Below are 275,121 nucleotides of genomic sequence, written 5' to 3'. Positions count from 1 at the left end.
ACTATTGTCTTATGTGTTATATGTTACGTGTGCACACTTCTGTTTTGTGTTGTATGTCTGTATGTGCGTATGTCCATATATCACATATGAGGAGCGCTCATGCACATGGATCCAAAAAATTTTTTTTTATTATTCACGGGATTTTAATAGTTTAATTTAATTTGGGTAAACAGCTGTTGAGGATTGTTTTAATATATGAACAAATAAAAGGTTAACAGATCTGTTTGTTTACTTTCACCTTTCCTTTTCATTATATTTAATAATTCTGTTCAGGATAATGTAAATTGTTCTAAATATTGTTTTCTTAGTACCTGTTGAAATGTTACATATTTTTTTTAGCATCATTGTCAAAATTCCTATTTTCATCCCAGTGCCGGTGAAGACAAAGATAAAACCAAACTACAACTTCTTCGAGAGTTATCACAACAAACCGTGTAAACTGATACATCAATGATTTATAACTCAACAAGTAATGCTCAATCAATGAGTCGATTTATTTTGAAAGGATATGGACATATTGATAGATTCCTCTGCTTTGAACTGCTTACAAAACTTGCCTGGACTATGTATCACTTGTATGCTTTATTTTGGGAGGATATGGACATATTGATAGATTCCTCTGCTTTGAACTGCTTACAAAACTTGCCTGGACTATGTATCACTTGTATGCTTTGTGATCTATTTGTTGATGCAGCGAATTATGGTAGTGCTAGCGTATCTTTGCTGATGTGTCACCAGTGATGCAATTTTTCCTAGGAGCCGTTAATTGACTTGGTGTCATGACATTTCTGTATCCTCCTCCCTTCTACTAGTGATGGTCTAATTTTGGGGGCCAACAGAGGTGAGGTAAAGAACCTCACCCCCCCACTGGCACCAAGGCCAAATTTGGGGGCCAACAAAGGTGAGGCAAAGAACCTCATCCCCCCACTGGTACATAGGCCTATCCACAAGTATGGCTATATGCTGGACCGGTAGTCAGTGACGGGTATGATCCAATTGCAGTGGTATCAACCTAAGACAGGAGGCTGACGCCTAAAAGTCAGTTTTCCGATGACGGGTAAGAACCATATGTTGAATTGGACAAACCTAACAGGCACGGTCCCTAGCCAGATTGCTTGTTACTTAAACAGAAGGGGGGAGATGCTAAGAGCCAAGTATATGATGCATGGCATTTTTGGTCGAAAGGTGACGCCAGCTAGCCATTGAGATGATATGATTATGTTAAGATTTGCATTCATATGGATATTGGACTCCTGCTGTTCACCTAGGCCGGCTACGGGACTCCTGGAGAGTTCCCATTGGTTGGGGAAGTACAGTAGGAGGGAGTTCCGGGGGAGGAGCTCTCTCTGCGGTCTGGGAGGAGGCCGCGTGGGTGAAAAAAATCTGCCCCGGGCGGTACCGGACATTGGCGGCAGTTTCAAAAAATAAACTTTGTTCCTGCTTGAGTGGCTCGTGATTTTGTGCCCAGCTAGACTGCGGCAGGAACCCAAACCTGCCTGTGCCCCGCCTCAGCCACACTCCTCAGCCACTTGGTGCTCTCCATCTTCGCTGAATCTCACAGAGAAGGACAGCCCTCCTAGCCCGCTCCCTGCTCACTGCCAGCCTTGGGTGCTCATCACGGGGTCTGCAGGGGTCACCTGTGCTCAAGTCGGTCACATATGGGACCAGGCAGACAGGAAAAGCATCCCACATGCCTTTGACTCTCAGAAGGGAAAATAAAGAGAAAACTACTCTGTCCAAAAGTCAGAAGGCAAGGGCGTCCCAGGGATTCCTAACAGTGCACCATCTTGGTCATGATCTTCAAGAGACACCACCTTTGAAACCTTGAGACAGATGGACCCTCCTGAGGCTGCCCATCCCCAGGTGCAAAGTTCTCCCCACTCTGAGCAGGAGTCCTCAGGACAGCTCCTCTCCTCTCCCTGACTCACTATGCACTGGTGTCAGGCACCCTGGGGACCCGCACTGAACAGGACCCACCCTGCAGCCTGTAGGTCAGAGCCACCTGTGCCCAGGGTCAGGGCCAGCTCTCACCATTGGGACCCTGGGCAGCATCCCTGCTACAGTCCCTGACACTGGCCACAGGTCTCCTCATGACCTCCAGGGGGCGACATGGGATTCACAGCCAACACTCAGAGTGGTGATTCTTGTGACAAGAGCATGGCTTTGGCTGGAGGTGGAGGTGGAGATGCCGCCTGATTGCCACCTGGGCACCAATGGCCCCATGGGCTCCCTCCCACAAGCTTCTGTTCCCACCGCTCCTTCCTGATCCTGGGAGAACCCTGCTAGGCCACGCGTCCCTGTGCAGTCTCCTCCTTCCTGGCATCACCCATGGGGAAAGGCAGGTGACCACATGAGAACAATGCAGGCAGAGGACAGAGGGCCCCACAGGGACATGGGAAGGCCTGAGCTGGGGCTCCAACAAATGGAGAGAAGAGCTCCCCTCAGATCTTTCCCCAGGAACAGAGAGCCCACGGTCACTGGCCTCCCCCTGCCACATCCTCCCTTCCCAGGAAATAGGTCACATGCCCCTACACCACAGGCCCTGGAGCTCTCCCTGAGACACTAGGGTCTGGGTCTCTGAGGCTTGGGTGGTGACACCAGAGATAGAGGGTAGGTCCCTGTACCTGTCATACTTCAGTGGGACCCATTCCATTTCCAGAGTCACGCTGTCACCGTCCTGCTGGGAGGAAATCTACCTCCCAGAGCACTTGAGAACATGGGGAAGATTCGGCACCAAACTGGGCTCTGGATCACAAAAGGAAATCATCTCACAGGTATGGGGACCCCAAGGGTTGCCTGTGGGGTGCTGAAAGCCCTAATCTAGGACACAGCTGAGGCACATGCTGGGCTGAGCCAGTTCTCTCAGGGGACAGGGTCCCCATCAGCCTGGCTCTCCAGGTGGGGCGTGGGGCACTGAAAGGGAACTGGGAGGGGCTGAGCTGGGAGAGGAGCTGGGCAGCAGCACTGACTGGCCTGGCCCCGCTGCTTCCCAGCAGGTCTGAAGCTGAAGCCCCTTCCACAGAGGAGGACAGAGCAGAGCCCAGGGAGCCCTCCAGCCAAGCCACCACCACAACACCACTCTCTGTGATCAGGACCTGCCTCTCAGATGACGCTGGAATGTCCATCAGGTGGATCTTAAATAGCCAGACTCTGCAGTTCACAGAGATTGCAGCTGTCCCAGGACCACAGCACCCTCAGCATAGACCCAGCAGACAGGAGGATGGCGGGGAGTAAAATAGGAGATCCCCAACATGGTCAGTTCTAGCTAGAGTGACACCTTCAGTTGGCAGTGAATTATAACCCACTTTGGCCTCACCTATTAATTATTCATCTCTGTTGAATATTTTTTTGCTGTAATGAGGCAGTTATCAGACATTTATGTTTATACAGTTATTGAAGGTGGAATTTCCTGAGAACTTGAACTGAGTCAGTAAATGCTCAGAACCGTGATCTGACATGCTCTTATTCTTGACCTAAGGTCCTGTGCAACCCCAGGTCCCCCCTTTGCAGGTCTCACTTGCGCCATCTCCACGGTGGAATGAGATGGCATTCTGCAGGGACAGGGGCACCTGGGCTGAGACCCAGTGAGAGACAGTGCTAAAAGGAGAAGGTCTCTCCCTCCCTGTGGTTTCACCATCCCCCTGGAAGATGCTCCCAGGCACACCTGCCACAGGGGACCCAAGCCCAGGCTGAGTCCTGCTAAGGATGCACCCCAAAGCCCCAAGCACCCACCACCAGGCCTGCACCAGCCCCTGCAAGCCTCATCCTCCTGGACCAGCAAACACCAGCCCTTACCCAGGGAGTGGCCTTCATCCACCATGGCCTTCATGCACCCAGCTACAATCTCTATGTGAACTGCAGAGTCTGGCTATTTAAGATCCACCTGATGGAGATTCCAGCATCATCTGAGAGGCAGGTCCTGATCACAGACAGTGGCTTTGTGTTGGATTCCTGGATACACATAATGCTGGCCTCCCCAAGGCCCAGGCCTCTCTTCTTCTTGGTTCTCCCGAAGGGCCCTGAGAACTGTGTACCTTTAAGCCCCAGTTTGAAGGAAGCTGCTTTAATGTGCCAGTGACCCTGTGAGGGACAGCTGGGCACAGGTGGGCACCATCATGGACTCCAGAGGTCCCCCATGCCCTGGAGCTATAGAGGGTCCCTGGTGGAGCTGCTGGTGGGTGACCCCCTCCACACTCTAGGCTTCAGATCCTCAACCACAGAGCTGATGTACTGATGCCCACCCACACCTGTTCCCAGGAGCAAAAGTCCCCTCAGGTCCCTTCCCTGAGCATAGTGGTGGGTCCTGCCCCGTAGTCCCTTCTCAGAAGGAGTTTTTCCAGAGAAGTCACAGGACAGGAGTTGGGGATTTAGCTCAGTGGACAAGCACTTACCTACCATGTGCAGTGCCCTTGGTTCAGTGCTCAGCCCTGAAAAAAAAGAAAAAGTGAAAAGCAAGAAGTGACAGAACAAGGGACACTCAGGACAGAGCATCCCAGTGTTCCCACCAGGTGGGTGACTAGTGAATGAGCAGGCAGCCTCTCCAGCTGAGTGCTCACTATGTCCCTCAGTTTCCCCCTCCCCCAGCACCCAGGACTGACCACATCACCAGAGAAGGCCCTGAGACAGAGAGCTTGGAGAGAAGTGGACACACAGAAGCCCTGGGCCCTGCTGCTCGCCTTCCAAGGGCATGTCCTGAAGGCACTGTCCAAGAGCAGGTGCCTCTGCCCAGCCTGGCTCTGTGGATAGTGTCTGTGCCCTCCTGCCCTGCCCAGCCCACTCCCTAGGTCCTTCTCCAGGTGCCTCTAGACAAACCTGTTATGGCTGTGCCCTTGTGAGGTGTGTGGAGAGGCTGAGTCTCTGGGGCATGTGTCTCAGAGCCACGTCACAAACATCTCTGGTGTCCAGGACTGGAGAGGAGGGAAGGGGCTCCAGCTCCTCCATGTGTGACAGGAAGTGCCTATCCTGGGTTCCCTAAGTGCTACATGGGTCCTTCTGCAGAGAGTCAGGCCTGGTCACCTGGAGCAAGACCTGGGCCAGGCCCTCCTGTGTCAGCACATCCTGGAGTCTGTGTCTGGGGAGGCCGATGCTCAGTTCCTGGGACACCAGGCCCCGATGGGACACTTCCTGCCTGACCTTCAAGATGCAGGCCACTCAGGCCTAGGGTTCTACATGCACAGAAAGGGTCTTTCTGCCCATAAATAAAGTGTGTCTTCACCCTGCTCAGACCCCTCCTCCTCCTCCTCCTCCTAGTCTCAATCACTGGATGGATGTCACAAACCACAGTCATCCCAGAGGAAAGGAGGCCCCATCTCCCCCTCCTGTCTCACAGAGCCCTTCCAGAGCCTTCTCTGACAGACTCACAAGGTACTTTGGGGAGCTCTGGACTGGGTGCTCTTCTGTAATCCCAGTGGCTCATGAGGCTGAGGCAGTAGGATCAAGTTCAAGGCCAGCCTCAGCAACTTAGCAAGACTGTAAGCAATCTGGTGAGACCCTGTCAAAATAAAAAGAGCTGGAGATGTTGCTCAGTGGTTAAGCACCCATGGATTCAACACCTGGTACCAAAAACAAAACAAAACAAACAAACCTCTTAAATAAAACCTTGAGGAAGCCATAATGAGCCCAAAAGAACAAACACAGATGGAGTCATTTGTACTCACTGAAACTGATCAACAGAGATGTCTACTCATGTAACAACGGCTGAGTGACTGTTGGTTACAGCCACGGAGCTTCAGTGGGTCACAGTGTCAATCAGTCTGTCCTGGGCAGCCACCTGATTCAAACACAGCAAACCAGTCAGGCTCTGAACCTCACTGCGGTCTCCACACCTCACTTCCTTTTCCCACCATGAACCATGCTGGGCCTCGTGGCAGCCCTGGGGTTCTTTGAAGCTGCTGGTTCTGAGCACTGCCTGATTCCAGAAACAGGTACAGAAGCCAGTTACTTTCTCTAACCAAATTTGTTGTAATTGTGTCTTTGGACAAACCTTACAGCAAGCACCAGACTCACTGATCACCATTAAGACTGGGCCTCAGTGCAGAGGTCAAGGACAGGGGCAGAGCCACCAGACATGACAGCACTGCAGAGGACAAGGCAGAGTCACAGGAGGGCTGGTGAGGGGCACCATGGTGGGGGGGCAGAGCTTCCTGAGGAGACCTGGGCCTCGGAGAGGGCAGCTCCAGTGACCCGGAGAGCCAGGCTCACATCCCTGACCACAGCCCACACATGGGAAGCCAGTGCCCAGGCCTTTTCTGGGGGTGACTCTGAGGTGACCTCAGGAATGTGGCATTCAGCAGGTTCCCTGCATACACTGTAGACAGAGGGGCCTCCAGAGGACACTCTTCTTGTGGCAGATCTGGACACAGTAGAACAACATGTGAGCCCTCTCTGGTGAGGCAGAGCTGACTCGGGTCACTCCCCTGCAGTCCACCCCCTGCTCCTATCTGGTGGGTGGAAATCCAAGGTCCGTGGCCAAGAGTGTGGATGTGCCATCTAACATGGACAGTGTTCCCAACAGGAAATGAACATGAACAAGAGTGGCCTAACCCACAACAGGAAACACCATTTATTACAAATCCTGCTCTTTTTATTCTTGCTTTAAATAGACATCTATTTAATGATGTTTAATCACAGCATTGAGGTTGACAGGGACATTCAAGGGGAACCTGTAGCTCCAAACCCCAAAATCTCAAAATCCCTATTAGCCTGAGGCTGCACATGTATGTAGGTGTGCTCTCTCTCTCTCTCTCCCTCCCTCCCCCCCCCCTCTGTCTCTCTCTCTCCCCCCTCAGGATACCTGCAGGATCTTAGACAGCACCAGGCAGACATCAGGAGCACACACAGCCAATGACAGGCACGATGCCCCTGGGCAGTCAGCTCACCAAATTCTGTGAGGACTGAGATGGGGGATGAGTGTTGGATCTGCCTGGAGGCTGGGGCATCAGGTAGCTGGGATCAGGAGGCCCAGGGAGGAAGGAGCACTATTCCTAGCAGAGAGCACAGCTGTCTGCAGCAGCTGCACATGCAGAGAGTCAGGGCCAGGCTGATGGTGCTCCCAGTACCAACCTGCATCAGAGTGTGGAAACTGAAGTCTGTGCCATGCATGCATAGCACTGAGGTTGACAGTGACATTCAGGGGAACCTGCAGCTCCAAACCCCAAAATCTAAAAATAAGAAAAACCTCACATTTCCCATTAAATTCCCTGTTCCCACAGCACAAGCCACCTGCCATCTACACTAGCAAGTGCAGTCATTCCTGGGTCCCACCCACCCAGTCTCTCTCTCCAGCTCTGCTCAGCTGCTGCCACCTCCTGGGAACTCCTGATAATCAGGACTCAGGGGCCCCCGTTGCTGATCCCTCAGCCCACCAGGAAGGACTCTGCCTTCAGGCTGACCATTTACCCTTATGGGGACAGTGGTGTAATGCAGCCACTCAGAAACCTGGGGGGTAGGAGAGAGGTGGGCAGCCACACAGAGCTGCACAGTGAGATGGGGACAAAGTGCTGGTGTAGGACCCAGGGCCTCAGTTGTGAGGGTGGCTGTGCTAGGAGCTCAGGAAGGGAACTGAGGAGCACAGAGGTGGGAAGTTCATGAACATTTGCAGGGACAAGGCTGGATTCCCAGAGGACCACTCTGACCACTGTCAGCTGCAGCACTCAGAGCCTGGGTACCTCCTGGCTGCCCATCAACCAAGAGCTCCCACCTCCATCTCCTAACTCACCTGCTTCCTCCACTGTCTGACTCTAGGGGAAGGTTCCCTGCAAGGGGGTGGTGGGAAGCCCAGTTCCCTACAGACAACCAGCAATGGCTCCTGCTGAGGTGAGTGGGCAGGACCACACACCCTCAACTTCCTGGGCCCCACTCAGGGGTGACAATGAGGCCCAGATACCTCCTGCTCCCTCAGGCCCTGATAGGCATCTGTGCCTGATGACTGTCACATCCCTCCTGATTCTTCCAAGTGAGCATACCTGGGAGGACCCGTATCCCACTGTAGAAGGTCCACTCTGGAATGTTCCACAGCAGCCCTGCTGACACCTATTTACAAAAAGCCCAGGTGACACAGCCTTTAGGGACACATGCTTGCAGACATTTCCCCCAGTGGTCACATGGGCAGAGGCATCAGGGTCCTGAGTGTCCAGCCACTGAGTCTAGGACATTCCCCCTCCAAATGACCTAGGCTCTGGCGTTGGTTCTGGGTCACCAGTCCAGGTGCACAAACCTCCTACGTGAGGTTCTTCCCTGGGTCCCAGGAGCCTGTCCCAGGAGCTCCCTAGAGCAAATCTGCAGCTCAACCCAGGACTGGGGCTGGGACAGCAAGGCTCACCTAGGCTCAGGGAAGAGCGTGCGCGCCCTCTAGTTGACATTTCCTGCCAGGTGCAAACAGAGGCCCCCATAAAGGGCAGGTGAGGGCTGACCTTAGGCAAAGGGCACCTTCAAAGGATGAAACTGAAGATGCAATGGGAGGGAGCCTTGGTGGGGGAGGGGTGGTGAGGGATGGGAAGAAGCAGGGGGAGGGGAGGCTCTGGGAAGGTCGGGGAAGGGCGCAGAGCAGGGCTCCCCTCTCACCTCCACTGACACTGGGGCTGGTCATCCTGTGGGGCTGTGTGCTGTGGGGTGTTGAGCACCATCTGGGATTCTTTTACTAAGTCCAGTGGGACCCCCTCCCCCAGCTGACAATCAGCAGTGTCTACACCAACCTCCAGTAACAACTCTGCATTTGAAATCCTCCCCTTCTTGGCAGAAGAACTGAGTGTAAGAGGGCAGAGACTGATGTTTGTCACTACCAATCACTTGAAGTCCCTGGAGAAGACATGTGTCAAGGTATGGCCACACGGCTGCCTGAACCTCCACAGCACTGAGGGCTTCCTGGGTCTGTAGCCACACATCAGTGACACCTGCTGGGTCCATGACATCATGGACATGGGGAGCTCTGTGCACACTGGGAAGAGGAAGCCTGTGATCTGATCCTCAGCAGTACTTCCTACAAGCAGGATGCAGGAAAATGAATCCTTCCTTGTAAAGACGTTCAAATGTGAAAATGAATTTATTCATTTATTTTTTAAAAACTTAAAAGAATTTACCATAAAAGACTGAACTTGTTTTTCTAAATGAGTATGGACCCATATGTTTTTATCAAAATTACTTATAAGCAAATAAGTGGCATGAGTTTAAGAGCAAGTGAAATGCCAGAAGAAAATATTTGCAAATATACTTGTGATATGGATTTCATGTCTAGATTATATAACAAATGGGTATAAACCTGCACCCAAAGAAAAACCTAAATTTAGAATAGGTCAAGGACCCTGGCACAGTCCTGGGCATCTATAATCACAGGAGTCAGATGCAAGATTCACAAGTTTGATGCCAGCCTGGGCACCTGTCCCAAAACAAAAATAAATAAATACATGTAAAGGCTGGGGGTGTAGCTCAGAGGTACAGCGCCCTTCAGATCAATCCCCAGCAGTGAAAGAGAAGAGGGAGGGCAAAGGGCTTGCAAGGCCTGTCTCCAGAGATGTTCCAGTGGCCAATAAGCACATGACAAGATGCTCAGTGTCATTAGTCACTAAGGAACCAAATCAAAATCACAATGACACCTCACCCCACACCTTCCTACATTCCCCAGGGACTCTGAAGAGCTGCAGTCACAGTGGAGAGCACTTGGGCACTTCCTGCCAGAGCCAGGCACAAGCTCATCTACCCAGCACTCCCACGACTGGGCACGTGCCCACGGGATGGGAAACAGGGACTCCAATAGCTCCCCCAGGCTAAGGCTCACCACACCATTCTTCACAACAGGCAGGTGTGGAAACAACCCCGTGTCCATCAACAGAGGAATACATAAAAAACATGGCTTAAAAATATGTTGGATTATTGATTGGCCATAAAAAATAAAGTTCTGATGCACATTACAACCTGAAGAAACCTGAAAACCTGATTCAACAAGAAGCAAATGGTATGTGGTTGTATAATTTCATTTATATGAAATATCTAGAATAGGCAAATTCAAAGAGACAGAAAATAGATTCAAGGTTATCCAAGGCTAGAGAGTCCTGAGATGTGATAGCTTAATGGTTAGAGTTTTAGTGGTGATGAAATAATCCTGGAAATAGTAGTGGTCATTTTATATTTGAATGGAATCCTGGCAGGTATTTGCACATTTGCAAGGGTTAATATAGCACATTTTTGTTATAAGTATTGCACAATTAAAAGTTTTTAAGAAAGATGTATAAAATACACCCACTCTGCTTAGATAGTGTGTGTGTGTGTGTGTGTGTGTATGTGTGTGTGTGTGAGAGAGAGAGAGAGAGAGAGAGAGAGAGGTGAGGGACTAGGGATTGGCCCCAGGGGCACTCTATCACCAATATACATTTCATTTTTTATTTTGAGACAAGGTCTCACTAAGTTGCATGGGCTGGCCTCAAACTAGCAATCCTCCTGTCTCAGCCTCCTGAACAGCTGGGATGAGAGGCTGTGTCATGTGTCTGGTCAGATAATCTTTATAATATTCACACGATGCTCCAATAGGCCCTTTGAGACGAAGATCCAAGGATTTAAAGACAAGAAACAAGCAGCCAACTGCAGACCCAGCTCACAAAGCTAGTGCTTCCACCATAAAGCCTCAAGAGACACTTCCTGAGGTCCTTCCTTTGAACCCTCAGGCACAGACGGCCCCTCCTGAGGCTGCCCATCCCCTGGGTGCACAGTTCTCCTACTCTGGAGCAGGAGACCCCAGGACAGCTCCCGTTCTCTCACTAGACTCACTGGACAGAATCAGGAGGCCTGGGGACCCTTAGTAAGCAGGACCCATTCTGCAGCCTGTAAGTCAGGGCCACCTGTGCCCAGGGTCAGGGCCAGCCTTCATCATTTGGACGCTGGGCCACATCCCTGCTACAGACCCTGACACTGGCCACAGTTCTCCTCTTGAACACCAGGGGGCGACATTAGATGCTCAGTCAACACTTGGCAAATTGATTCTGAGGCTTGGACTAGGCTTTGTCTCAGGAGGTGGAATTGTGGCCTGATTTCCATCCCCAATAGACTGCAGGGTGTCTCCCACCCCCACTCCTTACTGGTTCTGTGAGGTCCCTGCACAGCCAGGGGGCTCTGAGCAGGCCCAGCCTCCTGGCATCACCCATGAAAAAAAGTCAGGGTGACCACAGGAGAATCACTAGGTAGAGGACAAGGCCACCCAAGGAAGGCATGGGCAGGCCTGAGCCACAGCTGCACCAAAAAATGAAGAGTGGGGGTCTCCCTAAAATCTCTCCCTGAGGACCAAGGAGCCCATGGTCACCTACCTCCACTACCACAGTCCTCCCCTCCCAGGACACAAAAGGTCTGAAGTCCTGAGATAGCCACTCAGAGGCCAAGCTGGGGACACCAGGTACAGAGAGCAGGTCCCCTCACCAGCCATCACTCAGAGGGCCCCTTTCTAGACCCCAGAGCTGTTTCTGTCCCCTTCCTACTGAAAGGAAAGCCACCTTCCTAGAGCATTTGAGAACATGGGGAAGATGTGGGGCCAACCTGGGATTCTCTATCATAAAGGAAATATGCCCAGGGGTGAGGGGACCCCAGGGGTTCCCTGGGTGGTGCTGAAAGCCCTGAGGCCAGGACACAGCTGAGGTCAGTGCTGGGTGAGCCACTTCTCTCAGGGGACAGCGTCCCCACCTGCCTTGCTCCTCAGGGTGTGGCATGCAGTAGTGGAACCCAACAGGGAAAGCAGAAGAGACAGGAGGCAGGACTGAGAGGGAGGGGACAGAGAGGCTTCCTGGACACAGACCCCGCCCCCAGCCCACGTGACCCAGGAAAGTGCTCCTGCCCTGGGAGGAGGCTGAGCTCAGAGAGGAGCAGGGCAGCAGGGCTGACTGGCCTGGACCTCGGCTTCCCAGCGGGTCTCAGTGAAGCTCCTTCCACAGAGGGGACAGAGCAGCAGGGACCATGCAGCCCCCCTCAGCCTGTCCCTGCAGAGGGGGCATCCCCTGGCAGGGGATCCTGCTGGCAGGTAAGAAGGGACAATTCCTTGAAAGAGGACAGGAGGTGGGGCACAGTCTTGTTGGTGCCCCCTGGGGAGGACATGACCCTCACAGGGGACACAGGGCTTCACTCTGTCCCATTGGGAATCCATTGGGAACAGAACACTGAGACAGAGAGAAGCTTACCAAGAGGAACAGATGAAGGGTATGGAAAGCTCAGGGGTTCTCTTTTCCAAGTGAATCACTAGGGGCCATTATATTTTGAAAATTGGTGTTAACAGCTCTGTCAGGGCCACTCTCCAAATAGAAAGGCAACTTGAGCAGTAGACACTGTCTGCAGCCACCAGCCTCAGACATTGGCACACAGACACCTGGACCCTCAGGGTGGGGACATTGCTTCACTCATCCACAGGAGGCTGAGCCTGGTCCAGGCCCTGGGCTACAACAAGGGTCAGACTAGTCTCTGCCTCCTGGAGCTTCCTTTCTAGGGGGCAGGAAGCCAGGCCAGAGGGAGATCTGCAGGTGAGGCCAGGTGCTGTGTAGATCTAGGAGGGCAGAGAGCAGGGAAATGTCCACAGGGAAGACCTGGGGTCTGTAAGGAGGTCGTCAGGGGAGGTGGGTGTCCAGATGCCCTGGGTGTGAGTAGGGGTCTGAGAACACTGAGGGGCCTACCTTGCAGACACCTAGGGAAAAGTGTTCCTAAGAGAGGATGACAGGTACAGGGGTCCTGAAGGAATGGAGGTCATGCTGCTGGCCTTGACCCAGGGACACACATGCACACCACACACCCCAAGGCTGAGGAATGAGGACTCCTGCTGAGGACGTGGGCCCCATCTTTCCAACCAATACGAAGGGCCCAGTATTGATGGATTTCTCTCTCTTCCCTCCTAGTCTCACTGTTAACCTTCTGGAACCCGCACCCCACGGCGCAGCTCACTATTGAACCAGTGCCTTTCGATGCTGCTGAAGGGACAGACGTTCTTCTCCTTGTCCACAATGCATCACAGAATATCATAGGCTACAACTGGTTCAAAGGAGAAACAGCAGACGGCAGACACGAAATTATATCATATGTGGTATCCACACAGGTTTCTACCCCAGGGCCTGCATTCAGTGGCAGAGAGAAAATATACTCCAATGGATCCTTGCTGATACAGAATGTGACACAGAATGACACAGGATTCTACGCCCTGCAAACTATAACTGCCAATGTTAGAGTTGAATTAGCAACTGGAGAGTTCCGCGTACATGGTGAGTGACACTCCAGAGCCTCTGGGTGTTGGAGGGGCTAACTCCATTGTACACACAGGACCTTGAGACCTGGACTCTGCCTACCTCCTCCTGTGCATTACGTCCCCACAGTGGAGTTGGAGCATTTAGTGCAGGACACACGCAGTGCAGACAGACTTCAGAAGATCCGAGTCCTCTTTCTGAATCCACTGGCAGAGAGAAGGATGGTCTGGTGGGAGACTCGGCCCAGGCAGAGCAGTCTCAGAAAGCCCAGCCCCTATGTCCTTCCCAGGAGCATGGCCCTGAGAAAGACCCTGCAGGACTGAGTCAGGCCTGGCCTGAGGGCCCTGGAGTCCTCACAGAGAAGGTCAGCCCAGGGAGCTCCTGCCCCAGACCTCTGTCCCAGGCTCCTGGCTCCAGGTGACCCTGAGGACATGTGGCCAGGGTTGGAGTTTGGCTTTCTGTTGAGGGCTGCTGGGGAGCAATGATTTACTGGCTACCTGATCTAGTAGCTCCTGGAGGTGGTCACCAGCCAGGGCACAGTCCCAGGAGCCACATCTGGGCACCTGGGCATCTCCTTCTCCTGGGACTAGGTGTGGCGAGCACAGAGGGACAGGTGCCTCAGGCCAATCAGGTGCCCTGATGGACCTCTATGAGGCTCCACAGGAAGGTCCATGTCCCCAAGGGGAGGAACAGAGGAAAGAGATGCCCCTGGAGCTCCTGGTCCTCCCGGGACCAGCCCAGGGCGCTCTCACTGGGAGGCAGATAAGAGTAGGGGCTTTTTCTTTGGGGGCAGCTCCTCTAAACCAAGATCAGGTTACTGTGAGTATTTCAAGGTTAATTTAAAGACAACATGACAAACCAGATACCACTTCCCATGTATCCAGTAAAGGGAAACTGAGGCACGGGGAACATGGTTGCTGAATCAGGCCACACAGACTATGGGTGGCAGGTCAGTGGTGCATGTCACTGTGCAGCCAGAGCCCTGTCTTGGCATGCTGGAGGCCTATTAGGCATCTGTGCACCAGAGACAAATCATTGGCTCAGGTAGTTTAGTCCTAGGCACTGGCAGCCTGGAGGGGACAGTGTAGTCTGGGAGTGAGAGCAAATGGAGAATAATCAATTTTACTCTGGAACCAAATCACCTTCCTCAACAAAATATTCACATAGCTGGTCCACACGCTCCCTTGCTGAACTTGAGGTCATGTGTTTCCTGGTGTGTTGGGTGTCGCTCACTCTGGAGCATAAGGGACAGGACTTTCTCACTCCCCACAAGACCCTCCAACCAGCACAGGGCCCAGTGTGGCCAACTCTCAATGGTTTTGTGATAAGGTGGGGAGGGATCATGAATGAATGACCCTGAACCCCTTCAGAGCCTGGAACCTGCATGTGCAATCCCAGGGGGTTCTGCCACCTGCTCCCTGTCCATCCTGGAGGCTGAGGCTCTTGCTCCATCCCACCAACCACCTCTCCTGAGGCCACCCAGGAGCCACATCACAGGATGCCCTTGGGGTGGCCGGGCTGTGGAGGGTCTTCAGGGTGGCCCTGGGTCAGTTCTGAGGTGGCCATGAGGCTCTTGGACCTGGGGCTTTAAGTCACTGTACCCCACTGCTCACTGCCATGGCGATTCTGGCTGTCTTGCTCCTGCCTGTCCGTCCTCTTCCTCCTTCTCATTCAGGCAGGACTGGCCCTGCCCTGCACAATGAGCCATGCCCTTCCCTCCTGCACTAATGGCCATCTGTCCTGTCCACTTCCTGCTAACACCTGGGGCCTGGCCCCCTCCTGGCCATAGTAAAGGGCACAGAAACAGTCGAGGCAGGTGCCCCTGTCAGGCTGCATCAGGGACAATGTCCCCGACTGTGAAGGAGGCCCCACTGTGTCCCTTCCAGGGCTCTTTCCTTCCATGACAATGACATGTGAAATAGGCCAGGACACAGGCCTGAGCATCTCCTCCATCTACTCTCTGCACTGACTCAGCGAGGGGGGGCACAGGCAGGAAGGGCTGCAAGCCCCTAGGTCCCAGGATCCTTACACCCAGATGACTGGTGGCTCCATCCTGGTCCCCAAGTGGGGCTCACGCTCCTCCAGTGACTCCCAGGACCTTCCCCAAGGGGGAGCTGGACTGAAAGGTGCTGTCTCAGGGGCTAACTGTGTATTCCGTATGTGCCTGTGTCCTCAGGAGGACACCATCACCACAAGGGAGGTCTGTCCCCACATGGTGTGATGCTCCAGCCACGGTCATTTACATTAGGCTCTAGGCTCCGACATGGAACAATTTGATGATCTCATTTTGATTCCTGGGGAGAAAAGAACAGGAAGAAGGCATTCCACAGGCCTGTGTCAGGTGCTTCCCACTTTCCCTGAGTCTCCATAGCAACTGGGAACATAGACTTCTAGATTGATTAACATGATCAATAATACTTCTCTGAGTTTGGTGTTGTGCCTCATTTTACATAACAGAGACCCTCAGGTGTCCCCTCTGACGAGTTCAGTCCTCCACCAGGACCCACAGGTCTCTCCTTACTCAGGAGGTTGCTGGTTTCAAACTGACTTTAGCATCTGCCTTGGGTCATAATGTGACCCTCACAGGATTTCAAAGCTCAGTCTAAGACATTGTGTTCCTTAGAGAAATATTTCTTTCAGAAAGGAGTCTTAGATCCTGGGTATTAAAACTATTTTCCCATATGGGAAAACTTTAACATCCCCCATTTCTACCCCAGGTCTGCCATACACAAGCCCATGAGGGCCGTATTTTCAGCAAGGTCCTTGTCCCCTCTTCAACCTCTTAGTGCTAATGTGTTTGGAACCATCCACTGGTCTCTCAGGACCATTCCACATGCCTCACCTGCTCTCTGCAGGGGAAGAAGGGATGTAAAGTCCAAGGACAGGAATATGATTCTGCTCTAAATCTTGTCTGTCCCCCTCACCCTAGAGCATTCTTTGGACTCATGCTTTGCCTTTCAGGTGCCACTGGCTCCTGTCAGTCACCAGGAAACACCTGAGCAGAACTGTCCCCCTTGTGGCAACAGCCTGACCACCAAACTGAATGCCCCCAGTCTCCTAGTGTGGGATTTCTGTTCACACACCCCATTCTCACATCAGGCTGTGGGGTTTTCTTGAGGTTTAGGCACGATGGAGTGTCCCACCATGATCCACCTCTAGGTTGGCCTTGAGAACCAAAGGCTCAGAGGACACACACGTGGGCCAAGCCCTGGAGTCCATGCAGCTGGGGGGACTCTGCGTCTCAAGGCCAGCCAGGGCCAGCGAGGACCAGGAGAGGCACGGGGTTGCTAACTCCCAGTCCTGGGTCTCTCCAGGACCAAACTCTGCAATTAAGTGCACCTGTGAGAAACTCTGTGCTTCTCCCAGACACAGCCCAGGGGGGCCCACCTCCTCTGATCCCTCAGATCCTCCTGCATCTGCCCAGGATACCCACTCTGCCTGGTTCTTCAGGACTCAGGTTGGTGGGAGGTAGAGGCCAGCTCAGGTGGAAAGACGCCCTTGTGGGGATCACAGGTACCACAGGGCAATCCTCTCTTTGTTGTCTGCACAGAGAAATTACCCAAACCCAACATCATAATCAACAACTCCCAACCCATGGAGGGTGAGGACTCTCTAGCATTAACGTGTGAACCTGAGATTAATTATGCGACCTACCTGTGGAAGATAAACAATCAGATGATCCTAGATGGTGACAGGCTGAAGCTATTCAACAACAACAGGACTCTCACTTTATTTAATGTCACAAGGAATGACACAGGACCCTATGAGTGTGAAATCCAGAACCCAGTGAGTGCCAACCGCAGTGACCCACTCACCCTGAATATTTCCTGTGAGTAACTTCTATTCCTCCGTTACCCTGGCTGTGAACTCAAATACACAGGGCCAGAGGCTGGGCCACTTAGTCCCTCTCAGGTCCAAGTACACAGACCGTCTCTCCTGGGCACCTGGACTGGCTGTGCCATTTGCCCCAGGCATATCCAGGCAGGTCCAGCCATGGGCCATGAATAGGAGGGGAGGGCTTGTGGTTCCCTGGAGAGGCCTGGGGTCAGCCACCTGGGACAGAGAAGCAGGGGAATGTCACAGACTAATTTCAGTGAACAAAGGGGGTTTGGTTGAGACTTTCTGTGAGTATGTATGGTGCTGGGATTTGAACCCAGGGCCTCATGCATGCTGGGCAGGTCTGTACCACTGTACTCCCCAGCCTAGTTATGACTTTAAAAAAAAAAAAAAAAACAAGGTCATGACATGGATCAGTAGTTATATTGTGGCCTTCTACAGTCTAGGAACTTCCCCTTCCCTCTGATGACATTACATGTGGCTTTATTCTGTTTGCTCCAGATGGCCCGGATGCCCCCATCATAAACCCCCCAGAATCACATTTCCGTTCAGGGACAAATCTCAACCTCTCCTGCCACGCAGACTCTAACCCGCCTGCTAAGTTCTCTTGGTTTTTCAATGGGAGGCCCCTGGAATCCACACAAGAGCTCTCAATCCTCAACCTCTCTACAAATAATAGCGGATCCTATGTGTGTGTCGCCCATAACTCTGTCACTAACCTCAATAGGACCACAACCAAGAATATTACCATCTCTGGTAAGTGGACCCTGGAGCACAGTATCAAGTGCTGGGTGGAGTCTTGATTTTTCTGGAAACAACGTGGAAGAAGTTGCTTCCTAGCCTGGCACAAGCAAATCCCTGTCCTTGCCTGAGCCTCCCACTCCATCCCAGAGACTCTCCTCTTACTCTGATTTCTCATGACCAATCTAGAGTCCAGCCTGGAATGTGGGGAGGGGCTTCTCCCAGACCCAGAAAGTCCCAGGTAGTGGAAGGAACTTCCCAGAGAGGGGGAGGGTTCTTGAAATCAAGTCACTTCTTTCCATCACTAATTTGTCCCTTTCTGTCACCTCTCTGCTTTCTTTTACCTCCTCCATGAGCTACAAGGAACCTGCATGGCTTTGCAATACGTTCCTCCTCTTTTTCCCCAAATGACAGGAGCAAAGCCCCCTCAGATGGGGGACAAGCAGCTCTGCTCCTGTCCTGCTCCAACTCCATCTGGGGTGGGAGGGGTGGGTGGGAAAGAGGCCTGGGAGGCCCATCTGGAATCTGGATCGATCGTGTGGTCAGTTGGTGCCTCCCAAGTCAGGAGAAGGGGAGGGAAAGAGCCAGCCTGGGGGCAGATGCTTCTGAGTTGTGTCCTGGCTCTGAAGTCCCCAGGTGCATAGGGTTGGGAACACAAGCCCATGTCATGCACCACGGAGAATAGCAGAGATGCACACCTGGAGGGACGGGAGCCTCACCTGCAGAGTCCCTGCAAGGCCGGGCAGGGCGGTGCAGAGAGCATGTGTTTGCAGAGAGGACAAGCGTGCTGGGGTGTGTCAACACTGTGACCTTCATCTCCACAGGTTTCTTTCACTGGGATATTTAATCCACAGGCCAGGAAATAAAGTCCTCTTCAAACTGACAAATCCTGTAGATTGGAATTTCTCCAGATACTAAGATCATGAAGACAGGCTGGACCATCTTAATTCCCTGACAAATTATTTAATGAAAACTATACACTTTTGCCTCTGAATGTAAAGCTACTTCCTGCCTGCGAGCCTGACCTTCTAGAGACACTGAAAGTACTAGAAAAAGGTTACACAAGAGTGGATGCAAAAATTGTTCCACCTGAGGATAAGCTTGCTGGACAGATCCTATAGAGATATCCAGGGACCCTCAGGGGTCACCTCAGATGATCTGAGGTCGAAGGAGGGGCAGCCCTTTCCTTACATTGTCACCTGAACGATGACACCCAAACTCTGCAGAGGGTCAGGGCCATCTTCTGGGCCACCTTACACAACTCACTGTGGGCCCTGAGCACTGGCTAAGGTCTCTGAGGAAGGACCACCTCAGTTGTCCCCTCCTTTTTGTCCACAGAATCATTGACATCGCCCCACCTCACAGCTAGCAACACCACGGTGGCAGAAGGGGAGTCTGTGCAGCTGACCTGTGTCCCAAATGACACTGAAATCTCCATCCAGTGGCTCTTCAATAACAATACCCTACAGCTCACAGACACAATGCAGCTGTCCCTAAACAACAGCATCCTGACCATAAACTCAGTCAAGAAGATGGATGAGGGAGAGTATCATTGTCAAGTCTCCAACCAAGTCTTTTCCGAAAAGAGCAACCCCATCACATTGACTGTGATCGGTGAGTGACCCTCTGCTCCCCTACATCTTACTGGGGGGATTTCTTTATCAATGGTATACAAAATGGATAAAAGTCATAGGTGAAAGAATATCAATTAAGACACTAAAGCAGTAAGCAGAATTGCAAAGTGGTTCGGAGTTTAGGCTGTCAGTGAAATGTATAGTCAACTTCTGTATTCGTGAGGAACTCCTTCTAGAAGTCCTGCATATACCAAAGGATGCTCTAGAGCCTTATAAAGAATGGCATACTTAGGGCTGGGGATGTGGCTGGAGCGGTAGCGCGCTCACCTGGCATGCATGTGACCCGGGTTCGATCCTCAGCACCACATACAAAGATGTTGTGTCCGCCGAAAACTAAAAAAATAAAATAAAATTCTCTCTCTCTCTCTCTCTTTAATTAATTAATAAATAAATAAATAAATAAGAATGGCATACTTCCCAGCAGCTTGGGAAGCTGCCGCAGAAGGATCACATACTAGGCAAGTGCACTATCACTGAGCTGTTATTTTTATCCATAGCCCTTTTATTTTTGAGTCAGACTCTCACTAAATTGCCCAGGATAGCCTCAAACTTTTGATCCTCCTGCCTCAGCCTCCCAAGTAGCTTGCAGGCTAGTACCACCATGCCCAGTAACTTCCATACACCTTAAATCATCTCTAGATTTTTTTTTAATATCTTGTACATTGTAAATGTTGTATAAATCATTGTTATACTGTATCATTTAAGGAATAATAACAGAAAAACCCTCTACATTTTCAGTGAGAACACAATTTTTGTCGGACTGTTTTCCTTCTGCAGTTGGTTGAATCCACTGGTGTCAAGTCTGTGGATGCAGAGGGCCAGCTGCGCTGACCTTCTTATCTTGAGTCCGGCATTTACTCTATGACCTTGCACCAGATTCTTTTCTTTCATTTTTTTTTTTTTTTTTTTTTTTTTTACAGTACTGAGGGTTGGACTCAGGTTAGGCAAGTGGCAAGTGCTATACCACCAAGTTAAATCCCCATCCCTTTTTATTTTATTTTGAGACAAGTTCTGGCTATGTTGCCCAGGCTGACCTCAACTTGCAATCCTCCTGCCTCAGCCTCTCAAGTGTCAAAACTACAGGTGTGCACCATGTGCCTGGTTCAAGATTCTTTTCTGTTCACTTTTTTTTTTTTGGTGTGTGGTAAAATACACACAACCTAAGATTTGCCATCTTGGCCCCCTTGAAGCGTACGATTCAGCAGCATTAACCAGGTTCTTGTGCAGCCATCACCACTGTCCGTTTCCAGAACTTTCCCATCCTGCTGAGCAGTAGATCTCAAAACATATTCCTCTTGTCTGTCTGAAACTTCAAACCCTCTGACCTCCTTGACCACCCAGTCTCTGGTAACCCCCATTCTACTTTCTACTTCTAGAAATTCAACATTTGTAGATTCCACATACAGGTGAGATCCTGCAGGGTCCCGCTTCCTGTTCCCAGTTTATTTCACTTCCTGTGTTGTCACAGTGATAGAATGCCCTTTTTTTGAAAGGCTGGCCAGCATTCCACTGTGGACATATGCCACCTTTTCTTTATCTGTTCATCCATTGACGGACACTTGGCTATTGGCAATGCTGCATGAACGTGGGGGTTTGGCTCTCTCTGACAGACTATTTCAACTCCTTCTGTGCCTGTATTGGGAAGTGGAATTCCTGGATTATGTGGTTGATAATGTCCCTTGGATGCACAGAATGTTTCAGCTCTCATGAGGTCCGATTTATCTGGTTTTTGTTATTATGAATACTTTTATTGTCATAGCTAAGAAAACACTGTCAAAGCCAATGTCATGAAGGATTCATACTACATTTTCTTCTAAGATTTTTATAATTTTAGCTCTTACATTTAGATCTTTGCTCCATTAGGAGTTAATTTTTGAAGATGATACAAAGACTCAGATTCATTCTTTTTTAAAAAAATATACTTCTTTTTGTTTTAATAAATGCTTGTTTTTTAGTTTTATTTATGTGGTGCTGGGGATGGAACCCAGTGCATGCTAGGCAAGCGCTCTACAACTTAGCCACAACCCCAGCCCTTCAGATTCATTCTTTTGTATGGATATCCATCTTCTCAACATCATTTATTGAAAAGATCCTTTTCCCCATTGGACAGTATTAGTACCCTCATCAAAATCATCTGGCCACAGGGGTGTAGTTAGATGGAAGGAATAACTTCTAATGTTCTATAGCACAGTAGGATGACTGTGTTTGACTAAGATTAATTCTAAATTTCAAAAAATCTAGAAAAGATGATTTCAAATGTTCCCCCCACACAAAAAAATGATATTAATCTATATGTCTTTCTTTATACCAGTAGCATACTTTTCTGGTTACTGTAGTATTGTACTAAATATTGATTCGTACAAGTTTGGGCTATTTGGGGTCCCTTGGTAATCCATATGAATTTTTAGGATAGATTTTTCTATTTCTGCAAAAAAAATGTCCCTGGGACTTTGGCAGACTCGTATTGACTGTATAGATCACTTTAGGTAGTACTGTCATCTTGACTTCCAAATCATGAACATAGGATGTATTTCCATTTATTTATGTCTTCTTTAATCTTTTTTTCTCCCCAGCAATGTTTTGTAGTTTTCTGGGTAAAAGTCTTTCACCACCTTGGTGAAGTTTATTTCTACATATTTCATTCTTTTTGATGCTCTTATAATTGATTTTTTTTAAAGTTTCCTTTTGGATCATTAGTATGTAGAAATACACGGTTGTTGCATTGCATATTGATTTCATTAGCCTGCAACTTTGCTGAATTTGCTTATTAGTCTTAACAGTTTGTAGAATCTTTAGGATTTTTCTACATATAAGTTAATGTCATTTGCAAACAGAGAATTTTTACATCTTTCTAAGATGTCTTTTCTTTCTTTCTTTTCTTTTCTTTTTTTTTTTTTTCCTAATTGCTCTGGATAGGACTTCTAATACTAAGTTGAATAGAACTGGTAAAAGCAAGCATCCTTGTATTTTTCCTGATATAGAGGGAAAGCTTTTAGCCTTTTTCCATGGAGTACAATGCCAGCTTGGGCTTTTCATATACAGCCTTTACTATACTGAGGTGGTTTTCTTCTAGTCCCAGTTTGAGTGATTTTTAGTATGAAGAGATGTTAAATTTCATCAGTACCTTTTAAAAGTTTTGGATTTCTTTGTTTGTTTGTTTGTTTTTGTCTTTGAAACAGGGTCTTCCTAAGTTGCCCAGGCTGGCTTTGAAATTAAAATCCTCCTGCCTCAGCCTCTGAAATAGCTAGGCTTACCAATGGGTACCAGCACAGTTGGCTAGGGCCCTTACTGATTCCATCTCCTTATTAGTTAGAAATCTGTTCAGTATTCTTTTTCTTCATGATCCTGTGTTTGTAGGAATTTGCATTTCATTTAGATTATACAATTGATGGCACACCATCAATTGAACTGAAAAATCTACCCTAAAATTATTATGGATTATCAAGGAACCTCAGTACTCTTATTCTTTTTTTAAAATATTTTTTATTTGTTATTGATGGACATTTATTTATTTATTTGTCTTATATGTGGTGCTGAGAATCGAACAGTATTCTTATTCTAAAGAAGTAATAATAATGTCTCCAATTTCACTTCTAGTTTTAGTAACTTGAATCCTCTCTTTTTTTTTTTTCCTTAATCTGGTTAAAAGTTGTCAATTCTGTTCATCTTTTTTGAAGAACTTTTGATTTCACTGATTTTCTCTAAATTTTTTTTAGTCTTTAATTTATTTATCTTTAATCTGTGCTTTCCTCCTGCTACTAGGTTTGGATTTAATTTGTTCCTTTTCTACATCCAAGTTATAAAGCTAGATTGTTGATTTGAGATCTTTTTTTAATGCAAGAATTTATACCTATATACTTCTTGCACAAGATTCTTAACTTCCTTGAGCCAAGGAGTCCTCAACTGAAAACTGCAAAAAAGTACTTGCTTCATGGTATTGTTTTAAAGATTGAATATAATAATCAATTTACATTTCAGCAAAATGCCACACAGAGAAGAAATGTTCCATAAATGTTAGCTTCTATTACTACTATCACCCTTAGCCTCAAGGTCAGGTAGCCGGATCCACCTCTTATTAGCCACATGAATTTAAGTAAGCCTTTTCACCACTTTGAGTCTCAGTTTTTTTCATTCATAAAATGGAAATAATGTCTCTCTGACAGGTCACTGGTCTGTTGTTGTTGTTGTTGCATTATTTTTAATTTTTTTTAGACAGGGTCTTACTAGGTTGTGAGGTTGGCCTCCAATTTGAGATCCTCCTGCCGTGACCTCCCCATCACTGGGTCCCAATCACTGGGTTTACAGGCTTGTGCCACTGTGCCCAGCTATTTGACAAGCTTATAGTGTAGATCAAATGAGATACATACCAAGTATTTAGCACAGGGTCTCCATACCGGTAGACAACAGTAGCGTTAGCCATCAGCCTTGAGTTAACCGGTGAAGGCTATACCCAAAATACTTGCCACAGAAATAAAGAAGAAACAGATGCAGAAAGTATTATATATGGGCGGGGGGGGGGGGGCCGTGTTACACAAAAAACAAAACCACCGGGACTTGGTTACTGCCCAAACATGGGAAAGATAAGAAGGAAGTTAAGTGCAGACTTTTGAGCCTGGTGTTGGTTTTCATCTCCTGAGATGCAGCCAGGAGGGAGTTAGGGTTAGGGTTAGGGTTAGGGTTAGGGTTAGGGTTAGGAAAGTGGAACAAGACGGGGAGGAGCCTGGGAAAGGCCTCAGACCACAGGGCAGAGCTGATCCCCGGGAGGAGGCTGGGAGGAGGAGGAAGTGTTGGGAGGCAGTGGGGTTCTAAAGAGTTTCTAAAGAGGCCAGTGGGGAGTTCTCAAGACTCACCCATCAGAGGAAAACCTCATCTTGCAAAATTGGGCTTCCTTTCCAACTCTACAGGGGGCCATGGGAAGCGGGGGCTCTGTACCCACAAGGAGGTGGATTCGGAGTGCTCCCGTCTGGGCTTTCTGTCCATTACGGAGACCTGAGAGGAGACCTGAGAGGCACATAATCATGGCTCCCACAATTGCGAGGCCAAGAGAAAATGCAACCCTGAAAGGGTTGGCAGTCGTACAAAAATAGCAACTGCCTTTCCCAGGTTTCCAACGCCTTCAAATGACTGCCGACAGGGCAGCATGGAATTGAAAGGAGACCAATCACCAACCAGAAACAGGGACTGGAGGAAAGATTGTGAGGATGTAGTATGCCGATCACCTCCCAGCACCTTCCACAGAAATGTATCCCTCGAGGAACAGAGACTACTTGGTGCAAGGCGTTCCCCAAAGCACTCCCTCAGTAAAATCACTTCACCTTCATTTCTTCTTCTCTTTTCTTAACAGGCGGAGATGACATCCCAGGTGAACACCCACCAGGTGGACTCTCACCTGGGGCCATTGCCGGCATCGTGATTGGAGTCTTGGCTGGAGTGGGGCTGATAGCAGGCCTGGGGTATTTCCTGTTTTTCAGGAAGACTGGCGGGTATGGTGCCTTTCCTCCTCTTCCATGTTCTCCAAGGCCAACTGCCACGCTTGGGAGAGGGGAAGACTTCTTTACCTTACCTCCATCTCTGGGACTGGATCTCCTTCCCTTTCCTGAACTCCTTCTTCTCGGCACTCATTCCTGTGGGTGGTGGCTCTCCCTGCCTTCCTGCTCCCTGCCCTCCCTCTTGGACATGGTTATCCCCATCCCCATCCAGTTTGGAGGAACAGATCTGATTATGTTCCCCTGTCATCCCCCATCAGGAAGCCAAGGTCCAAGAAGGAAAACACAGGAAGAAATGAAAGGAGTATTATTAGGAGAAAGCAAATTACATGCTCTGTCCGCCACAGCAGCTGGAGATGGGAAGGACAGGACAGGAGGAGAATCTAAGAGAAAGTGGGAAGAACCAAAGTCCTCTTGGACAATAAATAAAGTGGGGGGGGGGGCGATAAGCCAGAATCGAGGATCATGGGTTCGAAGCCAGCCTCAGCAACTTAAAGGAAGGCTTTAAGCAACCTGTCTCAAAATAAAAAATAGAAAGGGCTGGGTATATGTCTCAGTGGTTAAGTGCCCCTGGATTCAATCCCTGGTACCAAAAAGAAAGAAAGAAAAGAATAGAACTGTGCAGCAGGAGATGTAGCTCAGTGGTAGTTTGTACTGGGTTTGGTCTCCAGCACCAGAAAAAGAAGAGAAAAAAAAAAATAGTGTGAACATCCAGCAAACAGGAAAGGAGTAAGCACCAAAGGAATAGTGGTTATGTTGAAGACTGAGGTCCTCAAAGGGTCAGCAGGACCAACCCAGTGTGAATGGACATCAAGGATCGCCAAAGAATTTTCTGCTAACCGTGTCCTTCCTAACTCAGGGAGCAAAGGTCCTGTGCTTGGGAATAGCAGTCACAGTGTCTGATATTTGTTTAGGGCAAGCGACCAGCACGATCTCACAGAGCACATACCCTCAGCCTCCAACCACAGTAAGTAAAGCCACTCGCCCAGTGAGAACCGTCTGCTTCATGTGTGCCCTGCAGGAAATGCCACAGTCACAGGCCACTCCCTCCCTTCTGAATTCTGACAGAGGAGGTCTCCACTGCCCAACCCGAAATTGGCATAGGTTCTCACACCCTTCCCAGCCACAACAGTGTCTTGAGACTTGGCCCCTGAGACAGGTTAGACAGGCCTGAGTCAACCACAGTTCCAGGAGCCATTCCCTCCTCCCTCCCTCCTTCCCTTCCTGCTCTACTAGGGATGTGGGCATTTATTCTCCCTTGGTGAGACTTTCCTTGTCTTGTGAGTGTGCTGGGTGCTGCGGGTCTCAACGTCCCTCCTTGCCACGGGAGCATGTTACTGAGAAACACATCTGTGCGAAAAATCAAGCCTTGAGAGCTGGTAGACGGGGTGGACAGAGGCCTCCTTGGCTCCACCCGTCTTCCTCTGGTACTAGTGTGCTGGGTCTGAACCACAGACCCCAAAGGAAGCAGATTCCTTAATGGATGGTGGGCCACCTCCCTCAGCTCCCCACCCCCAACCACCACGGCCTGCCACCTCCTTCAGGTAGAAGCGCAAGGCCTTCATCAGCTCCGCGTTCCCTTGGTTGGTAACTCCTCTTTTGTTTCCTCAGGTCTGGGCCCCTCTGACCACTCTCCTGACAAGGTAAGCACAGTCCGTTTGCTGGCTCATGTTCCCCTGGAGAGAACGGAGTATTCTTGGGGACAAAATGTGAGACCAAGTCTGGGTCTAAGTTCTTCAATGCAACAACAAAGAAATATTGGTTAGTCACGAGTCCACCCCAAGGAGAGAATATGTCCTTTGCAATTGTCCCCATCCTGTGTTTAAACCCTGGTGGCAACTCTCAGCTCTGTGCACCCTTGACAGGTTGCTTAACCTCTTTAATCTTCAGTTTTCTCACCAGTAAAATGGGCATTCTGCCCACTTCAATAAGCTAAAAGGATTAAGGAGTTAAGGACATAAAACACCTCATACACTTCCCAGCACAAGGAAGGCACCCATCCTTCTCCCATGCCTACTTCAAACAGGTCCTGCTCTTACTAGCAAAGGGGAGTTTCCATTCTAATGGATCTGAGGTCTGGCTCCTTTATTTTATAATCATTTTTACAGAATTTTTCTCATCTTAACCTTTCAATTGAGTGCACACGAATACTGAAAAGTACTGAAGTCCTAAGTGATTTTTACCACACATGATCTTTCACAAGGGGAACACACCCATGTCTGCAGTACCCGAATCCAGACACTCTGTGGCCATCTCCTTGCCCCCAAGAAGAATCCTTCTAGTCATTTCCCTACAAGATAGACCTCTGCCCAGATTGAGAGCACCGGAAATCAGGGTGCAGCATATCCCTTATGCATCTGGTTTCATTCAGCATTGTCTTGTGAGACAATTCATCCACAATTGTACATATTTGTGGTTTATTATTATTTTTAATTTTTTTTTTTTTTTGCAATGCTGGGAATCGAACCCAGGGCCTCAGCATGCCAGGCAAGTGCTCTACCACTGAGCCACATTCTCACTGCCAGGGTATGGTATTCCATTGTATCAACACCGTCATCCGCCTCTTCTAACCATTATTCATGAGGATGCTAGCAAGCAGAAAACCAGTAACCAAAGTCCCCTGCCAAAGTTAAATGTCCAGAAGAGGTGGCCACGCAGTGCGGTTGAGTCCCATCAGCCAGGATGACACTCTGACCTGTGACACTGAGCTGATTGCTGTTTCTACTTTCCAGGGGGATGATGTTGCTTATTCTTCTCTGAACTTCAACATCCAGGAACCAACACAACCAACTTCACCCACCTCCCTGTCCCCGACAGCCACAGAAACTGTTTACTCTGAATTGAAAAAGAAGTAATGCAACCTGTTCTGCTCGCTGCACTGGTGATGTGCTCCAAGTCTCAGCACCCTCACTAGGAGATCTCTTGAGGGGGAGGGGGGAAGAAGTCCCTCCCCACCCCATTACACACCTCCCTTCTGTGTCAACAAATGGAAAGAACATCCGGGAGTGTTCGGGCACACCAATCTTCCTTCTTGTTGAAATTTGGCAAAGTAGACTTTGGGAGAGAATTGAAGGACCTTCCTGTCCCTCCGGGCTTCCTGACCTAGACTTGTTTTAAATTTACTTATCCAGAGTGTACCAATTCCTTCCCAGCCCAGTCCTGACCTATCAGATTCTAACCTGAATTTTCCATAACCTTGAGAGTTATGTCCTTTTCCACTTAATTACTTATGCCAGAAAAAAAGAGAGAGAGAAAGTAAAAGCAGTAGTAGTGGCTTTTCCATTCTCTCCAAAACCCACCATCCACAGGAAAATCTAATATATAACCAGTAGTGACCTGGGAAAGTCTATAACTTTGTCCACTGTCAGGGTCGCCTACCTACAGGACCAGGGTCTGAGCACCTTGCTGCTTAGCTAGAATACCACCTAAGCCCTTTGGCAGAACTGTTTCCAGAGAACCCACCAGAAATAACTAGAAAAATATCTGCCAAGGTCCATAGGTGATTCCTAAAAAAAAAAAAAAATGCAAAAATCACACCTATGCCTTTAATATCTGGATGGGTGTTATTGAAGGAAGTGCCCAGAAAAGAAGAGATTACAGCTTTTGCAGGGGGGAAAGAAAGCTTTTCATAGACACAACCTGCTGAGAACTTGGAAAAGGAGTAGAGAGCTACTCTTCATAAATTATTTAAATTATTGTTAAAGAATGTGTAATTGGGGGGTATTGGGAGTTTTTTTTCCTCCTTTTCTGATACTTTCTACCATTTTAATCTTTGTAACTGCTTACTTATGTGAATGGAATTATTCTTACTGGGCTTAGCTGTGTAGGCTGATCAGACCGCCTGAGGTTAAAGAAGCCACCAAAATGTCAACAGCCCTTGGCCAGAAGCCTCTGTGGCTTTTTTGACAAGAGCTCCAAATAGAAAACAAGAAGAGGCTTTCCTCATTCGTGCCAGGAATGGACAAGTCACCAGCTCCTTCTCCATGTTTCTGCCCATGTGTTCTGTCCCTGTCTGCTGGCGTCCCTTAGGGTGTGTTTGGTCCTTAAAAAATGGGAGCCTCTAAAGGGAACACCACTGCTCATACCAATGGCGTGGTTCATGACCCAGAAAGCTGCACTGGTGCTAGTGCCCTTGGGACATAAGGGCTGTGAGAGGGGGTTAGGCCATAGTGGGGGATAAGCTGGCCCTGGATTTTCTGCTCTGAAACTTATCTTTTCTCACATAGGGTCAATGAGTCCCCATGTGTCTTAAGATAAAAATGAAAGACAGGAAAAGGAAAGGCAAATGTGCTTCTCATGCAGTCTTCTGCTACACAGATGGACTCTCTTTGGGGATATGAAGGGAAAGGTTGTATTTGATATTTGCTGCTTGATCTCCTGCTCTGCCTAACAGGCCTCCTCCAAGAGAATTCACTGGGAATTCTCCTACTCAGGTACCTCTTCAGGGATTTCCAGCCCTGACAGAGACTGTATATAGTTTCCCTCATCCATCCTGTGCTGGGTTATTTAATTTTGCCAGACTAAGGCCACTTCTGAATTATTTGTAAAATTTGCTCTATATTTATAATAAAAAAATCATGTATCAGACTTTCATATGCTGTCTCGTGGTTGGTACTACTTTAGACAACGCAAGTTTGCAGACAGAAAAGATTGCCCGTGGGTACACCTATTTTTAAGTCAACGGGTATCTGATGCAGCGATCAGAATTAGCTAAATTCATTTGCATATTTGCTAACAAAGTGAGCACATCTGGGAGCCACAGGTCACGTTCTAACCTGCCTGGAAGGAATGTGGATCTTCCTCTGGGAGAGGAAATGCCATCAGGAGTAACAGATCTCCCGGCCTCTTCCTTAGGGGCAAGTGACACTCACCATCTAGGCATCTCCAGTGAATCAGGGATGGAATACAACTGTCACTCACGAGGCGCTCCCCAAACTCGGTCATATAGAAATCTCTCCAGCATCTTCCATCTCTTCGTTGCCAGTGCTTTTCTTCTGCCTTCTTACAGAGCCAACCTCGATAACTTTCATTTATTGACTCCACTAGGTATTAACTTATTCTCTCATTCCCGTCACTTGTGATCAGCTGAAAGGTGCATGCTCTTTCTCTTCCCCCATCCCATTTCTCCATCCCCCAGACTGCTGGAGGCAACACAAAATCAGTATCCACCTCCTGGCCAAATTCAAAGGAATTCTCACTGTCCTCACATTTCATTTTTATATCCTCTAACACCACCGATGACCTTTTTTCTTCTGGGGCATTCTTCCATCCCCCACCTCTGTGGCACCCCTCCTCCACACTAGAATTAGTCCTCCGACCTTTATGTTTGCCTCCATGCAACCTCTCCTCAGCTGCAAAGAGCTCTGGGCAATGGCTCCTGCATTTATGTCTCTGGCCCCTGCTTCCCAGAACTGACGGCACTCACATCCAAATATCTTCTGAACTAGTCTTTGTTGAGACTGGCTGTCCTCCTCAACACACTCATCTCTGTCAGTGATACCACCAAAGTTCCCTGCTCTGTCATTTCCCAGACTCAATACATCGTCAAAGTCTGTTGTTTTGTTTTGTTTTGGGGGAGGCTGTACAAGGGATTGAACCCAGGGATACTTTCTCACTGAGCCACATCCCCAGCCCTTTTTATTTTTTATTTTAAGACGGGGGTCTCACTAAGTTGCTGCAGATGGCCTCCAATTTGCTCTCCTCCTAATCTCGGCCTCCCAAGCACCTGGGATTACAGGCTTGCACCATCATGCCAGGCCTGTTAATTTGGTTTTTTTGTTTGTTTGTTTGTTTAAGAGAGAGAGAGAGAGAGAGAGAATTTTTTAATATTTATTTTTTAGTGGTTTTTTTTTGGCAGACACAACATCTTTATTTATACGTGGTGCTGAGGATCGAACCCTTGCATACCAGGCAAGCACGCTACCACTTGAGCCATATCCCCAGCCCGCCTGTTAATTCTTTTTAACATCTTTCAGTCATGTGGTTCTCTCCATTCCCACAAACCCAACTGACCTGACACTTCAACAACTGCGCCAAGTACTGCTTGACTTATTTCCTGAAATCTTCCTTGCATATTACTGCCTCATTACCTTTCTAAAAAGTCATTCATTCTCCTCCTCAAGAATCTACAGCAGGGCAGGTGTGATTGCCTGTTATCCCAGGGAGCCGGGAGGTTGAGGCAGAAGAATAACAAGTTTGAGGCCAGCCTCAGCAACTTAGCCAGACCCTATCTCAAAGTAAAAAGGACTGTTGGATGTAGCTCAGTGGTGCTGTGCTTGCCTAGTATGCTCAAGGCACTGGGTTTGGTCTCCAGTATCATTAGATCAGTTCAATATTTTTCTCTTACCAATCTTTCTTCATGGCCTTTCCCCAGCATAATTCCTCCATTCTAATTAGATGCGTGTCTCTACACATCCTTGCCCATCTATCCAATGTATGCTAATTCTTAGTCCCAATGTTCTGCCTAAAAATGCATTCCAAACAGGGTGATCTCTCCATTATCTGCCCTGCAGTTACCCTCACCCTTCATCACAAGCAACCTCTAACCTCATGGAGGACAAAGATTGCAGCATAAATGTGTGAATCTAAGGCAAAGGACACTGCTACATGTGATTGAGGATCTTTTCCTAATGATCAATTTATGTGATGATGAGAGATACAGAAATGAAGAAGTCGGTGTCCCTGCTCCCAGGAACATAAAGCCTAAAACAGAAAATAGACATGGGGGGGGTGGGGTTGTGGCTCAGTGGTAGACCGCTGGCCTAGATGCTTGAGGCACAAAGTTCAATTCTCAGCACTGCATATAAATAAATAAAGATCCATTGACAACTGAAAAAATATTTAAAAAAGAAAATAGGGGCTGGGATTCTGGCTCAGCGGTAGAGCGCTTGCTTAGCATATGCGAGACACTGGGTTCAATCCTCAGCACAACATAAAAAATAAATAAATAAAATAAAGGAATTGTGTCCAACTACAACTAAAAAAATTGTTAAAAAAAGTAAAATAGAGATGGAAAAAAATAATATTAATATAAAAATGAAAGGGATACATGCCTCAGGAAGACAGACATCCAATGGAAAATACGGCTCCACACTGGAATCACTGGAAAGTTTGTTAAAGGAATACTGATGCTCAGACACCACACAGATTTAGGAGTGGGACCCAGGCGTTGGTAATTTTTAAACCTTCTGCATGCTACTGATGCATGGCCAGGATGGAGAACCCCTGCTGTCATAGATAGGAGCTGGGTCTACACTGATGGGTTTTAGATAAGGTTATATAGAGTTGCCCAGGGAATTTTTTCAACATATAGAACCCTCTCCGTCCCTGGAGAAGCAGGTACAGTATGCCCGGGCTTGTGTATTTTTAAAAACTCCCAAGTGATTCTCCCGTACATTCCTTATTAGAAAACAGTGATCTGGGGCATGGGTAGGATTGAAAAGATGAAAAAGGAGTTGGAAGAATGTTGGACGTGCTGGGCATGAGATGAATAATCTATTCTGCAAGGTGCAGAGAGAAACACAGGAAGAAATTGCTGGTGATGGCTAAACTTTTAAAGATGGGTGATCCTGCTTCTTTTGCATCAAGACAGCTGGGTTGATGTCTGGTCAGTAGAACATTTCAACAAGATCAACCCGGCCCTGTGTGGAACTAGGGGCTGTTTTGAACCCAGGCGGCGCTGTATGAGGTACAAATTAATGAACAGGAGAAGATTAGTACAGAAAAAAAGTTAAAACATGGCATTCTGAGAATGTTTGATTGCAAGCACCGATCTCCCGTGGTAATGATGGCGCTGACTTTCAGTGGTATATCGGGCAGGTACACAGAGACGCTAAGATGGTGAGAAAATCCCAAAACATCTCACAGAATGCTGAATGGAGAAGTAGTTGATTAAAACCTGACCCATCACACCTGCAACGTGGATGTTGATGAATACTAATGAAGTGATGAATTGTCCCTGGCTCTAGTCACTTCAGTCTGAATGACATGCCCATTCAGAAAGGCCAGTTTGCTGTAAAGTTCATAGGATAGAACAATTTCTAACTAGTACCACAAAGTTTCCTTTTTCTGTTATATGAAAACCTGGTGATAAGAAAAACATCCAGGAAAGGCAGACATGAAGGGAAAGCATACAGTTTGGGACTATTTCTTTTCTTTTCTTTTTTTTTAAAGTCATAGCTAAACCATGAACTAATAGGTTTTTTAACAGAAAGTTCTTGACTTTCACATAATTAACCTTGTAATCAAATTATTCATGAGCACCTTTAATCACCTCTTTGGATTTAAGATACATAATTGTAATTAAAACTGAGAAAAAGTTTTAATGTACCAAAGATTTATGAATGAATTTAGTGATATTTTTATAGAGAGGTGTCTGTTTGGTCACTGAGCACCATAAGTGGTTAGTAGCCAAGTCATGGAATATTTAGTCCTAATGTAACAGTAGAGAAAGGTGGGGTGGGATATTGAAAATGAAAGGAGAACATAATACAACAATAAAGTTTTTATTAACCCCCACTCCCCCAAAAAAAAGACTTGACAATCCCAAGTGTCATGAGGAGGGGAATAACCAGAATGCTTATAGATTGCTGATGGAGATCCACAATGGCACAGTCCCTCAGAGAAATGGCTTGATGGTCCTTATAAAGTTTTGACACACTCTATAACCCAGTGATCCCACTCCTACATATTTATCTGAGAGAAATGACAATGTATAGCCGTGAAGAACCACACATGAATGTTCACAACAGCATTTTTCATAATGACCGCAGGTGGAAATAATTCAAATGACCATCAGCAAATGAATAATAAGCAAATTGTGTTGTGCCAATAGGACAGGATTTACTACTCTTCTGCAACTAAAGTGTTCAAACTTGTAAGAAATGGACAAATCTTGCTGGGAGTAGTGGTGCATGCCTGGGATTGCTTGAGACCAGGAGTCCAAGGATGTTCTGAGTGACATAGTGAGATCCTGTCTTAGAAGGAAAAAAAAAAAAACCAAAACAAAGGATGAATCTTTAAAATATCATGCTGTAGCCAGGTGTGGTGGCACACTCCTGTAATCCCAGCAGGTCAGGAGATTGAGGCAGGAGGATGGCAAGTTCAAGGCTACCTCAGGAATTTAGCAAGGCCCTAAGCAATTTAGCAAGATTTTGTTTGTTTGTTGTACTTGGGATTGAACCCAGGGGCATTTAACCATATTGAGCCACATCCCCAGCCCTTTTTATTTTTGAGACAAGATCTCACTAAATCAACTATCATGCTGTGCAAAGTCAAACAGACATAAAGGAGCATGTATTATATACCAGTTAAATGATGTCTGCCAAGAATAGGCACTTTTAACTAATGGTGCTAAGAATTCATTCAAGATGGGGGGAATTAATTGTAAAGGCATTCAAAGGAATTCAGGGATGGCAGAATTGTTCTACATCGCAATTGAGGTGTGATTGCATGGGTGTACACATTTACCAAAATCAAATTGTAAAGTTCAGGAGTGTAGCTCAGCATCATGAAAAAAAATAAAATTTTATACTTAAGGTCTGTATGCATTTCAATGTATTCTAATTTTTGCCTCAATTTTTTTTTTTTTTTTTTTGTAAGGGTGCATGTACTGGGGATTTAACCCAGGAGCATTTAACCACTGAGCCACAATCCCATTTTTTGAAATGGTCTCGCTAAATTGCTTATGGTCTCACTAAATTGCTCAGGCTGGCTATGAACTTTCAATCCTCCTGTGCTGGAATTATAGGTCTGCACCACCACACCAGGCTAATTCTTACCTTAATTTTTAAAAGTAAAATTAGATGTGGCTAATTCAATCTATCAGTACAAGGCACCAATATTCATATTCTATTGCTGCCTTACAAATTACCATGGACTCAGTAGTTTAAAACAACACTTGTTTATTAGTTCACAGAGCTGAGCTCCTTGCAGTCACAGGTTGAGGTCTTCATTGACCTACTGACAACAGGGACCACTCTCAGAAACTAGAGGATGTTCCAAGGTCCCAGCCCCATGACCGCCCCATTTCAGCAACAGAGGGTCTCCCACTCACACTTCTAAAGTCCATGATTTCTCTTTCTGAAACCAGCCAGAGAAAACTCTTTGCTTTTAAAAGATTCATGGGATTAGATTAGGTCCACTCAGATAATCTCCTTGATTAACTCAAAATCAACTGATTTGTATCTTTAATTATATCTTCAAAATCCTGATTGCCAGAACTGAGCACGGTGGTGCACACCTTTCATCCCAGCAGTTTGGGAGGTTGAGGGAGGAGGATTGTGACTTGAAAGCCAGCCTAAGCAATTTAATGAGGCCCTAAGCAACTCAGCAAGACCCTGTCTCTAAATAAAATATAAAAATAAAGAGCTGGGGATGTGGCTCAGAGGTTAAGCGCCCCTGGGTTCAATCCAAGGTCCCCAAAAAATTTTTTTTAAATCCTGAGTGCCACACAAAGTAAGCATCATGGATGGGAGGTGATAACTCATCATATTCTCCATTCCAGGAGAGGATGGGGGCCATCTTAGAATTCTTTGTGCCACATCACCACATGAAGCTGTCCCTGCTCCTAAGGATCTTCCCCAGAGAGATCCCTGAGAGACCCTGAAGGGACCCCTGTTGTGCAGGGGGCCAAAGAAGCTAAGCATGATCAGTCCAACTTAAAGTGAGACAAGAGACTGTGATTAGTCTGTTCTCGATGCCATAACAGAGTAAGGCACACTGGGCGACTTAGACAACGGAAATTTGTGTGTGTGTGCAGTGCTGGGGTCAATCTCAGGGTCTCTTGCATGCTAGGTAAGCACTCAGCCACTGAGCTACACCCCCAGCCCTAACCATGAAAATTTATTTCTCACAGTTCTGGAGATCCAAGATATCAATGTGTCAACAGATTTAGTTTCTTTTATGTTTTTTTTATTTAAATTAAATGTCTTTTTAACTGATACATAAACATTGCCCAAATTATACATGCATACATTGTGTAAAGTTTAAATCAGTGACACATTCTTCTCCTCAAATATTTGTCTTTTTTTTTTTTTTTTTTTTTTTTTTTTGTACAAGGGATTGAACTCAGGGGCACTTAAACACTGAGCCACATCCCCAGCCCTTATTTATTTTTTATTTAGAGACAGGGTCTCACTGAGTTGCTCAGGTCCTTGATAAATAGCTGAAGCTGGCTTTGAAGTGATGATCCTCCTGCCTCAACCTCCTGAGCTGAGGTGTGTGCCACTGCACCCGGCAACATTTGTCTTTTTGGTTGTAAACACTCAAAATCCTTTATTTTAGCTTTTTAAAATGTTGTCATTATCTACAGTCATCTTAGCAACACTTCTTATCAGGTTTCTGCTGAGGCCCTTCTCCTTGGCTTGCAGGTGGCTGCCTGGCTGTCCTCACAGGGTCCTTTCCCTGTGCATTTACATCACTGGTGTCACCTTTCCTTATGAGGATACCTGGCAGGTAGGATTAGGGCCCACCCTAATGGCCTGATTTTACTCATCACCTTTAACGGCCTTATCTTCAAATGCAGCCACATTCTGGGTTCTGGCCTAAGACTTTGGGAAGCATACAATTCAGCCCATCACAGGAACCCAGGACAGAAAGCAGAAACAAGAAAGCAAGGCTCCTTTTCTTCCAGCCTGTAAACGTCTGAGCCACAGACACACGGCAGACCTCAAGCCTTCAGCAATGTTCACAGGCACAGATGGTAGCTGGCATTTAAGTTAACCCCTAAAAAACGAAAGTTACCGGAGGTTGAAAGGCATCCCAAGAAACCAAACAAAACCCAGCCAGGATCTTTTAAAGACTCCTGATGTTTTATTCATTCAACAAACATCTGTGAAGAACTCACCACTCTATGTCAAACACTAAACTAGGTGTTGAGAAAAGCGAACCTGATTCAAACAACCTTGTTATTTGAAAGAGAAGAAGAAAGGAAGTAACTGAAGAACAAAGAGGAAAAAGAAGAGGAAAGGAAGAACAAGTATAAAATAATCTCAGAAATTTGATCATTGGTCGCATATTTCTTGATATTATTTTTCAATGGGATAATGTTTTAGTTTTTTGTCTTGTTTTGTTTGGTACCAGGGATTGAACACAGGGGCACTTACAAACTGAGCCATATTTCCAGCCTCTTTTTATTTTTTATTTTGAGATAGAGTCTCACTGAGTTGCTTAGGGCCTTGCTACATTGCTGAGGCTGACCTCGAACTGGTGATTCTCCTGCCTCAGCCTCCTGAGTAGCTGGGATTACAGGTGAGCACAACACTTGGCATGGTTGTGGTTTCTAAAAGAGCCCTTATGTTTTAGGAGCATCACTGAAATATTTATAGATAAAATAATTTGATGTCTAGGATTTCTTACAAAATAATCCATGTTTGGGGAGGGAGGACATAAAGTCGGAGCATAGATGAAACAAGACTGGCCTGGAAGGATAATCGTTGGAGTTGGGCGATGAGTACGTGTAAGTTCATCATACCATTGTCTCTACTTTTATAACTATTTGAGAATTTCCAAGAAAATTTAAAAGTCCTTGTTCTCTAAAAGCTTACCACAGGAATCAGCTAGCCCAGTAAATAGAATCTCATGCAGTTGTTCTATCCACAGGTGCTAGGCAAGCTCCAAGGACAGAGAGTGCCAGAGATGGGCTGAGGGAGTCCGAGGTGTCACAGGAAAGACTCCTTTGACCAGTCTTTAAAGAAGAGTATCCCAGGTCAGACAAGCAGGTAGGAAGGCATGCAGGAGGGACATGGCCAAGCTTCCCGCTCACTCTGGATGACTCTGGATGACTTAGGCAAGAGCAAAGGTTCCCGAAGCCTGACCACCTGCTGTTCCAGAATCCCAGCGCCCCTGGGGTGACCTCAGGCAGGCTCTGAGCCTCGGCTTCTTTATCTACAGAACAGGGATTATATCAATACATACAGTTGGTGTCAGGAGTAAAGAAATTAATCCATGTGTAAACATTTAGAAGATACTAGGTGAGCCGGGCACACCTGTAATCCCAACGGCTCAGGAGGATCACAACTTCAAGACCAGCCTCAGCGACTTAAGGAGGCCCTAAGCAACTTAGTGAGATCCTGTCTCAAAAAATATAAAGGGATGGGAATACAGCTCAGTGGTAAAGTGTCTCTAAATTCAATCCCCAATACCAAAAAGAAACAAATTTTAAAAAAACTGATGAACAATAAATGTTAGGCATTAGCCATGGTAGGAGTTGTGACCCATAATACTCTACCACACACATTTTGAAAATCACAATGAATTGTTTGTTACCTCTGTCCTTTTGGTTAAGACTGTAACCTTGTAGACCTGTGTTTTCATAGCACCAGAATTCAGCCCCAGGCCATGCCCCTAATGGCCTTTGATCAGGTAACTAACTCTTCCTTCAGGTGGCAGAAAGGGACCATCAACAGCCTCTGTCTGCCCCCCTCCTTATTTCCCTGTGTTACACCTTCCATTTCTGCAGTTCCTGGGCCTCCTTCCTTCTGCACACCTACTCTGCACCAGGAATGTCTATTCACTAACTGTGCATTCTGCCACTGCCTCTCCCTGTCCCCACAGGGACAATATTGCCTAAACAACCTTATTGTTCAATTAATGAAGGCTGAAGGGAGGCTGAATTTCTAGCCCATTAGCCTCCTACTTGTTTGTGAAAAGTAAAAATCTGGAAAAGACAAAAGCAGGTAAGCTGGTGGGCACAGAATGAAGCCCTCCAAGGTATCCCGAGCCCTGAGGAAATCCTGTAGACACATTTGAACATCAGCTAATGCCTCTCTCTGGTGTTCTGGGAGCTCAGAAACAGCTAGAAAGCAGAAGGAGGCATGGTGGGAAGGAGCCCAGCTTCCTACAGGTTTTTTGCTTTGCAAACTTCAGACATCCTCATTTTCCCCCAAGAGCAGACTCAAGGAGGAAGATACATGACCACAGACGGCCACCAACTCCAAAAATAAAGTAGGAAGGTCAGCAGCAGGTTCTTCTGTGTACCCAGTGCCCTCTGCCCTGAGCCATGGTGTAGGGCTGGACCATGATCCTGGTCTCCCCGGGAGTGGCAATTACTGGTTGATCATTAACCAACTCCCCAGGCGCAAAAGGAAATGGAGAATGCTCAAGTCCCTCTTCCCCAGGCCGTTCCCCCCAAGTTTCCTCTGGGAAGACAATGGAGGCTAGGTCTGCAGACCCAGACACGAGGGTTCTGTGCTGTGAAGAAGGTGGAGAGGGGAAGGAAGAGAAATGGAGCCCTGGAGAGAGTACACTAAAAAGGGCAGTTGGATCCTGCTCTGTTTAAAGGTCAAAGTCTCACAAAGCAGCACCCGGGCTCTGAGGGATGAGAGTCGTGTGGCTCCACTGGGATCCGGAGCTTTCCCTGCTTGGGGCTCCAGAAGGAAAGCTGAAGTCCTAGTGTGTTGTGAAACTGGCTTCCGCAGTAGGGCTCAGACTGATTTGTTGTTGTTATTTTAGAGTTTGCGTGTGTGTGTGTGTGTGTGTGTGTGTGTGTTACCAGGGGTGGAACCCAGGGCCCTGCATGTAGTAAGCAAGTGCTCTCCCACCCAGCCACACCCCCAGCCCCTCAGATTGATTTTCAAAGTAACTCTACATAATAAGTAACCAAAATATTTTGAGTAATAACCAAATTTTTTTTAGAATAAGTGTATATTATTTCCAGGACAACTACTTTTAGGGTGCCTGTGTTGATCTGAATATGATATACTTGCTAAAGGAATCCTCTATAATTGACAGGAGTCCCATAACTTTATCATGTTAATTTACATGATACTGAAGAACAGTCCAATATTAGAGGGAGACTGAGGAAGCCAAGGCCCCCTGTAGGAGCTTTCCTGGGTCACTCGGTTGGCCAGCTCTACCAGGTGCAAGGGAGCGAGGAGGGTAGGAATGGGTGCAAACAGGTACTGAATTCTCCCGCTTCTGTGGAACCCAGGAAGAGTGCTGTTACCTTTATCACCATGGAAGAATCAAGCTTTGCTCATCTATTAACTTTGCGTTGGGCAGAAAAACTTGACTCATGCGATTCTGCAAGGAACCAGTTGTAAAATTGCTTACGACTAAATTAACATCTTATGCTTCCTGTGTTTGTGAGCTTATTCTCTAAAATTGAGCACCCTCTGTTCACAAGAATCTTAAATACTCTCAATGATCTAGTAATTCTTTTCCTAGGTATATACCCAAGAAACATGAAAACATATGTTCACATAAAAACATGTACACAAGCTGGGCACGGTGGTACACACCTTTAAATCCAGCAACTCGGGAGGCTAAGGCAGAAAGACCACAAATTCAAGGCCAGCCTCAGTGAGGCCCTAAGCAACTTAGCGAGACCCTGTCTCAAAACAAAAAATAAAAAGAGCTGCAGATGTGGCTCATGGTTAAGCACTTCTGGGTTCAATCCTTGGTGCCAAAAACAAACAAAATTGAACTTGTATACAAATGCTCATAAACAGCTGTATTTGATTATTTGTAATAGTCAATAGCCAGAAGTAGAAACAACTCATATGTCCATCAAGGGGTGAATGGAAAAACAAAATAGGTATTATCCATACAATGGGATATTATTGGGCAATAAAAATAAATGAAGTACTGATACATGAAACAAGAGGGGTGGACCTTGAAAACATCACTCTGAGTGAGAGGATCCAGGCACAAAGACCACGTAGCCTAGGATGCCATTTATATGAAACATCCATAATAGACAAACCCTTAGGGACAGAAAGCAGATCAGTGATTCCCAGGGGCTGGAGAGCAGGGCGGGGTGAGTAGAATGAGCAACAATTACTAATGGGTATGAGGTTTCTCGCTGATGTGATGGAAATGTCCTAAACTTGATTGTAGTGATAGTTGCATTATCCAATGAATATACTAAAAAGCATCAAATTATACACTCTAAGTGGGTGAATAGTTTGGCATAAGAATTATATCTCAATAAAGCTGTTAGAAAAAAAATAATAATCTAAAAGTCTGTCAAAGGGCGGTGCCAACTGGCTAGGGTTCAGATTAAGCTGCAATATCCCAACAGCCCATGAAGACCCCCTAGCAAGCCTGTAAAACTGCAAACACTCTGAATTCAGATTATCTTAAGGGCTGAGGCTGTGGCTCAGTGGCAGAACGCTTGCCTGGCATGTGTGAGGCACTGGGTTCGATCCTTAACACCACATAAAAATAAATAAAGGTTGGGCTGGAGATGTGGCTCAAGTGGTAGCGCGCTCGCCTGGCATGCGTGCGGCCCAGGTTCAATCCTCAGCACCACATACAAACAAAGATGTTGTGTCCACCGAAAACTAAAAAAAATAAATATTAAAATTCTCTCTCTCTCTCTCTCTAAAAAAAAATAAAATAAAAATAAAAGCATTCTGTCCATCTACTACAAAAAAAAATTTAATTAACTTAAAAAACACGACTACCATCAAGTCCTGAGAACTTGTTTCTGCTCCTTCCTGACCAGCTTTGTACCTTTTGTTCAACCGGTTTAATGGGAAGCATGACCAAAGCAATGACAGGGCTCACTCATGATATCACAAACACTGAGCTCCTGTTACAAAACGGGTCTGTCCTGGGCCCCGGGAGTCGACGATGAGACGGGGAGTCCCTGACCGTGAGAGGCTTCCTGTCTCCACCAGGCAGTCTTGAGGGGGCACGGTGACTGCTAGCCCAGGAGTGACTGCTGGGTACTTCAGAAGCCTGACCCAGGATTGGGTGTTAGCTTAGGATCACAGAAGCAAGGCCTAAGCCTGAGGGTCATCAAAATAAAGATGAGGGAGCAAAGAGGTTAGACAGGAGCATCCCAGATACACAGAGTAAGCACAAAGGCCCAGACACAGGACAAAGCAAGAACATGTAAGGAATCAAAGTTGTTTGGATGTGGCTGGAGCACAGGGTGGGACAGGGAAGGATTGCCCTAGATGAAGCTAGAGGAGTCTGAGTTCTTGTAAACCTGTAACATGGCAAAAAAAAAAAAAAAAAAACCTTGGGAGTCATGCTGAAGAGACCAAAGTGCATCCTAAGGGTAATAGAAAACCACTAAAGAGCTGTAATTGTTATTACAATATGATCTGAATTTTGTTTTATAAGACTATTCTGGAGCCTGAATGCAGTGGGGCACACCTGTAATCTCAGCAACTCAGGAGGATTGCAAGTTCAAGGCCAGCTTCAACAATTTAGTGAGGCTATAGCAACTTAAAGAGACCCTGTCTCAAAATAAAAAATAAAAAGGGCTGGGGCAATAGCTCAGTAGTTAAACATCCCTGGGTTCAATTCCCAGTACCCAAAAAATAATAATAAAAAATACTAGTCTGGCTGTACTGTGAACAGTGTATTGGAGGGATGTGAAATTAGACTGTGGGCAAGGAAGGAAGCCAGAAAGGAGATCACTGACTGTTGCAGGGATCTAGAGAAGGAAATATTGACTTAGTAGCATGGATGAGGTCAGAGTAAAGGGGTGTTCAGGTTGGAGAGATATTTAGGATGAAGTATCATCAAGACAGGCTGATTGACAATGTGGAAGTGATGAGGGGAGGGCTCAAGGCTAGGTTTCTTGGGAGGATCACTATAAGTCACCAACCGCTGAGATGAAAACATTCTTAGAAGGAATCAGGTTTGGAGTAAGATACGTTTACTTTTGGGAGATGTTGCATACTCAAAAGCAGATGTGCAAAAGAAAATTGAGATATATATATATATATCAACTCAAGAGAACTGAGCCATTCATCACATATTGATTAAAAATTGAAGCCATAGCTGGGCGTGTGGTGCTCACCTAAAATCCCAGCAGCTTGGGAGGCTGAGGCAGGAGGATCTTGAGTTCAAAGCCAGCCTCAGCAATTTAGCAAGGCCCTAAGCAACTCAGTGAGGCCCTGTCTCTAAATGAAATACAAAAAAGGGCTGGGGATATGGCTCAGTGGTGAAGTGCTCCTGGGTTCAGTCCCTGGTACCAAAAAAGAAGAAACGGCTGGGGATGGGGCTCAGTGGAGGAAAGCACTCCCGGTTCAATCCCTGGGGCAAAAAAAAAATGAAGATTGAAGCCACCAAAGTCACAGTGAGCATTTAGAACAGAAAGAAAACATAGAACAGAACCCAACAGACCACTGACATCTAATAATGGAAACATCAGAGAAGGTGGCAAAGGAAAGAGGTAGAAGAAGAGCCAACAGTGAGGGCCACCTCAGCCACCAGCGTGAAACAAGGGACACTGTGTGAAGAACTCTGTGACATTAGGTGAAAGAGGGTGCAAAGAGTTCGTGGTATTTTGCGACATCTTTAATACTTGTGATGTCGGTGAGGGCAGTTTGGGTTGCACAATAGAAAAAAAAAATCTACTGCCGATGGGAGAGAAGTAAATGCTGAGGGTCTCGGACTATAAACTCTTTTTTATTTGTTGGGGGGTAACAAGGATTGAACCCAGGGGTGTTTCACCACTGAGCCACATCTCCAGCCCTCTTAATTTTTGTTTTGAGACAGGGTTTTGCTAAGTTGCTGAGGCCGGCTTTGAACTAGGGATGCTCCTTCCTCAGCCTCCTGAGTCACCAGGATTACAGGCGTGCACCACTGCATCCAGCAAAACCACTGATTTTGAAAGCATGGAAAATCGGGCCTTCCATGAGGAACGAGGCAGGCCCTGGTTAGACCACAGTGCAGCACCAAGGGCAGCCACTGGGTCCCATGTGCCTGAAATCTGGGGAAAAAGGAGAAGAGCTCAGATTTAAAAAGGGCTCCAGGGATGGAAAGGCATCAAAGGCAATCATCAGCTGGGCGAGGTGGATGGGCCTGTAATCCCAGGGGCTCGGGAGGCTGAGGCAGGAGGATTGCGAGTTCAAAGCCAGCCTCAGCAACTTAGCAAGGCTGTCTCTAAGTAAAATATTTAAAAAGAGGCTGGGATGTGGCTCAGTGGTTAAGTGCCTCTGGGTTCAATCCCCAGGACAAAAAAAAAGTAAGTCTGGTTTTTAAATTGTGTTCTAGGTTAAAGTAGTGCTGGGAATGTTTCTAAAATTCAGAACATACATGTTTTGTCAGAGTTCTCCAGAGAGGCAGAACCATAGCGTGGGGGGCAGGTCATGGGGGTGGGGTACTCGGATAAAAAGAGGGTTGTTGTAAGGAATTATCTCACCAAAGCACAGAGGCAACAAGTCTCAAAATCATCCCTGTGAGTCAGCAAACTGGAGGCCTAGGAGAGCCGGAAGTATAATTTGAGTCTGGAGGCCACAGGCTCAAGGAAGGGCTGGTGTTTCCGCTGCAGGAAACACCAGGAAGCAGACACATCCCAAATCAAAGGCAGCCAGGCAGAGAAACCCTCATTCAGGGACCAGCCCTTTTGTTCTCTTCATGCCTTCAACAGTCACCCTGGGCAGAGCAATCTATTTTTTTTTTAATCATGCAGGGATATTAATTTAATTTTATTTTTTTTCATTTTTTATTTTTTTGGCAGTACTAGGAATTGAGCCCAGGGCCTCATGCATGCTAGGTGGGCCATCTAACAATGCGCTTCATCCCCAACCTTCTTTATTTAATTTTTTTTGTTTGTTTTTTTAGTTGTGGATGGACACAATATCTTTATTTTATTTATTTATTTTTATGTGGTGCTGAGGATTGAATCCAGTGCTTCACACATGCTAGACAAGCAAGCTACCAATAAGCCACAACCCCAGCCCCTCTTTATTTTGAGACAAGGTCTCACTAAATTGTGGAGGCTGGCCTTCAACTTGGGATCCTCCTATCTCAGCCTCCTGAGTAGTTGGGATTACAGGCATGCACCATCATACCTGGGAAGAACAATCTCCTTTACTTGGTACACCCATTTAAATGTTAATCTCATCCAACATTCCTAACAGAAATACTCAAAATATGTTTACCAAGGATCCCATAGCCCAGTTAAGTTCACACACAAAAAAACATGGCACTGGGCTGTGGTTGTGGCTCAGATGAAAAGTGCTTGTCCAGCATGCTGAGGCATTGGGTTCGATCCTCAGCGCCACATAAAAAAGGTATTGTGTCCACTTACAACTAAAAAATAAAAAATGGCACTAAAAGTTAGTAATATAGTTCATCCAGATCATTCATTCAACACTGACCAGGCCCTAGGCTAGTTGCTATCCCCACAGCTAAATTATATGGAATCCTTCCTTCTTGTGGGAATAGGAATCCATTTATAATGCTAAGTAGAGGAGAATGAGATCCATCAAATTACTTATGTGCTTATGCAAGTATGACATAATAAATCCCACTATTATGTATAATTATAATGTAGGAATAAAAAAAATACTAGGCAGATAGCATCAGTACCCTGAGGGGGTATAAGCATTGAGCTGTGTGGAGTAGGGAGAGATCATTTCTTCCACAGGGTTTTCATGAGTAGTAGCACTTCAGCAAGAAGTTGAATGATGGCAACAAGTGGCATAATAGAGGAAGGCGTTCCTGATGAAGAAATTTTTACAAGACACAGAATCAGAAAAAACACAGTGCATTGAGTTTCACTGCCGTTTAAAGTGGATTCGGAGGAATGGGAGTCATTTGTATTCAGAACTTCCTCATTCCACAAAGGGTCTTTCTAAGAACCTATAATCTGCATCCAGAACCTCTCTGAAATGGTTTCAGTTCAACTGGTAAATATTTCTATGAAGTAACTTACTTCCCTATGGGTGTGGTGAGGCACACCTGTAATCTCAGCGACTCAGGAGGCTAAGGCAGGAGGATCCCTATTTTGAGGCCACCCTCAACAACTTAGTGAGGCCCTAAGCAACTTAGCAAGACCCTGTCTCAACAAGATAAAAAATAAAAACAGCTGGGGATGTGGCTCAGAGCTGAAGCACCCTTTGGTACCAAAAACAAACAAACAAAAAGAGTGAAGTCATAAAAAGCATCACAGATGGCCACAGCCTCTGCCACCTGGGTTTTAGCATCTATCTTCCTACCACCACAGTCACGTAGGCCTTTGTAAGGATGAGTCTTCTCTGCCGAGTTCAGCCAAGATGACTGTAATTTTTCTCAGTAGAAAACACAACAAGAACAAAAAAAGACATACCCAAAAGGATTTCTTTGAAGTGACAGAAATTTTTAAGTAACAATAATTGACCTCTAACCTTGTGTCTGGATCTGAACTTCCAGATTCAGCTCCTCCGGCTCCTTATCTCCTCCCAACAGGTTTGACCTAATTTACTGATTTACTTTCCACTCCCACTCACTAGGCCCCAGGCAACACTGTTTGTAAACTCAGGTGTCGGGGATTGAACCCAGGGCCCCGGGGTGCCCTTCCTTTTCTGCTTTATAAATTCCTGAACTTTAGCCTAATCCCACGAACTTTATTTTTAGAAAACACACACCTGCACCACAGGAGCTCTTCAGGAATTCCCTCAGAGCCCAACTGCCACCACCGGCTTCCGGTGAGCCTCTCAACCCCCACTCCTCCTGCTCTTGAGGCCGATTGGCTGGGTCCTGTGGGCAGAGCCAAAGAGTCCCCCAATGAGCAGCTCTGTGGTCTGAAAGGGCGGGGAAACAGCCCAATGAGCATCACCGCAGAGGAGCCAATCAGCTGGAAGTTTGCTGGGGCCACAGTGAGCCAATCAGCTGGAAGTTTGCTGGGGCCCACATGGCTGTGGCTCTCAACAGGGGTGCCCTTCGTTTTCTGCTTTATAAATTCCTGAACTTTAGCCTGGTCCCAGCAGCCCCACCTAGAGACTGCTCCAATTTTGAGACCCTGGAATTTCTTCTGCTGTCTAACCCAGGCCTGCTAAGCAAGTGCTCACCACTAAGTGCTCCTCCAGACCCAGTCTGTCTTTTTTTATCTCACTTTTCTGGAATATGCATTCATCTTGGCCCAACCTTTGTCAAAGATGGTTCTACCTTTTAGGGTTTCTTAATGGTTTTTACCAAAAAACAACATCCAGCCTCTAACAGCAGGTGCTCCTCATGGACAGAACAATAGAAAACAGTTTCTTTTCCATTTCAAAATCCCTTACCCAGCCCCTAAGCCGGGCGTAGGACGAATCATCATTAAGGACTTTTGGGAAAGGATTTGGCAATATTGATAAGAGCCCGCGAGTATCTCCATCTATTAGCTTTCAGAATATTACACCAGGGAAATAACTAGAAATGCAAAACAAATTTAATACAAAAACATGTTCATCACGGCAATGTTTACAAGAGGAAACAACCCAGATACCCAACAATAGGAAAATTATTGATTAAGCCATGAGTCGCCTATTATAGATTAAGCATCTCTTATCCAAAAAAAGGAAACCTGATATGCTCCAAAATGTGGACAGATAACAGACAAAATGCAGGTGTCCAACAGTCTATTCACCATAAAGACCATCTCAGCCCTCTTCAGCTGCATGCCCAGATACCCCCTGCCCCTGCCCACAAAAGGTAATAAAATCACACACCTGAGAAGCAACAGCAGGCACCCCATGGTGCCTGACGTGGGGCCAGGCCCTACCCACCGCTTCTTTGCTTATTCTCTGCAAGACGCCATCTCAAAAAATTTTTAAAAAGGACTAGAGATGTAACTCAGTGGTAACAATTTCTTACTCCTTGACAACTGTTCTGATCATCCTCCAGTTGAAATTCTCACCAAAAAATAATGTTTATGACATACTTTCCCCAGATGTGACTTTGTTAATTCAGCCACTTGACCAGGACATCCTTAAATCAATGAAGAATAAATAGAGGGAAGGGCATACCCCAAGGTAACTTCCCATCCCATGTCCTAAATTCCAATAAAAATGAATTCATGAATTCATACACTCAAATAAAAAGAATAAATATAAAATACTTTCTTGCCGGGTGCAACGGCACATGCCTATAATCCCAGTGGCTGGGGAGGCTGAGGCAGGAGGATGTCAGGTTCAAAGCCAGCCTCAGCAACTTGTTTCGAGGCCCTAATCAATTTAGTAAGACTCTCTCTGTAAAAGGTGGGGTCGAGGGAAGCTAGGGATGTGACTTAGTGGTTAATGGTCCCTGGGTGTTTAATCCCCAGTACCAAAAACAAACAGAGTTTCTCAAGCAGCATGCTAGCCTCAGTGAACAGAATAGAAGCTGTATTGTCAATCCTTGGAACACAGCCATGTCTGCCTGGCCTGACCTCTGGCCTGCAATTGCATTGAAATCCTTGTTTGAAGGATTTCGTATGTCGTAAGAAAAAATGATGTCTGACCTCCTTATCCATGAAAACATATACCTTCGAAGTCTGTCTGTAAGCTAGAAGAAGAGGATAAATACATTTTTAACATCAATGATGAGGCTCCTGGGTTGGAGACGCAGTCTAGTGTTGGAGCAGTTACCGAGCATGTGTGAGGCACTGGGTTCTATCCCCAGCACAGTGAATAAAAATAATAACAACAATAAAGAATCTCCAACTGTTCATTCATTGACCCGTGATGAAATAGCCAAAATGGGTTTTTTTGATTTGTTACTGGGATTGAACCCAGGGGCACTTAACTGCTAAGCAACATCCCCAGCCCCCTCTCTTTATTTATTTTATTTTATTTTTTGTCACAGATGGATTCAATACTTTTATTTATTTATTTATTATTTATTTATTTATATGTGGTGCTGAGGATCAAACCCCATGCCTCACACATGCTAGGCAAGCGCTCTGCCACTGAGCCACTACCCCACCCCTTCTAAGCCCTTTTTTACATTTTATTTAGAGACAGGGCCTTGCTGAGCTGCCGAGGCTGGCCTCAAACTTGTGATCCTCTGGCCTCACCTCCTCAGCTGCTGGAATTACAGGAGTGTACCACCCCGCCCAGCTCCAAAGTGGCTCTGAATCAAAGTGATTGTGATAATAGTGACAATGATAATAATTGTTAACACCGCAGGAAAAGTGGCTATAAATGACGTGGTGGAATGTGTGACCAGCTTACTAAAGGACTAGTGGAGCATACATCCGTGACAGAACAAGTAACCGTGTCAGTTTACAGAAATCAAAGAGACACCTCTTTCCCAGGGATGGGGATTGAACCCAAGGCCTCGTGCATGCTAGACAAGCACTCTACCACCGAGCTACATCCCCCCCAAAAGGCTTGTTAAACCAAAAAAAAAAAAAAAAAAAAAAAGTTGTTGTTGAATGATAGAGGTGACTCTAGAGGAAACACTTCAAAAAACCACCTGGCAGATTTTTCCTCATCTCTAGAGCATTTTTTAGTCCCTCAACTTCTTCCAATACAGTCTCTCCTGTATCTTTTTAAAATGTCACACCTATAGTCTCAGCTACTTGGGAGGCTGAGGCAGGAGGATCCCAAGGTTGTTTTTTTTTTTTTTTTTAATGTTTTCTAATTAGATATACATGACAGTAGAATGCTTTTGGACACATCACACATAAGTGGAGTATAACTTCTCATTCTCTGGTTGTATATGATGTAGAGTTACACCTGTCGTGCAGTCATGGATGCACATAGGGTAATAATGTCTGATTCATTCTACTATCCTTCCTATCCTCATCCCCGCTCCCTCCCTTCACTCCCCTCTGTCTAATCCAAAGTACCTCTATTCTCCCCTGGACACCTGCCACTTATTGGGAATTAGCATCCACATATCAGAGAAAACAATCGGCCTTTGATTCTTTGGGATTGGTTTATTTCACTTAGCATAAATAATTCCATCCATTTACCTGCAAATGCCATCATTTCATTCTTCTTTAAGGCTGAGTAATATTCCATTGTATATATACACCACATTTTCTTTGTCCATTCATCTGTTGAAGGGCATCTAAGTTGGTTCCATAGTTTAGCCATTGTGAATTGTGCTGCTATAAACATTGATGTGGCTGTGTCACTGCAGTATGCTGATCTTAAGTCCTTTGGGCATAAACCAAGGTGGGATAACTGGTGGTTCCATTCTGAGTTTTCTGAGGAATCTCCATACTGCTTCCCACAGTGGCTGCACCAATTTGCAGTCCCACCAGCAATGTGTGAGGGTGCCTTTTCCCCCACATCCTCGCCAACACTTATTGTTGTTGTATTCTTGATGGTTGCCATTCTGACTGGAGTTTTGAATTTGCATTTCTCTAATTGCTAGAGATGTTGAACACTTTTTCATATAATTATTGATCAATTGTATTTCTTCTGTGAAGAGTCCGTTCAGTTGCTTAGTCCATTTATTGATTGGGTTTGTTTGTTTGGTGTTAAGTTTTTTGAGTTCACAAAGGATCACAAGTTTTGAGGTTGACCTCAGCAACTTAGCAAGACCCTGTCTCAAAAAACAAAAGAACGGCTGGTGATGTAACTCAGTGGTTGAGCATCGCTGGGTTCAATCACTAGTTCAGGGGAAAAAGTCAAAACACAACATGGGGGGCTAGGGTTGTGGCTCAGTGGTAGAGCACTTGCCTAGTACGTGTGAGGCACTGGGTTCCATCCTCAGCACCACATAAAAATAAATAAATAAAATAAAGGTTTTGTGTTCATCTACAATTAAAAAATACACACACAGCATGATAGGTGGAGATGGAAGAATGCTGTTCTTTGCTGTTGCTGATGGTTAGCAGGGGATATAGGGCATTCAGGCGGTGCTACTGTGTTACTTAGTTGCCCTGAACATCTTGCTTTTCCATTGTATTAATGTCATGTCATATTTTTACTGTTAAGTGCTTACATATGAATGAATGATTGCTTATCAGCAGCATATAAATTCAGTCAGGAACGATGTCAAACAACCACAGATCCTCCATAAGGGTGACTGAGAGTGACATTTTGCTTTCTGATTATTCAATATATACAAACTCTGTTTCATGAATGAAATTATTAAAAATATTTCATGCACCTTCAAGGTATGTGTATAAGACATATGTGAAATGTCAACAAATGGCATGCTTAGACTTCTGCCCATCTCCAAGAAATCTCAATCTCCAAGGTTTCTCATTAGGTATATTCAAATTTTCCAAAATTTTTTTAAAATCTGAACTTGGAAACCTTTTGTATCCCAAGCATTTCAAATAAAGGATACTGAGCCTAAAATATAATGTTGTACAGTCATTTTAAAATGTTTATTAAAGGAACTGGAGGTATAGCTCAGTGGTAGAGGCTCAGGATTCAATCCCCAGCACCAAAAAAAAAAAAAAAAAAGTTTGTTAAAAATGTAATAATGAGAAAATAACCATAATTAGAAAAAATCAGCTTACAAAGTAATATACATGATATGATCTCAATAAGTAGGAAAATAGGCAAAACTTTTTAGGCAAAGCCTAAAACGCATCTAGTTTACAGGTGGTGGTATAAGAGAATTGTTTCCTCTACTTGACAATATTTCTATAATAAACATGTATTCTTGTATTGATTTACAATCAGAAAAAAAAATTTTGGTACCAGGGATTGAACCTAGAGGCACTTAACCACTGAGCCACGTCTCTAGCCCTTTTTTATTTTTTATTTTGAGACAGGATCTTGCTAAATTTCTTAGGACTTCGCTGAATTGCTGAGGCTGGTCTCAAACTTGTGATCCTCCTGCCTGAGCCTCTTGAGTCTCTGGGAATAAAGGTATGCATCACCAGGTCATGCCAAAATATTGTTTTTTCTTAAATATATGATCTTCTATCAACCTCCAATTAGCAGAGTACCTAATGCATACTGGGCACTTAATAAATATGTGCTGGATTAAGTAACTAATGGATAAAGTAAGCTTCCATTTCCTGTTCAAGGACCATGGAGCAAGGAAAAGATCATTGCCCTTAGAGGGAAAAGGCCTCGATTGAAAAGACTGAGGAATGACGACATTTCCTCATCCACAAAATGAAGATAGCACCTGCCTCACTTCCCTCAGGAGATTCTGGTGAGAAGAAAATGAGATAATGCTCATGAAACTGTTTTATAAATTGGGAAACCCTACTAAAGGAATCTGGCCAGGCACAGTGTAGTTGCAGGTGCTGGGGAGGCTGAGGCAGGAGGGTCTTGAGCCCACAGAGTTGGGTGCCAAGTTGGGCAACATATGGAGACTTCATCTCTTAAGAAAAAAAAAAAAAGAGTTTGTAAATAGAAAACTCTATATCTTAAAAGAAACAATAAGGGACTACTGGGTTGTTGTTGGTTTGTTTGTTTGTTTGTTTTTCAGTTTTTTGGAGTTGTGTATGGGCAGAATGCCTTTATTTTATTTGTTTATTTTTATGTGGTGCTGAGGATCAAACCCAGTGCCTCACACATGCTAGGCAGGCGCTCCGCCACTGAGTGACAGCCCCAGCCCCAAGACTACTGTTGTTGTTGTCCTTGGATTATTGCAGAACAAGAATGATATCAATCTGACACTCACTAATCACTCTTTTCCTGGAACAGTTTATCAATGTCACTTCTCCAGGTGTCCCAAAGATGGGTGTCTCCTGAGGCGGTATCTTATAGAACCCCAACTGTCATGGAGATATAATGTCAAAGTACCCAAACATCAAAGAACATCTACCAAGTGTAGGTGAGTAAAGGCCTTCCTCACCTACCCCTGGAGCCATGAGCAAAAGAATCTCCAAGCCTGATATTGCACTGGATTCCTAAATAACACTTGTACCTCCAGTTTCTCCTCCTCAAACCAATTCTGCAATTTATTATTAAAACAATCTTCTGTGTCTTAGAATCATAGACTCTTTAGCTAGATCATGTGGTCCAAATTTCTTACCTTTTTTTTTTTTTAATGTCAGGGATTGAACCCAGAAACACTTATCCACTCAGCCACATCCCCAGTCCTTTTTATATTTTATTTTGAGACAGGTCTTACTAAGTTGCTCAGGGCCTTGCTAAATTGCTGAGGCTGGCTTTGGATTTACAATCCTCCTGCCTCGGCCTCCCAAACTACTGGGATTACAGGCGTGCACCACCACATCCAGCTCAATGTTCTTATTTTATAAATGAGGGATCTGAGGCCACAAGAGGTTAAAAGAATGAGTCACCAAATCAAGGTCAAGATATTAATATCAAATTTTTTTTTATTCTTTTTAGTTGTAGGTGGGCACAATACCTTTATTTTATTTATTCATTTTGTATATGGTGCTAAGGATGAAACCCAGTGCCTCACACATGCTAGGTGAGTGCTCTACCACTGAGCCACAACCCCAGGCCCTTAATATCAAACCTTTACCTCCAAAAGCCTTCCGATAAGTCCCAAGCTCCTTAGCACAGCATAAGCCCTCCTCAACCCAGCCCCAAACTCCCTGTTCAATCTCATCTCCCTCCAGTCTCCCCAACAACCCCTGAGTTCTGATCCCACTGTTTTTTCTAGTCCCTGAACTGATGCTGCTTGGCCTGATTCTGGCACTTTCCAGAAGTATCCCTCCACCTTCCTCTGCAGACTCTATACGTGTGCCAGGTTAACCTGACCTGGAAGCCTTCCCTGCTCCGCCCACGGGGCAGCTCTCCACCTAGGCACCCCCACCTCTCCCCATGCCTGGGACACACACTGGACAGTGACGCGCCACGCGCATTCCCAACCCTGTGATTGACATGTTTACCTGTGTTATTGGCTCTCAGCTCATCTAGGTGTCACCTCCTTAAAGGGAAGGGATTGTATTTCATATTCCTCCCCGGCCCACACCTGCACCTCCGGGTGACCCCATGCGATGATCAACCACTGCAGCGTGTAAGCTGCCCTCCTGGGAGGGAGCTTGAGAGATGTTCTTTAATTTGATCCTCAGGATTTTCTCACAAATTAGTACAACTAAGGCTCAGAGAAGATGAATAAACCGTCGAGGTCACACGACTGAAAAGTGGCAGATCCAGATCCCTCAAACTCTTGAAAAGTCTTCACCCACAAACCCGGCTGCCCGCAAGCCAGCCAGAGCCTGGATGGGAAGGATGTGCACCGGCTGACCGAGCCGTTCCGGGGCCAGGCAGAGAGCCAAGGTACACAGGACAAGGAAAACAGGACAAGCTTGATGCTCACGTCCTCTGGAGCCCGGGTCTGGGGCTCCCCAGGGCCTTTCAGGGTTTCCTTAGCCTCCTGGCATTCACCCCCCTACCAATTTATGGCACTGCTCAGTGCTACAGGTAGCTTCTCTGAGACCCCTGACCAAATGGAGGGCACAATGTTAGGAAATAAAAGCCAGATTCTCTGAAGCAAGGGTCAGAAAGAGATTCTGGAGCAACTGGTTTGTGGGCAGGGAGCCCCTCCCTATGGCCACCCAGTTTCGCATCCTGTATTTTCCTTTTGGACCTGTCAAGCAACTGTGGCACGACAGGAACAAGACTTTTGCCAATAAAACCTGCCTGTGAGATTGGACTGGAAGAAACCTGGAGAAGGAGAACTGCAAACCCCAAGTCAGTGGGAAGACTCCCCTCTCTCCGGCCCTACGCTGACCTAGGGCCATGTCTCCCACAAGCCACACAGAAGTCCATCTTGGAAAGCAGACTTCTTTACTCTGGTGGTAACAGCTACCATGACTGAGTGACTGCTATTTGCCAAGCACGATGCCCACGGCTTTCATTGTTTTTCTCAGTTCATTGGTATTAACATAGAGCAGACTACCCAGTCTAGTGCACCAGGCTTGGGGTCCGACTGTCCTTCAGAACCCCAACTCTGCCACTTACAAGTTAATCTCATCATGCCACTTCACTTTCTGTGCCTGCATTTCCTTATGTAAAAAATGACAGCTTCAGACTGGGGCTGAGGCTCAGTGGCAGAGCGCTCACCTAGCACGTGTGTGGCACTGGGTTCGATCCTCAGCACCACATATAAACAAACAAAATAAGGACATGCTGTTCATCTACAACCACAAGAAAGTTTTTTTAAAAATGACATCTACAACCGTACCTAAATCTGTACAGATGATGACAACCAGCTGGATAAATGCCAATTGTTTCGAATTTATCAGCTATTATTATATATCATTAGCTATTATTATAACTGTCATGTGAGTATTATCTCCATCTTACAGATGTAGTAACTGAGTCTTAGTGTCAGTCAATTGTCCAAGGTCATACAGTTAATAAAGGAGAAAGTGGGTTTAAGTTCAGGTCCAATCAGCCTGACTCGACAGGCCCCCACCCCCAGGCTGGAGTGTACTTAGGGGGCCATGGAGCGGGTCACAGTCACAACAGGATCCAGGTCAAATAAAGTTTCTAGATTCATCCTGGAGAAGTGAGAACATGTAGGGCCCAGAGCCAACACTAAGAAGGTGAGGTCTGGAAACTTGTCACCACTTAACCTCAGTGGTTTTACACAAGTGACATCAGGCTAACATGGGAAAGGCCACCACGGAGCCTTAGAGTGGGAGATAACAGGGAGAGGTTCCAGCTGCGCCTCTTGGCCCCTCATTGTGATAGACAGGATGTGGGCTTAGTGTGTGAGCCTCAGACAAAAGCTGGGCACCCCCAGCGGCCCCGGGGGGCTGAAGCAGGAAGATCATGAGTTCAAAGCCAGCCTCAGCTATTAGCGAGGCCCTAAGCAACTCAGTGAGAACCTGTCTCTAAATAAATATTTTAAAATGGCTGGGAATGTGACTCAGGGATTAGTTGCCCCTGGATTCAATCCCCAGTACACACACACACCCCCCCAAAAAAAAAATCACTTGGCACCAGTTGGTCTGAACATTCCTTGTGCATCTTTCTTCCTCCTCTACCCTTAGCTGCCCAACATCCGGGTCTGAACACAGTAAAGTAATCAGAGTTCCACACAGAGACAATTTTGCAAGCCTAAATTGTCCTGCCATTTCCCTGCTAATGTCATCTTGCTCTTACTGTTCTTAAGAACAGCTAACAAAGCAGGGCGTGGTGGTGTCTGGAATCCCAGACTTGAGAGACTGAGGCAGGAGGATGGCAAATTCAAGGCCAGCCTCAGCAATTTAGTCAGGGCCTTAGCAACTTAGCAAGATACTGTCTCAAAATAAAAATAAATAAATTAAAAAGGCTGGAGATGTGGCTCAGTAGTTAAGCACTCCTGGGTTCAGTCCCTGGTATCAAAAAAAAAAAAAAAAAGGAGAAATGATTAAGTAAGAGTCAAGTGCACTTTCACTCACAGCATGATGGTGGAGAAAAGTGAAATTATTTTTAAAGGCCAGAAATGCCTTATAGTTTAGAGAAAATAAAAACATAAATCTAACCAATTTCCTATTTGTCAACTTGTCCCTAATTTCTCCAGAGCAGCAGGGTATCTTTGTCCCGGAAACTCTCAAACCCTCTGGGTTCTCCTCACAAACCCAAAGGTGATGTTGACTAAATGTCAGTCCCTAACTCCTGAGACCTGACCTCAGACTGTCAGGAAGGTGGAGGATCTCACCCTCCACCTCCCCACCCCTCACATGATGCACACACCCAAGAATAAAACAAGGTGGATTTCAGGCTGCATTAAGGAAATTTCTGACATCTTATCAGCCTCTTACAATACACGTTAGCAGCACATTGCGCAAGAGACAGAAATGGAGAAACCCAGCTCCTGAATCATTTCCTTTCTGCCTCAACTGCCTTTGACCCCCCTCTGACTCCCACCCACACACTCAGGCCACAGACTCCATTATTCATAGCACCTCCCCTAGACCCTTAGGTGGCAGTGACAAGATGTTTGGACCTGTACAGGTTCACACATGCGTTACCCGAGCTCCTCAGATGGCATTAACCCACCCATAATATAACCACGCCACCCCCCCATGGCCTCTGTGGGACCTGTGTGTCCAGGTCTATGGGGAAAGGGAAAAGATGGAGGGGAAACCTGGTGGCTATGAAGAGCACTTCTTGGTATTTATTTTAGGGAACTACAGCCAGAAATTTTATCCAAGCATTATACCCTACCCTAGAAGCCGGGGGTGATGAGCAGGAGGAGGCTGTAGAGGACATGGAAGAGCAGGACGGGTGGCATGTCAATGCCAAGACGTGACTTGGCAATGATAGGGGACCTGCCCACCAGGCCCTCGTTCCTCAGGGCCAGTAGGGGCTCCTGGCCCTGGAGACTGTCCTCAGCACACCCGAGGTGGTCATCTTCAGCCACAGAAACGCACAGCTGGTCAAGAGACAGAAGTAGAATTCACAGCCTGCTCGTCTGGGGACATCCGCAGTTAACCACGGGACTGGAACTTGAGAACAAAAAGGAACATGCAGATTAACTCTGTCAAACCCAACTATGTGCAGATAAGCAAGCTCCTGTCTGGAGGGGGCGAGTGACACTGTCCTGGTAACCAGGAAGCTGGTGACTCAGCTGACAGCAGGACTGGGTCTCCTCACCCCAGGCCCAGGGCAGCCCGTCAGTTCTGGATCTCTGAGGCCAGAGCTGGGAACATTCTAGAAGGCAAACTGGGCAAGATGCATGTCCCCATCCAAAGTTGGGGATCCAACTGGATCACCCCCTCCGAGCTCGCTAGTGGGTGAAGTAGAGGGAGAAGCTTCACATTTCTCCTGCTTTCCTGCATCTTGAAAAGGGGGAGGACCACACAGACCCCAGTGGAGGGCGACAGGATCTCCGCTCCACGTCTCAGGGTGCAGTCCTGCCATTTCCCACCCTCGGCTCCAGCAGCTGTCCCACTCTGAGAAGCGGCTACACTTTGCCTCAGGTCAAAGCAGCGCCACAGCCACTGACCTCTCCTCTCCGGTGCTCACCTGCCCCTGAGCACCAAGCCTCACAGAGGCTTCTCTCCCCTCCCCCATCTCTGTCCCCACCCAGGTGCTAAGCCCCCCCAGGGGACAGGCAGAGAAGTGAAACCCATCCCTGAGGAGGGGCGGGGAGAGAGGTAAATGAAGGGTGAATGGAAAGTGTGAATCAGAGGCCCCTGGAAGACCTTTTTTAGCCTAAATGCCTGTGAGATTTCATCCTTTTTTGGTGCCCCCACCCCCAACCCCAGGCCTGCAAAAGCCTGAAAAAGAGCTCACAGACTGTATTGTTGACTCCAAGGAGGAACAGGACCTTGGTGACTGCGGAATCTGAGATTCCACTGCCTTTGCAGACATCCTGCCCACTTGCTAGGTCTCAAACATCAGTGTTGGAAATTTTGCCTTCTGAGCTGGGCATGCGGCATACGCCTGTAATCCCAGCAGCTCAGGAGGCTGAGGCAGGAGGATGGTGAGTTCAAAGCCAGCCTCAGCAAAAGTGAGGCCATAGGCAACTCAAGTGAGACCCTGTCTGTAAATAAAATACAGAATAGGGCTGGGGATGTGGCTCAGTGCTTGAGTGCCCCTGAGTTCAATCCCCAATATCTACCCTCAGCCCCCAATAAAATTGCCTTCAGCTGGCCCAAGGTGATGAGACCAACAGATATCTCTTCTTTCTCTCTCTCTCTCTCCTATCTCTCTCTCTCTCTCTCTCTCTCTCTCTCTCTCTCTCTCTCTCTCTCGTAGCAAGGATTGAACCTCAGAGCGCTTACCACTGAACCACATCCCTAGTTATTTTTATGCTTTATTTGGAGACAGGTTTTACTAGGTTGCTCAGGGCCTCACTAAGTCACTGAGGCTGGCTTTGAACTTGTGATCCCCCTGCCTCAGTCTCCCCAGCCACTGGGATTACATGCTGGGCTCTAGATCTTAATTTCTAACATCTCAGATAATTCCAGCGTAGACTGCCCAGGGACCACTCTAGAAGTCCTACCTTATCACTTTCTGCAGCCCTCCTGCTCCCACATCCTGTCTTATTTTAAGGCAAAGCAAAGCAGGCAAACATGGAATTTCTGAACTGCAGAAAGCATGGAATTTCTGAACTTCTAGTTGGTTAAAAGTCCCCCCAGGCAGGCTAGATTCAAATTCTGGCTCTAGCACACAAGTTGCAAGGCCCTGGGCAAATGACTGTGCCTTTGATTCCTCACCTGCAAAATGGGGCTAATAAAAAGTACCCAGATGATCCTGTGTGCATCAAATGTAGTCATGGAGTTAAAGTGTTCATCACACTGCCTGGCACGCAGTATGCACACGATATTTGTTTGTTATTAATATTTTATATTGTGATATGGACATATAAAGTTCATTATGACCAAGAGATTGAATTGACCAGGTCATTTTTTAAACTTTCCAAGGAGATTTCTAGACCTAACAGTTCAGTTTTAAGCTTCAGATTTATTTATTTATTTACTTATTTATTTATTTTATTTATTTGGTACTGGAGATTAAACTCAGGGGGGCTTTCCACTGAGCCACATCCCCAGCCCTTTTTATTTTTAATTTTTTAATTTTTGAGACAGGGCCTCGCTAAATTGCTGAGGATGGCCTTGAACTTGAAACCTTCTTGCCTCAGCCTCCCCGAGGAACTGCAGGCATGCACCACCACCTGGGGCTGAAACTTCTCCTTTATGGTCCCAGTCTCACCCCTCCCTCTTCTGGCCCACAGACACCATGATCTCAACCAAACTTTACATTTACACTGGGCTTTTTATGGTTTATAATGAATGTCTACATGTTTTACAGCTTGCGTTCTGACCCGTCTTCCTTATTATCTTCCTCCGAAAGTCCTTCCTTGTGTTGCTTCTCCCCTTTCCACTTCTCCTCTCATCAACCCACAGAAAAATCACCATGATCAACAGAGAAAAGGTCGAGAAGGAGAGGCACACAGCCATGTGCCTGTGATGGAGGAGGGCAGCCAGGCCATTCCCCGGGAGCCAGAGCCCTCTGGGCTGGTGATCTTCTCCTCCGTGGCCTCCACGACTTCTCTGCTCTGGCCTCAGCCTCCTAGAGCTTCGAGTGGGTTCTTGCTGCTGCCTGAGGCCCATGTCTCTCACCTATGCACACCCAAAACCGAGCTTCATCTCTCAGTCCCTCTGCATCCTGACTTCATCCTTACCCCAAGGCTAAAGGCATCTGATCCACCCAGGACCCAACCAGCACAGCTCAGAGCCACCCCCATCCCCTCCCACAGTCCTTTCCTCTCTTGTCACTCAGAAAGGCCACCACTTCTCCTCCAGTGCTTCTCACTCTTCCCGGCTCTCCTTACCCTCTGATCTCTCTGCTCACATCTGAGTTTCTCAGTGGCTCCCCATAGACTCAGTTCTACCAACGAGCAGCTGCCAGACACGTGTCCTGGAACACAGATCTGACCAGGTCCCCTCTCACTTAAAGCCCCAGGTGGTTCCCTCCTCACCAAAGTCCAAACTCCTAAAGCTAGGACCCAGGACTGGCAGGCCCCTACCCTTCTGCTACCAAGGGGCCCCAGAATAAGAGCCAGCCAAACATATCCACCCATTCCACCCTTGCCTAAAAGGCCAGCTAAGTGTCTCCGAGAATTGAATCCAGAGGCACTTAACCACTAAGCCACATCCCCAGTCCTTTTTTTTTTTTTTTCAGTTGTCAATGGACCTTTATTTTATATGTGGTGCTGAGAATCAAACCCAGTGCCTCACACATGCCAGGCAAGTTCTCTCCACTGAGCCACAACCCCAGCCCTTCTCAGCCCTTTTTTTATATTTTATTTAGAGACAGGATCTTGCTGAGTTGCCTAGAGCCTTGATGAATTGCTGAGGCTGACCTTGAACTCACAATCCTCCTTCCTCAGCCTCCCGAGCCACTGGGAGTACAGGCCTGGGCCCACTGCACCCAGCAAGAGTGTCATCTTTAAAAAGGGACGTGATACTTGAGAGTTAGTATGGACATTAGCCAAATTGATTTTGTCTGCAGGTGGATCCCTGGGCCCAGAGGGATAATCTAGATTTCACTAAGGAGGAACAAAGAAAATGCCGGGCCAGTGCATTCAAACTGTAGGCCTGGAGTCTTGATAGCTATGTCTTGTTTTGCAGAAGGCAAAGCTGAGATCTAGAGAGGTCAATCTACTCATTCAAGGTCGGAGCTCCGTCACCAGCTTCGGGCCCAGGTCCTGGCCCACAGCTCCCCGTCTTCTGTCAACAGGCCTAGAAGACGTCCCCATGCATGGCAGTCTGGGATTCCCACAAACTTCCCCTTTGGCTGGATAGACTCAGGACTCCCACCCCGCCCCCACGAGCCCTGGGACTTCCAGAAGACCTGGAAGGAGCAGAAGAGGAAGGCTTGAGCTTTGGCACTTGTTCAGGGTGGAACTCCAGGGGCCAAACACAAGGGCTTTTGACTATAGAAAAAAATAGGCCCATTGTCTTAGTGGGTGGAACCAAACCATCAGCAGGAGCTGGAAACCAGTTTCTTTGTGCCCAGAGATGAGGACTTGGGCCCAAAATGTGAGGGTGGAGAGGGGGAGGGGAGAAAGAAAGATTTACCTTAAGAAAACAGACGCAATTACCAAAGTCCTTACTCACCCCTGGGTTTTCTTTGTTTTGTGGGGTTTTTTTCCCTCTTAGAGCTCTGTACATGTAGAAGTCCCCCAGGATCGGGAGGGCTAGGAAAAGGTGTGGCTTCCTGGAGGGCAGAGGAATCAGGAGGAGATATCGATGGCTCCATTATAAGGCTATTAGAGAAAGGGCTAGCTGTCATTTCCTTAATTGCTAATGAGAGGGAAAAAAAATGAAAAACAAACTCAGAGCTCCAGCCTACCCCTCAACAAAGGAGAAAACCCTCCTGAAATACAAGAGGCCTGTGTGGGGCCTGGGCCCTGCCCACCCAGCCCTGCTGAAAGCTGTAGGAGGAGAGAAGCAGAAAAGGCTGAACCCCAAAGTAGATTCCATAAGAACTTCATAAGGAAGTCCCAAAGACTCTTTTTATTTATTTATTTTTTTTATTTGGGGGGGGGGGGCACTGGGGATTGAACTCAGGGGCACTTAACCACTGAGCTACATCCCCAGCCCTATTTTGTATATTATTTAGAGACAGGGTCTCACTGAGTTGCTTAGGGCCTCGCTAAGTTGCTGAGACTGGCTTTGAACTCGCAATCCTCCTGCCTCAGCCTCCTGAGCCGCTGGGATTACAGGCGTGCGCTGAAGACTCTTGCCATTAATTCCAGTTGCCAGAATGTCTCAGTTCACCTCATTAAAAGTCTCTGATAAATAGACATTTGTGCCGGATGCGGTGGCACATGCCTGTAATCCCAATAGCTCGGGAGGCTGAGGCAGGAGGATTGTGAGTTCCAAGCCAGCCTCAGCAAAAAAAATAGTCATTTTGTTTCTTTGAGTTTGAACCATTCAAGCGATGAACCGTTTAGACAAAGGGGACAAAAGCTCCAGCTCACCCTCAGGATCAGGTCCTCTCCTCCTGTCCTGGCAGGAGCTGTCCCTCTACCTGTACATTATTTACAATACCATGGTGTCGTGACCTTTCATTGTTTTCTTTTTCATTGCTGGGAATTGAACTCAGGGACTTGCCTAATTTTTTTTTTAACCTTTAAAAATTATTATATGAAGTAGGAAAAGAAAATCAATATCTTCTACATTCCACTTTCCACCTATAATCTAGGCTTCCCAGTTTAACATTTTGGCTTATTTCTCTGGGTCTCTTTTCTCTACCTGGAGTCTATAACCCCCTGGGATGCAAAGACTACCTATGTTTTCCCCCAGTTCTTACATTTCTGGAGGTCCTAAGTCCAAAATGGATCTCTTTGGGCTAGAATCAAGGCATCAGCAAGATAGTAAACCTTTGGGGATCTGAGGGGTGAATCCAGTTCTTTGTCTGATGCAGCTTCTGAAGGTTGTCTGCATTCCCTAGCTCACGGCCCCCTCCATCTTCAAAGTTGGCCACAGCAAGCAAAGTCTTTCTCACGCCACCCCCTGACTCACCCACCTCCCTCTTTCACTTATTATAATGACACTGGGCTCATCTAGATGATCCAGATTGATGGCGCCATCCCAGGATCCTAACCTCATCACGTCTGCAAATTTCTCTCTGCCCTGCAAAGTAACATTCAGAAGTTCCAGGGGTTGGGATATGGAGTGGACTTTGACGGAAGGCCATTATTCCACCTAACACAGGTTTTTTTTCTTTTCTTTTCTTTTTTCTATTTTGGTGTTGTGGATCAAACCCAGGGATCTCTTCTACTTGCCCTTTTAATTTTTTTATTTGAGACAGCGTCTTGCTAAGTTGCCGAGGCTGACCTCGAACTTGCAATCCTCCTACCTAAGGCTCCCAAATCACTGGGATTACAAGTGTGTACCAGCATTCCTGGTTCCTTTGATGAATATCACCCACCATAAAAATGGGCTTTGCTCTCCTCCTCCTTCACTTGCTCATCTGATACAGAAGCCAGAAGTCAAACTTCCAAGAGAATCACACTAGCTGTGCTCCTAACTGGACAAATGACCTTGGACCAGTCAGTTCACCTCCTTCAGCATCAGGAAGTGACCAAGATAACTCTTATTGCATCAGAAAGTGACAGTAAACAAGCAAATTAAGGCACAGAAGGTACTAAACATAGTGCCTGGTAAGGGATAAGCCCTCGGTAAATACTCTTTCAATCCTTTCCTCAACACACCCCCATTTTCTCTCACCCTCATTCATTTTTCTGCTGTCTCCTTCCTCTTCAGTGACTCGGTCTAACCTACTGGTTGGCAAGGAGGGCCGATCACCCACTCTCGAATCTGATTCTGCTCAAATGATCTGTGACAGTCTGCTGTCTACTCGTAGCAGCTTGCTGTTTTTATATGGAGAGATCTGTTCTTTAAAAAAGGTCTTTTATGTTCACATAAAACTGCAAGTTGCAATTCTGCTGGGGAGCATTCATTCATTTCCTTATGAGATTCTTCTTCAGTCTTTCTCTTTATACCTTATAAATGAGGACAGCACAGGAAACAAAAATAATGACCTGGGCCACAACAGGGAATTCCCTTAGTAAGGTGAACACAATGAGCGACATATTCCCTGTTCCCGGAAATCTATTTCAAGGCTCAGCCTTCAGCAAAACCATTTGAGGATCCAATTCCTAGACAGTAACTGACAGAAGCCACAGCCTCTCCGGGTATTCCTGCTGAAGGGATTGTCACAGAATGGGGTGCCTGAGTGATTTCACATTTCCACTTCTGAAACTTAGCCGCCACCCCCCAAAACCATTTCCATCTCCAGTTGGCCTGTGAGGACCCCGGCTGGAAAACATCCTAAAAATCTGCAGTCACCACAGGCTAATTACTATCCCAAGGGCTTCACATAGAACTACAATCCTCATCCAAAAAAAAAAAAATCTATGAGTGTCATCATTTTTTTTTTTTTTTTTTGGTACCTAGGATTGAACCCAGGGGCACTTAACTACTGAGCGACATCCCCAGCCCTTTTTTGTATTTTACTTAGAGACAGGGTCTCTCGCTGAGTAGCTTAGGGCGTCTCTAAATTGTTGAGGCTGACTTTGAACTCACGATCTGCCTGCCTCAGCCTCCCAAGCCCCAGGGATTACAGACATGTGCCGCCGTGCCAGGCTATCACTATTTTTACAGTTTACAAAAGCTGAGGCAGAGAAGGCAAGTAATGTCCCAAAGCGGCACCTCTCCATGATGTCACCCCATCTCCCACTCAGTCTGGCCAGAGAATATCCTAAGATTTCTCCAGTCTCCTGAATGAAATCCACCTTCCAGAAGGCTCTCTGCCCTCTGCACTTCCTGGAGTTGACAAGGAGACAGCGTTTTTGTTTTCGGTGTGACCTGTCGCTCACGCACCTGTTCCCTGACACCACGCTCACCAGTTCATAGCCCTTCATAAAACCTTAATTTTCTGAACCTCGATCCCTTTTAAGGAAAAGGTAGGGCCAGGTCCCCTGTCCTCATAAAAAGCCATTTTTACTGGACAGTCCACTATTTGCCCAGCCATTCTCTGGCCATAAAAGGGATGCATCAGGGGCAGAAAGAGTAAGAGAAGGAAGTCAAGAGAGGGAGAGTTTCTGGAATGGCCACAGAGGGGAGGGGACTTGACATCCAAGAGGAGTAATAAAACACACCCAGAGTTTGTGACCTTTGAACAATGGCAGCCCCACCTGGCTCTTTCCATGCCCACTGGCCTCTGACTTCCTGCTCGGCAGCCCCTCCTCCTCTGGCTTTCAGAGACCAATAGCAGAGGCCTGGAGCCAGGCCTGCAGGGCATCCCGCTCTGAGGGGCAGGGCGGAGGGAACAGGAAAGGGAAGAGGCCCTGAGTCACCCAGGTACATAGCACCTGGGTGGGAGTGGACGAGGAAGACTTGCTAGGCAGAGCTCAGGGCCGGAGGGATTGTACCAAGAAGCTGACTTCCTCTACGCCAATGACTCACTGAGAGCCCAGGGGTGGTGTGCAAAGCATCACAGCCTTTCCCACTTAGAGACACATTGTCCCTCCCTTCTCTGTTGGGTTACATTCCTCTGCCCAAAGATCACTTATTTACTGAGTTGAGTTCCAGGAAAAAAAAAAAAAAAATCTCAACTGGATTCCTTCAAGTCCCAGTTCAAGAGGGTCTGCCATCTTGGTGATGACCAGGCACAACATTTTTAAAAATTTATGCAGGGGATTATTTGTGCATGTTTGTGTCTGTGTGTGTGTGTGTGTGTGTATGTGTCTGTGTGCATGCGTGCGTGTGCACCGGGGATCGAACTCAGATGCTTTACCACTGAGCCACATCCCCAGCCCTTTCCATTTTTATTTATTTTTTTGCTCAGTTGCCGAGGCTGGCCTCGAACTTGCGATCCTCCTACCTAAGGCTCCCAAATCACTGGGATTAAAGGTTGTACCAGCATTCCTGGTTCCTTTGATGAATATCACCCACCATGAAAATGGGCTTTGCTCTCCTCCTCTTTCACTTGCTCATCTGATACAGAAGCCAGAAGACAAACTTCCAAGGGAATCACACTAGCTGTGCTCCTAACTGGACGGATGACCTTGGACCAGTCAGTTCACCTCCTTGAGCATCAGGAAGTGACCAAGATAACTCTTACTGCATCAGAAAGTGACAGTAAACAAGCAAATTAAGACACAGAAGGTACTAAACATAGTGCCTGGTAAGGGATAAGCCCTCAGTAAATACTCTAAGTAAATACACTAAGTTGCTTAAGGACTTGCTAAATTGCTGAGGCTGGTCTCGAATTTGTGATCCTTCTGCAACAGCCTCCCGGGTTGCCAGGATTACAGGTGTGCACCACCGCACCCAACTCTACGGGGAATTTTTGACAAGAGCCTTTGAACCACCCACGATATTTTGGGGGATCATAATGAAAAGGAAGGAACCTAATAGATGCTGGGGACCTTTAAATTTGTACCTTAATCTAATGCTCATGATGACTCTTTAAAGGAAGTTCTACCACGCCTATTTTCCAAGAAATCAATGAACTTGCCCCTCATGTCATAACTGATGAGAGGTGGAACCAGGATTTAGATTCACATTATTCCTGAACCTAAAGCTCCTATTTTTCACTCCACATGGACCTTTAAGCCTATCTGAATTCGCAGAAAAGAAAGGTCTCTGCTTCTAAAGGAAACTCTCCTAAAGGGCTTCAGGGGAGAGACAGGCTCTGACACAGGCCTTAGGACAGAGACTAATTGAAGATGCTAAACAGGAAAGCAAGGATAATATAGGAGGAAGGGGAAGAATTATAGTAAGTCCAGATGTGAGAAATACAATGTGGGTCAGGCCTTGCTGTGCATAGCCAGGGAACAGTGGGGGACACGCTACTGGGTTGTTTTGTTTTGTTTTTTTGTATCAGGGATTGAACCCAAGGGCACCGAGCCACTGAGCCACATCCCCAGCCCTTTTCATTTTAAATTCTGAGACAGGGTCTCACTAGGTAGCTTACAGCTTCACTAAGTTGCTGAAGCTGGCTTCAAACCTGCCATCCTCCTGCCTCAGCCCCCCGGAGCCACTGGGATTACAGGCGTGAGCCACCGCCCGGCACTACGGGGCCTTTGAACGGCAGCCTAAGGAGTTTGAACTTCATCATATAGATGGAAAGAGTAATCGGAACAATTTAAGGTCAGAAACTTGACAGACAGCATTTTCAGAAAGATGACTTTGACAGGTTAGGCAAGATGGCTTGGGGAAGTGGTTCTTCACTTTGGCAACTCCTGAGAATTACCTGGAAGGCTTCTTTTTTAACACTTCATTTTGAAATGATTTCAGCCTTTCAAAAATGTTTCGAAAAAATAGAGTCCTCATAGACTACCCTTCACTCAGCTTCCCCAGATATTAATGTTTTCCATAGCCACAACACCGTCATCAAAATCAATACCTTATCACTGATACCATACAGGGCACTAACCCACAGAGCTTATTCAAACTCCGTCTACCCTCCTTCCCACTCAGGTGTTCATCCCTGGATGAGGATTCCAACCTAGGATCACACATTGAGTTCAACTGTTTTGTCTTCTAAGTCTTCTTTAATCTGGGGAAATGCCTCAGAATTTCTTCTGTCTTCATGATCTTAACATTTATTTTATTTATTTATTTATTTATTTTTTGGTACCCAGGATTGAACCTGGGTACCAACAGGGTCCTTGGGACCTCACTGCTGAGGCTGGTTTTGAACTCGCAATCCTCCTGCCTCAGCCTCCTGAGCCGCTGGGATTATAGGTGTATACCACCGCGCCCAACAGATTTTAACATTTATAAAGAGTACTGACCAGACCGGGTGCAGTGGTGCATCCCTGTAATCCCAGCAGCTCGGGAGGCTGAGGCAGAAGGATCGAGAGTTCAAAGTCAATCTCAGCAATGGTGAGGCACTAAGCAACTCAGTAAGACCCTGTCTCTAAATAAAATGCAAAGTAGGGCTGGGGATGTGACTTAGTGACCAAGTGCCCCTAAATTCAATCCCCAGTGCTAAAAGAAAAAAAAAAAAGTACTAAGTACTGAGCAGTTATTTTGTCAAATGACCCTAGATGAGGGCTTGCCTAATATTTCCTCATGATTAAATTCAGGTGAGGCACCTTGGACAGGAATACCACAGATGTGATGCCGTGCCTTCTCGGTCTACCGTATCAGGAGGCCCATGACGTCACTCTCCCTCTCATTAGGTGTCATGTTAACTTGAGCACCTGGCTCAGCAGTTTCTACAATGTAAAGTGACTCTTTTACTTGAAAGCATTCTTAAACTACCAAGCCTAGGCCACACCAGAGATCAAACAAACCACATGGCCTCGGGGTCAGCCACAGGCATTGCCAGGTGCTAAAATGCCCCACAGGTGATTCTAACCAGCATTCAGGGTGGGAAACCGAGGGCGAAAATTAGAATCCTGGAAATCAGCAACCATGCCTTTTCTTGGGGCTTTCTTTTTCAAAGGGCATCCAGTTCCAGGCACAGATAAATATATGTGGACTTTGGCATGGACCCACAGTAGGAAAAAGGGAAGGCCCCAAATCCCCTGATTGGGAAAGTCACGGGAGAGCAGAGGGCTGTCCCATCAAAGAGGAGGCAGCAGGAGAGTCCACCGGCTCCACCACTTCCCTTCTCCCCAGACCTCAGAGAAACCTTTGCTGTTCTCAAAGTACACACCGTATAATTTTACTATCATAAGCCTGACGTGAGCGCCCAACTGCCACCAACAGGAAGGGAATCATATATCTTGATATAAACATCCAACCACACATGCAAAAGATGGACGTTTCCGGGTAGGGTGAAATGAGCAATCCACAGAATCCAGGTCAGCGGTACGTGACCCCCGGAAACAACCCGTCCCCTTCACTTGGTCTTTTGCCCTTAATCTCTTCTGAAGAGGGTATGGACCCTGTTGGAAATTGATGAAACAGGAAGGTGTGCACATCTCATGTCCTCAGGCTATTGAAGCAAGAAGCTAGGGGCCTCAACTTCCTCCGCCCCTCCTGTGGGGGCACCGTCTGATGACATGTCAAAAGAAACACCAATTTCACCCAAATTCACAGGGAGGAGAGCTATCCCTAAGGCGTCCACATGACTACCAGGCTCTGGCACTGCCTACTTCCGGAGGAACTGCTGCCAGGCTATAATTGGAAAAGAAGAAAAGAGAGCTCTTCCCACTCAGAGGGGTTTGGTTTTGTTGCTTGTGTTTGCTGCAGTACTGGAGATTGAACCCAGGGGTGCTTTACCACTGAGTCACATCCCCAGCCCTTTTCATTTTTTATTTTGAGACAGGGTCTTGCCAACTTATTTAGGGCCTCGAGAAGTTGCCCAGGCTAGCCTTGAACTTGTGATCCTCCTGCCTCAGCCTCCTGAGTAGCTGGGATCATAGGAGTTTGCCACAAAGCCCAGCCAGAAACTACTTAAAAAAAAAAAGTTCATGACACTTGAATACCATGTGTGAGGCCCTAAGTTCCACCTCCAGTACAATAATAATAAGAAGAATAAGAATAATTAACTTAATTATCCCTCAATTATTACACAGCCAATATCCTTCAAGTGAGGACATTGGGAGACTCTCCTATGGGGTCTCATTGATAGAGACTGACACATAATTAAATGCTAATACATGAGTGAAATAATTCATGTCAAGTGGGATCCACTGGGTCAGGAATGGCTCCCAAAGGTTTCATGAAAGAGGCCGGATTCAGGTTACGCCTTCCAATGGTTAAGCCTTAGAAAAGCAGAGACCAGAAGAGACATAAGCAAAGGGAACCAGGTGTCAGGCACGTTGTGGATGCTGGTTCTGAAGGGAATCTCAGAAATGAGACTGGCGGCGGGGGGGGGGGAGCTGGGGTGTGGCTCAGTGGTAGAGCACTTGCCTAGCACACATGAGGCACTGGGTTCAATCCTCAGCACCACATGAAAAAATAAAAATAAATAAAATAAAGTTTAAAAAAATGAGAGTGGGGGGCTGCGGTTATGGCTGAGCGGTAGAGTGCTTGCCTAGCATGTGAGAGGCCCTGGGTTCAATCTTCAGCACCACATAAAAACAAATAAACAAAATAAAGGTATTATGTCCAACTACAACTAAAAAAATAAATAAATATTAAAAAAATGAGAGTGGGTTTGCATGTTATTTCATGTATTCGTTTCAACCTCCGTAGGGGGTTATTTCAGAAGAGGATGTTAATCCTCAGAAAGGTGAAGTAACTTGTCACCATTAGTGGAAGATCTGGAATTTGAAACTAGGAATGTCTAACACCAGAGTCCTTGCCATGGTCACCACTACTGAGGGGAAAATGAACACAATGTATTTAGAAAACAGGAAGAAGCAGGGATAGCTATCACAGAACCACACAGTTAAGAAACTGGCAAGGGCCAGGCGTGGGGGTGCTGGCCTGTAACCCCAGCACCCTGGGAGGCTAAGGCAGGAGGATTTCAAGTTCCAGGCCAGCCTGAGCAACAGAGAGAAACCCTGTCTCAAAAAATTAAAAGGTCTGAGGGTGTCGCTCAGTGGTAGAGCACCCCTGGGTCCGATCGCCAGTACCAAAAACAAAATAAAATAAAAATAGGGAAGTTAGTAAGTTTGCTAAAATGAGACCGACCGCATGTCATAAGGTCATGGAAACCATACAGAGACGTTTGAACTTGATCTTGTAATTGATTTCAGAAGAGCCATTGAAAAATCTGAGTAAGGGAGTAACCAAAAGGACACCTTGAGCAAAGACGAATGGGGGTGGTTAATATGGGAGTTTTGAGTTCCTCAACTAAGAAGGTGGCACTAACAGGAAAGGGGGCCTCAGGATGTAGGGAGTGTTCGCTGGACTAAGCAGCTCGGGGCTTAAGTGCAAGAAGGTGAGTTTACATTCTCTCTCCAGTCTTTCTTCTCTCCATCTATAAATTAAGTGCAGTGAGAATTAATCAAACGACTTCCAAAGCTTTACTTTTCAAAGTGTGGTCCTCCAGCCAGCAGCAATGGCATGATCCAGAAGCATTTTAGAAATGCAGAACCTCAGCCTGAGAGCATGGTGGCATGTATCTCTTGTCCGAGCTATTCAGGAGGCTGAGGCAGGAAGATCCTTTGAGCCCCTGGGTTTGGGGCCAGCCTGGTAAACAGAGCAACACCCCATCTCTATTACAAAAAAAGAAAGAAAGAAAATCAGAATCTGCATTTAAATGATCCAAAATCACGTTGAAGTTTGAAAAGCACTTCTCTAAACTGACTTCCAATCCCAAAATGAAACTATTTCACACTCACCTCAATTCTGTCACTTCACAGGAGGGGGAGGGGGCCTGTTCAGCCTTCTTTGTACCCTTTGTACCCTGATCCTAACAGCCTCTCTCTCCGGGTTGCCCACACCAGGCAGCCTTCTTAGGAAACACCAATGAGGCGATGCTGCCACCTTGTGGCCATGGTGTGCAAGTGCCCTTAACTCCATTTTCATTAGCCGAGGGGGAGGGTTGGAAGGGGGGGTGAAGTCCAGTCCCAGGTGTGATAAGAGAATCACAACTGCACACAGTGACTGCAAGTAACTGTCAGAGATTGAGTTCAGCCTGCACCCAAGAGCAACGTTACATTTAAAAGGTAGTTTTTATAATATCCAATAATGTGGTATTAGGGGAAAACTTGGATTCCCAGCCAGGTTCTGCCTTTGTAACATTAAAAATCACTGTGTGACCGCTGAACACAGTGTGGCTCAGCCTATACTTCCAGCAACTTGGGAGGCCAAGGCAGAAGGATTGCAAATTTGAAGCCAGCCTCAGAAACTTAGTGAGACTGTCTTAAAATAAAATTTTTTTAAAAGAATGGGATAGGTAGCTCAGTGGTGGAGCACTTCCTGGTTTCAATCCCCAGCATCACCCCACACATAAAGAAAAGCATGGTGACAGGCATTTTCAGTCACCCAGCCCTCCCTGAACTCTGCCAGTAAACATGTAATTTTCCAAGTAAACTACCTTTTCCTGTGACAGCTCCTTTTCTCCCTGAACCAAACAATGTACACCCACCAACACTAGTCCTACTCCGTTGCCCCCAAATAAATCTAATGCCTTTTCACACAGCAAACCTTTGAATGCTTGCAAACAACGACCATGCACCAACCATGGCTTTCTCTGAGCCATTTTCCAAATGACATAATCAGAAGCCCTACAGCAAGTGAACCCTGGGGGTGTTCCAACCAGGCCAGCCGGGCACAGGAATACCTGTTTCCACACTGCACCCGTATTTAAAAAGTCACACACCACCTCAGCAGATTTGGGAGGAGTGATTTTTCCTACTTGTGCTGTTTTAGTTGCCCCATGCCTGCATAGGTTTATACTTCTTTTCTGGTCCTGGGGATTGAACCCCAGGGGCGCTTAACCACTGAGCCACACATCCAGGCCTTTTTATTTTTTTATTTGGAGACAGGGTCTTGCTAAGTTGCTTAGGGCCTCGCGAAGTTGCTGAGGCTGGCCTTGACTTGTGATCCTCCTTCCTCAGCCTCCAGAGCCGCTGGGATTACAGGTGTGGGCCACCTGCCTGGCTATCTTTCTTATTTAGTTTTATTTTTTAAGGGATATTTATCAGCCCCTGTGCACGGAAACAACAAAGAGGAAGTGGACCTGGTCCCTGATCACACAGACCTCAGGCCATGGAGGGAACCCAATTCAAAGCCAGATGCCTACAGTTCAGTGCCAAATATCAGGTTAGAGGTAAATGCTGCATTTTTGCATTCATTTTATTAATCCCTTGTGAAAAACCTTCCACTCCTGATTTTCTTGGTTCTTCCTTTCAAGCTCAAAGTGTAAAAAAAGAGAGGGAGAGAGACTGTAAGTGTTCCAGATGGTCCCTTGCACAGTCACAATTAGACTGAGCATTTCTTTATGGCTAATGAGTGTGTCTTGGACTCCCACTTTGTTCTGAATATGCTGACTCTCCTATAAGGACATTTGGGTATGCGGCAGCATTTTAAAGAAAATCTAGTAAGTCAGGAAACCTGTTTTAATGTTGTGTCCTTGAGACTGACCGACAGCATTTAAGCTAATCAGATAACTTCCCTGCACTTTATTTTATGTATGTATGTATGTTCTGGGAGTTGAACCCATAGGTGCTTCATCACGGAGCCACATCCACAGCCCTTTTTATTTTTTTTTTTGAAATGGAGTCTCGCTAAGTTGATTAGACCTCCCTGCACTTTAACTTCTGCTTCTGTGAAGTGGGGCAGGGGAACACAACTCCATAACTATGCAGATTGCAGGAGCTGCTCAGAGACGGCTTCAAACCTTGCTCTGCTGGGTATCCAACATCTAGCAAATACCAGGTTCTCATCAGGCGCTCCAGCCTTTACTGATTAATGTCTGAGTAACAGCAACATGAAGCGTGGAGTCGGTCAGCAAAGATTCTTGAACGCTGGCCAACTGCGGGAATGAATGGGGAAACCAAATAGCCAAAGGAGAGCGGCCTCTGCTCCCCGCTCTCACCTGCCTTCTTCCAGGGAGGAGACCTTTAAAAGTCAGACTCGGAGCTGGGGTGGTTGCTCAGTGGCACAACGCTTGCCTAGCACATGTGAGGTCCTGGGTTCAATCCCCAGCACCACATAAAAACTAATAAAACAAAATAAATGTATTGTGTCCATCTACAACTAAATTTTTTTTTTTTAAGTCAGACTCTTTGGACACAACAATGTTCCCAAGATGGGCCATAAGGAGTTGTCAGTGTGTATGTGTGTGTGTGTGTGTGTGTGTGTTTTGAAGTTCTAGGGAGTGAACCCAGTGGTGTTCAACAGCTGAGCTCCATCCCCAGCATTTTTTATTTTTTATTTTGAGACAGGGTCTTGCTAAGTTGCCCAGGCTGGCCTTGAACTCGTAATCCTCCTGCCTCAGCCTCCTGAGTCGCCAGGATTACAGACCCGCACTACTGCGCCCAGATTATGGGTGCTTTACATCGATGAACCTGAAGGACCCTCAGCTCCCTCCCATGGTACACCCACCCCAAGTCCATGGAGGGGAAAACCATACTGAGAGAACTGACAGGGAGCCAGGGCCTGCGGGGACAGGGTAAACAGAGAGAGGGGACCTGGAGGAAGGTCTGAGGAGCTCCCTGGCCCCACAGTGACATCAGGTAGACTGATGGTCAGGTCCACGAAGGGAGCAGATGCCCCGCCAGGCCCCACGCCTACATATGCGCATTTCTCAGTAAGGTTTTTTTCCTTCTACTGAATTGCTTGTCCACACACCCTCCAAGGGCCTAGGTCAGGGGTTACGGGAGGATGATCTCTCCATTCAACAAATATTTGTGGAGTGGAGTGGAGCGCCAGGCCCTGCGGGAGTCCCCTGAGTCCCGAGAATACCAAAATGAGCCATGGACAGCCGCTGCCCTGGGAGACTCCACCCTCCTGACGCTCCTCTGCCCCATCCCCCTCTCTGCTCCCCACCAGCCCAAATTCTGCCCCACACCATGAGACCGGCTCACGTGCCACCTGAACAGGGTCACTGTCTCCCGTGAACTTCTGCCGTCTCTGAAAGTTGACTCCACTTATACCTTTAGGTTTTATGAAGCATATGTTATCCCCTTGTTTAGACTTGGCCCCCTGAAAACAAAAACCACTTCTAGAATTTTCTAGAAAGAAGCCACACCAGTGGTTTGTATCAGGTCAAGCCAGAGCCTTGGATTCTGGGACAGTTTTCACTGACTAATCGACTCCCCTACACGACAATAGGCCAAGATGATTTGAAAACTGAGGGGAAAGGAATGATCGACCAAAAATCAAAAAGAATTTGACCGTGCCTTGGGTCTTTCCTTCTCTTGGGATCCAGTGTCATCCCACCATCTCACTCCTAAGTGGGGGCTTCCAGGTAGGACCTCCTTGTCGTTTATTCCTTTAGCCTCTACAAATACCACCAGGCATTCACGCTGCATCTCTTCCCCTTCTTTGACACATTCCTAAAGTCTCCAGAACAGACACCAAGTTTGTGAGTTGCTAAAGTTCCACAACCGTCACAGACTGGATTGTGAATGACCCCCAAAGGTCCGTGCGTTAAAGGCTTGATTAGCCTGTGGTGCTATGAGGAGGTGGTGAACCCCTAGGAGGTGGAGCCCCCAGGAAAAAAGTTAGGTTGTCGGGTACAGTGGAGCAGGCCTGTAATCCCAGTGGCTCAGGAGGCTGAGGCAGGAGGATCGCGAGTTCAAAGCCAGCCTCAGCTGAGTGAGGGCCTAAGCAACTCAGTAAGAACCTATCTCAATAAAATATTAAAAAGGGTTGAGGAGGGCTGGGATTGTGGCTCAGCGGTAGAGCACTGGCCTAGCACGCTTGAGGCCCTGGGTTCCATCCTCAGCACCACATAAAAATAAACAAATAAAATAAAGGCATTCTGTCCATCTACAACTACCAAAAAAATTAATAAATAAATAAAATAAAGGATTGAGTCCAACTACAATTTAAAAAAAAAAAATAAAAAAGAGGCTGAGGATGTGGCTCAGTAGTTAAGTGCCTCTGGGTTCAATCCCCAATACCAAAAAAAAAAAAGACAGAAAGAAAGAAAGAAAAGAATTCTTTCACTGATCACTGGGATCACTGGGAGTGTGGCCTTGAAGGGGACATTGAGACCCTGGCTCCTTCCTGTCTCTTCTTCCTGGCTGCCAGGAGGTGAGCAGTTTCCTCCATCATCTCCTATGGCCCCCTCCACAGGCCCCAAAGCATCAGGAACAACTAGCCATGAACTGAAACCTTGAAAACCAGGAGCCAAAATAAACCTTCCTCCTTATAAGCCGATTATTTCAGGCCTTTCGTCACGATCATGCAAAGTGGACTATCACAATAACGCTCCACATTTACTATAAGTATTATTAACTTTCTAATTTTGCCCTGAAGCAGCATCCAAACAAGGTCAGTAGCCAGGAGCCCCAGCAGCCTGGGGCTGAAAGGCTCCTTCCCGCCTGGGATTCCTGTTTCTCCGGCCCTCTGGGACCTGAAGCCGGTTCCCTCTCCTTTAGACTGGAGCAGCTAAGCCCCAGCCATCTTCCTGATGAACAGCGAGGCTGGTCTTGCCCATTGCTCCCGGGCAGCATTCTGGGCAAAGGAGAACTGCTTCTTCTGGGTCCTGACCACCTTCCACGGCTAAAGAATAGTAAGAATGGTAAACAGAGGACCGGCCACTTCCCAGGCAGCGCCACTACCGCTGCCAATCCTTTGCCAGGAACAGAAATGAGAAGAGCAAGAGAAAACAGACGTGTCCTCCTCTCTGGTCAACCCTCAGTTCCCACTTTGTCACTAGAGACAGTCGCTGAAAGGTATAAGGAAATTTGAATAAGAAAAAAGTCTTGAAGATATCAGAGCACCCGGTGGGGTGGGCAGGTAAGAAGGAGGACCAGAAGGAACAGGTATTGCTGCCAAGTTATCAGTCACTTATGTGCTTAAGAATGCTGCATTTCTTTTGTTTGACGAGTTTTACCTCCCAGATTCCCGTAAAGCACCTGGTCCGGTCTGTTATCTAACCACAAGGGCAGCAGTGCCTTTCCTGTTCTTACCCTCCGAAGGGAACACCAGCCTGGGACTGAGGTGCTGACCACCACCCTGAGTGCTGCGCCTGGGCCTTCCCAAGAAATTGGGAACCTCTGACTGGGGCAAGCAGCTTCCAGCACCACCCACAGCCACCATGAAGGTTCTGATCTTGACCCTCCTGTTTCTGCCACTACTGCTGATGTCCATGGTCTCTAGCAACCCGAACTCAGGTAAATAAAATTGATTTTCTATAAAGGGGGGAGAAAGGGGGCAGAAAACGTGTTAAAACAGGCCACACATGTGTTAAAACGTAGCTCCTTTTGCTACGAAGATATTGTAAGGCCAGGGGCTGTGGCACGCACCTGTAATGTCACTACTTGGAGGATGAGGCAGGAGGACTTTAAGTTTGAAGCTAACGTGGGCACCTTAGCAAGAAGTGCCAGGGGTATAGTTCGGTGGTAAAGCACCTCTGGGTTCAATCTCAAGTACAAAAAAAAAAAAAAGATATACTGTTCTCTCTCTCACACACACACACACACACACACACACACACACACACTAGCTCAACCAAGATTTCCCCTTCTCCCCTCCAACTCCTTTTCCAGAAGAGTAATAAATTTCCCCAGGGCCAAACTATGTGGCAGAGGTGACCGGATGTGAAGGTAAGTGTACACTCACAGAAGGTAAAGAAGTCCCATGTTCCTCATACTGCCCTAGAGATACCACTGACAATTTTTAATGGTATTTAACGGTACTGTGGTAAAGCAGAAAACTGCCATTGCCAGGCAGAACCCACAAGTTCTAACCGTACCAAGCCCTGAAACAGCTCACCTTCTGGGAAGCAGAGCTTTGGTGAGGCAGTCCAGAATCTGCTCCAGTTTTCACCATAGCCAAAGTGGCTCAGCCCTGTGCACAGCGGAGAGCTTGTCCCCGTGTGTGTGTCTCCTTCAGAGCACCATCCCATCCCAGGGCTACTTGAAGTGCCATTGCTTGTACTGTGTTTGGCATTCCTCAGCCTGGGCTCCACTCCCGACCTGCTTTTCCAGCCCTGAACCTCTGCTCAACACCAAGACTCTCTGCTCCACCCTGACTCCCTGCTGTTCCCAAAACAGGTTCTGCTGTTTTCCTCCTCCAGATCCAAAGCCATCTCCTCCCCCAAGCCTCCCTAGATTCCTCCCAGACAGATAGGGTGCTCCCTTCATGGAGCGGGCTCAGCCCTAACTTGACTCTCTTTTTGCATTGATCATATTCTGCCTGTATTGAAAGTGTTCGTGCGCCCTCCATCCCCTGCCCCTGCCTTCTAACTGTAACCTCCCTGGTGGCACAAATGGGCCATGTCCCTCACATTATCCAGCACAGGACACAGTAAATATTAGCCAAGTCCTCAGGTTTCCAAGTACAAAATATTGCTCCTTTGAGACTCTCTATACCAGAGTTTGATAGCAGCTCTATTGACATTTGGGGCTGAACAACTCTTTGTTGTGGGGGCTGTTCTTTGTATTGTAATATGGCATCTACCCACTGGACGCCAAGAGTGGCCTCTTCCCTCCTCAACACGCTCCAGTTAAGAAATCTAAAAAAATGCCAGGCTGAGTCAAGAGGACCGCAAGTTCAAAGCCAGCCTCGGCAACAGCAAGGCGCTAAGCAACTCAGTGAGACCCTGTCTATAAAAATACAAAATAGGGCTGGGGATGTGGCTCAGTGGTTGAGTGCCCCTGAGATCAATTCCTGGTATTCCCCCCCGCAAAAGAAAAAAAGAAAGCTAAAAATACTTCCAGACATTGCTAAATGTTTCCTGGCGGGGCAGCGGGGGGCATTGACACTCCCAGTGGAGAACCACGGCTCTATTCCAATAGTTCTTAAACCTGGTCACATGTTTAGATTCAGCATTTGAGTTATTAGGACCCAGATCCAAATACCAACTCTACCCACTCACTTTCCAACTCTCCACAAGTCATTTAAGTGCTTTGAGTCTCAGTGTCACCATATTAAAACACATAAAATAACCGGGTGCAGTGGTGCGAGCCTGAAATACAGCAACTAGGGAGGCTGAGGCAGGAGGATCACAAGCTCAACGCCAGCCTCAGCAACTTGGCGAGGACCTGTCTCAAAATAAAATATAAAAAGGGCTGGGATGTGGCTCAGTGGTTAAGTACCCCTGGGTTCAATCCCCAGTACCAAATATAACAATAATAATAAAACACATAAAATAACATTTATCACACGGACTTGCAAAGATTAAATTACCTACAACATTCATCTAGAAAGAGGTTGTTAGCACAGAAGAACCAGGCTGGACACAAACTTCACATATCATTTCAGCCTTTTATTCAGGAACGATGGGCCCACTTTCCAGGTGGAAAATAAGTCACTGAACAAAGGAGGGGACTGGGCTTCTATAGGTTCTACTGAGAGGTGAGTTAGTTAATGAATGTGTCAGTTTGGGCACTCAGGAATTTGGGGTCTGTTTTACTGAGTGAAATGGGAGGGGGTTTGGGGTCAGCAGTCAGTATCTGGGATTTACTTACTGGAATGGATGGAGGGCACTGGTTGGTATCTGGAAAGGATTTGTTTAGCAAAGGATCAATGCTTTGGACATCTCCTCCCCAGGGTTTGTTTAATCACCAGGAAAGAATGTACTGGGGAAGGATCGACGCTCTCAATGTATGGCTTTCTGTCTCTCTCCCCTTTTCCCAGGCTTCACTATTTGAGGGGTTTGTCAGTTTCCATATCTAATAGAGGTCAATAAACAGACCAAGTGCAATTCGAAAACAGTTCCTAACACACGATGAACTGGGGAAGGCTCCCTGTGCCACCAAGTGTGGCTATCACAAATCACACGATGGACCGGGGCTGGGCTCCAGATTTGCTTCCAGCCAAGCAATTTTGCAATCCTGCCAAAGTCTGAGCCAATTCATAATGGAAGGAATGACACCTCACACTGTCCAAAACAATTCTCAAAACAAAATCTGATCTTACTTTATCTTTTTTTTTTTTTTGTTTGGATACTGGGGATTGAACTTAATAACTGAGTCACATCCCAGGCCTTTTGCTAAACTTTGTATGTTTTAGACAGGATCTCACTAAGTTGCGTAGGGCCTTACTAAGTTGCTGAGGCTGGCTTTGAACTCCTGATCCTCCTGCCTTAGCCTCCCCAGCTGCTGGGATTATAAGTATGCACCACCGTACCTGGCTTTACTTTGCCTTTGAAAATAACTACATCTGTGCTTTTCAATATGCTTTTCCCAGCAGAGAGGGAAGGAAAAAAAATGTGAGAGTATTAGGAAATAAATTACTTATAATAACAGATTATTTACTTCTTGTAATATTACTTATTTATAAAATTGCTTATAATAATACCTTACATGTATTAAGCACTCTATGTTGCCTGGCTCAGTGTGGCTCACGTCGGTAATCCCAGCAATTTGGGAGGCTGAGACAGGAAGCCAGCCTGGGCAGCTTAGACAGGCTCTGCTTCAAAATAAAAATAAAAAGGGCTGAGGTTGTAGCTCAGTGGTAAAGTACCCTAGGGTTCAATCCTCAATACTGCACATGTGCATGTGCATGCGCGCGTGCGCGCGCACACACACACACACACACACACACACACACCCTCCTGTGTTGCAGGCTTTGTTCTAAGCGCTCTACACAGACAGCATTAATTCACTTTGTCCTCATAGATCTAATGAATTTTTTTTCCTTTCATTTCTCATACTTTCAAAACTGTAAAAATAGATTTCCAGTATATCCTTCATCCACTTTTTGTAAAATATTTTTTTTAGTTATACATGGACACAATATCTTTATTTTGTTTATTTATTTTTGTGTGGAGCTGAAGATCGAACCCAGTACCTCACATGTGCGAGGCAAGTGCTCCACCACTGAGCCACAACCCCAGCCCTCCTTCATCCACTTTTTTCAAATAACTTCTTATATAACCATAATACGATTATAAAAATAGGAGATTGGCACTGATACAATAATGTTAACTAATTCATATTTAAATTTTTGTTAATTATCCCATGTATGTCCTTTTTCTAGTTCAGAGTTTGATTCAAGATCCTACGCTGAATAAAAGTGCTCTGTCTCCTTGGTATCCTCCAATCTAGGGTAGTTTCCCAGTCCTTCCTTCTTTCATACCTTGATGATGATGATGATGATGATAATAATAATAATAATATAATAATAATGGTATTAGGGATTGAACCCACTGAGCCACATCCCCAGCCCTTTTTATTTTTTATTTTGAAATAGGGTCTCACTAAATTACTGAGGCTACTCTCTAACTTCCAATCCTCCAGACTCAGCCTCCCAAGTCACTGGGATCACAGGTGTGCACCCAGCCCTTGAGATTATTTTGAGGAATACTGGGCAGGTATTTTGCAAAATGTCTCCAGTTGGGTTCATCCAATGCTTCCTCATGACTAAGTTCAGGTTATTCATTTGGGGCATGTGTCAGCTTTTCATCACTGTGATCAAAATACCTGACAAGAACAACTTAGAGGAGGAAAAGTTTATTTGGGGCTCACAGTTTCAGAAGTCTCAGCCCATGGCTGGCCAACTCCATTGCTCCCAGTCTGAGATGAAACAGAACATCATGGTGGAAGGGTACGGTGGTGGAAAGCTGTGAGCCTATGACAGCCAGGAAGAGGGGGGACAGAGAAAGAGGAGCCAGGGACAAGATATAGCCCAAAGCCACAGTGACTGACTTCCTCCAGCCACGTCCCACCTACTGACGGTTATCACTCAGTACTCAGCCGTCTATTCAAATTAGTAATCTACTGATGAGGTTCAGATCTCATAATCTAATCACGTCACCTCTCAACATTCCTGCACTGCCGGACACGTGAGTTTCTGAGAGGACACTCAAATCCAAATCATAACAGGGCAAAAATACCACAGAAGTGATGTGTCCTTCTCAGTACGCCACAGAAGGAGACTCAGCATGCGACCATCTCTCGTTGCTAGTGATGTTAATCGGTTAAGGTTGTGTCTGCTAGTTTTCTTGACTGTAAAGTTACAGTTTTCCCCCTTGTAATTAATAAGTGTTCTGTGGAGAGATACTTGAAGACTGTGCAAATATCCTACTCCTTATCATAATACTTTTACCCAATCAATAATTTTTTAAATTCATTAATGACTCTTACCTACAACGATGATTACTGTGGTGTTAACCACATAGTGATTTTCCATTTCCTTCATTCCTTCTACATTTAGTCATTGGAATTCTACTATAAGAAAGAGCACCGGGCACAGTGGAGCGCACCTGTGATCCTAGGGAGCAGAGACTCGGGAGGCTGAGGCAGGAGTATCACAAGTTCAAGGCCAGCCTCAGCAACTTAGCAAGACCCTGTCTCAAAATAAAAAGTAAGAAAAGGACTGAGGATGTAGCTCAGTGGTAAAGCACCCCTGGGTTCAATCCCCAGTACAAGAAAGAAAAAGAGAGAGAGAGAGATAAGCTATTCCTCCTCCTTTTACTGATTAATTCAATTATCTATTTCCATCAGAATGGACTCATGGATATTTATGGGTTATAATCCATTACTATCATTATTTATTGTTATTCATATTGTACCTGAATTGGCCACTGGGGCTTATTCAAGTCGACTTTTGCGATCTTTTAATATCCCCCATTATTTTTGAGCAGTTCTTGCTTTCTGACACTACAATATATTCTAGGTTCATCTTGTACTTTCTTACCCCAGCCCTGAAATCAGTCACTTCTACAGGGAACCCAGGTTCCTTTCATGGGAAAATGCTGTTTTACAAATGATGGGCAATACATACAACCTTTGCTAGTGGCTGCCATTACTTCTAGACTCTCTAATGGACAGAGCTGGGAAATAACAACACTAATGTACTACATTTTACAAATCAGGTAAACGAGGCACAAATGAGTTAAGCTGGCTAAAATCACAAAGCAAATTTATAGTAGAACTGGGAAACCAAAATAGTGATAGATGTACCACAATTCCTAACAAGTAACTTTTGTTGTTGTTGTTGTACTCTGGATTGAACCCAGGGGCACTTAACCACTGAGATAAGTCCCCAACCCTTTTTTTAACTTTATTTTTTTTTCCACTATCACCATATTACTTCCTGAGCCCCATAAATTCCAAGAAATATTTTTACTTTTTTTTTTTAATTTTGAGAGGATCTTTCTAAATTGCTGAGACTGGCCTCAAATTTGTGATACTTCCACCTCAGCCTCCCAAATTGCTGGGATTACAGGTGTGTACCCCAACTAACAAGTAACTTTTTAACAAATAAATGCCTTTTAGCAGAAAGCCCCATATCTAATATTCCAGCATAGACACCATTTTTGAAAAATAACTAGAAGTCCACAGTAATAATCACAATAATAATCACCATGTACTGAAGGCCTGGCTGCACTCACGGTACCTTGTAATTCCTCAGAACTCTGCAAAATGGAGACCACTATTCTCATTTTATTCAAGGGAAATCGAGAATCAAGGAAGCAGAGGGACTTGTCTAGTTAAGTGACGAAGCCAGCCGCTAACCCCAGGTCTATCTGGATATAAAGGCTCTGTTTATTCCACATATCATGGTTTCCCAAAACTAATTTTAGGTGAAACATAAATTCACATTTTTTTTTACCTCAGTAATTACATGTTTGTTTTAATGGATATTAGAAAAAGATCCAAGCATGCATCAAGCCTGTAACTTCACAGATGATATCACACAGAATGAGACTGTTTTGTAAAATAAATTTAGAGGAAATATATGAAGTAGATAATAGTTGAGGTGGTAAGAGAAAAAATCATAAATCCCAGTGGCTCAGGAGGCTGAGGCAGGAGGATTGCAAGTTCAAAGCCAGCCTCAGCAAATTAACAAGGCCCTAGAGAAAGAGAAAATCATAAAGATAGTCCCTAACTGCCTGAGGTTTGGAAGACATAATACAACAATTCCAAGCAGCCTCATTTTCAGCTGTATGAGCCTAGCTTTCATATAGGGTCATGATAATAACAACAGACTAAGGATCTTGGACCTGGGTTTAACATTACCTTTGTGAACTTGGGCATTTCATTTGCTGTCGTTGGGGCTCAGTTTCCTCATCCAAAAATAAAAAGAAATAGTGATTTAGTTCATTATTATAGCCCTTTGAAAGCAATTTGATGATAATATCAAGAACCATAAGGCCAGCATAATGGCTCACACTGGCAATCCCAGCTATTCAGGAGGCTGAGGCAGGAGGATCACAAGTTTGAGGCCAGACCCAGCAACTTAAAGAGGCCCTAAGCAACTTAACAAGACTCTGTTTCTAAATAAATAAATAAATGGGGCTGGGGATGTAGCTCAATGCATGTAGCCCCATCCAAGTACTCCCACGTTCCATCCCAAGTACAGAAAGAAAGAAAGAAGAAACAAGAACTGTTCTTAAATTTCCACTAGTATTTCCACTTTGGGAACTCTCTTCCAATGAGAGAGATTTTTATTCTCTTTCCCAAGAAAATAATCCAAAATTTAGAAAAAGTTATAAAAATGAAAAACTTTTGTCAGTGTCTAAACATAAAGCAACCTAAAGATTCAGCAATGGGAAAACAGTTAAGTAATTTGGAAAACAGATACTTGTTGCAGCCATTAAAAATATCTATTATGGGGCTGGGGTTGTGGCTCAGTGGGAGAGCACTTGCCTGCCATGTGTGAGGCCCTGGGTTCGATTCTCAGCAGCGCATATAAAATAAAATAAATAAAATAAAGGTCTATCATCACTAAAAAAAATAAATTCTAAAAATATATCTATTATGAAGATGAAATATCATCATGCTCTATGAAGGGGGGTAGAAATCCGTTTGTGTACTGTGGTTATCCCACATAAAGAAAACCATATATAGATGACACACCAAAATACCAACATTTAGTAAGAACAGTGAGTTTTTTGTTATATCTCAAAACTTTCTCCAATATAGTTGTATTACATTTAGAATGAAAACCCTCCTCAATTAAGGGATTCAACTAAATGGTCTCTAAGATTCTTTCTTGCTCTTATATTGTGTGGGGTTTTTTGGTGGATCAAGGAGTAGAGGTCATGCACAAGTGAAATATGAGAAAAGGGTAGCCAGCCGAGGCTATGCCTGTTTACTTTTACAACTCTCTAAATAGCATGAGAACATTTGAAAACTAGCACTTGGGGAAATGATGTAACACCCTCCATCTGTGTAGCAGAAAGGGCACAAGTCTGGGAAATAGGAACCTGAATTGGACCAGACGATCTCTAAGGGCCCTCTCCAAATTAAATTGTCCAGCCACTCATTTGAACAAACGTTTACCAAATGCCTGCCGTGTGCCAGGAGCAAAGTAGCTGAATGACTACTGAACTGTTGGTTCTAAGTCTAGTGATGGAGAATGATTTTGTTTTAGGATCAGCATAACAAAATTTCATAGACGGGGCGGTGGCTTAGACAACAGAAATTTATATTCTCACAGTTCTGGAGGTTGGAAATCCAAGGTCAGAGGTTCCGCAGGTTTGGTTCTTCTACTTGGCCTGCAAATGGCTGCTGTCTTCGTTTGGGCTGCTATGACAAATCACCACAGGTTGAGTGGCTTATAAACAACAGGAGTTTATTCCACAGTTCTGGAGGCAGGACTTCTGAGATCAGAGTGTCAGTATGATTAGGTTCTGATAAGGGTCCTCTTCCAGGTTGCACAGTCTTCACATGACAGAAAGAGTGAGAAAACCCTCTGGGTTCCCTTTTATAAGGGCACTAATCCCATTCATGAGGGCCGTACCTTCATGACCTAATTATTTCCCAAAGACTTCACTTCCTGATACATTGAGTATTAAGATTTCAACATACACACTTCACGGGGACACGAACATTCAGTTCATAATAGCCACCTTCTTACTGGATCCTTGCAGGGCCATTCTGCTGTGTACACACACTCCTGTGTGCCCAAATCTTATCTTCTTAAAAGGACATGGCTCAGTGAGTTAGGGCCCACCAAACAATCTTATTTTAACCTAATCAGCTCTTTAAGGACCCCATCTCCAAAAAACAGACATTCAGAGATACTGGAAGTTATGAGTCTTAATCCCAATGACTTGGGAGACTGAGACAGGAGGATCAAGAGTTGAAAGCCAGCCTCAGCAACAGTTAGGTACTAAGCAACTCGGTGAGACCCTGTCTCTAAATAAATACAAAATAGGGCTGGGGATGTGGCTCAATAGTCGAGTGCCCCAGAGTTCAGTCCCCAGTACCCACCCCCCAAAAAGACAAAGGCAACCCTGTGAAGGCATAATCGACTCCAACAGGAAATATTGCTGTACAGAGTGCACTCTGCAGAGGACGTATCCTCTGGGCTCAGCACCTTATTGTTTTGATTCCCTCCGCTAGCCCCTCCTCCGAGAGCTGGTGAGAATCTCAAGTCTATAAGCCATCATCCTTGATTGTCAGAAAACTATTTTAAAGCCAGGTGTAGTGGCGCAAGCCCATAGTCCCAGCCATTTGGGAGACTAAGGCAGGAGGACTGCTTGAGTCCAGGAGTTCAAAGTCAACCTGGGCAACACAGTAAGACCCTGTCTCAAAAATATATAAATTTTAAAGCTGAGCACAGTGTTACACGCCTGTAATCCCAGTAGCTCAGGAGGCTGAGGCAGGAGGATGGTGAGTTCAAAGCCAGCCTCAGCAAATTTTCGAGGCCCTAAGCAACTTAGCAAGACCCTGTCTCTCAATAAAATATAAAAAAAAAAAAAAAGCGCTAGGGATGTCATTCAGTGGTTAAGCGCCCCTAGGTTCAGTCCCCAGTAGCAAAACAAAAAAAGATAGATAGACAGACAGATAGATAGATAGATATTATCACAATAAAATCAGCTTGGATAGAGGCCAAAAGCGGAGTGTGTTTGTTCCAGAGGAACACATGCAAATACCATCCTCGTATAGTTTGAACTGGAATTGTGAATCCAAACACAGTCATTTGGAGGTCAGGTGGAAATCTTGGTTAATGGAATAATGAGATCCTTGTTTTCACTCCTGAAGTCATGAGGATTTGAACGTAGGGGACAAGGAGAGGGTGTACAGTCCTGATAACCCCTAACCTTTTGTCCTCTCTTCCATCAGAGTCCTTTCTTTCTTCACCAACCTTCAGCTCAGCTTTTCTCTAAGCCAGATTTTAAAACTCTTATTCTTTATCCATTTAAAACACTCCTCTCTTGAAGAACCCTAGATCCCCAGAGCAAATAAAGAGATGAAACGGAAATTCTTGACCTAGGTAGCACAATAGGGGATTTCTGTTGGCCCCTTCCCTTTCCGGTGCCTGGAAGTGACCTGTTTCCTTCCAACAGGGGTCGCCAGAGGCAACAGGGACCAACGCCAGGCTTCTGGGAGGAGGCTCCTGAAAGGCAGCCAAGAATGTGAGTGCAAAGGTCAGTAACTCAGCATGGACAGAGCCCTGGCACCACAGTGACCCCAGCTCTCCCCCTGGAGCCCCTCTGAGAGCAGGGCAGATGTTCTCCGAGCTGACCTCAGCATCCAAAACACGCAGCACCCTTGCCGGCTTGCTTTCTGAGTTTCGGGCAAGAACTGGACTCCTCCAAGGCCTAGTGGGGAGCTGGCCAAAATTCAGGCTCTCCTCTTCCCCTTCCTCTTTACCCCAAAAAATCTAGGGCTGTCTTCCAAAAGGATTGTCACATTTTCCTGGCTTTCCAAAAGCATCCTAGATCCTATTCTCAGCCTCATTGAACTCACAAAAAAAAAAAAAAAACAAACCTGAAAACAGAGATAAAATGATTTGCCCAAGGTATAGCAGCCCTCCAAAGATAATGCCTACGTGCATGAATGATTCTGTCAAAATAAACCCAACTATTATGTATAACTATAATGCACTAATTAAAAAAAAAAAAAGATATTGCCAGGCTCAGTGATGCACGCTTGTAATCCCAGTGGCTTAGGAGGCTGAGGCAGGAGGATCACAAATTCAAAGTCAGCCTCAGCCATTTAGTGAGGCCCTAAGCAACTCAATGAGACCCTGTCTCTAAATAAAATATTTAAAAGGTCTGGGGATGTGGCTCAGTGGTTGAGCACCCCTGGGTTCAGTCCCTAGTACAAAAAAAAAGATAATGCCTAGATCTTACTGTTCATTCTGTGATTTTCCCAATGCTATCTCCCTCTAAACCAAATCTTTAGAAGTCAGTAAAACAGTTCAGAAATCCTGGTGTTCAAATAGCTGGAGGTTTCCAGCTGTTCTGCGTTGACCCCTCTCCCCACCACCACTGCAGTATAGAAAAGGAAAGGGGGGGTGGCTGGAAGATGGCCTGCCTGGCTCCCTACTTTTAACGCACCGACCCTCCTGTCTGAGCAGCAGCCTGTTATTTCAGATTGGTTCCTGAGAGCCTCTAAGAAAAAACCCATGACAGCGGCCGGGCTGCCAAAGAAGCGATGTCCCTGTGATCATTCTACAGTCAGCGTGAAGAAAACCAGTAAGTTTCAACAAACTGGCCTTCCTTAAACCAAAGTCACGCCTGGGTGTCACTAGGGATGGAGCAGAGGCTGAGAACAGAAGAGGAGTGGACGCCAGGAAGGAAAAGCACACGTCTGGGCCCTGGGTCCTCAATGCCGACCTGTGAAGAAAGAAGAAGACAGGGAAAGCAGGGTACAGCCACCTGGTCCTGGAAAGGGTTAGCCAAATTCCTAGGTTTTAGGCCTTCGATGCTTATCAAAGTGGAGGGAGAAGGGGTATTAGGATCTGATCATTGATTTCTGAAGATGACACCAGGGTTAGGGTCAACAGAATATGACTCCTCCCCTGCCTAGGGAGGCTGGTTTGGGTTTGGTTAGTTTGGGGGATGAGATCTTGTCTTGTTGCTCAGACACACAATCTCCTGCCTCAGCCTCCCGAGTAGCCAGGATTACATGGTTGTGCCACCACACACAACTAGTCTAGTAGGTTTTAAGAATTATCAAGAATGGGATAAATCTGGATCCTTATACTCTCTTGATGGAAGTGAATTTGGCAGTACCTATAAAATTTTTAAATGAGTATACCTTCTGACCAGTAATCATATTTCGAGAAATATGATTATTAAAGATATTAAAGAAATTATTAAAGATACATATGTAAACCAGATATAGTGGCACAGGACTGTAATCCTGGCTACTTGGGAGACAGAAACAGGAGGCTCACAAGTTCAAGGTCAGCCTCAGCAATTTAGTGAGATCTTATCTCAAAATAAAAAGGGGTGGAGGTGTATCTCAGTGATAGTGCATCCCCGGGTTGAATCCCCAGCACCAAAAAACAAAACAAAGCAAAAAAAAAAAAAAAAGATATATGTACAAAAACTACAGTAGTATTTTTCTTGAAAAATAAATGGGGGTAAATGTTCATCAAATAAAATTGGGCAAATCTGCAGCTGTCAAAAATAATGAGGTAAATTATAATATATTGACTGAAAAGAAATTCATGATATATTAAGTGAAAAAATAAGTTTAAGTTGATTTGAGGGGCTGGGGTTGTGGCTCAGAGTAGAGCACTCAACTACCATGTGTAAGGTACCAGGTTCGACCTTCAGCACCACATAAAAATAAAATAAAGATATTGTGTCCACCTATAACTAAAAAATGAATATTTTTTAAAAATGTGAATTTGAAAGACAAATTCATAAGAAGGAAGGATTTTGTAAACAGAATACAAAATGTACAAACCATAAAGGAAGAGATTGATAAACCTGATTTCATTGAAATTTTAAATTTTTAATTATCAAAATAATAAAATGACAAACTACACAGTTGGAGATGATATCTGCAACATATATAACCCACGGAGGATTAGTACTGCCATGTGCCATGGCACACGCCTGTAATCCCAGTGACTCAGGAGGCTGAGGCAGGAGGATTGCAAGTTCAAGGCCAGCCTCAGCAACTTATCAAGGCCATAAGCAATTTAGTAAGACCCTGTATCTAAATTAAACAAAAAGAAGAAAGAAGAAAACAAAACAAAAAAGATTAGTATTTAGTACTGAGAATACATAAAATATTCACACAAATCAACAACAAGAAGGCAGGCAATACAATAGATAGGTTAAAAGAGTTAAATAGTCACTTCTCAGATAAGGAAATCCAAATAGCTAACAAACATGTGAAATGACACTCAAACTTATTATTGGAAAAATGTAAATTAAATTCCAAACAAGATCATCACTGTTTCATCAGCAAATTGGCAAAAACTTTAAAGTCTGACAAGTTTAAGTGTTGCCAGAGAGTAGAGCAAAGAAACTCTCAGATGCTGCTAATGGGAGTGTAAGTTGGTAAATCACTTTGAAAAACATTGATGGTTATTTTCTAAACTTTAAACTATGTGGCCAAGCAATTTCACTATCAGGTATATACTCAAAAGTACACCAGGAGACGTGTATGACAATTTCATAGCAGCATTGCGATAACTACCCTAAACTGGAAACTGACCAAATGTCCATTGACAGTAGAATGAATAGGTAAGTCATAATACATTAGAATATTTGTGTGCACACGCGTACACACACATCAGCGTGAATGTACAATCCCTAACAATATAAATGAATCTTGCCCCCATAATTTTGAAGGAAGAAAACAAGACACAGGGAGTAACTACAGTATGTTTTTGTGTACTGTCTTTATTTTACTTTATTTATTTTATTTTATTTTATTTTTGGTAGTGGAGATTGAATCCAGGGGCATTTAACCACTGAGCCACACCCTCAGCCCTTTAACGTTTTATTTAGAGACAGGGTCTCGATAAGTTGCTTAGGGCCTCTCTAAGTTGGTGAGGCTGGCTTTGAACTCCCAATCCTCCTACTTCAGCCTCCCAAGCTGCTGGGATGACAGGTGTGCGCCACTGTGGGAGACCAACCTTGCACGACTGAGTCACACTCCCCGGCTGGGTCTTGAGGCGCTCTGAGGTGCTCGGTTGAAGAAATGTGGCAGAGCTTTCCCCACCCTTCTTGGGTCCGAGGGTCGGTGTCTCGTGCATGGGTGTGTCTTGCTACAGCCCCATGGGTGGAGCTACGCTCACCTGTTCCTTTGTAATATAACCCCTTTCCCTGTTTAAGATAGAATCTTCCATGGAAGATTACTGTGCCCTTGGGTGTGGCCTACCCAGGTGTCAGTCAACCTGCTGACAGTGGACATCATGAAGATACTCAGCCCCCTGAAACCTGACCCCTTGCCTCATTTGAATAGCTTCTCAATAAAAGGGGTCAGCCGTGCTCTCGCTCTCTCTCTTCCTGTGGACCCTTAGGGTCAGAGGAGCCGTCACAGCCACCCCAAAGAAAAAGGTATTGTGTCTCTTGTGTGGTTATTTTGCGCTGCCCAGTTTAACTGGAGTGACCCCTGAGCCTTTTAGTCGCGAGAACAGAAACCCGGCACGCCACCATGCCCAGCCATCATGTACTGTCTTATTCCATTTGGACTGCTATAACCAAATACCATAGATGGGATGGTTATAAACAACAGAAATTTATTTCTTACAGTTCTGGAGATTGGGAAGCCCAAGATCAAGGTGTTAGTAGATTCAGGGTCTGCTGAGGGCCCACTTTCTGCTTTATAGATGATGGCTCCTAGCTGTGTCCTCACATGGCAGAAGGGACGAATCAGCTCTCTTGGCCTCTTTTATATGGGCACTAATCCCATTTATGAGAGTTCTGCCTCTATACATAACTTTATGAATTTCTACACATGTATAATATTGTTTATAATAAAATATTTGTTCAGGGTGAAGGGCAAAGCAATACATATGGCATAATTTTTTATTTTTTAAACTAAACTACTATGTTTATTAAAAGATTTGGGAAAATATTTGACAAACTTTTAATGATGGTTAGCTCTAAGGAGGAGGGTATAGTGTTGAGGTTATAGGAAGCCTTTTGCTTTTTGCTGGATACATTTTTTTCATTTAAATATTTTCCACTGTACAAGTCTTACTCTTATAATTTTAAAAGCACTCATAAGCCAGGTGCACACACCTGTAATCCCAGCAGCTTGGGAAGCTGAAGCAGGAGGACCTTGAGTTCAAAGACAGCTTCAGCAACTTAGCAAGGCACTTAGCAACTCAGCAAGACCCTGTCTCTAAGTAAAATATTTAAAAGGGCTGGGGATGTGGCTCAGTGGTTAAGCACCCCTGGGTTCAATTCTCAGTATCAAAAAAAAAAAAAAAGCACTCATAAAAATTCAATTTTAGGGCTGGGGTTATGGCTCAGTGGTAACGTGCTTGCCTAGCATTCAAGAGGCAGTGGGTTCGATTCTCAGCACCACATACAAATAAATAAAATAAATGTCCATCAACAACTAAAAAAAATAAATTAAAAAAATAAATTTTTAAACATGCTTTTAACATTGACCCCCCCTTTATTTGTACCCTAGGACACCGAAGGCACCACAGGAAGTCAAACAAGCATTCCAGAGCCTGCCGGCAATTTCTCCAACGATGTCAATTAGAAAGCTTTGCTCTGCCCTTGTAAGAGCTCTGAGATGAGAGCCTTCTCTCCACAAATTCTCAGCCAAAAAGGCAGTGGACCCAAAGCATGTTCTTATTCTTCCCCACTCCCTGTCCCCCCACCTCCACCATCATTCCAGTCCTATCAGATGGCACTTTTTCCAACATCATGGATTATTGCTCCCTCTAGTGCAGCCTCCTCTTGCCACTCTTTTTCTGTGCCCTCCCTTACCTGGGCTTCAGCTTAACTATGTGAAAGGATCTAGGAAACCCCACTCTCCTTGCTGGTCTCACTTATCATTAAATACCACCTGGAAAGTAGCAAACAGAAATCAATAAATGTTTTTAAATGTACTAGGTCAAAATCATTTCTTCTAAATGGGGTCTGACAACTCACATTGAATCCAGATGACTCACTTTACCCTGTTCATGCCAAACCCAACCCGGATTCTCCACCTACTTCTCCCTGCTCATGACCCTCAATCTTTCTCCACTGCCCAACTTTTTATTCTTTCACTCAATCAACAAACCTTTCTGAAGTAAAAGTAGGTGGAGCAAAGCAGGTATAGCCATGAATCAGACATTGTCTTATTAAGGAACAATGTAGGTTAAAAAAAGTCACAGTTTCCTAGCATATAGGTGGCCTTCAGTATTTATGATTGCTATCATCATCATCAATAGCCATTGTATTCTGTGGGTTTCTAGAAAGATGGTGTGGAGGATCTCCAATGCTATTCAAAAGAGCTTCAAGTTGTAAAAATGGGAGGACCTCATGGGGTTTTCTTAGTAAGGATGTGAAATCACTATAAAAAGATTAAACTGGTAACCACTTTTAAGAATGAATAAAGAGGGAAAATGTATTACAAGTATAGAGACTGCCTCCCCCTTTAGCTCTTTCCTCAAACATCAGAAGGGGGGGTATCAAGGAACACTCATCCAGAATCTGGTTTCTATCACCCCAGATGAAACAGAAGACTAAATTGGGATGCTATGCTTGCCTTATGAGAAAGTACATTTCAACTGGGTATTGAGTGGGGTGGGGCTCTATTTATGACACAAGAGGGCAAGCCCCTCCCTCTGGTAAGAGAGTGCTGGGCACACAGCTTCTTCCTGTTCCTAATCCCTCCCACCCAAAGTAGAAGGCACAAAGTGTATCACTTGGCCCAGGAGTGGGGAGCCAGCAGGGATCCACCCCCTAGCCAGATGCCTTAAAACGAAAGACCAGGGATGCCAGGATGAAGGGCAATGGCATCATGACAGATCCGTGAAGAGGCAGGCCTGGGGTTGGGGGAGCCAGGAGGATGAAACCTGGAAGATCAGCATCTCCCATGAGGGAAATAACAACAGTGGAACCAGGTTCTAAGTCAGTATCCATGTCAGACTGGGAACCTGAGCCACACCAGAAACCTATAACCCAGCCAGAGCCCTCAGCCAACTCAGGATTGAAACCTCAGCACGAATCCAATACCCAACAGGAGTTTGCATCACAGCAAAGACGCCTCACCCAGCAGGAGCCCCTTGCCCCAAATGAAGCTGAATTCCAGCAAGAAACTAGAGCCCAACAAAAATCTGCTTTGCACCTGAAATTTCTTACACTACAGAAATCACCCTCCACCCCACTACAGAAATCACCCTCCACCCAAAAGGTGTACGCCAAACAACAGGAAGCTGCCTCTCAGCAAGGACATGGGCCAGGACAAGCGTGTACAACTCAACAGGAACCAGAATTGAGAGACAGAGATGTAGCCCAGTCAGGATCTAGACCATCTCTAGCTCAACAAGATGCAGAATTAACACCTACCACCCAGGCTATCCCTGGACTCAAAAAGAGACCATCTGTCCAGGCTGAATTTACATCCCAAGAAAGAACTGAACAGTCAGACCACACAGCCCAGCAAGTACCTCCAACCCAGCAAACCAAATCCAGGAAGGGATTTTTGATTGAGTGGAAATTTCTAACAAGACTGTACGAAGTCACTACACAGCAAGTAACTCAAGAACAGAAGACATTTTTTGAACGCCTCACAGATTATGACTTAGAATCAAATGGGAGGCCATCTTCAGAGTCAGATCCGCCAAGTATGAGGGATGGAACAAGCACCCCAGAAATGAAGCCAGCCTTCAAAAAGATACCTGATTATGATTATGAAGCCATGTCAGGATACCATGGGACACCATTACATGGAAAGAAAACCAGTGCCCAGAATCACAGGCACTACCAGGACACAGGTGAGTCAAACTTAGATCTGGAGTCTCTCAAGGTCAGTCATCCATTTATTTAAGAAATACTAAGAATTTACCATATGTCAGATTAGCTCAGCTCATCCTTCAACAATTCTAAGAGATAAAGCTCAATTATCCCCATTTTATGAAGATCAACATTCTCATCTTAATCATAAGGAAAGATCTTGTACAAGATGGTACAGTTAGGAAGCCCCAAGCCCAAGATTCGAGCCAGGGCCTGACTTTCTCACCTGCTGCCTCCCTAGGGAGGATTTGGGAGTAAATCAAATAGAGGTAGGAAAGAGCCATCTCCCTCCCAGTATTCATCTATCCATCCACAAAAACTGACCAGAGAGCCAGCTCTGGGGCAGAAACTGCTATAAGCACCAGTAATACAAGGGTGTCTGTAGACCTTACCCTCCTGAATTTCCATGCAGTCTAGGCCCAACAACCAGGCATTCATGACCTCAGTGTGCCTGACCTCTGCTACCAGGGAGGCACTTGCTGTCCTTCCAGCTACCTCCATAGGGTTCAGCCAGGCTGAATGGCCCTGAGGCTGAGTTCTCAAGAAGGAGGAACCTGGGAGAGAAAAACCATGGCCACCAGTTTCCCTGGCAAGGTCAAGGAATAATGGAAAGAAAGCTGGGGAACGGTATCAGCAAGTATTGGGCGCAAAACTTTCTGGAGCTCCTCGGAAGCAGACAATAGTGACTCCCGGATGCAGGCTCCAGCTCTAGAGCTCCGGCCCTCATCTTCCTCCCCTTTAGGCTCAAAACCCAGCGGTGGAGAAGGGGGGATGCAAATTTTATCCAGGGAATTGGGGGTTACTTGTTGAGGTATCATCAGTTGGGGGTGGAATGCAGCCCTAATCCTTAAGCTGAGGGCATGTTGGCCATGGTCTGGAGCAGAGGGGCTGGGCCGAGCCTCTCAGAGCTGAGAATTAGGTATACTTTGGAAGGAAGAAAGGCAGCATGCAAATAAGTGGTCTGAGGCCTGCTTTTTCCAGGGCGAAGGATAAAAGTCTCTCTAGGCCTCCAGATCCCTGTGCCACGCCACGCTTGCTGACTCGGCTGCTTCTCTATAGGCGCCCGTGGCCGTTGGCCACGTGCACTTGAGCAAGCCTCGTGCCTCCAGTTTCCCACCTTTTCCTAGGGAGGCGCGCTCCTCCTACTTCCCTTCCTCTCAGGGATTCAACCCCTTGCCTTAAGTGGTGTGCGTGCTCCAAGTACTCGACCTTCCTCCTCCCCTCCATTCTTCCGGGGGAGGAGGAGGGCAAGGGGAAAAAAAAAAAAAAGAGCGAGAAAGAGAGAAATACTAGGACTAGGAGACAGAGGAGGGAAGGAGGGGCTTCTTCCTCAACAGCTCTCAGGCACAACCACGCCTCCAGTGCGGGCCCTGCCTGGGTTTTGAGTTGCCGAAGGACCTGGCCCACCCCCCACCCCACCCCCAGGAGGAGGCGCAGCCGTGCCGGGTCTCCCCCATCCTCCAGCGGACAGGCTGGGCCGCATTCTAAGGATCCCTCTTTAGGAAGGTGAGTGGGATAGCGAGACTGAGCATCAGCACGTGTGAAAATCGGGGTTTCCCTGTTAGGGGTGAGCCCTCCGGGCTCTTCGCTAGTCCGGAGCGAAGGACACTATGACGCCTCCAGGGCTGCATTTTTGTTGGCTGCGGGCCCTTTAAGGCGTACGAGGAGGCGGGGCCGGTCCATCTTCGCTAGCGGTTAGGGGCGTGTCCTGGCAGTGGAGAGCGACCACGATTGCTCAGAGGGCGGGACCCAAAGAGCAGCAAGCCCGGGATTGGTTGGTATGGGGGCCCGGCGGTGGTGTGTAGCGAGGATTGACCCTCCGGGCGGGTCCTGGCAGCTAGTATTGGGTCCGGCTTGGGAATCACAGAGAATTGATGGAGTCATCCGAGGAGACCTCGAAGAATGGCAAAGAGGGGTTGAAGAGCCACAATCGCCGGCGGTGGCGAAAAGACAAGGGCAAAGGTGAGCTCGCGGGCACCGACCGTAGCCCGGAAAGAACCTCACACACCCTACGGGGCTCTCGGGACCGAGTAGACAGAACCACCGCCACGAGAGTTGGGGGAACCACGGACTGGCCCATTGCCGCCTTGCGTCGGGGCGGACGACCCACTATGAGAAGGGGAGAGGTGAGAGTGGAATGTCCCACTCAGGCGTAGAGACTACCGGGCGCCCTACTGCCGTCTTGGGCGCAGAGTCCGGAATGCGAGTCTCTTGGACCTCGGTTCCCGTGTGACCTAGGGCAACCGCTGTCCTTAGTGTTTCTGCCTGGAAAATGGTTCAAGCGCTGGTTTTCAGGTCACCAGCACTCTTGAGAAGATAAAGGGTAAGGGGTCTAGCAGCTGTTACCCAAAGAGAAAGTTTAGGGGTGAGTCAGGGAAAGGGTGTCAGAATTGGAAATGAAGGGGGGCCAGTTGAGCTCATCAAAGCCCCAGTCTCCCACCCTCAGTCCATCCATTCGTCCATTCATTGTCGGTCCACCCGCGTCATCCCAGCTACACTGGGGCCTGACCTCCCAACGCCCACCATTTCTAGGACTAGGGTCTCTAGTTTGGGTTTGGACCTTCATACCCTCCCTAAGGAGAAGGAGGGAGGGCTGTAGCAGTGGGTTCTCTAGATCTCAAGAGGCTGGAGAAAACTAACAGACCAATGGAGATGCTAAAAGCCTCAGGCAAGGGCATTAAGCCCTGGCTCAGCTGAGTCTTTTAACAATCTCTATGAGGATCTGTGGGAAGTTCCTAAGCAGGAAAGAAACTGACATGGTTCTCCAGCTCCAGGGACCTCAAACTGTCGTGCTCCCTGCCTGCATTAGCCAAGCATAGAACTGCAGTTGGCTCCAGTGTACACACACATGCAGCTCAGACAGGCTGAGAGTTCAGACATTCGCTCTCCCACAAGACACAGGAGCCTCATAAGCAAGACAGACACATACCCAGAGGCAATACAGATTATGGTTAACAACCAGGGTGTTGGAGTACTTGCCTAGTGTCTGCCTGAGGCCCTGGGTTCCATCCCCCAGCACTGCAAAAACAACAACAACCTGAGTATTGGAGACCTGGCTCCTCATTCTGAGAGTTGTGACATATTGGGCAACAGCCTTTTTCCTGAGCTCTAAAATGGGCATCACCATCAGAGTGCCTGACTTGTAGGACTGTTGTGAGGTTCAAATGAGTGTATAACATTTGGCACTGAGCAAGCCCTCAGGAGACACGGAGCTACTGTTAGTCCCCATTAGCCAGTGAGCTCTCGAAGAGTAGGCTTCTTTCTGTCTGCCTTGTTTGCCCTATAATGCCAGAGCCTGGAATGTCAGGCACATAGGTACTCAAATATTTATTGGATTAATAAGTGAAGGCATGCATGAACTGTAATACGAGGATATTAATAATCATGCTTACCTTAGGGTTGTCTTGAGGAGTCAGAAAGAATCTGCTTGGGCTCAGTCCTGTCACAGACCCATGGACCTACGTACACACAAAGGCTCATTCCCTCGAGCTCTAAGATTTGCCCGTCATTTCTGGAGGCCCTCCCTGGCGCCAGGCCTCTGATGGATGAATCAGACCTCACCCCTGCCCTTGGGTGTCTGGGCTGGCTGGAGTAGTTCTTATTATCAGTTTGATCTTCCCAGTAATTAGATGAGGCTAGTGTCATTATAATCATCCCATTTCTCAAATGACAACACCTATTTGTACTTACCTGGCCAGTGAAGGTAAAAAGATGGCTGCCCTCAGCCTCTTCAGCCCAGAAGTGTGTGGGTTGGAGATTGCTGCTGTTGTGTATCCGACCCAAAAATTCCCAGTCACACAGATTCATTCAACAGACATTCACTGAACACCTAGGACACACCTGGGCTCTTAGTGACCAGGACAGACTCCTAGTGGAGCTAGAGACAGAGATGTAATCAAATAAGATCATTGTTATAAATTGTGACAGATAAAGAAAAAATCCTGAGAAATATGAAACAGGGAGGCTTCCAAAGGAGGTGACATTGGACCCAAGGATGGGCAGCACTAACCGCTGAGCAAGTGGGGGCAGGGAGCACAGAGGAGATAGCATGGACAAAGACCTTGAGGTCCCAGGCAGCAGCACATGACAGTACAGAGGAATCACAGAGAGGGGGGAGGATGCAACAGGAAACTGGGCAGGCAGGGAAAGCAGGGAGGATGGTACCTGGTTGAAAGGCCATGTCCAGGATTTGGAGCTTTATCCTGAGAGCAAGGCATGAGGCATCGAAGGGTTGAGAGCATGTGGCCAGATTTATGTTTTAGAAAGATCCTCTGGTTGGTATGTGGAGAACAAATGGAAACCTGTGACTCACACAGAGGTTTGCAATCATTCAGATGAGGATGCACTGGCGTGGACCAAGGAGACAGTAGAGGTGGGAGGGCCAGGTTATAGCAGTAGAGTGAATAGGACTGGGTGACGAATTGGATGGGGTGGGAGGTAGCCAAGATCACACGCTGGGTTTCTGCTGGAGCAAATCGGGAGAAGTCTGTTCTCATCACACACCAGGAGACTAAGATCCACCCATATGTGTATATTCATTCATTCATACACAAACATGCTCACACAAGCCGAGAGGAATAGAGATACACTCACAGGCTAAGAAATGCACGTGGGCCATGACACTCGCATACAGACACACAAAGCTCAGACATACCAAGAAATGTGAAAAAATGCCAACACATACATGTGGACAGCTGGCCATGACACACACCTACAAATATATACATCTAAATGTGAACCCCCAAGACAGAAGGAGCAACACAGAGACTCAGAAACACAAGCAGAGACCATAGCACTGTCCGGGAGCTGCCCCTTGCTGGCTCTGTGACCCTCACCTGTTTTCTCATCTGCCAAAGGGATAAGAATGGCCCACCTCATGGGTTGCAGGGAGGGTGGCACCAGTTACTTCCAGTAGAGCATGTGAAGAAAACAGTGCTGCCCAGTTTGCCCTTTCAGGCGGATACTCGGGGAGGGGCCACAACCCCCACATCCCCCCACCCCATCTGATTCCAGGATCCTAGGCCTTCCCCTCGCAGGCTCCAGACCTCACCTGTCCTCATCCTGTTACTCCCTTACCACTGTCCTTCTCACCCCGATCTATCCCCAGGGCCAAAGTCCCAACTGGGTCCAGTTGTCCAGTGACTTTTTAGGGCAGAGGGCTGGAGCTCAGTCAGGGGTTGGGCTGAAGCCCTGCCAGTTTCCCTTGGTCCTACCTCTGCCCCACTCATACCATGTTCACCCATGGCCCCAGTGGGCCTGCCCTTGCCCCAGTGCCTTCTGCCTGGGATTCCTGGCAAGTTTCTGGCAACCTCAGCATCGTCTTCCTGGTTCCCGGCAGCCTGGCCTCAGAACTGCTCGGAGCAAGGCAAAGGGCAGGGCCTGAAGTCACCATGGCCTGGGATCCAGCCCCTTCTCCCTTGCTTTGTGTTGGTTGTTCATTCTGTTGGTGCCTTTCCTCGTTTTTAACAAAGATCCCTATCCCACATTTAGAAAGAGAGAGATCTACAGTGTCAGGTGATATTTACCACATGCACCTGGCACTGCCCAGGACAGACTGAAACAGAAAGTCCTGCTGCAGGGAGCCTAGAAGCTGGTGAGGGAGACAGCGCAAACCACTGTGGAAATAGGTTAGATTGTGACAAGTGCCACAGAGAAAAATAACCCAACCCACTGTTTCCTTGAGATTGAGCAAGCCCACACAGCAAATGCCACACTGGGCTGGGGGTAGCTCAGTGATAGAGCATGTGCCAGCATGCATGAGGCCCAGGTTTGATCCCCAACACCACAAAAAATAAAAAGAAGAAAGGAAGGAAAAGGGGCTGGGGGTGCAGTGCAGTGGGAGAGCTCTTGCCTGTCCTTTGCAAGGCCCTGGGTTTCATCCCCAGCACCAGGAAAAAAGAAAAAAATGCCACCCATGGATGCTGCTTATAAAGCACGTCACCCAGTCTGACTGGACAGAATGTCCAAGTACAGTTTTCAGATGAGGAAGCCGGACTCATCCAGGATCATCTGCCAAGTGACTGGGTCACATCCCATTGTCACAGTCGCTAGGCTTAACTGCTTCCAAAGGCCCAGTCTGTCCAACTGTTTGCAGCCCCCTCTCGAGCTCCCATCCACCCACCTTGGCCCCCACTCTGACTCTTCACTTTTCCCTTCCCTCAGGTTTGTTCTAAGCACCTACTATGTGCTGGGCCCCATGACAGGCCCTGGGGCCACCCCCTGTACTCATGGGGATGACAGTCCAGGGCAGAGACAAAGAGGACTTAGCTACAGCCAGACCGAGTGATGCCGGGCCTCAGGACCTCTGATTTGTACAGGTTCCTTCAAGGCCTTGTCCCTAATTTTGTATAAGTAACTTCATACTCTTCTTCCTAAAGAGCCAGAACCCATACCTTGTAAGCTTCATGGCTCCATAAAAGCTGATTCTATTCTGGGAAAGATATACAACAAACATGTCAACAAATAAAGACTTGCCAGGTACAGTGGTGCATGCCTGTAATCCCAGCTACTCACGAGGCTGACACAGGAGAATCATAAGTTTAATGACATCCTGTCTCACAAAATATAAAAAGGGCAGGGCACATGTAATTCAGTGGCACATGTGAGGCCCTGGCTTCAATCCCCCAGTACAGCAAAAAATAAATGTATAATTGCAAAATGTGCAAAACGCCGGGAAAGAAGAACTAAACATTGCGGGGTACACGTTAGATGTGGAGAAATCAGCACCTCAAGCTGAGGCCTAAGGGGTGAAAAAGAGCCAGTGGCCAGGAGCATGTGGAATAACGTGGGTAGTGCCTTTCGGAGCCTGTTTCCCCATATGTGAGGTGGGGGATGGCAGTCAGCAGGGTGGGCGGTGAAGGGGGTAGTAGCAGATAGAGGGTGTCTAGCACGGGAACGCCACTCAGTAGGACCTGAGGCTCAGGCCCCTAGCCGAGCTTGGCACTGCCCTTAATTGGCTTTTGTCCTCCTAGGAGGGACAGGCAGGACTGGCCACCTCCTTCCCCCCTCCCCAACAGCTGGGGATGTCTGTGCCAGGGCCAGCCGAGGGGGCGGGACCTGGGATCACTGGGCCTTTGGCTCTGTGAATCCCCTTAGGGTAAAGGGAGGGCAGGCTCGCTGGGTGAGAGGGGACACTATGTTCAAGACTGAGACTGAGATTCCTCGGCCCTGAGGGAGAAGAGAGCTGGGGGCCTGGACTCCTAGGTCCTAAGGCAGAGGAACCTGGGGCAAGTATTCCCAGTTGAGTGGGCCGGGAGTGGGCAGGAGGGGCAGAGAGTCAGACTCTATGCTCTGTTTATAGCACGTGGCTCTCACTGTCCTTTCTGAGTGGGAGGTGGAGTAGATGGCCACTCCCTGGGCAAGCTGGTCCCTCCCCTGGTTTATCACCCCAGGCTGCTACTGGCACTAGCCACAGATCAGCAGCCCCAGATCCGGGGAGCTCCAGCTCCATTCAGGCCTAGGAGGGGTGAGTGCATGGTCAGTTAAGATACAGGAACGGCTGCTGCCCAATTTCAGGGCCTGGAAGGGAGAGGAGAGCCTTCCTTTAGGGGACCAAGGGACCATAAACCCAGAGCCAGGCAGGATACGGACCTTGTCTTCAGGCAGATGGTGGCAGCCCCACCAGTGGGGTAAGAGCAGCTTATCCAGAGCCTGGGTGTTAGGCCATCCAAAAAACAGTGCCTGGATTGAACAGAGATCCTGGAGGACCCCGAAGCGTAGGGAGTCAGGGCAAGATTTTGAGGGCCAGAGTTAGAGGTCCAGCTTCTAGAGTCTTGGGTGTGAGCTGGGCCTAAGTAGCAGTTCTGGACTGGGTTTAAATCGACTCAGCCACTCTGTACCATCTAGCTCCTAACTTAACCCCTCTGAGCCTTAGTTCCCTCTCCTAGCAACAAAAGAGGTGTGAACCGAGGCAGTCTGTGTCTCAGAAGGGCCAGAGCACTACATGCACAGACACACAGGAATCCTTAGCAGCATGGGGTCTGGCACGAGTGAGCTGAAGGTCAATGGCAGTGATGAATACTTCTGTTCCAGGCAAGGGAGCAGAGCCAGCCACACAATCTAAGACAAGTTGATGGGACTGAAGGCAGGGGACCCAGACTGGGGAGGAATGACATTGAGCTTTGGGGATTCTGCAGAGGAACAGGGAAAGAGCTAGAGTTTGGAGGGGTTTCCACAACCAGACCTGAGGGACAGGAGAGAGTCCTCTGTGAAATGAGGCTGGAATTATGAATTCCTGATTCAGAAGGGGAGCAGTGTCCAGGAAATGGGCACAGGTGGGCAGGGGGCTGAACACTCCCAAATATTTGTTGGAGGGAAGGGCCTATGGGCGGTACCTGGAGCCAAGTAGGAAAGATGGGATGGGGCCTGGACTCCTGGGTCTTGAGAGACTGGCTAAGCATCCAGACTTGGAACCAATGAGGCGTCTGGGCCCAGGACAGTAAACAGAGACAGGTTCCTAAAGTCTTGAATTCCTGGAAGGGAAGAGGAGGCCATTCCCTGGGCAAGCTGGTCCCTCCCCTGGTTTATCACCTCTTCATAGGAAAGATGAAGAACCAGGGAATCAGATTCTTGTGGGCTCAGGAGAAGGTCTGAACCTGGGTCCAAGAGAAAAGGGAAAGCAGACTTGAGTCCCAAATGGGAGAGAGCAGGGACTTCTGGGTCCTAGAGAGAAGGGATCTGGACTCTGGAGTCGAAGGGAAAGAAGACAGGGCTCAAAGTCCTGGATTCTGAGAAAGGAGAAAGGCACTGGGGACTTGGACTTATGGGTCCTAAGGAAGGAAGGGGATGAAGTTCCCAGACGACTCCTGAATCCTGGAGATAAGGGATTAACGTCCTGGGCCTAACAGAGGAGGGACCTGGGGTCCTGGGCCCCTGGGTCTGAAGGAAGAGAGGGCTGGGGTCTGACACCCAGGTCTGGAGGGGAAGGGGGCTGGGGTCAAACACCTGAGCCTGAGGGAGGAGGGACAGGGCCTAGATTTCTGGGCCCAGCCAACAAGGGGTGACCCAGCCAGCCTTATAGGCTCCCCCACCTGCCCACAGCCTCGCGGATCCTACAAAGCATGGACCTGCGGACGATGACACAGTCGCTGGTGACTCTGGCAGAGGATAACATGGCCTTCTTCTCAAGCCAGGGCCCCGGGGAGACTGCCCGGCGGCTGTCCAAAGTCTTTGCAGGTGTGCGGGAGCAGGCGCTGGGGCTGGAGCCAGCCCTGGGCAGCCTGCTCGGTGTGGCACACCTCTTTGACCTGGACCCAGAGACGCCGGCCAATGGGTACCGCAGCCTGGTGCACACGGCCCGCTGCTGCCTAGCACACCTGCTACACAAGTCCCGCTACGTGGCTTCCAACCGCCGCAGCATCTTCTTCCGCACCAGCCACAACCTGGCCGAACTGGAGGCCTACCTGGCTGCCCTCACCCAGCTCCGAGCTCTGGCCTACTATGCCCAGCGTCTACTGGCTACCAACCAGCCAGGGGGACTCTTCTTTGAGGGTGATGAGGGACTCACCGCTGACTTCTTGCGCGAGTATGTCACACTGCATAAAGGCTGTTTCTATGGCCGCTGCTTGGGCTTCCAGGTGAGTCTCCTGCCCCTGTAGGCCCACAGTGAAAGCACTGGTGGTCCCTGCCCTGGCCCAATAGTGGAATGGAATAACCACCGTGGTCAGTATTGGATTGAGAAACCAGCAGAAAAGGGAAGTTGGCTCAGAGCTGGACCAGGGGTCTCAAACTCATGGTCCTGGACCTAATCCACCAAGTTAAAGAAATCTTTAACTTGCATAGCTGTGGGTGTGGGTGTGGGTGTTTTGGGGGGAGAGGGTACTAAGGGTCAAACCCAGGGTCTTGTGCGTGCCAGGCCAGCACTCTACCACTGAACGGCCTTCCAGCCCCCCTGCATGATTTTTCCACCAGGATCCACCCTACTCTTGTCTTACACTCAGGAAATTCATTGCACTTTTTTTTTTTTTTTTTTTTTTTGTACCAGGGATTGAACCCAGGGGTGCTTAACCACTGAGCCTCCACATCCCCAGCCCTTTTTTATATTTATATATTTATTTAGAGGCAGTGTCTCTCTGAGTTGCTCAGGACCTTGCTAAGTTGCTAGGGCTAGCTTTGAACTCATGTCCTCCTGCCTTGACCTCCCTAGCCTCTGTCTTTTGCTCTTCTATCTTACCTGTCTGGCCTCTGGAGTCATTTAAGTTTTAAGATCCCTAGGAGGGTGGTCAGTTTTGTTCTCAAAGGCCTGTTCTGCATGGGGAACCCCCTTGAGTCCTCCTCATGGGAGTTCTGTGAGGGAGGGAAGGTGCCAGCCTATAGCTTCCAGACTGGACCCCGAGCTTTTTCACTGACTTAAGTCGCTGTAGAATTCGCAGATTTTCATGTGGCCCTCAGGGGAGGACTGATGAGTCCATCTGAGTTGATATCAGTGAAGAAGACCTGGTTTGGACCTCTTTCCTCCCTGAACTGGGCATGACCTTACCTATAGACCTTCTCCTACACCCAAACCACCCTGAGAGATTCAGCTTATCAGCACACAGAAAACAAGGCAGCCCAAGGGCCTTCAGACTTCTGTAAAAATGTTTTAAGGACTTGGACAATTGGGGGACCATGGGGCACCAGGCTCAGGACAGAGGCCCAAACTTGCCTGTTTGGGGTCCTGTGCAGTCCATCTCCCCCTCCCCACCCTTTGGCTGCATCAGGGAACCCCAGCAGTAGAGCTGTGTGACCCTGTAGTCCTTCCCACCTTCTCTGGGCCTCACCCAACCCCAGAGGTAGTCTCTCAGCCATCCCACCCCACCCTACCACTCCAGGCTTCCTGCAAGACCGCCTGTCCTCAGCATCCAGTCCAGGCATTACTGGAAACCATCCTGCATCCTAGCTAAGCCCACAAACACTGATCAGCCCATCAGGGCCAGCCAGCTCCACCCCGTGTCCTGGCCATGACATTGGAGTCACGAGAAAGAGATTCCGGCCGCCTAAACCAGTATCCCCACCACAGTGGCCAGGCACCCTCCATCCCCATGCCCTCTGGCCTGTTGGGCCCCTGGCCAGGGCCAGCTGACAGCTTCTGTGTGAGGCCCAACTTCACTGTAGTTCAGAAAAGCATCTGCCATCTAATATGTCAGCCCCCAAGAGGGCAGAGGCCTCCCCATCATTGTCACTGCCCAGTCCCTGCTCCAGCCCAGTGTGTAGCCACCTAGGACTTTGACCGGCATTTGCTGAATGAACGGAAAAGCCCCACTAGCCCCTGAGGCTTTATTTCCTTGGACGCTGTCCCTGTGGTTCCTAACTGCCTCCTGTCCCCTCCCCAAGACTCCCACTACATCCCCCACTCCTTACAGCAGCCATCTGTCCATCTCTAGGCCTCGGTTTCCCCATCTGGCAATCTTTTTCATTTTTTTAAGTAGTGGGGATTGAACCCAAAGGCGCTTTACCACTGGGCTACATCCCCAGTCCTTTTTATTTTTTATTTTGAGACAGGGTCTCACTAAGAAACTGAGGCTGGTCTTGAACTTGCAAATCCTCTTGCCTCAGCCTCCCAAGTTGCAGGAATTCCTCAACGTAGGCCCTCCCTGAATCTCTGACCTCCCTGCTCCTCTCCCTAGGCTGGCTCTGGTCCGGCCATACTGGCCCCCTGGCTTTCACTTGCCACGCCCTCTGCGGGGAGTACCCACCCCTCGTTCAGATCTGCCCTGCAAGACCTGACCAAGCAGCCTGACCCTAAGTGACTTTATCACTGTGGCCCTTCCACCTACTGTCTTTTCCTTCAAATCATTAGTTGTCCTTGACATCCTATGGCATCCATCTTCTGCTTATCATCTCTCTTTCCTTAGAGAATACCAGCTCCATGAAAGGGCCCACACCACTCCCAGCACCCAGGAGCTCAGGAAATGCTGACTGAATGGATGTCTCTCCCCGACACCTCTCTACCCCTTACTGCTGCCCTGTTCTTGTTCCCTTCCTGGGTGGATGGGTGACAGAAGTGTCTCTCCACAGTTCACTCCTTCCATTCGGCCATTCCTGCAGACCATCTCCATTGGGCTGGTGTCCTTCGGGGAACACTACAAACGTAATGAGAGTGGTCTCGGTGAGTGCCAGCTGGGTCCTGCCCATGGCCTCTCCTCCTGTCCCTCTTTCCTAGCCCCTGCATAGCAACCTGACCCACCTGGGCTCCCTGACATGACTTTGACCCCCAGGTGTGACAGCCAGCTCCCTTTTCACCAGTGGCCGCTTTGCCATTGACCCAGAGCTGCGTGGGGCCGAGTTTGAGCGGATCACACAGAACCTGGATGTGCACTTCTGGAAAGCCTTCTGGAATATCACTGAGATCGAGGTGCTGTCGGTGAGCATAGGGCCAGGCGAGGATGGGACCAGTTACAGATGGGACACTGAGGCCCAGAGACCCATCCAAAGCCACAGCAGGTCACTACAGGGCCCCAGGCCCAGGGATAGTACATGATGAGAAAGACAAACTAGGAAGGGAGGTGGGTGGGGCAGCCCCTCTGCAGCACCCCTTCTGTTCCCTCCCTCCAGTCTCTGGCCAACATGGCATCAGCCACCGTGAGGGTAAGCCGCCTGATCAGCCTGCCGCCTGAGGCCTTTGAGATGCCACTGACCTCTGACCCCAAGCTCACAGTCACCATCTCACCTCCCTTGGCCCACACAGGCCCTGGGCCTGTCCTCATCAGGCTCATCTCCTATGACCTTCGGGAAGGACAGGTAGGGCCCTGACCTCAGTCAGGAGCAGGGACAGCGCCCAGCCCAGGGTGCCCTCCAGCCTCTAGCTGGGTTCCTGCCCCCATCCTGTTTCTCTACGCATGCCTCATGGAAGGATAAGACCCAGACAGCCCACCACCTCCTCCCTTCCCACCCCCAGGACAGTGAGGAGCTCAATAGCATGGTGAAGTCAGAGGGCCCTCGGATCCTGGAGCTGCGGCCTCGGCCCCAGCAGACATCGCGCTCAAGGTCCTTGGTAGTGCACTTCCACGGTGGTGGCTTCGTGGCCCAGACCTCCAAATCGCATGAGCCCTACCTCAAGAGCTGGGCCCAGGAGCTGGGTGCTCCCATTATCTCCATCGACTACTCCCTGGCCCCCGAGGCCCCCTTCCCCCGTGCGCTGGAGGAGTGCTTCTTTGCCTACTGCTGGGCCGTCAAGCACTGTGCCCTCCTCGGTGAGCCCCGGCCCCCCACTGCCAAGGTCCCTGCTTCAACCCCCCAGCCCTGGGCAGAGGCCGCAGATCACCTGGTTCCTCAAGCCTCAGTCTTGCCACTGCCACGCCTTCCCCAGCCCACCTTCCACCCCGGCCACTTCATCTCTGCCTCCTGCTCCTGAGTCTCCACGGCCTCCCCCTTGGCCAGACTCCATCCTGCCTCTTTCTCCCCTGGCTGCCCCAGCCCCTGCTCCCCTGCCCCGCCAGCCTCCTGGCCCAGGTGTGCCACCATTCTCCAGCTCCTCAGACAAACATCTTGGGAGGACAGTAAGGCACAGAGCAGGCTGTGGTGATGTTGTAAGCCTAAGCTCATCTTCAGTTTCCCAGACTCTAATGCCCCCTCCTTCCGGAAATAGACTGAGCTTCCCTTTACCACCACCAGCCCTTCCACCCCCCAACCTCCCTAGTCTCCCAGCATGATCTCCTCACCTCCTGTTCCCAGTCTTCCTGACCCTCTGGTAGATCCCTGCCTCCGTTTGCCAATCTTTAATAACAGCAGCCCCCTGGACCTTGGGAAAGCCCACACCCCATCTCCAAGGGCCCAGTTCTCCTAGCCCAGGCCCCACTCCCCAGTCCCTTTCACTGCCCTGCAGGGCTGTGACCAAATCCTTCCCTCCCCCTCAACTAGGCTCTACAGGGGAGCGGATATGCCTTGCAGGAGACAGTGCAGGTGGGAATCTCTGCTTTACTGTGGCCCTACGAGCAGCAGCCTATGGAGTACGGGTGCCAAATGGCATCATGGCAGCCTACCCAGCCACAATGCTGCAATCCGCTGCCTCTCCCTCCCGCCTTCTGAGCCTCATGGACCCACTGCTGCCCCTCAGTGTGCTCTCCAAGTGTGTCAGTGCCTATGCAGGTGAGGCTCACCCCTTTCGGCAGGGGAGTCAGAGTACATGGACATCTGGTCCCATAGGGGTGGGGGCCCAGTCTTCAGGCCTGAGGAAGGAGGGAAATCCTTGCTCCTTTATAAGCAATGAGATGTTCTTGAGGCCCTTAGTGTACACTTGCCTGGAGTTTTGGATGTTGGAGACTAGGTCTAGAAAGAGGAGACCAACTTGGCCCCCCAACAAACATACCCTCTGCAGGTGCAGAGGCAGAGGAACACCCCAACTCGGATGAGAAGGCACTCGGCATGATGGGACTGGTGCGGCGGGACACATCCCTGCTCCTCAGAGACCTCCGCCTGGGCGCCTCCTCATGGCTCAATTCCTTCCTGGAGTTTAGTGGGCAAAAGTCCCAGAAGACCTCGGCGCCCACAGTAGGTGAGTGGTGGCCTCCCCCCATGTACCCAGCCAGGTGGCCATCAGGGATACTGTAGCACAGCAGAAGTCCCAGGGAAGGGAAGGGACAGAGCCCTGGAGCACATGGGGGAGCAGAGACCACCTTCCCAGCTGGCTCTTCCCAGTATTCATCTCTAGCCCTATCAAAAAGCCCTGAATTCAGCTGAGGTTATAGCTCAGTGTTAGAACACTTGTCTAGCATGAGTAAGGCACTGGGTTCAATTCTCAGCACTACATGTAAATAAATAAAATAAAGGTCCATTGATAACTAAAAATATGAAAAAAAAAAAAAGCCTTGACTTTCTATGCCAATCCACATTCTGGAAATTCTAGGACTTTTGGTCATCTAAGCCATCTCAGAGTCCCAGGAATTGCTTTCCAAACCAAACCTTGGGAAATTACTCCTAAAGATATGCCATTTGTCCTGATGTTCAACAAGAACTCCACCTGAAGAACCAAAAAAAATTTTAAATAATTTTTATTTTCCTAAAAAAAAAAAATCTACTTGAGTCCTCTGGGCCCTTAGGTTGGGGGTAGAGCCCTCCTCAGTTCTTTCCATGGATTTCTGACATACACACATAGCTTGTAACCCACCAGCAGCAGGCCTAGGAGCTAGGGTGGGTAAATCCACAGATGAGACAAACCTTGGGTGGGAACTGGAAAGTCCCAGCCCTGTCTGAGCAGGTGGCAGGACCCTCAGGCAGCCAAAAATTACTTCTATCCCAGGGATCCATTTTTTTCCCACTATAATATTTGAAGGATTTTTAAAGCACAACCATCTATAGGAAATCCACAGTGTTCTCTGAATAATAGGAATTGCACCTTCAAAAGTAGATGCATTGGGCTGGGGATATACAGCTCAATTGGTAGAGTGCTTGCCTCACATGCACAAGGCCCTGGGTTCAATCCCAGCACTGCCAAAAAAAAGTAGATGCACTTCCTATTATGCAAAAAATCATTCCAATCAGGTGCAGTGGTAAACACCTGTAATCCAGGTAACTAGGGAGGCTAAGGCAGGAGAACTTCAAGTCAAGACTAGCCTCAGCAACTTAGCAAGACCCTGTCTCAAAAAACAAAAAAAGATGAGAATGTCCCTGGGTTCAATCCCCAGTACTCCCCAACCCTTGCAAAAAAAAAAAAAAATCATTCCAATTAAGTGTGTTTTATTTTAATGTTTTTAATTTTTGAATATTCAGATAGATGAAATATATATATACACAAAAACAATTAAAATGGGATTGAATTGGAAGCATGTTAACCGTTGATCACTGGGGTTTTCCCTGTAGGACGGAGGTGATAAGTGCAGCCCCTGGAGGTGCACACTGCATTCTAGCTCCCTACTCTACCAGTTGCTGTGTAGCATGGGCAAGTAACAGTATCTGAGAGTCTTGCTTTGCTCCTCTGTAAAATGGATACAGTAAGAGGACTTGCCACATGTGTCACTGTGAGGACTGTAGGCATCCATTTGTGTCCAATGCCTAGCATAGTACCTGGCATGCAATAGAAGATGCTGCATCCTATGCCCTGTATTAGCCGTCCTGTTCCAGAGGGTCAGGGAGCACTCAACTGGTTATTCTCACACTGCCTTGTGTATTGCTCCATGGATTGATACATAAGCATAAAAACTGAAATGTAGGGTCCTGGGCCTAATGATAAGCATCGTTTTAAAATTAATTTGAGGCCAAGGTGGGCACAGCAGGTAGACTGGAAGCATTTGGGTACTTGCTTGCCTGGTTACTCAAAGGGAGGGGATAAAACTGAAAAACCTAAAGGGAAATTTCACAGATCAATATAGCTACATATGTGGGGTCCCTGGGAATCTTAACATACACTCCCGACTCAGGTCCTTGTGAACAGAACCTCCTTTCAAGCCCTATGGATCTGCTCATTATTCTACTCACTTTGATGCATTCACACTTTGGTGTCAAGTAGCCACAAAAAGTTGGCTGAGCCTCCTGCTGTGGTCCAGGAGACAGCTGGAACAGGGCACCAAGCATGGCAATAAAGCCTCATGCTGACAAAATCTCAAAGGGGGTTGTAGTACGTAAGCCTATATAGCTTGCTCCATTGAGTTCTTATATCCTTCCAGCATTATGAGCTAAGGACTGTTTCTGTTTCCTTTGTACAGAGGAAGAAAATGAGGCTCCCAGAGGCAAGATGACTTGTACTTCCCAGTCATTATACACACACCCTACCGCTACAGCATAGCCAGCCCCTCCAAGACCACCCTGTGACTCCCTCTACCCCCTTAGAGTTGCAGTCTGGGGCACAAGAATCTGGGGAATGTCCTAGGCCTCCACAGCTGGAGAGGCCACTGCCCTTCCCCTGACCTTCCCAATCTGCCACACTAGCTAACAGCCAGGCTTATCTGTGGCCCCATCCAATCCCCTGACCTTGCCCTTCCCACAGAGTCAATGCGACGCAGTGTGTCAGAGGCTGCCCTGGCCCAGCCTGAGGGCCCAGTGGGCACAGACTCCCTCAAGATTCTAACACTGAAGGACTTGAACCTGAAGAGCAGCTCTGAGACATCAGAGACCCCTGAGATGTCGCTGTCGGTGGAGACACTGGGCCCCTCCACACCCTCTGATGTTAACTTCTTTCTGCGGCCTGAGGATGCCAGAGAAGAGGCAGAGGCCAAAGAAGGGCTAAGCGCCAAGGACAGTAGCTCCGGGGTGAGCAATGCCTTCCCTGTGGGTTTCCACCCACGGCGTACAAGCCAGGGTGCCACCCAAATGCCCCTTTACTCATCACCCATTGTCAAGAACCCCTTCATGTCGCCTCTGCTGGCACCTGACAATATGCTGAAGACCCTGCCACCTGTGCACATCGTGGTGAGCCAAGGATTGGGACGGTGCAGCCAGGCCCTGGTGGGGTGAGGCAGGGCTGGATGCAGGTGCCCCAGGGAGGAGCAGTGGAGAATGGGAACAAGGTAGTTAGCAGGCAGAGGGGAAAGGTGTGCCACCAGGAGAGGACAGTGCCTGGGGCGCCAAGAAGGTAGACAGTGGGAATCCAGCTGTCCTTCCCATTTGCAATTTTGTGGAACTTCAAGAGCTGGGCAGGGGGCTTAGGGAGAAAAGCTGGGTCTCTGGGTGGGTGGGGAAGGGGAGACAGGGCAAAGGCCAGGGAGTGCAGTGACACCCTCTCACCCTTCCTTCATCTCCACCTGTTCCCTCCATTCTCCCAACTCCCCGCCCCCCATATCTCTGGCCTCTGTCCAACCCATGTCCGTGTCCACGTGCTCCCTCTCCCTTCTCCGTGCTCCCTCTCCCTTCTCCGTGCTCCCTCTCCCTTCTCCGTTGTCCAACCCACGTCCACCGTCTGTCCGTCCCCACGTGCGTCCCACAGGCGTGCGCCCTGGACCCCATGCTGGACGACTCGGTCATGTTCGCGAGGCGACTGCGCGCCCTGGGCCAGCCCGTGACGCTGCGTGTGGTGGAGGACCTGCCGCACGGCTTCCTGAGCCTGGCTTCGCTGTGCCGCGAGACGCGACAAGCCGCGGAGCTGTGCGTGGAGCGCATCCGCCTCATCCTCACTCCACCGGCCGCCGCCGCAGCCACCGCGCCGCCGCCGCTCTGAGCCCGACCAGGCCGCGCGGGGAGATGGGGCTGCGGGACGACACTAAAGACCTTGTTCCCACCTGCACCGGCCTCCGTGGTGAATGCGGTGAATGCGCTCAGGGACCAGCCTGGGGGCCCCTTGCGGGGCTGCAGACTCTTCCGGCCCCAGGCCGGGTGGGCGGGGGTGGGCTGTGCCTTAAGACCGGGGACCACAGGGGCGGGGCAGGAGCCGGAAGCTGAGACTCGGGCCAGGGGAGGGGCGCACACACACTGGTCACCGAGACAGCTGGACCTGCACTCCACTACTGCCGTCTGCTGCTGCTGGTCGGTTCTGTTTTTTCTAAATAAAAATATTTAATTACTTTGGCCTCTCTCAAGTAGGCGGGTGGTTGCCCAGTAGGGGGCAGCATCGGACTCAGCTGGGGGGAACCAAGAAACCTGGAGGGTGTGGGGGTTGTTTGTTGGAGGAGGAGATTCCTACAAACAAGAGACCCCTGGGCTTTAAATCAGGTAAAACGCCTAGAGACCCTGGGTTCCCAGAGCCTCCCCTTGCAGACCCTCAGTGAGGGTATAAATCATCTTACACCCTCACTGAGGGACTGCAAGGGGAAAGGCTACTCCCTTTCCAATCCCAGAGTGGGCATCCATCAAGGAAAAAATACATAAACCTCTTGACCCAGAGATGCCAGTGGCCCAAACTCCCCACAGAACTGGAGCAAAGTTGGCAGGAAACTGGAAACAAACTGGTCACCCAAAACACTGGAAATGGAAGCTCTGCCCAGTTAGACAGTCCCTCCCTCAACCAATTCTAGAGGCTTTACCCCTTGAGGGGCCCCAGGTTTGGAGTGGAGATGGTTTATACCCAGGAAATGTCCTCAAGAGGCTTTCGATCCTGAATTCAAGGAGGGTGAAGGAGCAGACAGGATATTACAGCCCCTAGGGGTTCTGTGTGGTCAGGAAGGGTTTCACACGAGAAGGTGATCAGAGCTTGGCCTTAAAGCATGAGCACAGATGAGCTAGGCAGAGAAGTATGCTAGGCTGTGAAAGGCCGGTGGGCAGTGATCAGGGTCTCCATTTGGCCAGATCAGGTGCAAAATGGGGAAGGAGAGGCTTGGAGTGGCCAGCAGGGGCAGGTCCTGAAGAGCCTGGAGTGAAGCTGAACTACAGCGGGAGGGCAATGGGCAGCCACAGAAGCACCCTAGGGAAGAAAGGGCCAGGATCAGTTCCAGCACAGGAAGTGCTTGCTGGGGCATTAGGGGATGGACTGAAAGTAGCAAGACTGGACCCCTGCAGGCAGAGGAGGAGCTTGGGCATGAGGTAGGGCAAGACCTGAGCTGGAACAGAGACCACAAGGGTAGGGAGTATAGGCAGAACATCCCAGAGCCATAACTGAGGTTGGGCAATTAGGATTTATTGAGGGTAGGGACAAAGTTACAGGGGAGCAAGGATGAAGGTCTGGCCAGGGAAGCAGGAGGACAGCGAGCTGTCTCTTCATGGGGTGGAGGCTCAGTGTGTATATGTGAAGGGGGTGATGCTGAGAGCTGGTGTGGACACAGACCGAAGGTTTCTTTGAGACCCTGTAGAGGAGCATCCAGGAAACAGGAGGAGAGCAGTGTGGGCACTACTTTTGACTGGGACCTTTCTAGGAAGAGTAGGCACTGTGCCAAGTAAAGGGGTCGGCAGGGGAGGGAAGTGCTGGTGGGTTGAGGAGCAGCTGGAGAGGAAGGAAGGAAACCAGGAAAGAGGATGTAAAACAAAGGGAATTTCAGGCAGGAGGGAGTGGTCTATGACAGAGGAGGATTGAAATGTTATCCTCAGACCTCAACAATGAGCAGGTGAACTTGGGTACCTTGGGCAGAGCCCTTGCAGGGCCGTGGGACGTGGGCAGCCAGATATGGTAGGTTGAAGAGGAAATAGAAGAAAAGGAATTGGGCCAGTAGGTACCACAAGTCTTTGGCAGCAAAAGGGATAAGAGAGAATTCACAGAAGTTTGATGCAGGGTTGTGTACATTTAGAGATGATGGAACATGCTCTAATACCACCAGGAACAGAAGATGAAGAAGCACAAGAAAGCAAATTCCTGCAGGGTATGGTGGTGCGCACCTGTAATCCCAGCAGCTAGGGAAGCTGAGACAGGGGGATCCCATGTTCAAAGTCAGCCTCAGCAACTTAGCAAGGCCCTAAGCAACTTAGTGAGACCCGGTCTCAAAAAAAAAAAAAAAAAACGTGCTGGGGTTGTAGCTCAGTGGTAGAGCGCTTGCCTAGCATGTGTGAGGCCCTGGGTTCGATCCTCAGCACCACATGAAAATAAGTAAATAAAATAAAGATATTGTGTACAACTAAAAAAATATTTTTTAAAAAAATCAACAACTCAAAAATATTTTTTTAAAAACATGTTGGGGGGGCTGCGGTTGTGGCTCAGCGGTAGGGCATTCGCCTAACACGTGCAGGGCACTGGATTCGATCCTCAGCACATACATAAAAAATAAATAAAGGTATTGTGTCCAACTACAGCTAAAAAAAATTAAAATATTAAAAAAATGTTGGGGATGTGGCTCAGTAGTAAAGCACTTCTGGGTTCAATCCCCAGTACCAAAAAAAAAAGAAAAAGACATTTCCCGAGGGGAGGAGAAGCAGTGAACGGATCCCCATCTTAGAGGCCCTCATTCACCCCAACAACTGACTTGAAGTCAAGACCTATGATGGGGAGGAGCCACAGCCCAGAATTCCGCCGAGCATCCAGATCCACACACTGCTCCTAGGACCTCTAAGTTCATCTCTGTCAAAACAGTCATGACATGCCAACCTGTTCCTTTTTCCTGTCCCCCATCCTGGGAATGGCACCTGAAAATGGCACCTGGGAATGGCATCTGGAATCCTGAGAAGGAGAAGAGCACTAGGTCTTGTCCAGATCACCCCCTCGTCTCATAGCCCATCAACCCCATATTCTGTTCTCTCTGCCTCCTGAATCTCGGTCTCATCCCCTCAGCTTCTTCCCTGATCAAAGCTCCATCCTTTCATGCCTGGGTCCCTGGAAAGGCCACCACCTGGGTCACTAGCTTCCAGTCTCATTCCTCCAGTTCTGATCCCAGCTCTGACCGGGCCACCCCTAACTCGAAACTGTTGTGTAGCTCCCCATTCCCCACCCCACCCTGACAAAGTCCAAGTCCCCCAGCCTGACCTCTGCCCACTGCCTCATCCTCATCCTATTCCAGCCTTACAGTTCCCTTGCTAGAGGTCATGACTGGCCTTCTGCTTGGGCACCTAATGATCCTGCACACCTCCCTGCCTTTGCACAGACTAAAACATCCTTCCCACACCCTCTTCACCTTTGCCTGGCACCTCCTGCTCTCCCAAGATCCAACTCCAATGGCTCCTCCTCTGGGAATCCTTTCCAGACAAGTCAAACCCCCGCCCCCCAAAAGGCTCTCCTGGGCTACCCCACCACTTCACACCCCTGCCCATCAATGTCCTTCCTCCCATCTGACTGGGGCTCCTGAAGGGCAGGGCCTAAGCTTGACTCATCTTGGTCACCACCATCGCCCAGCACCAGGGCTGGCACACCAGAAGCCTCAGGAAATGTTTGTTTAAGTAATGGGTGGGGGGGGGGTGAGTGAGGTGTGAATGGCTATACGAGGGAATCTGCGAGTGAGGGAATTAAAGGGAGGAGGAAGACTGAACGGAAGGAAAAGCAGAGCAGGCAGGGGCAGATGAGAATCAAGTTCAGGGTGGAAGGAAGGGATGGATGAAGATCCGAGATCATGCGTCCCTGGACACTTTCTCCAATAAAGCAATATGGGTTCGCCCTGGTCGAGCTCCCCCCTCCGCCGCAGTCTGGCAGTTTCCCGTCCGAGCTATGGTCAGAATCCCAATACTGGTCATTCTGGAAAGGGCTTACCCGGCTGGACCCGCATAACTGGTTTCCCCGCAAGCTTGCTCTGGCCTCTGCGGAACCGACCTGGATCCGGACCCAGCAGTTCCCAGTCTATTGGCAAACTGGCAAGGACTGGAGGAGACTGGCACGTACGAGAACCTATCGCCTTCGGACTTGGGCTGCGGGCCCCGCCCACTAGCGAAAGCGTCCGGAGAGGCCTGGGGAGGTGGGAAGCGGAGCGTCTATTGGCTGGATGATAGTGACTGACGTCATGGGTAGCTTATTGCAAGCTAGACTCCAGAAGAATGCCTCACGTGTCAGACCCACCCCTGAAGAGAGACTGAAGAGCCTGGTGACTGAGGGCGCGGTCCGGGACAGAATGGCCCAGAATGGGGTTTCTGGTGCCCATACCTGACTTCTTTGCTGATCTCATCTTTGGGTCTTGAGGGAGGATGGGGTCTTGAGAGGCCATGGGTCTTGAGAGATCAAGGCCAGGCTCCTTGATCGTGAAGAAGCAGGGGACTTTGGATCCGAGAGAAGGAGGGACTGGGGGAGTCCTAACTTCTGGGTCTGAGACAGGAGTGTGCTGGGGAACCTGAAAGACTGAGATCTAGGGACCTGGCCTCCTGTATCCTGAGTCACTGGCCTTTCCAGATATGACAGATTTGGGGCTCAGGATTTTATGAGGCTGTTTATGGGATTGGAGCCAGGCCTTGCCCCCAGGCAAGTGTTCTGTGACCTGAGGTGGAGCATGGAATAGAGATGGAGAGGGAACAGACGCTTTGGCCTGGATATGCCCTTTCCACGTCAGTCCCTACCAGAGAAGCCAGGGGCGGGCAGGGCGCTGTCTACAAAAGGATACCAGGGAGGGAGGGGACTTGAGATGCACTTGGAGACAAAGAGAAAAACACAGATACCAATGGAGAGATAAAAATAATAAAACAATAATAATAATAGAGTTCTCTTGTACTGAATTTACTGTGATCTGGGTTCTGTGCTAAGCATTTCACATAATTATTTCATGTCTTCCTCCTCACACTTCTAAGAGATCAGATTATTATCATTATTATTATTATTATCCCCATTTTACAAGTGAGAAAATTGAGGTCCAGTGCAGGAGAATCAAGATACAGATTTAAAAAAAAAGATACAGATGTAAAGAGACAGGAAAAACACACGCACACACACACACACACAAAATTAAGACAGAGATAAATTAACGAAGAGATAAAGACTGGCCCAAAGAGAGAATAAATGGCAGACAGTGAACCAAAGGAGAGGATCTGAAAGCTGAGACTTCAGGGTCATTGGGGGTGGCAAGGATAGGGACTCCAGGTATTTCCATCCTTGTCTCCATGACACCAGGCTTTTTAACCCTTCTTGCTATGGGTGTTGGGCCTAGTTGGGGTAGAAAATGGTGATTAGGACAAAGCAGGTATGTCATTATCCCATTAAGAGATGATAAGAAAGTGATTCATGGGGGGCCCCTGGCCTGGGAGGGTCCTTTCCTTCTCCAGTACTTTGATCTGAACAGATCAGGCCTCAGGGAGGACTGGAAATGGGCAGTGCCCTTCCTCTCCCTCACCATCTTCGCATCTCCTTTACTCAAAACTGTCACTGTAGCCCATCAAAGTGACAGTTGGGTCACCCTGGGCGAATAACAGCTTCCTGGTGGGTCTTCATCTATCTGGATAGCTCTACGGATGTCCCCTAGAAGTCTTGACACATTGCAGAGACTCAGTACATAATCATGGATAAACATGTCTGCACAGAGACACAGGGACAAATACCTGTCTCTGCAGTTCTTCCTCTGTCCCTACCCCACCATCTCCCTTTGTGTCACTGTCATGTTCCTCAGCCTCTCCCTGGCCTCACAGTCTCCTCCCACCTTCCCTTTCACCCTTGCATTTCTCCCAAAGCCACTGGGCCCACTAACCTCACTGGAAAGAAATTCAGGCTCATTTTGGAAGAAGTCAGCCTCCCAGGGTCACCTGTGGGATGTACAGGGGAGTGGCATGGGGGCTAAGAAAGGGGTTCTCAAGGCTCCAGACACACTCCCAGCACCTTGGAGTTGGAAACACAAGTTTCACAGCAAACATGTTCCCTCGTAATATATGTGAGGTCCCTCGTAATATATGTGAGGTGTGATCTTGCATTTGCACACACATAATCAGAGAGGCACACATGCCACATAAAGTCACCTACAAGCACCAAAAAGCACACATCACAGAATCACCTGCACTCACAGAAATACCGTATTCCACGTGCAAACAGACCCGGCTCTGCAATTATATGCCCAGCCCCTGATAAGCCATGGATCCAGTCCCTGCTAGAAAGAACATGAGCAAAGACTGGATTTTGTCCACTGTTGAATCTCCAGGGATGAACAGAACATAATCATCACCATCATCTTCACCATAAATCCAAAATGTTTCCTATGTACCTGACATAATCATAAGCCTTTCACATGAATTGATTCTTTTAATCTTCTCAACAACTCTATTTGCAACAACCCATTTTACATATGGGGAAAATGAAGAGCAGTGAAGTTCAATGACTTGCCCAAGGTTTCACAGCCAGTAAGAGGCAGGTAGGATGTGAACCCAGGTCTTCTGGCTCCAGATTCCATCACATAAGGCTACCCCTCAATAAATATTTGCCACCTTAATCCAGCAGGAATTGTAGTTCTACAATAACTGAGGACATTTCCCAACCCAATGCACAGTGTATAGAATCACAGGTGTGTAATACAACACAGATATAAAAGGGACCCTTCACATGTCACACTAGAGAGCACAGAAGCAATGCAAAGAGACAATCCCCACACAGTCACATAACCACACACGGAGACACAACTCACCCAAACCAGACCCAGTGACACACCCACAACTCCCTGAGTCCCTCCTGTCCCGCTGGGCAGTCCCTCAAGGAAACAGCAGGTTTAGGATGGGAAGGAGGGTCCCCTTCTTGTCTGCTCAGCTAGACCGGTTCCACCAGAGCCATGGATGGCACAATCTGCCTTGTGAAACCCATGTTGGGCAACCGGGTTCAGACCCGGATGCCTGGATTCTGAAGACAGAGGGATTAGAAGCCTGGACTTCTATGTGCTGAGAGAGTAGGGGGCTGGGCGCCCCACTCATTCTCAAGGAGGGGATGAGGGGGACTAGGACATAGACTCTCAGGTCCAGAGAAAGAAGAGCTGAGGCCTGGACATCTGGGTTCTGGAAAACAGGGGGCCTTAGTCCTGGATTCCTCTCTTTGAAGGTAGGATTCCAGATTTGGCAAGTAAAAATTCAAGAAATGGCACAGCATGGTGGTGTACATCGATAGCACCAGCTAGGCAAAGCTGAGGCAGGAGGATCACTTGAGCCCAGGAGTACTTGAGCAACCTGGGTAACACAGTGAGACGCAAGCCCGGTACCATGGTGCAAGTCTGTAATCCCAACAATTTGGCAGGCTGAGGCAGGAGGATTGCAAGTTCAAGGCCAACCTCAGCAACTTAGCAAGACTGTCTCAAAATAAAACATAAAAAAGGACTGAGGGGCTGGGGTTGTGGCTCAGTGGTAGAGCACTTGCCTAGCATGTGTGAGGCACTGGGTTTGATCCTCAACACCACATGAAAATAAATAAATAAAATAAAAATAAAGGTATTGTGTCCATTTACATCATATACACACACATATACATTGTGTCCATTTACATCATACACACACACACACACACACACACACACACGTGTGTGTGTGTGTGTGTTTCATTTTTTATAAAAAAAAAAGTACTGGGGATACAGTTCAATGGTAAAGCACCCCTGGGTTCAATCTGTAGTACCACAAAACCAACAAAAAGCAATGAAATAAATTTTTAGTATAAGTATGTCCCAAATAGTTCATGGAACTTACTAACACTAAAATAAAATATATTCATTGTTTATCTGAAATTTCAACTAAATAGACACCCTGTATCTGATAACCCCATTGAGGGGGACAGAGGCCAGATGCCTAGTGGCTGGGCCATAGCACTCCTCAACTCCCCAGACCTCACCTCTTCCTGCTCCCTGATATCCTCACCCCCAAACAGGCCACCTCACAGCTTCCCCAGTCCCGATTTCCTCATCTACATGACTCGCTATATCTAATTGGGGCCCCCAGGCTGCATCAGAAGAGGAAACTTGAGAACAACTCAGATTGTCATCTTGGGAGCCTGAGGGTCCTCAGAGATGATGGAGTCACTTGAAGCCCATAGTCTGGACAGCTAGGGAGACGGGCCCTATGGCTGCCCCCAAGGAGTAGGCTTGCGAAGGGGAGAGATGGGGAGAGGTGAGGAGAGACCCTGAAATAGGAGACAGAAACCCCAGGATATGGACACAGAGGCACAAAGCCTGGGAGGAGAGAGACTGGGAGATGGGGAGACAGACCCAGAGATTCAGAAACAGATTTGCAGAGATGGAGAAAGAGATGAGGAACTGGACACATGGAGACTCAGAGATGGGGATACCGGGATGCAGGAAGCAAGTGGGGAGATGTCCCCCACGCATGCAGGCTCCTGGACCTATGGCTGATGTGCACGGGCAAGGGACTACTGCCCAGATGGAGACAGAGAGAACCAGCCATCTGGGAGGTGCCGAGAGGCTTGGGCCCTGGTGTGTTGGGCGTGGGGGAAAGCTGTGATCCCAGACCAGCGGGTTATCCATCTGCCATCACCCCATGTCCATACCTAGTGGAGTGACGATACTACCTTCTCTATAGGTGACACCCCAATTTTCTGGTGCCTCCTACATTTTTGGGGGGTGACACCCATGTTAGGAACCCCACCCAGCTCTAACACCGCTTCCCTCACTGAGTCATGTCAACCCCGTCGGTCCTGTTGAGGGGAGACTTTGGCATCGTGAGCATCTATCCCCCAGCTTCACCCCTGGAACCCCGCAGTTGAAACCCCAGGACCCTACCTACTCAGGAATGTGCAGCCTAGCTTAACAAGACTCCAGCCCCCTCCCTCAGATCCAGGGGTCCAGGTCCCAGCCCTCTTCCCTTAGACTCGGGGTTCCAGGCTCTCATCAGCCCCATCTTCTGCTCTATGAGGACCCCGATGAGTCCAGGGGTCACATGTACATCCTTCAGTTTCTTTTACAGTTTGCAGCCTCCTCTCTTCCTAGTTCGGAGTAGAGGTGAGTGGACCCCTGACCTTGGTCCCTACATGAATCATTCCTCAAAATACACTCACCCACCTGCCCCTGCCCCATCTCCTGGCCTTGAATGAGAGAACCATGTCTCCCAGGAAGAAGGCAGGGTGAAGTCACTAAGCATGATGAGAGCCTTAAAGGAGAAACCCACTCCAGACTCTCTCCTGCATCACCCCACCTTTCTCACCGCCATTCCCCTGCCCCTTGCCGGGCTCCCCTTCACCTGCCCCTCCCTGTAGCCCTCCACTTCTGCACCTCTCTTCTCCAAATCCTAACTTCCTTTTTTGTTATTTTTCTCCAGATCTGTGTGCCTCTTTGTCTCTCACCATCTTTCTGTGTCCTCCTGTCTCTCTCCTTCCCTCCCATCTTGCCACTCTCCTGCCTGTCTCTGTCTCCCTGCTCTTTTGGCCTCTGAGCTGTCCCAGCTGTGCCCCTGGTCCCTCCCTGTCTCTCCATCTCTGTCTCTTCCCACTCCTGTTTCCATCTCCATCCATGACACCCCCCCACACACACACACACACTTGCAGAGGTGAGGTGGAAGGGAAGTGGGGGGTGGGGAATGCAGAGGGAAGGCGGGAAATCCCTGTGAGGGGAAGAGGGTCAGCCAGACCGGCTTGGCTCCCTGGGCACCTCTGTCAGAGCCCCGCCCAGAGCTGCGTGGCCAGGCCCATATAAGCAGCTCTTGGCCTTAGACAGAGAATTCAGTGCCTGTGTCACCCTCACCTGTCTCCATCTCCACTCCGTCGTTGCCTGCAGGTAGGAGCACCCTTCCCTTCCCAAGGCCCTTGGCTCTGAGGCTGGCACCTCTGTCCTTCTCAATGCTCCCTGAGTCAGCCTTCTCAATCTGAGCAGGGCTGGTTTGAGTTTGATAATCCAAGGGCCCAGTATTATTTTAATCCACTTGGCCTGGGCCATCACAGTGGGGCATTTCTCTTTACCTCTCTGAGCCTCAGTGTTCCCTCTGTGAAATGGGCTTGCAGAGGAATCGAGGTGCTGGACCTCTGTGGGCACCTGGCTGTGATCTCCTTCTCTCCTTGTCTCTGCCTCTGCCTATCTCTCTCTTGGTCTCTCTCTTCATCTCTGCCTCTGCTTTGAGAAGGGTCCTCTGGGATCTGTCGGGCAGCTGTAAAGAGATGGGCGAGTCTCTCGCCCTCACCCTATCCATCCCCGATTCCATGTCTCTCCCAGCTGGCAGGCTGACTTGGCCTCTTTCTCCCCAGTTCCCCTTCCCCTGAAAGCCTTGCCCCCAGTGCCCCAGTCCCTTGCCCTCCCCTCCCCAGTATCCGGCAACCCTTGGACAGACTCCGCAGCTGTTGCCGCAGCGGTTGCCGCAGCCACCTCCGACGTCCACAGCTCCACATCCTCAGGGCCAGCAAAATGCAGTTCGAGATGCACGACAACGTGAAAGGCAAAGGTGGGATCGCTAGATGGACCAGCAACCCTCCCAGTACCTGGAACCTGGCCGTCTCCCTCCCCTGGGCATCCTGGCTTTGAAGACAAATGGCACCTGCTTCCATCCCAGAGGTCCCTGAAATGCTGGAACCTAGCACCCCTGGCCCAGACGTGGAGGAGGAGGCTACATGTTCAGGCCCTGCCCAGATGTGGTGCCCATCTTTCCTCAGACCAGCAGGAACCCCCTACCCTCAGCTCAACCAGATGTGCAGGAGGCAGCGGCAACAGGGACAGACTGGGATGTTGACGCATAGATGTGGCAGAAAAGAACTGGGAGGAGCAATGGTGTCCCTTCAGTGGGCGGCCTGGTGGCCCTGCCCAGACTGCCCGGCAGAGGGAAGGGTGGCAGGGGCGCTGGTCTCAGGAGGCACTAAGGCTGCCTGCTGATCCTCTTCTCCCACCTCTGCAGCCATGTCCTACCCGGTGACCAGTCAGCCCCAGTGCGCCAGCAGCTGCTATCAGTCCCAGCTCAGTGACTGGCACACGGGTCTCACGGACTGTTGCAATGACATGCCCGTCTGTAAGTGCCCTGGGAAGGAGGGAGGGGAGGGAAGCTCACCTGTACGCCACTTTGCCTCTCTGACGTCCACCTTACTAATCCCACTCCACCTCCCTTCTTCGGGCTCTGAGTTCCACTCTAACCCTCGCCCCCTCTTGGGACCCCCAACACGCCTAGGATCCCAACCTCGCAATCTTACAACCCTCAACCTCCCCCCTCAGCCACCACCCTGGACCCTCAACTTTCCCACTTGTGACCCCGCTCCCTCTTCAAACGCTCTCTGTCACTAAACCACCTCCTTCGACCCTAATTCCCCCTGGGACCTCTTTTCCCCATTCCCTCCGGGACCCTCACCCGGGGCGCAGCGGGCGGGAGGCGCCCATCGGCTCCGCCCCTGACGGCCCTCGCCCCGCCCAGGTTTGTGTGGCACTTTCGCCCCGCTGTGCCTCGCCTGCCGCATCTCCGACGACTTCGGCGAGTGCTGCTGCGCTCCGTACCTGCCCGGCGGCCTGCACTCCATCCGCACAGGCATGCGCGAGCGCTACCGCATCCAGGTGCGCGCCAGGAGGAGCCCCGCGGGAGCCGGGGGCTGGGGACTGGCACCGTGGGACCCCAGGCAGCGCTCTGACCTCTCTCTTTCACCCCCCAGGGTTCCGTCGGGCACGATTGGGCGGCCCTCACTTTCTGTCTGCCCTGCGCCCTCTGCCAGATGGCGCGGGAACTGAAGATTCGAGAGTAAAGACGTCCCCCTTCTTCCTCCTAGTCCACCACTCACGCCTCCTATCCCTCCCGGGAGAGCCTGCCCCGCCGTCGGTCTCACCGCCCAAAATACACCCACAATAAAAACCTGAAAACCAACTCCGCCTACATCCTTTTTTTTTCTCCCTAGGAAGGAATCTGGGTGGAGAGGGAGGTTTGGTGAAGGAGGTGGGGACATGACAGATGCCTAGGTGCACACGGAGTTTGGTGGAGTCTGGCGTCTGATGGGACAGGCTGTGTATATGGCTTTTGTGAGTCTTCCCTCTCTGAGGCCAAGTATTCTTACTAACCCAGCAAAACCACAAACCCCTTAGCAGCACATTGTGAAGCTCTGCCCACATCCTGAAAATAAGCAAAACTAGAAAGGCAGTCTGGACGGAGTCCAAACAGTAAAGTTCAAAAAAAAAAAAAAAATATATATATATATATATAAGCCTTCCCCTAAATTCAGTCAATACGTGTGGACTTTTGGCTTCATGCTTCTACTAACAGGTTTGGGGAACTTTTATCTCCAAAACAAAGAACTTCCAAGCTTAAGGCTCTATGGAACTGAAAAGGCATCCTAAGGATTTTCTAGTTCAATGAACACTCCCCCACCTCTCCACTCCCACCTCTTTTTTTTTTTTTTTGTACTGGGGATTGAACCTAGGGGCATTTTGCCACTGAGCTCTTTATTTTGAGACAAGTTCTCTCTGAGTTGCTGAGGGCCTTGCTAAATTGCTGAAGCCTGGAACTGGTGATTCTCCTGCCTCAGCCTCTCTTGCTGCTGGGATTACAATGGTGCGCCACTGCACCTGGCTTCATCAACCCTCTTTTCCCTCTTTTCTTTCTTTCTTTCCCTTTACTATGGTACTGAGGATTGAACCCAGGGCTTCATACATGCTATGAAAGTGTGCTGCCACTGTGCTACATCCCCAGACCAAGCTAATTTTGTATGTGTGTGTGTATATGTGTGTGTGTGTGTGCGCAGCGGGCGGGGCTGGGGATGGAACCCAGGGTCTTGTGCATTCGAGGCAAGCACTCTACCAACTGAGCTAAATCCCCAGCCCCTAATTTTTTAAAATTAAAGACATTTCTAGTAATGTGTCTATCTCTCTCTCTCTCCCCATATTACCTAAATTTTAGAATGATCCTAAGAACATAAGAAACTTGCTTTCAATGGTCCCAAACAGAGAGAGTTCAGGGAAATAAAATTTGGGTACAAAAAGTGATTGGGAGGGCTGGGGTTGTGGCTCAGTGGTACAGTACTTGCTCCTCACATGTGAGGCACTGGGTTCAGTCCTCAGCACCACATAAAAATAAATTTTAAAAAAATATTTTTAAACAGTGATTGGGAGTCTTTTTTGTCTATACTTCACAAATATATTTTTATGTCACTTTTAATTTTCAGACTCACTCCACCTACATCATTTTTTTTTTTTCTCCCTAGGAAGGAATCTGGGTGGAGAGGGAGGTTTGGTGAAGGAGGTGGGGACATGACAGCACCTGATAGCACCTAGAACAGAAATTGAGAATTCAATGGAATCGATGTGTACTTTGGTTAAATGCACTTTGTCTAGTCCATCTTTAGCAATACCCCTCCCTAATGGCTGAAGTTGAGGACACAATTTGATGGTGGGCTCAATTTTCCATTTTCCTAATTCAGCCCAGCCCAGGGGCCAAGCTGCCCTCCCAAGTCTCCAGTAAGACTAGAATCCTGCCGAGGAATGTCCTATGGCCTTTCCCATCCAGGACAGAGCTTGTCTGGAATAAAGGAGCCTCTGGGAGCTGGATTTTGACTTCTGCAAGGACCTGAGTCGTTGGGGCCTCAGGCTACGCAGGAAGCACTGCCCAGAGCACTTGTTTTCACATTGTGTTTGAGTGTATATGGCAGGACTGTGCAAAGAAAGTTAACTCCTCTGTTGGTTGACCCCAAATCTGCAGGTCTAGGACTAATGACAAGCTCAGGGAAAGACAAAGCTGGCCAACAGATCAGGGGTATAGACTATTCTGGCTTCTACTTATGTCTCTGAGCTCAGAGTCAGAGGGAGAGGGATGGCACTTTTCCAAGGAGTTTTAACCAGCTCACCCAGCAAACCCTCTCCAGGAGCACCTAGTGCCTTGAAATTTCAGGGCTCTGGATCTTGCCCTTCTCAATCAACCCTCTTTATGAAGCTAAGCATTAAGGGAGAGAACTCTCTCTCTCCCTTAGCGTGCCCAACTCCATATTTAACTTCACTAGACCCTTGTCTTTCAATAGCCAGACCCTTGTCTGACAAGTCAGACCCTTGTTTTATCAGACCCTTGTCTGACAATAGCCAGGTGAAGTGTGTTTTTGCTTTATTTTGTTTTTATGGTACTAAAGATTAAACCCAGGGCTGCCCCACTGAGCCACACCTCCAGACCTATTTATTTATTCATTCATTCATTCAAAGATAGTTTTGCTGAGTTGCTGAGGCTGGCCTCAAACTTGGGATTCTCCTGTCTCAACCTCCAAGTAGCTGGGATAACACATATGTGCCTGGCAGTATGCTTTCTTTCATTTCCTACAGTGATCAGCAACAGAGCTTCTGGCCTGTCCACTGAATTGCATGTAAGTCCACTGTTTTTGTTGAGATCTATAGAATTGAAAAATGTCTTATAACTTGACTATTAAGACCATATGTGGCAAGACATGGTGGCATATGCCTGTAATCCCAGTGACTCAGGAGGCTGAAGCAGGAGGATCGAAAGCTTGAGGCAGCCTCAGCAACTTAGTGAGACCCTAGGCAACTTAGTGAGGCCATCTCAAAATAAAAGTAAAAAGGACTGCAGATGTGGCTCAGCAGTAAAGTGCCCCTGGGTTTAGTGTCCAATACAAAAAAAGAAAAAGAAAGAAAGACCAGCTGAGCATCTTCTGGCCTCAAACTCCCACCTGTCAAAAGGCACCCACCAGACTAATCAGCCATCTCCTATATGTATAAACCACTCCTAAATCAGCTTCCAGCAAGATGGTCCTTTAGGATAACAGACTGCTGGTCTGCCATCTTGTGATCATCATTGGAATAAAAGGCCTTTCTCTCCCACCACCCTGCCACTCAACTAATGGCTCCATTGTGCAGCAAGCAGACCCATGTTTGCTCAGTAACATTTTCTGCAAAAGCAACTAGGAGGTCAGAGTATGTTCAGGTCTCACAATTGGACAGACTTGGCATCTGATCTCAACTCTTACTACTTACTAGCTGTGTTATTTTGGTGAATTCATAAACCTTTCTGAGCTTGTTTTGTCCTCTGAGGATATCAATCCCTAATATGCCAAAATGCTACTATAAGGACAAGGGATAGAACAGAAAGAAAGGCCAAAGTGTGACTTCAATTAATCATTGTTGTTAATATTACTACTATGTGTATATGGTAGACTATTCCCACATTAACATATTGTCACTCTTATTTAATGTTATTCCCCCCCAATCTGCATATGTAACCATCAAGTGATATCTTCACTTAGAATATCTAAGAGCTGCCTCAAATTTAACATATTCCAACCTAACTTCTGGCCCACCCCACCCCTCCACCTCCCACATTCTCCCCAATCTTAGGAAATAGCAAGCTCTGTGGCGGCTACTAGGTCCCTGTCCCTTTCCTCCAGTGTCAAGCTGTCAACAGATTCTGTTGGCTCTACTTTCAGAATATACCCCAAATCTCACTCCTACCCACTGTGCTGCCCCCATCTTGTTCCATCCACTCTCCTTTTCAGGCTGAAAATATCAGGCTGTATCCCCTTCATTTCTTCTGCTCTAACCATGTGGGTCTGTTCTTCTCTAAATGCGAGGTAGGCATACTCCTATCTCAGGGGCTTTGCTCTGGATCTTCCCTCAGATGCTGTCTGGCTCACCCCCACTGCTGCTCGCATCATCTTATAGAGAGGAATTTTCTTCCCAACTTGGCTTAAATTGCAAGTATTAACCTCCCTCCCTTTACTGCCTTTTCTGGCCACGTTCCAAGATATGGCATCATTTACTTATTATCAGGTACCTCATTGGTTTATCAACTCTAGAAAGGTAGGGACCTCGTTCATTGCTGTGTCCCCAGCACCCAGAATAGTGTGGGACCCAGTGTAGGTGATCCCAGGTGGATGGCATAGGCTTAAAAAAGATGATTTTGTGTGGAGCAATGGAGTCAGTTTGTATCAGAATCCAATTTGCCTCTTAATTTGCCCGGAGTTTTTAAAGAGACTTAGCTCTCAAAACCACAAAATAGGAGAATAAGTTTTTCAGTGTTGATGTTGGGAAAACTGAAACACTCATGCCAAGCACCCTGCACAGTGCCTGGAGGGTTATAGACCCTTGGTAGAATGTTCCCCCTTTCCCTAAGTCTCCAGGGTGTTATGTTGGCAGCCACAAGTGGGTTAGAATCCAGGCCTCTGACCTCCCATTCCCAGGTGTTCACCCTGGGAATACAAGCCTCTTGCATTCAAGTGCGTCCAGAGAGAAGTGAGAGCTGAGAGATCAACCTGAAGGGTATATATGCATGCACTACAGGGCAAGTACACAGGGGCATACACATGTCAGTGACAGATGACAAAGGAAGACTGGCTCTGAGTCACAGAGAAAAGGGCCAGTCATAGAGCATATGCTCTGTTTAGGAAGGCTAAGTTACAGGGTGACTACTAGGAAGGTTCCCTACCTAAAGAGTCCAAGCATAATGCAGAGATCTGAAGAACTTTTGCTCCTTTCTAGGCAGGATATACTCTCCTGTGGTTCAGGGTTTCTTGTCTCCAAGTAGCATGGCTCACTGCTGACCCTCAGCTCCCAGGTTGGTCAATTCTGCTTGCTTTATCCCAAACAGAAATCCCAATTTGAACCCTGGCTCTAGGGCCTGCTTCATGCTGGGAAGCTGTCAGCTACAGCGACCTGTGCTAAGGGAAGGGCTCCTTTCCCAGGAGGTAGGACAACATGCGGGGCAGACACTGGGCAAGGGTTCAAATAGCAGCTGCCACTCACTCGACAGCCAAGTGATGTCTATGATCCTTTCTCATCTGCAAAATGAGAATTACAGCCAGGAGTGGTGGCACACATCTGTAATCCCAGTGGCTCGGTAGGCTGAAGCAAGAGAATAGTGAGTTCAAAGCCAGTCTCAGCAAAAGCAAGGGGCTAAGACAGTGAGACCCTGTCTCTAAATAAAATACAAAATAGGGCTGGGGATATGGCTCAGTGGTTGAGTGCCCTGAGTTCAATCCCCAATACCCACCCCTCAAAATGGGGATCACACAACTCCTACCTCACCCAGTTCTTGGGAAAATCAAATGAGGCCACAGCAGTAACATGCCAAGCCAACTCGCCAGCACATGATACTCAATACACACCAAGTTCATAGTCACATACATCTTGGAGGGTAGTACTACCATCAGTGCATAAAGGCACTGTGGTCAGAGTAATCCCTGAAAATCTCCTAAATTACCCACAAAGTCTGCAAATACCATATTATCCATGGGCCACTGGACTCAGGCACTCCCCAAGCCTAACATATTGCCAAGTTCTCACCTGCACACCTGAAGCAGCCAGCTTTGTGCTCAGGGCCAGGTTGGGCAGAAAGGGATCTTTTGAGCACTCCCAGCAAGTGCCCAGGCAATACAGGTTTTTGGAAAATAGAGGTCTTTAGCTCCCTGCCCTCAGTCCGGGCTCTTGCTTGTCCAAGGGTTTGGGACCCTCCCATGATGCTTTCAGTTTTGACCTTGAGAGTATACTTAACTAGAGAAAGATCATGTTGCTAGGGCCTCATTTCAGTCTCCATGCTGCCTGGTTTGAACTCTTCTTACATTAGGGCCCAGAATAAAACCTGGGACGAAGGCAGTCTGTTTTCCCTTCTGAGCCAAACTTTCTCCTTATGGCAGGCACCTAAGGCAAGGTCCCTGCTCCTGGTCAAAGAACTTCCTGTCCCAGCTGCCCTTGGTTCATTCCTTCTGGGAAGCAAGAGTTCCGCCATATCCACCTCCCACCACCACCACCTACAAGCGACACAGGAAACAAGCCCAGGTCACAGGGCTTGGAGGTGCACCACAATATGGGCACTTATCCAACTGACCCAGTGCAGGGCTGACGTCCATTCCTCCCTCCCCTGCACAAAGATCACACTGGGACACTGGGTCGTCCCCCACACTCTTTATTTGTTGATTCAGTAGCTCCCCTCCTCTTCAGATGAGGTGGTCCCTGCTGCCTCTGACATGCACGTAACATGGGGGGGTCTCTCAGACTGCAGACCCCACAGCAAGGGGATGTGGTCCCAGTCACACAAGGACCAAAACAGCAACTAGGGGTTGGAGTCTTGGGGGAGAGTCCCAAGTTCAGGAAGATGGTTAGAAATGGCCTTCAAGGGGTAGAGGAGCTCAGAAGTCCAAGACGGGGCTCGGGTAAGGGTGGCCCCTAGGGAGTGCTCCAAAGTTGTCAAGGCCACACTGTCTGGAAGAGCTGCAGGGTGATCACTCCACCAAGTCCCTCTCCAACCTTGGTACCCCTGCCCTCACCAACACCCATGCCCACCTGGGGGGCATCTCAGGCAGGGGTTGTCCCCTCTGAGGCTCCCTTCCAATAGGCCCATCTTTCTGGTTTCACCAGGTGACCCTGGTCCCAGGTCATGTTACCACTCAGCTTTGTCCCTCCAGCCCAAGGGGGTAGGAACTGCTTCCTGCTCTTGTTCACTGCTGGGCCACCTCACGGTCCCACCTGTTCTCAGCCGCTGCTCTCAGCAGCGCCACCAGTTCCCACTACTCGATTCCTTCTGCTGAAACACTCTTGCTGGTTTCTGTGTGTCCACCTGGACCTGACTGAAGTTGATGTCAAATGCATCTCAAATTAAAACTTGGGCTTGTGTGTGGTACTGGGGAGTGAGCCCAGAGCCCTGTGGTTAGAAAAGTGTCGCCACTGGACTATATCTTCATCCCTGAATCCTGGACCCTTTATCTTCTCCACAAGCCCCATTTTCCCCATCTTAACAAAGGAACCCACTCTCCTCCTGTGGTTCAGGCTAGAGTTAGGGTCACCCAGAACGTGCTCCCTTCCTACCCTGACCTCCACACCACTGCAACCTTTCTACACTTATCTTACACTTGGCCCCGACCCTCGCCACCACTGCCACCACCCTGATCCACTCACCGCCATCCCTTCTCCCCCTGCTCGAATCCATTCTCCACACCTCAGCTAAACAACTGCTTCAACAGTCATGGATCCTGTCACCCTCCCAAACCCTCCAACAGCTTTCCATTACCCTGAGAATAAAACCAAAAACCTACCTGGGACCAGAACATCCAACCTGTCCTTAATTTCATCTTTTCACACTTGATCTGGGTCATAATGGCCAGTTTTCTAGGCCTTCCAATAAAACAAGCTGATCCCCACCTCCTGGCCTTTTTTATTTTTGCCTCTGTCTGAAAGATGTTTCCTGAAGGTCTTCCCATGGCCACATCCTGTGCTTCTCAGCCTAGCTTCTCTGAATGCACAATCCACTACACCAGTCCCACACTGCCACAGCCTGCAGAGTCCTCACAGCACTTGTCCCTCTTTGGAACCACCCTGCTGTGTGTGTATGTGTGATTGTCTCCCTTCACTAGAACCCAACAGATAAGGTCAAGGAATCCTCTCATTTCCTGCTTTGCTCTGTGCCTACAGCAGTGCCTGGCACAAAGTAGGTACTCAATAAATAGTTGCTGAATGCAGAACAAAGGAGACCCTGGGGGAAGGGGAGGGAACCAGTGGTCTCTCAGGAGACAGTGTCCAAGGGTTCCCAGTCCAGGGTGGTCCCATCAAGTGACTCGGTTGCTGTGGCTGAGGACCCTTGGCAGGTCAGAGGGACATGCTGGTGAGGTTGTCCTGGCTCAACAGTCCCTTCCGGCCTGCGCCAGCTCCGTGCCCACTGCCCCCAGCACCCCCGCCACCCCCACAGTACTCGTGCAGCCTATGCCGCAGCGTGACAAGGGCTGACCCTAGGCAGGCACCATTGGGTGCGTGGGGCCCACCAGGCAGCTGGAGTAGCAGTGTGGCCACACCAGCCATGCCATCTTCTGTGGGCTCCAGGGTGATGGGCCCAGCTCGCAGGCCAGCGGTGGTGGCAGGGATGGCTGGTGGGCAGCAGCCTCCTCCCATGGGTCCCCAGGGGCCACCAGTCCCTGTCAGCAACAGGGGTGCCAGGAAGGGCTCAGAGCGGCGAAAGGCAGGTGGAGGGAGCCCAGGTGGCTTCCAGGCAGGGGCTGGGGCAGTAGGATCTGGTGGGAAGCAGACGGTGACTTTGGCAAAGGGGCGGCTGGCCATCTTGGTCATCTCCTGCAAGTGCCGGCGCTGCTCCTGTCGCTGGTCCAGGGCCTGCTTGGCTTTCCAGAGGAGCACACAAAGTGACAGGAAGAGGAAGAAGCAGGAGAAGAACACAGAGAAGAAGACAAACAGATCGATGTGGGCCTGGTCCTGCCGGAAGAAGAGCAGGCCTTGTGAGTCAGCTGAGCCATTGGTGCCTGGCCCACTTGGGTCTCCCACACCCAGCAGCAGCAGGTAGAAGCGGCTTGACTTGAGAGCATGGTGTTCATGTGGGTAGGTGATGACCAGCCGGTCCCGCACACTGCGCACCACCAATACTGCCGATGGCTCCGTCACTGTCACGTATGTAATCAGGCCCCGTGGCCACACCTCCCGAACCCGTGGCTCTGCTGGGGGGCCCGACCCACTCCCAACCCCTGGTCCACTTGCATCTCCGGCCCCCCGCGGCCCTCCATCAGCAGGAGGCGGGGGTGGGGGTGGAGGCGGTGGGGGCTGGATATGCACAGTGTGGACGCCGGTGTCAGGGGCCACACGGACCACAAAGGTGTCATAAGAGGTGGAGACGTAGAGGTCCACAGCACCGAAGGTCACATCCAGCGTCAGGCGAATGTCCACGTTGGTGAACTTGGGCTGCACGCCAAAGAGTACAGTGCGCCCAGGGCCCAGAGCCCGGCGCTTGGGCTCATGGAAGCAGTTGGTCTGGGAGGTGGGGTCCAGGCAGCACTCCTGCTCCACCGAGATGAGACGGTAGCACTGCTGGCCGCCCAGAGGGCTCCCGTGGAAAGACTCCCGGCATTTGGCACACTGTGGGAAGGACACAGGGGAAGGTGGGCATCAGGACTGAGCATGGTACAGGGCTGGCCCCCAAGCAGGACAGAAACATTGCACCTGTTGTCAGCAGCCACAGCCTTAAGTCCCCACCAGTGCCCCAGCCACTGTCATGTGAGACTCTAGAATGTTCCAGCCACAGTGCGAACACGGCTAGAACCTGACTCTCCAGCACTGCTGTCCCTGGTGTCACCCGCAGTGGCTCCAGCACTCTGAGGCTCAGCGGTGCAGAGCTGTGTTGGGGTCTAACTCCTCACTAGCTGTGTCCTCTAGACCAGTGCCCTAACCTCTCTGAGCTTGAGTCTTCCTCTATATGTAGACAGGAGCCAACGCTTGCTCAGGAGACTTCTTTTTATTTCCCTTCAGTGTGAGAGATTGAACCCAGGGGTGCTCTACCATGGAGCTGCATCCTCAGCTCTTTTTATCCTTATTTTTGAGACAGGGTCTCACAAGTTGCCAGACTGGCCTTGGCCTCCCAGATCTCTGGGATTATAGGCATGTGCCACCACACCCAGCTCAGGGGACTTCTGATGTCGTACACACAGCATCTGGCACAGGGTTGTCCATCTTAACTGCCCACATAGGTGCTTCTGGACTGTTAGATACATTTCAACCGTAGGATCTTTGCACAGGCTGATCCTCTGTCTAAATGGCTTATTCTCATATGTCTACTCATGTGACACACTCACATTGGCTGCAAGTGCCACTATCTACCATTTCTTCCTCATTCACTGTATCTACCATTTCTACTACCTAACAAGCCCTACCCCAGCTTCTGCCTAGTTTTTCTCCTTCCCACTCACCACTGTGTACACACAATGTGTGACTTACTCATCTGGTAACTCCTGACTTCTCTGTGAGAATGTAAACTCTGTAAGGACAGAACCTTTTGTTTGTGCTGTTCTCCACTGGGTCCCCAGTGCCTCCCACAGTGCTTGGTATATACTAGGTGCTCAATAAATACTTGTTGACTGGATGAATGATCACTATTATGATTCCTCAGCTTTGTGGAAACCATTCAAGTCCGTCCAGGCTCCAAATACTACCATCTGCCTGAGCTGGGGCAGAACGCTGAATGTCTCTGAGCCTATTTTCCTCTTAAGTCTGTACTTCACCAAGGCCCCTGCACAGCCTTGACAAGCCTTCCACCTCTGAGCTGTTGCCACTGTCTCTGCAGCACAGGGCCCAGCTCAGCAGCAGGCACTCGCCACATATTACTACCGCTGATTATTAGAACTGAAAAAACCTGCCACTTCAGAGCAGGCAATGGAGCTGCTACAGAAAGAGGTCTGGAATAATCTCTGGGACTGTCAAGTAAAGGGCAAAGAGCCTTCTGGTCGGACACCAAGAAAGCAAAAATTCTGGTCCAGGATGGAAATGCTGGAGGTTTAAGGCTTGGAAACAGGCACCTTGGGTGGAGTTTTAATTCTGCAGATTGGGTGTTCCTGTAGGTGGGAGGAGGAGACTGAGGTGAGCAAGAGATTTCTCTTCCCTGGAGAAAGAAGGTGGGTGGTGGAGCTGTGCTCCAAAGAGGGAGCATGAGTTGTCCTCCTTGGGGGAGGTAAGCCTGTGGCCTGGCAGCTAGGTGCTCCAGGAGCCTCCTCTCTGCAGAAGAAAAGGGAAATGGACTCAAGGGGGTTTGGGTCTGGGTATTAGAATGGCTAGGAGATCCTCTGTTAGCCCCAGGCCACTGGGTGGGAGCAGCCACATGAGGAAAACCTGCCTGAGAAAGAGGCCGACACTGAGCAAAGCAGAGTCCAGACACAAGGAGACTCCTGAGGCCACTGTGTGAAACGTGAATGTGGCCATTCCTGAAGGCAGAACCCAGACCTCAATTTTTTTAATCTTCTTTCTCAAAACAACCCTCACCCTGCACAATTCAAAGGACCACCCTCTACCCCACCCCATCTGTCATTAACTCAGTAATTTGTAGACTGAACACAGCCAAGACCCACTTCTGTCTTTTACCAAATCTCAGCTTATACACTATCTCGAAGGGGACATTTTAGGAGAACGCCATTGGCAAAGGCCAATGCTTTCTAACCACGTGTTCCATGAGCCCAAGTTTTACATTTGATTATTGATAAGAAAAAAAAAACCACCTCAAAATGTGGTTAAATCAGTAACAGTAAACCTTGTGAACTCCCCATTGGGAGCTTTTACTTAATCCCTCAGGGGGAGAGAATACAATGTCAAAGAAAACTAAATTTTGCTAAGCTGTTGACCATTCTAAGTGAAGAAGCATTCCACAAGCACATATCCAAGGGCTACATGCCAGGTCCCTGCCTGAGAAGCCATGAGGGAAGAGTGTTTCAAAACGGATTCCCAAATATTACTATAACAAATGTACAAAGTGCAATAGGAAGTAGCAAAACAAGAAATTTGGGGGAAATCTGGAATAATTGGGAAGAGTTTCACAGAGACGGTGTTTATGCTGCATCTCAAAGTGGGAGTTGCCAAAAAGACAAGATGGGAGAGGGTGCATTCTTTTTTTTGTAGGGGAGGGAGGATGGTACCAGGGATTGGGGTCCCAGGGGCACTCAACCACTGAGCCACATCCACAGTCCTATTTTGCATTTTATTTAAAGTCAGGGTCTTACTGAGTTGCTCAGCAGCCTCGCTTTTGCTGAGGCTGGTTTTGAACTCGCGATCCTTCTGCCCCAGCTTGAGAGCCGCTGGGATTACAGACGTGCGCCACCACACCCAACGAGAGAGAGGGTACATTCTGAGCAGTGGCAATGAGGCAAAGCAAGGAGCTATGAAAGGGCCTGGGCTGTTCGTGAAAACAGGGAAAGCACAGTGAGGTCAGAGAGTAGGACGTCTACTTGGGAACAAGGAACATGAGGTTCAGAAGTGCCCAGCACACCAGGAACTTCGCATTCTCCCCTGTGGGCAGTGGTAGACCCAGACGTCAGTTTTGAGATTCAATACATTTTCTTTTCTCCTTAAATTACCATGAGATGGGTTTTCCATTACCTGCAACCTCTGAATTATGACTATATAATGGAGATAGTCTCTGCAGCAGTCTGGGAAATCCCAGAGGCCTGTCTGGGTCCTCAGATCACTGCCCAGGGCCTGAAACTGACTCAGAAACAATTTATTAAGCTGATCTTGATCCAAAGACCACAGGTTCAGAACCATGTGTCAGTTCTGCCCAGGACTGGTACCTCATCCCACCTCTGACCCTTTGCAGATATGGACTTGGCCCATAACTTGCCTCTCCAGCCTCACCTGGTACTTGTAGCAGTCTCGGCGATCACTGGGGGAGCTGCCCTGGCACGTGCCAGTCTCTGTGTTGTTCTGGCATGGGCAGCCCGTCCCGTCCTGCTCGTTACAGGTGTCTGCATGGCCATTGCACTGGCATCTGAGGATGGAGAAGAGAATGGGGGTTATGGAGCTCCCATGACCTCTGAGGTTCACAGAGGTCAAGCGAAGGCCGCAGAGTCATTAAATGGCAGTCAGGGTTGGAACCTAGGTTGGACTGACTCCAGCTCCCTGAACATTTGGAAGGAAAACATGGAATGGGAAGGTCATTTGGGGACCTTTCCCCTCAGCAACCCTCTCTCCTTGCTCCCCCATCTTGTCTCCATCCGGGCTGCTCCGCAGCTCTGGCTTCTAAGGGAGGGGGCCTCTCGTCTGAGCTCAGCTCATTTTCCCAACCCTGCCATGGCCTAGAGCCCCCTGGGGACTTTATCTTCTTATGACTGAGAGCAGAAGACTGGAGGCTGGGGGGTCCAGAATGATTCCTAGGGCAAAGGCAAGGCCCCAACCCCCTTCCTCTCACTTGGTGCATTTGCCATCCAGGAGGAAGTAGCCGTGGAGGCAGCTCTCGCATTTGTCCCCATAGCTGTTATTCTGGCAGTTCACACACACAGCTTCGTCTTCACTAGGACCCTCTGTCACCCAGTTTTCAATCTGGAAAAGCACAGGGTGATTACAAATGGAGCAGCCCCCTCCTCCCTGGGATCCAGGTGTCCAGGCCCCATCCCCCTCTTCCTCTAGGACCCTGGAGTCCAGGCCACCTGCTCCCACATCCCTCAGACCCAGACTCTCACCTCCTCTGGATCCAAGGAGTACTTTTCTGGCTCCCTCCTGGCCATTTCAAGCTCCTTCCTGGAGATGCAGACGTGGCTATTACCACGACAGAAGGCATGGCAGGGCCGGCAGGTGCCGCCCCCCACGGCTGAGCCCACGAACAGCGGGAGGCACTGCTCACAGTGGCTGCCCTGGAAACCCAGGACAGAGTGAGTGGTCAGAAGGGCTGCAGAATCACAGGGCGGGGGACACGCAGCCTTGGCACTTGGTATCTACGGTCCCAGCCTGTCCGCCACTTTGCCCCTGCCTTCACGGGCTCACTTCCAGCCCTGTGTCCTGAGCGCCACATGCTCACCCTCCCTGGCCCAGTCTCCCCACTGTCCATGACAACAGTGTCCCCAAAGTTTTCTCACATCTCCCTGGGACAGGATTCTGCCACTGCTTCCCCATGAGTGGCTTATCAGGGCTCAGAATGAGGCTCAAAATGCCTAAGTTCAAGGGCTGGGGTGTTAGCTCAGTGGCAGGGTGATTGCCTAGCATGCAGGTGGCCCTGGGTTCTAGCCCTAGCATTGGGGGGGCGGGGGGAGCCTGAGCACAGGCTAAAAGCAAGCAAAGGCCTGGGTCCCAAGGTCAGGCGGCCCTGGGTGCCCACCTTGGTGTGGTTGCGGCAGAGCAGGCAGTGGTCGCGGGCCCCCACGCCCGCGCACTCACTGTGGCGGTTGCAGCGACACTCTGTGGAGCAGTTGCGGCCAACAAAGCCGAAGTGGCAGCGGCAGTGGTCAGGCTCCACACAGGAGCCATTCACACAACCCTGGGCGCACACGGGGCGGCACAGGCCTGTCACACTGCAGGGGTCAGGGCAAAGGTCAGGGCAGGTGGCCCTGGCGGGGGCCTGTCTCCTAACACCATGGCCTGGCCCTTCCAAGCTGCCTATCTTCTTTCCACCTGATTGCTCAGCCCCCGTCTATTCCACCACTTGCCCTCTGGGGTCCACCCACCACCTCCTCCAGGAGCTAGCCCACAATCCTCCCTCTTCTTGGGCCCCTGTGACATTCATCCATCCCTGGTCTCCCTCACCATCCTGTCCCACCCCAGCCAAGCTCACCACTCTCCTCCTCCCTGGATCAACACCACTACCTCCCGCCTCGGGCTGCTCATCCTTCCTGTCTGGCTAAGCTCTGGACTTCTTCCCTCACTGCTCCCACGGGGTCTCCCCCCAGTCTGGCCAGCCCATTCCTCCTACCCACATCCCACAGGGCCTACAGCCTCACTTGTCCATGGTGTAGCCCGTCTTGCAGCTGCACTCATAGCCGTGGGGCTGATCATGGCAATTCTGGGTCTCATTGCAGTCATGGTGCCCATTTGCACACTCGTCCTCAGGGGGGCAGGACAGGAAGGCCCAGGATGCCGCAGGACGCCCACATGTCAGCCCTGGCCCCAGGAATACAAGGCTTAGCCTGGGGAACCTCTACACCACCCGCTCCCAGCCACCCAGGTCATTGTCCCTGCTTCCTCTGAGCTCCATTTCTGAGATGAACCCCAGTGTCCCCATGTTCTCTGCCCCAGACCCAAACCGGCCTTCTTGCCTGGCTCCCATACCCTTCTCACCATCACGGGGGCCGCTGAGTCCACCCTCCATGCAGCGGCCGCCCCCATCCTGGCCCCCCCAGGCACACCAGCCACAGTGAGGGCGCCGCAGACAAAGGGCACACTGGGTTGCCTGCGCACAGCCCAGGGAGCAGCTCTCGGGGCCCCGGAGCAGCCGCCCGCAGCCTCCAGCCATACATCTCAGGGGCAGGTAGGAAGGGCTCAGACACTGTTCAGGAAGGAGACATGGGGATGGGGAGAGAGAGGCAGAGAAAGAAAATCAAACACTGTGGCGCTCTCCCAGGACAGCACCTCTTCTCTGAGTTTCCCCCCTCCCTGGCCACAGTCAGCCCAGGACATTAGCTGGGCCATCACGTGTTCTCACTCAAGCCTTTGTAACTAGACATCAGGACTGGAAGTGGGGCCGGGAGGTCAGAGGAAATGGGAGATCACATAGACTTGGGCTGGGGGAACATTTGGGGCTGGAGGACGTCTGGATGAGCAGAAAACACACCAATGAACAGGACACAGAAGACAGTAGCCAGAGAGATGGAGACGAGACCTCATATCCCAAAGACAGGAGAGGCAGTTTTACAGGCTCCACTCCCAGCCCCTCATGAGGGCAGCGTGGACTTTATATCCCATGTCCTAAAGGTACCACTGTCTTGGGGCAGCAAGTTCCTCTTCCCTACCCAGCTCAGGTGCTTCTGTTCCTGGTAGCTCTGAAGGCGACCACCCAGGACCAAACAGAAGAGGGTCAGAAGCAGGGCCGTGAACCACAGTTGCTTAGAACAAATGTGGTCCTGGCTGCAAGGCAAAAAGGTCCTCCCCTCCCAGCTGGGAGGCCGAGTCCTGGATGAGGGGCCCGGCAGCGATTCAGAAGCCTTCACTCTGTGTGGGGACCCAGACCGTGTGCACAGTGAGGTTTAGACCCTTGGGAACTTCCTGGGTTTATACACTTTTTATTTACTGCACAGACCCTAAGTGAAGTAGACGAGGGAAGACATTTATCCCGTCTGGCTGCCTGAAAGCACTTAAGAAAAAGCAAAAGCAGCCTTGCAATCCTGAAATAGAAAACCCGGCTGCCGTGGTCGGAGCTCTGAGCGCACTTAGGGTTGGGCCTGCCAGGAGCCGCATCTTGCGGAACTGCCAGAGGCAGACTCTCTGCCAAGGAGTCTAATACTGCCATGCCTAAGGCATGTAATAAATCCTGCGTGTTCTTTTTCTTGTTAAAAAAAAAAAAAAAAATCTCAAAAATATTCTCTACCAGGCTGGGCTTCCAGATCTAAATTTAGTGCGTGCACTGGCAGATGGTGGGGCAATCCAGGAGCAGGCAATGAGAGTCCTGGGTCCTGAAAAGCACTTCAGAACTTCCCGCTGTGACCTTCCTAGCAGCGAACAATAAGGCCCAACAACCTACCCTGCATTTCCTGTGTTCCTAGAAAAAATAGGTGAACAGTAAGTTCCAGAGACAATCCCAGCTTGCCTGTTGACATACACCATGGATTAGCAAAGTGCAAGGTGCTCGATAATGAAGTTATTGAAGGGGGGGAGGGAAGGAGGGAGGAGGGAAGGAGCCAGGCCAGGGAGGAGAGCACTCAGCTGCCTGCCATGGGTGAGGTTAAAGCCATTACAGAGAACAATGCAAATAGTTCGAATCTGGCAGTCTCTGAACAAATCATAACAGGTTTAGAGCCCACAGCTATTGACCTATGTGGGGATATTTGACCTATGTGGGGGATGTTCTTTAAAGATCTGAGCCAACATCTTAAAGCTAGGAGATTTCATAGAAATCATATCAGACAAAAGTCCCCTTGTATTCACACACAGCATCAACCTTGTGCTGCCTGGCTCGTGGACAGGCTGTCCCTCCGATTCACAGGCCCCACACATCCTCCTGCCTCCTGCCTGGAGCTTCCTCATCTCCTGAGCTGCCTGGGCTCTTCGGGCATCTAAGCCTAGCGGGTGTGGAGGAACTGGGAGGGGCTGGGGGAGCTGTGTGAGACAGCAGATGTTCGGGTGTTGCCTTCTGGTCCCAAAAATCCCCACAAAGACAAATTATAGAAATCTCAAGAATATTTGGGGAGGCCTTGTACTGCCAGGACCTCAGGTTTGAAGGCAAAGGGCCTCTGTTTGCAGCAGACCAACACCAGAGGGTCCTCTGACCTTCTGCCACACTGATAGTCCTCTGAGAAACCCTCACGGGTATCCTCTGGGAGTATCTGACATGGAGGTAAAGAATCCTCCTAGTGGGTGGAACTCAGGACAGTAGATCAGTCCTCCCACCAGTGCTCATTACACCAGCAGCAGTAACTAGCTATGACTCCTTACTGGATGGCAGGTACTGTTCTGTGCTCTAAGTAAATTCTCCTACTTAACTGATATGACCTCCTTATGGAATAAGCTGTTGATAATGATTCCCATTTCCCATTACTCACTGAGATTTAAGAGAGGACAAGTCACTCAATCAAAGTCAAACAGCTGGAATGTGACAAGGTTGGATTTAAACCCAGGCCCAGCTGAGCTTGGACCCTGAGCTTGGAACCTTAGCCCGTGATCACAAGACAAATGAGCCAAGATGCCACTTGCAGGCATCTAGCCATAGATGCCTGAGGTCCTACACACCCTGACCTCCTGGGCTGGAACAGGTTGGATATTATTGTCACCTCTCAAAATGGAAGTTCTAATGGTAAGTGTCCCATTTTCCCTGCACTGCTGTCCAAGGTGAGAGGGTGGTGGCTGAGGTGATCACCAGCTCGTGGGCTGTGGCCAACGAGGAGGCAGGACTCTATTGGGTCTTGCACAATCAAGGTGTGAATGAGGAACAGATGTTGGGGGGAATCAGAGACTCATTTCCTACTAGAGATGATGGTGGAAGGTGAATCTGTCTTGTCCCCCACTGGGGTGGAGTAGGAGGCAAACACCTTTGTACCTGGGACAGCTAAATCACACTTGGTGAAGGCATCTTTGGAATGAACTTTCTGGAAGCTGAGAGGATGTGCTGGGCAATCAAGGGACAGGCTTTCCTGGACACATGGTGCTTGCTTTGCCCACACCAATCACCCCTCCAACCCAAGAATACAGACTAGCTCTCACCTGCCCTGCCCCATTGGAACCACATGCTCCCAGCCCTCCCCAGCCATGTCTCAGTGGACCACAGCTGGACACCTGCCTCACAAGCTGGGTCAGAGTTTCCCCTTGAAAATGTAAGCAAACTCACCATGAGAGGGCCCTATGAGAAAGTATATAGGCTGAGGCCCTGTTTGTTGATGATGAAGCTGAAGGAAATCGAAGGACACAGATGTATGGAGAATCACTGAGACCACAGGCAGTGTGGCCGAAGAGCCAGAGAGCAGCAATACTTCTTGTTCTACTGAACACCCCACCTCCTTATTACGAAAGCAGCTGGGGGGCAGCATTTCTTGCAACCAGAAGCTCCCAATGTAGACAGATGGAGCAGGAAAGCAGAAAAGGGAGGTTGAGGGGGCATGAAACGACAGTTATGGAAAGAAAGCAGAGAGGAGACCATGAATGAGCAATGGAGAGACACAGGGGCTGGGGAGTCCGGGAAGGAGGCACAGAAAACAGCAGGGAATGTGTAAGAGGGAAGGAGGTGGTGTGAGGAGGAAGAAGGCATGGCGGGGCTACAGCCAGGGAGATGGAAGGAGGAGGACAGGGGAGAAAGAAAACCCACTGAGGGCAGAGAGGCAAGGGGTAGTACCTGTTGGAGGCTGCTGCTCCAGACACAGTGCTGCCAGCCCCCGTCGGCACCCTTGGAGTCCAGGCACGAGGTGCAGTTGGGCAGGAGGTGACAGGGGGTGGGGCAGGGCAGTGGGGGTGATGATTCCACGGGCATTGGAGACACATTGAGCAGAGAGTGGCTGAAGCATGTCCAGTCATAGGTGGGCTGCACTGAGAGGATGCGGCGTGTCTCCCCTGGGTAGAGGACACAGATTAGAACTCAGTCTGGCCCCCAGCCCTCCTGCCTCAGGGCCAGGGGTCCAGGCCCAGGCTTCCTCCCTCAGACCTGGGAGTGCAGGCCCCCAAGCCCTCAGGCTCACCTGTCCTCTTGAACTGCCGTGTCCACATGCACTTGCCCTCCCTGGTGCACTGCTCACAGTCAGCAGCCCCACACGCCGCCTCTGAGCAGTTTCCGGCCCAGAAGACCTCTCGCTGGTTGATGCGACAGTCATTCTCTGAGGTGCAGGACCCATTGCGCCCAATGCAGGCACCCTCGGGGCAGTTGGTACACCACTTACAGCGGGGGGCTGATGCCTGGAGGAGGAGGCAGGCTTGGTGGGGTCTGCAGGGCTCTCAGTTCCCCTTCTGACAGTCTTTCCCATCCAATCACTGCTGAAGGGCTCAGTGGTTCCCGAGACCCTGGACAGCTGGCCACAGATCTCCACCTCCTGCCCCTCTACCTGCCACTCCTTGCTATTCCCTGCACAAGCCACTCACCTCTCCATCTCCAGGCTGTAGGGTGCGGGGATGGCGGGCCAGGCACTCACTGCAGGTCCGGAGTCGTCGACATTCCTCTGGGGATCGAGGCATTGGGGAGCAGGGGGCACCTCCACAGCCTAACCTGGAGATCATGAGGTGTGGCTCACATACTCAGCCAGGCCCATCCTTCGGCTTCTTGGATGTGGTCCTACTGTTCCCCCATACCGTATCCTGAGATGGACCCTGCACAGGCCTCCCGATCCTTGTCCTCCCCACCACTTGTGACAGATGGTATCACTTTCACCTGTCACCCTGGCCAGCAATATCAGAAAATACCCCACGCCCTCCTGCCCCTTCAGCCACTGAGCCCTCTGCTTCCTGAATTTTTTTCTCTGACCATCTCCTCTCCCCTTCCCTACAGGCCCTTGCCCAATTCAGGGCTCTTCCTCTCCCCACAGCCAGCACCTGAGTCCCCTTGCTGCCTCTCTTCATTACTCCACCTCTCACAACAGCTCCAGGGATCTCCCTGCCCAGGCCTGACCTCCCCTTCCTGTTCAAACCCTCCATGGCTCCCCGCTGCCCACAGTGCAGATCCACAATCCCTTCCCCTAAATCCTTGGAGGCGCATAGGTTTTAGAATTTTCCAGGTTTTAAAAAATCAGTGGGTGCTCCCACTATTACACACACACTCAGGTGCTTCTCCCACCCCCAATAATCAAACCCATTAATATTCCTGCAGTTAATGTAATGACACACTTCTTGGGACAAACAAAGCCCACAAATAGCTTTGAGTCAGTTCAGGATAATCCAGCAGCCAAATGAGTGAGCTGGAGCGAATTTATGAACCCCTGGGCCTGCAGAAATGTTTGGATCCCAAACTTCAGGTAAGGGACTGTGGAGCTGGACAGAGCCCAGTGCCTCAGTCAGGCAGTGGAAGCCCTTTCTGAGATGACCCCACTCACCCTGTCAGTCTCACTCTCCCTCAGGTCAGATTATCTCCCAAACATGCCACACAGAGCCCGCTTTTAGACTTTGCTGCTCTAAACTGTTATCTTTCATTTAGGCTCAATTCAGAACCAGCTCCTCCAGAATGAGACCCGAGCCCACAAACAAGGCTCCCGGATGGAGCTGGCTCAGGCTGCCCCACCAGTGATGATTCACCCACTTTCCCACATGAAAGCCAGTACCCTGAACCACATCAATATACTCCTGAGGTCCCCTCCCAGCCCATGGTGCAGTTACCCTCAACAGGAACCACTACTACCTACAATGGGCTCTTGGTCACTGTGGTTACCTATGGGCCTGGTCCCCGGAAAGGCAGGCCCCATGACACCAAGAGCAGGCTCCAGTCTGGTTACAAGCTTCGGGTGAGGGCAGCAGGCGACAGGGGTCAGGGGGCAGGGCCAGTGCCAGGAGGCGGCCCAGGGCCACTCCACCAAATCCCCCAGAGATGTACAGGCGGCTCCCAACTGCTGCCACTGCGTGGGCCACAGACTCCTCCATTGGGGGTCCCACAGAGGCTGGGCCTGAGGAAAGATAGGGTGTTCAAAGAGACCACCCAAGAGGTCAGTCAAGGAGGGACACCCAGAGAAGGAAAAGCCAGGGAGGGTCAAAGGAGAAAGGCAGTGAAGCGACAGACAAGGACAAACGGGCAGGAGAATCAGACAGTAAAAGAGAGGGAGAGAAAGGCAGACCAAACAGAGAAAGGCAGCCAGGGAGGACAAGGGCAGAGGAAAATGTTTGGGAACCACACGGGAGGTGGTGGCTGAGCAACACTGCAATGGCTCTAAATGCCAAGGAGTTGATCATTTTTATTGACCTATTTTTGTGGTGCTAGGAATTGAACCCTGGGCCTTGCACATATTAGGCGAGCACTCTCCCACTGAGCTACCCCTCCAGTCCTATCTGTAGTTTTATGTTACACAAATTTCACCTCAGTTTTTTGTGGGCTGGTTGGTTTTGTGTGGTACTGAATTGAATGCGGGGAACTTTACCACTGAGCTACCTTCCCAGCTCTTTTTAGTTTTTGCTTCGAAAGCAGGTCTCACTGAATTGCCCAGGCTGCAATCAACCTTGCAATCCTCTCGCCTCAGCCTCCTGAGCAGCCAGGATTGTAGGTGTGCGCCACCACGCCTAGCAGGGTTTTTTTTTGTTGTTTGTTTGTTTTCTTTTTTTAATTCTCAAAAGAGAGAGAGAGAGAGAGAATAGTAGGAAGGGTAGATTAAGAGAAAAAGTGCATTAGGGGTCAGAAAAAGAAGCAAAAAGGAAAGGAGACAGGCCCAGAAGCACACACAGTCACTCCCTCTGCTAAGTGAAATACAAGGGCTGGGGTGCCGCTGGGGGTAGAGCACTTGGCTAGCATGAGTGAGGCCTGGGCTTGATTTCCAGCATGGCAAAGAAAAGAGAAAAAAGGGCAAGATATAAGCCCACTTCTAGGGGCTGGGGTCGTGGCTCAGTGGTACAGAGCTCGCCTAGCATGCATGAGGCACTGGGTTCAATCCTCGCACGACATAAATGTAAAATAAAGATATTGTGTCCACCTAAAACTAAAAAATAAATGGTTTAAAAAAAAAAAAAAAAAAGCCCACTTCTAACCCATGAACAGCAAAGTCTGGAAGGAAACTCCCCGCATCCAACAGGGGTTCTCTCTAAAGAGTAGGATTCTGGGTGTTTTTTCCTTCCTGTTTTATAAATTATATACAATGAATATTATTACTTTTACAGTCACAATAAAAAGTAAATTTTCTAAGGGAAAAAAAAGAGAGCATCCCCATGGTCTTTAGATTATATGGGGGGTGGGTGCTTTGCTGGTGAGTCCCAGGAAATCAGATTGACTTCTAATGAGTGGGGGGTCCCAGGACAGGGACAAGCCTCCTCCAGGGTGTTCCCCACTCTCCCAGGGAGATCAAAGGGGACTTACGGGTGAGGTCGGGCAGAAGCCAGGCATTGCAGTTGACCTGGTAGAGCAGGACGTCGCTGCTGAACTCATCAGGGTCTGAGCGCCCACCGAGGACCACCATAGTGTCCCCTAGCAGAGCTGAAGCATGGAAAAGTCGGGGACGGGGCTATTGGGGAAACACACAGTAGGGATGGCCTGTCAGAGCCCTGTCCCTTGTTCCATGTACTCCATCCCCCCACCTGCCACCCCTGAATTTCCCTTCCTACCCCCCACCAGCTCCCCCAGTCATCCCCAGGGACTTGGCTCAGACCCCCTAAGATGAACAACAACATTCCTGCCACCGGAGGGCCTGAGGCTCCCTGGAGTGCCTTCTTTTGCCTCTCCCTGCCCTGAGGGACTTAGAAACTGCACAAGCCATTGTTCCTACCAGTACAGAAGGTTCCTTATTCTCTCACACCCACCTCCTTGACCTGGTAAGGCAGGAAGAACTAGGGGTCCCAGTTCTACTTTTTATAGCCTGGAGGCCCAGGAAGAGGAAGGGACCTGCCAGGGCCACACAGAAAGTCAGGGCAGAGAAAGGGCAGAACCCATGCCTCTGACCTCCTGGAGAGGATTCTTTCCTCCAAATCAGGGATGGAAAAAGAGGAGATCTAAGGATGTTACGGTTCAGTGTAGGGGACTGGAAAGGAAGGGAGGCTGGAATTGAGGAGGAAACCAGTCCCTGGGCACCTCCTTCCCCATAGTCATCTATCTGGACCATTTTTCCTGACCTTTGCCCCCTGAGAAGGGGCCAGCAGGCTCCAGGTGCGGTCAGGACAGTGCAGGGAGTAGAGCTCTGGGGAAGGGGCTGCCAGTTCCACGTGGAAGCGGAAGCCCCCAAACACATACAGGGAGTCGGTGGCCTCATGGTAGACCGCAGAATGACCATAGAGACCTGGAGGGGGGCAGAATGGCCAGAGATGGCAGAGAAAGGCTGACCAGCAATGCCCCCCCACCTCCTGGGCTCCCCTTCTGGTGACCACACCACTACCCCACCACACCCTGAAGCCAGAGACCAAGGAATCCTTCTCAACCCCTCCCTCTCCTTGGGTTCTAAAGGACAATAGAGACATGGAGAAAGGGAAGAGAGAAAGCAACAGTTGGGTGATTATGAACAGCTCATAGGAGGGAGACAGGGTGACAGAACGTCCAGGGGACAATGATAAAAGCATGTAAAAGCATGATAGGGAAAGGACAGCCCCTGAGGGACAGTGATCTTAGAACCTGGGGGTGGGGGGAGAGAATGGCCACAATGGGCAGGAGGTGGGCAGGTCATCATGAAGTGGGGGAGAGTTAAACAGAAACTGAACATCACCAGAGATGGTTTCCTGAGATTCTGGATGAGGTTAGGGTCCGGGAAGGGAAATAACAAGGGTACAGTGGGCAGCAACCAGAGTATGGGAGCGGACAGCCTACGCAAAGCCCAGCCCCAGCCCCACCTGTTGGAGGTGTCCCGCTTTGGGGTCCAGACACCCAGGTGCCAGTCGCCAGCTGGTACTCAAGCAACTGCTGGTTGAAACCGTTTTCAGGGGAGTAACCGCCTACCAGGATCAGAGACAGGCCTCGGCGGGCAGTAAGAGTATGACCAGCAACAGCTGGCAACTCCACGGTCTGAGGGGCCTGAGGGATAAAGGGTCAAGGTCATCAAGGGGGCCAGAAGTTGGAGTTACATTGTGGATAGAAACAAGACTCAGTCCCACAGTCCCTTCCCTCTGAACTGCTAAGGAGGGAGTGAGCTCCTGGGGCTGGTCAGACCTTGACCTTCTAAGAAAACAGAGCCCTGGCAGGTGTGCAGCAGACTCTGGTCAGTTCTGCCCACTCCTCCTCCACTTCTCCAGGCCCAAGCAGCCTGGTGTGCCTGTGGGAAGCCCCTGCTTCTCTTCTCGGGTGAGCCTGTGTTCCAGCCTCATAAGCCAAAGCATCACAAGCCTGTGGCCAGAGATTGGCTTGCGACTACAATGTAACCCAAGACAGCAAGTGCAGTTCAACTTGGGGACTCCTGCTGAAACTCTGGGAGATGGCTTCCTTTGGTGGAAAGCTTACAAGAGCTGCTGTGGCCCTCTTTGCCTGGGGGATGGAGACAGGTGCTCACCTTCTCCTGCCGCCACTGTAGGGTGGTGAGATTAAGGACCCAGAAGTCTCGGGTGACACCCCCAGCTGTGAGTCCTCCAAGCAGGTACATAGCACCACGCCCAGCAGGCACATAGGCAGCTGCGTGGAAGGAGCGGGGTGTTGGGCCTGGGCCTCCATCCTCAGCTCCAGCCAGCATCTGTGTCCACCGTCGCTCACTCACCGAGTACCTGGGGCCAAGATGCAGAACAGCAGGCTCGCTGTACAATCAACCCAGCAACCCTAAGAGTGACCCTACCTGGCAGATGCCCCAGCCTCCCTTGGGGTGATCTTTATAACAGTTACCTTATCATCTCCTGGGGAGCACCACCCAAAGAGTATTCCAGTCCTAGGTGAGCTGCCTGTGATGAGTGTCCCAGAATCTTTTGAGTGTCCCTCACCTTAGAGGTTTTCTATATTCCTTTGAGGTGACTCTTGGATGACAGACATCTCAGCAATCCCTAGGGTAACCTTCTCTTATTTCAGGTATCCCACCTCCTCAGCACAGTCCTCACCTGTACAGGTTTCCCAGAAGCCCCTGGGGCAAGCCCAGGCCCCCAAACATCCACAAGGTGGCATCAGGTCCCTCCACCATAGTGTGTCCCAGGCGGTGTAGGAAACGGCTAGCAGTGTCCTGGAGGTGGGGGCAGAGGTATCAGGGGTCAGGCTAAGGTCAGAACAGTGTCAGGCATGGGTGGACAGTCTGAAGTGGCCAGGAAAGCAGGTTGGAAAAATGATCCACAAGACAGATTGTGTGGCATTTCCTCAGAGAGGTGGTACCCAGAACTCACAGCTGAGAGGCGGCTGTCCATGAGGGTCTCCCAGACCAGCTGCCCGCCATCCAGCTTCGTGGCACAGTCGGGGCCCCCGAAGCCCTCAGCACAGATGCACACACCCAGGCTCTGGAGACAGCAAAAGGAGGCTCAGGGGAGTCCTGGTCACCACCCGTCCCACTTGGCTGACCCTGTCCCACCTGTACCTGGTTACAAATCCCGGCCCCAGTGTGGGCATTGCAGTTTTCAGGACACAGAGCCATGCGGCAGTGTGGGCCAGCCCAGCCCTGGGGACACCGGCAGAGCCCAGCACCTGCAGCCCCATCCTGGGGCACACACTCCTGGGGGACAGGGCAACTCCCTGGGCCCCCTGACCCACAACGGGCAGAGCCCACTGAGGCATTGAAGCCCCAGGACGAGGAGCCATTGGCTTCCCAGTGCAGCACAAGCAGCCCTGTGGAGAGAGAGGACGTGTTCTGGACACTGCTCCACCCCCAGGCGTGGAGAAAACCCAGCGCACCCAGGCAGGGAAGTACCCTGGTCATGTACAGTCACTGCCGTGGTTTACGGTCTCTCTGTACGCCCGTCCCTTGACCAACCCATCAAGTTCCATCCACCTTAAAACCTAAATCTCAGGTGAAGGGTGTAGCTCAGTGGTACAGCGTGTGTTCAGCACGCACAAGGCAGTGGATTCAATCCCAGGCACCAAAAAAATAAAAATTAAAAATAAAAATAAAACCTAAATCTCTCATATTAACCTACTTCTTGCCACCTTCTCAGCGGCTGTCCAAGACAGCATCGCATCTCATCTGGACATCAGTGCCATCTTCCCACTGTCTTCCTGGTTGCCCTACACTCTGCTCTCCCAGCAGCCCATGCAATTCTTTTTTTTTTTTTTTTTAATATATATATTTTTTAGTTGTAGATGGACACAATATCTTTATTTTATTTATTTTTATGTGGTGCTGAGGATCAACCCAATGCCTTATGCATGCAAGGCAAGCGCTCTACCACTGAGCCACAACCCCAGCCCCCCATGCAATTCTTAAAAACAAGAATTTTGACCCCATCACGGGCAAGTTCTAAACCTTCTACAGCTCCCACTACTCTTAGGTAAGACTTATAAAGATTAGCAGGTTTGCCATAAGTAGGAAACAGAAATTAATTACAAGATATGATATGTAAAATACACCTCAATAAAATTGTATTTTTTAAGAGACCCCTTCTGGAGCCTAAGGCCCTGCAGAACCCTGACCTCAGGACCTCCCACTTTCTCATCCAGTATGCCCTAGCATCAGCCTCGCCCACCATCCTGCTCTCAGGGACTTGGCATCTGCTACTCCTCCACCTGGAGAAGGTGCTCCCACCATGCCTCCAGCTTCCCACCTCCAGCCAAACTCACCCCACACAAAAGTCCTCCCTTGCTCCAGCCCCAGCCAGGCCAGTGCCACTCCTTTTCCCAGCCTCGGGAGAGAGTTACTATGCTAAGTCTAATGCTTTGTTCGGGCACCCCCTTGCCTCCCCAGGTTCTTGAAGGCAGTGCCTATGTCCCTGTTCTCGGCTACACCGTGTAGAGCTCAGGTGAGCTCAGTGTGGGTGTTCTGGAAATATCTGCTGGGCACAATGAAATCCCCTCATTTCTATGGAGGTCACTGTGGAAGCCTGGGGGTTCATTTCCATCAGGTCAAGTAGATCTCTCTCTTGGCCTCCAGCACCAGCCTCTAACTCACAAGAAGGAAGAAAGCATTTCCAAACTCTGGCTCTTTAATTGCCTGAGGCAACCAATCCTCTCCAGCGCATCCCCATCCATTCAGCAATTTCTCAACCTCTCAGTCCTAGGTGGTTCTTTGTCATAGAGGCTGTCCTAACAGCCCCATCTCTGCTTTCCACCCACTAGATGCCTATAGCACCCCTAATCATGACTGTCAAAACATCTGTAGAAGCTGGAACTGGTGGTATATGCTATAATCCTGTCAACTGGGGAGGCTGAGGAAGGAGGATTGCAAGTTGGAGGCCAGCCTTGGCAACTTAGTGAGACCCTGTCAAAACGAAAAATAAAAACTAAAAATAAAAAGGACTGGAGATGTAGCTTAGTGATAAAGTATCCCTGTACTAAAACATACCTACCTAAATGTTATGATATATTCCCTGGGCAACAAAAATCACCCCTAGGACTGGTTGTAGCTCAGTGGTAGAGCACTTGCCTAGCATGTGCAAGGCACTGGGTTCAAATCTCAGCATTGCATATAAATAAAGGTCCACTGACAACTTAAAAAAAAAAAAAATCACCCCTTTTGAGAATCACTAGGCTAAGGAGATGCTCAGCCACATTCTCTGTGTCCCAAAGACACACATGCCCTGCTCAGCCCCTCTCTCCAGAGCCAGCACAGCCTGCAAAATCCTCTCTATTTTCCACTGAAAAAATTGGGGCCCAGAAATGGAGAGGAACTGCGCCACCCTCCAGGCAAGGGACTGTGTCACCCACAAAGTCAGCAGCAGTCCCTGGGCTGAACCTGGATCCTCAGCCCAAACAGATCACAAATGCAGGAGCAAAGGATACAAAGCCCAGCACAAGAGACCCTACTTCCCCAGCCCCCATACCAGACAGGGCCTGCACAGTGAGGGGCCTGTCCCGCCGCTGGCCGCAGAAGGCAGCTATGAGGCTACGGTCCGACTGGACAACACCAGTGTCCAGGAAGCGTGGGAATCCATCAAAGGCCAGGACGTAGCTCAGCTGGAGGGGTGTAGAGTCAAGGGTTAGAGGACCATGAGGTGAAGAAAAAGTGCACTTGGGTCTAGGAGGAGGAAGGCCTCAGGACGGGAGGGCAATCTGAGACTGACAGGGGCTGTCTGAACATTCAGGGCAAATGTCAAACTGCAGCATGGAGACCACCGCTCCCAATGCCATTTCAAAGCAGACATGGCTAGCTGACTGGCCACTCTTGCCTTGAGCCTCTTTCTCAATACATAGCTCCCGGCAGCCACCACCAAACAATCAGAATTGGTACACAGGTTTAATAATTACCATCCCTGGTCTAGGGAAGGGGAGTCTGAGGATCTGGAGGATGGGGGAAAGGATTTCAGGAAACAGGAAGAGAACTGGGAAATGGGAAGACCTGTAGGCTTAGGAAGAGGGGCTGGGCAGTCTAAGGAACAGCTTGGGATTTGAAGTCTGGGCAGGGCAGGGGTCGGGGCAGGGCATGGTTCTGGCTTGAACCCTAGTCCCTTCGGTACTCACCGTGCAAGGGGTGCTGCTGTCAGGGGAGAAGGTAAGGGTGAGTGGGGGACACAGGGTCCCTGGGGCACAGGGCTGTAGCACCTCAGTGGCTGAGACAACCCACACACAATAGGACAGGCCAGGCCCGGCCCTTGCAGCCCCACCACCTGGAGGCAGCAGTCCCCCAAACCGGCGGGAACCCAAAGCCACTGAGGACACGTTGGTGAGGAGAGCTCGTCCCCCACATTCCCGGAAGCAGGAGCCACCAGCCCTGGGGAAGAGGAGAGCCAGAATCAGACCAGTCCTGCCCCGGCCCACTGTGTCCCTAAGCCCACCCTACTCAAAGTCTGCTGGCCCCTGGCTCACCGGGGGTCCCCGTAGTAGCCTGGTGAGCAAAGCTGGCAGTGGGCTCCCTCTGTGTGGTCCTGGCAGAAGCAGAGCCCGCTGAGGTTGTCACAGTGGCCACGGCGTGGGTCCCCATGACCATTGCACTGGCAGGGCCGACAGCCTCCTGAGCCTGTGGCATTGCCAAAGCTGCCAGGACGGCACCGTTCACAGTGCTCCCCCCACGTCCAGTCTGTGAAGACCGCAGCAGACGGGACACAAAGTCAGGGATAAGGACAGAAATGGGCCCAGACTAACTGGCTCAGAGGATTACTGATCCCACCCGCCTCACTTCAAAGGAATGAAACCAAGGCCCCTGACTGGGAGAGAAATAGCAAGTCCCAAAAGGGGGACTGAGCCCAACCAGAAAGATAGTGGCACTGAAGACTGTTTGGGTCAGGAGCAGGTAAATGGGCAGAGGGACCCAGAAATGCATGCAGGGAGACCAAAACCCACTCACAGAAGACAAAGTTGGAACCCCCCAAACCCATCCCAGGGTCTTTGGATAAGGGCTGCTCACCCTGGCACTCATCACAGAAGCCAGGCCCCCGTTTGCGGCAGTGACTATGGAAATTGCAGCCACAATCTCGGGAGCAGCGAGGGGCAGGGGGCCCTGGGGCAGGCGTGGGTGGGGGCAAGTCAGATGTCCAGCCCAGGTCACATACACAGGTGAAGTCTGGGGGTCCACTGCATACACCATGGCCACAGTCCTCCAAGCACCTGGGACCACATGGGAATGAGCAGGCCCAGGACCCCCAAAGCATCCCCCTCATCCCACCCACCAGAACACTATCACAAATGGCTGCCAGTTTCCACTGTCCTGAGTGACCCAGTCTCCACAGTAACTTCATTACACGTGGTGAAGCTTGTCTCCATAGTAACCACATATCAGCACTGTAAAAACTCCCTTTCAACTGGGTCCTCCTCCATCTCCACAGCAACGCTAAAGGTTATAGCCCATTGTCTATGAGTGTCCTGTTTCCATAGTAACTAGGGTTACCTTGGGAACCCTGCCACTTAAAAGAGGTCCTAGTCTACAGGGTAAAACCCCCAGGCTAACTAGAGATACTAGAATCACAGGAGGGAGCCCAGCACCAGGATGGCTTCCTCCACCTCCCAGCCCCAGTCCTGAAGCGATATCTCCATAGCAACCCATGCCTCACTCACGTGCGGTTGCAGTGCGTGATGCCATCACCCTGGTAGCCACGCTGGCAGTGACACTCATAGCTGAGGGGCGTGTTTAAGCAGGTTGCCCGCGGGTGACACCGTGCCAGGCCCAGGCGACATTCATCCACATCTGGACAGCGGGCATAAGCCCAGCGGGCAGGGAGAGCCACAGGCAGCCCCAGGCCCTCCCCCACCCACAGGGAGCAGTTACCCCCACCCAAGGGCCCGGAGAAGTCCCCCTGTAGGCACCTGTGGGGAGAGAGATTGAAGGAGAGAAGAACATAGAAACAGGGCCCAGAGACAGGGGAAAAGGAAAAGGTGACAGGGAGAGAGAAGAGACAGACACAGAACAGTGAGCAGAAAGTAAACCAGGGAAGGGCAAGGGAAAAGGGGAATGGAGGAGGAAGAGAAATGGGGAGAAGGAGGAGGGAGGAAAGCAGAGGTGGAGGCAGCAGGAAAAGGAAAAGCAGCCACAGGATCGGGACAGGGCAAAGGGGCAGAGAAACAGAGGCCATTAGTCACTGAGGAGGGACAGCCAGGTGTCCTACCCCACCGGCCCCACCTGTGCTCACCGTCCCAGCGTGGGGTTGTCCTCATTGCCACACCAGCCGCACTCGTGGCTCTGCAGACACTCATGGCAGGTCAGGAAGCCATCACAGCTCCGGCACCTTGGTTCTGAGTGCACACTGTGGGGTGCAGGTGTGTGGGAGGGATCAGGGACTGGGCCCTCTGCCAGCTTGAACCCTCGCTCCATCAGCCCCACCCCCAGGCCCGCACCTGTCGTCCCAGCCACGACAGCCTCCATGTGGGTACCGGGCCAGGTAGGCAGCAAACAGGAAGCAGGTGTGGGTAGACTGGCACCAGGCACACTGGCTGGAGTTGGCCAGGCAGTCCTCGCAGGTCAGACGCCTAGGACGGGAGCAGAGGCCATGTCACTCCAGCCCATGCCCCCCACGCACACCCACCCGCTCCCTGGGACCAGCTGAGCTCACTGGCTGCAGAGTGGGGGACACTCCTCTGGACTCTTCAGGGCACCCCGACCCCGGCCCCGCCGACTGCATGCCGCATCCCCTTTGCGGCTGGTGCTCTGATGCCACTCACAGAAGGGGTCCTGGGGGTTGGACAAAGAGTCAGCGCTCAGCTCAGCCCACTCCCCTGAGCTCCTGGTATCCATCCATCACCGCTCAACAAGCAACACCTCCCTCTCCTGCTGTCCCCTCTGCACCTTCCCTTCAGCCACAAGTTTGTTCTACTTGACCAGCACCCACCCTTCTTTGGGCAATAGTACCTTTCTATGAGGACCCAGTGGGGCAGATTCATCCTTGCGATCCAGAGGTGGGCAAGGGGCCACGCTCCCTCCCAATCCCAGTGACTTCATCAGGAGCTTGCAAAACCCAACTAGAGCCAATGAAATGTGATTCTGGGACTTCTCAGCAGAAGTCCTAGAACTGCCAGTGGAGCGGGGTGAGGTGGCAACAGAAAGAGGAAGGCACTTTCCCCTTGATGCTGAGTTGCAGGCTGGAAGTCTGGAGCCCTGTCTCCCCTGCCAGTCACTAGAACAGTGACTCTTCTGGGGACAGGGAATCAACTGCATTTTCTGTCCCTTCAACAAGGCATATTCTGACTCCCAGGTCATCTTTCCAGGCCCATTTCCTCTACTCTCCACCTGGCTCTTCCCTTTACACAAAGGACAACTGCCCCAGCCATCTGCTCCTCACCACCAGGTCCCCTTGGCTGCCCGTGCCAGCTCCAAGGGGCCCTGTCTCAGTGGGCTACTCTGGCTGCCTCAGTCTTGACATCCCCACTCTGGGCCTGGTGGGCACCTGGGTGCAGGCATGGCAGTCACGATGCTCCTCGCAGAGTGGGCAGAGGGCAGGCACTAGCACCAGCAGGGACCCGCCGGACCCATCATCCTCGCAGTGTGCCCCAACCTGGCGCAGGTGGCAGGTGGCACTACTCAGGCACCAACCACAGCCCTGATCTGCCAGGCAGCCCAGGCAGGAGGAATAGGAGGCGCAGGCCGAGGAGCGGTAGGGCTCCAGGAAGAAGAAGGAGATCTCCTGGAAAGGTGACATGAAGGTCAGGAATCAAACTTCCGGGAAAGGGTCTGAATTTGGAACTAACAACTGGAATTAAGGGTTTAGAGAATAGAAAGTCAGGAGAGAAAATCAACAGGCAAATGAGGATCAAGTCCCAGAGACCCTAGAGACAAGAAGTCAATGTATGGAGGGCAAGGGTCAGGGCAGGAAGAGTCAGAAAATGTGGATGGGGTCACAATATGGGATCTGGGTTGGGGTGTAGCTTAGTGGTAGAGCACTTGTTTAGCATGCTTGAGGCCCTGGGTTCCACCCCAAGCATTACGGGGGGGGGGGGGGGGGAAGGAATATATATATATATATAAATATGGTATTGGGCCAGGTTCTGGGGCAGAGGTCAGGGTCTAGGAGGGTTCAAAGTAAGGTCCAGAGTTCAGAGGCCAAAGGTTAAAGAGTCAGAGGTCAGGATCCAGGGAATTAAGAGTTTGTGGATGGACTTCAGAAAGTCCAGGGACTCAGGTTAGAAGCTGGGTTGGGCACTCACACTGCCGCCTGGCACACCAGTCCGATCCCACAGCAAAGTGAGTTCACTGTGCCCAGGGCCTGCTGAGCCATTGAGCTGGCCCCGGATCTCCACTGCGTACTTGTGGCCTCGCCCAGGCAGTGGGAAGAGGCGAGCAGACCCTGGACGCTGCAGTCGCCTCGTCTCCTTCTCCTGCTGTGCCACCCAGTGCCCCACCTCCTCCTGAGAAGAGGATAAAGGCCTCAGAGGCAGTGCGCCCCGACATGGCGCAGGTGGCAGGTGGCACTACTCAGGCACCAACCACACCTCCAGGACTGGTCCCTTCAGGTCCTCTTCCCTAGACCCTGACAACCTCCAAGTCACCCCGTGACCCACCTCCTCCCAGGGGAGTCTGACCTGGTAACTCAAACCGTCCCCACCTTCTTCAAATCTGTTCACAGTTGAAAACCCCAGTGCTGTCCTCCTCCTCTGAGGACACATCCCCAGTCTTCCCCTGGAACCACAGATGCCCTGCACCACACCTCAAGCCCCTCTTTACCAAAAACACACCGCAAACGTCTCAGGCTTCCTCACCATGTTCTCTGTGTCAGGGCCACGGGCCATCCGGGCCAGGACGTGTAGGCGTTGGGCCCGGGCCCACACTGCCACATCCTCAGCCCCCGGCCCACCTGGTCCTCCAGGCAGCAACGGGTGGATGAAGCCACGGTAGACCAGGGATACATCTGTCTCTGCGCTGGGGGTCAGGGTGATGGTTGTACTGCGGACAATCGAGACCTATAGCAGCCAGAGGTGGGGTGAACATGTGAGTCCCCCTCTGGATTAATCCCAAGTCCACACACCTTCCAGGCCATATCAGAGCCAAAGAAGGCTGATCGATGAAAACTTCTTCCCCATTTTAGCAAAAAAGAAAATGAGGTAGGGGCAGGGGTTAGGCAGCTTGCCCACCATCCTTCTGGGAGAAGAGTCAGGACTCAAACTTGGATGTCAGACAAACAGGGTCCTAGAGCCCAACTTGACTCCAGCTCCCACTCATCTCCAGGTCACATTAAACCTCCAGGACTGGCCCCTTCAGGTCCTCTTCCCTGATACACTATGCCACCTTCACACCTAAGTTTTTCCAAGCTTAGGCCTAAATGTTCCAAATGACGGACACAGTACATGATTCATTCTATTAGTGTGTGATTTGGGATTTTGTTTGGTTTGGTTTGGTTCACGGTGCTGGTGATTGAACCCAGCACCTCATACTGCTAGACAAGCACTCCACCACTGAGCTATATCCCCAGCCTCCATCCCTTTTTATTTTTTATGTTGAAACAGGGTCTTGCTAAATTGCCAAGCCTGGCTTCAAGCTTGTGATCCTCCTGCTCACCCTCTCAAGTAGCTGAGATTGCAGGCATGCCCCACCCTACCTACCTATATATATTCTTTTTAAGTTCATAAGGTAAATCAGACCTTTGAATGAAAATACTTTTAGGGTGATACAGCTCCATTTACAGCAGGGGATGTAACTCAGAGATGAAGTGCATATTCAGCTAAGTGCAAGGCCTTGGGTTCCATCCCTAGCACCACCAATACACACACACACACACACACACACACCACCAATATCCACTTGAAAAAAAATAAACCCTAGGCCCTGGAATATCAACACCCCCGGAGCGCCTAGCTGGTTGCCCACCTTGTCAGGCTGGGAGGCATTGGGTGGCTGCTGGAAGGTGAGCAGGTGGAGGCCAGGCAGGAAGCTCTGGGTGACACAGGCCTCTAGAGATGTGACGAAGACAGGTGCTGGCCCCCACCAGCCCACAGTGCCTGAGATCTGCTCCCCTCGGCAGCGGGCCTGCTCTGAGAGGACAAGGGTATGTGGAGTTGGGGGATCAGTGTAGGGTGCTCTGCCACCCCTCCTCCCCACTGCCCTGGACACTCACCAGGTCGAGGGAGGCAGCTCTCATTGTGCACACACCAGCCCAGGGCACCAGGCCACCGGGGAGGGGTTGTGGGACTACTAAAGGCCAGGCATGCCTGGCAGTCACCCAGCAGGCGGCCCAGACCCAGGCAGCTAGCAGCTGGACACTGCAAGGACAGGACGGGACAGGGTTCAGTGTCCACTGGAGCTCAAGGGAACAGGGAAGGGCTATAGATACAAGGGTCCTGGGTATAAGGAGCCAGGAAATTGGAGAATGGGGAATTGAAAGCAGGGCTGGAATGTGGTTATCAAAGACAGGCACTGGGGAGCCCAGGACAGGGTCAAAGACTCAAAGGATCAGGTTAGTGGGGAGACAAAGGTTCAGGGATTAGCAGGTAGGCAGGAACTAGGATCTTGGGTGTGAAAATAAGTCTTCCAGTCAGGGGAAGGTCCCTGACCACTTGGTTTAGGCAGAGGGAAGCTGAGGGCATGTCTCTCTGATAGGGGACAGAAGGGTTAGGGCAGTCACTCACAGCCCCTGAGGGTGTCCCAGGAGGGGGTGCAGCTTGGCAGGCTCCCTGACACCAACTGCATTCAGGGTCTCGGGAGCAGACGCTGTGGTCTGTGTACATGGAACAATAGTCCAGGTGGTACTGTAGGGAGGGGGTGGAGACAGAGGAGGAAGCTGCTCAGAGCTGGGGCTTGCCACCCAACCCCTCGCTCACTGTGATCATCCCAGGGACCCCTAATTGCTCAACACCACAAGGACCCTTCATTCCTCCCCCAGCCCAGGGACCCTCTAACTCCCCTTCCCTCAACCCCAGGGATTCTGTCCCTCCTCTCGTGGCTCTAGGGATCCCCCTACCCCCAGAGGCATCCTCCACACTTTTTCTCTCACCCATGGAAACCATGCTACCCCCTCACCCAGCCACCCTCTCCCCTACCACCCCAGTGCTCACATCCAGGGCAGGTGCCTGGAACACGAAGGGGGGCACTTTGTAGGCCATCAAATCCCCACGAGGCCGGCCACTGTACCCTCCAGCCACCAACAGGACACTGCCACCAAGCACTGCCGCCACATGTGAGTACCGACCACTAGGAGGTGCTGCTCGGCCTAGAAAGATACAGAACCACAACATGAGAGCCCAAACCCCCAACTCCATTTCCATGGCTTCCCTGTCAAGGGTTACCTTGACTCTCCTGGGACTCAGCTCAGCCTTCTTGTTGCTGCTTCAATTTCATCTGCCCAAGGAAACCCTCCCAGGTTGCCTGACTTCACACTGGTTATAATTCGCTCATTTCTCTGAACCCCAATGTCCCTGCCCAAATCATCTTTCAGAAAGAACATGATTTTTGAGGTCAGAAAGAGTTGGGTTCAAATCCTGAATCTATTACTTACTTGGGTTCAAATCATGGTTCAACTATTAGCTGTGTGGCTTTAGGAAGGAGACTCAACTTCTCTGAGTCGGTTTTTTCCTCTATAAATGGCACCACCAACCCACTTTTGGGAAATGGGGAGTAAAGGAGAGCTACCCAGATCTGTCAGCACCAGCCTCCCCTCTGGTGACAGCCCCATTTTCTTCTGGAAAATAACCCTTTCCCATTCCTAATTCTAGAGACTTGAGTGGCGCTATCCCTGCCTCTGGCAAAAGTAGTGTCTTAGCCCAGGCCTCAGTCTCAGAAACTAGTTCAAGGATGGGTACAGGACCCAGTTCCAACAATTCTTGGGAAAAAGAAATTCTCTAGGAATTTTAAGGGAGTAGAATAAAATCTAAGAGCTATTAGTAACCATCTACAAAAGGCAAACAGCTAGAGACTGAGAAATGGAGGAAGAATGGCAGACACTGTGATGTGAACACCTAACTCCAGCCCAGCCTTGAGTTGTGACCCAAGTGAGCCAAAACATTCTCTTTTCTGCTTATACCACTGGGTCAGGTTTCTGTCACTTAAAACCAAGAGTCCCGACAGAAAGGTAACTGGTCAGTGAATGGTGACTCTGCACCCTCCTCTGATCCATGTGACCTGTAAACACATGGGAATTTTCCCAGGGAATTGCTAATTTGAAAAAGGAAGAGGCTTCCAGAAATTTCACATTCTGATCCTCCAAGTAAAGGGACTGAAGGGAAGAACAGGGAGAGGCAGAAGAGCCCTGGCACACTAAGGGCCTTGAACACCAGGCCTAAGCTTTACTCCTGATGGTCACACAGGGTTCCCTTCTGACTCTTCCTCCTTCCTGGCCCCTAAGTATTATGTTCTTCCTCATGCCTCAGTCCTCTGTCCTTGGTCTCCTTTTCAGTAGGGAGGGGAGGACAGATGGGCCCCGGGAGTCCAGAGTTTCCTGAAAAGATATTCCCAGTTTGTGTATTTAGCATCTTCTGAGGAGAGAGCTTGTGGTTTTCTTCCCAATCTCAAAACCAAGATCTAATGATTTTGGAAGGGTGCTCCACACCCCCTCCCTAGTGAGCCCTATGTCCTATAGCAGGCCCCTCATTGCTATCAGAAAAACAAAGTATCAGGAAAAATACAGGGGGAAACAAAAGAAAAAAGTAATAAAGAAAATTTAAGAAAGAACAAACAAACAAACATGTTGAGCCCTTCACAGCATTCTTCATAATTCATGCACCATCTCAACATGCTCTCACATCCGTCTAACAGTTTAACGTTCTCATAATCCCCATTTCATAGACGAGGAGAGTGAGGCACAGAGATTAAATGACAGTTTGTGTGCAGATGGCTGTTGAAGCCAGCCATCTTCGTTCTTCCACTCGTCCACTGTGGCCTAGAAGTTACTGCTTCCTGGGCAGTTCCCTGGGGAAGCAGGAAAAATGGCAAGCCATGAATTGAAACCTAGGTCCGGTGCTGCTGAATGATGCTCCCATCTCCATGGTAATGATACCCTAGTCCTGTCTCCAGCCCAGGCTTGCCTCCTAAGGCCAGCTCCAATAGGATATCATCCAACAAGGACCTCAATAGTTCAAGTACAGATTCACTGTGAGGAGGTGGGAGGACGGGACTCTCAGGAGCCCTCAGGGAAAGAGAGGGGCCACTCACCCTCAGGGGTTCCTGGGGGGGCAAGTTCAGCCCCTGACACCCACTGATGGCAGCCAAGGTGGTAAAAGAAGATGCCGTCTTCATAACATTTTTCCTCCTGGTAATGGGTGTGCACGTTGCCCCCTGGGAAAGGAGGAAAGGGGCACAGCTGGCAAGCCTGGGGGAGGTGGGGACATCCATGCAGGGAGCCTCAGTTAAGGGTTGGTTCAGGCCCCTGGAAGGCAAGCAGGACTGGCGAGCCTCCTCACCATAGACCACCATGTAGTTGCCCAGGACACTGGCTGTGTGGAAGGCTCGCTCCCGTGGGCCCTGAAGCCCATCCCGACCCTTTAGAGTTGTCCACACCCGACGATCCACATGGAAGAGCTCAGTGGAGTTGACCCGCACAGAAAACCTACAGGGGAGAGGCAAGAAGGGTTCAGGGCAGGAAGGGCCTCTCTCCCTCCTCTGGGCTCTTAAGAGCTCTGTGAACACCCAGGATGGAGACTGGCCACTCGGTGCTCTCTGTGGGCAGGACCCAGGTCTAGCTCATCTCTGAGTTACCTACGTAATCTGGCAAAGGCTGGACACTAAGTAGGACCTTAACGAATGGATAAATGAGTGGAACTATGGGGGAGAAAGTAACTAAGAGATTGAATAAAAGATCAGAGAAGGTATGAGAGTAAGGAAACGAATGAGTAATAAATGAATGAGTGAAGGAGAGACTAAATGAACACAGGAATCTGTTAAGCTAAAGTTCCAGAAGTTCAGGGGTAGGTCACTCACCGGGCAGTGGAGGGCCGGTGTCCACCATGAACCAACAGGGCACGGGAGGGAGCATGGAACACCATGGAGTGGCCAGTGGCGGCAGGGGGCCGCCCACCTGCTGGGATCACCTGCTCCCAATAGCCCCCACTGGTACTGTCAAGGCGGAAACGGAAGAGGCCAGAGGAGAAGAGGTCGTGCTGGGTGCGGCCACCAGACACATAGAGCCAGATGTCATCCACCAGGGCAGCTGCATGGCCTGCCAGGCCTGGGGGCGCAGAGGAGCTGGAGGAAGTTTGTGCCAAGAGCTTCCAGCGGCCCCCACCCAGAGGACTGAAGGCCCACACATCATTGGTAAGCGAGCCATCAGCCAGCTCACCACCCATCAGCACCAGGGAGCCAGCCCAGGCCACGGCCACGTGGGAGTGACGGGCAGCCTGTGGGAAGAGAAAAGAAGACAGAGATGGAGAGGGAAACAGATGGTGACACAGAGAGCCAGAGCCAGACAGAGACATAAATGTAGAGACAGAGAAAGACAGACAGATGGTGAGACAGAGACAGAAAGAGAAAGACAGGGATATGCAGAGAGGGAAAGGAGAGACAGACATAGAAAGACAGAAAATACAAACAGAGAAGGTGAGACAAAGAAACGCAGTAAGAAAGGGAAGAAGCAAGGAGACAAACAGCACTCCTGGTAGAGTGCTTGCCCAGCACGGGCAAGGCCTGGGTTCAATTCCTAGCAAGAAAATAAAGATGAGCCAGAAACAGAAAATGAGACAGACAAAGGCAGAAGCGGGTTCCTATGTAAAATTGTGGGGGTAAGGGGCATGCGGGGTAATGGGGTCATTGTAGGGAGCCCTGGCTGGGTCTGACAGGTGGACAGGTTCCTCCAGCCAAGACAGGGGAGGGGCCATACCGGGGCAGGACTCAGGTCCCAGCACTCCCAGGTGTTGGCAGAGAAGTTGTACAGGACAAGGTCACCCAGGGCCTTGTTGAGGTCTTGGCCTGTAGAGGGGTTGACGGTCTTAAGCCCTGGTCACAGGCTGCCAGGCCTCCAGACCCCACTCAGTCAACCCATCAGCTCACCTCCAAAAACAGCCAGCAGCCCTGGTGGGGACAGGAAGGCACCAGCTGCCCCAATACGGGCAGAGAAGGCAGGGTCCCCAGCACTCACGTTGTGCCACCAGCCAGCCCCCTGGTTCTCCCACAGGTGCAGATCACAGGCACGTCCCAGAAAGCCAGGCTCACAACGGCATGGTCCCAGGGGCTGAGGAGAAGGAAACATAAAGGCAGGAAGAGAAAGAGAGCGGAGAGAAGATACACAGAGAGAAATAAGCGGAGAGAGACGGGGGGACAGAAAGGGAGAAGGAGAGAGACAGACAGGAAGGGAAAGAATGGAAGAGACAGAGGGGTAAAAAAAGATAGGAAGGAGGAGATGGGCAAAGACACAAAGGGAGAGAAACAGGGCACACAGAGACACAATCAGAAAAGGCAGAGAAGTAGCAAAGATCAGCAGAAAAAGGGAGGGGCCCACAAAGGGACAGGCAAGAAGACAAAGAGGACAGGTAGGAAGACAGGTAGGAGGACAGCATGGAGGTCAATGCTCAGCCCAAGGCACAATCTAGTTGCCAAGGGCTCAGGGCCAAGGTCCCGGGTAAAAGGACAAAAGACATGGCAGGGAACCCAACGCCACACAGAACAGGAGGGAGGAAAGAGGACAGTGCTCCCTGGTGAGGGGGGATATGGGGGAGGATGGAGTGGGAGATGAGGCCTGAAGGTGGGCATAGAGCAGGGCTAGGGTCAAGGTTGGGTGGCATCTGGAAGGAGAGTAGAGTGGGTGGCTAGAGCCTAGGGAGCTTCAGGCAGGAGCAAGATCCCATCTCAGAGCTGGGAGTGGTTTCACAGATCAGGACCTTAGGTGGACACGACTGGGGACAGCTCACCGAGGCACAGGTACCATGGCTGCCACAGTAGGCTGAACACTCCTGCAGGCTGCAGTCAGGGCCCCCCCAGCCTGGCTCGCAGACGCACACTCCAGAGGGCTGGCACTGCCCATGGTTCTGACAGCCCCCCGGGCACAGGGAGAAACGGAAGGAGGCATTAAAGCCCAGCAGGTTGTAGTTGGCATCACTGAAGAGGTGCAGCAGCATCTGCGGGTACAAGGGGACTGGGCATAGCAGGTAGGCTCTGGAGACTAGACGAGGAGGATGACCCGCCCACAGAAGGGACCCACGACCCCTCTGCCTTTCTCTGTCTCTTTCCACCTACTTTGCCCGTGTCCTTCTCTCTGATGTCCTCTGGCTGCCTCTCTGTTCCTCGTGGTCTCGTTTCCCTCTGTACTCCTCTCTCCCCCAGGTCCCACTAGATCCTCCAGCTTCAGCCATGCAGCACATCTCCACTAACCTTGCCCGAGGAAGCCTCAATGGGTGGAGGGCGTGTGCTGCCACTCAGACTTGCAAGCAGCGGGCCTCTGGGAGAGTCACCGTCATACACAAACAGGTAGTCATATGTGCATTCTGTGTCCAGGAAAAGGAAGTCCAGTAGGATCCGGTGCTGGGGGCTTGGAGCTGGGAGGTGAGCAGAGGGACCAGGTTCTCATGTGGACCTTCTCCCCACCCCTCCACACCACCCACCCACAGACTCCACACTCTGCTCTGAATAATGTGGGGCTCATGGGTGAGTCAGGCTTAGACCCCACCTTGAAAGGACTCCCAGGCTTATAGCTCAAGGAGGTCAGATCTGTGATAGCCAGAAGGACAGGAGTCTAGAGAAGGAATCACAGTATCAGTCCTGCAATCAGGCTGAACATCTCCTCGCTGGTCAGATGGGGAAACTAATGTGCAGAGGAAAACCCAGCCCAGTGGTCAGAAAGCTGAAGTGTCCCTGATATTGCACATGTCCTGTCTGCATGAGCTTCAGACAGGCTAGGCTGAGGGTCAGGGCCCAAGCCCTAGCAGACATGAGACTTGCCCTGTGCCAAACTGAAAAAACTCCAAGGGAAGACCTGTCTACTCCACCTGAACAAAGGTATAATCCTGGAGTGTCACAGTTCTCTGCCCCTACCCAGAGTTTCATATCTTTGTTTACTGCAGTGGTTACAGGCACAAACTGATCTGCCTGGGCTTGAATCCTGACTCTGCCACTGAAGAGCTAATAGCTACATGCCTTTGGACAAGTCACCTACCTTCCCTGACTCTGGGGATATAATGATACTGCAGTGTATTGTGGATCAGTAGCTTTTAGGCCAAGGCTGGGGATATAGCTCAGTGGAAGAGCACTAGCCCAAGGTGCATAAGGCTCTGGGTTCCATCCCCAGGATCACAGAACAAACAAATTTTTTGGCCATTTCTCACATTTAAAGGTGAGTGCTGCCAGGCATGGTGGCGAGGCCTGTAATCCCAGAGACTTAGGAGACTGAGGCATCAGGACTGTGAATTCAAAGCCAGCCTTAGCAACTTAGCAAGGCCCTAAGCAACTCAGTGAGATCCTATCTCTAAATAAAAATATTTAAAAAAAAAAAAAACCACTGGGGATGTGGCTCAGTGGTTAAGCACCCCTGAGTTCAATCCCTGCTACCCCCCAAAAAAAAAAAAGTAGTGCTGATTCCCTTCTAGCTGAAAAGCCTTTGATGCCTGGCCTGACCAAAAAAAAGTAGCAAAACATTCTGGAACTGCTGATGCTAGGAAGTAAAAAGGCTGCATATTTTACCTGGGCTTCGTGGACTGCTCTCAGAATGCAGCACCATGCTACAGAAAGCCAAAGCCACGTGGATAGTCCACACTATGTGTTCCAGCTGAGCTTTCAGCTGACAGCCAGAATCAAATCAGCTGCCATCCCTGGGAGGGACCTCCTTGGACATCCAGCCCAGGTGAGCATTCAGGTGACTACAGCTCCAGCTGACATCTGAGTGACTGTGTGAGAGGCAATAATGCCCATAAAGTGCTTATGATGGAGTCTAGCTTATCACAGCAAGAGCTTAATACTGTCACTATTCTTGCTCTCAGCCAGGTCCTAGCTCCAGAAGACTCTCATTCCACATCCCAAACTAGGTGTCCCTATGAGACACTGCAGGCAGCTCAGAGGAGTCCTACATGCTGAGGAAACTAGAAGCTGGGTTCCAGCTCTGACCCTGACCTGCTGGAGGATCCTGGGAAAGCCCTTCACCCACAACCACTCAGCACTCCCATCTGGATCCTACAGATTTAACACTCCCTCTGACTGTGTTTGTGAATCAGTTCCACGGGCTCTCTGAGCCTCAGTTTCTATAACTGTAAAACAGGAATAATTCTCCTCGTCTACCATGGCTAATGTGAACATTCAGGAAGATGATAACTCTAACCTGCCAGCCCAGAGCCAGGGTGCTCAGTAATACGCACTGCCCAGCCCTCATCCTTGTCCTCTCTCACCAGGACCACTGATTCAGATTCCTTCCAGGCCTGGCCTCCAGTCTTGCTCTAAAATGGGTCTTTCCAACTTGACATCTGGCCCTGTCCTTCCTCTACTCAAAAGTCCTGTGTGGTTCCTCACCACCCTGGGAGAAAATCCAGCTCCCTAACTTGGTGTTTGGAGGACGATCTTGTCACATCACCCCAATGCTCACAGCTCTATGGAGCAGGGCCTTTGTGCAAGCTCTGCCTGGAGTACATCCTTCTCTTAGTAGCAAGCTTCCCCTCCCCACCCAGGAAGCCTTCCCTGATGGCCCCTAGCTGGGTTAGGAGTCCCCCTTCAGGGTTCTCATGTCTCACTACAACCTTCATTCCTCTGGGTCAGGTCTACTTCCCCTGCAGCCTAGGAGGCCCACAGAGCAGGACCTGGGCCTGGGCCTCATTCCCTTCCCAGCACTGCCCAACACAGGCCTGGCACTGAGCAAGGGCTCAGCAAATGCTGGAATGAAGAAATGCACAAAAGGAAGACTTCTGAAGCTGGCAGCTCTCAGGCTCTGACCAGAGCCCCCAGGGAACACCACATAAAGATCCCCACCCGTGGCCTGGGGAAGGCAGAAAACCCATTCAGCTGGACCAGGCAACCAGACCTCCCAGAATCTCACTAGCCTCAACCAAACTACACAGCTCTGTTCCTGGAATCACAAGAACATCTTTGTCAAGTGCCTGCTAGAGGCCAGCTCACCATCTGCCTTCCCCCAAGTTCCTCCCTAAGTTCAAGGTCTCCTGTTTCCACCCAATCCACACATGATTCCTGACAGAAATCTGATCCCAAACCACCACCCCTGCCACCCCCACCCCCACCCCTGCTCCAAAGCAGGATTCTCTTACTCCTGAGGGCTGGGACTAGATAAAACTGTGAACTTGGCATAAAAGTGGACTGGTTGCTGATTTTTCAAATATAGAGGGAGATACTGGTTCTCAGAGGTGACAAGGCTTGGGAAGATGGAAGATCAAGAGAGGTCTAGAGGCCTCCCAGATATTTCCTTCACCCCAATATCCCTATAGTTGGTCCCCAAGTGTCATTGGTGAAACTCCACAAACATCTCCCTGCAATCTCCACACCTCATGACCATGCCCCAGCCCCTGCCTAATTCAGAACTCACTCTCTCCTATAGATCAGCATCCCCACCCAGCCTGAGAGCCATGCCCAAAATCTTTCAGTGGCTCCCTAGCAATCCCAAGAGAAAGGTCAAGCTGCTCAGCGTGACATTCAAGGCCCATCTTCCCCAGCTCTGGGCTCCCTCCTCAAGTCCCAGTCTACAGTGCAGCCAGACCGGACAAACCCAGAAGGATCCTGAGAGATACCTGCCTCACTCATGTCTGCATAGAGGCTGTTCCCATTTCCAACTCTGTAAACTCCTATGTGTACTTCAGAACCCTGTTTCAGAGGCTCCTCCTCTATGATTTCCAGCAGATTCTTCACCTTCCCCTAAGCACATTCAGCCTCAGTGGCAGACTGGGGGCCTCATGTCATACCTAGCCCCACCATTGCCAACATGTTTGGGAATCTTCAGGGTCAGAGAGTGATTTCCGCCCCCCACCACCACACTCATGCTGTTCTCATCCTACAGTCTGACAGAAACGGCTCCCATACTGGGTCAGGCAGACATGCTTACCCCAAGACATATGCCTTCATCTATACCCCACAAAGCAGACAAAGAGATCTTCTAAAACATAAATCATGCCCTTCCTCTTACTTATCAAAACCTTTCTGAAGCTCCCCAGTGTCCCCAAGATTAAAAAAATAACAAGCTCCACAGTCTACCAACCAAAGAAAGTCCTACATGACTCAGGCTCTGCTATCCCTCTGGCCTTTGCCCAGGGTCTCCTACCTCTCCTTGTAGGCTACTGCCAAACCTACTGCCCTGTGAGGACTTCCTGGAATTTTCTAGACACTGTCTTTGGACTTCTCTTCTCCCTCCATATTGCCTTCAGGATACAGTTCAAAATCACAAAGTCCTATACCCTCTAGTTTCTCCCAACCCCCCAAACTCTGGTTTGATGGTTACTATCTGACACTCTGTTTCAGTATATCCAATTTCCAGTTGCTCAAAAGCATCACACTCTCCCACTTCCAGGCCTTTGCAGGCTGCTTTCCTTGCCAAGAATGTTTTTTTCCACTTCTTACCCATGTCACTGGTCTCAGCCAATCCCCAGGTTAAGTCAGATGTCTTCTCTGGGCTTCCCACTCCCCAGGAATGGCTTTGCCCCGCCCCTATTCTCTGGGAGCCCATAAGAGTAGGGTTGAGGTCTTTGTACAGACCTCTCCCTGTTTCTGGAATGCTCTTCTTCCCATTCCTGGCTAATTCCCATTGGTCACTTAGATCTCAGCTTTGACATCTCCTCCAGGAAGCCTCTCTGCTCTCCCAGGCCCTAGGGTTTCACCATCACAGACCACTCTGAGCTGTATTTGTCTCCCCCACTAGATTCCAAGCCCTAAGTCACTCCTGTTATGTTCTGGTGGCAAATATGTGTAGCACACGAATGACTAAAAACAAATGCGTTTATTGAAATAATTTAAACATAATAATAATAATCCTAATATCATTTATTAAACATTTATTATGAATCAGGCATCGGGTATGTTAAATACCTGGTTTCATTTAATTCTAACATCCCTAGGAGGTGACTACAATTGTCATCCCCATTTGGGGTAAGAGAAGTCAAACCTCAGAGAAAGTAAGTCAACTGCTCAAAGTCACAGACCATATATAGCCTAAATTCTAAACCAAGTGACTGAACCGAGAGCCTTAGTGTTCAGCAATTACTCAGAATACCCCTCACTGATGCTCTTGGTTGGTCTGCACACACCTCTCCCACCAGACTTTCAGACCTCCAGAATGGGGCTCAGATTACAACACTGGGTGTCCTGCATTTTAGAGTAACCGCTCTGGACCAGAACAGGGCTCTGGCAATGTGCTGGGTGGATGGATGCACAAATGAATGGACTAGCGAATGAGTGAGTGACCCACGCGGCCCCACTCACCCTCGATAAGCCATTCGCAGTTGCCATTGACGCTGTAGTTGCCCGCACCATCCGTCACGAAGCCTGGTGCCTCCCGTAGCACCTGCCGCTGCCCCTTGCAGTCCCCGGCCAGGGCCCCAGGGGACAGCGGCCCCAGCATAGCCAAGGCCAGGGCCAGTACCGCGCCCAGAGCCTGGCCCAAGGCCATCGCCGCCTGCGGCACTGACTCCTTGGAGACGGGAAGGGCCTTAAAGACCCGGAGAGGACCCTCTACTGGGGTGAGTCCCTGCAAATGCGACCTCTATAGGGGTAGCATGGCCTTGTAGACCGGGGAGGTCCAGCAGACGCAGTCCCCGCGAAGGGAACAGCCGCTGTTGATGGGCTCTGGAAGCCGAGGAGCGGGCTCTATCCACCCATGGAAGGCCCTGTAAACAGGGTCGTTTTGGATGGGGTCGACGCTTAGGGACCGAAAGGGTCCCTGATAGACACGGGCCCCCATAGGGGGGCCGACCCCATAAATAGTGTCCAGGGGTTAGACTCAGGCCGCTGCAGGCCAAAACAGACCTTATAGACGGGAAGGTCCCCAGGGTCCAAGGGTTCTAAGGCCCGGCAGGGGCTCCATAAAGGGTGCAGGCCCGGACCGGCCAGGTAGGTAGGTCCCAGGGAGACCCCTCCAGGTGGGGGCGGGGCGCGAGCGGGTGCCAGGGGCGGAGCCTGTCTTCACGGCTCGGGCCCGGATTCCATAGGCGCACTCACTTAGCTCTCACCCTCCCGCGCCTCCCTCCCGAGCCGGATAGGCCAGACCAGAGAGACTAGGGGATGGTCGGGCCAGAGAGGCCCGGGGAAGACCCGCCGGGAGGGCGTGGGGGCGGGAACCAAGAGGCCGCTCTGGGAGAACCCGCCAAGAGAAGGCGAGAAGTTGAAGACCGGCAGATCAGAGCGGCCCTGGGAGGACTACGGAGGATCCAACCCCACCCCTCCGCAAAGAGAGACTTCCGGAGATCTCCCCACCCATCTGTACTCGACCGCATGCGCATCAGCGACCTCTGTGGCTGGCGGAGCAAGAGAATCACGCATGCGCAGCGGCAAGAGCATACCGAAAAATCTGGGAGAGCAAAGCAGTTAGCTAAGCAAAGCTTTTGCCACTGGAGGGCGCCTCTATATCCGATTGGAAAAGAAGGTAAAAATAAAGGAGCAGTGCAATACAGGGCTCTGCCAGATGATTGAAATCTTCTGTGCTCCCAGATTCCGAGTCAACACGAAGTTCAGATTATGTAACCCCTTGCCTCGGGTCCCAAAATGTCATTTCACAGACAGACACACTGTAATCCCGAACCTGAAACGGTTCTTGCTCAACCCTGCAGCTCAGCACCATCAAGATGTAAAAGAAGCCACATTATAAATAAAAACGAATCCTCTTTTATTTTGGCAAGGGGCGGGGGAGTCTTTGTGCAAGGGACCGAGGGAAGGCCCCCGGATGCTGATAGGGGCAGAGAGCACGGGTCCGAGGTCACAGGTCCGAGGGAGGGTTTGAGTCAGACCAGCTTCACAATATCCGTCCTCGGGGTCGCAGAATCCTGGAGTCACGAGCTGGGTCCCGGCGGTCGTCGTGGGTGTGTCGGAGTCCGACGGGGTCAGAGGTCTCGGAGGGGATCGGGGGGTCGTAGATCACGGAACAGCGGGAGCCCAGAATCCGGCGCCGTTCGGGGCAGGGGCTGAGGGAGGGGACGGGGAGAGCGGCTCCCGCGGGACCGTTTGGCACAAAGGGGAAGGGGAGGGACACAGAGCACCCAACCTGGGTACGCGGGGTGGGGAGAGTTGGGAGGGTTGGCCAAGCCCTGGGGAAGGGACAGAGCTGGGGGTCCGGAGCCCAGCCGGGGCCCGGTGCGTGGCCCATGGGACAGGGGCAACCAGGGGTGCTCAGACCGGGGGTACGGAGCCCCCGGCCGTGTGCATGCTGAAGTATTCGGTGAAGCCGGTGTGTGGCGCCGCCGTCTGGGGCACGAGCGGCTGGTAAGGCGGCGTCGGGCCATCCCAGCCCGGGTCGGCCGCCTTGGGGAACCGAGCGGGAGGGGGCGGGGAGGTTGCGCCCGGCTCGGCCGTGGTCACCACACGGCCCCTCGGGGCCACTGCCGCCGCTACCGCTGTCTCCTCCACCTGCTTCCCGGCCTGGGAGGGGGGTCAGGGTCAGAGGCCGTTCGGAACCCTCAGGGGGCAGATACGGCCCCGAAGGCCCGTCCCCCTCCCCAAGAAGACCCAACTACCCCAAGGATGGACGCACGTGTCCGTCAGGGAAGGAGTGGGTAGCGGGACGCCTGGGCAGCGGAGCCAGGTACTCAAGGGGAGGCGATGGGGTGCGCCGGACAAACTCCGGCTGCAGCCTGGGAGCTGGGGGAGAGCCTCGGAAGGCGGGCGGTGGGGGCACCGCGCGTGGCGTTTGAGGGGGCGTGCGCAGTAGCGCCAGGACCCAGTCAGGAAGGGTGGGCGCGGGCGCCAGGGGACCGTGACGGCGCGGCGTTGGGGCGCGGGGCGTGCGAAAGGCAGGGGGCGGGCTCAGGCGCCCCGACACTGGGGGCGGGGGCGGCGGCGGGGCTGGGAGAGGGGTCAGGTACTCCAGGGGCGGCGCCAGCAGCTCCTCGGGCGCCGGGGCCGCAGGGCTTACGGAGGACGTGGGCGGGGGGATGGAGAAGAGCTCCGTGAAGTTGGGCACCGAGTCGCTAATGAAGGTCACATTCCCATAGACGTGCTGCGGAAAGGCCTTGTCTGTGGATTGGCTCCCTCCGGTGCCCGGAGCCCCTGCGGAGGCGATCTGCGATGTGCGTACGTGATACGGGAAGTTCTTGTTGGCCGCAGATGGGCGAGTCATGATCTGGGGCAAGAGGCAAGACAGGTTGGAGATCACTATCCAGGGCCCGGGATGTTTCCATAAACTTGGGGGTTCTAAAGATTTCCCTCCAGGTGACATCCCCCACACTTTCCTGCGAATGTCCAGACTGGGTTAGCTGTCACCTCTGGGCTCCCATGGTGCCCGGGATTCTGACCTTTCCCCTCTACACATCTTTTATTACTCTGCTTGTGCTTCCTTCTTCAGAGCCCTGGGATGTCACTTGTTAAGGTTCTTCTCCTGTGTGGTCCAAGTTGATAGCTTCTAGCCACATGTGGCTTCATCAAAATAAAGTTTAGCTTTTCATTCACACGGCACTACTCTACCCATATTCAAGTGCTTATAAGCCACCATAATGGAGAGCACAGATAACAGAATATTTCCATAAAACCCAAAGTTCAATTAAATAGCAGTTAATGCACTCTAGAATGTTAGCTCCATGGAGGCTGGAACTTGATTCTTCTGTTCCCTATTGAATCCCCAGAACCTTCCAGAGCAGTGCCTGGATGTCTCCCTATAGTCGGGCAGACCGTGAAGCCAGGGATTGCACCACACCCCAGAAACACAGCACAACCCTTCTTAAGTTGTGCTGAATGCGTTAGCAAGGAGCTGAAGCCAGTGAGCAGTTGGATGCCTGCTGAGCATGTTAGGAAGGAAGCTGGCTGAAGGTGAAATGATAGTAAGGGCACTGCATCTGGCAGTCTGAGCCTGCTTTACATCTCGGCTCCATCGCTCTCTGTATGGGATCTGGGACACAATGATTAAATTCTGAGCCTCACCAGCCAAGAGGGATTATAGTGCCTATTTGGAAAGATGAGAGGGTGGAAATGAAAACCACTGGTGCGGAGCCTGGCACATGGTGGGTTCTCAGAATTTCTTTTTCTTTCTTTCTTTTTTTTTTTTTTTTTTTTTTTTTTTGCGGTGTTAGAGATCCAAATCCAGGGCCTTGGTACATGCTGGGCAAACACTCTATTACTGAACTATGTCCCCAACCCTCCTCCTTCCTCTTGTTTTGTTTTGAGACAAGGCCTGGATAAATTACCCAAGTTGGCCTTGAACTTAAAATCTTCCTATCTCAGCCTCCAGAGCAGCTGGATTAATGGACATGTACCACTGCTTCTGGCATCATTTCTTCTCTTTATCTCTTTCTGAATTCCTACAGAGTTTCAAGCTGAGTACTTCCCTAAACACATATTGTGAGTCCCTCAGGAACTGGGGCCCTCAGTGATGCCTATTTTCCTTTTGGGATTCCCCTATGTGAGACTTTGTGGTCTGCCAGAGGACAGGGTTTGAAGTGCCTGCCCGGCTGTTAAAGGCCATGGAGCCCTGGAGGTCATCTTCCTTCTCTGTGCCTTAACTTTCCCTCTCTGTATAGTGGGTACAATGACTGTTATCTGTCCTCTCCTGAGGTTGCTCTGACAATTGGAGAGTAGGAATAAATGAACGTGGATGTCCCTGGCAAGAAATAGGCTGCTTCAAGACAGGTGTCCAGCGAACAGTTGATGGATGGATAAATGAATGAATATGAGAACCCTTGTCAAGAAGGTCAGACAGGATGTGAACCAAGACAAAAAATAGATGTGGTGCTGGGAACCCCTGATGCCTCTGTCTAAACAACACCATTCAGATCTAGGGTCCCAGAAGCCCCATCCTGTCCCTTCCCAGCTACTTCTTCCTGAACAATGGCTTGTGATGAGAATTTGTGGGGGAAGGATGGGGTAGAGATTAGGGGTTTCAGAAGGGCAGAAGGGACACAAAGGGAAATGTGAGAGACCAGGGACAGGATCAGGAATGAAAATAAAGATGCGGGGGAGAAGGCAGGACACAAGACGGCAGAGAGGAATAGTAGAAGAGGGTAGACTCTAGAGGACACAGTAGACTACCCAGCAGGCTATCAATTGAGGAGTCTCCTCAATGACTAAAGGGCAAATGACTAAAGGGGAGATGGGTCCAGAGCTCAGACACTCAGGCAGATCAGGGGTGGGAGCCTCACCCATCCTCTGCCCTTCAGTTTCCCATCCCTCCCTGGAGGCCCATCCTTACCAGGAAGACTCCATGGGCATACAGGTGGATTCCCAACTGGATGCCATTGACAATCTTCTCCCGGGCCCACTTGGGGATCCCAAAATTGGCTATTAGGGCCATGACGGGAACTGCAAAGAACCTGTACAAGAGGTATTGGGTGGGTAGAGATTGCCCCTGCCCTCCCGCCATCCCTTAGCCCCACCCCCACCACACCATGCATATACACAGGCCCTAGGCAGGTCCCAAACTAAAGGGCAGCCAGTGTGGCCCACAAAAGCCAGAGATTGCAAAGGAACAGAAATGCTACTAATCTGGAAATCCTACGGGACAAAGACTAGGTTGAATTTAACTTGGTTCCACCCACCCAAATTCCTGGCATCTGATTGGAAATCAGTAAATGTTTGATGATTGAATTAACAAACAAGAATTTACTGCATGTCAGGCCTGTTTCTAAGTGTTCTACATATAAAACTTTTAACTCTCACAGTGAGTTTATGAAGTAGGTACAGTTTCCATCCCCATTAACAGATGAGGAAGCTAAGGCAAAAAGAAGTTAATGAATTTATCTGAGGTCACACAGTTAATAAGCTTTAGAGCTGGGATCCAAACCCAAGCTACTTGGCTCAGAGTTTGCCTATTTTACTATTGTATTGTTGAATGGTAATGAGTTTTTATTGAGCATTTACTATGTGCCAGATACTAAGTCTGCAATATTACCCAATGCATGCTCGAGATAATTATTTCCAAGATATTACTGAAGACCTTGTTTTGTGGGTAAACAATCTAAGGCACTGTCTGTGAAAGTAATTTTTTTTTTCAGTGCTGGGGATTGAACCCAGGGCCTATGTATGCTAGTACTCTACCACTGAGCTATATCACCAATCCAAAAGTAAGTTCTTGTTTTTATTTTTTTTTTTTAACCTTTGCTGAGTTTTACTTTGGGAGACTAATTTTTTCAAGGTTATAAAGTGAAAAAGTGACAGATTTCAGGTGACAACTACCTAACTTGAAAGCTCTTCTTCCTTACTGAGGAGGGTCTGAGTTAGGTCGGGGAGAGAAACAATGGAGGACACCACTTCTCACCAGAGGGTGTAGGCAGCAAAGAAGGGCACGTAAAAGGGCTGCTTCTCAGGGAAATGTCGCAGGGAGATGAGCACAGCATAGCAGAACCACACGTAGGCTGCCACCTGCAGCCCGATGAGTCCATAGCCCGCCGGCGACTCATAGGTGTACAGTACCTGACCTGGGTCAAAGAACTGGGTCCCAAGGAGAGGGTTCATCATAGCCCTGGCCTCCTGCCCTGGACCCCACCCCTGGGCACCCAGGGAGCAGAGGTACCAGGTCGGGACAGAAGCAGCAGGGGAGTCAGGGATGGAGAGAGAAGAATATAGATAGAGAGGATGAAACAAATGAGAAGACATGCATTAGCTACCCTGTGCCCAACATGGGGCCAAACACCTACCATGAATGAGCTTTCCCATTAGCATCAACTCAATGAGAGAGGTCTTACTGTCACCCCTTTTCACAGAGGAGGAAAGTAAGGCTAGGAGGGAAGCCTTTAGGGAGGATAAGATCCTCCACTTTTTAGAGAAGGTAATGGGTCAAAGAGGGGGTCATCACCCAAGGTCAGCCAGCTAAGGCTACAGGAGTGGAATCCAGGTCTGTATAACTCCTGAAATCACAGACAGGGAGCTTAAAGTGACAGACAGTAAGAAACTGAGGGAGGAGGAAGAAACCTACTCAGATGGTGAAGAGGGAAAGAATCACTTAGAGACAAATGGGAAGGTGGAAAATTGCAGAGTAGGAGAGAGAGCGAGCCGGGAGGATGCTGTGTGGGGAAGGGCAACATACAGGTCAAGGAGGAGGAGGCCACCGAAAGCACGGGGGCAGGGGGTGAGGCTTGGCAGGGCCATGGGGACTCACTTCAGCCTCGTAGATAAGCAGCACCACGTGGGTGAGGGTGTACAGGGTCATGTACACAGACAACTTCACAGAGCCCGAATGACTGATGCGGCCCCTGGCAGCAGGCCATGAAGAAAGACAGCAGGAGTGGGGGCTGTCAGGGAGAGGGGGAAGCCACCCCACGCCCACCCTCCCTGCCCTACTCCCCAGCCCAGCCACCCCACAAGCACTCCCTGCCCGGGCACCGTGTCACCGTGAATCCCTTCCCCAGAAGGATGAGCATGAGCAGGAAGATGAGGAAGCTGGAGGAGAAGAGCAGCTTGGCTGGGGAGGGAGGAGAGGGTGGCTCAGAGACTAGCTCAGAGAAGATGCCAGACCTGAGCCAAGGGCTCCACCCTCCCATGGCCCCACTCCATTCTTACCCAGGATCTTCACACTCTCATTGCCAATGCCATCAGTAGCATACTGGCCCCAGTAGATGCAGAAAAACAGGAGGCTTAGGACTGGGAAAAGGATGGGCAGAGAGAGGAAAGGACAAAAACTGGCTTTGGAGCATCACTGTCCTCTCGCATTGTGATCCATATGGTTTGAGTCCTCCTCCACCCCCATCAAGACTCTAGACCACCCACCCCCACCTACCTGCTAGGATACCCAGGAGTCCACAGCCTCCAGCCCCTCTCCATCAGACCCAGGAGTCTTGCCTTAGATCCCCATGTCTGGGCCACAAGTCCCTCCTCCCCCAGGACTCAAAAGCTGGGACACTAAACCTCACCCTCCACTCCTGCTGCGGCCATGAACATTTTATAAGTTGTGTGAAGCAACTGACGACCTTTCAACAAATCTGGGAAGCAGGCAGGGAAAGGCTGTTCAAAGAGGGGAGGGTAGCCCATTTCCCCAACCCTGCTCCCCCATATCTCCTCTCCCACCTCTATGTGCTGGACTCACATCCAAAGTAACAGGAGATGAAGAAGATGAGGATGAAGATGAGGAGGAAGGTCACATCTGTCTCCAAGATCCCTAGGATTTGGTGGAAGGAGAAAATGGTTCCCAGAGTGGGTATCTCTCAGCAGGTACCCACTCTGGGCTTCCATAGAGATTCTTTTGTTAAAAATATTTGTTTATTTGATTAGTTTGTTTTTGTTTTTTGGTATGGGGGATTGAATTTAGGAGCACTCAACCACTGAGCTACATCCCCAGCCCTTTTTAAAAAATATTTTATTTAGGGACAGGGTCTCGCTAAGTTGCTTAGAGCCTCTCCAAATTGCTCAGGCTGGCTTTGAACTCTCGATGCTCCTGCCTCAGCCTCCTGAGCCACGGGATTACAGGCATGCGCCACAGAGCCCAGCTACTTGGTTAATTTTTGTGGTACTAGGGATTGAACCTGTGGGTGCTCTACCACTAAGCCACACCCCCCAGCCCTTTTTGTTTTATTTTGAGACAAGGTCTTGCTAATTTGTGATTCTCCTGCCTCAACCTCCTGAGTTGCTGGGATTACAGGTGTGTACCAATGCACCTGGCTCCCACAGAGACCCTGAATCCTGTTTTCCAGATATCTGCTCACCAAACTCATCAGCAGAGAAGTGCCTTGTCCAGAATGACTTGCCATTGGTGAGGACCATCTCATATTCCAGCTGCAGCCCATCTCCCTGTAGGGAAAGTGGAGGCCTAAGGGGGGTCCTGGGCAGGTAGGCAGTCAGCAGGAAGATAAAGAGGAGAAGGCCCAGGTGGCCATCCCAGCCCCGTACCCCACACTTGCTGAGTGCGATGTACCACCACCTTTCACGCACAGAGCGGAAGCTTCGGCCACTGGAGCAACTCAGGTAGCGGGTTCCCTCTTCTGACACCACCTGGGGAGGAGCCAGGAAAAGGCTGAAGCCTGTCCTCAATGTCCCCAGGCCTCAACTTTCAGCACCTGCCCACTCCCCCGCACCTGACAGCCTGACCAGGCATACTGGGTGGTGAGATTGATGACCTGGTTGTTCTCCGGCCTGATCACTGATTCCTTGGCCAGGCAGTCCTGAGGAAGGCAGAGATAGGGTCACTCTGTGGTCACCCACAACCTCTGCCTCCTCCCCCTGTACCCTCCTCACAGCCCTCACCTTGTCTCCTGCCTTGTACACTGCTGGCCACTGGGATGGATCATCGAAATAGAGGAGGATGTTCTGACAGCACTTGGCCTGCAAACCCAGAGATTTGGGGGTTTGGGGAAGTGCATGGAGCTATGGTAGCCCTTACCATGGGAGGCCTAGGGATTATCCAGCCTCAGTTTGGCAAGTAGTTGGGGGAGACTCACCTCAGGGTAGCGGAAGCGGAAGTCCAGTCGACCATAATCCGAGAGGAAACAAAATCTTGTCAAGAATACCCAGTCCTGGCAATGGGACCCAATCAGACTCTCTTCTGAGTCCATCCAGAACGCTCCTCCATTTAATAGACCCGCAACTTGTCTTCCCTACCCAGATAACTGGCTTCCCAATACCACAAGGAGACCAAGTCACCTCCAAAATTCTTTTCACTTCCCTTTTGCATGGGTCCAGGATTCCTGCTGCCCCGGTTTTCTACCTCAGATGACCCCCAAGTTTCCTCCCCTTGAGCACTCCTTCCTGCATTTCCCATGCAGGGCCCTGGAGGGCCAGGTGCCCATAGAAGCCACTTCTGTCCAGGCCACCGTCCCATCAGCATTACCCCAGTTAGCCGAGCTCGCGCGCGCGGACACACACACACACACACACACACACACACACCGGTGGTTCCAAAGACCATCCATGCTTCCACCCCGCCCCTCCTGGCCCTGAGCGCGGGTGCGGTGAACTCGGGCTCTCTGCAGGAGTGAAGAGTGCTGTCCCTTCAGCACCACCTCGGTGCGCCCCCAACTCCCACCAACTCCGCCTTTCCCAACCCTGCCACCACCCCACCCAGCTGACCTCAACGTCCCTAATACAACCCCCAAGTCTGGCCTCAAGCCCAGGGTCCCCGCGGCCTCGACCCTGCCCAATCCTCCATCCGCCCGGCTCCAGTCCCAGGTCCACCCGGGAGGGGCAGCAGGGGGCGGGGCGCACCCTCTCCTCTCTGGTCCCCGGGTCTCAGCCGCCGATGAGGAGGGCTCGGCGTGCTCACCTCCTTGGAGCTGAGGTTGCCCCGCACATACTTGGCCCGGGCGCGGGGGGGCAGTGGCAGCAGTAAGAGCAGCAACGGCGGGAGCAGGCGGCGCAGCGCGGGCCCGCGCGGGGGCTCCATTCCGCCGGCTCTGGCCCGGGCTCCGCTTCGGCTCCCGCTCCGGCCGGGAGACGGAGGCGAGAGCGCGCGGGCCGGCCAGAGCGCGCCCCCGATTAAAGGGGCCGCCGGGCGCAGCGGTCCCCGCCCCCTCCTACCCAAGCTGGAGCCTACTCTTCCCACTAGAAAGGGGAAGCCCCCTTGCCCATCTTTTGGCACTCCGCCCCAGCTCCAGTTCTCTACTCTGGGGGTCTCGCGGAAATCTTTGGTTCTTTGAGTCCTCAACTGAACTCAAATTCCTCTAGCTGTCCTCTTCCAGACTCCAGCATGGCACCAACCTCCCAGATGCGAGATCTATCCTGACCTCCCTACCCTTTACTCCCCAAAAGATTCTTCGATTAACCATCCCTCCAACCATGCAGCCCCCCTTAGCTCCATACCCATCTCTGGGTTGCCAGGGCCCTAGTTCCAATGCACCATGTGAAGTTTCTGCAGAGGCACAGAGGACAAGCTATTTGTTCTGGGTCACACAACATGGAGGTGGAGGTGGCAGAGCACTATACCACAACCATCAGACCTGAATGCCTGACCCTATCCTATCACTTCTACTAAAGTGTGAAACTTGGTTGCTGTGAAACAGAAGTGTGAGATATCCAGGAGCAGAGACTCAAGTTGTCTGGGTTCAAATTCCAGCATTGCCACTTACCCACCATCACCTTAGCCAAGTCATTCAGCCCTGTGATCACCCAGTCTCTTTGGCCTGTGGTTTCACAATGAGCAATGCAAAAGCCTAGAAAGGCTATTCGGGGTAGAATCAATGCACTTTGGCTTGTTTTCTCTTACCAGACTCCAACAAAATTCCTAGTTTTGTCCCCGCCTCTCCACTAGAGAAAATTTCCTGCTGCTCAAAATACTATTTTTTAGCCAGACACAGTTGCACATACCTGTGGTTCCAGCAACTCAGGAGGTTGAGGCAGGAAGATTCCAAATTTGAGGCCAGCCTCATCAACTTAGCAAGACCCTGTCTCAAAAATATAAACGTCTGGGGATACAGCTCAATGGTAGAGCACCCCTGGGTTCAATTACCAATACCTAAAAAAAAAAAAAAAAAAAAAAAAAAAAAAACATCTTTTTACACTTTCTAAGCCAAAAGGCCAAGTGGAAAACCAGTGCATGAAATATCTTCAATGTAGAACATGGGGTCTTTGCTCTATGGCCAGTTGTTGCCAGGAGAAATCTGCTGCCACATCCTTTTTGTTTTCTGTGTGTGTGTGTGTGTGTGTGTGTTTTCAGTAGTGGGGATTGAACACTGAGGGATGCTACAATCCCAGCTTTTTTTTTTTTAGTTTTTCTTTTGAAATAGGGTCTCCCTCAGTGGTTGCAAGGCTAAAACTTGTGATCCTTCTGACTAAGCCTCCTGAGTGGTTTTTTGGTACCAGGGATTGAACCCAGGGGCACTTAACCACTGAGCTACATCCCCAGCCGTTTTCTGTATTTTATTTAAAAACAGGGTCTCACTGAGTTGCTTAGGGCCTAAGTTACTGAGACTGGCTTTGAAGTCGAGATCCTCCTGCCTCAGCCTTCGGAGTCACTGGGATTATAGGCATAAACTACTGTGCCCAGTGAATTTTTTTTTTTAAGAAGCAAAACTACTTGATTCCTAATGTAGACAATTGGATCTAACATTTAATATATGATGTGCAAAAGAAAAAAGCCTGTGGTCCAGATTCAGCCCCGATCTACCTCTCCTGCCTTGATCCTGCACATATACTGTTCCTTGTGTTCATCAGAGCAGGAATTTCTCAAGGACAGGCCTAGATGTGACTCTAGGTCCCAGCATGGCCTAAGGATATGGGCTGAATGAAAATGTCCCACACCCTGTTTGCCCTCCTCCAGGTCTTGTACATGCTGTTCCCATTGCCTTAAATGTTCTTTTTAGCCAACTAGCAGTTTCTACCAACTTTTATTAATACAGGATCTATTAGCTCCTCTGTAAAGTCATTACTTCCTCCTTGGATTCCCCAGCCCCTGATCCTCTCTTCCAGATGCAATCTCTGGAGCTGGGATTGTGTGTGTTCGCCCCCAGACTGGGCATCTTGGTCTCACTGACTCTGGGGTTTAGCATCACCAGAGCTTAGAGTCACTCACGTATTTGGCCATAGTGAGTATATGTGTTAGAAGGACTATTCCCCAAGTTCCTCCATTTTTCTAACCCCCCAGGCTCCAGGAAGGTGACTAATGACAGTACCTTCCCCTTCATCTTAGCCTAAGGACTCAGTGCTAAGGAAAGCTGCTCTGCTGGATCAGCCAGTCACTGAAAATCAAGAGGACCATGAAGAAGTTACTTTATTGAGGTGAATGAGTGCAGGTAACTGCCCCAATCCTGGCCTCAGCACTCTCAGTACAGTCTCATGGGTGGAAAGGACCAGGCTTCTGGACTGCTCTGAGCTACCACCCAGGAGAGGCTGGGCAGTGGGGCAAGGGGGCTGGGGCTCCAGTCCAGAGCAGAGGTTCTGGGAAACAAGGGTGATAGTGGCTGAGGCAGGGGCGGAGGTGGGCCGACAGCCCAGGGTCTGGGAAGGGGTGGTGTGGCTACTAGCCAGATGCTTTTCAGTAGGTCAAAAGCTGTTGGAGGGCCCCAGGCTGCCCCGGATGGTGAAGGCAAGGAGGGCAAAGTGGGTGGCCAGGGACCTCCTGGTGGCACCAGGCTAACCCTGTGTGCAACGGGAGGGCTGGAGGTATAAGGCATGGAAAAGGTGAACTCCTTTGTTCCCCGAAGTCTCCTTTGCCTCTCTTCCCTTGGGGCTTGCTCAGGGCTGTTGATCCAGGAGGGTGTCATCCTTTGTTTCTCAGAGATTCCAGGCTTGGTCCCTTGTACAGAGGAAAAAAAGTATGGGAGAGAGCTGAGCTACAGCAGAGAAGGGAAAGGAAACACAGGAACAGGAAGTGGGCTCACCTGGCAAGGGTGGGTGGCAGCCTTGGAGCACCAGGGAAAGGTCAGGTACACAGCCATGGCAGGCCTGTAAGTTTCCCACGATGACATCCCTGGCCTCCTGTACCAGGTTCCTCCTGGGGAAGGCCTGTGGCAGAATCAGCTGGCACTGCAGCTCACCCAACAGTTTCCCCAAGCAAGGGAGCTCTGGGGAATGTGGGGGGCCTGGACCCAAGTCTCCAGGCACCTGATTCTCCTTGCCCTTTGACTGTTCTGGTTCTTGGACCCTGTCTGGGTTTGGGGAGGGTTTGGTTTGGAGAAAGAGAGTTCCTGATTCCAGGGATCCACTGCTAAGCAATCGGGCCACATCCAGAGATTTCACCTCATGGTTGAAGAGACCCCGGTGCTCCCGGCTCAGCCGGCCCTGAGTTATGACCACAAGCTTGGAGGCAGAAGGGGCCACAGGATCCCGGGGGGCCACAGGATCCTGACGGCTCCCCCGGCGGCTGCCCACAAGGGCATTTCTCTCCCTCCTGGTCTTCCGTCGGCGGACACGGCCAGGTTTCTCAGGTTGCTGGAAAGGCTGAGGTGCTGGCCGCCGGGAGTCCATAATGTCCTGAAAGATGAAAATAGGCTAGTCATCAGATGCAGGTAAGTCAGGGTAGTAGTAAAGTGAGAAATGATAGTTGAGTGAGGAATACTATTTAAAGAAAAAAGCCAAAAAAAAAAAAAAAAAAAAGAAGAAGAAGAAAAAAAGAAAGAAGTGGATAGAGAACAGAGAGCAGCTGAAAAGGATTTGTCCAGAGAAGGAATCCTAAATGAGGTTGAGATAGTAGTAACATAAGAAGAGATGTCAAGGGATAGAGAAGAGACAACTGGGAACTGGAACATGGGGATATAGTTAAAAGATGAAACATGACAGACAAATGGATCATGAAATTGGAGAGATCTAGGGATCAGAATGGAATTTTGGACAGAGGAGAAATCCAGGTGTTGAGGGGTTACAAGAAGATGCAGAAAGTGAAATAAAAACCTTAGAGAAAGACAGGAGAAAGAACATCAAAAGAAGTTGGAGAGCCTGAAAGACCCTGGAGGACAGAAAGGAAGACAGAGAGCTATCAGGGACAGGGACTGGTTATGAGGGGAGGCCTGGGGCAAGGGGCAGACTAGGGCAGTTGAGGCAGAGCAGGGGGGCAGAATGAGGGGAGTGCGTAGAGGCAGAGTGGGGGAGGGGCACCGTACCCTCTTCTATACCAACGAACCTGCCCCCAACTCACTCCACGTGGCTGTGGAGAGCAATGGCTTCTTTCACACCCGAGCCTCGAAGCCGCCCGCGCTCTTCCGGGCCTCAGGCACATTATACGCATGCGTGTGTCCCTGCCACGCCCTTTGACTTTCAGGCGCCCTATAGAGGCGCGAGGCTCCCAAAGTGCCAGTTATAGCCCCGCCCTCCCAGCCTTACTTGGCCTCAGCATCTCCTGCCCACCAATTGGCTGTGAGATTACCCTAGGCCCGCCCCATTCCTGACTGCTGATTGGTCTAGACAGCTATTGGCGGACTGTCTAGAAGTCAAGATGAGCGGGCTGAGGAGAAGAGCTTTGTCTTCCCAGTTTCCTGACACAGACCTGATCCTTGGAGAATCATACTGTGGTGTTGTCATTCACAGTCTCTGAAGCTTAATGATCTAGGTTCAAACACCCAAACAAGTATATTTGACCTTGGAAATTTTTGAAATTGCTCAGAGCCTCCCTCAAATGGTTGCTAGAAGGTTGGAAAGAATCAATACATCTAACTTGAAACAGTGCCTACTGAATAAATGAATGAATGAATGCTTGGAAGCTTTGTTTCTCACTCAGCTTTGCTTCAGGAACTACCCCATCCCCCACCTCTCCAGGTTATCTGTCTGTACATGTTTCCTCAGACTTTAAAATCAAACAATGCCAAGATATTTCCCATGCATAAGTAATAGTATAACCAAATTTCTCTTCTTTCTGTTTGCCCAGTCTTCATTATATCTCAAATCCTGCTCAGATACTGCTTCTTTAAAAAAAAAAAAAAAAAAAAAAACTGGCACTCAGAATGTTTCTTTTCCTCCTCCAGAAGTCCCCTGTACTTCCCTCAGTCTCAACTTTGACTTCTCATAGCTCCATGTTTGTTATCTGTCTCCCCAAAACACGGATAAGGCCAGGATCCGACACATTCATGCAAAATTCATTCAGCAAGTATTGTATTTGTTGAGCAGCCACTATGCCAGGCTTGGTTCCAGGAAAGTAGATTCAGCAGAACATAAACACAATAAATAACACTCATCTCTGACTCCGTTATTAATCTATCCAGAAGCAATGAATAGTAGGTAAGGTCCAACTTGGAGGTGGGCTACAAGAAAATGATCAAAATGTGTAGGAGAGAGTGAGACCCCCCCACCAGGTCCCTGAGAACAGGGAGATGTGAGAAGACATTAAAATCTGAGATTAATTTAGAGCAGGGAGGTGGAGGGGTGCAACCCTAGGTGGCCTTGGCTGTGGATCTGTTTCAGAGGCCAGACACACCCAATTGAAGGTGTTGGTCGGCCTCTATGTTTACAAAAGGAGCAGAGGCGACAGATCTGCAAGTTGATCTGCAGAAGAAGTGCCAAGATGGACCTGAGCCCTGCAGACATCTCCAATTTCCTTTCTTTTTCTGCACCTTGTAGGTATTCTGGTGTTTTAAACTTACAGATACGTAGGTTAGATTTTATACCATAAAACAAAAACAAACACCCTGGTGTTTTGAGTGAAACCCACGAACAGAGAGATTCCCTAAAGCTCTGGTTCTGCCTTAGAGTGTCTCCAAAGAACTGTTCCTCTCATTTTCACGTTTTGCCATCTTTTCTGTCCCCTACAACAGTAGAAAATAGGAACGTCCCTCTTGCCAGGTGCGTAGGAGCCGCCCCCTCAAGGGATCTAAGAATGAACTCGTCCATTCGCTTGCCTCTCCCCCCCACCCGCCGCCAACACGTGAATGAGGCACACCCCCCCACACCGTAGGTGGTCCTTTCATCACTTTTCTTTTCGTACTGCAAATGGTTTCTTCCACCAAGGAAAAGCGATAGGTTTTCCTTGCCCACTCTCGGCTTTTCAGGTAAATCGCCCCTCCCCGTAGCACCAGTGGGTGGTTTCTCCCACCTCCCCCGCCACAGGGATGGTCTCGCCTGTCCCTCCCCCCGCACCGGGGTGCGCTAGCCGCCGCCACCGCCCACTAGTGAGTGGCCCGGGCGGGAAGCGCCGGACGAGCCCACCGCGCGGCCGCCGTGGGGGAAGCGAAGGTTCCTAATTCCACCTCGCTCCAAAGTGAAGGTTTCCGCCCCTGGGGAAGAGGCGGCGCCCTAGATCGGCCTTCGTCCTCTGCCTGAGAGAGATCGTCGGGACAGTCCATTGTTGCCTGGAGGGGTAGGAGTGGGCGTGGCGGAGTCACCTCCTCCTGGGAGCACTCCCGGGCCCACCTCACTTGTTCCTCCGCAGGAGCTGCGACGCCAACATGAGCGGAGAGGAGAATCCAGCCAGCAGGCCCACACCGGTGCAAGACGTGCAGGGGGACGGGCGCTGGATGTCCCTGGTGAGCGATTCCGCCCATTGCGTTCGGGTCGGGTGGTTGCGGGGCTAAAGCAAAATGCTGATTCTTGCGGTTCTCAACACCTGCCACCTGAGAAGCTGAGAACTGTTGGGGTCGTGCTGCCTAAGGAAGTGGGGCGGGGCCTGGATCGCGCGTCCCTTTGACTCCTCCTGTTGTGTCCTCCAGCACCATCGGTTCGTGGCCGACAGCAAAGATAAGGAACCCGAAGTCGTCTTCATCGGGGACTCCTTGGTCCAGCTAATGCACCAATGTGAGGTGAGGGCTGTCCCCCTTCCTCCTGCCCCATCCTGGCTTGTGCCCTAACTAAGCTCAGGATCCAGGCCAGCTAGATGTGGGGTGCTCAAAATGGCCTGAGGCCGCTGGTCATCAAGAATCTCCGTGTAAGTGCAACATAATGTGGAGGAGGAAATGAGTTTGTCAGATTGAGTCTCTGTATAAAAGACTTAGACGCTTTCCTACAAGATTGCCTAAGGTGAAGCTCTTCATTTGCTTCAAGTAGTTCACAGCCCTACTTTTAGGTTTACCCAAAGTAAAGATTAACTGTAATGGTGCTTCACAAAAAAGGCTCAATCATAAACTTTCCACTAAGCAAGGTTCAGCCATAATGGTATTCCTCAAAATAAGTTTCAAATATAATGTTGTTGGCTCCATGCAAGGCTCAAGCAGATGGATTTCCATAATGTAAGTCTTCTTCTGCGGGGTTTGGTTTAAAGTGAGACCATATTGTTTTCTATGAAGTGAGGTTAAGCCATACTGGGATTTGCTCAAGGTGAGATTTAACCAGACCACTTCCATAAAGCAAGGCTTTTCTATAATGGTATTTGGTTAACACCTGGACAGAGGATGGTGACCCAGCCTGAGCCTAGGCCTATGCTCACACCATTTCTCATCCACAGATATGGAGGGAGCTCTTTTCTCCCCTGCATGCCCTCAATTTTGGCATTGGTGGTGACAGCACACAGCATGTACTGTGGCGGCTGGAGAATGGGGAACTGGAACACATCCGGCCCAAGGTGAGTGGGGCTTGGCTGGGGAGCTGAAGCACCCTTTGCTTGCCTCTTCACCACTGCTTCCCACCCCTCTTTCCACAGATCGTGGTGGTCTGGGTGGGCACCAACAACCACGGGCATACAGCAGAGCAGGTGACTGGTGGCATCAAGGCCATTGTGCAACTGGTGAACCAGAGGCAGCCCCAGGCCCGTGTCGTGGTGCTGGTGAGAGGCTGGGAGTGTGGGAAAAGAAGAATGGTGGTGGTCTGGGACATCCTAGATATAGACCAGCAGGCACAGTTCTGGGCAACTATGGCAAAGGACAGTGACTTTCAGGCAAAAACACACATGGAAGATTGCTACTTTCATGATTGACTGTGATTGAGGATGTATTTAGGAACCATTAGCCCTTTTCATTCAAGAGACTGCTGGAGATACTGGGAGTGTTGAAAAACTAAAAACAAACAAACAAACAAAAAAACACACTTGCATAGCTAAAATTTGTCAGATATTCCTAGAGTGTAGGCTCCATCACTTCTAGTTAAGGTTTTCCTTTGAATGAGGGCATTTACCCCTTGCTATGTCAGCATTTAAAAAAAAATTTTTAGATGTTGATGGACCTTTATTTTATTCGTTTATTTATATGTGGTGCTGAGAACCGAACCCAGTGACTCACATATGCTAGGCAAGTGCTCTACCACTGATCCACAATCCCAGCTCCTATGTCAGCATTTTTGAATTGGAAAGAGACTGACACCCAGAAGTTTCTTGCTGAATGGGAGCTAGGACATGGTTTCAGGAACCTCCCTTCTGTCCTCCCCACTTTCCTATACCTGGTGTATTTTGCAGCTGGGAATAAAATGGGAAGAAGCAGTTTAGTACAGAGCTTAATAGCCAAATGTTGATAGGACATCTTAAAAGTTTTGGAATTCCTCCTCAGGGCCTGCTTCCAAGGGGTCAGCACCCCAACCCACTTCGGGAGAAGAACCGACAGGTGAATGAGCTGGTACGGGCAGCACTGGCTGGCCACCCACGTGCCCACTTTTTGGATGCAGATCCTGGGTTCGTGCACTCCGATGGCACCATCAGCTACCATGATATGTATGATTACCTGCATCTGAGTCGCCTGGGCTATACACCGGTCTGCCGGGCCTTGCATTCCCTGCTTCTGCGTCTGCTGGCCCAAGACCAGGGCCAGGGTGTCCCTCTGCCAGAACCCACATCCTAGACATCCTGCCTTCCCACATTAAATCCTTCTTTCTCAGTCTCCTGTTTCTTGCTTTTATGGCCAAGCTCTTAGGGTGCCACCACCAGATAATCCATGAGCCTGCAGTTCTCTGGGGTGCTTTTTTCTGCCTGAGGTATCACTAACATATCAAGGCACACTTGTTCTTGCAATTAGTTTAATTTTCACTATCACAGTTGTGTGCTTCAGGCAGGTGGTCAATTAGTAAACACTGAGTGAAACTAGCTTGTCAGCATTACCTTGTTAGGATCAAGGTCAAGCAGGAATTCTTGGAACTGAGCAATCCAACAGTCAAAGCCCATCCCTCATCTTTGCAAATGCCATTCTCTTAGCTGGAACTTCCTGTTGCCCACTCTTAAGTAGATACCTACCACTTCCTGTGTAGGTTCCCTGACCCTTCTACCCTGAGTAAGTCCCTCCACACAGTGCAGGTATGGGTGGGTGTCTCAGGTTGGTACTTAGTATAGTCCACAGGCTTGGGCCAAAATGATCAAACCCAAAGAGGCTCATATGTGGCTGCAGTGCTGGCTCAGGCCACATGGGGGTAGCAGAGGTCACTCTGAGGACAGCCCTGTATGATGGACAGATTGGCCTCAAGTGCTACTTGTGAGCTAGGATCTCTTGGGGCCTTTTTCTTGAGTAAGATTCCTGGACTGGTAAGTGTGAACTGCTTTTCTTGCAGCCCTTCATCTCAGGCCTTCCCCAAGCTTCCTCACTGGGTGGCTCTGAAGGGTAATGAGGTTCCCTGAGGAAACAATGGCCCTGACTGCAGAGGCTGCCTTATCTAGAGGTAGGGACCTCTGTCCATGGTGTCCCTCTGATGTTGGGGTGGTCTAGGAGTTGCTCCTTCACTTTGTAGGAAAGCGCACTGCTCCACAACCATCTGGGAACCAGCCTGGAACGCACAACACTCCTTCCCCTTCCAAGCAAGCAGCCACACACATGTGTTAAACAGCTTTAATCTCAGTCATTGCGGCTTCTCGGCACAGTAAGAAATATTGCACATGATCAACATGTTTTGTTCTGGGGATGGGGGCATCGTAGGGGAAAATCACCTTCTTAGAAAGTACAACCCAAGTTGGGAGGGCAGAGGGGGTGGGGAGAGAACCCTCCCCGTGCCTGTGGCAAAGTGCAGGAGCCCCCAACCCCCAAAACTAACCTGAGTCCAGCCCCTCTGGGGAAAAAAGGGGTGCATGAACTCCCCCCTACTCCACAGGCACCTCCCTGTGGCCCAAGGCCCACATTACCCTCCAGCTTGCAGCCCTCACATGAGCCATTTTGCATAAAGTACAAGTGAAAAGCTCTGAAGGTCACACGCTCCAGGTTATATACAGGGGCTCAGTGGCAGGAGACTGCCCTGGCTTCCCTCAGCTGCCCCCCCAGCACAGGGAGGGAGCTGGGGAGGAGGAAGTACATACAATGGGAGCAGGCCTCATTCCGCCCCAAACTGGAAAGGACGAAATGGCTTTACTGGGAAGGAGGTAACCATCCTACTGCACCCCCATTCCTGCCACCTACACTCTGTGTCCTGAGGGGGTACTGTGGGCCCTGGGATCTACTGGAGAACCCTTCACCTGCCTGTAGCAGCTGTGGAGGGGCCTGAGGGTGGGGGAGAGGGCTGGGGGGCCCCCTCCCAACCAGGCTGTCCAGGTCCTGGCTCTGGGGGTGGAGGCAGTGGTGGGGCAGCCTGGGCTGTGCCAGAGTCCGAGCCAGGTGAGGTGGGGTCAGGGCCCCCAGCAGGGCTGGGAGTGGGAGCAGGGGTAGCAGCGGTGCCAGTGGGGGAAGGTCCAGGGAGGGAGGCTTCAGCTCCAGGAGGCTGCTCTGTGGGAGTGGCTGCCTGCATAATCTTCTGGCGCACCTCACGGATCTTCAACTGCAGACAAACCTTGGATGGGAAGATGTCCGCGTAGCGGGCCTGGAAAGCTGCTGTGGCCTGAGCTGGGGACAGAAAGCAGAGAGGGCAGGATGAGGTATACAGACAGACAGGATCTGTCCAAGTAACCCCCAAGACTTCAAGACATACCTGATGGGAAGAAGCCATGGTCCTGAAAGAGCTGCATAACCAGGGCCCGGCGCTGGTCCAGGGTGCGTCGCAGTGATGAGTATGGCACCTTCTCATATTCCAGCTCCCCAAGTACATCCTCAGCTTCTGTACCTGTGAGGGCACAAGGAGCATGGTTAGGGCCACAGCAGCAGCCAAGTCTCCCGACCACTGTCCAAGTGTCCACCAATGCTCCTTGAATTCTATTTCACAGGGGAGTCAGAGTAGGACCCACCCAAAGTCACATGGTGATTAGGGACCTGGTCTCCAGAACTTACTCTTGTTGTCCTTCCTCTCAGCAATACCCACTCCACTGTTCCTCTACTGCCCCCCCAACACCACTCTTACAGATCCTAGGGTCCCCACAGTGCCTGCACCTGTGCGGTCAAAGGTGAAGATATCCCCCTCGCACTTGGCACTCTTGGGGGTGTTGGGCTCTGAGCTGCAGCTGGATCGTCTCCTCATCTTGCGCTTGGGTGAGGTGGGGTCTTCAGGTGCTGAGTCCAGGTCTGTCCAAACATAAGCAAGCTCAGTAAAATTGGTCCAGGTCTGTTCTGCTACCTACCTAGGAACCAGCGCTTGCCTACCAGTCGAGTTCTTTCTCTTTTTGCGGTAAGAGCCCAGGATGGCTCGGGGTGAGGTGGCCAGAGACTGCAAGGTGGGTGAGGGAAGCACCTCCTCTGGCCGAAATTCAGGCAGCTCAGCAAAGCGCTCTTCAAAGTCCACCTCTGACAGGACCCTGCTGGAAGGCAGGCAGGATCACTTCCCCTGCCTTGGCCTGTGGTGCCCTCTTTCCCACCAACCCCACACACTCCTCCAAGGACCCCAGCCCCTGCTCACTTGTCCACAGAGTCAAAGGTCTTCTTCAGGGGCGGGGGCCGCACCTTCACCTTCTTGCCGGTACTAGCCGTCTCCTTGCGCTCTGGTGTGTCCCCGGCCGCCCTCCCACTGCTGCCCTCACTGCTGCCACTGCTGCTGCCACCAGAGGCTGAGGCTGGAGCTGGGGCCGGGCTGGGAGGAGTGGGGGGTTCCCCACGACTCTCCAGGCCCAGCCCAGGGACGCGCCAGTCTGAAGACGAGCTGGGGAATTTGCTGGCCTGGGATGCAGACAGACAGGGAGAACAACACTGGGATCAGATGCATGGGGGCAATGGCCAGAAACAGATAAATGCTGAGACACCCCAACACCTGGGAGAAAACCCAGTCCCATGGCCTCAGGAAGGCCAGGACACAGGCCCCAGGTGAGAAGGGATACAATAAAAAAATACAAAGCACAAACAGGCATGAAGAGATGAGGAGCAGGACAAAAAAGCAAAAATGAGCAGAGTGCAGTGAAAAGCACCAGGGGAAACCCGCCTGTGGGCTGCTGGATGCTCACCATGGTCTCAGGGCCCTTGGTGCCAGTCCGCTCTTCAGCAGGCAGGGGTGGGGGGGGGCTGCTCCGGGCTGTGGAAGGCCAGGTCTCTGGGAGTGGTGGAGGGGCTGGTTGTGTAGGCTGCCCCTCAAGCTCAGACTCTGGAGCAGGTGGTTCTCTGGCTGGGCCAGGCTCCAGGGGCTGCCGGGGTGCAGGGCCAGGCCGCCCAGAGGCACCTGCCTCAAAGGAGCCCACGGGAATGCTGGCGATGGCTGCCTTCACTTTCTGGGGGGCCTTTGGGCTGGGCCGCTGGGCCTTGGGGGCCACTAAGCTGTAGGTCATGGAGCCTGTTGGTGGGTAGAAATGTGTTTGCTATGCCAGGCCCAACTTGGAGCCCATCCCCTGGGTTTCCCAATATACCATGCCCTGAGTTGGTCTGACACCCACCTGTGGCACTAGGAAAAGGGCTACTGGGGGCTGGGGTGGCAGTGGCAGGAGCCGGTGGGCCCTTGGGCAGAATGGTGGCAGCAGGTGGGGTGGTGCTAGTGGCCACAGTGTAGACCAGGCTGGGGGGTGCCTGGGATGCCTGGGCCAGGGGTGCTGAGGAGGTGGGTACAGGGCTGCCAGGATAAAATGCTGTTATGACAGGACCTCCAGGGGCTGCACAGGCAGGAGGCAGCTGAGGGCTGGGCACAGGTGACACGCCCACTTGGCCGGGAGCCAGCAATGGGGCTTGGCCTGCTGAGAGAGAGCAAGCGAAAGGTGGGGGACCAAGTCAGGGCCCAGGCTGTCTCAGCCCCACCCTGGGTCCCCAGCACTGCCTGCCAGGCCACCCCTCACCTGAGAGCAGGGGCTGCACGAAGGCAGGGCCGCTGGGCCCCAGTGAGGTGAAACCTAGAGCTACAGAACTTGTAGGCCCATATGAGGTGACTGCTCCAGCCTGGCTGGATGTAGGGCTGGTGCCCAAGGGCAGCGTGTGCCCACCTGCCGACTGCACATAGGTGATTCTGCCATAGGGAGAGGAAAAAGGAAGAGTGAGGTGAGCCATCCCTATCCCACCCCTCCCCTGGTCTCTGGGGAAGGGCTCAACTGTACTCACCTGGTAGAGGAGGGCAACAAGACTTTCTGAGGCTGTGAGGTGGGTCCGGGGAGTGTGGCTGGGCTCAAGGGCGGCACCAGGCCGCTGGGTGTGCTCACAGGCACGGGAGTCAGCTGGATAATCTGTGGGAAGAAGCACCCACAGGCTGAGGTGAGCTAGGACCAAAAGGGGGAAGGAGAGAAATGACACCTAGGTGGGAGCTAAGCAAAAGTGGGAACCTCAGAATTTGGGATTAAGACAGGATAGGAAAGCTGACAAAGAGGTGGAGGACACACAAAAAGAATAGGTGAAGATACTGAGAAAAACAGCTAGACACAGACAGGAAGTAAAGATGGCAAGGTGGAACCCCAGGAAGAAAGAATCAGGAGAAAGCAGAAACAATGGTCTATAGGGACTGACATGCAGCAGAAAGAGGAGGGAAACGTGGAGCCATAGCGAACATGCCCTTACCTTGCTAGGTGGCTGGGCACCATTCTGCACAGGTACTGAGAAAGGTGGACTCACCAAGGGCAGCGGCTGGCCAGCCCCGCCACCCCGCACTGACATGCTAGGGGCCGCCAGGGGCACTAGTACCTTCCCAGGCAGCAGCTGGGCTGAGCCACCTGGGGGCGGGGCCTGCACAGGAGAAACTGACTGGGCTGGAAGTTAAGAGGCAAGAAAGAAAGGTTACAAGAAAGCCAAACAGGCCTACAGCCCCAATCCTGCTGCTGCCCAGGCCAGGCCTCACCTTTAGGGGGTGGGGCGGAGGGTACAGACTGCAGGATGGGAATGCCAGGAGTGGGTGCAGTGGCGGCCAGGACCTTGCCGTTGGTGGAGGTGCCCGGCGGAAGGGTGAAACGGATGCTGGTGGTGGGTGCAGGGCCGCTGGGAGCCGCTGCCTTGGTCCCAGGGGCTGGTGCTGGGGCAGGTGCCACTTGAAGCTGCTGGGGCAGCGTGGGCAGGATGTACTGTACCTGGGTGATTCCCCCAGACTTGCCCAGGGCACCTGGTTGCAGGATACCCAGGGGTACTGGCCCATTGGGTCCACTCCCAGCACCTGCTCCTGAGCCCACAGTGGTCCCACTACTAGGGGTTCCCTGGGCAATGAACTGAACAGCAGGGGGTGCAGGGGCCCCATAGCCTGGGGTACCCACAAGTAGGTTAGTAACAGTGGCAGGCGCCTTCCCCACAGTGCCCAAGAGGGGCCCAGCCACCAAGTGCGGGGCTGGTGGGGCGGCCGCTGCTGACTTCTTGTCCGAATACACTAAGCTAACACCCAGTGGGGAGCCCCCAGGCACTCGAGACCCAGTGCCTACTTCAGTTCTGCCACTTGCCGTGTCATTTGGAGATGCCTCAGCCCGGCCAGAGGTGGGGAAGGGCTTAGAGGCAATGGGCACAGGAGTGCTGCTAACAGGTCGCACCACATTGGTGACCATGGTGGCAGCAGGGCGGGACAGGGGGGCTGTTGGGGCCCCATAGGCCAGCGATGGGGTTGGGGCTGAGGGTACTCGGGCCCCACTGCCCTCCCGCTCCTCCTTGTTTGGGGGCAGGACCAATGTCTGCAGAATGTTTCCTCCCCCACTGGGAGGTGCCGCAATGACTGAGGGACCTGGTGGCTCCAGGCCCCCAACGCTTTCAGGTCTCTTGCGCCGGAAAGTGGCAGGATCCGTTGGGAGGAACCGGGTGGTCTTGGAAGGTGTAGCTGGGCCGCCAGACCCAGGAGGTGGAGGCCGAAGTGGTCCTGCTGCACTGCCCTGACCAGACTCCTGGGCCTTGAAGGTTCCAGAGCCCAGAGAGAAGGAAGTGGCTACCGAGGCTGAGGAGACGGCAGGTGATGAGGAGGAGGAGGATGGGGTGGGACCATAGCCTTTGTTGAAGGCTGCAGGTGGATCTGGGGGCCCTGGTGGCTCAGGGTCCAATGCTGGACGGCAATGGGTAAAGGAGGAACGGATCACTGGTGAAAACACCTTACGGCCAAAGCCCTGGGTTGAAGAAAAAGAGAAACATTCAAGTCAAAGAAATGCAGACACCTGGACAACCCTAGATGCCCAGCAAGCCTGTTGGCCAGGCCAGCCTAATACACCCCTGCCAGCTGAAGGCCTCAATTCATCTTGGCTGTGACCCAACTCCAAGGGGGTAGGAGCTTGCCCTTTCCAGATCCTAACCTCCCTCATCCCCTGTGTGACTGAACAGCACCAAGCCTCACCTTGTTGCCCTCTGGGTCCTCCCCAGAGCTGTCTCCACTCTCGCTGTCAGTCACCCGCTCCTTGCACTTTAGATCAATGTCAGTTGTGCCAAAGCCATCATCAGCTAAGGAAACAGAGAGAATAGTGTGGGCAAGGGGCTAGGTGCAGGCCTGCCTAGGAGTTTATAGTCTGGAACCTGGGCTCTAGTCTCAACTGCCCCAAGCTGGTGGTATTGTCCAAGACACTAGTCCTAAACCCAGGACAATGAATACCTGCCCAACTGGAGGAGCCTAAAAGCATGTTGGGGGAGGAGTAAAGCATAACAGCATCTAGTGCTATGCTCAACAATGCCTGTGTCTCAGGTCTCCTGCCTGGCATGATAGCTTCCTTGAGGGTAGGGTTGGGTTCACTCTGCCTGACCAGCACGGATGGCATGTGGTCATAAACAAATGTAAAAAAGAAATAAGGAGCCAATCAGCCTGAATTCTGCTCACCCTCCAACCCTCAGCTTTCTGGTCACCAGCAGGATTATCAGCCCTGCGCTGCTCACCAATGACATCATCGTCCCCTTCCTCCTCACAGATGACCATGCGTTCCTCATCACTTGTCATGTCTTCACTAGCAGCACGCTGGGAACGAGAGGCTCGGGTGGGCAACAGTGGAGGCCGCCCACTGGCTGCTAAGGCACCTCCTTCACCAGGGGCTGTGAAGGGACCTGGAGCGCCATACTGGGTGGAAGGCTTTGGGCCAGAGTATGACGTGGGGCCAGACACCATCTGCAAGACAAGTGGCAAGAAGGGTTCAGCCAGGTCTATTGCTTTTGGAAGCCCTCCCTGTCCACCCCTGGTGGCTGCACCCCACACCTGAGTCAACTCTTGCAGTGCCTGGCTGTCAACTTCCCCACCATCCAGGCTGTGTACACCACTGTGGGAGAAGGCTCGAGGTCGGGCCGAGCCAGGTCCCCCAACTGTGTGCAGCCGTTCTGTTCCACAGGAGCCACTCCCTGGAGCCTTGGTGTCGGAGCTCAGGAGTGTCTGGGCTGCAACGGACAGGAGCTCAGAGGACACTGTAAAGCAGAAGGGGAACTCTGGCTGTCACAGAGGCAAGAAGCCTCTCACCAGCATCTATACTAGCTAATCCACCCACAGATAATTCTAGATACTAGGGAGAAGCAGGCTGGAATTCCTGGGCCACCTGGTAGGAAAAATAAATCACCCACCAGCCCAGCATCTCCCTCCTGCTGGTTCTTGCCCTCCGGGGCTATAAGAAGCAAGTCCATTCCCAGGGAGGCAGACCTTCTAAGAGCAAGCAAGCCTGGAGACTTATCCTTGTAATAATGGCTGGCTAACAATTGGCCTGTCTGAGCATCAGTTTTCTCACCTCAGAGAGGCAGTAATATCACTCCCTCAAAGAGTTAGAAGATCACATCCAAAAGATCACACCAAAAAAGCACCCCAGAACACTGCCGGGCACTCCAGATACTCTTTGTCAAGTAGAAGCAGCACATCAGGGGCATTATGAGCTGCAGCAGTTCCAACTATGGTCTTGAGAACCAACCAAGCTGAAGTTTAAAATTTTGGCTGTGCCGCTTACCAGTTGGTGACTTTAAACAAATGACTTTGTCTTTTTGAGCCTGTTTCCTCATCTGGAAAGGGCTGTGGTTTTGAGTACAAGACAACACATGCCCCATGATGTCTGGCATGTAGAAAATGATCAATAAACAGCAGTTCATAATGAGATTTATTTGGATATCTCATCTGTATCTCCCTGGCTCCTTCACATACAGCAACTGCAAGTTCCTTTATGGGTAATGCTCCTCAAATAAAAGCAACAAAGCAGAAAGATGCTGCTGGGGCAGGGAGTGAGCAAGCAAGCAGGTAGCTGGCAGCTCTCAGGGAGAGAGGTGGCGGGGTGGGAGAGCCAAGGGGCTGACTAACCCCCAGGGGCGGCGGCAGTGCCCGTCTCCGACATGCTCCGCTCCCGCGTCTCCTTGTGCCCTCCTGCCAGCCCCAGGCTCGTGGGCTTGGCCTCTGAGCTGGACTTCTTTCGGTCCTTGTTGCACCACTTCCAATCTGGGTGGGCCTTGAAGTGGGCCTCCTTCACCTGGCAGGAGAGGGCAGGGCGACCCTTCATTTACCCGCCCCACCAGAGCAAATCAGGAACAGTCAAGAGGAGGAAGCATTACCTGGAAGGCCAGGTCATGGTACTTCTGCTTCTCTTTGGGCCCCAGGGCGTACCACCACTCTCCCAGAATCTTGCTGACGGTCCGGTTGTCCTGGTTGGGGTGGCGCTGGTGGACCAGGGCCCGGTGCCGCTTACTGAAGATCATGAAGGCATTCATAGGTCGCCGTATATGGTCCTTCTCCCGCTATAGTAAAACAGTCCAGAGCAAGGTGGTTAGGACCAGGGAAACATGCTTGGATGACCACATTATGAGTAAAACAGATAGAAAAGAGGCACCTTATTGGGGCTGCGTCCATCCTTCTCAGAAGATGAGTCTCGTTCCTTGGGCAGGGCACTGAGGGACTGTGTCCGACGTTTTCCAGGTGGCAGAGGCAACTGGATCTCCGGAGACATGATGGAAAGGAAGCTGGGGGAGCATCAGGGACAATGAGGACCATGGCTTTGGCTACCCTCTCCCCCCACCAACTTGTCCCAAGTTGTGATGCACTCACGCATCATCATGGTCACTCTCTGTCTCACTATCCAGCCGGGGCTCTCCTGGGGGGCCAGAAGCCTCTTCCTCAGTGGTAGGAGGGGGACCTTTACCAGGTTCCACCACCCCCAAAGTATGTGGGGGTCCAGGCCCTGGGCTCTCAGGGCATGTGGCTCCAGGAGGTCGCCCAGGGTCAGCATTCCCTGACCCTCCTGATGATTGCTCATGAGCAACAGCTGCCGACTCAGCAGGTTCTGAAAACACAGAGGTACATCAGAGGGCCACTGAACCACCTACTTCTCCCCATCCACAGGCCTTCCCACAGAACCCTACCCCTCACCTTTGCTCTGATTGGAGGCCACCGGGTGGCTGGCAGGTTGCTGGGCTTCACTCGGCTGCACCGAGGGGTCTGGCTGGCTGGGTGCCAGAAAGGGAACTAAGGAGTGCCAGGGGAACACAGCCACAGAGCGAGGTTCCACATTTGTCCACACTGTGGGAAAGAGACAGGTGAGCTGGGTAGCAGGAGAACTTGGCCCTGACCCCCAACTGAAGCTCTGCCCAACCCTGGACAAGGTAAGGTGGCTCTGTCCCTTCTTTACACCCCTTTCCCTAAACCCTAGAGCCTCTTGGGCTTGTCGGTGAGATGTCACTCAGGAAAAACTCCTCCCTGAAAGATCTCTAGATTTATAAAAAAGAAAACAAAAGCAGAAAAGGGAATAGTACTCACAACCCACTCCCCCCCACACACACCTCCACCAGCCCTGCCACCAGGGAACAGACCAGAGGAATGACTGGCTCCTGCCACAAATGAGGTCACTCAGCTGCCATTCCACACTCCTGATGCCCCAAGACTTCTATGGGGTTGGGGACCCCCATGCCTGTCACAACACATTCCCAGCACCCCATGTTGCCATCTGACAGCCCCTCACATTGGGCTCACAATTCCCTTTCCCTCTCCAGAGGCAGATGGCCCTGTCTTCCCTCCCCTTTCAATTCTCTGTTCCCCCAGGGTTGTGGGGGTCTCACACAGACCAGCCCCTGGTATATAAGATCTTCTTGGACTTCCTCCCCCAAGACCCCAGAGGGCCAACCTGCCCTTCCTGGGCGGGGCTCAGGTGGCTCCAGCAGCTCTCCCCCCTTCCCCAGAGACTTCCAGAGCCCATAAAGAAACCTCCCAACCTCCCTCCCTCCCCTAAACCCCCAAGCTTATCTTCAGCCCAGTATCCAGCCTCCTTGCCCAGAAAGAGGCGAGGGTGTGGTAAACTCAGAAGAAAAGGCACAGACAATAGGGCAAAAGAGAGAACTGTTATAAGTCTCTGCTCAGAAAAGGCAAAAAGTGCCAGGTGTTTCCTTGAGGCTAAGACAGGAAGACACTACCCTCACCAAGAGGCCACCCCAGGGGTCCAACCTTCAGCTCCCTGAGCTGGCACAGGAGGGCGGGGCTGAGCTGGACCCGCCCCTGCTAGACCTCTGGGTAGCCTAGCCAGGAGGGGGTTTTCCCCTCTCACTGCCCAGGTCCGGGGAGAAGTGGAACTAGCAGAGCACTGGAGGAGAGAGGCCCCCGCTAGGGGAAGACTAAGAGGAAAGGAGGGAAACGCCCTAGCCCTGGTCTCCATCATTCCAGGCAGCCCCTTGATCCAGATCAACCTGACCTGAGGTGACCCCCCCATGCCTTCAGAAACCTAGACGGGGGAGCTATGTGTAAGGAATTGGCCTCAAGACCTGATTTTTGAGGGACTAACAAAGAAAAAGTAGCTCTCAAAGAAACAGAGAAATGGGGATCTGGAAGACAGCACTGGAGAATACTCAAGACTAAATGACAACCCTATCCCTTACCCTTGGGGGCCCCAAAAGCCTGCTGGGCCCTCCAACCCCACAGCAGCCCCCAGGGACCTAGACCTGTTCCTTTCTTCACAAAATCTCATCAGGGCCTCCTCCTTTCCTAGGAAGTGGGAAAAGAGGGGCTCAACAGACAATGGCGGGCAGTCCTTTGGTCCTACAACCTCTCTAGTACACTACCCTCCAGGTGTCCCAGTCTGTATCTCTTTTTTGTCAAGGTGCACACAAACACTCCAGTCTTGTTTTGAGCAACAGTGTCTCACTTCCCGAGCTACGCTTATCCTGAGCCCACTACTCAAAGAACCCTCCCCCTTCCGATTCCACACCTTCCACCAGCAGGTCTCAGGCAGCTCCGATTCTAATTCAGGCTCCAAAGACACTCTGTACCCTCGCCTCCCATCTCACCACGGACCTGTTCACCCCATCACTTAAAAACAGCTGTCCCCAGGTACTCCCCTCTCACTCCTATCGCTCCATCACGTTCCCACCTGCCGTTACTAACCGCTCGGCCCCGTCGGGCTCCGTAACTTTCCCGGTACCCCTTTACTCTGCCTCTACGGTTCTCGTACTACAGCCCCATCACCGTTATTCCAGACTTAACACCCCGACACCTTGACCCCTGCAGTCCAGGGACCCGGTGCTACTGACCGAACATGCCGAGGCCACGGGAGGCCGCGCCGGACGCGGGCATCAGGGGCCTGTGGGCCGAGTACATGGTCCGGCACGGGGGAGCCCCGGCAGGGGCTCGCACCTCCTCAGCGACCGTTGCCGCTCCGCCCGCAGCCGGCTCCTCGGCCGTCGCCGCTTGGGCCCGGGGGGAACGGGAGGCCGTCGCCGCATGCCCCCCCCCACCGCCCCCCTCCGGCCGCCCCACGCGGGGGTCTCCGCCGGGCGCGCCTGCGCACAGCGCCGCCTGCCTCCCGCCGCCCGGGGGGCGGGGGAGGTCAGAGCGCGCCGGCCCCGCCCCGCCCCCCGGCGCGCGCGGGGGCCGTCACGGGGCGCGCGGCACGGGGGCCATCGGCGCCGCCCCCTCCCTCTCCCTCCTCCCTCGCGGAGTCCAGCGGGCGGGGCAGGCGGGGCGGGGCGCGGCGCGCGTGCGCGGGGGCGGCCCCCTCCCTTCCCCGCTGGCTGGCTTGCTGGCTTGCTCGCTCTCTCGCTCCCTCCCTCCCTCGAAGCTCCGGCGGGTAACGGCTCTGGCCCCGCACGCCCCGGCTGCTAGCGCCGCCCGCCCCGCCTTTCCAGGCCCCGGGCCCGCGGCTCAGCGCCTGGTCGACCTCCGGTCCCAGGCAGGCAGAAGGACCAGCGTGTGTGTGTCCGTGCGCTCCGAGCAAGCCCCGCGCCGAACCACCGCCGCCTCCCCGCCCCGCCACTACTACGCGCTCCCCTCCCCCCGCCGCGCCTCCCCCCGCCCCTTCCCCGCTTCCCCCGCGGCCTTCCGCGCAAGCCCGGCCCCCCGCGAATAATCCCATTGGCTGCCGCTGCCGCGCGCGGGTCAGGCCCCGCCGCGCCCGCCCCCATTGGCCGCCCCGGGGGAACGTCAGTCATATGCAAATAGAGGCAGGGCGGGGCGGACTCCGGTTGGCCCGGAGCCGTCCGGGGGCGGGCCCGCGGTAGGAGGGTGGCAGGAGGGCGCACTGCAGCAAAGGCAGTGAGCCAGGGGGCGGTTCGGGGTGCTGCGCTGCTGCGGAGGCCCTGGGTTGACTACGGTGCTATGTGTCCAGCTCGCAATAGAAACGCTCACGCGCGGCTCTCCTGGGCGCGTCCGGCCACGCTGGGCAGACAAATCGCGTAGGGTGGGCGAGCCATCCCTGATGCCTCCTAACTTATAAGCGCACACACTCCTCATAGACAGACTTCCATGCCACACCCCATTATCACACACAGCACGGGCACCATATGCCCTCCGTCTTACACCCACACTGTCACACGCGAAGTCATACCCCGTACACCTGCTCATACTGATGTACTAACATACACTCAAGGTCCTTCATTCCCCATCAATCGTGCACACTCAATTCTCATACTCCCATACTCTTTAAATCACCCATTTTGTACATGCCCTGTCAATACTTCACCAACACATCTTCATCACACTTCCACTAGCCCACATGAATCACAAACTAACATATCAGGTTCCACACTCAGTGTAACAGCATTTGCCTAATATGAGGCCATGGCCTCACTCCCCAGCCTGCAAAACAACACGTCAAACAGTCAGACCTCAGCACAGTCACTGCTTGTCCACTACACACACCCCACATTCCTCCCACAAAACCACACACATTCTCATAAAGCCTCCCTAGCACTCACACCCCGACACCAACACACCACACTCTATAAACTTACCCTCACAGACACTATATTCATATTTAAGTACCAGGACCCATCAGTTGTACAGAGCCCTGTGGCCTTGCACCATCATCACTCAGCTACCAGGCCTGACTCATCTACCACTTGTGACACTACCTAGCAGTGTAAAGCAGGGGACAATTGGCTATCCCTCCTGCAACATCCTACCTCCAGGAAAGGGAGGAAAGGGCCAAGAGGAAGAAAGGAAGTTAACACTGGGGTTGTTGTTCTGGGAGCTTGTATTTTCCTGTTCACTGAATCCTCACAGCCTCCTGGGGAAATTGGCTTTATTATGCCTGTTTTTCTAGTGAGAAAATGAGAGTCAGGCTGAATAAAGTGTATATGATCATGCAGAATGGATGATACTAGTCCAGTGCTCAAACTCAAGTGTTCTGGCCTTTACTCAAAATAATCCTCAAGATGGACACAAGCAGAGAATTCCAAAGAGAGGCCCAGGAATATGATCAGTCAATGATACAGAGAGACTAGTGAACTACAGAAATGTGAGCAGGTACACAGAGATACAGGGAAGGGTCTGGAAACCACCACCAGACAAAGATGCAGCGGCCCTGTATCACCCAAGAGGGATCCTGAGACCACACCCAGGAGAGGTAGGGGCCTGAATTCACACCTGGGCAGGTAAAGGTTGCACAGGCTCAGATGGACCAAGACTAGGCTCCTACACAGGCAGAACTTCCACAAGAGCAGGTAAACCCCTTTCCCAGCCTGCCCCACCTACATAAGGAGCTGAAGACATGGAAATGGGGCAAAAACTGGGTAACCTGATCAAGAGGCAAAAGAAAGGTCTGCAGCCTTCTGACCTCCAAAGATGGCAAGGCCAGACACTTGGCTTTGAGCCTGGAGGAGCTACCAGAGGGACTATTAGGTGACTGCCCCCTCCTCCCCATGCAGCCCCAGACTCAGACCCTCCATTACCTCACTGCCCCAGGGACTGCAATGTGAGGCAGAAATTGAGGCTGAAATCAATGTGGCCTGCTATCTCCCCACCACTGCCCCCTCCTCTTCCCACCGGTGAGTGAGTCACCTATTGGTAAGTTAACCCCTTCTCCACTACAGTGAAGCTCAGGGACAGAGCTCAGAGGAACCATGCTCCTCCACTTCTGTTGGAAGAGAAGAGCCAGGCATGGCACAGCAGGGAAAGAGGGCCCCACACATCTGGGAGGACTGCACATCTGTTAGAATACACAGTGCCCGTGGAAAAAGTATGAGAAGAGGCCCCTTTTGGGACAGGGTACAACCAAGTGGGGGCCCAGCCTGGCAGGGAGGGGCAGGAATCCGGGCGGGAAGGGCCCCCCTGCCCTGGGCGCAGGGCCAGCCCTATACTTAGCTTCTATTGTTCAGGGTGGAGGAACCCTGGGTGGGGGTGGATTAGGAGTGGAGGGGAGGGAGCAGGACCTATCCCCAGACAACTCCCTCTCTCCAGCCATCCTCAACCCTACTTGGGTCCTCCCTAGCTGGAAAAGACTGAGAAGGTTCCCCAAACCAGGGCCCCAGCCCAGTCTGAGAGGAGGTACACAGCCATCTGTGACTCAAAGCAGGTACTGGGCAGAACTGTGATGTGAACTACTCCTAATTCCACATAGGTTTGACCCCTAAACTAAACAGCTCCCACAGTACCACCCCACCCTGGCCTGGGGACAGGGAGCCCAGACAGAGACACCAACAGCCACCAAGGTTAGTGCAGGCATGAGCCTGCCCAGACGCCTGGGGCGACCAGCCAGGGATGCTAACAGGCAGAGCGACTAGCAGACAAGCTCTGAACTTACGGGGCCCCATTTATTGACCCCGCAAGGCACTCCGCCCCCACCTGCGGCTCCCCACCCTGCTCTCTAGGCCCAGTCCCCGCCTGGGTGTCCCCAGCTCCCCTCACCCGCTCTCCACATACACACCCACCCACCCCGGGTGGCGTCGGCGACGGCCAGGGTTGCCTGGGGAACGAGCCCAGGATTGGGCTGGGGAGGCTCGGCAGGGATAGGGGCCTAAAAATAGCGCCACAGTGAGTCAGTGTGAGTGGGGCTGGGGTAGGCAGGAGAACCAGGAGCGAAAAAAGGCAAGAGAAAGGAGCAAGGGAAAATCCCCAGGGTCTAAGAAGGGCAGGATGTGGATGAAAAGCGGGATAGGGCCTTGTGGGTGGAAAGGTGCGGGGCAGAGAGGGGTGTACAGGCGCCAGGACTGTGAAGGCTGGTCGGCGCGAGCTAAGGGAGGCGCCAACGCCCGGGCGGAGGAGGGGGCGCCGCCCTGTGTTCCCCTCCCCTCCCAGCGCTCACGAGATTTTCCACTCGCTGCCTGGCCCCCAGCCAGACCCCGGCAGGCCCCACAAAGCCGCTTTGTGCTGGGAAGGCGGGCGGCCGCCCCACCGGCCTGACACCCACGCGGGCCGCTGCGGGGCGCGGGCCAGCTGGCACCCGAGCCGTCTGCAGGGCCCGGGGGTGGGGGCACCCAGCGCGAAGACGCAGTCGCGTAGGGGTTAACTGCGCAGGGGCGGAGGGAGTGGGCTTCGGCCAATCGCCGGTCGGCGGGTGCAACGTCAGCCAATGGGAAGGACCAATGCCTCACGCTTGGGGCCTACCCCCTGAGGCGCGCGGGAACCTGCACCCCTAGGTGCAGAAGGGGGTAGGGCGCGGTCCTCACACCGAGCCTGTCTGCATCTACGAAGCTCCAGGTGCACGGTTTCTGTCTACTTCGCGATCAGCAGGCTCAAAGGGGGGTAATCTCGCAGTCAGATGGTGGCACGACCTACATTTGAACCCGTTTGCCTAGCTTTTCTGCCTAAATGAGGGGACGGGGGTTGCCTGCTCGCAACCTGGTGGGGGGCAGGAACAAGGGACGGAGTGCGGGCGGAGGAGGCGACTCGGTGGGCGAGGGTCCAGCCGCCTGTGGTGCAACCGCTGCCGCCGTTGGTAATGAGAGCCAGACGCCGTCGCCGCCGCTAATGCGCCTCCCTCCCGGCCACTAATGGAGCCATTAATGCCCGGGCGCTGGGGGCTCCGGGACATACCCCCCCCCTCCCCCGCTGCGCATGCGCGCACCTGCTGCCCCGCGGCCTGCAGCCACCAGGAGGCAGCCTGACCCCTTCAAGGGCCTAGTGCTGGGGTCTGCTAAACTGGGGGAGCAAGCTTTAAGTCACCATTGACTCATAAGCCCCTGCAACCTCACGAATTGTTCTTCCCCCTCCAGTCCTCTCCCCCAAGCTCTTCCCAAACTAGGGTCTCCTTCCTTTTCCAGAGCAGTCTCCAGGGATCTTTGACACTTAGATCCCACGTCTTCCCTCCCCAGCTCTAAACCCTGTCTTGGCTATTTAGGGGCTCCAGAATACAGCCCCAGCTTCTCAGTCTGGCATTCAAGCCTGACCTGGCTGGACCTGTCCTCCATGTCCATGGCACCCTTCCACCAAGCCTGGGTTCTTGTGTCGGTTCCAGCCTTAGCTAGCCACTCAAAGAGTTCATGCACTTTGACCGCGCCTGGCCTTTGCTTATAAACCTACCTTGGCCTGGATTGCTCTGTTCTTCCTTTCACTACTCTGAAACCTGCTCATTCTTCATACTTCAGTTCAAATGGCACTTCCGATGAAAAGTCTACCTGAACCTCCCTCTCAAGCCCCTATGAGCAAATGAGTTGCCTCTATCCTCAGGATTCCCTATAGTCAATACTTCCTTTGGCTCATCCTTTTCTGTGCCTCCATCATCACATCTGCCTTCCCCAGGCACTTGTCCCAAGACTGACTACTCAGTCCTAGACCTGGCAGAGGTAGCAGGAAAGAACTGATTTGAGAAAGAAAAAATGGAAATTAGTACTAGGAAGAGCCTGGATTTGGGAGTCAGGAGACCCAGGCTCAACACCCTCAGTCCCTCTCCAGGCCTCATTTACCCTACCTGCCCAGCTATAGTTGATGGGTACTGCCCTGACTCTAGTTGGCACCACAAGCATCCCCTGGGAGGCAGAGGTGGGGTTGATCTGGGTCATGCCCTCTAGCAGGTGGGTGGCCACAGGAGCTGCTTTCCTGCCACCCTCCACAGCCGGATCTCCTAGCTTGGCCCATACAGCCCCCGCCTTCCTGCCTGTCTGGGGAACAGGTGCCCGGATGACTGCAAGATGGAGCCTAACACTTCTCTGGAGATTATGAGGACAATAGTGGGCAGTTGATTTGTGAAGGAGTAAGAGGGGGGCCCCCATGCCCAGACAACCTCCCAGCACTTCCCAAGAAGGAATAGGGGACCTGGTGCTTAGCAGTTGCTCACTGACTTAAAATAAGATCAGAGAGCCAGGCACAATGGTGCATACCCATAATCCCAGTGACTTGGAAGGCTGAGGCAGGAGGATTGCCAAGTTCAAAGCAACTTAGCAAGATCTTGTCTCAAAAAGGGCTAGGGATGTAGTGCATTGGCTAAGCATCCTTGGGTTCAATCCCTAGTACCAAAAAAATGTGTGTGTGTGTGTGTGTGTATGCGATGTGTGTATAGGATGGGGTGTGAGTTTGGGATGGGGGCAGCAACAATGTGTAAAGACTAGGAGAGAGCCAAGGGGTCAGGCCATGCAGGCCCAGGGAGAAGAGGACCCTAAGACTGAGAACCAAAACAGCTTGGGCTGGAAGCTCTAACAAGGACTGAAGTCTAGAGAGGGACAAACCCACAAAGGTAAAAAGCCAGACTCACTCAGGCAGCCTGAGGTTCAAGAGAGATACAGAAATAGAGAAATAAGAGAACAGGGACATGTAGGAACCCAGGGGCAAGACAGACATACAGTGGTTTGAAGGGAGACAGAAGTCCAGAGGAGAGGCAGTGCTTGTCAATAAAGGGAAGCCATGCAGGAAGCTGGAGCTGGGAGGGAGACTGCGCCAGGAATGGAACTGAGACATCTGGCCTCCTAGGCTGGGACTAAAGGCTTGGGTGGGGTTCTTCTCCTTGAGAGCAGGCGGGAATAGTCAGAGGGAGGTGGCAAAGGCAGCTGGCTAGCCATGCCATGCACAGAATGCAGAGAATGCCGGCAGCCTGCCCCAGCACATCCCCCAGAGGAAGCAAATGCCTGGCGGGGGGCAGGAGCAGGCAGGCTGCCCTGGGCCACCCCCTCACACCTGCTAACCCTCGCACAGATGGGTAAAGAGGGCCAGGACTGCGGTCTCACTGTGCCAATGGAGGCAGTCTGCTCTATTTGGGCCTGAGAGGGAGGAGGTCCCAAGGTACCCACCTCCCAAGGTTTTAGAGAAGTCTCTGGGAGAAGAATGAAAGGGCCAGCTGACTGGGGGGGGGGGGGTGTACAGCCTGGATACCTCAGCATGAGTGTTGTTAGGGAGGCGCTGTTCAGAACTGCCAGGACAGGAACTGGACAAGTTCTGACGACCAGGTAGCCTCCAACAAAAGGCCTCATTTTTCTGAACTTCAGTTCTATCCCTGGACCATAGGGCTGGTAATCCTTGCTTCACAGCATCAGGTGGATTTGATGAAATGTCCCCAAGCCTGGGGTTGAGCTTATGCTATATGCTCAATTAAAAAAAGGTTTATTATTGTTTTTATTGTTATTATTGATAGTGCTTAAAAGCCTGAGATCTTGGGTCAGATAGCTTGAGTTCAAATCCTGGCTTGCTTCTTAGCTTGGTGACCTCTCTGGACTGCAGTTTCCTTCTCTGGCCAATGGAACTGACCTCCAGGGGGCGTTTCAAGGACTCAATCATGAAAAGCTCAGCAGGGATCTGGAACAGCTTATGAGGCACAGGCATCCCCAGTGCTCAGTAAGTCATTACTAGCTCTTAGTGCAATATGGTGATTGGCAGACCTGGTTCAAGGTCTGGGCCTGCCCCTCCCTGGCTGGAGACCTCAAACGGGATGACTTCCTTTTTGACCTCACTTCTACTTTGGAAAATGATGGTAAAAGCACCTGCTTGGAAGGCCTCAGCATCACCGGCAGCAGTGCCAACCCTCCCCACTCTGCAGCAGTGAGGGTCATCTGAGACAATGCTCTAGGGCCAGTGAAGGGATTGTGGGCGTGTGGGCGGTGGGTAGTGAAGGGGTGGTTGGAGACCCTCTACTTTAGTTTCTTCTTCTGCCCAAAGACAGAAATCTTGTCATGCCTACTTCTGAGGAATTTTGCTCATATCAACTATACCAACAAATGCAAGGGTCAAGGGAGGGGTGAAACACAGTGCTAACTACCTCAAAATGTGAGTTGGGGAGTAGGCATAGCCCATGCCCTGTGCCCTGGCTCTGGAGACAGGCCTGGGCTGGAGCTGTGTGAAGGCAGGGCCTGGTTCCATCCTGAATTGGCCCTGTCCCAGCTGAAGCTACAGCAACTCCTACCCACATCCATACCTTCCTTTATCCATGGTCACCCTGCCTCTGGTCTCAGGGATTTGGTGCAGCTGTGGTTGAATCTGCTCAAAACATTCTACAGCTCCCTAGTACTCTCAGGATAAAGTTCATAAGTCTTCTAATGGCCCTCTGCAACTGGACCCTTGCTCTCTAATACAGCTGCACATCCCAACACTCACCCACCATCCATAGCCCTTGACTTCAACGTCCTGTAATTATGTCCTTCCACCTTTCAATCTTTGCCCAGACTCTTCCTTCTGCCTGCCTACCTAGCCCTGCTCACACCTGTAGAGCCTTCAGGTTTTAGTTCACAGGCCTCAGGTCCCTGCTCCAAGAAGCCTTTCCTGAATTTTCAGACTGGATCAGCTTCTTCTCTGGGCTTCCAAGGCCTCCTGGACTTCCCCCAGCCTATCCCTGACCGTGCTAGACTGTCACTGTCCATTATAGGTCTGTTGACTCCAGGGATTGTGAGCCATGTGAGGGCAGGGATGTGTCTACAGCATCATCCAGCACAGGGCTGGGGACAGATAGACAAAGAGGAGGCCTTGTGCCAACAATAGATAAATAAAATGGTGCTAGGGCTGGTGACAGTTCTGTCATCCTTGCTCTGAGTTGCTCCTAAAGGCCCAAGCTGGTCTGGACCCCTGGCTCTCCAGCACCATCTCAGAAGTGCCACTCTTCCAGCCCCAGCCTCAGCCCTGCAGCCACAGACTTCCTCCCCTCTCTTCCTAGGCTGTCCTCCTTCCACCTTGGAGCCTTCCCACAGGCCTCCTTCAGGAGGCTCTTCCAACCCTAGAGTTGCTGGTTTGGACTCATCAATTAAGATAACTCTTGGTTTACCCACTCTGACCCAAGTGTTGCCAGACTGGATTCACACCTGGAGGGGTGTGCAGCACACCCTGGCTCCCTCCATGGTACTGACCACATCTGTAATGTTTAATGGGCTCCAGTCTTTGGTCCTGCCACTGCCTAGAAAGGACCTGTTAAAGCCTTGGTTTTTCCATCTGCAAAACAGTATTATAATCCAGTGGTCATAAGCTGGTCTGCCTAGGTTTGAAGGGTAGCTCCAGGATTCATTAGTCATGAGACCCTGGGCAAGCCACTAACTTGGCCTCAGTTTCTTCTGAACAAGAATAAACAGGCTGGGCTGATTGGCACATGCCTGTAATCCCAGCAGCTCAGGAGTTGAGGCAGAGGACTGCAAGTTCAAAGCCAGCCTCAGCAACTTAATGAGGACCTGAGCAACTTAGCGAGACCATGTCTCAAAAAAACAAAACAAAACAAAAAAACCAGAATAATCATGTCAGCCTCCTGTTGGAGTTGTTATACAAACAAAAGGAGCTAACATTTTACAAGTATTTAGAATAGGACATGTATGTGAATGCTATATTATGGAATGGGTGTGAAAACTTGTTGAGATAACCCACATGCAGTGCTTATCACAGAGATGCCCCTGCCCAGTCCAAGACATGGGAACTGTCACCATGATTATCAGCCCCAACAGGGGCCTGACATGGAGTGTACATTCAATAGAGAACTGCTGATTGATGGACCCCTTGAGAGCATGGTCCATAATAGGCAGCATCTGGAAACACACATCAAACCTTGAAAGTCCAATCCCCTGCCTGAGGCATATACAGCAACATCTGAGCAGAGAGGGAAGCCAGCCTCTCCACAAAACCTTGAAGAGGCCTATTCAAAGTTAGCCCTTGCCCAGCCCACCCACCTGCCCTCTTACCTGTTCCAGGCCGGCCCATGATGACTTCCTTCTTGGGGGCGGGGTGGCTGGTATAGCTGCTGGGCACCAGGACAGGCAACAGGGCAGCAGGTGAGGGATGGAAGGCCACAGGCTGGAAGGGCGAAGAAGCCAGGCCAAAGGTGGGCATCGGCTGGGCCACAGCAGTTGGCGCAGCTGGAGGCACGGTGATGGGCACAGGGGCCGGCAGAGGTGGGGGCAGGCCAGGCTTCCCACTGGCCACCCCAGGGGGCACTGGGGTCTCACGGCAGCCCCGCCCAGGTCCCCCAGCCCGTGCCTCACCAGCAGTGCCCACATCCCCAGGGAATTTGGAGGGCAGCGGCACATCAGGGTTACGGACAATGACAGGTGAGTCCCGCTGCACAGCAGGCACCCTGCGAACTGAGGGCCCTGGATCCGAGGTTAGGCCGGCAGGTGGGGGCAACAGCAGCAATGGCGAAGGCTGGCGGGAGCGAGAGAAGGGCACAGCAGGTGATACGGCCCGGAAGCCAGCCGGTGTGGAGGGTGTAGGTGTGTGGGACACGGAGTCCACACTAGAGTCTAAGCTGTCGCCCTTGGGGAAGTCTGGGGCAGCTCCTCCACCCCCTGTGCCAGGGGCCCCCAATGACCCTGGGTGGGGCAGCAGCTCGGTCTTTCGTCTCCCGGGGCTGATGGGCACGGTAAAGGTTAGGTTGGTCTGGAAAGTGGGTAGAATGCCAGAGGAATGGCGCTCTCGAGGGGCAGGCGGTGGTGGATGGGGACCCAGGTCTGGTGGTGTCAGAACGCCTGCCTTAGGGGTGCTGGCACTCAGATGACGACTGCGAACAGCGGTGCGCTGGATGACTGGAGAGGCATTGATGGGGCTGAAGTTGGCAGGGCGGAAGCCGAAGAGTGGTGAGGGTGAGGGTGACGGGGCAGGCGAGAAGGGTGACTGCGTAGAAACGGGTGAGAAGGAGGGTGTACCCGAGCGGGAACTGCCCAAGGACACCAGCATCACAGCGGCCTCACACTCATCGAACTCAAAGCGTGACAGGTCAGTGGGGGCCACCAGGCGTGGGCGTGAGTCTCCCCGGGCTGCCACGCTACTGGCCTCACTGTCCCTTGATGTCTCATCACCCCAGTCAAACTCAGTGCTGCCCTCACGGGCCGCCACGCCAGCTGGTCGCCCAGCCCCACCGGGCCCACCGTCAGCCAAGCCCTCCATCTCCTTGGTCCGCATGGACAGGTGACGTGAGCAATAGCCCCGCCTCTGTGACTCCTTCATGCAGCCATCTCGTGAACACAGCCGCCGCCATTGTTTGCCATTGAACTTTTTCCGTATTCCATTGGGTGTGCAGACGACATCGCCCTTCTTGTACTTCTGCTGGGCAGCCGTCAGTGGTGTGCGGGCTCGGGCTGCTGGTGCAGCCCCCTTCTCCAGTGAAGCCACACTGCTACTCCGGCTGCCACCCTGGCTCCCCTCCTGGCAGGGCGAGGGCTGCTCACCAGGGCGGCCAGGGCCAGCAAAGGCTGGGGATTTGGGGGGAGGTGACAGGAGTTGGGGTGGGGGCAGTGGGAGCAGGGCTGGGGTGCCCAGGGCTGGTGGGTGCTTCTCCTCACCCTCCTCACAGTGAGCCCCAAGGTTGCCACCGAAGCTGATCTTGGAGACCTCAGCATCCTCGGGCTGTTTGGGGTCCATGGCAGCAGGGCAGGGTGGAAGGGCAGACCCAGCCTCGGCCTGCTCTTCCTCAGGGCCTATGGGGGGTTTCCTCAGCAGGGCTTCAGGTTCCCATGGTGGCCGCAACAGGCGTAGGCTAGAGCGAGCCACCCACACAGCCTCCTCAGGTTCACGATGCAGCGGCTGCTGGGGCTGTGGCAGGGCGCCTGAGCCAGGGCTGAGGCGGACCTTGTAGGCAGCTGGCTTAGTAGCCACCTCCACCACCACGCCCTCACGGTAGGCAGCCACGCCAGGCTCCACACAGGTACAGACAGCTGTACCCACCACCAGTGCACCCGGTGGTGGTGTGGCATCCAAAACCACATCCACACCACCACCTGGCACCCCCTCATAGAAAGTCAGGGCCCTGTCACCAGGGAACTGCACACCTAGGTCCTGGCTTCGGCGCACCTGGCGCACCACAGCAGGCAGGAAGAGGCCATCACCACGCCTAGCCAGCACCCGCTGGGACCGCAGTTGCCGCAGGTCATAGCCGCCACTGGTGCCTCCAGGGGGCCAGGGACCTGGACCACAAGCCTCAACAGACTCATCCTCCAGGTCGGCTGAGTGCTCACTGGCTGTGTCAGTGGAGGAAGAACGGGTGGAGGTGGGTAGCCGTGGAGGCACACCCAAGGTGCTGGCCTCCTCAGGGGTCCGTTCTTGTTCTTCAGGGACCCCAGCCACCCCACTGTTGCCAGCCCCATGCTCCTCTACATACTTCTTCTTGGGCGCACGAGACTTGAATGTGGCTGTCTTACGGCTGAGTGAGGGTTCCCAGCGGCCTGCCTCCCCATCCCCCTTTGGGTCCTCAGCTGGACCTGGGGTTGGGTCACTGGGGTGTAGCTCTGGGGGTGGCCCCTCAGCCCCAAGGCCCCGCTCAGTCTCTTCCTCCTCGCCTTCTTCAGCCTCTTCTGGCCCCAGTTGCTGTTGTGGCTGTGCCTCTTCATCCTCCTCCTCTGGCTTGTCACCCTCCCCAACCCCTCGCCGCCTCAGAGCCTTGGCCCTGGTGGCTGGTGGGGACTTGTTGCCATTGCCAGGACCTGAAAGGCCAGTGCATGCTTTCTTCATTGGCTTCATCTTTTGTCCACCTACAACATGGGAGAGCAGATGGGGATCACTGGGAGAAACTTAGGAAACCCCCCAGACCCAGTGTCCCCCAATATTTCTTACTTGCTGAGTCCACTGCCTCAAGTCCATGATCCCCAGGGCCTTCTCCCTGGCTGTTCTCAACTCATGTGGGCCCTAGCTGGCACCCAGATACAGACTGGCACTTGCATTCCCTGAGCATATACACTCTGGCTCCTTGGGGAATACTCACATATACCTGCTCTCTCTGCAGAAGACACAGAATGTGCATGCACATGCTCCAACAGCCCCAAGGGGATGTGAGGAGCACTGACAGTTCACACCTATGGAGCACCGCTTTGTCTGAGCCCTGTGCTAAGCTTGCCTTTGCTAACTCATTTCATCCTCCAACAACCCTAAGAGGTGGGTGCTACTATCAGCCCCATTTTATATTTGAGGAAACAAACGGCACAGAGAGATTAGGCAACTTGACCAAGATCATCCAGCTAGGAAATGGCAAAGCTAGGGTCTGAACCCAAGCAGTCTGCCTCCAGAATCTGCACTCCTAACCATTTCAGTGTGCTGCCTGTCACATGATCCAGAGGGCATGCTTAGTCTCACTGTCACCATCCAGAGAGTACACACACTCAAATGCACACACATATATAAGCACCAGGCCAGAGAAAAGGAGATGACTGGGCTGTGATGTGAGCCTCTCTCCCTCTACCTTCCCTTCATCCCTCTGGGCAGCTGGGCATGGCCAGGCACTGTGGAAAGGAGTGGGTAAAGAGAGTCTCAAAGGATGGCTGCCCACTCTGATCTGCACCTCAAGCTTGCCAGATACAGCCATCTCCCCAGATCCTGGCAGGGAGCAGCCAGGGGCATATCTGGGGCAAGAGCTCACAGCCAGTGCTGCCACAATGCCATGCATAAGCACATGTACGCAAACAAACACAGGCACACACTCATGTCATCAGTCATCACACAGTGGGACACAGAGCTGTACCCCAGGGTTTCTCTGACCCACTGGACAGGAACCTGCCCCTCCCCCACAGCACAACTGTGATACCCACAAGCCCAGCCCCCTCCTTCTGGCCTGCATGCATCTCAACCCTGACTGGGCTGGCTCTGACAGTATGGCCCAGTAGGCTGCTCCCCCACCCGGGGGTCGCCAAATATGCCCTCCAAATCCAGGTGGGGATAAATAGGATAAGGTCAAAAAAAGCAGGACAAGCCCAACAAACCAACCTCACCCACTTCCTGAACAGTCATTACTGCCCGCCCCCTTTCAAGCTGCCCTGAGAAAGGGAAAAAACTTTACTCTCAAGTCACTTTGAGAATGTGAGAGGGTAAAAGAGGGCTTCCAGGATGATTGGGAGGGCCCAGGAGCAGAAGATAAACACAGTCAGAGGCACCCCTGACAGTCTTCAGGCTCCCCAGGGATCCCTGGCCTCATGCTCTCCCACTTGGGCCCTGTTCCTCCTACAGACCCTGTAGTCCCAGGCCTGTCCCTTCTATGGGCCAATCCTGTGGTTCTCATAGGCAAAGCATAGAAGGCCAGGGAATGGCACCCAAATGCCCAGCAGTTCAACAGCCATCACCACCTTCTCCCCTTTGATGGGCTAGGCAACATTTCTGGGGACTAAGATCTGGCCCCAGTCCTGTCTAAACACAAACCTTTAGATACCCCACCCTGGGCCTACAACCACAGCCAGGCACCCCTAGACCCTGCTGCCCGGCCCACCCTCTTCACCCCAAAAGCTAAGCCCCTTTTTTCCCTGAGGGCCTGCTTTCTTCCCATCCACCCCTCTCTGGAAAACTCCCACTCAGGGTCCTCCCCTCCCTCAGGATCTGAGCAGCAACTCCTGAAGCCCAGGCCAGCCTAGGCCCTGGCTCTGTGGAGTCTCATTCCCTCTGTTCCCATCAACCTTCCTGGCACCAGCTTCTCTGCCACTCTCTTTCTATCCTGTCACCACCTCTACCTCTCTCCTCACAGGCCCTAAGGCCCCTCCTCTGTTACCCTCTCCCTGGCACCTCCATTTATCTCTGTCACCTATTCCTCCCAGTCACCCTCCTGTCAGCCATCTCTGGACCTGACACCTTCTCTCTCCATCACCTCTCCTAGTCACCCCCTCCAACTCTGACCCCTCCCTCCCCCTGTCACCCTGATCCAGTCCTGTCACCCCTCCATTCCTGTTACCGGTTCTCTGCCTACCACCCCTCCCCCCCCATCAACCCTCTTCTATCACTCCTCTCTCCACCACTTCTTCCACTCCGTGTCCCCTTCCCACCATTCCTCCCACCTCTTTCCCCCTGTACCCCCTTTTCCGTGTCCTGCCACCTGTCCCCCCTCGACCCCCAGTCCCCCACACCACCGCTGCCCCTGTCAGCCCCGGCCCCGCCCCTCACCTTGAACTCGGCGAGGTTTCGGGGCGGGGGGCCGTGGCCCCGGCTTGGTCCGGTCCGGTCCCTCCCCGCCCCCCCTCCAGCTCTCCCTCTCGATTCTCCCTTTTTTTTTTACTCCAACACACAAAATGGTGAATGGACCTGCAACAGCTGGAGTGACCAGCCAATCAGCGGTCACAACCCCGCTGACTGGCGCCAGCCTAGTCCAATAGATATTCGCAGCCTAGTCGGCTCCGCCTCCCAGCGACGAGCGACGCTCGCAACGACCAATCGTACCCTTGCGGCAGCGCTAGGAGGAAGGGCCAAAATCCAAGACCGGCCTCCCTCCGGGACCGACACCAACCTGAGCCTACGACCGCCTGATCTGCCTAGAGCCCGGCCCTACAACAAGTGATGGACACTAGCCTTGACCAATTGCAGGTCAGTTTAGTGCCCAATGACTAATACAGTACCCAATCACCATGCACTCTAGGCCGGAACCCAACCTCTGTGAGGGACAGTAGCCAATTAAATGAACGAAGGAGGGGCTAAGGAACAGACTCTCCAATGAGTAGGCTTAGAAGGCGTGGCCCGAGCGTTTGTTGACCGGCTAGTCGCAATTCCTGCTGGGAATAGTAGTCTTCTCACGTCTCCAGCCGGTAGTCGACAGTACAAGGCAGACTACAACTCCCATGTGACAGAGTGCCCAGAGCACCAAAGAACCCGGGCGAGGAGAAAAAGTCGGAAAGGGCTGTTCCTTGTGCGTCTCTCTGGACACCAAGAACATCTTAGACCCAGGGCCCCGACTCACCTGGATTCTCGGCTCTGGCGTCGCCAGTAGCTCCTCTCAGTGGCGGCGGTAGCGGCACGAGGGGGAGGTGCGAGGAGCAGCCAACCGCCAGCCACGAGCCCCGCAGCCAATCAGCAGGGGCCTGGGCGGTGCAATGACCTCACCGGTTCTACTCTCTTGCCCCTCCCCCACGTGGTTGTTGCTGCCGGTAGCCGGAGTAGGGAAGTTTGGGGTGGGGGGGGATGGGAGGAGAGACAGTGATGTCACCTTTCCCCTGCTCGATTGGCTGTCGGGTGGTCAAGACTACAACCAATCAACGATCTCGAAAAGTCTGGCGCGGCCCCGCGGAAAGCCCTGTTGCCACCGCGAGGAGAGAGAACGCGCGCTTGTCGGGTGGCGCGCGCTACTGTGTAGGCAACGCTCACGGCCTGGGGCTTAGGGGCCCTGCGGACAAGTCATCACCTCAAAGATTTTGACATTTAGGTCGGCTCGGTTTTCTGACAACCCCCCGAAGCTTCATGGTACTTCACACTGCATTCTGGGAAGTACACTGTAGTGTTCTCACCTGGAGAAGGGAGATTTTTTAAAGGTCGTGGGATGGGATATCACACTGGAAGTGTAGAGGAGAGGGTATTAGTAATGGATGCCTGCTGTCCAAATATGGGGTTTACACCAGGTGTGAATTTGTCTATGTACATGCGTATCCTTCATATCAGATTTACTGTGCATCAAGGGAAATGGGGAACAATGTACACTGGCCTTTGGGAAGGTTTCTTTTTTTTGCGATGAATTCACAGTACTTATCTACTCAAGACTCACAATAGTTGTGAGGGAAATGCATTTAGCCTATTGCAGGTAATACTGTGCAAGTAACATTCGCATTGCTTGTGAAAGTGCTGTAGCATAAGTCTTTCACAGGGCCTGGAGGAATGATTAGTTGTCCAATGGGATACACTGATTATGGGAGAGATTCACATTATCTTTGGGAAACTCCCACTGTCCACAGAAATTGGGAGATTTTTCACTGTCCACAAGGAGTTCGCACGCACTAAGAAGGAATAGTTATTCTGGTATATTGCTTTCATAATCTAATACTACTTGTATCTATTTTAATTTTCTTAAAGATCATTCCTACTTCCATACTAGGTTGACTCAGAATTGAAGAAAATTTTATAAGGCCATTATGCTATGCATATCAGGTAGACGCTGAGTCTGGGAAAATTTTGTACTCAAGAGAGAGTTTATACTGTCCACTTAGGTAGACAGTTGGGGAATGGTGTATGCTGTCACAAAAGAGTTTCACAGCTGCCACAGGAAGTTCCCTTATGCATGCAGATGTAAACTGTGTTACCTTTGTGCTAGATCCAAAAATTACACTATCCATAGGAAGGCTAATACTGGGCAGAAGTTCACACTCCCATAGGAGCTTAAGTTATGTTTGAGGGAGATTTCTATTGATCAGAATGGGTTTCATGTTGCAAGATCAGTTAGCATCAGAAGTGAGGGAGATTTAGACTGGGGGGAAGTCTGTACTCTCCACAAAGGAACTCATCCTCCCTAGACTATTCTGCTGCAGTGAAAGAGGGTCTCCACTATCAGGGACTGTCTCTGGCTGTGATGTGTTTATTATTTGTTTGTTTGCTTATTACAGTACTGGGGATGGAACTCAGGGCCTCATACATGCTAGACAAGCACTCTACTACTGAGCTACATTCCCAACCGCTGGCCTTGATGTATATATAATGTCCACAGAGGGATCCCCATTGCTTATGCAAGTTATATCATGCATGAAAGAAACCTATCAGTGGGAATTCACAATGTCAAAGGCCTATTTCCCTTGTCATGTCAGAGAGGAAAGCAGGGAGCTGCACCCTGTCCCTGGGAGAATTACATAAACCATAGTTAACTTAGTTACACAGTTCATTAAAATTACACTGTCAATGGGGTGAGGGGTGATGTTACAGGAGGTAGAATAACACAGGTCTAACCAGGCTGCCTGCCCTCAGGTCAAATCCCAGCTGGGCTTCTTCCCAGCTATGTGATGTTGAGAAGGTCACTTAATTCCTCTGTGCCTTGATTTCCACCCTTTTTTAAAAGGCGATAATAAGTCTGTGGGTGTACTTCAGTGGCAGAGAACTGACCTGGCATGAGTCCGTGGGTTCCATCACCAGCACTACAAAAAATAAAATAATTTTTAAAAATTAAATAATTAGATAACATGTAATAATAATAATAATAATAATAAGTTAACATGTACAAAACATTTAGAAGAGTGTAAGCATATGCTATTACAAAGTAGCTGGGCACAGTGGCTCATGCCAGTAATCCTAGCAACTTGGAAGGCTGAGGCAAGGCCCTCAGCAGTTTAGCAAGACCCTTTTTCAAAATAAAAAATAAAATAAAGGGCTGGGGATGTGGCTAGGTGAGTAAGCATCCCTGGGTTCAATCCCTGGTATCAAAAAATATAAAATATTTTTAAAAGGGTTTCAAATGAGACCCTAGATTTGATTCCTAGTATTGCTAAATAAATGAAATAAATTTAAAGAAATGATATGTGTTTAAGGAGATACTGCAACCTGATTTGTACATGACACAATGTATTTATGTATTGAAATATCACATGATACCCCACACATGTGTGCAGTCTTTATGTTTTTTTTTTTTTTTGTTCAACACTAGGGATTAAACCCAGAGCTATATTCCCAGCCTTTTTTTTTAATATATAATTTTTAGTTGTAGATGGACGTACTAACTTTATTTATTTATTTATTTTTTATGTGGTGCTGAGGAATTAAGCCAGTTCCTTACACATGCTAAGCAAGTGCTCTATCACTGAGCCACAACCCCAGCCCTCCCCTGCCCTATTTTATGTTTTTATTTTGAAGCAGGGTCTCACTCAATTGCTTAAGGCCTTACTAAATTGCTAAGGCTAGCCTCGAACTTATGATTCTCATGCCTCAGCCTGTTGAGTTGCTAGGATTACAGGTGAGCACCACCGTACCCAACAGTTTTTAAGTATCATTTAAAATAAATACATTTAATTTAAAAAATAAAATAGGCTGGAGATATGACTCAGTAATAGTGTGCTTAGCATATACAAGACCCTATGTTCAATCCCTAGCACCCCCCCAAAAAAATTAAGCGAATTAAATTAAAAAATAAAGAAAGAAAAAGATCAGTGTAAGCAGAGTAAGTTCTCAAAAATATTAGCTTATTGTGATTACTTTTTTTAAATTTTTTGGTACTGGGGTTGAACCCAGGAGCACTCTACCCCTGAGCTACATCCCCAACTCTTTTTTTTTTTTTTTAAATAATAATGTATGGGAGCAGGGGGTGTGGCTCAGTGGTAGAGCGTTTGCCTAGCACATGCGAGGCCCTGGGTTCAATCCTCAGCACCACATTAAAAAAAATAAATAAAATAAAGGTATTGTGTCTAACTACAACTAAAAACTAAATATTTTTAATAATAATAATGTATGGGGCTGGGGATGTGGCTCAAGCGGTAGCGCGCTCTCCTGGCATGCGTGCCCTGGCCGGGTTCGATCCTCAGCACCACATACAAACAAAGATGTTGTGTCCGCCAAAAAACTAAAAAAATAATAAATAAAAATTCTCTCTCTCTAATAATAATAATGTATGTGTTTTGTTTTATCTTTTGTGGTGCTGGGATTTGAACATACCCAACTCTTTTTAGTTTTTATTTTGAGATAGGATTTCAGCTCAGTTATTGAAGCTGGCCTTGAGCTTGCTATTCTCCTACCTCAGCCTCCCAAATCACTGGAATTGTAGGTGTGTATCCTCCATGCCCAGCAAACTCATAGTGTCTTAATATGTATGTGTAGAAGGGAAGTTGGATTTTTGTAAGAGAAGTAAATTTTGGCTGGGATCAGATCATACAATGTTATAAAGATTACAAACTCCCAGATTTGAGAGGACAATCACTCCCCTTATATATGGGGGAGGCTTCTATTTATGGTTTCACCCTCTTTAGAGGGTTGCATTGTCACCAACTGTCCATGAGGATCTCTCTGTGTATGGGGCTATATTTATCATATTACATTGGGTATCTGGGGGTTCATTATTTAATCCTGGGCTTATTCATTCATCATTAAATAGAACATGAAATTTCTACCTGTATATAAGAGTTTCTTTCTCTATAATGTTAATGAAATTGACATACTAATATTAGGGTTTGCTGCAACCATTGATGAGTCTAAATTGTTCACACTCTATAATGTACCCATTGGTGGTCCACCCAGGGGAGTGGCATTGTCCATGGGTTGTACCGTGTAAAGCCATGTGATTATGGGGTTACGCTGTTCACACTGTGTACACTGAGTCACATAGTTTATGGAAGTGACCCTATTTATTTATTTACTTTTTTATTTATTTTATTTATTTATTTACTTTTACTGGGAATTGAACTCAGGGGCACTCAACCACTGAGCCACATACCCAGCCCTATTTTGTATTTTAGTAGATACAGGATCTCATTGAGGTGCTTAGAGCCTCGCTGTTGCTGAGGCTGGCTTTGAACTTGTGATCCTCCTGCCTCAGCCTCCTGAGCCGCTGGAATTACAGGCATGCGCCACTGCACCCAGTTGGAAGTGACCCTATTTATATGTTTGTCTACACTGTGCATATGGGGTTACCCAGGTTATGGGAGTTGATCCAGTTGAGAGAAGAATTTTTATCATGTTAAAGAAGTAATATTAGCTAATTAGCTGGGTACAGTTGTGTACACTTGTAGTCCCAGTAACTCAGGAGGGTGAGGTAGGAGGATCATAAGTTTGACGCTAGCCTCAGCATTTGGTGAGATCCTGTCTCTTTTTTTTTTTTTTTTTTAAAGAGAGTTAGAGAGAGAGAGAATTTTTCAATATTTATTTTCTAGTTTTCGGCAGACACAACATCTTTGTTTGTATGTGGTGCTGAGGATCGAACCCAGGTCACACGCATGCCAGGCAACTGCGCTACCGCTTGAGCCACATCCCCAGCCCAGATCCTGTCTCAAAATAAAAAAATAAATAAGTAAAAAGGGGCTGGGATGTGGCTTTTTGGTAGAGCACTTGCCTGGCATATTTGAGGCACTGGGTTAAATTCTCAGCACCGCATGCAAACAAGTGAATAAAATAAAAGGGCCATCAACAACTAAAATATATTTAAAATTTTGTTTAATATATTAAAAAAATAAAAAGAGGGAGCATGTAGCTCAGTGGTAAAACCCCTTGGTTCAGGAGTGGAGGAGGAGGAGGAGGGGTGATTGTTGTTGTATTGCCTCTGGTAGATCATCTAATGAGGGAATTACATGGGAACATACATTGTTTATATGCTGTCTCACCAGTTACATGGAGCTCAGGATATTTATGAGGGTCATACTATCTTTATGGGGGGGGTACATTATTTATGAGGATCACACTACATATATTGGAATTCACACTTTTTTGAGTGTCTGGGATTTCCACTGTGTGTCTGAGAGCTACACCACATATTTGGGATTATATTCGTTGTAGACACTGCCATCCGAATGGTTTTCAAACTATCATGAGGCTGTACCACTGTATGTGGTGGACTCTGTTCACTTCAAGTGGATATTGTCAATCTATTTAATGCCAGACAAAGGGCTAGGCACCTGTGATAAGGCAGGGAAAAAAATAGGGCAAATGCTGGTCTTCGTGGAGCTGATATTTGAGAGGACAATCACCCCCCTTATGTATGGGGGAGGCTTCTATTTATGGGTTCACCCTCTTTATTTTTTTAAGAGAGAGAGAGATAATTTTTTAATATTTATTTTTTAGTTCTCAGCGGACACAACATCTTTGTTTGTATGTGGTGCTGAGGATCGAACCTGGGCCGCACGCATGCCAGGCAAGCGCGCTACTGCTTGAGCCATATCCCCAGCCCCATGGGTTCACCCTCTTTAGAGGGTTGCATTGTCACCAATTGTCCATGAGGATCCCTCTGTGTATGGGGCTATATTTATCATATTGCAGTATCTGGGGGTTCACTGTTTAACCATGGGCTTATTCATTCATCATCGATTACCAGACATTTGTGCCAAGTTTGGGGATTAATGCAGGAAGCAAAACAAGTGAAAAATCTCTGGTCTCACTGAGTGTGATGGCACAGGTCTGTAATCCCAATGGCTGGGGAGGCTGAGGCAGGAGGATCCCAAGTTCAAAGTTGCCTCAGCAATTTAATAAGGCCCCAAGCAACTTAGCAAGACCCTCTCTCAAAATAAAATATAAAAAGAACTGGCAATGTGTCTCAGTGGTTAAGGACCCCTGTGTTCAGAATCTGGTACCAAAAAAAAAAAAAAAAAAAAAAAATCCTTTGGTCTATTACCATAGGGGAAGGGATTCAGGCAGTAAGGTAATAACGTTATGGAAATATATATATATCAGGAAAGGATTTTCTGTGGAGAAAAATAACAGAGAAGGATGTAGAAAGGGGGCTGAAATTTAAAATCAAGTTGTCAGGCCGGGTCTTATTGGGATGCTTGTTTGTGAGTAAGAGCCTGAAGGGGATGAAGGACAGAGCTATGTAGGCATCTTGGGGAAAAGCTTTCCTATTGGACAGAACAGCATAGGCAAAGTCCCTGAGCCAGGAATGGGCCTGACATGTCCAAGGGACAGCAAAGAGACAAAGTGGAACTGAAGTGGAAATGATGGGGAAAGCTGGGAGGTGAGGTCCAGATGGGCCTCATAGAGCATTGCAGGTCTTTGCAAGACCATTGCATGACTTTTACTCCCAATGAGTAGAGGGGCCACTGGGAGGTTTGGGGCATCAAAGAAATGTGATCTAATTTTTTGGGATCCCTCTGGCTATGGGTGGAGTGTAGACTAGAGGCCAGTGGCAGCAGGAAGTACGGTGAGAATATCCCAGACCAGGGAGAGGGTGGTGATCAATGGAGTAGCAATTTTAATGGAAGTAGGTACACACTTGTTTTAGCTCCTCTGGAGGGTTAGGTGGGAAGATCACTTGAGTGCAGGAGTTCAAGGCCAGCCTGAACAACATCGGGAGACCCGTTGTCAAAAAAAGGAACAGAGGGCTGGGGATGTGGCTCAAGCGGTAATGCACTTGCCTGGCATGCGTGCGGCCCGGGTTCGATCCTCAGCACCACATACAAACAAAGATGTTGTGTCCACCGAAAACTAAATAAATAAATAAATAAATATTAAAAAAAAAAAAAAAAAAAAAAGGAACAGAAAAGGGGAAAAAGGGAGCAGATTCTGGAATAGCTGAAGATAGAACTTCCGGAAATTCCTTTCACTTTGGATGTTGGATGAGAGAAAAGACACAATGATGATTCCAAAATATTCATTCTGAGCAACCAGCAAAATACAATTGCATGTTCCTGAGAGATGTATAGGGTTGGAATTCAGGGAAGAGTCTCTAGCTAGAGATAAAAATGTGGCAGTAATCAGGGTATCTCCCACAGGACGGAGCCATGGAGGAATGAGTGTAAATGATGAGTGTAAATGGGGGAGTAGAGGGCCTGGGATGGAGCCTGAGGCCTCCCACATCTGAATCAGGGAGAGGAGAATGGAACTATAGGGAAGTTACATCCTCTACTTAGGAATAGTCCACCATTTGTGGTGTCTACTATGTCTACTGTTGGGTGGGTCATACTGCTGTTAAGGGAAGTACAATGCTTTAATGGTCTGTCTCCCCTGTTCCCCCTCATGCTGGGGACTGAACCCAGGATCTTGTGCATGCTAGGCAAGTGCTCTATCGGTAGGCTACTACTCCTACTCTTTATTCTTAGGGTCTTGAGGTCTTGATGGTTCATTGTTGCTCATATGGCTGAAGAGTGGGTTGTCCACATAGTTTCCTTTTCAGAAGTGAGGTGAGGAGTCTGAAATGTTGGGACTCACTATGCATCATGGCACACACATATAATCTCAGTGGCTCAGGAAGCTGAGGCAGGAGAATCACAAGTTCAAGTCCAGCCTCTGTAACTTAGTGAGGCCATCAACAGTTTAGCAAGACCCTGTCTCAAAATTAAAAAATAAAACAGACTGGAGATATGGCTCAGTGGTAAAATGTCCCTAGGTTCAATCCCCAGTATCAAAAAAAAAAAAATTGAGTCTTCTATAGGGACAGGTCCTGTCAATGCCTCTGCCTGACAACAGCAGGTTAAATATTATCTGTGCCAGGGTGGCAAACTGGAACAAGGACTACCAGGGCTATGGGAGGAGGGGTGTCCTCACTGTCTGGACAGAGTTGTTTATACCTTTCATTGCAAGTGTGTCCTGAGTACAGAAGAGGCTACACTTTTCACTGGGTATGTGAAGGTTTTCCATAGTGAAATGAGGGTAGGGGTGACCTCTCGTTCACTGGAGCTGAATCACCAATGGTTGCACTGCATGGCCTCTCTTCAAGGACTGAACAGTGGTGAACATTTTTTTGGTGTTGTTTTTGGTTTTGGTACTGACAATTGAACCAAGGGGCACTTTACTTTACTTCCCAGGCTGCCCCTTTTTTTTGATACCAGGGATTGAACCAGGGTGGGAGTGTGGGGGTCAAAGGGCTTAACCACTGAGTCACATCCCAGTCCTTTATTTTTTATTTTGGACAGGGTCTAGATAAGTTGCTTAGGGCCTCACTAAGTTGCTGAGGCTGACCTAGAACCTGCAATCTTCCTGCTTCAGCCTCCTGAGTTTCTAGGATTGCAGATGTGATCTACCATGCCCAGGCCTTTTGGGTTTTTATTTTATTTTATTTTTAAAATATTTTTTAGTTGTTGATGGACTTGTAAAAAATCTATTTATTTGTATGTGGTGCTGAGAATTGAGCCCAGTGCCTTACACATGTGAGGCAAGAGCTCTACCACTGCGCCACAAACCCAGACCCTGGGTTTTTATTTTGAAACAGGACTCACTAAATTGCTGAGTCTGAACTTGAATTTGTGATTTTCCTGCTTCAACCTTCCAATTCACTGGTATTATATCATGCCCAGCTGAGGAATAGTTCTGATCACAAATTCACACTATCCAGGTTATCTCATTAATGGTCAGGATCACCATTACTATCATCTTTGAGGATGGGTCTCAGCATTCCTGAGTCAACTGAACTATTCCACAGGATCCATATTTCTGTGGTGGAGTAACACGGACCCCTGACAGATTACAATACCTGTGGAGAAGTTTGCATAAACCACCAAAGACACAATGCCCATGGCTGGGGATATGGTTCTGTGGTTAAGCGACCCTGAGTTCAATCTCTGTTACCAAAAAAAAAAAAAAAAGAAAAAAGAAAGAAACAGTGGCAATGAACTGGCCAACTAGGTCTGGGTGGGATTATGACATTAATAGGCAATTTCACACTGTCAGTGCTGTGTGTTTATTTAGTTTATAGTTGGAGTCTGTAGGCTATAGGATAAGGGTGCTCACATTATCTATGGGGTATATAGTTACTTCTGCTAATAATATCTAATAATATGTTTTTTCCTCTGCTAATAATTATTACCAGTTTTTATTTTTACTTATTTATGTTTTTGTGCTAGAGATCAAACCACATGCCAAGCACAAGCTCTATCACTAAGCTACATGCCCAGCCCAATATTTATTGTGTACTTCACTTTCCTGATTTCTCATAATAAAACGATTGTGTAGGATCTATTAATAGCCCCATTTGGAGGCTGGGGTTGTGGCTCAGTGGCAGAGCACTTGCCTAGCATGTATGAGGCACTGAGTTCGATTCTCAACAACCAAATAAATAAATAAAGGTCCATCAATAACTAATAAACAATTTTTAAAAAATATTCCCCAGCTGGGAGCGGTGGTGCACGCCTGTAACTCAGCTGTTTGGGAGGCTGAGACAGGAGAATTACAAATTCAAAGCCAGCCTCAGCAACTTCGAGGTGCTAAGCAACTCAGTGAGATCCTGTATCTAACTAAAATACAAAATAGGTCTGGGGATGTGGTTCAGTGGTCCAGTATCCCTGAGTTCAATCCCCAGTACAAAAAAAAAAAGCACCCCATTTTACAGATGAATATTTCTTTTCTTTTTTTTAGTACTGGGAATTGAACCTGGGGTGCCTAACCACTGAACCACATCTCCAGTCCTTTTTATTTAGTTATTTTTTATTTTGAAACAGAGTCTCACTAAGTTGCTTAGGGCTTCAATAAGTTGCCCAGGCTGACCTCAAACTTGGGATCTTCTTGCTTCAGCCTCCTGAATTGCTGGGATTACAGGCATGCACCACCCTGCTCCACTATGGATGAAGAATCTGAGGCTCAGAGAAGGTCGCTTGCCCTTTTTCACAGACACAGGAAAGCAGAGCTGGGGTTGTAACTCAGGTCTCTTCCTTACTGAAGGGAGTGCGGGGGAGTCACTGGGGCTGTTACTGGTCTTATATTGTATTGGGGAGGTGGTGTAATGGTTAAGGGTATGGATCTGGGTTTGAACCCTAATCCCAGCACTTCCTCGATAAAGAACTTTGTCAGACTAATTTCCTCTTTCAGAGCCTCATTTTCATAATCTGCAAATTGGGATAACAATTGTAACTCCCTCACTAGGATTTTGTGAGGATTAAACTAGAAGATGCCTCTGACAATGCTTGGCCCAGTGCCTGGCACACTGTGAGCACTCAGAATCAGGAGCTGTTATTCTAACAATGATGATTATTATTATTGCTGGACCACACTGCTCCCAGAGGGTTACAATATCCGTGGGGGAGCTGTAGTGTCCGTAGGCAAGGTTACATAATTTCCCAAGGGGATGAATGCTTCCCTGGAGACCTTGGTTTCCCCAAGGAGGAGGTCTGAGACTTGTCTGAGGGCCCGCTGAGGAGCTAGTCTAAGGCAGACTAGGAACCCAGCAAAGGAGGAGGCTGTGTTTGAAGTCCTAAACACTCAGAGTGTGGCCCCTGTCGGCTGGCTTTTTCTCCTTCTGGCTTGTCTTGATCCAACTTTTGGATTTCCTTCTTGTCTCTTTGTCCCCATACTCTCCTCCTTTGGTAACTCAAGAGTCATTTTTTAAAATGTTTATTTAGTTGTAGATGAACACACAGTATATTTATTTTTATGTGGTGCTGAGGATTGAACCCAGTGCCTCACACATATGAGGCAAGCACTTTACCACTGAGCTACAGCTTCAGCCCCCTTAAGAGGCATTTTTGAGACTGTGTCTAGGATCCGTCTGTGAATATTGCTTCTATTTGCCCTCTACCCTGCTTCTGGCTCCCTGCCTCAGTCCATCCGATCTGCACTCTGATTTCCTGTTTCCCAAGCCTCAGGCTCCATCCATCCCTCCCAGCTGCTGCGGACAACAAGCTTAACACTTCCCCTACGCTCCAGCCTTAGGTCTTAAGCCTTGTCTTCCTCTCTCCTGGCGACCCTCAGTTCTCCTTGGGAGCACATTTGTTCAGATTTGGATCGCCTCCTCACATCCTGGCCCCACCTACGGAACCCCCTGCCCTAATGGAGGAGGTGGAGGTACCTCCGGCGCCAGTCGTGTCTCCAGGACAGCTGCAGGTTCCAGAATTCATTCTCTCTGATCACTTCCTCCCCAGCTGGACTGGGGGCTAACAGGAAGGCCAAGACCCCATCCCCACAGAAGCGGAGGGCACACCGCCTCTCCATTTCCGATGCTGGGAAATGCTTCCCACCCATTCTACCCCACCCCTGGACAGCTGCCCCATTCAGGCTCAGGGTTGGGGGGCTGGGTAAGGCCAGGCTGGAAAATGCGGTGGTCTGGATTATTATTCTCCAAGCCCTGACTCTGTCCTCCTGCAGAGAAGACTCTGCTTCCTCCCCAAAGGTCCATGTCCCTCCCCACAAAAGTTTTTGACCCCACTTATAGGGTACTCCCCTACCCTCTGGTTCCCCAAAGAAACTCTGCAGGCCGCAGAGGGCAGGAGAGGAGGAGGCGCTGCAGGTAGCAAGCGCCGAGGACTTTAGTTATCAGCAGACTGGGCGCCTCCATGACGGGTCATGACCCCTAGGACCCCATCCTCTCTACCCGCCCTCTTCTTCCTCCCTCCCCCGCCGCGCGGCCCCTTTAAGCCCAGAGCCGGCGGGTCCTCAGTGGCTGCGCGCCGGCAAGCGTGTGTGTGAGTGCGCGGGGAGGGGGCGGGCGCAGTGTCTCCATGGCGACGCGGCGGTGACGTCGCCGGCCGGGGGGCGTGGGCGTCCCGGCCCCGGAGTGCGATATTAACCCGGGAGGCGGCGGCGGGGAGGGGAGAGGCTCAGAGAGGCGAGGCCGGGTGAGGCGGCGAGGGCGGCCCGACGGGCGCGGGACGGGACGGGGCAGCGCGGGTGCCGGAGCCACGGCCCGGAGTCGGGGTGCCTTGCCCCGGGCCCCCCAGCATGAAGACCCCGGCGGACACAGGTGGGGGCGGGGGCAGCACGTGTGGGGGAGACTTGTTGCCCCGGGAAACCAGGCAGAAAACTTTGGGGGGGCTAAAGGGGTCCGGGGGAGCCCCAGTGATTCCTAGTTCTGGGGGACCCCCAAGCACTCAAGACCTGTTGCTTCTTGCGGAGCGAAAGGGGGTGCTGCCTGGGACCCCCAATTTTGGGCTCCGGTCGGAGTGGTGTGGGTGTTGCGGATCCTAATCTTCTCCTCATGCCCGAACCTCACAAGCTGGGCTCTCCCCCACTCCTTGGATCACGGGGGTGGCGGGGTCCCTCCCTGCCGTTCTGTCACGTTGCACTCTGGGGGCCGGGACGTGTGCGGGGCGGGGGGAGGTTGGTCCACGGGGCCCGCTATCCCCGGTTCTGCGCTGCGCGGTCCGGCCCGTGACCTTCACAGCTGCGCGTGCCCCGCATCGGGTTAGTGGGGGACACGGATGGCCTCCAGGAGGGCGTGAGTGGGGAGCCCGGGACTCGGGGTCCGGGCTGCGCTGCCCCTCCCCCGCCCGTCTCCGCCGGCTCCTCGCTCCCCCGCCCGCACCGAGTCGCAAAGTTCCAAAGCGCAGCCCGAACGTTCGAAAAAGGAACTTTTTGTTTCCGACCTTAGAACGCGCTGCTTTAAGGTGGCTCGGGGGAAGACCTGGGTACCCTCCTCCCGCGCCGTCGGAGGCCCGGGGTTGAGAAGGGTGGGGAAGGTGGGGGGGGACGCAGACGCTCCCCCCTCTTTCTCCCTCCCCGATCCAGCTCTTCTCTTTCAGCGGGCCGTCTTTCCCTCCGCCTCTCTTCCCCGCCAACTTGCTCCTCCTTAAGGGGCCTGGGTTCCCCTCCCCCCTTGGTCGGCGGGCGGGGGGCATCGGGATTAACCCCCCTCCCGCTCGGACTTTCCCCCCCTCCCTTCCCCCGCCGCCCCCGGGCTCGCGCGGGCTGGACTTTGCGCCCGGGTGCGCGGGGGGAGGGGTCCTAGCCGCCCCCTGCCCGTCTACCCTGTCGGAATCCGGCCCGGGGCGGGGACGGGGGAGGGGGAAGGGGGCCGGGCGCCGCTGTTCAAACTTGTTTCCTTTCCCCGGCGGCGGCCGCGGCTAGGACTCCAGTGTGCGGGTGTGTGCCCCGACCGGCCCACCCACCCCACCCCCTGCTCGGCGGGTGGGGGCGGCTCTTAAAGGGCTCGGAGCAGGACTACGGCGCCAGGGGATTGGGGCCTGGGAGGGGGGCTGAGGGTGGGGCAGGGGTGCGGAGTGCTGTAGGGTCAGTCACGTGCGTCCCACTTACTCCCTGGCTCCCACAGGCTCCCGGGCCGCTGGGCCTTGGGGGCAGCGAGAGCCTCTCCTCACTCGGGAAGGGGACCGAGGCGCCCAAACAACTCCGCCTGCCTTTCCTCCCTACCAGGGGCCTTGATCCATTGGGACCTGCTGGGCAGCTTTACAACCCTGGTTAGGGTTCGAGTCGTGTGTGGGTTCTCTGCTTCGGGGAGTGGGAGCTGGTAAGAGGGCGCCTGGAATGGCCTCCGGATCAGTCGATCTTTACGTGTGCCGGCGGCTGTGAGCCCCTCCATCTGATTCTCCATCCCAGCCCCTCTCTTCTGCCGCGGCTGTTTCCCACTTCCTGTTTTCTTCCCGGCTCTGGCGCCATCGAGGGCTGCCTAGAGTGGGGGAGGTGGTGGGGCCCCCCTGGAGGCCGGCGGGCTCTTCCTCTACCATCACCCCTCCCTTCCGACCCCCATAGTCTCTTGAAAAAGTTTGGGCAGCCACATGAAGTGGGGGGTGCCCAGGAATTCTGCCCCCACCCAGTCTTTTAGTCTGGGAGAATCCCTACCCTACCTCTGAGATCCAGGTGTGCTTTCTGGGACCCAGCCAGCTCAGCCCTTCCTGTCTGCTGCCACCTTTACACCCGATCTGTGTTTCTTGAACCTCTCTTTGAGTGCAACTGCTTTCTCCATCTCCCTGCCTCACTGGTCCCCCATGCTCCAGAAGTACTGTACCCCCCAAGCTTTCTCGGTTCAGAGCTGGTGTTTCTCTGATTTAAGCACGTGGACCCACATACAGCATATACTCACACATGCTCCCCTTGCCCGTGCCTGGCTCCTGGCTCCAAGGCTTGGGGAACAGAGCCCCATTGAGACTCCCTGACGTCACCCCCTTTCATTCTGCCCCCCCAAAGCTGGGAACAGGCCCTCATGTATGCTGTGTCCGATGAGGAAAACTAGTGTTGGGGTGGGCCTGGGTGTGGGGAAGGGTCTCTGCCAGGAGTGGCAGCCAGGGTCTAGGCCCTGGGGGGTGTCTCTCAGGGAAGGAGGTTAACTAGGGGGCCTGGGACAGCTCTCAGAATGCAGCTTGAGGCCTTTCCAGAGCCCCCCCACCTCCTTTGCGAGTTCCCTTTGTGTTGCATGTAGTCTCTCTCACTCCCTCTCTTCTGCAAAGTTTATTTTTAGCCTCCTGCTCCCCCGCTCCCAGGACTGTCGCTGCACACACGTTGCCTGGTTACCGGGACATGGAGGCTGGGGCGGGTGGGCTGGGAAGGGTGGCTTTAATTTGGGGGGGGAGGGTAGAAGTCAATATACTCCTCTACCCTCAAACCCCCAAACGGATGTCTCAGGGGCTTCAGCCCCCCTCCTAGGTCTGGGAGCCAAATTGGGGCTGAAGTGGGAGCAGCATGGAGCTTGGTACCCTGAGAGGGCCAGGAGCTTTTTTGAGAAGGCTCTCAGGGTACTTCGCGTTTGTACCTTGGTGATTTGGTCACTTGGGTTCCCAAAAACCTCAGGGCACAGGGAGACCTTGGGACCTCTGCTGTCTAGCAGGATGAGGATAATGGGGTGAGCAACTGAATTCCCAAGAGAGGCATGGGGCTTTGGATGCTGGGGTCCTTGGGAGAGGTTTTCAGGGACTATCCCTGCTAAATGGAGCAGGGTTGCTGGTCCAGGACTCTGGGCCTGACCAGCTGGAGGTCATATTCCTGGAGCCCTGAGGGGCTGGTTTGAGACTAGGATTTCTGAATAGGGTAGGGACTAGGTAGGGAGTGCAGTACTGGCCATGATAGTCTATCAGGAGTTGGGCACTTGGGTCCCTGTGGGAGACAGTGAGCTTTGGATTTGAAGGGGGTGGTCCCAGTGTGAGCAGGTACTGTTGATCCCTGGTGTTCCCAAGAGGAAGGATCCTGGGTTGAATTCCAGACTGGGGTGGAGTCTTTGGGGAGGCTCAGTTTTGCCCAGAGGCCTGGTTGGTACCTGTTTGAGCTAGGGCCAAGAGAGGGAGACTGACCCCTTCAGACTTGCAGACCAGGTTTTGGAACCCCACCCATCTTTTTTTTTTTTTTTTTTTTGAGGAGGTCTTGCTGTGTTGCCTGGGCTGGTCACAAACTCCTGAGCTCAGTCTTCCCACTGCAGGCTCCCCACTAATGGGACAAAATGTGTGTACCACCACACCCATCTACCACCATCCATCTTTATCCACCCACCATCCACCTTGGCCTTCTCTTCACTAGTGGCACCAGGGCCCCTGCCCTGCCTTCCCCCTCCTTCTCTTCCTCTCCTTTCCCTCCTCCCACCCCTCCATTACCGGCTGCCTAGTGCTGAATTATTGATGGTCCCTGATTACCCGGGGGTTTGGGAAATGACAACAACCGCAGCCCCCCCACTCCAGGCTGCCCACCCCCTCCAGGGACCAGCCAGCCCACCACCAACCTCTACCCAAGGTTAATGCTGGGGGCGGGCAGGCAGGTGGGCAGGGAAGAAGCTGAGGATGAGAAGGCAGAAGTGGGAAGAGGGTGACAACGCCACTGTGCTTGCTTGGTCTTTGCCCTGAACAGGGCCCTCTAGCCAGGTCTGGCCTGGATGCCTCTGGGTCTGGGGAGGGCAGTGCAACTTAGAGGGTCCAGGGCTTGGTGCGGGTTGGGGGGGCCTCTCAGACAGTCTGGGTTTCACTCTCCAGGGAAGACAGAAGCCTCTGTGTGTGCAAGTGCTGACCTCATCGTCAACCAGCCACCCCACCCCTCCTGGTCCTTTTAAGAAGAAAAAAAAATCCTCTGGGTCTTGAGGTGGGAGTAGGGGGTTCTTTTAGGTCTTGTTGGGGAAGATAGTGTATGTTCCTAAAGAGGGGACCAGAGGACCTCGGGGGGTGCAATTTGGCTTTGGATGGATATGGGGGTGGACTGGGGGACTGTGCCTCAACTGGACTGGCCACGTGTGCCCTTTCCTGCCCCTCCCCCACTGGCAGCTCTGCCCGCCGGCCTGGCTTGGTGCCTGGCCCCCTGGCACTGGCCCCGGGACCCGCCGCCGACGGTTTCCTGTTTCTCCCGGTGTCCCTGGAGCAGGCTCCAGCTTCCCCTCCCCCCAGCTCCTGTCTAGCCCCCTCAAACAGACACACAGTCTTCCTAACTCAGGTCTTCACTTGGCTGAGAGAAAAGGGATTTCCCTACCATGAGGGTGGGGTAGAAGGTGGATCCTGGGAAATGACCCAGATCCCAGACTTGGCATCCTGACCCCAGGCCGCTCCCTCCCTGCTTCCCATCCCCAGGGTTTGCCTTCCCGGATTGGGCCTACAAGCCGGAATCGTCCCCTGGCTCAAGGCAAATTCAGCTGTGGCACTTTATTCTGGAGCTGCTAAGGAAGGAGGAGTACCAGGGTGTCATTGCCTGGCAGGGTGACTATGGGGAGTTCGTCATCAAGGACCCCGACGAGGTAGCTCGGCTCTGGGGTGTTCGCAAGTGCAAGCCCCAGATGAACTATGACAAGCTGAGCCGGGCCCTGCGGTAAGGAGGGACTGTGGGCCCTGGAGCACATGTGGTCAGTTCCCACTGGTTAGGAAGCTCCTGACCCATGGGAACAGGTTTGGCACCTGGCTCTGCCAGATCCTAGCTGTGTGACCTTGGACAAGTCCTAGCACTTTTCTGAGTCCATTGGTAACAAAGGGGATGGGGGAGACAATGGCATCACCCACAAGGCCTCTAGTCTGGGCACCATCTTCTGGGTACTTAACTTCTTTAAATGGCTCATGTTTCTTGGTTACCGTACCTTTGTGAGCAGCACACAAGCATGCATCAAGGTATGGAGTCTAGAACTGAGTCCTAATAAGTACTGACTGATCAATGATATCATGGTCTCTCTACACCCACAGATATTATTATAATAAGCGCATTCTGCACAAGACCAAGGGGAAACGGTTCACTTACAAGTTCAACTTCAACAAACTGGTGCTGGTTAATTATCCTTTCATCGATGTGGGGTTGGCTGGTGAGTACCAGGGATGCATGGCCTTGGAGGGAAGAGAGGGTTTGTCTGTCCAGGCTAGGCCAGGGGCCTTGACACCAAGTATCCCCACTCTGTCAGGGGGTGCGGTGCCGCAGAGTGCCCCTCCAGTGCCATCGGGCGGCAGCCACTTCCGCTTCCCTCCCTCAACGCCCTCCGAGGTGCTCTCCCCCACCGAGGACCCCCGCTCACCACCGGCCTGCTCTTCATCCTCCTCCTCACTCTTCTCAGCTGTGGTGGCCCGCCGTCTGGGCCGAGGCTCAGTCAGTGACTGTAGTGATGGCACATCAGAGCTGGAAGAACCACTGGGCGAGGACCCCCGGGCACGACCACCTGGCCCTCCAGAGCTGGGTGCTTTCCGAGGGCCCCCTCTGGCCCGCCTGCCCCATGACCCTGGCGTCTTCCGAGTCTACCCCCGGCCCCGGGGTGGCCCTGAGCCCCTCAGTCCCTTTCCTGTATCACCTCTGGCTGGGCCTGGCTCCCTGCTACCCCCTCAGCTCTCACCGGCTTTGCCCATGACACCCACTCACCTGGCCTACACACCCTCTCCCACCTTGAGCCCTATGTACCCCAGTGGTGGTGGTGGCCCCAGTGGCTCAGGTGGAGGCTCCCACTTTTCCTTTAGCCCTGAGGACATGAAACGGTACCTGCAGGCCCACACCCAAAGCGTCTACAACTACCACCTCAGCCCCCGCGCCTTTCTGCACTACCCTGGGCTGGTGGTGCCCCAGCCACAGCGTCCTGACAAGTGCCCACTGCCGCCCATGGCACCTGAGACCCCACCGGTCCCTTCCTCAGCCTCGTCATCCTCTTCCTCCTCCTCTTCCCCATTCAAGTTTAAGCTCCAGCCGCCCCCACTAGGACGCCGTCAGCGGGCAGCTGGGGAGAAGGCTTCAGGAGGTGCTGACCAGAGCAGTGGCAGCAGCACTGGCGGGCTGGCTGAGGGGCCGGGGACACTGGCCCCACCACCACCACCACCACAGATCAAGGTGGAACCTATCTCAGAAGGTGAATCAGAGGAGGTGGAGGTGACTGATATCAGCGATGAGGATGAGGAAGATGGGGAGGTGTTCAAGACGCCCCGTGCCCCACCCGCACCCCCCAAGCCCGAGCCTGGCGAGGCACCTGGGGCGGCCCAGTGCATGCCCCTCAAGCTGCGCTTTAAGCGGCGCTGGAGTGAAGACTGTCGCCTAGAGGGGGGTGGAGGCCCTGCTGGGGGCCTTGAGGATGAGGGTGAGGACAAGAAGGTGCGTGGGGATGGGCCTGGGGAGGCAGGGGGTCCCCTCACTCCAAGGCGGGTGAGTTCTGACCTCCAGCATGCAACAGCCCAGCTCTCACTGGAGCATCGAGATTCCTGAGGGCTGTGGGCAGGGGGCTGAGGTTCCCCCCACTCCCCATGCTTTTGCTGCCTTAACCCCCCCAAAGTCCTGGAGGTGAGGGCAGCTCTCTAGTCTCCTCCCTGCCTCCTCCCTCTCCCCTCCCCTCCCCACATTTTGTATAAAACTTTAATTTTTTTTTTTTTTAATGGTGGGGGTGGGTGGGTGCCCAGGGCTAGGGGCTGTCCTGTTTCTAAGTTCTGGGCAAAGTGGTGGTTGGGGGAGGGAGGGGGGCATTAAGGGGGCCACCTCCATTCTGGGGAATTTATATTTGAATTGAGGCTTTGGCCTTAAAACCCAGGAAATTTTTTATTACAATCGCTTAGGAAGTAAAGCCTTGTCTCCCTCCCTGTTCTCTGCCTCTTGTACCTCTCCCTCTCTGCCCCACGAGCACCCTCAGCCCCAACCCTGCCTTCCTTGCCCCTCCAGGGGCCGTGAGTGCCTGGGTTTCTCATATCCCACAAGGTTGCAACAGGGGAGGGAGGGACAATTTTTTGATGAACCAAAAATTCCATGGTGTGGGGGATTGGGGTGGAGGAGGGTGAGGGGTGCCGCCCATGGGCCACAAAACTACAAGTGCCTGCTCTCCCTCCCCACCCCAGCATAGGTCCAATCCCTTTACCCCCAGCTGCTCCTAGGACTGGCCCATGGGCAGGCGGGTGAGAGGATGGGAAGGGGGTACCCTGAAACCAAACTGGAAGCCCCCTCTGCCTCCCAGCTGGGGCCCCTGGGGTGGTGGGGGACTGGGTCAAGCCTTACTCTGTATTGGGGAGGAGGGCGGGGGAGGGAAGTAGGGGGCTGCTGGAGAATGTATTCAAAACAATAAAACTTTGGACCTTTGCATGCGGTGATCTGTCCTAGGTGCTAGGTGCAGCCGCTGCAGGGTGATGGTCTCTGCCTGATTGGGAAGGACAAGGCAAGGCTGGACCCTGGTAGTTCTATGGCCAGAGGGCCTAGTCCCTCTGAATGGGTCGAACCCAGGCTTGGGGAACGATTGCCTGACCTTGGGTGTCACAAACTCCAGAAATTGATGATTAAGGCCTATATTTGGTCCTGTTCTATGGGAATCTGCATGTCCTTGGAAACTCCTTACCTTCACCACCACCCTATTGACCTTGGTCCTTTTCCTAAAATGCTTTCCAACTTTGATTTCCTAGCCATATCCCCAGGTTCCCAGTGAAGGCCAAGAGCTCCTTTTTGCACTCTTTGTACACTCTGCCCACATCAGTGCCCATAAGGTGCTTTGGGTTAAGCTGGGAGTCCTTTGGAGACAAGGCCTGCAGTGTTTCTTAAAATGTAAACCTTGCAGGGTAACTGACTGTTGAGTTTTACCAGCCTAACACTCCTAGCCAAACTGCTTGACAAGGGTCTGGCTCATTAGTCAGCACTGATTAGCTTACTATGGACCATAGACCTAATTAGAACCTGCAGTGCTTTAGTTCATCACACAAGGAAGAGCAACTGGCTCAGTTAAATGACTTGCCTAGGACCTTAATTCTGAGCCATGTTCTTTTGACAACTCCTGAATTTTCCTCCCTAAAGCCAAGATTGTTGGATCTAAATCAGGGTCTCTGGGAATCACAGAATCTGAGAGATGAGCTCATAAAGCTAGGATCCCAGACTGGGGAGTTGAGTCAAGAGGAATTCAGGCTGGAATTGCCTGTAGAGACAAGCCCAACCTGGATAATGCAGGTGAATAGCCAAAGGGAAGGGGTTTCCCTAAGGTCACAGCTGCTAAGAGATGGAGTGGGAATTGAGGGTTAGGGTCTGTTGAACTGGCTTCACAGTGAAACCCCACCCTGCGCAACCTCAAGAGGGGACAGAACATTGGTAACTGCTACCCACTTGAGCTTAAACCTTGGCAGTCTAGGGTGTGTGGTCCCAGATGACGTTGCTGGTTGGCAGGAGAGGATCCAGGGCTGGGGTACTGGCAAGAAACAGAGGCTTCTATTCCGGCCTACGGGCAACTGCTCCCTCTCCTGGGTGATGTAAGTCACTCCCTAGGGTGGGGGCCGCTGGGCTATTTCTGGAAGTTGGGATGAGGCATATCTCCTGGCAACATAGATGCAGCTAAACTGGTGGTGCAATGATGGAGAAAGGTGGATGTCGTCACTGGAGGGAGGGTAGCAGGACCCTGGTTAACCTTAACCTGACCCCAGTGACTTCAAAACACTTTTAACCATATGATTCCTAAAGGCTCAGCTCCAGGACTACTTTCCAGGTCAGAATGTGGTCCACCAAACTTGCTGCCCCGGCTGTATGGGATGGCACAGGTAGCATGAGGTTTTAAAATCTCCAGTGGCTCCCTCAATCTTTAAATGGTTTACCAAAATCCATTTGCAGGCCTGAAAGATTCCTACAGAAGACTTCTTGGTCCAGCCCATACTCTTTGAGATCCTGGCTTTCAAGCAGAAAGCCCTTCACAGATCTCAGGGACACAGAGGAACCATGACATAAACCCCCTTTGCACCTATAGCCCCTTGGCACCTACATAGATCCCCAAAGCCCTTGATGTTTTTTAGTCATCTTTTGCCCCGTTAGAGATCTCAGTGATCAGTAATTTCTCAGTCTTCCACAGATCTTTCATAGAAAACCTAAATCCCCTCAGAATCTTCCACTGACTCCCAGTAGTAGTTCTCCATAGCCCATCAAAGAGCACCTCTTCACCACTACCGTCAGTCCCTCCACACATCACGGCCCCTTTTACACACTTACAACTCCCCCACCCCCGACCCAGCACCTCTCTTGAGAATGTTCGCATTCCCTACTGACATCCTATTAGATTTCCATCGATCGCCTTCAAACTCCTACGGACCCCAATCCTTTTGTGGCGGTTGCCCACGCGCGGCCCACTACGCATGTCCCACGGGTTCTGGCGGTTAAGTAACGTCGCTATCTTGCCATGCACCGCCGCCCTGCTAGGTCCTTTCTGCGATTCCCTAGGCCTTAGGGCTTAACTCAAAATTTAACTTTTTCGACTTGGAACTGCCATCAGAGGGCAGCAACCACCGTTTGGCTGGGCAACTACAGGTCCCAGAAACACCCACTTGGATCTGTGCTGATTCGCCTGCAGGCTTCGCAAAGGGAGCAGGAGAGTGTCCGTACTTTGCCTTCTGGATAACGTAGTCCGAAAAGGCTTTAGCGTTACCATCTGTCGCCATTCTGTGTCCTCTGGGAATTGCAGTCAGGAACAGACCTAGCGAACAGGACTTATTTTTAAGGCTTTAGAAAGGCCAAGACAGTATGAACCCAGGCTTGGATTAAAGTGAAGTTCAGAGACTCCATTTCCCACCATTCTCTAGGTGGGAGGGATGGAGAGCGCTTTCATTCTAGTTCCAAGCATTTCCGGGAGAGGGAAGGGAAGAACTCTATTTCCCAGCGCCCTTTGGGGATGCTCTTCTTCCGGGTATTAATCAATAAATGGAGCGAGTGAACGGGCTCTCAAAACCCAAAGCTACTTCTTTCAGCTGTCTTCCTTGGTTTGGGCTATCCAGAATCCTTTAATTTAGGAAGCGCGAGAACGCAAAACAAAAACAAAGCCGAATGGGGGTTCAAGACAAGAGGTTCTGTCTTTTTAATGCTCGGCTCCGCTTCCACATTGCTAGAAAAAAGCTAGACTGTATCCGAAGACAAGTGCTCTGGAGAAAGAACTTTGTTTCCCAAGCCCTTCCTGGGGACGGGGAGGGGGTTTTTCCCTTCCTTATATGTGTGCACGTGGATCTAAAGAGGTGCTTGAACCTTTTTCCAGCAGTCACTGACCGACTTGGACTCATTCTGAGTACTTGGCGGCGAGGAAGAAAGCATAGGCACTTCCCGGTCTCCCTAGAGATCTGCCGTCCTTAACCTTTTACCCACACTATCCCGATGGTACCCAGTGGACTTCACTTCCCAGCAAGCCTCGGAATCTAGCCTCACAAAGAGTGAGGATCCGCTGTGGACAGTTCCCAGCAGGCTTCGGGCGCATGGTCGATCACGCCCCCTTCGTTCATGGGGAGGCTGCCTTGAACTCCATTACCCAGAAGGCACCGGGGTTTGCTGTAACAACTGCCCTGAAACCTTAGACTACATTTCACCGCCGATTACATTTCCCAGCAAGGAATGCGGCTCAGCGTACCTGGCATGGGGAGCGCGATGCCTACCCTGCTTCTGGCCTATCTGTGGAACTGCGATATCCTCTTGGGATTTGAGGACTACCTGGAACTCCATTTCCCGTAGTGCTTTGGAATTCGCTTTACACCTGCAATGCGGTGAGGGCGTGGTGACGACTCCATTTCCCAGCTTGCCTTACGGCCGGAGGTCTGCAGGTTTACCGACGCCGACTCGATTTCCCAGAGGGCACCTGGCTCCGCGAGACACGCAGCCAAAAGACTTTAAGTGAACGACTGGACTCCGTTTCCCGGCGTGCTTCAGGACTGCACAACTCAAAGCGGCTGCGACTACATTTCTGAGGTACTCCTCGAGGCTTCCTGTTGCCGCAGTGGAGCGAGTGCGCGGTTCTATTTCCTAAAAACTAGAGGGTCCGCCTTCGGCACAGCCGACTGACAGATTTTCCAGGATTTTATTTCCCGACGTGCTGCGCGACCCGTCACCCGCGCCGTGTACTCTGAGGCCTTTGCAGACTCCATTTCCCGGCGTGCCACGCGGGCTTCTGTGCCTGCCGAGGGCGGCGACGGCGGCGCGGTCGGCAGGCGGACTTCATCTCCCGGCGTGCCCCGCGGCGGGCGCTGGGCCGGAGCCGGAGCCCGAGCGGCGCGGCCTGGAAGAGGCCGGAGCCCCGGGGAGGCGGCGGCAGCGGCGGCGGCGGGGGCAGCCCGGGCAGCCCGAGCCCCGCGACCTGGGCCTGCGCTCGGCGCCATGAGCGGCGGCGGGCCTTCGGGAGGAGGCCCTGGGGGCTCGGGCCGGGCGCGGACCAGCTCGTTCGCGGAGCCAGGCGGCGGAGGCGGTGGCGGTGGCGGTGGCCCCGGGGGCTCGGCCTCTGGCCCAGGCGGCACCGGCGGTGGGAAGGCGTCGGTCGGTGCCATGGGTGGGGGCGTGGGAGCCTCGAGCTCCGGGGGTGGCCCCAGCGGCAGCGGCGGAACAGGCAGCGGCGGCCCTGGTGGCCCCGGCGCGGGCACTAGCTTCCCGCCGCCCGGAGTGAAGCTGGGCCGTGAGTACTAGGGGACCCCGTGTGGGATGGTGATCTGTTTCCCTAGTTCTCTAAACATCGTTCGGGTTCTTTCACATGCCCACATAGGAGCTCGAGGTCACTGTGCTTCTCCAACCTGGGATTTGAATTCTCTCTCTCCCAGAGAAAGGGGTTTAGGGGTTGCCATCACTTACAGTTTAGGATCAGAATTACTAACACTCAGAGAAACAGGGGTCACAAGTTCTTATTCTTCTAGTAACAAGGTCTTGGATCCTTGAGCCTTAAAAACAGATCTGACGTTGCCATCCATTAGAGAACAGGATCAGAGGTCATAGTCACTTGCAAATGGGGATCTAGGATTTTGTCCCCTAAGAAAACAAGAATAAGATCACTATCAGCACCCCCCCACCACCACCACCACAAAAAGGGGATCAGCATTTTCTCTTTCAGAGGATGGGGATTTGGACTGAATATCTCTTAGAATTAGGGATTTGTGGTTATTTGTCCCCAAAGAACAGGGCCAGGTTTAAAACAAGGCCTGACATTATTATCCACTGAAAATATATAGAGCTTTATGCCAGTGGTGGCAATTAATAGTTGTTACTTTTGCTTAGCAGTAAGGACAGATTGAGAATAAGCATACCTTTTAGACCAAATCTATTGTTAGTATTCTTTAAAAAAAAAAAATGGAATTAGGGTGGGTCACAACTCCCCATGAAATATGGATCTAAGATGATAACTGTAATCATTCTGGAGTATGGTGTCATTAGTTCTGAAAAAAACAGCAAGGTAGGGTTATCTCCTTCCAAGAGAATGTGCTACTGGCCCCTCAAAATGGATTTGGTTCATCAGTTTTCCATAGGAAAGGGGTAACTATCCCCTAGGAATGGTACCAAGTTGTGTTGCCATTAAGAAAACCGGAATTGGGAAGCAGAGCTTTCCTTCAGAGGCCTGAGGCCAGATTAGCCCCACTAAAGAGAGAGATCAGGTTCACCATTCTCACATTTGGTTCTACTCTGGATCACACAGATGAAGAGATCAGGTCAGTGCCTGTTGTACTACAAAGTATTTGGCAGGGATATCTATCCCCCAAAGTGCCCTGCACTAGTGCCAGGAGAGTACATTCATTTTTGTCACCAAGAACCAGCTCCTCCAGGGAGGATTTAAAGCTCACTGTCCTCCAGGCTCTGAAAATGGTCAGGGCTTTCCCAAAGTAAGAGTACTTAAGGGTTTCTGCTCCCTTTAGTGGAAGATGTTAGGTCATGATTACAGGAGGGGCTGGAGGACAGTGGGCTCACAATAGTTGGATTCAACATCTGGGGATGTTAGTGTCTCCCAATACCATGATTTGCTGCTTCCTAGAAATAGAAATTAAAGGATGCCAACCCTTGAACAGCAAAGAGGTTTAGGTGTCATTGTCCTCTCACATGGGAGGAGACAGGATTTAGGGATCCTTGAAAGGAAAATGGGAAAGGTCAGTGGGCAGGTGGGGGAGGGCATCCTAGCAGCCACCTTTCCTCAGAGAGTAAAAAGGGACAAAGAAGCCCCAGTGAACTTTTTGCAGATTTCCTTCCCTCCCACAGCTCTCCGATTGAGTGGTACAAGAGGGGAAAGGTCTATGGATTGTGTGTCCCCTTTGTTCCCCAGGTGACAGCGGGAAGGTGACTACAGTGGTAGCCACTGTAGGCCAAGGCCCAGAGCGCTCCCAAGAGGTGGCTTACACAGACATCAAAGTGATTGGCAATGGCTCATTTGGGGTTGTGTACCAGGCACGGCTGGCAGATACAAGGGAACTGGTGGCCATAAAGAAGGTTCTTCAGGACAAGAGGTTCAAGGTAGCTTGGGGGGAATGGAGATGTGATTTGGGGACTGGGCATGACTGGTGAGAGTACCCAGCAACAGTGCTGAAGCCTGGAGTTTTGAGGGGGACTTGAACATGGACCAGAGGAGAAGGGGAAGGAAAGGAACAAGTTGTGTGGAAGATGGGAAACATGGATTCCAGGAGAGCAGATAGATGACATTTATTGGACATTTGTTTAGTATAAGTGCTTGACAAGATTCTTTGAGGATTGATGCTATTATTCTTTTCTTTTCTTTCTTTTTTTTTTTTTTTTTTGCAGTACTGGGGATAGAACCCATTCATTTATTTTTGACACCAGGGATTGAACCCAGTGGTACCTAACCACTGAGCTACATCCTCAGCCCTTTAATTTTTTAAAATTTTGAGACAGTATCTCCCTAAGTTGCTTAGGGCCTTGTGAAATTGCTGAGGCTGGCTTTGAACTTGTAATCCCACTGCCTCAGCCTCCTGGGTCACTGGGATTACGGATGTGCACGACCATGCCCAGCTAGAACTTTTTATTTTTTATTTTAAGAAATTATTTTTCTTCTTAATGTTTTTTTAGTTGTCAGTGGACCTTTATTTTATTTATTTATATGCGGTGCTGAGAATCAAACCCAGGGCCTCACACATGCTAGGCAAGCACTCTACCACTGAACCACAACCCCAGCCCTAGACCTTTTTATTTTGAGATAGGGTCTTGCTAAGTTGCTGGGGCTGGCCTCAAACTTGCTAGCCTCCTGCCTCAGTTTTCCAAGTAGCTGGGGTTATAGGCATGCACCACTGAACCTGGGTATTGTTATTCCCATTCTAAGTAAGCAGAAATGAAACTTGTAAGTGTCCGAGTCAAGAGTAGCATCTGATCAGACTCTCAAGCCCTCCACTTTAACCAGTTGATTATACTTCTTCCCAGAGGTGAAAGGAAACTATCAAGCTGATCCTGGTGGTTCTGAAGGTTGCCCTCTGCCCAGGTGTTTTGCAGTGCTGTGCTCACTAAACCACTTGTCTTGGTGTGGAACTTTGTGGCACCTGAGGAAAGAGTGCCCTTTTTCATGAATGCAGGAGCTAGCAGAGGCCCAGGACACTAGGAGGCAATGGAAGTAGAGGGATAATTGTTTGGATGACTGGCCTAGGCTAAGTCCGGATGGGAGATAACTGAGCCTCAATCAGGGCCTGGGTCTCAGCAATGAGAACTTTCTGGCAGGAGGAGCTCAAGGGTGTTAGACATAACTTAATTAGAATTGGGTTCCATAAGTGGGAGGGATCTAGGTGTAGGAAGCTCTGATGCCCCAGAGAGAAATAAAAGAATTGGGGAAAATACTGTGACTGGGCCTTTTGGGAAGAGGTTGAGATATGGATCAGAAGATGAGGATTAGATGTTTGGGTTCTGGGCCTCAGGATCCAAGCTAGCATTCAAGATCCCCAGTGCTTCCAAGGGGAAGCATTTGGGAGTGTGGGGACCAGGGTGACTGGATGACCACTGATCTATAGTTGCTTCTGCCATATGTGGTGTTGCCATGTGGCCACCTCATCTAATTTTTCAGGGAAGACTGAGAACTAGCTTTTTATAAGTGCAGGAGTTTGACATACATACATACATACATACATACATTTATTTATTTATAGTGCTAAGGATGGAACTGAGGGCATTCTTGTACTTGCTAGGCAAGCACTCTACCACTGAGCTATATCTTTAGACCCTTAAGGACTTTTTTTTTTGTACTGGGAATTGAACCCAGGGGTGCTTTACCACTGAGCTACACCCTAACCCTCTTTTATTTTTAGATAGGGTCTCACTAAGTTGCTTAGGGGCTTGCTAAATTGCTGAGACTGGCCTCGAACTAAGTAGTCTGGGATTAACCCACAGACTTTCAGTTTATGTGTGAGGGGAAGGGGTTGGGGATAAGGAATTAAAGGATGCCCTTTCCAAGGGGCCTTGAAACTTGATGTGACCCAGGGAGCAGCTTCCTGCTATGCTGGCAGGAGTGGGAGTAGAGCTTAGGTGATGATGGTATGAGGCAAGGGAGACAGGGGTTGGTTGTATTGAGATTCTCTCCCTTTGCCCCCAAGAACCGAGAGCTGCAGATTATGCGTAAGCTGGACCACTGCAATATTGTGAGGCTGCGGTACTTTTTCTACTCCAGTGGGGAGAAGGTGAGACCTTGGGATGCTAGGGGTGAGTGTGTGGCCGTACTTTGACTCTATTGTCCTGCCTGCCTTTTTCATGAGGGCCAGTCCTTCCCTTGCTGTTCCCTATACACTTTGCCTTCTTCCTTCCTCACTCTTAACCTCACAGTGCCTCACGAAATCTCCTTTGCTCTGTACAGAAAGATGAGCTTTACCTAAATCTGGTGCTGGAATATGTGCCCGAGACAGTGTACCGGGTGGCTCGCCATTTCACCAAGGCCAAGTTGACCATCCCTATCATCTATGTCAAGGTAGGAAGACTGCAGGTTGCTGGGGCCTAGGCCCACAAAACCAGGGACTCTGGAGCTTCCTGGGTTTTTTTTTGTATTCCCTCATCTTCCAAGTTTATGTTGGTCTCTTGAGTCCCCATGTTCCCTACCTCTGTCCCCATATCTCCCCAGCTGGAGTTCACCAAACACAGGGGTGGGCCAAGGCAAGGGCTGACTGAATCAGGAAAGCAACCTGACCAGGGAGCTGAGGAGGCTACAAGGTGTAACGCACACTGGGAGCCCAGTAACACCAGTAGTATTGGGGTTAGTGGGGGCCAAGAATGTAGAGGGGGAGCCGCTGAGGTCAGAGTCTAAGCCTTTGGAGTCTGATCTGGGGGCAGCTAGAAAGGATTTAGGATTGTGATTGTAGGAAGTCTAGTGTCTACCACAGAGGCAGGCGTGCATCTGTCTGTATCTTCTGTGGGATGATTTGCATATGTGGCACTGTACCCTGAGTGTTTATGGATCCTCTGAATGAATTAATTAATGAACTAGTGAATGAGGGTTGATATGGAGAACAGGCTGCTACATTGTGAGGTGGGTAGATTCCTTTGCTAGTGGTCACTCAGGCCCAGCTGCTTCTCCCACTAGCTTTAAGCACTCTATACCTAGTTGAGCCAGTGTCAGTAGTACCCATGGTTGCTGCTATTGGACTTCACTTGGGAGGGCAATTTTCTGGTTGGGTGAAGTTTTGCTGATGCTGTCTGAATACTGGGCCCAGAAGTGAGCAACTCCAGAAGCACAGCTGACTGAGACCCTGGCCTTGCCCTTGAAGAGCTCTCTATTTGGTGGAGATGACGGACACTGTCCAGAAACAGTAAAACCAGCTGCTCCTATACTAGAGGGAGCACAGGGAATTCTGGAAACAGGCATGCCCTAGCCCAACATGGCTTGGGACTGAGAAGGGTCAAGGAGGACTTCTGGAAGGAGATCTGGTGCAGGGAGAAGCAGCAGCATCTGTGGTATCTCTGGGATAAAAGAGGAGGGGACTCAAAATGGTTACATGTGGTGAAGAAATTGAGCACTTAGTACACACCAGGTAGTGGCCTGGGTCTGGGGAAAGCAGAGTGATTGAAACTTAAAGGTCCCTGTTCTCTTGGCACTTAGGTTCTAGTCAGTGGGTAGAGAGAGGCAGGAAAATTGAGCTGGAGAGGGGGTTGGCTCGTGGGTGGTTTTGACTGTCGGATGGAGGAGGCTGAGCCCTTAGAGAACCAATGGTTTTTGGTGAGGGGGAAGCTGAGTGTATAGCTCCCCAGCCTACTTTATGACAAGGCCTTCTGATGTGTCTGTCTTACTCATCAGGCTTCTGCTAAGGGGTGCGATTACCTCAGTAGTTCTCAGAGTGTGGTCCAGGGACCAGCATCAGCACTAGAGGGCTTGTTGTAGATGCCCATCCTGAGGTCACAGAATCTAAATTCTAGGAGCATGGCCCAGCAGTTTGTTTTAACTAGTCTTTCATGTGATTGTGCTGCACACTACAGTTTGAAAACCAGAGGTTTCAAACATTAGTTTCCTGAGGCTGTTGATTGGCCAGCAGGGAGAATGGTGTGGAAGGGCTCTTCATGCTGAGACAGTGGGCCAGTGGTGTGCTATGTGGCAAAGAGCTGGGCTGGAGTTCAGCTGTCCTCTGTCTGCCCCAGGTATACATGTACCAGCTCTTCCGGAGCTTGGCCTACATCCACTCCCAGGGTGTGTGTCACCGTGACATCAAGCCCCAGAACCTGCTGGTGGACCCTGACACTGCTGTCCTCAAGCTCTGTGATTTTGGCAGGTGGGCCTGACCTTGGTGTGCTGGGTGGCTCAAAGGGTAAGAGGGGGCCTCATCCTTCAGCTTTTGTTTACTCTTGTCCATCTCTTCCCACAGTGCAAAGCAGTTGGTCCGGGGGGAGCCCAATGTTTCCTACATCTGTTCTCGCTACTATCGGGCCCCGGAGCTCATCTTTGGAGCCACTGATTATACCTCGTCCATCGGTTAGTTATAGGAGGGTGTGGCTGGGGAATGTGTCTTGTAAGTTTTGAGTTCTGTGTTCTGTTTGCCAGACTTGGTGATAAAAGCTTAACCTCTGTTCTTTTACCCAGTCCTCAATCTTAGTCCTCAATCAGTCCTCATACCTGACAAGCAATCTAAGGCTGGGAGGTGTGAGGCCACCTGCCTGCAGTTGCATTGCTGGGACTGGGCAAGGCTAGGATTTGAAAACTGACCCGACTCTAGAGTCCATCCCAGCTTTGGAACTTCCCAGTTAGCCCTCTGTTCTCAGCTGGAGGGGAGGGGCTGTCAGTGACCTTGGAGGAAACTGGCAGGCAAGGCTTTGCCATCTTTAGGGTGCAGCCTGCTCCCAGGGTCTCTGTGTCCTTCTCTGTTGATGGGGATGGCAATGCCACCTACCAGGCATGAGAGGAAAGCTGAAATGCGGGAATGAGCATGAAGAAGTTTGAAAGAACATCAAAATATAGGAGGGACTATATGGTCCTCAGATGTGAACTGGGGTGGTAGGATCAAGGTACAGACCAGGGAAGGGTAAGAGGACCATATTGCAGCCCTTCCCACGAGGAACAGAGATGGGCGGTAAAAAAGGCAGTTCAGGGTTTAAGCCTTTTAAATTTAAGACCTTTTTATAGACTTAGGCTAGAGGCAGAGAAAGGGATCCTTGGGGTTACTGAGCCGAGGAAATGAGGACTGGAAGCACACCTAGACTGGAAAGTGCAGCTAAATTGGGTAGACCTGGAGAGTCAAGGTCAGGATTAAATGTTCCTAAGTTGTGTGACCTTGGGCCAGGTACTTCACTTCTTCTCTGACCTGAGAACGTGGAGCTCTTTGACACCTTGAAGTATGGCCATGTTTGCAAGGGGATGGCCTTGGTGGCCCTGCCTGCCTAGCCTTGAATCTCCCCTATTCCCTTTCAGATGTGTGGTCAGCCGGCTGCGTACTGGCTGAGCTCCTTCTCGGCCAGCCCATATTCCCTGGGGACAGTGGGGTGGACCAGCTGGTGGAAATCATCAAGGTGAGGGCAGGGTCAGGGAGGGGTGGGGGTGGGGGGTAGGGATAAGGGGCCCTTGTCTCAGCTTTCTCCTTTTCCCTGCAGGTACTGGGAACACCAACCCGGGAACAAATCCGAGAGATGAACCCCAACTACACGGAGTTCAAGTTCCCCCAGATTAAAGCTCACCCCTGGACAAAGGTAGGGACTCAGGTAGCATGGCTGAAGGGGGGGTCCCCTTGGAGGCCAACTGGTCTGGTGACCTCGCTTCAGAATCATTGGGAGGATTTGAAGTTATCCAGGGAGTCAGTCAATAACTTTCATCAGATTTCAAAATTTATGGTATTTTAAAAGTTGAGGACCCACAGGTAAATTCAAGAGTCCCATTTTTATGGCAGGGAAACTGAGGCTCACAGCAGGTCTCATGGAGTCACAGGACCTGGGCTGGTTGCCCACTCAAAACAGATTTCCTCTTTGTGGTTGTGCCTCAGTTTTCATATTTGGAAGTTTGGGTCTGTGGGAGGCAGGTGGTTATATCTGCGATGTGCATGGTTCTCCGGTGCCTGGGGCACCTCTCACCCTCATGACTCCAAGACCCTACCCTCAGGTGTTCAAATCTCGGACACCACCCGAGGCCATCGCGCTCTGCTCAAGTCTGCTGGAGTACACGCCGTCCTCAAGGCTCTCCCCACTAGAGGCCTGCGCCCACAGCTTCTTTGATGAACTGCGATGCCTCGGAACCCAGCTCCCCAACAATCGCCCGCTTCCCCCCCTCTTCAACTTCAGTCCTGGTGGTGAGGGCACAGCTTGGGAACCTGTGGAGCTGGAGGGGCAGCCAGATATGTGGAGAAGAACTTTGTGTTGAAGACAGGAATGGGGCTCTATAGGGGGTATGAGGCAGGCTTTGGGCTTGGGAAGATGTCTCCCTAATTGAGTGAGAGCCATAGTTGCCTCAGTAGCACTCCACCATCTGTCTTTTGGTAGCTTTTTCCAGTTTTATGTTTAAAGAAATTTGTGGCTAAAAGTGTCCACAAACTGATTTCCTTGTTTGGTGCCCAGTCATAAACCTAACTGCGTTTCCAGAAGTCCTGCCCTTGCCTCCTCCCTGACTAGGTTTGTCAATTCCTGTCTTTAGAACTTTCCATCCAACCGTCTCTCAATGCCATTCTCATCCCTCCTCACTTGAGGTCCCCGTCGGGCACTACTACCCTCACCCCATCCTCACAAGGTAAGTTGGGAGGCCATCTGCTGAGGGCTAAAATAGCACTTGTGAGCCTGGGGGTGGGACAGGACTATACTCACAGTACTTGAGTGTCCTGCAGGTATTTTTAAGTTAGTGACTTTTTGATGGCATAGAAAGAGCATTTCACAACATGTCAACAACCCTATATAAAGAACTGTTACCTGCATTTGTTTTTAAATCCTCACTGGAGAACCAAAGAAATGCATTTGGTCTAAGCAAGCAAACAGTTATTGTTCATGTTTGAAAATGGGAAATTTTGGGTTAAAATCCAGGTTTCCTCTTTCCCCTGGAATAGAAAACCAGAAGCAGCAGTCCTGGACCTGCCTGTCCTCATAGCTGCATCCAGCTGCCCCTTCTTGTGGGGAGCCTAGCTCTCTGGTGTGAGGCACTCATTTATCCAGCTGGCCTCTTGGTATTTGAGTTTGCAACCGTGGACCCAAAGTGGCAGCTTTTAGCTTTTAATGTAGCATCTTACATTGAGTTCCTACTCTTGGGAGGGTGGTCCTCAAAGGCAAAGCCTAACTCCTTCCTTCCCCTTCCTTCAGCTTTAACTGAGACTCAGACCGGCCCAGACTGGCAGGCGCCTGATGCCACACCTACCCTCACTAACTCTTCCTGAGGGCCCCACCAACTACCCTTCCACGTCCATCTGGGAGCTCCAAGTGGGGCTGGGAAGGGGGGCCATAGCCCATCAAGCTCCTGCCCTGGCTGGGGATCTAGACTAGAGGGCAGAGGTAAATGAGTCCCTATCCCCACCTCTAGTCCCTCCCTCACCAGCCTCACCCCTGTGGTGGGCTTTTTAAGAGGATTTTAACTGGTAGCGGGGAGGGAAGAGAAGGAAGGACAGGGGGTTGGGGGCATGAGGACCTCCTACCCCCTTGGCCCCCTCCCCTATCCCCAAGCCTCCACCTCTTCCAAATCCCTCTCCCCTCCTGTGTCCCTTGTAAATAGAACCAGCCCAACCCATCTCCTCTTCCCTTCCCTGGCCCCTGGGTGTAAATAGATTGTTATAATTTTTTTCTTAAAGAAAAACGTCGATTCGCACCATCCAACTTGGCCCCGCCCCTTCCTACAGCTGTATCTCCCTTCCTGTCCTCTGCTCCCAAGGCCTTCTCCCTCTTCTCCCCACCCTGGAGGGCCAGGGGAGTGGAGAGAGCTCCTGATGTCTTAGTTTCCACAGTAAGGTTTGCCTGTGTACAGACCTCCGTTCAATAAATTATTGGCATGAAAACCTGCTTTCTGCATGGCTACCTGTTTCTGCCAAGGTGAGGGGGGTACTTGGACAGCCATTTGAGATCAGGAGTATGCTGTGTCTAAGGCAGGGGATCGTTAGGAGGCCTGAGGCCTAAGTCCCTAGCTCAGGTACTCAACCTTACTGCACCTTAGTGCTTCCCTCTGCACATGCTCCTGGGAGGAGCCTTGCCTGACTCAGCACAAATCATCTGCTTTTGCTGAGGGAGGGATTAGCATCCTCAGTGACCAGTCAAGAACTGGGGATCCCTCTCAAAGGTCAAGGCCACAGAACTCAAGTGGCAAAGTCAAGAATTAAATAAGTTTCAGCCCAAGCTGCTTGCTGCTTTAGGGGCTGGAGGGACACTGGATGATGAGTCACTCAAGACAAAACAGCCTGCCTGTAGACTCTTGGTGGCATGATTATGGACAGGGCCAGAACCCAAGCCCAAGGTTTTGTTTCCATGTTTTCAGCAGGGTATACCTAACTGTTCCACCTCTCGGGGATATTGGAAAATGATAACCCTGGGAAGGTTGGGGTGGAGAGCTTGGCTTTTCCTCTTTTAAAACATGCTGCGGCCAGATGGTGGGGGCCATGAGCAGAAGGAAATGTTATCTCCTTCACATCATGCCAAGTGATGAGTGTGGGCAGGAGGCTCCAGAAGGGGAAGGGGTCCTCTGCTGGAATCCACTTGTGAACAAAAGGAAAAGGTTTGGACATGTCCCAGGAGTGCCAGGATGGTTCCTGAGGGCTCTGGGCTCTCCAAGCAGTGTACACCTGCATCTTTATATTGCCCAGGACAGACCTTGTATCACCTGTGCTCAACACCATCCTGTTTGTAAATTGGATACACAGACCATTACATGATCAAAGGAGAGGCCTCAGCTTCCTGAGGACCCCTTCGTCCCCAGTGGCTGGCCATGAGGCCCTCACTCTCCTCCCTGACAGCCTCTGCCCAGCTCTGCCCCATCCTCTCCTTGCTAGACTATTGCCACCCTCCCACTCACCTCACTCTGATCCCAGGGAGACCTGACACCCTGTTATGACACCTTTTCCTCCACCATACATACCTCCCTGAACTACTGAGCCCAACTTCCAGGGCCTACTTAGGTATCCCTGTGGGACAACTGTGAGCCCCAGATGCATTTTCCTTCTTCCCAGCACCTTGGTCTACAGAGGCCTGGGGGAGCCTGCCCTATCGACCTGCCATACAACACCCCCATCTGCTTAGGGAGCAAAAGACTGTTACTCCAGTTTTTGTAAAACAGTGGAGATTCTTTTCTGCTCCCAATACTTTTTTTTTTTTTGGTACCAGGGATTGAACTCAGGAGTACTTGACCACTGAGCCACATCCCCAGCCCTATTTTGTATTTTATTTAGAGACAGGATCTTAGTGCCTTGCTGTTGATGAGGCTGGCTTTGAACCTCGTGTCCTCCTGTCTCAGCCTCCCAAGCCGCTGGAATTACAGGTGTGTACCATCACACCCAGCTGCTCCCAAAACTTTTGATCTTTCAAGGTCTCAAATCCCAACTGTTCTCTGTCACTAGATTATTTTTCCTCCAATTAGAATGAATCCACTGACCCTATGCCTTGCCCTTGTGGGAGTTTCACGTCTCAATCACTCAAAATGATACTGGTCATAAACTGCTTAAAGGAACTGCCTGGGCTCGAGTCTCACAATACTTCTCCCTAGATATGAGACCATGGGCAAGTCTCTGTCCTCAGTTTTCTTTATGTGTGTAACAAGGATGGGGTTGAGACACCTCTCAGGCCCACAGGGGTCATGGTACACATACAGTGCTAAGTGTGGCACCTACCATGGCCAGGCAGTCAAGTGTTCAGTTAATATAGTTGTGAATAATTGGACAGTTTCCAAATATACCAAGAACTCACCCTCCTCTTGTAGTGCCATCTGCCTGGAATGTTCCTGTTCCTCTTCTATTGACAGAGAGACTCCTACTTTTTCTTCAGGGACCACTTCCTCTAGAAGTCTCTCACTTTTGATCTACTCCCGTGGAGGTTCTCTACTCTGGGATATTACTGTCCCTGCACCTCCCAATGTTCCATCACACCCCAGGGAATTCTTAGGTCTGAAGTTGTCTCTGGCCCTCAGCACTGCCCAGGAGGAGCCATGGGAGGTAGGCCTTAGAAGACAGGCTGAATGAACCAATGAGACACACTTAGAGAGCACACTGTCTGTACTAATGTTCCTCCTAGCAGACCAAGCATGCCTCCAGAGGGGAGAGCCCAAGTCTGACTCATTGCTGGGTCCCCTGCATTACTCAATCTGAGCTGAGTACCCAGGTACCTACAGATTCCTTTCCACACTGTCAAAATTGAGACGAAGAAAGCCCAGAGAAGTCAAGTATCTTCCACCAGGCAGAGCCAAGACCTGGGTGCCCAAAGTCCAGGGAAGGCTAGGGCTGGGGGAACAAGCACAGAATTGGAAGAGAGTATACGAGTGCCCAGTACAGACCTGGCACACAGTTGGTGCTCAGTAAAGGTTACCTGATGTTGCTGGGCACCAGCATGATGCAGTGAAAAGAACCTTGGCAAACCCCATTTTGCAACATAGCAGGGTGACCTGGGACAGATCACATCACATCTTAGAGCTTCAGCTTCCCCTCAGGTAGAGGAAAGAAACCTGGCAGGACTGTTCTGAGGAGTTGGTGGGTAGAAGAGGCCAGGGTGGATCCTAGAACATGGCTGGGTGCCAGACTGGCTTGTCAGAGGGGTGGTTCTCTTCTCCCCAGAGATACCCATGCTCATTGTTGCAAGCAAACCCCTTTATTGCTGCATTCTGGCTGTGTCACACAAAGGCTGTGTCCAACTGTAATAGCCCACTTGCTTCACTGGCCCCCAGTGCAGCTTGGCACAGCTGCAGCGTGTCCTCAAGTGCCAGTGGCTGGGATGTCTCAATGATAGCAATGGTCTCCCCAAGCTCTGTGCACATGATAGTTTGCTGAGGCTCAGGGGCTGGGGGGAGGGTGGGAGATGGTGATCTGGGAGGCTGCAGTGACAAAGAACGGGCTCGGGCATGGACTCGCTGATGCAGCCGCAGGCCTGCCATGGCACGGAACCATCGGCCGCATGTTCCACAGTAGTAGGGGCTCTTATTGTACAGACCAGTGATGGGGAGACGAGGGGCACGAGCGAAGGCAACTGGCCGCAGGTGCAGCCGCCGGTGCTGCTGTAGGTTGGAGCTCTGTGTAAAGCGTTTGCCACAGTCCAGGCACTGGTAGGGACGCACACCAGTATGGGTTAGCTGATGGCGGCTAAGGTTGGCCAAAGAAGCAAATGTTTTGCCACATGAGTGGCACTGGAAAGGCCTCTCACCTGTGTGCGTCCTCAAGTGATTGCGCACGTGGACCAGCTTCTTAAAGCCCTTGCCACAAACCCCACAGCGGTGCCGCCTTTCAGGAGGCCCGTGTACTGCCCGCCGGTGCCGGGAGAGCCGGGAGGCTGAGGCAAAAGATTTGGAGCACTGTGGGCAGGGCAGCTGGGCAGGTGGGGCTGGGGCAGGGGGTGGGGGTGGGGGTGGAGGTGTGGGCTCAGCTGGAGCTGGGGAGGCTGTTGCTGCAGTGGTGGGGGCTCCACTTTTCCCAGCATGAGTGCGCCGGTGGTACAGGAACTTAGTCATGTTGCTGAATGTCTTGCCACAGCGACAGCGATGCAATGGATTGGCAGTGTGGGCCCGCCGGTGGGCCACCAATGTGAGCTCTGTGCCAAAGCCGCGGCCACAGTCCACACAGAGGTAGCGGGCTTCACCACGGTGCAGCCGCAGATGCTGCTCAAGTGAAGCTGCTTTCTTGAAGACCTTGGAGCAGGTTGTACACTCGTGTGTACCACCCACATGGGCCCGCCCGTGAGCCAGTAGCCGGTTCGCTGAGCTGAAGCTCCGCTGACACTGGCTGCAGTGGAAGGGATAGGTGGCTGACGCTGGGTCACGAGATGCTCGCCGGTGTTGCCGGCGTGCCCCTGAGATACAGTGTTGGGGGCAATCTCCACAGCCCTGGGCTTGGCCAACTGTGGTCTTGTCACCTCCCATAGTATCATCAGCAACCTCTGTAGCTGCCTCCTCCTCATTCTCTGTCTCTTCATCATCATCATCTTCATCCTCCTCCTCTTCCTCCTCTTCCTCTAAGCCATTGCGCTCTTCTTTCTCCAGGGAGTCAAAGTGAGTACCCTGATGCTCCAAGAACTCCTCAGGAGTGGCACAGAGGGTAGAACACTCAGGACACTCATAGGGCTCCATCTTGACTTCAGGTGGCAGTGGGGGTGGAGGAAGTGGTGTTGGGGCATGTAAAGGAGATGGCACTAGAGACTCAACTGCTATAGCAGGAAGGTGCTGGGCCTTGCGATGAGCCACCCACAGTTCAGGTGAGGGGAAGAGTTCCTGGCAGTCCCCACACTGGTACTGGATCTGGCTTGCAGACTCCCGGAGATGGGCATCCTGGTGGGCTAGGAGCTCTCTGGGGGAAAGGATGAGCTGGTTGCATTCACCACACTGGAAAGGCCCCTCCTCAGAGCCTGGCATCAAATCTGACTCCAGGCTGGTGTCCTGTGTGGTCAGTGCCTCCTCTTCTGACACACTGGGCACATGTTGCTCCTGGTGTGAGAGGACTTCCTCCAGTGTGTTATAGAGGCTGCCACACTCAGAGCACATGAACTGGTGGTGCTGAAAGAAGAGGGATGAAGCAAGGGCCTCCCCAGATGTCATTTCATTCACTTCTGTTGCCATCTCCGCCATCTCCCCTGATATGGATGATGATATCTCCACTGCCCCTGATGACTGTGTTGGCATTTCAGCGACCTCAGCCACCACCTCTGCCATTATGGAAAAGACAGTGCCTGGAGAAAGAGGGGCAGGAGCCAGTGACAGGCTGGAATTGAGGGGAGGGGAGATGTCTCAGGAATTCCCTTGCTCATCCCATTACTCACCAGCCTCTAATAATCAAGTCTTAATCCAGTGTTTATGCCTCAGTCTTTGGTGATTCTATGACTCTGAAGCTTACTGCAGTCCAAAGTAGCCCAGCATCTGCAGGAGAGAGAGAGCACTCAGTTTGGCTTCTGATGTTGCCCTCCTTTTCCAGAGGCCTAGTGACACCCTTGCTTAGAACACACCATATCTTCTCTGGTCTTTCAGTCTTTGCTTATGCAGTTTCCTCTTTGTGCAATACCTTTCCTCCTCCTCTTACATATGCACAACAAGATACAGCAGTGTATAAGAGCATGGGCCCAGGAACTTGGCTTGAATCTGAGCTCCACTACTTACTTCCTCTGATATCTTCCTTACCTATAAAATGGGGCTAAAAGTAGTACTGACCACAAAGTCCCTGGTACTTGATAAAGGTTTGCTAGAACGGTTACTTTAAGTTTGCCAGAAAAGTTGATTCTGGACTCTTTCAGTTTTTGAGGCTGCTATTCCTTCTGCCAAGAAAGGTCTCTCATTCTCTTGTCTAGCAAACTCCTACTCCACAACTCCTTTGTAAAGTCTCCACTGACATCTCTACATCCTCAGGATGGTGGCCACTCTTGTCTACTCTGGATTCCCTTGGTATCCTGTGCTGCATCTCAGAACAAATAAGAACTTGGGATAGTATCTGTGAGTTCCTCACAGGATAGAGAGCTTGCAGGCAATGTAGGTCTGATTCACTGGGGGTGAGGGACAGAAGTTACCAACAAAGCCACTGACCAGAGACAGAGATTTTAACTTTCAAATTTGCCTCTATGTGTCCTATCTTCTTTTCTCCAGGTCCCTTTACACAACAAGAACTCATAGACCATTCAGCTAATAACCCCCTCCTCCCAGGCCTAGGAGCTAATCTCCTGAATACAATCTCCACTTTTAAAATCTCTTCTTCACCTCATCAATTCATGCTAGTGGGCAGGTGGAGTTTGGCTTATAGACCCCACATTAAAAGTTGCTCACAATAAGCTCCCAGAAGGCAGGGATTTTAGCCTGTTCATCATTGAGGTATTTACAGTGCTAAGAACAATGCCCAGCAAACAGTAGGCACACAGTAGATATTTAGTGTGTCAATTAGCCTCCCCAAGAGAAGTGAGGTCCAGGGAGTGTAACCATCTCTACGCATATTTCACTTCTAGGAGACTCACTCTCATTTCTACTATGAATTCCCATAATACATAGCCCAACACAGGGCTATTCAGTTGGTGCTCAACAAATGCTCTCTGAATAAATGATTCAGTAAATGCCCAAGAGCTAAGCCTTCCATATCTACCTATTCCACATTCCAAATATTTGAGTTGCCAGGGTCCTGTACACAACACCATTTCATAAAGGATCTTCCTGGAAATAGTCAACCAGGGAGTGCAGAGTTCCATTTTTCCTTGTTTACAACCCCACTTAGAACAGAGTACTCCCGTGAAGCTAGGCCCAGAGCCTGTTACAAAGCTCGCAAAAAATAGGCATCCAATAAATCTCTCTTTAGAAGGTGGCCCAGGGAACCTGAAATTTGCACTTTCCATGACTACATTCCTCTTTCCTAATCTTGGATTGTAAACTACTGGGTGGAGGAATGGGGGCTTTACGAACAGTAGATCCATAAATCCTTCCAAGAGAACCCACCAGAGGGGCCTGAAAGTTCAACTTTGCTGTTACACAACCTTTTTCTCCTACTGGACTCACCTCCTAGGCCGACTAACTTCCTGTGGGGCGGGTGGGCGTGAGAGCTCGCTCAAGGGTAGGGTCCTGCACCCTGCAAGAGCTCCACCAACTCCTCCAGGGAACACAGGAAGGAGCGCTCTCCTTCCACCCAGTTCTGCTCCCGCCCTAGCGCAGGCCCCAAGACTCTTCGGCCCCTGGTGTCCCCTTCATTCTCCTACTGCCCTCTCCATATGCCCAGCGTTCTCTTCCCCACCCACCCCGCGGCGCCCTCACCCATCTCTCTTGTCTCCAGTAGCCCCTGCCGCTCTTGACACAGACCCTCGGCTCCAGGCGTGTGGGACCCCTTACTATCCACACCTCCCATTGGGCGGCGCCCTTACCCATGGCAGCCAATCAGAGCCGGCAGCGAAGGGCACGCGCCCTTGCGCCTGCGTGTTGGTGTTCAGGCGGGGCTCGGCGAGTTTCTCCACGCACACATCTGGCCCTGTGGGTGGGGCCCCGGGCGAGGAGAAGCGCCTGCGCAGTTCTCTGTGGCCGCTTCTTTTCTGCTAAGAATTTGAAAAAGTTCAGTGGAGAGAAGTGATCACCCTTGGAGAACGAGGGCCCATAGAGTGAACTGGTCAGCGGGAGACTCTGACAATGGTGTTATTTCATAGCTGAAGAGTGATCATCTCTGAGGGTACAGCTTTGGAGCGAGACACTCTGGAGGAGGTACTTCCCTTCTCTATGGGCCTCAGTTTTGCTCATATGTAAGATGGGCTTGAATCATATCCACGCCAAAGACTGTTAAAAGAATTTGATATCATACACATAAAAGCTCTCAGCACAGGACCTGAATCACCGTGGGTGCCCACTATAAGCTAACATGGACATAATCCTTTTCAGTTTGTAAAATTGCTTTCCTTTACCTCTCTGACTTGATTTGCTTTAATGATAGTTATAGGGCATTCACTGTGCATCCGTAGGGGACCATTGCCATCTGTTTCATAGGTGGGGAAACAGGTCCAGAGAAAGAAAGGGATTCTTTGTAGGCCATCGCTGCAGCACAAGCAGAGCCATTACTGAACCTGTGCCAGGCAGGACCCAGGTTTCCTGCCTCCCAAGAAGAGATGATCTCGGGGGTGGGAACCGGTTGGAGCAGTAGACATGTTTCAGACACGTGCTGGCCCTGACCTTGTCACCTAGTAGAGGGCGGGGCGGCCACCACACCCAAGGCCCCGCTGCCCGGGACGCGCACATACGCAGCCTCCACGCTAACTTCGCCAGCTTCCCCGATAAACCTGCTTTGTAGGTGCAGGTTGAGGAGGGGGCCTCTGAGTGACTCCGTGACCCTGGAGGGAAGAGATGGAAGGAGTGGAAGGGCCATTGCTACCCTGGATGGTGTATATGTTGGTCATGACTGAGTCTCACTGTTTTGGGAAGGGACTTATGATGGATGCCTTCAGAAGGTGCATATAGGGATAGAGGGATCTATTGCGATTTTGAAGAGGTATCATGACATTGGGAACCATGGTCTCCATGGCGGGAGAAATTTATAGATGAAGGGGGGATTCTGGCTGAGGGAAGTTTTCCAGTCGGGATCATGAGACAGCACAGTTGAGATGTAGGTCCGTGGTTGCCATTAGGAATGGAGACAATCTAATGGAAGACGTGTCCAGGTCACGCTTGTAAGAGGCCTGGGCACTACTTGGATCTGGGACATCCGGTCGCTATTATAGTCTTTTGCCACAGGCAGCTGAGCGTAGTAGTGTGGGCGTCTGGGCCGTGATTAAGATGGGACTGTAGCCCATGATATGAGTAGTTCCAACAGGTCGTGATGTGAGGCTTCAGGGACTCGGTTGCTGAAGTCAAGGACGGGAAGTAGAGACCTTGCCACCGAGTGCCTGATGCAGCCAGGATCTCGCCCTGCGCAAGCGCAGTACAAACAAGTCGGGGAGCTTCGGTTGGGGGCGGGTCAGGTGGCCCAGGAGGGGTGGGGCTTGATGGTTTCTTTCTGCGCTTGCGCCTAAGGGGCGTGGCGGTCGCACCTGCGCGAGTTGGGGAAGGAGGAGGAGCGAGGTGACGCAGGCGTAATAATAGAGAAGGTGCCAGAAAGATCCAAAACAAGTGGCTGCGGCTGTCGCCCTGGAGTCATCGGACGCCGGAATCCGGTGAGGATCCAGAGAGGCCTAAGGGCGATTGATGGCGGGTAGACGAAACCACTTAGGCGCTGGGGAGAGGGCGGAACCGCCCTTAAAAGGAGAGGGGTCGGGTCAGTTTTACCTGGGTGAAGCAGAAGACTGCCTTGGTCGCTCCCACTTGTAGGTGCAGAGGGTCACTTTCTACGCTACCTGCTGGGTGAAGTGGTGGGACTAATTGGACGGTATCAGTAGATAGAGCCAAGGACCACAACCGGATATTTACTATTCAGAGTCCCAGTGCCGTAGATAAGGTGCCCTGGCATGGGCCTAGAGGCTTGTTTGGGCCTAATTACTTTGGTCGGTGGGGAGGCTATTTTGGAACATACCACCTGGGGAGGGGCGTTTGGGCTTGGCTGGCCCGACTGATCCGAGGACCACCGAGGTCTGGCGTCTCTCTCTGTTACTAGGGTACCTCGGAAGATACCACTTCCTGGGAGGGGGACGCTAAGATGGTTGGGGATGGCCCTGTCCGGCCGGTCCGGGAGCTGGTGGGGAGACAGGCATTGGCCAGTGTCAAGTCCAGGCCGCCGCGTCGCTGACCACTGTGTCTTCCCTGTGGTGGGTTTTAGGCCCTGGTTCTGAGCTTGTTCCGCATCCCTCCCCCGGGAATGGCGCTGTCCGGGTCGACCCTGGCCCCGAGCTGGGAGGAGGACGAGTGCTTGGACTACTATGGCATGCTGTCCCTTCACCGTATGTTCGAGGTGGTGGGCGGGCAGCTGACCGAGTGCGAACTGGAGCTCCTGGCTTTTCTGCTGGATGAGGCCCCCGGCGCCGCCGGCGGCCTGGCCCGCGCCCGCAGCGGCCTGGAACTGCTTCTGGAGCTGGAGCGCCGCGGACAGTGCGACGAGAGCAACCTGCGGCTGCTGGGCCAACTCCTGCGCGTGCTGGCCCGACAGGACCTGCTTCCGCACCTGGCGCGCAAGCGGCGCCGGCCAGGTAAGGTTGAATGGGAAGGTGCCAGACTTCCGGTGGGGGAAGGACCTTGCTCCTCTTGGGCTGGGCCCGTGTTAGTGCCCTGACATGAATAGTACCACATCAGACTGTATGTTCTATTCTACTCCCTCACTTCCCAGAGTATCAATGAGAAATAAGATGAGGGAGGCATGGCTTAGGGAGGAGTGAGCTTGTGAATTTTGGGTACATCAATAATGATTATTACAACTGTTTGTGGAGGGCAAGCCAGGTGAAGTCGTAAGCTCTTCATATTAACTGTCACCTTATATCCTCCCAGTAATCCCAGAGGAAGTTCTGCAACTGACCCCACTGTACTGGAAAGACAATAGGTTCAGAAAAGTTAAGCAGCTTGCCACATATTAGAACTGAATCCTGTGTGCTGGGCACAGAGGATATAAGATGATGGAGCAAAGGTATTTATTCTGTGAAGTATATATTTAGTGGGGGAATCAGACACTAAAATAAGCAAGTGATGAATTTTCAGATGGATTTATAGATGAAAACAAGAAAATGGGATAGAGTGGGAAGTGCCATGCAGTGAAGCCAGGTTGCCTTAGATTAGGTGCTGGAGAAGATCTTTTTGAGATGATGAACTGAGGCTACACTCCAGCAAGCATAGCTATCAGGGCAGAAAGTCTCAGGCAGAGAGAAAGGCAAATATCCAAGCCTTGAGATAGCAAGAGGTTGGCATCATCAATAGCTAGTGGCAGAAATGGAGAGGTCACCCAAGCAGGGATGGAGAGGTAAGTGAGAAGACATACATCCCAAAGGGGCTAGTATATAACGTAGCTAGAAAGTGTGGTAGCCAGAATTCAAACCTGGCTGGCCCTTTTTAGAGTTTTGGTCCTTGGGAGGAAAGGAGAACAGTTCTAAGCAAGTGAGTTGCTGGAGGGTTTCAGGCTGCTAGGAGCCATGTGCATAAATAGGCTATTGGGCCCTTGGTTGGATTACTAGAGGTGTAGTGGCTGAGTTGGAAAGGGTGGCATTATGGGCCTGTGAGTTTGGGATCACCAGGAGAAAGGCACCTCTAAGGAAGAATTGACAGGTTTTTTTGTGTGTTTGTTTTGTTTTTTAAACTATGAGGGTCAGGCTCTAGAAAAGATGATTTGAGGAACTGTAGAGTTCTGCTTGCTTTTTGGAACTTCAGGGTGTAGAGACAGTTGATGGGGGGCAAGGCTGCATGACAGTTGGAGCTGCTGAAGATGTAGGTTGGGCAGCTTTAGAAGGTGATGAGTCCTCTGTCTCAGAAGGTGTCTGAATGACTTCTGGGCAGGAGGTATTTGAGAAACAGTGGGTGTTTGGATCTGACCTCTGGGATACTCAGGTACCTTGTGGTCCAGGAGTTTTTCCAGGGATGGGAATTGGGGCTGGGCCTGGGAAGAACAGAAGGCTATGAATGTTAATTTTGTTCTTTTCCCCCAGTGTCCCCAGAGCGCTACAGCTTTGGCACCTCCAGCTCTTCTTCAAAAAGGACAGAGGGCAACTGCCGGCGTCGGCGGCAGTCAAGCAGTTCTTCAGATTCTCAGCAGGGCCAATGGGACACAGGTGAGCCCTCTGGGTGGGCACAGTGGCAGTGTCCCTTTCTTCCTGATAAGCCTCCCCAACCCTGGCCCATCAAGGATGTGGCCTGAGGGGTGGTTCTGCCTTGTTTTTGAAGTGTGTCTGTTTATTATAGCTATAGGAAGGAGCTTGTATTCTGAAGCTACACACAGAGTTGTTTCACATTTTAAATGGTTTCATGTTGTGGGTATCCTTCTATACCTGGCTATCGGAGCTGGATGTGATTCTGAGATGTGTTCACATTTAGTGCCTCCAGTTGGTTTACTTGCCATGCCCAAATTTATTGATTGAATTGAACTTTTCCCTCTTGATTTTTTTTTATTATGTAAAATTTTAAAGATGCAGAAGAGTTGAAAGGTTAGTTCTGAACATCATCATTTAGATTTAGTGGTAACATCCCCACCCCCACGTTGTGTGATATATAATTCTGAGTTTGTTGTAAAATTCTTTGAATGTAAATTACATCAGTAGGTTTACTCTGAAGTCAGCAGGCATCGCAATAAGGATACTGACCTGAAGGCCATAATTGTAACTCAGAAAATAATTACTAATTCTCAGATATCCTAATGGTTCATTTCCAAATCCATTAAGATCATCTCAGCTTCCAGGATCCAGTCATGATTGAGTTGTTATACGTGCAATTTTTAGGGCTTTTTAATTTCTTGCTGTTGAATAAAAACTTATTCTTTACCCAGACCTTTCTTTTTGGTGGTACTGGGGATAGCACCCAGGGCCTGGCACATGCTAGACAAGTGTTTGTACCGCTGAGTGACATCCCCAGCCCAGAGTTTTTATTTTAATTGGTGCTGGGGAAGAAACCAGGGCCTCATGCATGAGTAGTTTCTAAGGCACATCCTCAGCCCACCTTTTTCTTTCCTGACTTGTCAACCCTACCAGGCTGATTGTTTTGTAGAATGTTTGTTTCTTGATGTGTCTGATTATTTCTTGATGTTATCATTTAATTGTTCCTCTAACCCCTATTTTCTGTGAAGTGGGAATTAGGTCTGGAGGCTTAGTTAGATTCTGGTTATATTTTGACATGAATTTTCCATGGTTGGTGCTATCTCCTTTATATTAGAGTACATCATGGGGCATGTAAGGTCTGGTCCCCCTTTGTGAGTGGGGAAAATTTGATCACTTGGTTAAGGTGATAGCTTCTGTATTTATTTGTTGTAAATCAACATTTCTTTCCTTTTATTTTACAGTTAAATAATCTGAGATGATACTTTGGCACACATGCTATTTCCCCAGTGAGTTTAGTATTTGTGGGTGAGCCCTGCCTGAAACTAGTTTTCATGTTGGTATTTATAAAATGGTGATTTTCTAATTCTTTTTTTCTCTCTATTAAATGGATTCTTTCAAGAGTGTTTTTCTTCTGTCTCTCTCTCTTTTTCAAGAATCAGTATGGAGTCGTTCACTTATTTACTTTGTTATAGTCAATTAGTCATTCTTCCCAAGGTTCAAATTGGCTACCCTCTTTTGCCATGTCTCCATCATTCTTTGAATGTTTCCAGCCTTGTGACACTGCAAGATGTCCTGGGCTTACCTTGAATGTTCCTTTCCCTGGCCCTAGAATCAGCTGATTTTTCAAAGAGCCTGGTTTCTTTTTGTGTGTGTGGTGAGGGGCTAAGCAAGCGCTCTGCCCTGAGCTACTTCTCCTGCCTTTTTAAAATTTTAAGACAGGGTCTCATTAAGTTGTCTTCAAACTTGTGATCCTTCTGCTTCAGCCTGTTGCTAGCATTATAGGTATGCACTTCTTGGGAGGCCGAGGCAGGAGGATTCTAAGTTTGAGGTCCGCCTGAGCAATTTAGAGAGACCTTTTCTTAAAAACAGAAATGGCTGGGGATGTAGGTTATGGTGGTGTGCTTATCTAGCAAGCGTGAAGTCCTGGGTTCAATCCCTAATATCATAAAAATAAATAAAAAATAGAAAAGTTCCCTCTAATATTTTTCAATTTGAAATTAACATTATAAGGAATTTTTAATATGGAAATATTGGTTTTTAACACATTTAGATATAGATGTATTTGTTTTATTTGCAATAATAAAGTAACATCAAAATTATAAAATCAATATCACCGCTGTCTTTATTTCCTGAATGAAATGTAAGATTTGTTTGCACATGCCTATAATTCAGCAACTTGGGAGACTGAGGCAGGAGGATTGCAAAAGTTTGAGGTCAGCCTCAGCAATTTCACGAGGCCCTAAGCAATTTAGTGAGACCTGTTTCAAAATAAAAAGAGGTGGGGATATATGTAAAGCTCAGAGGTAACGCACCCCTGGGTTTGATCCACAGTACTAGGGGATGGAGATTTGTTTGTGATTCTTTTTGTTCTTTGATCATTTCCCACAGAGAGTTCTTCCAAGTTTCTTGAAATAATTTTTCCTCTGAGTATTGGTATGTTACCAATCATGTATACAGTTAGGTTCATTTGTTTCTTTGAGAGAGACAGAAGAAAATTAATTTGACATAATTTTGTAGTTTGTTTCTTCTTAACTTTTTGAGTGTGTAAGATAGTTACATGGCTGAAAGGAAAAACTAAAGTATGTTTTTAAAAAGTATCATTAGAAGTATCATTTTTAGCCAGATGGATGGTTCCCACCTGTAATCCCAGCAACCCCAGATGCTGAAGCAGGAGGATTGAAAATCTGAGGCCAGCCTGGACAATTTGATCCTCTTTAAAAATTTAAAAAAGGACTGAGAATGTAGCTGTTTTTTAGAGCTCTTGCCTACCACAGAAAATAAAATAGAGTGGGCATGGTGGTGCACACCTGCATTCTCAGCTACTCAGGAGGCTGAAGCAGAAGGATCATAAGTTCAGCCAGCTTGAATATTTAACCAGGAGGGACTGGGGCTATAGCTCAGTTGGTAGAGTGCCTGCCTCTTATGCACAAGGCCCTGGGTTCAATCCCTAGCACCACCACCACCAAAAAAAAAAAAAAAAAAGGAAAAAGTCTGAGAGAGTACCTTGAGTTCAATTCTAAATATTTCAGAAACAAAGTCATGTCTATCCTTGCCTCCCATAAGTAGTTTATAGCCAATTTGATTTATTTCCAATGTGTTCTTCCAGTGCTTTATTTTGCAAAAAGTAATACATATAACATGTATATTTTTATTTCCTTTTTTTTTTCTGTGGGGGGATGGGTACTGGGGATTTAATCCAGGGGTATTTTACCACTGAATTACATCCCCCAGGCCTTTTTATTTTTTGAGACAGAGCCTCCCTAAGTTGCTGAGGCTGGCCTTGAACTTAAGATCCTCCCGAGTTGCTGGGATTGCAGGCGTATGCCACCACATCTGGCTACCTTTTAAATTGTATTTTAAATAAAAATTTTTATTTTAAGCGTTTTTTAAATTTTATTTTAAGACAGGGTCTTGCAAGTTGCCCAGGCTGTCCTCAAACCTCCTCCTGCCTCAGCCTCCAAGTCACTGGGATTACAGGTGTGAGCCTGCCCAGCTTATTTCTTCTACTTTTTTATGCAAAATGGTACATTTATTTTGCGCCTTGCTTTATTCCCTCAACAATCTATCCTAGAAGCCATTCCTTTTCTCGTTAGACCCTAGTGTTGTTTTCAGGCTTTTGTGATTGTGAAATGATGCCCAGTGTCCATTGTCGTGTCTGTTCCCTGGTGTGAGTGCACTGGGGCTTCTCTGGGGTCAGACCTGGCAGGGCTTGCTAGGTAGTGGGGAGTTGCTAGGTGGAAGGGTGTCTGCCTTCCAGGTGATGATAGGTGGTACCTCTATCTTGTAGACAGGGCCACTTCTAGAGGGGCTCTTCAGGAGCTCGTACTACCCACAGTGACCTAGAGCTCCTCCTGGGCACCCACCTTGGCATCCTGCCTGTCATCCTGGCCCTCAGCAGTTGTTCCCTCTGTCTGTCCTCAGGCTCCCCTCCAACCAAGCGGCAGCGTCGGAGTCGGGGCCGGCCTAGTGGTGGTGCCAGGCGGCGGCGGAGAGGGGGTCCAGTCACCCCTCAGCAGCAGCAGGAGCCAGCCAGGTCTACATCAGAAGGCAAAGTGACCTGTGGTATGTGTCCGTGAGTCTTGGGAATGCATGTACACAGTGCCCAGAGCAGGCTGTGGGGTTGGAGGGTAGGACAGACAGGCGTTTGTCTGGAGCATGACACACCTGGCAGATGGGCAGCAGCTCAGCCACCATTCAGCAGTGTAATTTTTGCTTTTTCTGTTGCCATCTTGCTCTTCTATATCCTGCCTGCAGTTGAGATCAAATCACATGCCACCTCCTCCAGGAAACCTTCCATGACAGCCCTCTGCCCCAGTTTCATTTGTTTATTCAGCAAACACCTATAGGGATTACTTTTCTGACAGTCATCTTGTGCAGTGGTGTATATTGCAGAGGTAGTAAAACTAGGACCCCAGTTCAGGCTGCCTGAGTCACAAACTAGCCTTAACATTTAAACAAACTGTCTGACCCTGGGTAGTTGCCTGAATTTCTTGGGGCCTGGTTGCACATCTGTAATAAAGCAAGGCTAATAAGGATCCTGATTGGAATTATGAGAAAAGATGAGCTAACTGAATAATCTGCTTGGAATAGTGCTTGGCCCAAGGCACGTGCTGGTGAAGTTGCTCTTAGTGTTGCTGTTGCTGGGCTTCGGGCAGTAATGCAGTAGGGCAGTCCTGCCCTTGTGCAGTTGATCCTGCAATCAGGTGACAAACCTGTGGAACTAAGAATCACTTTAGAGGATGATAGGTGCTATGAAGAGAAAGGAACAGGTGGAAGAACCAGCAAGCCACAGGGCAGAGTGGAGTGTGGATTTTTGTCTTTGCTTCTAGGGTTGTCAAAGCGTTTTAAGCAAGAGAGTAATGTGACCTGATGCCTTTTTTCAAGGTACTCTTAACTTCATCTGGAAATTCAGTGAGGGAGTTGTAGTGCACAGGGCTTACAGCTGGGCTTCTAGAACATGCTCTCTTGAGTGCCTGTTTAGTGCATCAAGTAACGTGGAAGCTGGAAAATGAGTGAACAGGGTCTGCAGCCTGTTAGGGAGGAGGTCAGAGGTCTGCCTGGGGTAGTCAGGTTGGAGAGGGTGAGAAGGGGTGGGCCAAGGAATCAAGGTAATATTTTGGACATAGGGCCTACTACAGATAACAGGTGAGTGAGATGTCAGGGAGGGGTGCTGCTGTGGAGACTCTCATGACTTGCTCATGAGAAGTTTACCTGGTCCTGTGGAGAAGATGTAGCCATTGACCATCCCTACCCTTCTTTGTGGGACTCCCTTCTTTTAGTTGGACAAGCCCAGGGAAAAGAGGGGATCAGATCACACAAGCTGTGTTCCCAGGCTGCAGGGGAGACAGATGAGGGATGTGGCAGCCGGGCTGATGGTGACAGGTGCCATATAGTGTGAGTACAGGGATGCTAGGGTGTGCAGGGGATCCCTCTGACCAGCCTTGGGGAGGTACCACCTGCAGGATGAGGTAAAGGATGCTGGAAGAGAGGAGCTGAGAAGGGCATTCCTGGCAGTGACCCCAAAGTACCGAGTGTCCACAGTAGGATGTAGACAGGGTGAGTCCAGGAGAAAAGATTCTGGGATTGGGGCTGGAGCTCAGTGGTACAGCACTTGCCTGACATGTGAGGCACTGGGTTCAAATCTTAGCATACATATAAATAAGTGAATAAAATAAACTTCTATCAACATCTAAAAAAAAAAAAAAAAAAGATTTGTGATAGGAGCAGTGGAAAGGAGGTAGGTGAGGCTCTGGAGGTTTAGACTTTATTCTGGGGTTGGTGGGAGCCCCAGACACATTCATTTGCTAACTCCTTCACCTGGTTTTTATTATTGAGCATAATCTCTATGCCAGGCACTGGTCTAGGCATAGAGATGGAGAAGATTCTAGCTTTGAGGACTTTTTTACATGATAATGGGCCAGACAGATAATGACAGCTGGTGGTGAGTGCTCTGAGGAATTGAAAAGCCAGGGAGGGGACAAAGAGCCATACATGCTGTTGGGCCTGACAGAGCACCCCTATACAGGGGCTGGGACCAGATGATGCCAGGAGGGAGCCCCCGGCAACCTCACAGCAGGGTGAGGGCAGAGGAAGCAGCCAGTGCACCAGAGAAAGGATTGGGGTGAGGAGGCTGATGTGGATACTGGAAATTGGGAAACTCAGGAGAAGCTGGTGGCCTGCTCAAGCCAGGGCTGGGTCAGGTGGAAGTAGACATGGAGATATGGGGCAGCTGTTCATGCACAAGGGCTCTCACCTTGAGGGTCCTTCCTCCTGCCATCTGCAGAGCTGGCTGCAGCCCACGAAAGACACATGCTAGCTCCTCTTAGTGCCCATGTGGCTTTCCAGGCAGGTGGGTGTCAAACCTCATAGATGAGGCTGCAGACTATCTGGCTAGATGCAGGCATAAACAGCAGCAGAGCCAGCCCTGCATCCTCACACAGTTCCTGGCTTCCGGGGGTGACTGCCTGGTGGTGACTCTCCTCCAAGTCAGGTAGTAATTACCAGAGAGAGCAACCCAGCTGGCTGGCTGGGTGAGGGAGTTACTGCCTTGGGGAGTACAAGAGCAGGCCAGGCCAGGCTTCAGGTCTCTTCCCTGAGGCCAGGAGGATATTAACTAGGGTGTGGCTGGATATTGCCAGGGATGGGCACACAGGGCTGATTGCTGACTCACCAGGCAGGGTGGGGTTGGAGTGAGGCTGTCCCCATGTGGGCCCCAGATTCCCCTCTGAAAAGATGGGATGCCTTACCTTTAATGAGGCTACAAGGCCCAGTGCTATAGGTGGAAGGAAGCCCCTCCTGACCTGATTGAAGAAGAGGTTTGCCATTCTTGTTCCTCCAAATCTGTGACACTTGGGGGGATTGGCAGCAGTGAACTGCTTCTACTGAGGAATAGAACTAGACTAAACTCCTAAATGTCTGAGAGTGTGAGAAGGAAACTTAGGGATCCTAGGCTTAGATAATAGGAACTCTGATCTTCCATGCCTCTCAGACTCATCTACTGTGCTTTGCATGTTGCCTGCCTGACCTTGAATTCTCAAGCACTGAGGGAGCCGCATCCCTTTTGCAAAGAAGGAAACACGCTGAGGGAAAGGAAGTCACTAGTCTGAGTGGCAGGGGCATAGCTAGGCTGAAACTAGGATTTATTAATTTGTTTATTCTGCATGTATTTATGGAGGTCTTAATATGTGCTAGGCACAGCAGGGCTGGGAGTCCTCTGCCTTCACTGAGGTGTGTTCTGGCAGGAGGAGAAACCCAAGTTAGATGGCAGGAAGTGTTCCTGATGGTGAGGACAGTAGGAACAGAGACCCGTATAGAAGTGTGCCCGTGGCAGTTAAGGGATAGAAAGGAAGCTAGCAAGACAGGGACTGGAACCAAGGGGAGACTTTTGGAAGATAGGGACAGGAAAAGGAACAGGGCAGATCTTGAAGTCTTTGCATTTTTTCTTTCTTTCTTTTTTTTTTTTTTTTTTTTGGAATTATGGAAAGCACTTATAGAATTTGAATGGCAGGATCAGCTTTGCTTGCCCCCACTCCCAGAATTTTTGTGGAAAATATTCCAAAGCAAATCAACTGGTAAAACAACTCCCAGGACCTTGTCACCAAGCTTTGGCAGTTGTTAGCTGTGGCTGATGTCTCAGGAGCCATATTGTTTTGGAGTCAATTCCAGCTGTCTTTTTATTTTATGGGCAGGTGTTTTGCTCTGTATCTATAAAAGAGAACAATTCCTTAAAACATTATCACACCAAAAAAATCAGTAATGATAATTCTTTCCTGTCACACATCTCAATAGTGCTCAAATTTCCACTTGGCTCATAAATGTGGGTTCTGTGAAGTCTCTCCAAATCTCTAGGATCCCCTGCTATTCCTCTTTGCCCTCTTGCATCATTTGTTGAGAGTATTTGTCTTGCAGTATTTCCTGAGACTGGATTTGGTTGGTTGGATCCTGAGGTAGGGCTGATTTGACACTGTCCACTGACCTGGGCGTAGGCAGTTGGGTCTGGAGAGGCTTGCTCCGGTTTGATGTTTTAATTCCCAGACTTACTTTTAGGTGTTGGTATTCTGTTAGGAAGCAGGCAGTGGCTGCTTCTCTATCTTTGAAGTGGCCAGCAGCTTCTTATTGCTTCAGTTCATTAGTTCAGTAGAGAAGAACTTTATGTTTGATACTGTTTCTCTGGAAGAAGCCAGAGTGAGGCAGCTATGGAGCCAGGAGGGTGGGGAGGGGTCCCACTGTTCAGAAGCACGTGGTGCTGGCCCTCATGTGGTGGCAGCAGAGGCAGTGGAAGGTTATTTCCATGGAAGGATGCTAGTTGCCTCTGTACCAGTGCCGTGGGAATACAGGTCCTTTTTGTTCCCATCCCACCCCCCTAGGGACTCTGAGAGAAAGGACCCAAGTAAGGTCATTTTGGAGTTCTCAAACACCTATCCCAGGATGTGCTCCCTTGATCGCTCTGGTGCCCCACTGTGAAACCCCTCCCATTTCTGCCTCCCATTCTGCTCCAGAAGAGAGATCCTAGAGCCAGGTGGGGCCAAGAAGGTGCAGGGGACCACCTGGGTACAGAAAGCGGGAGCAACTCTCCACTCTAGGAGGGCAGATCCCCCTAGACCTACTGGGGCAGGAGCATTTCCCACTGCTGCCAACTTGGAAATAGTCCAGCCAGCCCCCAGCCCAGGTCACATGGATGCTCATCCTGCCCCACCCCTCACTGCCACACCTGGACCAGTCCATCGACATTTTTCCACATCCATTGCTTCCATCCTGGACAGTCATCAGAGGCTCTGGCCCTGTTGCTGTCAACTGTCACTTCTACAGAGTGGCTGGAGTGGTGTCCGCGTCAGGCAGTGCCGTCCTTCCTTCATCCAGACCTGAACTCAGTGCTGTACTTTGCAGCTGTGTCATTCCCACCGTAGCCCCATGAGGACAGGTGCTGGGGTGAGCCTTGTTTTAGGAAGGAGACCACTGAAGTACAGAGAGGTGAGGTCATTTCCAGAGGCTCCAGAAACATGGTGTTCCGCTGGTGAGAGAGACCAGACCTCTGAGTCTGCTACCTGTGCTCTTCTACCATGTTCTGGCCACGCCAGCCCCTCGGCCTGTGGGCCTCCCAAGTGAATTTTCCTCCCCGGATTTGTACATGCTTCTCTCTTCCGTCTAAGAAGGCCGTTCTTTCCTTTTTTCCTGGCTAAAACGCCTTATAAGTTTTACTTCAGGTGTCATTTTCTTTCTTTTTTTTTACATATATATATATATATATATATATGTTACGCTTACATCCTTTTAAATACCTTTATTTTATTTATTAATTCATTTGTGGTGTTGAGGATCGAACCCAGAGCCTCACACGTGCTAGGCGAGTGCTCTACTGCTGAGCCACAGCCCCAACCCCTCAGGTGTCATTTTCTTCAGAGGAAAAATGATCCTGTCTAAATTTAACTCATTCTATATCATTCTTTCCTTGGTCCTCAGGATGTCTTTTTTTTTTTTTAGTTGTAGATGGACACAATATTTTATTTTTTTAACTAATTAATTTATTTATGTGGTTCTGAGGACCCAGTGCCTCACACTTGGTAGGCGAACACTCTGCCACTGAGCTATAACCCAGCCCTAGGATGTCTTTTAATTATGCATGAGAGGCCGTGAACAGGATGGGGTAGTTAAGAACTTGGGCTCTAGAGCCACGTCCCTTGGATGGAATTCTGGCCTTAAGCAGCTGACTCAACCTCTATGCCTCAGTATCCCTAGCTGCAAAAAGAAAATAACAACAGCATCACCTCATAAGGTTGTGGTATGATCCAAAGGGTGAGAGGATGTGCAGCCCATGGTAGACATCATGGAAGTGGCATCTGTTGTTGTGTTGGTACGGAGTCGAGGAAAGGCTGTATGTAAAGCACATGATTCAGGGCTAAGCTGGGGTGGAGTGGCCACTCCGGAAAGCAGTGGGAGCCTCTGTCTGTTCCCTCGTTGTACCGTCGTCCTGTTTTCCACATCAGAGATCGGACTGTGTTCTGATGAAGGATTTCTTTATGTGTAAAAAGGGATGTTTAAAGTGCCCAGATGATTAGGTGGGCTAAGGTAGGGAAAAGCCAGCGGCAGGGCCTGGCATCGGAGAGTGATCCCCAACTGCGGGCAGCACATCTCTCTGTCCCACTTGCAGCAGGGTCCTCATGTTACCCTTGTGTGTATGGTACTCAGTAAATACCTTTTGAGTGAGAACTCATGATCCTACCCTGGCCTTGTCCTCTGTTCCCCATGTGGCAGGCACTCTGTATGAATAGATTTCCACATGGGGCCATTAACATTCTGGCTGAGCAGGGTGAGCTGGGAGTTGATCAGCTGGGCAGGATAAAGGGGGTCCCTGAAAACTAGCCTTGGTGAGTGAGTGGAGGTGTTGGGGGCAGAGGAGGTGGGACAGGCCATTCTGTGAGGAAGTGAGGCTATGCTGGGAGTGCTTTGCTGTGGCTGGAGGGTAGGGTATGGGAGAATGTAGCAGTGAGGGAGTTGATGAAGGGTGAAGTGGGCTTAGGGACCTAGGCAAGGGAGGTGAGGGTGTGGGCAGGGGCCATGGGGCCACAGAGGTGAGTGTCGAAACTGTAGTTCCTGTTTTGGGGGCATTCCTGTGTCACGGGCCAAGTCACTGGTGAGTTGCCTCATTTAATCCTCGTGACTCCACAGTGCAGCAGGGACCTCTTGTTTGTTTATGTTTTTCAGATGGGGAAACTGAGGCTCAGAGAGGTGAGGTCACATACCCAAGGCCCCAGAGCTAGAGAGTGGCAGAGCTGGGACTCACCTCCAGGTCTGTGCGACTCTGCTAGCTGGCTCTGCCTCTGCTGCTGCCCTGCCCTGTGTGGCCTTGGGCAGGTGCTGTTCCTAGAAACCCCCTGATCTCACCCACATTGAGGGCATAGCCAGGCATTTACAGAGTCAAGAATGAATCCCTGGGGGTTTATCTGGTCCTCAGGGTAAAGGGGGATGGGCTAAAGGGCCATGGGAGGACCTGGGGATTGGGGCAGGGGAAGCTTCCCTGGGCCTTGAGTGGAGAGGATGGAGATCCCCTGGAGGCAGAAAGAGGAAGGGGTTTGGGGTGGGAGGAGGAAATGGGTGGGGTGAGAAGTTGCCTTGGTGTGCAGGGGACCTGCTTTCTACTCTTCTGCTATCTGCTGACACTGTGTGAAAGGTGAAGGGGGCCCATGGCAGGAGACTTCCTTTCCCAGAGCTTTGCTTTCCTTATCTGTTCAATGGGCTGGCAGTAGCCCTTGTCCTGCAGGGCTAAATGCTGTATTCCCAGATGCCAGACACTTGGCATGGCATAGCAGTAGGCAACTGTCATTGTTAGAGCACCCATTGGGCACCAGGCATGTTACTAGCTTATTCTTTCTGTCCGTTGCTATCTTTTTAATTCTCTTAACAGCTCTCCACAGCAAGAGATTATGTCCTGGTTTGAGAGGTGTTGTGACTTGTCCCAGTTCACACAGCAGCACCTAAAGGTCCTGGGTTGGAATCAGATCCTTCAACTTAGCAGCCTGCTCCCTGGGCAGAGGAGGTTCAATGCTATTTGTTAAACACTGTGATTGCCTGGCAGTATGACCTTGGACAAGTCACTTCATTTCTCTTGGCCTCCATTTCCTCATCTGTAAATTGGGGTGCTGATTGGCCCTGTCTCCCAGGGTCCTTTGCGGATTAATCTTATGATTCAGGCCCTGGGAGTAGTGCCAGCAGATAGCACTCTTGAGTGTTTGCTGCCTCTGCTGTCTTAGCATGCAGCTGGTCCTGGAGTAACCCTGTGCTGGGTGTGTATAGGGTTGGCAGTGTTTACCAGTCCCACTTCACAGGTGGAGATTCAGATGGCCATGAGAGGTGATATGCCCAAGTTTTCGCTGGTAGGGATAGCTTCAGAAGTCCCATGTCCCATTTCCTATCACCTCATGTGGGCAGATGAAGGTAGATTTGTAAATGACAGAAGTCCAACTGAAACTGGTTTAAGCAAAAAAGAGAATTGATGGTGCCTGGGTGTGGGGCCTGGTGATCCCAGCTACTCAGCTACTCTGGAGATTGAGGTGGGGGGATTGCCAACACCAGTTTGAGGTCAGCCTTGCCAACTTAATGAGACCCTGTCAAAATAAAAAACAAATAAAAGGGCTGGGGATGTAGCTCAGTGGCAGAGCGTTAACTTAGCATGTGTGAGGCCCTGGGTTCCATCCCCAGCACCACCAAAAAAAGTGTGTGATGGGGAATTGATTGTAACTGAAAACCTAGGCGTAGTGTGCCTGATGATCCTTCTTTGACCATATGACAAACTCTGGAATCTTCCTCTGTATCCTTGGCCCTGTGTGAGCTTTGGTCTCCTCTTTGGTGGCACAGCAGCCCCCAGCAGCTCCAGGCCTACCACCATCTTCGCCTCTGTGGCCAGAGTGCCTACCTCCCACTAGGCCTGCTCAGGCTCCTCTCCTGCTGGAGCTGCTGAGAGGATGCAGGTGTGGGCAGCCTGGGACTCTCTCTCTGAGGAGTGGTGCAAGGCTGGTTGCCTGAAGGCAAGTCTGTTAGTTCATGCATTGGTTCCTTCACCAACTCACACCAAATGCCTACTGTGTGCCACAAGGATATACCAGTGAACAAAACACACAACAGATCCCTTCCTTCAGGGAGCTCCCATTAGGGGAGAAGGATGATGGCTCAGTAGTGGCCTGTGGAGTAAGTTAGAAGGTGATAAACACCCTGGGGAAAAAGAGCTGGGTGGGGCAGTGCCTGGGCAGGTGGGGCAGTGCCTGGGGAGGTGGGGCAGTGGGTGGAGTGTAACAGGCCAGTCAGGCGAGCCTCACTGGGAAAAAGATGCTTGAGTAAAGACTGCAGGAATTGGGGGAGGGGGCCCTGGGGAGCTCTGGGAAGAGAGCACCTCTGGCTTGGGGAGAGGCAGGGCTCAGCTGGAGAACGCTGGTGGTTGGGGAGTAGCAAGGACCCTATATCTGGGAAGGAGCAAAGTGATTTTGGTTATAACTTCACAGTCCTTAGGTATGGCTTCTGGAAGAGGGCAGGGCAGAGGGCCTGCCGGAAGAGGCTGAAGGGAGGGGAAGAAGGGTGCCAGGGTGGCGGGCAGTGGGCACCCACTGACAGATCCCTCCTTCCCCTGCAGACATACGGCTCCGGGTTCGAGCAGAGTACTGTGAGCATGGGCCTGCCTTGGAGCAGGGCGTGGCATCCCGGAGACCCCAGGCACTGGCACGACAGTTGGACGTGTTTGGGCAGGCCACTGCAGTGCTGCGCTCAAGGGACCTGGGCTCTGTGGTGTGTGACATCAAGTTCTCAGAGCTCTCCTATCTGGACGCCTTCTGGGGTGACTATCTGAGTGGTGCCCTGCTACAGGCCCTGCGGGGCGTGTTCCTGACTGAGGCCCTGCGTGAGGCCGTGGGCCGGGAGGCTGTCCGCCTGCTGGTCAGTGTGGACGAGGCTGACTACGAGGCTGGCCGACGCCGCTTGTTGCTGATGGAAGAGGAGGGGGGACGACGCCCAACGGAGGCCTCTTGATCTTGGGTCAGGCAGGACTGATCCCACCTCCTCCGAGTCTCCGGACCATCTTTCCCCCTGAGAAGATGACCATCTCTGCCCCTAGAAGACTGTCACTCCAGCAGCTCTAAGGACTGCAGCGGGACAGCAGGCCCCTTGACAGCCTCTCCTACAGGATGTGGGTTCTGAGGCCTAAACCACTTCCAGCCAAGTTCCTTCCCAAACTCTCCACCCCCAGGTGTGTTCCCTTAGCCTTGGGAGGCTGAGGGCTCAGGCCTACAGAGCTCCAAAGGGTGGGGGGCATAGCTGCACACTCACCAAAGCCCCCCTTGCACATAGTGTCTGTGGCCCTGGGCTGTCTGCGCACATGTGCATGAGTGCACACACACATCCACACTCACACACTGCCCCCTCGGAAATCTTCCTTGGCCCCTGCCCTGGCCTGCTCCACATACTTTTTTGGCCTAAGGGCTTCTTTCTCAGGATTTTTGATTTTACCGCCCCTACCTGGGCTTCAGCCACACTAGTGGGCTCCGGAGCTGGGGTGCCCATGGGGCCGGCTCACCTTGCCCACACATCTTCAGCCAGCCAGGGCTCTGCCCGGTGTCCCCACACAGACCCAGTTCTCTTCTCTTTCTCCTGCTCCCCAGAGCTAGGCACAGACTCGCCCTTGGACCCTTACCCAGAGTGTCATTTGGGTTTTGTAGCAGCATCAGATCAAGGTCTGCTGTTGTCTTTGGGGCCAGGGCCAGAATCAGTCACCTTCTTGGAAAGGGAAAGCAAACACTTGGGGGCTGATGGGAAGACCTTTTACAAATGTCACCAATAAAACTGCCCTGGAAAGGGCATAGGTGGGCATCAAGGCTCTCTAGGACTCTTTCTTGATGTACTGGGAGAAGGAGTGTTCCTGGCCCACTGTATGGGCTGGAGGATGACCAGGCTGTTGGATCATCTGCCAGCTGCAACCATAGGTTTGACCCACTCTATGGACTTCAGTTTCCTCATCTGTCAAAGAAGGGAATATACTGCTTTGGAGTCATAAACTCCCCACCCTGTTCACCTGTTCACACATGCTTTTGTTCCTATATGCCCTTGTTGGGGGGTTCTCAGGATTTTTTTTTCTTCTTTTTTTTTTTTTTTTTGATACCGAGGATTGAAATCAGGGGCATACAACCACTGAGCCACATATCCCCAGCCCTATTTTGTATTTTGTTTAGAGACAGGGTCTCACTGAGTTGCTGAGGCTGGCTTTGAACTCTCAATCCTCCTGTCTCAGCCTCCTGAGCTGCTGAGATTTCAGGCATGTGCCACTGTGCCCAGCAGTTCACAACTAGCATGGTGAGGTGAACCAGCTACCCTCAAGGCTGGTGGAGCCCCAAGGTTTAGAAACTTAAAAGGACAGGAAGCCAGGGGTTCTCTGCTCAGAATCTCTTCTGTGGCTCTATCCTTCATGCCTGGGCATTCACCTTT

At 50.6% G+C, this 275,121-nt stretch overlaps 13 protein-coding genes, 1 long non-coding RNA gene and 1 other non-coding gene across 37 annotated transcripts; 8 read left to right on the top strand and 7 right to left on the bottom strand.

Annotated features, from left to right (window-relative positions):
- Positions 1-11,830: 11,830 nt before the first annotated feature.
- Positions 11,831-29,490, top strand: Ceacam1 (CEA cell adhesion molecule 1). Of its 2 annotated transcripts, XM_071605227.1 has the most exons (9): positions 11,831-11,995; positions 12,858-13,217; positions 16,750-17,028; positions 17,538-17,792; positions 19,116-19,391; positions 24,756-24,894; positions 25,812-25,864; positions 26,509-26,540; positions 27,630-29,490. In XM_071605227.1, the coding sequence occupies exons 1-9, from the start codon at positions 11,932-11,934 to the stop codon at positions 27,750-27,752; spliced, it is 1,581 nt and encodes a 526-aa protein (XP_071461328.1). In that variant the 5' UTR covers positions 11,831-11,931; the 3' UTR covers positions 27,753-29,490. The 2 variants fall into 2 exon arrangements, with proteins under 2 accessions (XP_071461328.1, XP_071461329.1); XM_071605228.1 differs by lacking the exon at positions 25,812-25,864 and having other exon boundaries at positions 27,630-27,716.
- Positions 27,345-27,419, bottom strand: Trnaa-ggc (transfer RNA alanine (anticodon GGC)). Its single transcript has one exon. It is a non-coding gene; the product is annotated as a tRNA-Ala (tRNA).
- Positions 29,491-70,008: 40,518 nt separating the features above from the next.
- LOC117794932 (uncharacterized) lies at positions 70,009-115,550 on the bottom strand. The gene is made up of 2 exons (XR_011705304.1): positions 115,465-115,550; positions 70,009-70,503 (listed from the first exon to the last, which is right to left on the bottom strand). It is a non-coding gene; the product is annotated as an uncharacterized lncRNA (long non-coding RNA).
- Cxcl17 (C-X-C motif chemokine ligand 17) lies at positions 80,301-91,597 on the top strand. Its single transcript, XM_027945777.2, has 5 exons — positions 80,301-80,458; positions 81,530-81,588; positions 86,154-86,234; positions 87,186-87,287; positions 91,201-91,597. Exons 1-5 carry the CDS (start codon positions 80,301-80,303, stop codon positions 91,296-91,298), a joined length of 498 nt encoding a protein of 165 aa, XP_027801578.2. The 3' UTR covers positions 91,299-91,597.
- On the top strand, positions 95,342-111,927 carry Lipe (lipase E, hormone sensitive type). Of its 8 annotated transcripts, none has more exons than XM_027945904.3 (11): positions 95,342-95,483; positions 102,561-103,096; positions 105,516-105,606; positions 105,716-105,861; positions 106,053-106,238; positions 106,396-106,690; positions 107,358-107,585; positions 107,815-107,991; positions 110,138-110,161; positions 110,419-110,840; positions 111,355-111,927. In XM_027945904.3, exons 1-11 carry the CDS (start codon positions 95,396-95,398, stop codon positions 111,583-111,585), a joined length of 2,424 nt encoding a protein of 807 aa, XP_027801705.1. In that variant the 5' UTR covers positions 95,342-95,395; the 3' UTR covers positions 111,586-111,927. The 8 variants fall into 8 exon arrangements, with proteins under 8 accessions (XP_027801705.1, XP_071460760.1, XP_071460765.1 ...); XM_071604661.1 differs by lacking the exon at positions 95,342-95,483 and adding an exon at positions 100,887-100,986; XM_071604662.1 differs by lacking the exon at positions 95,342-95,483 and adding an exon at positions 100,905-100,997.
- A 6,930-nt stretch (positions 115,551-122,480) lies between the features above and the next one.
- On the top strand, positions 122,481-123,428 carry Cnfn (cornifelin). Its single transcript, XM_027945950.2, has 3 exons — positions 122,481-122,591; positions 122,988-123,124; positions 123,220-123,428. Exons 1-3 carry the CDS (start codon positions 122,483-122,485, stop codon positions 123,307-123,309), a joined length of 336 nt encoding a protein of 111 aa, XP_027801751.2. The 5' UTR covers positions 122,481-122,482; the 3' UTR covers positions 123,310-123,428.
- Positions 123,429-129,433: 6,005 nt separating this feature from the next.
- Megf8 (multiple EGF like domains 8) lies at positions 129,434-169,808 on the bottom strand. Its single transcript, XM_027945854.3, has 41 exons — positions 168,757-169,808; positions 163,729-163,892; positions 163,269-163,475; positions 162,412-162,592; positions 162,242-162,330; positions 161,347-161,762; positions 160,830-160,975; positions 160,582-160,704; positions 158,490-158,644; positions 158,064-158,183; positions 157,553-157,697; positions 157,306-157,469; positions 156,201-156,401; positions 155,649-155,849; positions 154,892-155,128; positions 154,061-154,179; positions 153,846-153,977; positions 153,641-153,754; positions 153,069-153,317; positions 152,422-152,621; positions 151,884-152,094; positions 151,539-151,788; positions 150,902-151,034; positions 148,507-148,754; positions 148,319-148,429; positions 148,043-148,161; positions 147,511-147,718; positions 146,858-147,038; positions 146,150-146,313; positions 145,401-145,545; positions 143,775-144,006; positions 142,499-142,622; positions 142,102-142,315; positions 141,762-141,976; positions 138,062-138,269; positions 137,725-137,884; positions 137,106-137,298; positions 136,474-136,644; positions 136,203-136,333; positions 135,650-135,782; positions 129,434-132,394 (listed from the first exon to the last, which is right to left on the bottom strand). Exons 1-41 carry the CDS (start codon positions 168,941-168,943, stop codon positions 131,126-131,128), a joined length of 8,370 nt encoding a protein of 2,789 aa, XP_027801655.2. The 5' UTR covers positions 168,944-169,808; the 3' UTR covers positions 129,434-131,125.
- Positions 169,809-170,154: 346 nt separating this feature from the next.
- Positions 170,155-178,815, bottom strand: Tmem145 (transmembrane protein 145). Of its 2 annotated transcripts, none has more exons than XM_071604572.1 (15): positions 178,661-178,815; positions 177,840-177,914; positions 177,646-177,723; positions 177,477-177,563; positions 177,292-177,393; positions 177,108-177,192; positions 176,492-176,563; positions 176,319-176,387; positions 175,969-176,049; positions 175,792-175,870; positions 175,568-175,661; positions 174,728-174,900; positions 173,663-173,783; positions 171,398-171,604; positions 170,155-170,450 (listed from the first exon to the last, which is right to left on the bottom strand). In XM_071604572.1, exons 1-15 carry the CDS (start codon positions 178,778-178,780, stop codon positions 170,370-170,372), a joined length of 1,524 nt encoding a protein of 507 aa, XP_071460673.1. In that variant the 5' UTR covers positions 178,781-178,815; the 3' UTR covers positions 170,155-170,369. The 2 variants fall into 2 exon arrangements, with proteins under 2 accessions (XP_071460673.1, XP_027801758.2); XM_027945957.2 differs by lacking the exon at positions 170,155-170,450 and adding an exon at positions 170,656-170,904.
- Positions 178,816-181,089: 2,274 nt separating this feature from the next.
- On the bottom strand, positions 181,090-182,411 carry Prr19 (proline rich 19). The gene is made up of 2 exons (XM_027945983.2): positions 181,713-182,411; positions 181,090-181,627 (listed from the first exon to the last, which is right to left on the bottom strand). The coding sequence occupies exons 1-2, from the start codon at positions 182,296-182,298 to the stop codon at positions 181,155-181,157; spliced, it is 1,059 nt and encodes a 352-aa protein (XP_027801784.1). The 5' UTR covers positions 182,299-182,411; the 3' UTR covers positions 181,090-181,154.
- A 2,298-nt stretch (positions 182,412-184,709) lies between these two features.
- Pafah1b3 (platelet activating factor acetylhydrolase 1b catalytic subunit 3) lies at positions 184,710-187,556 on the top strand. Of its 5 annotated transcripts, none has more exons than XM_027945875.2 (6): positions 184,710-184,808; positions 185,189-185,282; positions 185,466-185,555; positions 186,197-186,313; positions 186,392-186,514; positions 187,230-187,556. In XM_027945875.2, the coding sequence occupies exons 2-6, from the start codon at positions 185,205-185,207 to the stop codon at positions 187,515-187,517; spliced, it is 696 nt and encodes a 231-aa protein (XP_027801676.2). In that variant the 5' UTR covers positions 184,710-184,808; positions 185,189-185,204; the 3' UTR covers positions 187,518-187,556. The 5 variants fall into 5 exon arrangements, with proteins under 5 accessions (XP_027801676.2, XP_027801677.2, XP_027801675.2 ...); XM_027945876.2 differs by lacking the exon at positions 184,710-184,808 and adding an exon at positions 184,891-184,992; XM_027945874.2 differs by lacking the exon at positions 184,710-184,808 and adding an exon at positions 184,899-185,023.
- A 922-nt stretch (positions 187,557-188,478) lies between these two features.
- Cic (capicua transcriptional repressor) lies at positions 188,479-215,112 on the bottom strand. 8 transcript variants are annotated; one of them, XM_071604791.1, is made up of 21 exons: positions 215,054-215,112; positions 209,100-211,880; positions 197,191-197,340; positions 196,870-197,104; positions 196,655-196,784; positions 196,380-196,562; positions 196,132-196,297; positions 195,058-195,260; positions 194,745-194,970; positions 194,215-194,318; positions 192,757-193,990; positions 192,480-192,667; positions 192,030-192,151; positions 191,771-191,937; positions 191,378-191,671; positions 190,955-191,277; positions 190,417-190,673; positions 190,164-190,318; positions 189,954-190,085; positions 189,559-189,690; positions 188,479-189,473 (listed from the first exon to the last, which is right to left on the bottom strand). In XM_071604791.1, exons 2-21 carry the CDS (start codon positions 211,867-211,869, stop codon positions 189,106-189,108), a joined length of 7,539 nt encoding a protein of 2,512 aa, XP_071460892.1. In that variant the 5' UTR covers positions 211,870-211,880; positions 215,054-215,112; the 3' UTR covers positions 188,479-189,105. The 8 variants fall into 8 exon arrangements, with proteins under 8 accessions (XP_071460892.1, XP_071460891.1, XP_071460894.1 ...); XM_071604790.1 differs by lacking the exon at positions 215,054-215,112 and adding an exon at positions 214,267-214,371; XM_071604793.1 differs by lacking the exon at positions 215,054-215,112 and adding an exon at positions 214,267-214,371 and having other exon boundaries at positions 190,164-190,315.
- A 12,114-nt stretch (positions 215,113-227,226) lies between these two features.
- Positions 227,227-234,840, top strand: Erf (ETS2 repressor factor). Its single transcript, XM_027945905.2, has 4 exons — positions 227,227-227,365; positions 231,894-232,128; positions 232,494-232,609; positions 232,706-234,840. The coding sequence occupies exons 1-4, from the start codon at positions 227,344-227,346 to the stop codon at positions 233,980-233,982; spliced, it is 1,650 nt and encodes a 549-aa protein (XP_027801706.1). The 5' UTR covers positions 227,227-227,343; the 3' UTR covers positions 233,983-234,840.
- Positions 234,841-238,789: 3,949 nt separating this feature from the next.
- On the top strand, positions 238,790-248,877 carry Gsk3a (glycogen synthase kinase 3 alpha). 2 transcript variants are annotated; one of them, XR_003584184.2, is made up of 12 exons: positions 238,790-239,146; positions 240,773-240,960; positions 243,036-243,119; positions 243,293-243,403; positions 245,062-245,192; positions 245,286-245,392; positions 246,326-246,423; positions 246,505-246,600; positions 247,007-247,193; positions 247,535-247,627; positions 248,188-248,376; positions 248,670-248,877. XR_003584184.2 is itself a non-coding variant. In XM_027945808.2 (11 exons), the coding sequence occupies exons 1-11, from the start codon at positions 238,855-238,857 to the stop codon at positions 248,259-248,261; spliced, it is 1,461 nt and encodes a 486-aa protein (XP_027801609.1). In that variant the 5' UTR covers positions 238,790-238,854; the 3' UTR covers positions 248,262-248,877. The 2 variants fall into 2 exon arrangements, 1 of the variants encoding a protein (XP_027801609.1); XM_027945808.2 differs by having other exon boundaries at positions 248,188-248,877.
- A 2,765-nt stretch (positions 248,878-251,642) lies between these two features.
- On the bottom strand, positions 251,643-255,871 carry Znf526 (zinc finger protein 526). 2 transcript variants are annotated; one of them, XM_027945948.2, is made up of 3 exons: positions 255,776-255,871; positions 253,816-253,912; positions 251,643-253,725 (listed from the first exon to the last, which is right to left on the bottom strand). In XM_027945948.2, exon 3 carries the CDS (start codon positions 253,706-253,708, stop codon positions 251,684-251,686), a length of 2,025 nt encoding a protein of 674 aa, XP_027801749.1. In that variant the 5' UTR covers positions 253,709-253,725; positions 253,816-253,912; positions 255,776-255,871; the 3' UTR covers positions 251,643-251,683. The 2 variants fall into 2 exon arrangements, with proteins under 2 accessions (XP_027801749.1, XP_027801750.1); XM_027945949.2 differs by lacking the exon at positions 255,776-255,871 and adding an exon at positions 255,524-255,740.
- A 1,674-nt stretch (positions 255,872-257,545) lies between these two features.
- Positions 257,546-274,509, top strand: Dedd2 (death effector domain containing 2). The gene is made up of 5 exons (XM_027945775.2): positions 257,546-257,652; positions 258,252-258,618; positions 260,059-260,181; positions 264,082-264,222; positions 273,281-274,509. The coding sequence occupies exons 2-5, from the start codon at positions 258,291-258,293 to the stop codon at positions 273,670-273,672; spliced, it is 984 nt and encodes a 327-aa protein (XP_027801576.1). The 5' UTR covers positions 257,546-257,652; positions 258,252-258,290; the 3' UTR covers positions 273,673-274,509.
- Positions 274,510-275,121: the final 612 nt, after the last annotated feature.

This window comes from Marmota flaviventris, chromosome 18 (assembly GCF_047511675.1).
Source record: "Marmota flaviventris isolate mMarFla1 chromosome 18, mMarFla1.hap1, whole genome shotgun sequence".
NCBI lineage: Eukaryota > Metazoa > Chordata > Mammalia > Rodentia > Sciuridae > Marmota > Marmota flaviventris.
The sequence above is the reverse complement of the archived record's forward strand: the minus strand, read 5'-3'. Positions and strand labels throughout refer to the sequence as shown.

Coding starts and splice junctions, on each gene's coding strand:
- Prr19 (XM_027945983.2), bottom strand. CDS start 182,298: ATGGACTCCCGGCGGCCAGCACCTCAGCCTTTCCAGCAACCTGAGAAA. Junction 181,628..181,712: donor CTGCCACCCACCCTTGCCAG/GTGAGCCCACTT, acceptor CCTCTGTACAAG/GGACCAAGCCTGGAATCTCT.
- Cnfn (XM_027945950.2), top strand. CDS start 122,483: ATGTCCTACCCGGTGACCAGTCAGCCCCAGTGCGCCAGCAGCTGCTAT. Junction 122,592..122,987: donor TTGCAATGACATGCCCGTCT/GTAAGTGCCCTG, acceptor CGCCCCGCCCAG/GTTTGTGTGGCACTTTCGCC. Junction 123,125..123,219: donor GCGAGCGCTACCGCATCCAG/GTGCGCGCCAGG, acceptor TTCACCCCCCAG/GGTTCCGTCGGGCACGATTG.
- Tmem145 (XM_027945957.2), bottom strand. CDS start 178,780: ATGGAGCCCCCGCGCGGGCCCGCGCTGCGCCGCCTGCTCCCGCCGTTG. Junction 177,564..177,645: donor TGTACAAGGCAGGAGACAAG/GTGAGGGCTGTG, acceptor TGCCTTCCTCAG/GACTGCCTGGCCAAGGAATC. Junction 176,388..176,491: donor CATCTCCTGTTACTTTGGAT/GTGAGTCCAGCA, acceptor CCTGCTTCCCAG/ATTTGTTGAAAGGTCGTCAG.
- Dedd2 (XM_027945775.2), top strand. CDS start 258,291: ATGGCGCTGTCCGGGTCGACCCTGGCCCCGAGCTGGGAGGAGGACGAG. Junction 260,182..264,081: donor GCAGGGCCAATGGGACACAG/GTGAGCCCTCTG, acceptor GTCTGTCCTCAG/GCTCCCCTCCAACCAAGCGG. Junction 264,223..273,280: donor AGAAGGCAAAGTGACCTGTG/GTATGTGTCCGT, acceptor CTTCCCCTGCAG/ACATACGGCTCCGGGTTCGA.
- Megf8 (XM_027945854.3), bottom strand. CDS start 168,943: ATGGCCTTGGGCCAGGCTCTGGGCGCGGTACTGGCCCTGGCCTTGGCT. Junction 155,850..156,200: donor GCCCTGACACAGAGAACATG/GTGAGGAAGCCT, acceptor TCCTCTTCTCAG/GAGGAGGTGGGGCACTGGGT. Junction 154,180..154,891: donor ACTGCCATGCCTGCACCCAG/GTGCCCACCAGG, acceptor TCCAACCCCCAG/GACCCCTTCTGTGAGTGGCA.
- Lipe (XM_027945904.3), top strand. CDS start 95,396: ATGGAGTCATCCGAGGAGACCTCGAAGAATGGCAAAGAGGGGTTGAAG. Junction 106,691..107,357: donor CAAGCACTGTGCCCTCCTCG/GTGAGCCCCGGC, acceptor CCCCTCAACTAG/GCTCTACAGGGGAGCGGATA. Junction 110,162..110,418: donor AGAAAATGAGGCTCCCAGAG/GCAAGATGACTT, acceptor CCCTTCCCACAG/AGTCAATGCGACGCAGTGTG.
- Cic (XM_071604791.1), bottom strand. CDS start 211,869: ATGAAGCCAATGAAGAAAGCATGCACTGGCCTTTCAGGTCCTGGCAAT. Junction 196,298..196,379: donor ACCATGACCTGGCCTTCCAG/GTAATGCTTCCT, acceptor CTCTCCTGCCAG/GTGAAGGAGGCCCACTTCAA. Junction 194,971..195,057: donor CACTGCAAGAGTTGACTCAG/GTGTGGGGTGCA, acceptor CTTGTCTTGCAG/ATGGTGTCTGGCCCCACGTC.
- Cxcl17 (XM_027945777.2), top strand. CDS start 80,301: ATGTGTCAGCTTTTCATCACTGTGATCAAAATACCTGACAAGAACAAC. Junction 81,589..86,153: donor CACTTCTACAGGGAACCCAG/GTTCCTTTCATG, acceptor TCCTTCCAACAG/GGGTCGCCAGAGGCAACAGG. Junction 86,235..87,185: donor CCAAGAATGTGAGTGCAAAG/GTCAGTAACTCA, acceptor CTGTTATTTCAG/ATTGGTTCCTGAGAGCCTCT.
- Znf526 (XM_027945948.2), bottom strand. CDS start 253,708: ATGGCAGAGGTGGTGGCTGAGGTCGCTGAAATGCCAACACAGTCATCA.
- Ceacam1 (XM_071605227.1), top strand. CDS start 11,932: ATGCAGCCCCCCTCAGCCTGTCCCTGCAGAGGGGGCATCCCCTGGCAG. Junction 13,218..16,749: donor TGGAGAGTTCCGCGTACATG/GTGAGTGACACT, acceptor TTGTCTGCACAG/AGAAATTACCCAAACCCAAC. Junction 26,541..27,629: donor CTGACCACTCTCCTGACAAG/GTAAGCACAGTC, acceptor TCTACTTTCCAG/GGGGATGATGTTGCTTATTC.
- Pafah1b3 (XM_027945875.2), top strand. CDS start 185,205: ATGAGCGGAGAGGAGAATCCAGCCAGCAGGCCCACACCGGTGCAAGAC. Junction 185,283..185,465: donor ACGGGCGCTGGATGTCCCTG/GTGAGCGATTCC, acceptor TGTGTCCTCCAG/CACCATCGGTTCGTGGCCGA. Junction 186,314..186,391: donor TGGAACACATCCGGCCCAAG/GTGAGTGGGGCT, acceptor CTCTTTCCACAG/ATCGTGGTGGTCTGGGTGGG.
- Erf (XM_027945905.2), top strand. CDS start 227,344: ATGAAGACCCCGGCGGACACAG. Junction 227,366..231,893: donor GAAGACCCCGGCGGACACAG/GTGGGGGCGGGG, acceptor TCCCATCCCCAG/GGTTTGCCTTCCCGGATTGG. Junction 232,610..232,705: donor CATCGATGTGGGGTTGGCTG/GTGAGTACCAGG, acceptor CCACTCTGTCAG/GGGGTGCGGTGCCGCAGAGT.
- Gsk3a (XM_027945808.2), top strand. CDS start 238,855: ATGAGCGGCGGCGGGCCTTCGGGAGGAGGCCCTGGGGGCTCGGGCCGG. Junction 239,147..240,772: donor GCCCGGAGTGAAGCTGGGCC/GTGAGTACTAGG, acceptor TTTGTTCCCCAG/GTGACAGCGGGAAGGTGACT. Junction 246,424..246,504: donor AGCTGGTGGAAATCATCAAG/GTGAGGGCAGGG, acceptor TTTTCCCTGCAG/GTACTGGGAACACCAACCCG.